Source organism: Cyprinus carpio, chromosome A13 (genome assembly GCF_018340385.1).
Source record: "Cyprinus carpio isolate SPL01 chromosome A13, ASM1834038v1, whole genome shotgun sequence".
Classification (NCBI taxonomy): Eukaryota; Metazoa; Chordata; class Actinopteri; order Cypriniformes; family Cyprinidae; genus Cyprinus; species Cyprinus carpio.
In genome coordinates this window covers 12,015,479-12,286,153 of record NC_056584.1, presented here as the reverse complement: position 1 = coordinate 12,286,153, position 270,675 = coordinate 12,015,479, and the positions used below count along the sequence as shown (strand labels likewise).

General features: G+C 35.8%; 2 protein-coding genes, 2 non-coding genes and 2 pseudogenes across 6 annotated transcripts; 3 read left to right on the top strand and 3 right to left on the bottom strand.

The window, feature by feature from the left end:
- Positions 1-30,321: 30,321 nt before the first annotated feature.
- LOC109065427 lies at positions 30,322-176,980 on the bottom strand (annotated as a pseudogene).
- On the top strand, positions 157,720-157,790 carry trnag-gcc. Its single transcript has one exon. It is a non-coding gene; the product is annotated as a tRNA-Gly (tRNA).
- trnag-gcc lies at positions 164,685-164,755 on the bottom strand. The gene has a single exon. It is a non-coding gene; the product is annotated as a tRNA-Gly (tRNA).
- A 12,453-nt stretch (positions 176,981-189,433) lies between the features above and the next one.
- LOC109106286 (hyaluronan-binding protein 2-like) lies at positions 189,434-196,917 on the top strand. The gene is made up of 14 exons (XM_042768823.1): positions 189,434-189,594; positions 189,921-190,038; positions 190,127-190,213; positions 190,741-190,848; positions 190,926-191,042; positions 191,255-191,368; positions 192,155-192,326; positions 192,577-192,671; positions 192,874-192,993; positions 194,656-194,947; positions 195,452-195,592; positions 195,982-196,118; positions 196,207-196,352; positions 196,455-196,917. The coding sequence occupies exons 1-14, from the start codon at positions 189,535-189,537 to the stop codon at positions 196,617-196,619; spliced, it is 1,872 nt and encodes a 623-aa protein (XP_042624757.1). The 5' UTR covers positions 189,434-189,534; the 3' UTR covers positions 196,620-196,917.
- A 309-nt stretch (positions 196,918-197,226) lies between these two features.
- Positions 197,227-201,366, bottom strand: LOC109106648 (annotated as a pseudogene).
- Positions 201,367-229,956: 28,590 nt separating this feature from the next.
- Positions 229,957-246,517, top strand: LOC109060293 (protein FAM204A). Of its 3 annotated transcripts, none has more exons than XR_006161491.1 (8): positions 229,957-230,346; positions 230,575-230,662; positions 231,019-231,052; positions 231,755-231,857; positions 234,361-234,450; positions 243,355-243,464; positions 243,892-243,997; positions 246,131-246,517. XR_006161491.1 is itself a non-coding variant. In XM_042768822.1 (7 exons), the coding sequence occupies exons 1-7, from the start codon at positions 230,119-230,121 to the stop codon at positions 243,941-243,943; spliced, it is 705 nt and encodes a 234-aa protein (XP_042624756.1). In that variant the 5' UTR covers positions 229,957-230,118; the 3' UTR covers positions 243,944-244,679. The 3 variants fall into 3 exon arrangements, 1 of the variants encoding a protein (XP_042624756.1); XR_006161492.1 differs by lacking the exon at positions 246,131-246,517 and adding an exon at positions 245,392-245,689; XM_042768822.1 differs by lacking the exon at positions 246,131-246,517 and having other exon boundaries at positions 243,892-244,679.
- The last annotated feature ends 24,158 nt before the right edge of the window (positions 246,518-270,675 follow it).

Below are 270,675 nucleotides of genomic sequence, written 5' to 3'. Positions count from 1 at the left end.
TTTAAACAGCTGTCTACAATCGTACTGCAAACTCACTGAACTAAAAAAAAGTAATTTAAATGTGTCATGTATGAATCTATATACTGTTCTGTTTAACACCTGTGGCAACAGCATTTAATTACAAACATATGTGATTTCCTTTTTTAAAAGGAAATAAAAAAATAAAAATAAAAATCAATATAGCACTGAGTACATTAAACCATTGCATGTTTGTGTAGATAATATTTGAACAGCTTTCCATATCCATGTGGGTTTTGGTAGCATGTTTTAAATGACTTGCTGAGTCAAATAAATAGATGGTATGGACAGATTTAATACATGATTCATCAGTAGACAAACTGAGCAAGAAAGTACCCTTTTTCAGGCCTTACTTTGTTCCTTATTCTTGGAAAATGCCATTCAACCCACATGATTTGTCCTGTAAGACCCAGTCACTGCATCTCATGATACAGACCTTCACTTTAGACACTGCATTAAACATACTTGACTTCTTCAGAGAGCAATTTCAAAAAGAAAAATAAAGCATACAACAGATTTATGAAAATCTTTATTTCTGCATATGAAAAAAACTTTCTTTGGCTGCTCTTCATTTGTTCAAAGTTGATTTTGTGTAATGTAAATTTTTACATAACACTGTAAAACCAGAAAACTCATCAACATTTATACAATTTACAAAAGGTTATGATTCAAGTATGCAAATGAGAATAAATAAACAAAAACAAATGCCTTTGAGAAATAAGAGACAACACAATATATTGTTTCTGCAATGCAGTAACAGTGCACCAGTAAGGCCTGTGTAACAGCGTAAATGAGCCAACAACGCAATGAACAATAAGCAAATGAGCATTTGTTAGATTTAAGTTGAGCGGGAGTCATTTATAAACGTGTACAAGAGGCTGCAGGAATTTTCAGTCAAATTTGAATCAACATTGCAATAAAAACCAAAAAAAAAAAAAAAAAAAAAAGAGCAATGAGTCTCTTTGCAAAAGAGAATGTTTATAACAGTAATAATAATATATCATAATCATCATTATTATTATTTATGTTCCAAAGAAGAAAGAAAGTCATACAGGTTTGGCATGAGATGAGGGAGAGTAAATTATATTTTTTGTGGTAAACTAAGCTTAGGCTGATGTAGTAAAATACATTTTAGACAAATATGACCAGACATAACAGAACTTATAAAGGATTCAATATAATAAAGGATTTAAGTGGAACAAGTTTGGACTGTGAAAACAAAAGCATAATGGAGAAATACAATAAAACAATTTTATACAGGATATGTAAGACATGTTTTTGAGCCTACTTTAGTTTAATAAATAATCTATTCTCATAACAAGACAAAATGATACAGTTTTTAGATGTCTTGACTATCTGAAACAAACAAACCAAAACATTACAACAATACACAATTAGAGATAGAAATACAGGCAAATTTTTCTTGGCTTTATTAACATGTTGAACAACACTTAAGAGTTAAGACAATGACATACTGTATGTACTAATGGCAAGTTTAGTCTGATGACTCTATAAACAGACATGCAAAATAAAAACCAATGATTTTGCCCACAGAACCCTAATAAAATGTTAGGTCTACTTCAGTTAGCCTGGCTGACTCTCAGCTGACACACATCTGTTGATCAAAGGATGTTTCATTATAACCACTATATCTGATAAATGCAGCACTAGTTTATGGCCGCAAACTAAACAGTTCCATAAAGATGATCTTTAGTCAGTCATAAGATGCTGAAAAAAACCCTGTGGATCTGATTATTAATATATGTTGTTTTATGTCATGCACACACGACTACAAGTAAGCCAAAAAAAAAGAAAAAAGTCTTGGAATGAAAGAGAATTTTAATATGTACACTACCATTCAAAAGTGGTTTTAAAAAAAAGTTTGTTATGCTCACTGAGGCTGCATTTTAATATAATATAAAATGTATTTTAATCTTGTGATGGTAAAACCTTTTTTTTTGGCAGCCCTTACTGCAGTCTTCAGTGTCACATGATCCTTCAGAAATCATTCTAAAATGCTGATTTGCTGCTTAAGAAAAATGTCATATTAATAATGTTAAAACAGTTGTATTGTTTAATATTTTAGTAGAAACCAAGATATTTTTTTTTAGATTTTTTTTTTTTTTTTTATTTATAATAGATGAATAGAAAGTTTAAAAGAAAAAGAAAAAAGTATTTAAAAAAAAAAAAAAAAAAAAAAAAATACTGACTCCAAACTATGATGGTAGTGCATGTCTGCTAAAACAGTGAATTTTAGCTAGCATATACGATTGTTTTTTTTTTTTTTTTTCAAAGTTATAAATAAAACATAGATTATTGGAGAGTATTTTACAGGAAAATACTATTACAGCCTTAGTCTATTAAAGAGTCATCAACAGACAGTTCACTAAATAACAAGACAAAACCCTGAAAGTAGAGCCAGGTTTATTCTGAATGCCTCTACATACAGGAGGTGATCAGATGATTAATTCTGGCCCGAAACCTGTTCCTATTTTGGGTCAGAGTGAGTTTCATCTACACACTCCCTCCCTTTTTGAGAAACAGCTGTTGAAAACAGAAACCCAGCGGGCGCAATCAAAATTCAGATGTCCTCCACAGAGGTTCATGCAATACTGAGCAAATACGAGCTCCACTATGGAGCGTGCAATTCAGGAGGAGCCACACACGGACTACTAATGTCTCGACCCTCCTTTGTCATTTACACTTCAGAAGCTCCCTGTTCATCAACACCATCTCCTTCTAGCGGTAGAGGATGAGAGAGAGAGAGAGAGAAGGAGAAAAAAAGATGAGAATCAGTGCGTCCAGTGAGGTCAGTCCACTGGTTCAAACACAGGTTCCGTGGTGCACCGTGTGCTGCTGTTCACGACTATTTAGACTCAAGTCCTTGTCTTTGAAGTCGGCAGCCCTCTGCTGAGATGTATCAATAAGAGCACTGGCTATAGTAATGCCTGTGGGGAGAAGGAAGAGACGAGAGAAAAGGAAGGAAGTGAGCTTCAAAGACGAGGACTCAGAAGAGCAGCAGGTGAGGCGCAGCATCCTGATAGGAGCACACCGACAGTTACCTCACCCACAATAAAAGCCCAGTGTCTGTCAATATCACAGCAGTTTGAGCTCATCTTACAGTCAGCAGTGCAGGGTTCAGATCACTATTTGTTCAGATTTTACAACTGTAGGCACCTTTGGCCTTGAGAATGTTTAGAAAACAGGCTCTTTTCATTTCCATTCATTCTGTGGTGGAAATAACAGTGAAGGATTTTTTATTTTTTTTTTTAATAACACGACTCCTTTGTCTTGCTTAAACTCACTGCATAGCAAGCATTTTATATTTGCATTTACATGCATCCTAAATACACAATTTAATATTTTCAAATTTTTTTGCAGAATTTGACAAAATTACAGTTTGGTAGGAAATACTATACAAAAGTGACGTTTATCACTGGGATACAATCATCTGCATTGCAGCTGGGATGTTCTTCTTGGTTTAGCTTTGTAATCTGGGAATGAGGGAACAGCATGGTGTATCTGATATAGTTTGATCAGACTCATAATGCTACAGGCCACATTCATCAATCAATATGTATTCAGAACAGAAGCTTTGTGAAGGAGTGGGCCTTGTGTAATTTGGACAGCATGTGTTGATGTTTTACACATCAGAGATTCCTCACAAACCTATTATTGAATACTGGCCACCCTGATGAGTTTAAAGCTTTATTTCTGAACAGAACATTCTCAAAGCATATATGAGAGCTAATAACTTTCATGATCTGTGGTAAAAATTAGAGTTGTGACTGAATAAAGCTTACTGGAGATGACAAAAACAAACAAACAAAAAAAGCAAATAAAAAATAATACAAAATTTATGAATTAAGTAATAAAAAATATAATATGTATTTTATATATATATATTAGGAATAAATAGTAGACTGACTGACTGGGGAAAAAATGAATGAATGAATACAAACAAAAAACAAACAAAATAATATAAATATACAACTTTGCATGGATGGACCTAATATTTTTGACACAACAATGAAAGTCCTATTGCACCAAAGCATGCTTGTTAGTGTAATTTCTTTTTTAATTACCTTTTCAAAAATCAAATGTTCAAATTCACCTAACTCTGTATTTAAATGAACTGCATTTATTTACAGCACACACTCCATGTAACAAAAGGAAAACATCATCTAAGGAACAAAATGTTTTCTGCTTAGGAGAGCTGTCCGTCTCAAGTGAATTAATTGCGAGGCTGAATCAAATCAGGTGCACATGAGGAGAAGGCTAAAGTGCTCTTGGCTAATGGAAAATCAAACTCATTATTGTGATCTTTGGCAGGTGAGCTGCTCGCACGATTAACCCTGATGAATCCTGCACTTTGAGACAGGATGTGCGAATCCGAGAACTGCATTAAAGGTAATCAGAAAGACTTTGTTGACCTGAAGCATGCATCACTGTAAATTAACACTTCACAGCTCCTCCATTATTGTGAACGCCCGTTGCCTCGTCCATGTGGAGCATAAATACCTTCTCGCAATGCTCTGCATTTGCTGTCAGAAATGCACATGAGACAAGTTCCAGAGATAATCAGAAGAATGCCTCCGCGGGAGCCGAACGAGCAGCTGTCTGCAGCGAGTCCTCTTTGCACCACCTGCCTCTTCACAACGTGTCATTATGCCACACGAAGGTCACTCTTTCAAGTGATGAGTGTTTTCCGTAAGCAATCAGCCACACTCCAGCCTCAGTGTGACGCCAAGGTTATTCTGAGAGGGAATACACTCTCAACCTGACTTTCGATTTCCTTGAGTCATAATGACTTCACCTGTCATTCACAAGCCATTGATGGGAAGTGAGATCTGGTGTGGTGGGGGTCAACAACATCATTTAACGCCAATTAAGCTTAGATTAATAAACTCACTTGGTGTTTATTGTGTAACACAGGCCTGACAGCACAGGTGACAGTGGCTGCGCAGTAATGGATGCTAATGCCGTTCAGAAGTTTCTTTAGCTGAAATGATTGAGCTATATATGGCATATTTGGATGCGGCCACACAGCAGGGATGGTTTCATAGTCTGAAGCTAAAAAAGAAAAAATCAGAGTCTGTGCCCATCATACACTACGTGATTTTCTGTCAACTCCGACTTCCCAAAATCTGCACAATGGATCTGACTATATGCAACTGGAGTCGACTTGTCCGGACTGCAGATCAGAGAAAAAAATGTGTAGTGTATCCCAGTCTTAAATACTTCATTAAAAAGCATTTACTGTAGCTTAACTTTTAAATGATGAGTAGCTTCTAACATGTCAAAGTAATTTCAAAGTAGTTTCCCCTAGAACTGGTCTGTACTGTATTTTCCCCTAAAAAGGACAGTGGCCATTAATAAAACACTGTGAAAAAAGCCTTATCCTGTCTGGTGGTTCTGCAGAGCTAATTCAGCCCTGTGCATGAACGCAAGCATTTTTTGAGTGCCACTGCCCTCCTCAGGGTCAATAATGCCACACCTCCACTTTGTGCTGCTATCACTGTCGGTCACAGACTGGCCACAATGACCACAGCTGAGTTACCTGACATGATAAGGTCAAATGTGTTCTTCCCAATAAAAAAGCTTGAGCGAGGAGAGAGAGAGAGAGAGAGAAAACACAGAACACAACCAAAAAATAGATTGTGTCTTTTAAGTTGGTTAGTCCTGTAAAACTATTTAGATGCGTTTATACTGTGGCACTGATGAATACTTGCTTACGGTTGGCTGACAGACATATTAAGGCATTGATTATGTTTTATACATTCATTTATAAATTACATTTTCATTACACTTCAGCACATTATTATTTCCATTATCTTAAAGAGTCTAACAGTCTAAAATAGAGAAGAACCATAAATAAACACCAAGACATTGTAAATAAAAGTAAAGTTTTAGAATTACTTTTAAATGCATTTTTTAAAAATCTAAATACATTAAAACGGTAATATTTTATTACAATTTAATATAACTTATATATTTTTAAAAAAATTACATTTCCATTTAGCCATTTAGCTTTTGAAATGCAATTTATTCCTGTGATGGTAAAACTGCATTTTCAGCAGTCATTTCTCCAGTATACAGTGTCACAAAATCCTTCAGAAATCATTCTAATATGTTGATTTGCTGCTCCTAGACAACCTAGATACCTAGAAACAGTTATTATTTTGAACGATAATCTCAAACTGGCAATAGTAATGGAACGTGCTGTACAGGAGCCAAGTCAACCTGTAACATTATTTTTGTTAACAAAAAGATAAGCATTATGATTCCATGAAGAGGAATATTTTTCAAGTACCCTGTAAGGCATTTGCTTGGAAGGCTTATACATAAGTCAGTTTGCCACAACAGATTGTAGCTGCAGATAAAGCATGTCAGAATAAAATCAATTTGGCTTTCTTGCTCACTTATAAAACTATCAAAAGACTGCACTCTCATTCACTCCCTATGCGACTTCCCCAAGGTGCTGACTGTGCTTTAAATGCACTAAATGGACATTTTAAAAGGGTAAACAGGCAATATAGAGACACTGCAGGCTTTTGTGTAAAAACACAGATAAAACATACTGGGAGGACACTCTATAAAACCATCACCCAGTGTCATGGTCGTCAACCTATATCCTGATTGACAGGGTTAAAGGTAGTAAAATTAACCAAAAAAATATTAACTAATGTAATTTCTGTCAACCAGAACTAAGCAAAGTAGAGCCTTGTGCAGAAAACATGCATCTAAATTACCTGTCAAAAAAATAAATAAATAAACAAAGCGGTTAGGTAAACCATTTTATCCACTATGTGCCTGTGCACTACGTATATGCTGTCTTTCTAAGTACATAATTTCTGCTCTAATAAATGTTGTAGGTACATGTATTTATTTCAAGGTCTTGATCACCCTGGCTGTGTTTATTTTGTGATAATGACCAGATGACTGTGTATTATCCCATATGTATTGTGCTGTAATGTGGCTTACTCGCATTAAAGATCCATGTCTGACATAAATGCTAGCTGTAAAACTGAAATGTGGAGGGATTGGAATGACATTCAGTGTTTATTACCGGTACCTGTTCACTTTACAGCCTCCTTGATTGTCTCAGTCATTGGCAGTGTACGTCTTCATCTAAATAAGCAGATGAGTGGGAGGAAAAGTGGGATTGTGTTTTGCAAGTGTTCTGCTGATATGCTATCTGAGAGCTGTGGTTGTACTGGCAGGAAAATCAATCTGTTATCTTACAAACAGATGTTCTGCTCTGCTGTCTCCACCTGATTCTCAGTGTGAGACTTGCTACATTCACCCGTGTAAGTGTGTATGTGTGTAAGTGTGTGCGCGTTCAGTTATATAGTAAGGAAACAGCAAATGACAAAGATATGACACATCAAATAATATAACGATATGTTGGTGTGTTATTCCAAATGATTTAAAAATCATCTTTGATATCTGAAATCAAAATATAACAGCTAGTTTTCTGAAACAACTTTCTTTTTTCTGCTGATGTAACCAAGACTTTTTTAATGTCTTTGAAAGAAGTCTCTTATGATCACCAAAGCTGCATTTATTTGATCAAAATACATTAAAAACTGTAATATTGTGAAATATTATTACAATTTAAAATGACAGTTTTTCTTTTTAATTTATGTTAAAATGTTAATAATTATTAATTTATTCCTGTGATGGCAAAGCTGAATTTTCAGTAGTTACTTATATACTGATTTGCTGCTCAACAAACATCATATAACCAATGCTGACAACAGTTGCGGCTTAATATTTTTGTAAATACTGTCATACGTTTTTTGTTTCTTTCTTTCTTTAGGATTCTTTGATGAATAGAAAATTCAAAAGAACAGTATTTATTTAAATGGAAATCTTTTGTAACATTATGCTTTTACTGTCACTTTTGGTCAATTTAATGTGGGCTTTATTAATAAAAGTATTGTTTATTTTAAAAATCTTTCTCTGAGCCCAATTTAAGCATCAGCCAAAGAAGTATTGTTTCAGCAAACTCACACTCTGTATCAGGTTCCATTCTGGTACGTAACAACCACTTTTTTACAGACCAATCAATTCCTGCAAGATAACATAAAGTTTCCCTTTAAAAAAATCACATACCAGACATAAAATGTGTTGTGAATAGGCTTTTATTATGACTTCAATCCATAATTTTGAATTGAGTTTGCATTAAATACTAAATTAATTAATTTAGTTAATTAAAGACCCAATGAGATATGTGAGGATACGCTGACAGTGCAAATGGTGAAAAGACAGGAAGTACTGTCACTTCACGGCTCAAGAGCAATATGACCTCCACATGACTGTCTGGTTTAGAAACCACACAAGTAGACTGAGGTGTCTTTGGCTATTCTCTTCGATACTTTTTGCAGACCTGCTGTCTGAAATATTGCCCTTGTTAAAGAAAAGACTGAGATTAAAGTGAAAAGAAAAAAAAGAAAAACAGTCTTTTTACAGTGTCTCTTTTCTCTTTATAGTGTCTCAAACTTTAAACGCACACATATTCTTTTAGATTCCTAAAAAGCCTAAATATTGTAATCAAAAGCATTTTTAAGCAAGAGAAGCAACCAAAAGCAAGTTCACTTAACATAACATACAGAGGAACAGAAACACCAAAGGACAAACTCAAGATGCCACACTACAGCTGGACTGTTCACATGACTAAAAGAGTAAGACAGAACCTTGAGGAACAACTGAATACATTTTGACAATCCCTACATCCTGTGTGTAATTTTGTTACACAAAAAAGCAGAAGGACTATGTATAAAGGGCAGTAATTAATTAAATGCACAATTTACTGAATACCTTAAAATATAAAAAAGACAGCATGTAATTTAAATACGCACAGTGGCAACTTTCAAAAGCATAAAGGCAATGCTACAAATAGATATTTATGTGGCTTTCTGTGTATGGATTATTCTTAAGAGACAAACTGTTTGTGCTCCACAGTTCAGATTTGATTTAGCATGACCCTTCCCTGTCCTCTCCTTGAGTGCTTTTCAGATAAAAGCAAAAGAAAAACTAAGACAACAATTCACACCAAATGTCTTCTATATTGACATCTCTCCTTACTTCACCCTTAATATCACACTTGAGATGCACTGAATTGCCAAAAATAAACTGGATTTATATACACATATATAATCCTTAACTTATCTTAAATATCCACACATATATTTTAAATCAAACCACTATTATTAACAGGATCTAGACTATAAGCAATCACATCACTTCTTGACAGCCCGTGTTTTTTTACATTAAAGGAGAAGTACAGTACCTGAATATAATTTCTGCACCACTAGCAGCACCCAAAGGAATTGCTATCTGAAGCCTACACCCCGCCCCCCACCACCTGCCGTTCATATTCAAACACTGTTGTTATTTCAGCTTGATGATCTAATTTTTATTGCCATTTTCAATCTTCTTTGAGTAGTTCCTGCATGCAATGGTCCAGCTTTGAAAACCCATACATTAGTGCAGCAAATTCAGCCACAGATGATGTGTGTGGCTAATAAATTTGGGCTGCATACAGACAGTCCGCACAGATGGGAATGTTTGAAACTTGTTTGAGAACTTTTTCAATCATTTTTTTCATCAATCTGTCTCTTTTTTTTTTTTTCAATTTTGTTTGCTGCCACTAGTGGTGCAGCAACTAGTGGCACCAAACACTTCCTCTTTAAGAAAATATTACTTCAGTAGACCTTCAGAAAACCACAATTCTGCCTGATATAGCATCGAACAAACATTCTTTTGATTTAAGGCTTGTTTACACGTTCACCATTATCTATGAGTGGCATTGCCACATGCTGCAGGCCGAATCATTCTTTTCAGTGTAGCCAATCGCTCAAAAGTTTAGTATAATTCAAGGTGAAATGTTGTTGCATATTTTATGATTCACCCTTGATATACGTGTCTGTAAAACACAAAGGCATCCAGCATCTCACCAAAACCATCTCCAAAAATCTGTCATATGCCTTCAGCATCAGGCCAAATACGTCTTTCCAGTCTTTATCGAGAGCAGCAGAGCACAGGAGCCTGATTCACATGTGCCAGTGTTCATTAAATCAAAGAGCAGGTATTAGGCCCTCTCAGACCGCACAGTTAGTAGGCTGGAATAAGGGGGCTGACTTAAAGGATAAAGACGTACAGAGTGCTTTGGAGTATTTGGATAACATTATCCCTGTCAGATTTATTCCTCTAATCAGTCAGCACTATTGGACTCCCAAAGTGCATTTTATCTTGTTTTCACCTCATCTTTAATCCTTTATTCCTCTCTCTCTCCTTTTTTTTCCACCCCTCCTGTTCTTTATCTTTCTTGTTTTTTTTTTTTTTTTTTTTTTCTGTCTTTCAAATGAGGTGCGGTGGTGTCCGTGTCATATTGCAGTCAGAAGATGTTGCTGGCTTGCAGAGTGCCGCAAGTGTTGCATCTCTGAACCACTATTTCCTGCTGCAGTACCATTTACAGCAGCTCATTTTTCAGCTCATTCATCACGGTTATATGATGAACACAACCACACCACAGAGACAAAGAAACTGAGTATGAGAACAGAAAAAAAAGGACTATTAAATGAGAGAATGAAAAAGAGAAAAGATGAGGACAGGTATGCATGTGAGACAGGAGGAGAAAAATATGAGATGTAGACAGCCAGAGGCCAAAGGGTCAGTGTTCGGCTGGTTAGCCTCATTAGTCCCTGCTGGTAGATGTCCTAACGACACCATCTGGCTGCACAGAACATCCTGCAATTAATGCTTACTATTACTTATTATTTTAATTCATTTGCTTTTTAATTTATTTAAATAATAATAATTCTATAATATTTTAGAGATTTATCATTTACTCAAGTTCCAAAAGTTATTTTGAAGAATGTTGTTAACTAAACTGTATTTTTTAAAATAAATTTTTTATTTATTTTTTTGTATTTGTCTGTTGTAATTGCCTGTGTTTTTGGACCGAGTGTGTTCGTAATAAAGAGTTTTTTCCCCATACTTTGGAAGTTAATGGCTACCAGCAACTGTTTGGTTTCCAACATTCTTCAAAAAGATCTTCTTTTCTGCATAACAGAAGAAAGAAACCCATACAACTTTGAACTTGAAATTTTAGAACAACGCAAAGCCCAAAGTATACTTCATTTTTTTACATGCACACTAGCGTATGCGTACAATCGAAATATTGATACTTACACCCAAAAAACGTTTATTTTGATTTCATGGGTACTTTAAGGGTTAAAGGTTCCTTTAATGTGCAGGCCCTGCCCACATTCCGCATTCAATGCATTGGTGGTTCAGTGGGAGGCCCGGGTTCGATTCCCAGCCAATGCAGTTGTGGTTTTCTTTCAACTGTGCTTCAGGGATTTTCTTTATAATGAAAACTAAGTATGTATGTAAAGAATTGTAGTGTGTATAACAATATACTGTATAAACCTGATGAGAGCATCTCCTGCAAAATATGAGACTGACCCATAATAACACAACAAGCTTGTATTTGAAAACTTGGTAACACTTTAGTATAGGGTCCAATTCTCACTATTAACTAGTTGCTTATTAGCATGCCTATTATTAACATATTGGATGTTTATTGGTACTTATAAAGCACATATTCTGCATGACTATATTCTACATCCCTAATACTACCCAATACCTAAACTTAACAACTACCTTACTTACTATTAATAAGCAGCAAATTAGGAGTTTATTGAGGCATAAGTCGCAGTTAATGGTTTGTTAATAGCGAGAACTGGACCTTGAAATAAAGTGTGACTGAAACTTTTTCCTGCCTCCACTTAAAGGGGTCATATGATGCAATTTTAAATTTTCCTTTCTCTTTGGAGTGTTACCAGCTCTTGGTGAATAAAGAAGATCTGTGAAGTTGCAAAGACTAAAGTCTCAAATCCAAAGAGATATTCTTTATAAAAGTTAACACTTGTCCATGCCCCTCTGAAACGGCTCGTTCTAACACGCCCCCACATCTCTATGTCAGTATGTGGGAAGATTTGCAGCCCAGATGTTCATGCAAAGAATGAAGGCGTACCTCTTATTCTAGCTGTAATGTTGTTGTTGCGGCCGCCGCCATGTCATATAGATGCTGTGTGTTTCACTGTGAAAGAGAAACTACTTTCTTTGGCCTTCCAAAAGAGGACGATATCCGCTTCGTCATGCCTGGGGCTGATCCGTGCTGGTCACTGCGGAAATACATCAGCTTTGCACTGTGGATCGCTGAATGGGCTTTCACCGTGGACGAAGCGGAGTCCAGCCCGGGGTCGTCACATGTTGTTGCTGCAAGCACACGGTACGCTCCTTCGTAGAATCCCCCTGCCACACCATTCTCAAGCCACCCGCCTCTGCTCACTCAAGCCTACCGCGGCTCACTCTAGACCGCGGCTCACTCTAGGCCTCTGACATCCGCTCACTCAAGGCCATGGTGTGTGATGCTGTTTTGTTGAGAAAGCGCAATTACTTTGTTTTTGCCTTCCAAAAGAAGACACGACTAGAAATAATGTTTATATTACGTTTATAATGGGTTTTATGTTTATGTCTTGTCGCTCCGACTGGACAAGGCATCACAATATGTTAAGAGGCTTAACATTTCTGTCACATGCTTGAGGCATTTGGCCAATCACAACACGCTAGATAGCTGGCTAATCACAGGACATAGCACAAAATCTATGCATTTCAGAAGGCGGGGCATAGAGGAGAAACAATAATGTACAGTATGTGGAAAATAATGTGTTTTTTTAACCTTAAACTGCATAAACACATTTCATTACACCAAATACACCAAATAATATTCTTTTTAGCAGCATCATATGACCCCTTTAAAAAAAAACACGTTAAAGCCTGCATTTAAGGCCACTTAAGCTTCAGTCAAGCCTTTCCAGCAATTTCTTCAAAAAGGCAAAAGTGCCTTGTTCAAAAATGCACTGCAGGTTTCCCTTAACAGCTTTCTGTTTAAACAAGTGAAGCAGTATCTGTAAATGGCCTTGCTCTTTTCACCATTTCATACTCTTTCTATATAGACACCTGAAAGAACAGGCCGTGAACTGTATACTTCACAAGAACAGAATGCCTGAATGAAACTGTCATCAGTAATAGTCTGATGTAAAACTTGGTGGCCAAAATGTGATCTAAAATTGATGTAGCACCTCTAAAGTGCCATATTTTGCTCTCCTCACTTACTCAAAATGTTTTAAAACTCTTATCCCAAACCAAACAGTGTTTAGCATGCATGTGGAGAGGCAGTTTCATGGACTTGATGGCTAAAACCATTCATTTATTAAATATGACTGCTGAATATTTATAACAAGACATCTCGGCATCGTTTAAATTCATGAGACATAAGTATAATCGATTTGTTATGCCAGAAGTCCAACAGATTGAGAAGTCCCTCTTATTTCCCATTATCCCCAAGATGATGATTCTCCATTAGAGGTGGCCATGTGATGGTCAATGAACAATAATTGTTGATTCGAAGCAGTGTGTGGGTAATACATAGACACCTCATATTTTCCAGATACAGCTCACCTTTCACCAAAAACAATCTGTTTTCTTTCACAAAATTCACTCCTGTCACAGATAATGAATACCATGTTTTAGTCGCTAATGCTCACATACAAACATTATAGTCCAATTTCCTTCGATTGTCACTCTGGATTATTTGACCATTTAAAACTAGCTTTTTTCTGTATGCAACATGGCAAAGGGCCTAATTCATTTCTGTTTAAGCCTGCAACAAAACCATGTCAGAATCCCATCATCTGTTAAGGCGACATAATTCCGATAGTTAAATAAGGGCTTATGATTGATTGAGTGTAAATGAGGGCAGTCCAATCCCTAAACTACACAGAGAAGCACCAGCAGGTGGTGAAAGTAGATTTCTCCTTCATTTGCATTTTAAGGGCTGTTTATAGTGCATAAACATAACAAAATGGGCAGAGCTTTAAAAATTAATGCATACAGTTGGCCCACTGCTGGGTGTTTGTTTATTATAGAAGCTGCGCTACATACATTAAAAGTGTGTTGGAATGATAGGAACCTGAACATAGGACAAAATTCTTTATGTTTCAATTGTTAAATGTTATTTCCATATTATTGCTTCGAAATGTTATACTTAACACCACCTTACATTATATTTGCAACTAAAGAGTTTAGTGTAAACATGAGAAAAAAAATTCTATGCTACAGTCTCCCAAATCACATTAATTCTGTATGTTTTCCTATCTAGACTATTGCAGCTTTCTGTGTTTTGTGGATTTCTAAAGACATAACATCTGCCAGCTTTAAATTTGTAAGTGATCAAAGATTTATACAATATAAACTTTTGCGACTTATGCATCTTCTAACTTATACCTTAGAAGTGCATCTAAGGGTACGTTTACATGACAACAATGTTGTCATATCATCAGTGAAAATGACTTGGCTGAATTACACATGACAGTCCAGTAGTTGGCAATGTCACTTTGTAAAAATAAATAAATAAATAAATAAATAAATAAATACTATGTGAACACATAATACACATGCAAAGTTTTCCATTTTTAGTTGAAAATGCAGTCATGTAAACGTCCCCTTAAATCCCTTACATTTTTACCTACCTCTATGTGGGATAAAGGACTTATTGCCTGTTATCAAACTTATTTGAGGTGAAAAAACTGATGAAGATGGGGATCTGGAGAAATATTTGTAAAAAATAAAAATAATGCAAAATACAGTTTCATAGGCGTATAAGTATTCACTCACTGTAAGTAAATCACTCACCATCAGTACAAACAGCAAAATGTTGCTTTTGTACTGTGTTTGCAAGTAAATGAATTGTAGACAAAGGGAAGTGCATATACTGTGAGAGCTTTACGACTATTGTTGTAATGGGTCGGAAGGTCACTGCTGAGGGTGAACTGTTGTATTGAACGCCTCTGACTGCACAGTCTCCGCTGTGGCCTTAGACCATCTGACTATAGGGGGGTGTACAGTGACCGCAGGGGTCAAAGAAGAGTGCAGTGTTTACTGTACATCTGGTCTGAGGTATTCAGTGATAGAGATGCTTCACTTCAGTAGTTGCTGGCCAAAGTTTTTAACGTCTGAACTCTAATCAATGTCTGCTGCGTGGATGGATATAGATGTAGTGCACAATTGCAAAAGTGTCACACAGTATCTTCTCTTTTTCCTTTTCCTTTTCTTTTTATCTCTTTATCACTATCTGCCTCTTTTCTGTTTCTCCCTCTCAAAAGCACAAATTCTCTTGTCCCTTTTTTCCTTTTCATCTGACAGATGTGGCTAATAGGTTTAAGTTCTGAAGCGTACAGACTAATTAAATGTCGTGCTACCTATGTTTGTGTCAGGTTTCAGAGATGATGAATTCATCAGCATGAAGAAATAGGTTCCATTTAATCCTCAAATAATCCTTTATACATAATTTTCCAAATGAACCTGGCAAAGAACAGCTTCTTGGGAACACATGTTGAAATACAATGGCCATTATCTTTGCACTCAGCAATGAGGTCTTTTTTATGAAGGAAAAAAAAAAGGAAAAAATGTTTGACAATGTATAAACATTCTGTCTCCTAATTATGACAGAGTAATGCCATCTACGCAAATGGATAAAACTACAAAGAGTTTACTTTGACAGCTATCTAAAATATTAGACTGCATACAAACATGTGCGTTGTAGGAAATATAATATAATAATAATAATAATAATAATAATAATATAACAATTAATTATGCACTCCATATTTCCATACTTCAGCATTAAATTGCGATGGGACCATATCCTCCCCAAAATAATCTTAAATAGCTTAAACAAATAGGATTTGGAACATATAAATATTGATATATCATACAGTTAAAATAAAATAAAACAGTCTTCCACATCACTCTGATTTTTTTTTTTTTAATCAACAGTGACGGCAACAAGTGATAAGCAACTGGATGTTTTGTCTAGCCTTATTTTTTTTAAATCGTTATATTAATATAACTATACAAATATTTCTATAACCACATATTTATATTAGTTAGTTAGTAAAAATATCATAACGTTAGTTAGTAAAAACATAATTGTTCATTTTTAGTTCATTAGTAGTAAACTAATGTTAACAAATTCAATCTTACTGTAAAGTTTTACCAATATATGTTATTTAATGCAACAAAATAAATACATTTGCATTGAGTTTTTCCAAACATATTTTGTGGTGGCTGTGGAAATATATTCCTAGTTGCACCTGTTGCAGTTGCTCCGGACACCGGGAAAGGAAAAGAAAGATGAAGTGAGTGGGAGAGAGTGTGCATCCAAGCAGGACTTGGCTTCTCTTGGGTGAAGCATTAATCTCTTTAAAACCCTTCATTAGCTTAGATTTATCCATCCCCCACTCACTGAAGCAGCCTGTTCATCCACCAGAGCTGGGCAGGATATTTGTACATTTAATTTTAATCCTTGTTAATAGTTTTTTTTATGAAAATGACACCTTCAAGAAGAAGGGTATTAACAGTGAAGTGATGGACTCTTCATGACAGATTGATCCAGGGTGTGAACAGAGAGATTGACTGTTCAGAATGGGTGGTGAGGTGATGCAAATTAATCAAGCTAAGTAATACAGTATATAAATCAGGAAGGAGGCACGAGGCGCCTTCAGAGGAGGACTTCAGAGGCCAGTTGCATAAAAGGTTTAGACTAGTCTTACAAGTTAGTCTTTTTTTTTTTTTTTTTTTTTTTTTTTTTAACTGGTTATCATCATCAAAAGCATACATTAATCTAAGTTGAATCCCAAAATAAGAATGATTATCCCTTGGCTAACAGTTAGTTGGTCAAAATCATACTTTAAACATTGTCTTAACATAGAGGCTAATTTTATGCAACTGGCAGCAGCAGGTCTTGGGTAATGGTTAATATTCAATTAGATTCCATAGTGGCTGTTCTTTTAGAGAAATAACTACTAAAAGATATGGGTGGATATTCATATGCAACATTTTTAGTTTGCAAAATTTCATTACCAGTGGAAAGTAATTTCAATATTTGACATTAACAACTGATACAGGTGCATGCAAAATATAATACATCAAAACATCAAAACAAAGTCAACACTTTTATCCTCCAAGGAATTTTTAATGGTACGCTCAACTAAAGACCATTCAAATCTCCCTTTGGATCAACGGTGCTCTGACTTTATGTTTTGATTTTGGAATATCTGACATTTAGAAAAACAAAAGGCGTGTTAAAAAGTTGCATTTGTGTTAACATCTTTCACCTGAGGCATTATGTGCCTTATGTGGTAGAGCTTTGCTTTTTAGCAAAATTTCTGCATTTCACTCTCAATCTTCCCACTCCAGAGTGGCTGAGCAGCCCCAAGGGGCTCTGACTGCTCTATGGGATTTTGAGGTAGGTGGTGTCCTGAATTCTGAATGTGCTGCCTCCAAACATTATGCACCCACATCAGTCTTATGTTATGTAGCCAGAACTTCATCGGTCCCTGAATGTGTAGCTACTGCTCCGCTCTAAAAGATGGGCTGTAAAACAGTGGGGACATTAGTGGAGTGGCCATCAGGTCTGTGAATCATGGGGAGATAAAGTGTGAAGGCATTGTCATAAATGAAGAGATAAAGAGGTACTAAACACTGAAAGGTGAGGAGAGTTCCTGTAGCTCGACTGTAAGAGCAAAGCCAATGTCATGGGTTCAAGCAAAATAATTCAATATATATATTTTTTTTTTTGGAAATTCTTGTCTGCATAAATATTCATTTGATGAATTAAAGGAGAGTGAATAGGGAGAGAGAGGGCGTGCTAATCAAGTAGAGTCAAATCCAGAACTATTCAGTTGAGTATGTAAACATGTTGCCATATTTTCTGTCAACCAACACAGATGTCTACCCTTCAAGAACTGGGATGTATATACCGTATGGAATGTAAAGCATGATCAGCAGAGCTGACAAAACATTCTGGCACAATAGAGAGCAGACTCTGGTATTTTTCTATTTTAACATTATTGATGCCAGATTTGGTTGGGCCAACTGCATTTAGTATATTTTGTGGAAAAACATGAGAAGATGCTATAGAAAATATTATATAATATTTCAGAAGCCAGTTTTAAAAAATGCTATTCTTGTCATGCATAACCTATTCTGCTGATTTATTAGCTACATAACTAAGGGAATCCACATAATCATATCAATGTAATCATAAAAACACAATAACTGCACTTTTGAGTGAGACACTTTACTATAAATGTCAGTTGTTCTGCTTAATATTTTTGTTATATAATTTTTCATGATTATTTGATGAATAGAATGTTCAAAAGAACAGCATTTATTCAGAATAGAAAACTTTTTAAATATAATTAATGTCTTTATAATGTCTTTTAATCAATTGAATATGAGTCACTGATGAATATTAAAGCATCATACTGACCCCAAACTTTTGAAGTGCATTGTATAAATAATAGATTAAAAACATCTGGAGACAAACAGAGAAGGCTCTTGCTTCAGTAACAATTCACTTTCAGTTTGAGATTGCTGGTGGGCTGAATCCTGTAAGCAACAGGCATGTAGTGTCCTGCACACTTCATATTTCTTTATCAGTTCAGAAAGAGTGGACTGATGCCCTTTCCAGATCTAGAGTCTCTCTGCCCTTTAGAAAAGGGCTAGAAGTGGTAGAGCATCGTTACGAAGCGCAAGGTTGGGGGTTCGATTCCCTTTGATAGGTAAAAATTGATAGCCTGAATGCACTGTAAGTCGCTTTGGATAAAAGCGTCCTAAATGCATAAATCTAAATCTAAATGTTAGAGTCTATCAGAGAAAAGATCCCTACATACTCCTCATCTACATACTGAGCATATTTTCAGTAACAGGAGAACATGTTTGTCAAATATAGATGAATTACTGTTTACTAGCAAACACTCAGGAGATTTAGGCCTCTTTAGATTTCCATCAGCTCATTAGCTCATGAATAAAACCATCATAGAATATATAACTGGGTGAGTGGGATCCAGTCTCACCATTACTGCAGCATGCACTGCCTAGTTGTGGAATAACAACCTTGCAATATTAATAAAATATGGTTTTACATTTATGTTAGATGCAAGCTTGTACAATAAAACAAATCGGCTGCAAATTCAAAAATATTATGGCAATACTTTCCAATAAGTTAATGTATGTATTAGTAAGGAACTTACAAATTAGCATATTTTACAACATTTATTAACCTGTTAATGTTACTTAATAAAAAAGGTTCTAGTTAGTTTACAGTGCATTAACTAATGTTAACAGCTTTTAATTTTAAAATGTATTATTAAATGTTTAGATTAGCATGAGCTAAGATTAACTATTGCTGGAAGTATTATTCATGTTAGTTCATCATAAATAATGTAGTTAATTTGTTTCTCCATTCTCTACCTCGCAGTTCAGGTGTGTTTAGTTCTCCCTTTGTTTGCCTTGTCTATTTAATCCCTTTGGTTCTTTCAGTTCATTGTCTTTGTCATTTTCAGTGTTTTGTTCCTGTCAGTTCTTTCAGTGTTAGAAGCAAGTATGTGCATTCAGCTTTTTACACTGACAAAATCATATATTAAAGTTTTGATAATCAAAAATAACCTATGTATTAAGTATTAAATTTGTTTAAAAATAACTTTACTATTAACTTAATACAATAATAACTTGTTACGGTAACCCAAAGGGACTGGTTCCTGTTCTGGAGTTTTAATGCCACCACCAGATGCACACATTTAAATATGCCACCACCAGATGCACACATTTAAATAATATATTGTAAAACTCCATCAGGCTTAAGCTGAGTCTCGTACTAGCCTAAAAGATCTCAAGTTCAACAGCTCCTGAGTTCAGGTCTGTGTTATGTTTCAGTCAGCACATCAGGAATGTTATAAAACTGAGCAGACTCCACGCCAGCCCGTCCTGTTTGCCTTTGGGCACCATGCAGGCACACTTACTCATACACCTGTCAGTACCATGGGAAACACATGAGCGTGAGTGTGTGTGTGTCTGTTTGTGCTGACATAGACCAAAAAAGATCAAAAAGATTGGAGTTGAAAGGAGAAAGGAAGACAAGAAGGCAAACAGGCCATCTGCTGGTCGAGAGAGAGATGAAGAGAGTGTGAGAAAGAGATGCTGAGAGAGAAAGATGGGGAGAGACAGTGAACATGAGAGAGAGAGGGGAGAAAAAAAAGGAGATTAAATAAAATAGAGGTATGCGGGGTGGCTGGCAGGTTATCCGAAGCATGTCAGAAACACTCTCGCCGAGTGTCTTTCATTTTCAGCCTGCGAGCTGCAGTCAGGCAAGCTGTTGTGCTTCTAGTTGCCTTGTGGCTATGCTTTCCTGCACTGAGTGTTCAAAATCAGTGTTTTTCAGCTTGTGGGTCTCCACTTAAAAATGGGTCGCACCCTGTTCTTATCAAGGTGGTCTATGATACCTGGGGAAAGCTACCTGTATGGAATCATCATTCATGTCAATGAGTGCTATATGGGTGGGCCTTTTGGCTCAAGCCTTGAATGTTTTTATTTTTTTTACTACCTTGATTTCTTACTACATTTTTATGCCTGGTAATTTCTGTAAGTAATTCAAAGCTGCAAACTGCTGTATAAAATCTGATGCATTTTGCAGTTTATTCTGAAAAGAATAAAAATCTTGTATAATTTATTGAAGAAATGGCTTTCAACAACCATGAGAGAAACTACAGGATCCCATTTGCTGACTGTTTGGTCAAGATGCAATAAGCACTGAATATTTACAGAAATATGTTGCCAACTTTAAGAAACAACTCTGACCACTTCCAGATTTCGCTAAACTTTTTAATTAAGATACGATGCCATAGACTTGGGTAACTCTGGCAAATCCTGCAAGCATTTATTTGTTTGTTTATTTATTTTGTTAATTGTTTGAAGCAATTTAATGGTCTGTTAACTTAGAACAAATATGTATTTTTAAGAAAACACGTAGAGAATCAATGACAAAACTGTCAAACAATAAACAGAACCAGACTCTTGTTTCATTATTATTATTATTATTATTATTATTTTAAACTACCATCTTTGAAGTAAACAAACTTCTGACCTTTCAGCATGCTAGTGGAATCAGTAAAAAAAATTACTATGATAAAATAAAATAAAAATTACTATGATATTTGAAATATTGCTGCAAAACAAATACACACACACACACACACACACACACACACACACACACACACACACACACACACACACACACACACACACACACACACTTTTAACACAGACACACACTCACATCATCCTGAAGCGAAACTAGTTGTGAACCACTGCATTTACCTTGCAATAGATATAGTTTTGTTTTTTTTGTTTTTTTTTTGCTGAACTCAAAATCAGCCTCAATTTCGTGTTTCTCCAGTGAAGAGTTACTAGGAACTCTGTTAATTTAGTTTCAAAGGAAATACAGAGTTACTGTAGTAAATTTTGAATCAGTTTTGTTTCATGGGCAAACATTAAAAATAACTGCAATCAAGTTTTGGCTCTGAGTATACTGAGTAACAATGTCGAGCCATTTCACAAACTGAAAACATTTTCCAAAAATAGTCTCATGATGAAAGATAAACTGATTGTCCTTTAATTTAATTTAGACCACCAAAAAGGGTCACTTTAATGACAGAATAAGAAAAATATGCAATACTACATTTTCAAAATCAACTAGTCATTGGGTTGCCTTAATCGATCAGGTAATCAATCTTAGGAATGAAAAAATTAAGTTCTGCCATCATATACTCACTACATATGACTTTCTTCTGTGGAACAACAAAAATTTGAAGGATGTTTCAACTACAGTATTTTTGTCTGTAGAATGAACATCAGTGGGGTCCAAAACATGACTGAACCCCATTGACTTCCATTGTATGGAGAAAAAAAAAAGAAAAGAAAAAAAAAACTATTCTTTTGTGTTCCACAGAAAAGAGAAAGTCATACAAGTTTGCAATAACAAAGGGTGAAAAATGTTACAGAAATTCACCATCTCCTCAAGGAAGCCCTGAATAATGTATATAACGTATCTAACAGCAAAGCACAGTTTAAAGCACTGCCTCAAAAAAAAAAAAAAAAAAAAAAAAAAAAAAAATGATATCACAACAAAAAACTACAGGACTCACTCATCACTATTATAGAATGCAGCTGTCATGTTGTGTTTAACCAAACTATGTGAGCATAACCATATTCAGCACTCTAAACCAGAACTGACAGCAGAATTCTGCCCCTGTGTGAACATTCCCACAGAAAGAAAACACAAAAGACAGAGTGTGACTGCACTTGAATTACTTCTTGAAAAACATATATAACTGTAGAGAGTTTGCTTTCCACTTCACTCACATTCAGCCCCAACATTCCTCCCAGCATGCTCCAGGCCTCCAGTAGTGCACAGCACAAGGTCTTAGGGGAGCTCATTGTGTTGGTTATGTGGAGCTCCACAGACAGATTCATTAGCCAGTTCCTGGGCATAAAGAAGGACTGTCCTGTCACCGAGGCCCATTGCCAAATTTCCATTTTAATTGCAGAGAGGGAAACAGAGAGACGGAAGGAGAATAAGTGTACGATCCTATTACAGTACCTCTCTGGGGTAGAGAGGCCAGCCTACTGTCCACATGAACAACAAATTAATCATCTCCCTAATGCTAGGCAAAAGCCACGACTTCTTCTCCTCCAAAACAAAAGGTGGAGTGTGTCCTTCACTCCCTCTCCTGCTATTAACAGTGAAGATGAATGTATTTTCAGAGTCTCAGACATGGGCGGTTCACAAGTGCAGAAGAAAAACAAGCATGAAACATTACACGGCCCATCATTTCAGAAACTGTTTGCTCCAAATCCAGTATTGATTTTTTCGGTTCTCTGTGAGAATGAAGCTATTGATTAAAAACACGAAGGGAGAGAAGGAACACAGCTGTCGTTAGGAAGTAAGAGAAACTCTTAATGGAGAGGCAGAGGCAGTTTAAGGAAGTATTGAAAGAAATTAAATTCACTGATGCAGAAAGTTACGGGTGTGAAACCAACTGCCGTCTAAACCTGCTTCAACATATGAATGCCCTGTGCCAGTTATGGAGGAAGATGCAAATTCAACCCAGGGCTGTATCGTCTGCCACGAAGACATCTGTTGTTGATGAACAACATAATTACTTACAGTCTAGGCGAAAATAAAGCTTTGCATAACAACATATTTGAGCACAGATTAAAGCCTGTCAAGGAGCCTTTATCACAGTTATGTGTAAAGTGCCTCTGTCTCTAGAAGATAAAGCAAACTGTCATTTCTTTACTCTTTATTTTCTCTCACTCTTTCTCTTTTAATCTCCCCTCCTTCCATTTAATCTTCATCTATTTCACACTTCTGTGTTAGCATACAAATGGATAAATATTTGGGATGCATGAATATTAAAAAAAGTTATGAAAATAACCAATAAATGTCCATTTAATTTGTGTACCATATCAATATCAATTATAAAATATCAATATTAATCATATTTTAAAATAAATATTCTGAATGCAAACTAAGTTGCTTTGGATTAAAGCATCTATCAAATCCAAAGAAGTAAATGCAGTATACTGTAACAGCAGTCCTGGAGAACTTGAACACCTTTCAGAATTTTAAGAAAATTCTTAAGAATCAAAGATTTTTTTTCTTTTTTGGAGACCTGTTGATCTTTAGAAGCTAAGAAAGAAGGAATCGGGATTTGCAAAGACATTCTTGATGAGCAGTAGCGTTTTGGATGAAAGCATTTTTCATGACGGGCCCCTTCAAGACTCTGAATCTCCTTGACAAACTAGGGTTTAACTCTTAAGCATTACTAATCTCTAGGGCAGACAGCAATCACAGCATTTTTCCAACAGCAGTACGTCACTAAAAAAATGACGGAGGTGTCAATTCAGGTCAGCCAGATGAAAATGTGCATGAAATGCATTGGAAGTATGTTTACTTCACTTAGAGATAAAATATTTCATAATGACATTAATATACATTTAATTTATTAGTCTACAGCTACTACCCATGTATTCTTCTCAAATTTAATGTTAATTTTAATGTTTAATGTTAATTTATTGTAACTAAATACATCAAAATCAAATAATAATTTCATCAAATATTTTAATTATTTTTAAAAAATAGTTAGATAATAATTATATAAATACATAGCTACTAAATTAATTATATCATTGATTATATAAATAAATTACTAATACTAACAACAAAGTCGTTACAACAGTTTGTTAGTACCAAATAACTAGTGTCCTCAATTTGAACTACATTTAACTTGACAAAGTACCTTAAAAATGTAGTTCTCATGGTGGAAGTTACAATGATCGTAGATGTCAAGGGACCTTTCTCAGCAAATATTGATAATATGTGATTAATTTAATGGGATATCATGCAATTATTAACGTTAATGTAAGATAATGTTGTACTTATTTAATATTAATTAATTAATTGAGGTTTTCCCATCCTCCTTTCATAAAAAAGCAGGTACAGAATAGCTGTATGTGTTTATGTTCGCAAACATTGTATCAACATCCTCTTCTCCTTGGCATTAATGTGAAAGACGATCTTCCATCACCTTGTACAAGCATATGTTGACTTGTTAACCTGCTGTGCCAGAGGGACAACAGACTGAGAGACTATTTAGTTTCAACAGTCAGTCTTCTGTAGACCAAGAGAACATCTGGTTTGGATCTATCTAGATTGTGCAGCAGATAAATGTCTGTTTTACAGTAACATGCAGGATCAGCTGAACATGAGAAGGGCAAAGTCAAATATCTCTCAGAGAAGCAAAACTGCTGAGGCGAAACGGGGAAGAGAATGAAGACAAAAAGCTGCTAATATGGATAACAGACCGTGGTCTGTGTCTGCACTTTACTTGCCTTTTGACACCAATATTGGGCTTGATTGAGAAGAATTCAGATGGAGGTGAAATGTCCTCCAAGGAAACTTCGACCTCAATGGACCATGAACCATTAAAGTCAAGGTTCAGGTTAAGGGTCAGTTAAGCAGGGTTTTGAGTTTTGGTTAAGTCTATTATGAAACTGACATTTGCTAACCTAGATATAAGGGTTAAGTGATGTAGTCAAGGACTAACTATAGGTCAAACGGCACATTTAGCCTTTAATCTAGTTTAGAAGACTGATGCCAGATTTGATCAAGTAAATGAAATGTGTGTGTTTCTCTGTGGGTCATTCCAAGGATAATACACGTACACTGTTAAATATGGCAATGCCCAAATCCCACTGACTCTACAACAGTGAAATCGCTACTTGTACTCAGTGTTACTCTGAGCGTGGTTGAGCTCTGAGGCAGCTGTAGGATATATGAATGGCTCATAAAAATCATTCAAGGATCATCGATCTAGGAGGTGTTTTGGACAGAGATGAGAGGTGACAGAAATCAGCACCCTGACAAGACACAAATTAGAACCACAGAGCTAAGTATTATGTTGAGCTTGCTCGAAGCACTGCATAGACTATCTTTGATTAAAGTGTCCAAAACCTGTGAAATATGAGATGGAAATACCAAACCGATGAACCTCCCCATGTCTGCTGATATCATAGATTTTACTATATGGCTGTTTCAAGGTGAAATGTCCCACTTCTGTGTGCCTATTGTCAAAACGCTTAAACAAACAATGCTGTGAAAAATTGGTTAATGGCCCTGTTCCTGCTAGATGTAAAAATAGCTAAATAAATAAAAAAAAAAATCACACAAAGAGTAAAAAATAAATAAATAAAAATGCAATGAATCAAATCACAAACAACAAATCAGACCTAAAGAAAAAAAAATACAATCAAACAAAACAACAAAAAAGGAAGAAAAAAAACAACAACAACAAATTAAACCAAAACTAAATACAACAAACCAATCAAAAACAACAGACCAATCAAAAACAAATCAAAGCCAAAATGAAAACCACCCCCCCCCCCCCCCAAAAAAAAAACAACAAAAAACAAACAAACAAAAAAAAAAAAAAAAAAAGAAAAGAAAAGTAAAGGATACATATAGGTAAGCATTTTGTGGACAGTAATGTAAGGCCACATACAGTATACACTGCAGCTAAATTTGGTTATCAGTTTACCTTTTAGTGCTTAATCCAATTTTGTTCACAGTTCAGTCATTTATGGTAATGACAACTGCATTCTATGACCAAATTAACACCCAAAAAATTCAGAGAGTGAGTTCTGTTCTGTATACACAATAAAACGATAAAATAGGGAATTCACTCCTGTATTTAAATGTTGTTCTCACTCCTGAAACTTTATGTGGCCTAAGATTTCTCAGTGTTCTGAACTAATGAGGACTGAAGATCTGCTTGTAGGGAGGAAGAGAAAAACTGTTTAGAGAGAGTCAGTGCCCTTCAATGTCATCCACTGCTGTCTGCTGATAAGCCAGACATGACAGACAGAAATAGAGAGGAGAACGGAGACCTTTTTTTTTTCTTTGCTCATGAGAGTTGGCACTGATGCCGCTGTGTATTTGAACAGCTGAGATTGTTTTAATAAGAGCAGTCCATAGACAGACAGATCACAGAACAGATGTTTGGGTCCCTGCTCTGTAGACTACTGTTGCCATCTTCCTGATTGCTCCCACCAGTCTAAGCTTCCTAATATCAGCAGCACATTTGGACAGAGTACAGGGAGTAACTGATGCCTAGCAGAGAGAGAGAGAGAGATGTTTAAAACAGTAAAACTACCAATTTAAGAACGATCAATAGCTGTCTTTCCATCTAAAAACTTTCAAATCCAAACAAAATAGCATTACTTTAAAATTGCAAAGTGAATTACAGAATGAATTACAGAATGCTGATGTGCAGAAAAGAAGAAACTGACATGTGGCCTGCAGCACTCTATGTGTCTTTGCTTACAGTAGATGCTTTGAAGAAAACTGAATGTACAATTAAGTTCTGGCTGGCTTTTCTTTGTCCCAGTGCTCATGGTCTGAATACTGACACCTGTTGGCATGGACTTTGTGAACTTCCTACATTAACTGCCTCCTATGACAGCATCCTAACAGAGATGGAACCTCATAAATGACTGGAAGATTTATTCAATTCAATAGAACATGGTGTTAACCTATCAGGAACAGGAACAGCACATCATTCTTGGGATGGCGCTCTAATAAAAATTAACATACATAACACACATAATATTGAGTAACAGAAGTTAATTTTGAATGAAAAGGTTTTTTTTATCATTTTATTACAGTATTTAATTCATTATATTAATCATAATCAGTTCTTTCACTTTACCTGCCATCATGCACTTATTTGTGTTTGCTGCAGTGCATTTTAAATGGCATTTACAAAAACCCTAAAAAAATTATTAAAGAAAATAAAAATATTAAATTAAAAAAAAGTGAAATAAAATACATTTACAATATTACAAAATATGTATATTTCAAATATATATATATATATATATATTACTTTCTAAATAAAATATATATATATATATATATATTACTTTCTATTTAAAGAATTTTGGAATTCTGATCAAAGTTTTCATAAAAATATGAATAAGCAAAACTGATTTCAACATTGATAATAATAAGAAATGTTTCTTGAGCAGCAAATCAGCATATCAGAAAGATTTCTGAAGGGTCACATGACACTGAAGACTGAAATAAAGACTGCTGAAAATTCAGCACTGCCATCTAAGTGATCTAAGTGACTTTTAAAAATATTAAATTATAAACATTATTTTATTCAAAATAGTGTATTTTTTAATAAACTGAATAAATAAATGCAGCCTTTGTGAGCATAACATACTTCTTTCAAGAACAAATTGTAGTAAATTTCAAATGGTACTGCACATTTATTTAAAAAAAATAAAAATAAGTTTCTGCCTGCACCTTTAATGTTTTAAAACCTGTGAATGTGTACGTGTGTTTGTGCATGCGTGTGAACAATAGTTGCCTTTCCCCAGTCAGACAGCTCATAAGTGTCATAAATAGTCTTTATCTCCACACCAGCCACTGGAGGTAAACACGACACATTAAACCATTACATCCGAAATTGATTCATTTCTCCCAGCATTACAAAAACACTGGACTGCGATCGATCAGTAAACACAAAAAGCGAGATATGCTTTTGGCGTAGAGCAGGTGCTCTGGGCTGTGGCTTCATTAGTTTTATTACTTCGTATGGACGTTATATGGATGCTGATCTGTAGATTTATGCTAATGTCTCACCTCTTGTTTTATAATGCAACAAGGTCATAGAGGCTGCTGCAATCAAATGTGGCACAATAGCATATCTAACAAATGGTAGCCAGTGATTTACTTGCTTGTTATTTCATGCTTGTCGTTAGATCCTATTGTGGAACACTTTCAGTCTCTTGATTTAAAACTCTGTTAAAACTGTTATCAACAGCTGAGTGCTAAGGGGCTTAATTGTGAATGCCATGTTCCTATTTAGGACAATTAGGGTCTGAAATAATAAAATAAATAATATATAAAATAATACTGTTGAAATAATTTATATTTATCCATTTTATTTAATTTATTAATTAAATATAAAATTATTTATATAGGTTTATATATTTTTTTCCTATTTAATTTCATTAAAAAAAAATAATAATAAAATACATCAGAGGAACATTTGGTCTGCTGCAACAGATGTTGTTTGCACCTGAAGAGTTCTGGAGGTAACAGTGAGGACATCTCAGTCAATGAAAGTTTCTCACACACTTCAATTTAGATACTGAGCACAGCAGGTCTAGCACACTCTTAGCACTCAGTATGTTATTCCAGCAATCAGCAGTGTGGTATGATTCCAACAGGCTTGGGCGTATTTTGAAAGCACATCTAGATTTCAGTGCATATGTTCCCAGAGCTCTTTTCCAACACTCTTCCCACACAGCCGCACCATGCAGATGTATTCGGTGCAAGATAAAGGAGCTGTCCAAACATTAGTATTGACTTTTATAAGAGGTCAATGATTGCAGATGGCATTTAAAAGATTACTGAATAAGTCTGCAACTTTGAAAACAAGTGAAAGGCGCTCTAACCAGGTCAATCTGAAGAAGAAATCTCACTGCATATAATCAAAATATATCAAATCAGTTCAGCTGGCATGATATGAACTTTAATCACAGTCTGGTTACACCAGGTGAAATGACAGAGAGTAAAGCTGATTTTTTGAATTGATGTGATCTTTCATATCACTTCAACTTGTTATAACATGTACCAAAGAAATTAAACACTGTGAAAAGAAAAGTAGTTGACTACAAACATTTCCACTCTAATGGCAACAGTCAATGTGAGAGAACTGGCATCCATCCGCAGTCTGTGCTTACCAATCAACTTAGGCATGAAATGTGATGATGGCCCTGCTCTTTGGCCTTGCTGCTTAACGAGCGAATATTCACCCCTATATTATGCAATTATGCTAAATGGAGTCTACACTGTTACACCAGATGTTGTTTAATCAACCTCTGAATGAGGACAAAGCTGTAAATTCACGGTTTCCACTGTCTTCTATTATAAAAAATGCAAAGGCTGAGAAAAGTAGTGTGGAATGAACTCAAGTGATGAGACATCAAAGTCTACAAGTACTGAGGGGCATATATTTGGAAGTAATGCAGTGACAGGAAACAAATAAGATTACATATGTCAACAACATCTGTAAAATAAGCAAATTAGCCAATTTTGATTAAATGAAGGGTTGCCTAAATCAATACACCCTTGATTAAGTAATTAATATGTCTTCTGAGTATTCTACTGACCCTTCTTGGCATTAAGTGAACAAATCATCCCATCTATCCTTTTTAACTCCTGGAGGATGACCTCCTTAAATGTGCTGAATTTAACAGGGAGTGCTGTTTAACTTGTCTCTACAAAATCCCCCACAGGTGCTCAAGAATGTTAAGGCTGAAGGTTTTCCACCTTGGGGGAATGTATATAGTCATTGTCATGTTGAAAAATACCCAACATTGCAGGAAATTATGAGAGGGTACCATCTTCTAATTCACGTTTTTATATTACATCACATATCCCTAAGAACTTCTCAAGTCCAGAACTTCACTGTGGGAACCAGGCACTTGTCACTGTACTCCTCCCCTATCAGTGCGACACCATTGTAGATGCTGTTAGATCCAAAATGACTGACTTGGTCTTACGAGACCAGAGTATGGAAAAGGCTAAATGGGCTCACTTTGCTTTGGCTACAGTAGGTAGTTCCAGTTTGGGCAACAATCCTACATTTCACATCTGCATGTTGCAAACAGTTACAGTACTCTTTTCATAACTTAATGCCAGCCTTTAGTCACCAGTCCATTGTTTTTGAATTTCTGTGTTACTTTTGCTATATGTTCACACTTAAAAAAATGATTTGGTAGTAAAGAGTAATTGCTGAATTTGTTTAGCTTCTGACGGGGTGCACTCATTTATGCTTATTTGAATTGTTTCAATTTAAATATAGTAGGTAAATAACTATTGAATATCTACAAACCTACGATTGAAAGTACCCACCTCCACCTGGCTGCAGAAGCTCCTCCTCTTCCTCTGGAGCCTCAAGTGCCACTGTAACAGATGCAAACGAACGGCTGGCCATCTGCTGGTGCTCTCGCATTAGTTGTTGTAGAAAGAGACCGAAAAAAATAAAAACATAAACATAAGTTTGTTATATAAAAAATAATTAAGAGTATGTTCCTTGTGCTGGCTTACTGCAAGGAATATTTGAAATATCTAAGAGTTTTGTTTAACGAGTAGATGAGGTAGATGTAGGAAGACAAAAAGTAGACGAGGAAAACATTCCCATTGTCATCTGGTGTTTTAGTCCTCAAAACTACACCAAAGGTTGTGGGTTTGTGTTACAATCAGGACTGGTAAGAGAACACTGTAAATTGTACATTTTTTCACCTTCAAACCAAACTCACGATTTCATCTGGCAAAGTTTAAATCCCATTGCCTAGCACGCTTCAACAAATGTCACGTATTGTTTAAGTCAGTAGGCAGAGTGAAGGTGGCTTATTGCGGCTGTTTGAAAGCATCTGACCACATGAGCATTTACACTACGAATGTGATCCGGTTGAATGCATTGTCGACTACATCTGGAGCTCACAACAATTCAAAACCCTCTTTATGCCTGTATTTAGTACTGTCCGCTTGTGACTAGACTGACAAAACGGCATCTTAATACCAGGTGCAAACAGAGCCTTAGATAAACCTTTGATTATGAATTATTTACTGAGTTAAAGTTAGAAATATCAGTGTGTCACAACTGATGTTTTCTCAGTCTTTTGAATATGATTTGAGTCACTCGCATCTGCATCACTCTCATCAGAACAGTCTGGAAGTTGTTGTTCCAAACAGTGGCATTATCATTTTCCAGGAGGACAGACATGAGACTATGAGTGAAAGTCAAGGTGAAGGGTGGCAGGTTGCTGTGAGTTGATTCATAGGACAGTCACGGTGAAGATTGTTAAAGTTGGCTTTAGCAGTGTGAATGTGTTTGTGTCATGGTCAAGAGAAAAAGAAACTCACTAGTCGAGCATGAATGGTTTATGTTCCCTGACAAGTCCTTCAGGAGATAAGTAGGACATTGTGGCATCTCTCGGCTCAGATTGTTAATGGCCCATAAAATGCATAATTAACCTCCACATGCTGTAAACAATGCTCATTTGGGACACATGATGTTGTATGTTTGCATTTGTTTTCATTCTTATTTTTTGTGTGTGTGTGTGTGTGTGTGTGTGTGTGTGTGTGTGTGTGTGTGTGTGTATGAGACCGATATGCTCATTATATATACATTTATTATTTCTTATTATTATTATTATTATTTCCTCCACCACAGAATAATAAAAAAATGTAATAGCAAATATTTTTGTAATCTTTTTGTTTGTTTGTTTTTTTTCCCCCCTTGCAATTACAAGTTTATACCTCACAATTCTGACCTTACATCTTGCAATTCTGGAAAAATAAAATAAAAAAATGTTTGATAAATCACAATAAGTAGGTTGAAGTTTTTCAGTCTGGTTCTCTTGGGAGATTTGGGAGATTTGGTTTGATGCTCATCCTGCATAAAATAATAATAATAATAGTTATAATAGTATTATTGCACTTTGCTTACTTTGCTTATTATTATTATATTTTAAAATAAACAGTGTTAAATAAAATACAATAATTTTATAGTACCCTTAATACAATGCTTACATTTACATTTTCTTGTTTTTTTCTTTCTTTCTGATATTTTTTATATGAATTATCATAATTTTCAAACCTAAAATCAGTAAGCTTTTATTTTGGTGGCAAGTAAGCATGTGCACTGTTGGTTTTAGCCCTGCCGAGTAAAGAGCATCAGTGAATGAAATGTCACAGTTTTGCATTTTGCTGTGAAACTGGCAGTGCATAGAGTATATTTATGCTTTCAGCTGGAATGAAAATCTTATACAGTACTACAGTTCGTCGATCTTAATGGTGATTGTGCATTAACAGCTGTCAAACATGTTGGTACACAAATGAGTGGTCCAAACTTGTTTACCAAGTGCATTTTTTATTTTGGTCATGCATGCACAGCTGTGCACCACTTATGTCCATCCCTAGCAATAACCTTCTGCATTGTTTTATTCTAAATAATAAAGATCACGAGTCTGGAAACTAGGGACCTACGGTAGCTTTTATGTCACAGAACAGAGCAAATGAAAACTGATATTTCAGAGAAAATACACTAACAAATTTTTTATTTATTTTTTATCACATGACCTCACACACTCTTCATGCTGTTTAGACAGAAGGTATATCACATAAAATATCCACAAAAGGTATAAACAGCAGTTCTTTTGGGAGGTGTGAGTCTCTAAATGGGAACGACATTATGTGAGGCAAAACACCAATTAAAAATAAATAAATAAACCATATGAACACACATACAAACACAGCCAGAGATATTCAATCAATTCTGTTTCTAGGTAGTACACACTAAAGTCTGTTATGTTTCCTCATGTACAGTACTTAAAAAATAAATAATAATAATACAAAAAGAGGAATATAATGATTACCTAGTGTAGTACCACCATCAGAACATCAAAGTAATTGTATGGAAAAATTATTGCCAGCTATGCATTGATTCCTTCCTGACAAGAATGAGAGATGTTTAACTGTAATAATGAATGCAAGGAACTAAAGATTTGTCGATAATTCTATATGTGACTCAATGTACAGTCAGTTTGGTCACTGTCACAGAATAAAAGGGTCTTTATCATCCTTAAGGGGTTTCTTCTGTGATAATAACTGGCTAACTGTATATTATTGAGCTAATTAAGCAGCGACTTAGCAAATAAATAAATGGACATGAAATATTGATTTGGTTTGAAATGATTTCATTATGTGAGATGAAAGAGACTGTGGGATGATATGAAACATATAAACTAGTAGAGTACAGTTTGTTGGTTATTATACAAAAATAATATATTATGCTATTGTTCAAGCACAACTGATTGGGCACACAAATGTGTTCCCCATTCCTCAAAAATTTGTTACACCTAAACAAAAGATTGTATCTTTTTAGCAACTGACAATATAAATGCCTGCATATCAGCTGATTTACAGTATCTCATTGAAGCAAATATACTATAAAAAAAAATCTCAAAGTAATGAATACAGTACATTAGAAAAAATACAATCCACTTTTAGGAGTAAAGTGGATTGTATTTTTAGGAGTAAAGTGGATTGTAAAGTGGATTGTGGATTTTTATCACTTTTCCATGAATATCACACAAGGATGTTCAGTAACAGTTGAACTTCACTGCCTCCGGGCTGGTTTACTTAATCAGTGACATCTCCCCTGGGTTCATCTTGTTGAATGTTTTCTGAGGCAGATGTAATAACTCAAACCTTTAATCAACCAATAACTCAATATTTCACACATGCAGTCTCAATGCATTCAAAGCAGCTAGATATAAAAAAATATAAAAATAAAAAATAAATAAAAATCATGATATACTGTAACGACAATTCAATCATATATAATTTTTTTTTAAAGGAATAAAACAACTATTTTAACATAGCTTATTTTAACATACTACGCTTATCTGTGTTTGCAGACAGACATTCAGTCTGTATTAGTAGAGGGGATTTTTCAATGACCCTTTTCTGCGGCTTACATCAAGAAATGAGTGGGTAACAACAAATGTCTTCACGAGTGAGTCATTAATTAATTTAACAGATCTGTTGATAAACACTGTAACTGTAAACCAGTAACTCTTCATGAGGAGGTCATTTGAATCAAACTAAAAAAAAAAAAAAAAGAAAAACAACAACAAAAAAACATTTGCATTCAGGAATGAAACCAAGGACTTCCTTTAAAATAATTCACGCAACCATTTCATTCAAAACAACTCATTCATTTACTATTAAAACACGTGGGAGAGTCATTGAATCATTCATTCAATTCATTTGTTCAAAAACACAGATTCATTCAGCAATAAAACAACATTGTTGCCTGTTCCTGTTTATTTTGATTTGGTTATTTGGTTTCGATTTAATTGACCTTTCCAGAAAACCAAAATTTTACATAGTGATTCTACTTTGTACTCTAACATTTTAATTTCAATACCACAAAAGTGCATAAAGGCTAAAGTCATGAAATTTGATTTGACTGCTTTTTCTTTAGGTTAAAATACTTTATGATTTGCTTATCAATTCAGTAAGTTAATTATTATTTTAACAATGGGATTTTTAACTCAAGTTAATTCATTTCCCTATTCTGGGAAGAAAAACGCTTGACACTGTAACATCTCTGTGTACACTGCAATATAATTATTTTATAATAATTGATTATGTGCTTAGTGAAGGCGACTGTTATCCATTGCCTATAAGGATGTAAGACAGAACAAAAGCATACACCTATGAATAGGGCCTTTCTGAACACAAATTGATAGATTGTGTACCACATGGACCTCTCAGCTTAGGTGACAATAGCACCCAGGCATAGGTCTATAGTGCTTTGTTGTAAACATTCACAATGCCTTTCTTCAGAAGCATGCACAATAACTCTGGCCGATAACAGAGTGTAATTTCCGGCTTATTCCAGCATGGTTTTAACAGAAAACCCAGTTTACTTTCCAAGCACAGACAGAAAATGAAGCTCTTTTGTCACCATAAAAACAAGGTGTCTCACAAAAACAGGACACACTCTGTTTTTATTCAATAACATCTGAAGGACCAAGTTGCTTTGCTCCTAAACAAGCATAATTGTGGTCTGTTGTTTCCTCAAGCCTTTTTGTAAACTGGCAGAACACAGACTAAAAGCTCAAACAGAACATTTACTCCATGTGATGAAATAATTGCATAATAGCTTCGCAATATATCTTTTCTATCCTACTGCCAAATACTAAATAATTATGTTGGATTACATAGAGCAAACTTCTTTTGCAACTTTACTCCTATATATACGTGTGTGTGTGTGTGTGTGTGGGTCAAAGACTTTAAAATAACTCATTTTCAATTGTAAGTTTTTTGGAAATAAAATTTATCAAAATTGTGATGGCAAAGCTGTTTATATAGCCTTTAAAATTAAAAGGTTTCAAATAAGTTTTTGAGAAAAAATTCAAAAACATTGGTATTAATTAATGTACATTGTTATTCAGTGTAAAACAATATTTATGTAAAAATTCAAAAACATGCTTATTCATTATTTACATATTGGGGTGAAGGTAATTAGTCTTTTATTGTACTGTATTTTAAATGAGTAAAAAATTCTTACTGACCAATGGGCAAAACTGTAAAATGTAAAAAATGTAAAATTACAACTAATTAGTATTTGGGGTGAAGGTAATTAGTCTTTTAATGTCATAAATTGATTTTTGTTGTAAATATGCTCGGGAAAAAACACAAACAAAATTGAAATTTAATTAAACAGAAAACGTTTTAATTATTTTAGGGAAAATCAACAACAATTTAAAGCAGTATTACACGTTGTTTTTATGGTTAAGCCCTTTATATATATATATATATATATATATAATAAAAAAATTAGTAATATTAGTAAAATGAATACCAATCATTGAATCTGGGCCTGTAAACGTAAATGAAGTGCATGACTTTCATTAAAAAATGAAAATTGATAAATAAAATACATTTTCAAATAATAATATAAAAACAAACAATACATAAATCCAGAAATATAATAATAACTACTTGTGAAAATAATATAATATAATTTCAAGTGGTTATAAAATAACAAGAAAATGTTGATAAAAAATATTAAATGTTTATTTAAAAAGGACTTACTTGCTGATTTATTCCTCAGCCTCAATTTCATTTCATAAATTTATACTGAGGTATATTATATAACTACTCTTACAGTAGTTATACTGTATGAATTTCTTTGAAATTTAATTCTCAAACTTAAAATCTAAATTACAATCCTGTTTGTTAACTCAATTTAAACATGCCAATTTAATTTTAAAGCTATTTAAAAGTAATTCTCAAATCAGCTCCGAATGGCTCACAGCTGTGGTGTGTGTTATCCTTCCTTCCATTACTTGCCATCGCTCTTTATCACCTCCTTCCTCTAAACTGCAGAGGCAAAACAGCTCTGAGTGCAATTACTCCTCAAAAGACCAGCCTCTCATTTCACAAAGTGCTAAATCTTACCTCCGAGCCACTGGTGCTTCTCTCTACAGTGTGTTGTGCACAAACAGGTACCATTTTAGTCAGAAATCAGAATCAGAAAGAGCTTTACTGCCAGGTATGTTTGCACATACAAGGAATTTGTTTTGCTGATAGAAGCTTACAGTACACAGAGACAACAACAACAACATACAAATAATAAGCAACAAAGATATGTAAATAAAATACACACATATGTCAAGGGACTCACACGCTCCCATGTGTGAGCATGTAGGTGTGAAAGGGAGAGAGAAAGAGAGAGAGTCAGAGAAAGTCAAAATGTTAAATACAGCTATAGAGCTCAGTTTATCACCTCATATTTCAAGGGATCACACATACACATACACACACACTAGAGTAAAGCTAGGTGCTAATCCTATATACATTAGTAAATTCCCTGTTCTTGGAAAGCAAACACAGTTTAATGCATTTCTTCTCCTCATCTCATATATTCCTCTTCATTATAGTATTGTGTATTCGTGATGAGAATTTAAAGACTGTGTGCAAGTAGCAGAAGAGGGAGGCTAATGATTTACTCTGGTGTAAATGGTGAGCTAGTCATCAAGCAGTGTTTTCATGCTGATGAGCATGCAAAATTACTGGCATTGCAACAGATTATGGCAATGAGATATGTCATATATTATTGCAATAATAATAATAATAATCAGCTGTCCTTCCTATCTCCCTATAGCACTGTTTTAGGCATCTTACATTAAGGACATTGCAGTTTATTGCTGTGGCCACATGTGCAGTCCTTATGCCTCCTGCAGCAGGACTATGGCATGCTCACACAGGTGATCAGGGACCCTGGGTATCTCTCTTCTGGTGTTTTTCAGAGTCAGTGAAAAGGTCTCTTTACTGTCCTAAATCATTGTAACTGTGACCATAATTGTCTACCAACTCTAAACAAACAAGTGTCTTAAGGACTGTTCTACACTTGCAATAATTGTTTAAATCCTTTGTAATAAAGATCTATAAGGTTTATTTGTACTTTACAAAATTAGCTCTAAACAGTATCCTGAAAAAAAGATGTTTCTTTTTTATTATTTTTAACAGATATCTGGACATAATTTTGAATAACTTGGAATTTATATATATATATATATATATATATATATATTATATATATATATATATATATATATATATATAATATATATATATATATATATACACACACACACACACACACACATATTGTAACAGCTATGGTAAATTTCATATACACAAAAGCAAAAATAATCATTCTAAAACATGCTTTAAGGTCTCTAAGGTTGAATTTCTTATGTTTTCTGACTCTTATTTGCATTGATAAGAAAGTTAAAGATGAGTGAAAAGAAAAACTTTGAGCTGCCGTTTATTCATTCTTTCTATTTTGTAACCCATTTGCATCAGTATGTTGTTCCTTTTGGATGACTCATTATATATGTACAACTGTTTGTGTTTAGCATTCAATAGATTTTTTTTTCATGACTTTTCTGGTAATTTGTGATGACTGGAAAAGGATTATAAAAGCATTTCATATAAATGCCACTCACAGAGAATAATTTTTAGCCGAAGAAAAAGTGAGCATAATAAAAACATTTATATTCACTATAGTAATGTCCATGACCTTTTAAGATCCTTTTTTCCCCATGACTTTTCCAGTCCTGTAACTTTTGAAATTCCTTATATTTCTAGGTTTTCCAGGAACTCTGATTCTTTGTATTGAACCATGATGCCAAGCTGTGACGTTTACATCCTCTACTGCTCATACATCTTTTCACTATACGTATTTTAAGGTCAGGGTTGACCAAATATGATCTTTAGAATGCAGCAAAAGACTTTACATTTGATATTTTGTACTTTGATTTCAATTCTCCTATGCTTGTATGTGTATGAATGGAAGAGAATAAAGCTAGTAAAACTAGTGTGACCTCACATTTAGTTCGGTTTCTCAGTCTCTGCAGTCACATTCTACCAATAGTACTTTATTCTATTAGTGTTTGTCTGGTAGTTGCCTCCTGACTTCAAGGCTGACTGAGTCACAGATAACAGAGTAGAGGACACAAGCACAGACACATCCACTTCTTGTGACAGCAACAGTGACCCCCATGCCCTTCATCTACCGTCTACCACAATACTCTCTCAAAGAGAAGAGTCAGAGGACATTTTGCACTAAATCTAAAACTCTAAAACAATATGACTTTTAATAGAGTACCCTTTGATATGCCTTCTGGTAACTTAATTTGATTTTCCAATATATTCTTTCTAAAGGTGAAAGCAAAAAGTCTTTGCACTTTGCTTCAAGGGTCATCTTTTATTTCAGCTTCAGTATTGTGAGAAACAACTTATGAAGAAGAAAAAAAAAGAGAGAGAGAGAGAAAAAAAAAAAAACACTTTTCTTAACTGTAATATCTCCAGTGTGATGTTGGATATCTTAATCAAGGTCTGTCGTTTCCCTCTGATTTCCCTGGACCAGCTAATCTTGCCTATCCCAACAATGCAAGGCATGAAAGAAGGTGAAAGCCTCCACCTATTAAAGAAGCCTCCGGTGAGCCGCATCAATTCAAGTCAGCCTCTAAAATATGATTCAGCAGATTTACAGCTTCATCTCGACATCCCCTTAACGAGGAGTTCACCCAATCAATCTCTGATCGATACCAATCTCCAGCAAGGGTCGTGAGACAGAATCCACCAGCATCCCCATGGAGCTTTGCTTCTGGATGATAAAGCATACAAACAGAGAGAGACAGGATGGGATAATGTGGTCTTATGCCCTTCAGATGAGATGGTATTATGGACAGACATTATGGCATTAACAACCGGAATAAAACCTTCAGAATTTTGAGAGGATGATGGTGTTGAGATTACGCTTTGAGAAGGACGCCCAATCGAGTTTATGACCGACCATCAGCTTTTCCACAAACCATGTCCACATTTAATTTAGAGGAAATTACAGCACAAATTTAATTTACTGGAAATTACAGAATCTCATTATTTTGTTGAAGCAGGAAAAGTGCTTTCTGTTAAACAAGTTCACATGTACAAGTCGTGCACTTCATTTACATTCACAGGCCCAGATTCAATGATTGGTATGCTTGGTAATGAAAAAGTAACTAGAGTGACTAGCATGGTGAAGATTAAAAGTCAAAACAGTGACTTTAAACATGGTGCATTAATCCAATAATAACATATGCATCGACTACACTACAAAGTTTGTTAATATACTGTATTATAATAGATTATATTATCATAATTGTACCATTTTAATTGAATCAATAATAAATGTACATTAATTTCTCATCCAAAATAAAATTATTCAGACTGCGAGTACATAACGTAATTAATTTTCATTCTAGTTGAAGCTATGTCTTATATTTTTTATGATTATTAAGATTTTTTTATCATCATTTATTGTGATGATTATTATTTCAAAGTGGTCTAAATAGGACAAAAGATGCTTGAAAAGGATTGAAGGTAGAGTTGTGAATATGTTCTCTACTTCACCAAATAACAAAGCCGCTCCATACCATCGACACTTCGGGTACAGTAACACAGCAAGCACTATTTGGGAATATTTGTAGGTCAGTCTCATCCAAAGGCTAAGCTTTTATTTCACTTTTCCCTGGGCTGAGTGAGCAGGCCTGTTTTAACCATCTTGTTAGAGGCCAGTCAGTACCAATGGCATTCAAAACTATGTTTCAGAAGCAAGACAGTCCAGCAACAAAGAACAAAAGTCATAAGCACAACCTTCAGGCACAGATTCATATTACAGAAAGCAGAAAAGGCATAAATAACCCAAATATTCCAAAACTTATGTTGCAGCGGTATGCAAAATATTGCATTTTTTAATGTTTTGTATGAGCAGACCAAAGTGAGCAGTGTAAGGTCGACAGCAGGGGAGGCCTCCACAGGTGTTTGGAAATGAGGCCAGAGATACCGAGATACTCACAACATCACAGCATCTCTACGCCAAGGTTTAGTCTACTAAAACAGGAGTAAATTATTTTCTATCTGAGAATTATCTCAAACCAAAAAAACTTCCAGAAAGTCCCAGAATCCTAAGAAGTAAATCTGCATATCTGGAAGTCAAGATGCTAAGCGAAGTATAAAGGTGGGTATAAGCCAATGTAGGTCAGTCCTACTGTGAGAGATTGTGCACTAAGAAGCAAACAAAGGCACAGAAAAAAGAAAAAAAAAAAAACATCTATTGGGACAGATAGACACCCCAAAGTGCTAAGGTGGTTTATTTCTTTAAATATCTCCATTAAAATTATAATTTTCAAGATATTTTGAGACATTACTCAATTAAAGACAAAAAATCATTTGGTTCCTGTAAAGTGCACCGTAGTCCATTAAAGGGATAATTTTCAAGATATTTTGAGACATGTCTCATTGTATGACAAGAAAGTCATACAGGTTTGGATCCACAAACATTTATTAAGCAAGTGAACAGAGCATATGGCTGACTTACGGATTTACTTGCCATTAGAACGAGCCACTAATGAGTATAAATAGGCTGGTAAATGCATATGCAAATGTAACATGAGCCATACCTACAAGGCTTGAGGCAATTACAACACACTAAAGGGCACACAATTCCCACTCTCACCCACATACTCATAAATGCATGCAGCTCAAACACATACTTTTTACAACCCTTCTTGCTACTATACAGAAAAGCCTTTAAAGTAAAGGGAGAAAGAGATGAGTGTAGAGTTGGTGCCGTTTGACTGCTTGTTGACTCTTGAGAGAGGCTTTCTCTTCAACAGCTCCTTGGCTGAGAGCAGAATTGGCCTGATTGCAGCAGATGTTGGCACTTGAGTGGCGGCAGGCTAGAGGTAATTAGTGCCCAGCACTAGCTCTGTCTGAATCCTTCTCAACCGCTCTGTCTCTCTCTTTCTGCAGTGACCAGCATCATCAGATCATACAGCGCTGCACTGAATACTGCAGGGATAATAAGATCACCCCAACTGCTAATCAGGAGAATCAAAACACGATCCGTAGAAGTGTTTCTCTCTCTCTCTCTCTCTCTCTCGACTGGTCACTTGCAGGTTGTGAGAATGGATAAAAAAAATGGCAAATACAAATGATAAAATGCAACTACTTTGATCTGTATATAATTAATCTAAATAAGCTTCAATGCTTTTGCATTTTCATTTATTTAGTAGACATTTTCAGTTCAGTCATGGGTTTGAATCAAAGAAAGCACATGACCTTCAAATATATAGACTGACTTTACTGAAAAAAGAGGCTGTCAAATGCATACAGTAAATGAATAAACACATTTCAGCACTCAACAATATTAGCAGTACCACAGAGTTTGATAGTTACAGAGAACTACACCAGAGTAGTTCAAAGTTAATGTTAAGTACTATATGAATGATTCAATGATTCAAGTTTTTTTGTTTGTTTGTTTGTTTTTTTTTATTTTTGCTTAGTGAATGAATGTGTTTAAATCAATTGCTGGAGTAAATGATTCAAAGAATCACTCAAAAGTCATTACTGAATGAATTAGTGTTGTGAATGAATCAGTGTTTTTCAATGCATTGATTCACTGATTATACAGTTGCATGTTTTGTTGTTGAATGAATCAGTGTTTGAACAAACTGTTTGAGTGAATAATACAATATCTAACTCAAAGTCTGTCATTTCTTTCTTCATTTAATCAATTAATATTGTGATCAACATATAAAGACAGTCATTTGTTTTTCACCTGAATGAATCAGTGCATCTATAAGCAAATTGGTTTAATGAATGATTCAGTGACTAATTCATAATCGCTTGTCTGTTTGTTTGTTTGTTTTTTGCTGAAATTAACAGTGTGTTTAAATCATTCCCTCACTCACAAAGTCAGCCACTTGTTTTATTACTGAATAACTTATGATGATATGAACCAATCTGTTAAACTCCTTCATAAAGACAGTCACTTGTTTTATTCCTAAATGAATCACAGTTTCTCAAAGAATTGGTTGAACAAATGATTCACTCCATCACTCACCTTCTGACGTAACCAGCACAAAGGCTCACAAAAAAAAAAAAAAACTTGTTCACTAATGCATAGATTGATAGTCTGCTCGGAACAAACTCAGACAAGTGGATCTATTACAATATATGATTGCATAAACTCATCCCTAATTCATATGTTCTGCTTAAAATGCACAGCTAGACAAAATAAATAAAGGGAGAGGCGTACACAGACACAACAAGACAAGCTTTTATTGTGTTTTATGCAATGAGCCGTCATTTAGCTTGCTAAATGTTTGTCTCTGTCACTCTCTCCTGCTGTTTTGTCTCTCTCAGGACTTGTACGTGCCAGTTGCTTGTCTTGGTCACTGCCTGGATCTCTCAAGCCGAATTCTCAGCGAGTGAGAAAGAGTGGGCGGGAATAAACCACAGCCCAGACATCCATGACAAAAGATAAAAGATTGGTGGACAGACAACCTCGCTGGTCTGCCCTTGACTCTCATCCTCTCCTTGAACCAGTCGGCGAGACACCCAACACAGGTCTCCCAAAGTGATTACACACACAGACACATCTCATCTCCACCATCAGTATGCAAGGCTGGAAAGCAGTCTGGCTGAGAGATGCGATTTGCCCCAGGAATGCGCCATTATGAAGACATCTGTCCCGTTCAGTCGGCTTTGAGGACCCATTCCAGTCCGTTTTGTGAGCTCAGTTTGTCCATGTGGAGAGGTCTGTAAGCACCCTCTCTCAAACTTATCTTCTCCCTGCTATGGTCCACCTGGCTGTGGAGGATTGCGTCAGTTAGCACTAAACTAATAGAGGAACAGAGGAAGGGCTGTTGGGGGAAATGCATGGCTGGAAGGTGGAGAGGGTTCATTAGACAATGCTCCAGGCATCTGCCTGCTGGGGAAGACACAAAGGCCTGGGTCGAGCAAGGGCTAATTAATGATCAAGATGACCAAGACTTTCCCATGTGGGATTCCTAAGATCTGTAGTTGGGCTTGAGGGGAAGGAAGAGAGAATGCTTCATGCTTCCTTTCACTCATTTACTCACTCTACTGCTGTTCCTGTCCCGCTAAAAAAAAAAAAAAACTGAATAATCAGCATTTTCACAAAAAAAATAATAATAAAAAAAAAAAAATGTGTGTAAAAAATTGGATTAAGAAAAAAAAAAAGTGGCAATCAGGTGTGTGTCATCTTGTGTGTGTGTAAAAATTGGATTAAGAAAAAAATAAAAAAATAAATAAGTGGCAATCAGTTGAATTTTTAGTAATTCTTGTGATTGCAGTCTAATTAGGAATGGACAAACATCTTCATATAATGAAGTACCAATAGCAGACTTTTACTGACACAATTAAAAACATTATAATAATAGTAACAACAACAATAATAAATAAAGAAATACAAAGATACAACAATTACAAATCTGTATTGAATGTGATAATATAATATAATATAATATAATATAATATAATATAATATAATATAATATAATATAATATAATATAATATAATTTTTCTATGTACACAAAAGGCCTATTTCTATCAAATATTGTTCACAGATTTGTGTCTAAATCTGTGTTAGTGAGCACTTCTCCTTTGCCGAGATAATCCATCCACCTCACAGGTGTGGCCTATCAAGATGCTGATTAGACAGCATGATTATTGCACAGGTGTGCCTTAGGCTGGCCACAATAAAAGGCCACTCTAAAATGTGCAGTTTTGCTGTATTGGTGGCTCCGAAAACCAGTCAGTATCTGGTGTGACCACCATTTGCCTCATGCAGTGCAACACATCTCCTTCGCATAGAGTTGATCAGGTTGTTGATTGTGGCCTGTGGAATGTTGTCTACTCCTCTTCAAAGGCTGTGCGAAGTTGCTGGATATTCGCAGGAACTTGAACACAATCTCGTATTTGCCGATCCAGAGCATCCCAAACATGCTCAATGGGTGACATGTCCGGTGAGTATGCTGGCCATGCAAGAACTTGGACGTTTTCAGCTTCCAGGAATTGTGTACAGATCCTTGCAACATGGGGCCGTGCATTATCATTCTGCAACATGAGGTATTGGTCGTGGATGAATGGCACAACAATGTGCCTCAGAATCTTGTTACGCTATCTCTGTGTATTCAAAATGCCATCAATAAAATGCACCTGTGTTCATTGTCCATAACATACGTCTGCCCATACCATAACCCCACCACCACCATGGGCCACTCGATCCACAACGTTGACATCAGCAAACCGCTCACCCACACAACGCCATACATGCTGTCTGCCATCTGCCCTGTACAGTAAAAACTGGGATTCATCCGTGAGGAGAACACCTCTCCAAAGTGCCAGCCTAAGGCAATAATCATGCTTTCTAATCAGCATCTTGATATGCCACACCTCTGAGGTGGATGCATTATTTCTGCAATGGAGAAGTGCTCACTAACCCAAATTTAGACTGATTTGTGAACAATATTTGAGAGAAATGGGCCTTTTGTGTACATAGAAAAAGTATTAGATCTTTGAGTTCAGCTCATGAAAAATGGGGGCAAAAAGAAAAGTTTATTTAGATAAAGAAGAGTTTATAATTTTGTTCAGTGTAATATAATAAAGTATAATATAATATGAAATATATAATATAATATATCAACCAGTTTAGTGCAATTTACAAGAACATTACTCTTTTGAGTCTGTTCTTTTAAGTAAATCAAATAGCCTGATTACCAAAATGACTGAAATATACTCAAATGCTTCAGAATGAAATAGAATCAAACTGGGAAATTATTCAGGGATGAGTTCTTTAAAACAACACTATTTAACTTTTTCTGTGTTCAAAATTTGCAAAATGTATATAACGAGTCAGTACATCATAAATTCATCTACCAAGCCGCCTTTATGTCTTATCCTAAATCACTACAGTACATTTATAATAAGTGATTATTTTTGGACTATTGTAGCCTGTTCGGGACGTCACCGCTGCGGAGTAACACATACCTGCGTGAATGGCCATAGACATAAACTTTGAGAAGTAGCTCCGGTTAGAATGTTCTTCTGCGGGATGCCTGTAGTTCTGTTTATTAACCACTAGAGTGCCAAAATTTACATAGTCTTGCTTAATTATAGAACCCAGAAGACTGAATATTGTGTAAATTGACAGTATAGTAAATGAAAACTCTCCTGCCATGTGGAATCCCAAGTTTTTATTTGAAACTGAAATCAAATTTAAAGCCTTTCAAATAACTGAACAAAAGGAACAATGACTGACCTTTATGCCATCCATTAACACAACGAAAACATGACATCTTACTGTGTCAATTTTCTATCACAAGTGTCAATTCACTATAAATATCCCCACATGCAAGCATTATAATGACTATCATGGACCATTTTCATCAAAAAAAACTAAACAATGACAATGACTTAACAATTGCATTCATGGGTGAAAAAAAATGCAACAATGACAATGACTTAACAATGCAACCAAACTGTGCACATGCTCTCTTGCATTCATGGGTGACAAACAGACATTCAGACTCCCTGTAATTCAGAGCTACAGCCCTGCTGACCTTGAAGAGCAAACTATTACAAACAGATCAATAAAGGTCCCCTTCAGAGCAAGTTTGTGGATCCAGCAAAATCAAGTCCCAATCCACTACTGCTTTTCTTTTTAATAACTCACCCAATAAAGCCTCCGCTGTAGATACAGTTCACCTCTTTATTGAACAAATCTCTGACATGCCTATGTCTATAAGAGCTCGTATTTCCCATAAGCAACTTTGACTGGACAGTATCATGTACTTTCATATCACCCCTCATCCACTACAATATATCTTATCCAGTTGTTCATTCTAATTAAAAACACTTTTCTTTCCTCGTAACATTTTGGAAACTGCCCATCTACTGTATGTGTGTGTGTGGCAGATGGTTGTGCAAGGATAAATCTTATGGGACGATGAGTTCTTGCTGCTTGAGATCACAGCTGTTTGTTCTTCCAGCTCTTCATAAGATGGACAGAATCTCTCTTTCACAGATGCTTTCTACATCCGTTTTTCATAAGCAACAACGGGAACATGTATTTAACTAACACTCACTAAACAGTGGATAATCCATGTAATTTATTTGTAAAGAGCAGAGCTGGATTTCATTTCTCACAAAGCAAAAGCATGGCAGTTTGAGCAGGTCCGGGTCTGCAAATCGATACGTCACATGTTAGCACATGCCAGCCCAGTCTCTTAGTGCAGATAATATCTTTACACACTTAATGAATTTGGCAATGGCAAATTGTTTTAACATGGATGGAACGAAAATAAATTATCTTTGATTATTCATGACTGATTAAAAAAAAATAACAATAATTCTCCAGCAAAACCAGGTCATGTTCAAGTTATCTATATACAGTATCTTAATTACAGCTGTGCTTCCAGGTGAGCATGAACTTAATTATACCGAAAATCTTGCCAACATTTTGCTGGCATGCAGATGTGGGAGAAACAATTTCGTTCTCTGAACAGTACAGAATATTATTTCCGCATATGAGTTGATGGAACAGCCAAATTTACTTTGATATATATATATATATTGTGGCGGGGTGAAGGAGGACACATATATATATATATATATATATATATAATATAGAATATATATATATATATATGGATGGAATGGAATGGAAGAATGAATGTTGAGCCCTGCGAAGTATTTGAAGTATTTGCTTATGCCATCTTAATATAGATAGTAAATGTTCCTTGATCATCATACAAGCATACAGAATGATTTCTGAAGAATCATTTGACACTGAATACTGGAGTAATGGCCGCTGAAAATCCCTTTTAAAATTGTAATTATAATTATAACTAATTAATAATATAATTAATAATTCTAATTATTAATATAGAATATAGAATAATTATCATTATTTTACAATGCTACCGTTTTACAGTATTTTTGATGAAATAAATGCAGCCTCTTATCGTGCCCAAAGTGTGTAAAATTAATGTAAATATTTAGATATTTTTCATTCATTAAAACGTTACTAAAACATTTTAAGATTACTACATTACATGACTGTACTGCATAAAGTCATAAACACCCTTTTGATTGCGAAAAAATGGCTTACAATGTAAAACATTTTTTATTAGTTTGTAGTCTACTACAAAAAGAGTTTGAAGTTTTTGGAAGTTTAAAACAAAAACAAAAAAAGTTTGCAAGGCATAAAAAAATGGATAAACAGTACAAGATCAATGAATGTAACATTTTCGGTGTCAATGCAGCACTGGTCTGAAATGGCAGGTGTCTTTTCTATCAACTATCTAGAATTTCTATTACACCGATTCTGGGGCATCCCTAATTTATGAGCCTTGCTTTTTTATTTCTCCACTGATGAGCTTTTAAACAGCCAGTCTGACTCCTGCCTCAATAAATCACCAGTTGATCTTCTCAGAGGTCAAAAACCAGCCTGAAATATCCCCCAACCAGGCCCCTGTCACCATCCACCATCTACCAGTGCCAAATGTCACAGTAGACTAGAGGCATGATGGGCCATAATTATCATGACAAATACCCAAACAACGATCAGAGAAGAGAAACTTACCCATTCCATGTTAGTTACACTATTGACCCTGATGGGTTCATCAGTCCCTTCCTCAAATTAAAATCTGCTGATTGCTTGTTTCATTTTCACAAGGTCATTGTGGTAAGTGAACTATAGGGAGCTTATGAGTGGGAGATCTATTTGAGCTCATCACGGGGATGGCAAAGAGAGGCCATCTCATCACGGCATACACAGCGCCGATGACACACTGATTGATTTGTAAAACGAAGGAGGTGGAGACTCATAAGCCTGGTGGGGTGGAAGGTCTCTTGGGGCTCATTTAGCACTTAAAAGCATAATTAGAGAGAAAGAGTCAGGGGGTTGGGCATGTGCTGCTTCTCATGCTTTCAAAAATCGTGCTTCCTCTCTGTGCACTTGTGCTGTCACAATGAGAGTCTCTCTCTTCATGACTGAATAGATATTTACAGAACAGTTCAGCTAAAAACAAAATCTTATAGGTATATAGGTTATTAACCTAAATGTCACTCCAAACTCGTATGACTTTTTCTGTCTGTGGAAAATAAAGAGAGCTGTTGACAAGTGAGTGTGTTTATGAGTGAGTAACTGAATATTCTATTTAACAGATTTGTTCAAAAACAATGGTTCATTATAAAACTAAGCACTAATGAGTGAGTCAATTGAATCATTAACTCAATGATTCATTCAAACAAACTGATATATTCAGCAACAAAATAAGCGGTCATCTTTATGAGTGAGTCAATGAATCATTAATTCAACTGATTCACTGAAAAACACTGATTCATTCAGGAACAAAACAAGCCTTTACGAGTGAGTCATAGGTTATACCAAATCATGTATCATTATACCAATTCAAAAAACACTGATTCATTCAGGAACACAATTTAGAATTATTTTCATTGGCAGAGATAAATAAATTAGAGAGTTACTGGCAATACTGTCTAAAATGGAAGTTGCACTATAATAACTTCTGTTGTAGAAGTTGTAAACTACAGTAAAGGTCAAAAGTTTGGAAACATTACTATTTTTAATGTTTTTGAAAGAAGTTTCTTCTGCTCATCAAGCCTGCATTTATTTGATCAAAAATACAGAAAAAAATTTAATATTGTGATATATTATTACAAATTAAAAATAATTGTTTTTAAATTTATTATACTTTAAATTATCATTTATTTCTGTGATGCAAAGCTGAATTTTTAGGATCATTATCACATGATCCTTTAGAAATCATACTAATATGATGATTCATTATCAAAGTTGGAAACAGTTCTGCTGCTTAATATTTTTTCAGAACATGTGATACTTTTTTAGGATACTTTGATGAATAAAAAGTAAAAAAAAAAAAAAAAAAGCTATGTTTTTAAAATATAAATATTTTGTAATAACAATATACACTACCGTCAGTAATTTGGGGTCAGTAATTTTTTTTCTTTCTTTTTTTTAAATAAAATCAATACTTTTATTCAGCAAGGATGTGTTAAATTGATAAAAAGTGATAGTAAAGAAAATATATTATTAGAATATATATTATTAGAATTTTTATTTTTATTTTGAATAAATGCAGTTCTTTTCAACCTTTTATTCATCAAATATATTAGACAGCAGAACTGTTTCCACACTCATAATAAATCAGAATATTAGAATGATTTCTAAATGATCATGTGATAGACTGGATGTTACATGTGACACTGAAGGCTGGAGTAATGATGCTGAAAATTCAGCTTTGCATCACAGGAATAAATTATTTTTTTAAAGTATATTCAAATAGAAAACTATTATTTTAAGTTGTAATAATATTTCACAATATTACTGTTTTTTTCTGTATTTTTTATCAAATAAATGCAGGCTTGATGAGCAGAAGAGACTTCTTTCAAAAACATTAAAAATAGTAATGTTTCCAAACTTTATACCATAAAAAAATTCTATAAAAAAAATAAAAAAATCTAACAAAAAAACCTTTAAACAAAACCCATAACAAAAACCAATTCCAAAAATAAAATCTCAATCAAACATTAAAAAAAAACAAAAAAATTAATAATCATTCGCTTCTGACCTGGTATGAACTTAACACACCACTTGATCCCATGAATACTATTTACTCTTGTACTCCAGCACAATGTTTGAGTAGCCTACAGCTTGGTAATATGAGACGGGTGTGAAACCATGCTGCGTAAATAAATAACTTTGCGCGTATATGAAAGAAAAGGTCAATGATAATATTCGGCAACAGTGGCTTGTAATACAAAAGCCTGGAGAAATGCTAGTGGAAGGCAACATTTTTGTGACACAAATAGCACCAGCCTTAGCCATAATAACTTTATGTTGTTATGTTCTTTGACAAAAGTCTCTAAGCTGCCCGTTTGTTTGTATATGTGTGTACGTTTGTTGCTACACTTTGCCTTGAAAAGCACAATTATTTCATTCAGCACACTACACCAAAATGAATATGAGAGAAAAATAAAAGCATCCAAACAAGTCTCTAAAAGACAGCCTAGCTCCTACTAAAGAAACAGAAAACCAAATCTATTTGCTTCATTAGTCCTGCCGTAATTACAAAAACAACAGAAAGCAGTGTGTTTTATTGTTTTCTTAATAGTCACAAAGCTAATTTAACAAACAGCATTCATATAACAGAAGTGAGAGGCTATTCAATCAAGAAGTGTTAAACACGCACACATACTACTCAAGTTAATATTCTTCAATTCACCTATTCCCATTTGTGGGAGAGAAGCGGGAAAACAGCATGTTTAACAACATGTTCACGAAGCAGGAAAGTCACTATGCGTAACTGAGGGTCATTAAGACAAGCACTTCATTGTCACTGAGGACTAGAGATTGTTGTGTGGCGTCTTCTCCAGACAGACTGTTGGCAGAGATTGATTATTTTGTGTGTTGCCCTCATAGTGTTCTGGACTTGATCATGAGGGTCCACTGGGGAAAGGGGTGGACAGAATTAGTGAGTGGACAAGTCACCACCACAGGACAGTTTTAATAAACGATCATTGAAAAACATGCTAAGCAAAAAGGAAAAAAATGAGAAGCAGACCTAAGTGGTTTACGCAGCAGGATTAATTAAGTAAGTGGATGACTTACAGAAGGGGAAATATACATTTCTATTAGCAGAAAGAGCTGTGTGTAATTCACCCACACTAATAGGAAAAAGACGTAGACATAAACCAACCAGTCAAGCTGTGTTGATTCCAGCTGTGATTCAGCATTTACTGCCTTTTATACTGGTAGAATGAGGTTTGTAAGCAAATACAATGCTTTTTCATGTGCGTAGTGCTTAAGTGGTGCATATTTATTTTGCTGCCCATATTAACAGCATTCATAATGCCCACGTTAGCAGCTTAGCAGAAGTCTGGTGAGCTTAATGAAAGTTAAATGCCCGCACAAAAAGCAGTTAGTTTCTATTCAGTAAATCTGATTGAATCCAGATTAATTATTATTTGGATGTAAACACGTTTGTACGACTAGATGAGATCTCATTCTCATTCAAAAGTATGTGGTCTGTAAGATTTTTTAAATGTTTTTGAAAGAAATCACTTATGCTCACCTACTGTATGTTGCACTTATTTGATCAAATTTTAAATATTTAAAATAACTTTTTTTTTGTATATTTTAAAATGGAATTTATTCATGTAATGACAAAGCTGAATTTTCAATGCATTCTTGCTTAAAGAGCAGGTCATATGGGTTTTTGAAAAATCTCTCTTTTGCAGTTTATAACCTTAAATGAAAACAATCTGCAACGTTGTTAATCAAAAATAGTGCATGATAAATAAAGATATTGTCTCTCAAAAGAGAGAGTCGATTCTGAATTGCCTTAACCAGTCGTTATATTTTCGAATCATTTGTCTGTTACGGGTGTACGTCACTGGGTAACACATTTGCATAATCCCTGCCTGCCCTCGAAATACGAACAGAGTCTGATCTGCCCACAAACACACTTTGCTATTAGTGCGTTTACATCATGTTGAGAAGACGCGGTGTTCAAGGATACCACAGAAATACAATTCGGGCCTTTTGTTGTGTGCATGTCATTTTATCAAGAACTGCTTCTCTAATCTGGGCTTTTATCTTCGTTGGCTTCTAATCTTCTTAATTTGGACTAACAAGCTCTCTGAACCACGACCTGTAAGTAGTACGATTGATACGTTAGGTGTACATTTTCAATTGAGTGCTCAAAATATAATTTTTTTGTGCCAATATGTGATGTATACCTAGTGCAGCTTTAGGTTTCCAGGTAAAGCACGATTTACTGTCTTACTGAAGTAGTTCTAAAAATTTGCAGTGGACCTAAGAATATGTCGATTATTGTAGACTGATGTTGTTCTAATTACTTTGTTTAATAATATAGAATGTAGTTTAGCAAACAGACTTTATAATAATTGTGAAATTGCTGTTTATTGTGCTGCACTGGCAGTTACTGGGTTAATGGGGGAGAGATGAGTGATATCGGCTGGTGCTCCTGTGATACAACTGTTCTGCGTTCTGATTAAAAGTTAAGACCAAGCATCTTTTGTCTTTTGTTCTTCAAACATTACAGTAGACATATTTTGGTTTACAAACTGTAATGTTTAATCAGTTAGTCACGTTAGCACTCGGCTAATGTATCCACCTAGTGTTCACAGTTTAGCAGCTAAACTTTACCTGTGGGCACGATTCGCTTGCATAAGTGTTTTTTGTATTTTATGTCATTATAAGAACGGATTGATTATATTATTGTTTTTATGTAAAGGTGCTTTGTCAATGGTAGCGCTGGCTAACTGGCTCAAGGACTCATCTCTGTGCCAATCACAACAGGTTTGGCCAGCTGACCAATCAGAGCAGAGTAGGCTTGAGGAAGGGAGGGGCTTGCTCCGAACTTGCTTGAAACGAATCATTTCCTAATCATTGGCAAATGACTCTAATATTAAATGCATATTCTGAGAAAATTACAGTGTTTTCTGACCTTAGATGCGTTTAAACCTGATGTAGGGGACTCCAATACAATATTGTTACAAATTAAAAAAAAAAATGACCTGAAATTTAATAAAAAAATAAAAAAAAAACCATACTGAACCCAAATCTTTTAAAGGCAAAAAAAACATTAAAAAAATGAGGCAATCAAACCTTTTAAATCATGGACAATTGCACTTTTGGCTGCAGAATTGTTGGGAGGCTTGTCAAACTATTTGGCAGTGGCTTCTTTTTGAGGCAATCAAACCTTTTAAATCATGGACAATTGCACTTTTGGCTGCAGAATGTTGCTCTGATTAACTGTGCAATCTGTTTGGTAAGAAACTCTGTGGTGTGACTAATGAAAAGCAGCTTTGCATCCCAAGACTGTGAACTCTCAAAAGTGTGTGATGATAACGTGTCAAATCTCTGGCTTTGGACTGGTTAATTTAACAGTGTGCCGTTATGACAAAATGGGGCCATTGGACCTGATTCATCATGTCCACAACCAGTGTAGTTGGAAGCTGGGGACAGGTTTGAAATGTTTCTTTTTCAAATATAAAAATGCATCACTTATTCATTACAGCAAAAATGATTTATACAACCTGAAGGTGCAGATAAAAGATAACTGTCACATGCAAGAACAGAGAACTACCTCTGCATTTATAACCTACCGTAGGAAAATACAGAAGTGAATAAAGCAATAGATTCTTAACAGCACAAGACCTGAATCCCACCGGGTCAGAGAGGCGCAGCACTAATTAGAGTGTCTCACACAGCAGGAAACGTGTAAACCAGAGATGTGTGAATATGAGAAGGGTCATCGAACATCCGGCTGGCATCAGAAGATGATAGATGAAGTGAGTTTGTGGCCAATAACTGCATTCATTATCTCTGAATATTTACTGCCTGCTTCTACTAATCAATACATACAATACACATGCACCAGTGGCCTCTCTTTGTTTCCCTCTTTACTTTTTCATCTACTTTCATCTTGTGCTTGTACAATAACAAACACTCTCTGAAGGGTCCTTGTAAACTAGCATTTCACAATCTGGGGTCTGTCTAAAATAGCAAAATAGAGAAAAAAATTAAGATAATGATAAATTGAAGTTTATAATTTATTTACTGTATATGCAAATGTGTAATTAGGTAATTTCCTGCAAATAGTAACAGTATTTGTATTTGATGTTATGCATGTTCTCTGCATTACATGTGCATGGATCTGACGATTTCTGAATAATTATGGTCTGACAATTTTGATGAAGTTCAGATTACAGTGATAATATTTACATATAGCAAATAGCAATTGTTATTGAATATTAAGGCTTTATGTAATGTGCCTATGTTTAGAAGTGTTTTCAGTGTTAATTCTGATATGGCTACATTCAAATGCTTTGTAATATGGCAACAATTATGGTTAATTAAATTACTGTGAGATCCAAAGCATATTATTCCTGTGTATGGTCATCAGTTTTTAATATTTAAGTGTTACACTAGCTGAATTTACTCATTTGAAATCAAGTACTGCATTTTTATTTGTACAGACTGCTCACACACTGTACAAGCATTTTGTGCTCCATCTGAAGACAGTTAATAAAATGAAAAAGAGCAGTTTTTTTCTTGAAATTATACCACATACCAGGGCCACTAACCAATCAATTAAATGAGTTAATTTTAGTTTGATATTATATATATATATATATATATATATATATATATATATATATATATATATATACACACATACATAATTTTTTTTCTTTTCTTTTTTGAACTGCAAAAATGCTCTAATTGTATAATTTTGAGTGAATAAAAATTGTCATGAAGCATGACCTCCACTCTGATCTTAACAATGGCGTATTCTTCTCTTCTCTCCTTCAACATCATAGGTGTCAAAAGAGTGTGTAATTGCATAAACCTCATTTTCTCAAGCTCATTTGTGTTTTTAAATAGTTATAGCGGCACATGCCAAAAAAAAAAAAAAAAACTCATTCATGTTTATGTTCAAAACAATAAGTCCATTTGAATGCTACAGTGAGCCTGTAAGTAATTACAGTACATTACTGAAACATAACTAACCATTGGCAATGTGTCCTGAAGGAATTCATGCTTCTTAGACATGTAAGTACTATTTACAGTGAGCCACTTTGGTTCTGTCACAACCACATGAACTCTGTTTGTGTTTTCACCGTTCCCACCTTAGTAAGTGGTTGTCATTTTTTGCTATGGTTATTCATTTGATTATGTTCAGGTATGTCTTGTTATCTTGTGTGCATTAATTCAGTTCTGTGTGTGTATCCCTTGTCCAGTCTGTGCGTTAATAATGTCTATTAAATTATTATTTAAATATATACTAATGCTATACAAATGAAATCCTTTAAATAATAATAATAATAACTATTATTATTATTATTATTATTATTATTATTATTATTATCTGTGCAATATTTAATTTAGAGAAAAAATAAATGAATAAATAAATAATTCACAGTATCTTTTAAAATAAATCACAATTAGATTTTTGCAGTGCACAATCTTCTGCAAATTTGCATGATATACATGACTTAACTGACTGTAGATGTACAAAAGGTTAACAAGTTCTGTGTGGGCAAGCCAAATTAAAGTTTACAATTTATAAAATCATACAAATCAATTATTCACAGTATAGGTATGTGTTTGTGAAGTTTATCAAATTGTGCAGTCTAAATGTGAACAAAGATGCACATTACATACACAATATTCTCAACAAAAACTCCAAAGACTAAGAACTGTACTTGAAGAAGTCTAACTTCCTATGAACTGTAAAACACTCCTCTCTCATACATTCTCTTTCCCTATATGTCTGCTCTCTCTGTCTGGTCTGCTAGTAGAATGAAGGGAGACATGCTGCACAGGAGAGCGGAAGTGTCTCTGATCACAGGGGCTCAGTCATTAGCTCTCCTAATTGTCTCTTCCTGGCAAGGGGGAGGTTACCACGGCAGCCATTTCCACAGCAGCTGTCACCACTTGGCGGGAGAATAAGTGGAAACATAGTGTGAGAGAGAGAAGCAGGGGTTCTTGACAACTCGATGCTCAGCAGTCAAAGAGGGAAACAGAGGAAGGCTTAGAGCCACAGGGCACTGCGTGAGAGAGACAGGATAAGACCAGGAGAAAGTGAATGAGTGAAAGACTAAAACATTTCAAGCTTAGTCACTCCCTCTCTGTCTGCCTCCATCACTTTCAACATTATTATTATAGAGTGTGGGGCTGCTTCAGAGCTAGAATTATCACACAGCATGCAGTTAGCTTAGATATGATTTCTGGATAATGCATGTATGCATACAACAATAGATTTCTGTCTTTGATTAATTGACTGATTGACAGAAAAACAAGATATTTATAACCGAGTAAATGGAACATTGTTGTAAATGTTTTAAAGTATAGAATATAGAAAATAAGGTTGAACTGCTACTCTCTAAACATTTACAATAATTTACCATTCATTTTATGACAGACCAAATTAATCAATCAATCAATCAATGTTGTTGTTATTAACAAAAAAAAAAAAAAAGTTGTTGATAGCAACAAAAAAAACGTATCAGGTTACGAATGTAACCATGGTTCCCTGAGTAGGGAACGAGACACTTTTGCGCCTCTAGGGTCGCTATGGGGAACACCCTTCGTCGTGACCCGTGTCTGAAGCATACAAAAAAAAACCACTACCTCGACTGCACCCGGGAAACACGTCATCACATTCTTCGTCTGAACCTTGCGGTGCCGAAGCATGGCAGGAGAGGACGCAGTGTCTCGTTCCCTACTCCAGGGAACCATGGTTACATTCGTAACCTGAGACGTTCCCTTTCACAAGGGAACTTCGAACATAGGGGGTCGCTATGTAAACCTCTAGCGAGGGGAGCATCACCAGGCCAGAATCATGGCGAACACTAAGTACCAACTCTACCGTGAGGCAAGCTCGAATTTTATAAACCTCTAGCGAGGGGAGCATCACCTTGAGAGCATCAGACTTCTGTAACTGCCAACTTCACTTCCCGCTGGATGCGACAGCACCTAAGGTCGCACCAGGAGACCCATCAGGGTGACCTGGCCGGACATCCATGAAATTCCCTGCAGTGCTGTGCCAGGCCTGATGATCAAGGAGGCTCCCGCAGAAACCTGTTGATCTCAGCCGCCTAATACCGGAACATGAAGCCGGATGGCTGGTTTAAAACACTGTACAGCACTGCAAAGGAAACTCACAGAGTTTATTAGACACATAACCACCAGCAGTTTACACATAAGTATACAGAAATTTTTAACTCCCACCCTCCTGCGCGGACCTCATCTGCGCGAACATTTCGCCTCCTTTTAGTTCCGGACAAGCAGGGTGGTTGCTATGAACATAGAACCAGCCAAAAACATTATAGGTCCAGCATAGGGAGACTGTTATGCGTTAGAGGTTTCCACCTAACCTCGATCTAGGTGGAGAGTGGTGGTTACAGGGGAATAGGATAAAAGCAGAAGTTAAAAATCCCTAAAGGGAACGATAGATACCAAGTATCACTCTGACTCAGACGAGAACGCTGCCTCGTCTGGATCACATCCCTTAGGTTCTGCTTACCCCCTTGTGACCCCACAATTCCTCTTAACCCTGCCCGCCAGGTGGGGGGAGGAGCGTGAGTCGCGACACTATCCTTCTGTATCCTCAGACCCCTATGTTGTTCGGGCTCAACCTGACCTTCGTGGAACGAAGGATCTGAAGCAGCGGAGTGCGCCTTCATCTCCCCGAACTTTCTCGATCACCGTAGAAAGTTTCAAGCACGAGAAGAAAGCATGCCAGTTATCCACAGATGTATCTCCTCCGCCACCACCATGGCCGCCAATTATGTGGTGCGGCGCATCGGCTACCTGATCAGGAAAAATGCCTTTGCCTCTATCCAGGTCTTTCAGCAGATCAGTCTGATATTGAAGCATTTATTTGTATTACCTGCTGCTGCGTATGCCTTGCCATTTAAGCAAGATGCATGCTTGATTAAGCAAGGAGGGAATTAAGATTAAGAAAAATAGCAGGGGGCATCCTCTCATAGCCGGTTTTCCCGCGCAACTGAAAACTCTTATGCTGAACAACAAAAGCGGCCTCTTTCATTTTTTCCTTTCGATCTCTGTAGTATTGGAAGGCTCACCTGAGCCCTGGAGGTGCTATGGTCGGAAAGATTCATCGAGGCGCGATAACAGCTCTAATTAAATTTATAGCTTCTTCAATCAATAATATTGCTAAAAAAAACTATAGCACAACCTCTTTTTTTTTTTTCATCCTCCCGAGGCTCTCTCTCGTCCGTTTTTTTTTTTTTTTTTTTCTCTCGGAAAGAGAGACGACGAGAGCGGAGTGAAAAAATAAGCAGAATGCCTCCTCAAAGACACATCGCGTGCGTGCTCTTTACCCAAACAAATCACGTAAAAGATCGTGTGTGTCCATCAGGATGTCAAATAACGTCGACACGGATGCATACTGCTAGTATCGCCATGATAGACAGAGAAAGAGCGCTCTTACCGGTTCTTTCCAGATGCACGCTTCAAACAAAACAGTCAGTGAAACGAAGAAGATAATGACGTGTTTCCCGGTGCCTGTTTTATAGTCGCACCGGTAAAAGGCTGTCGCCGGGCCAACTCGTTGGTGTTTTTTCATTTGTATCACGACGAGGTGTTCCCCATAGCGATCAAAAAATAAAAAATATAAAAAGTATTATTATTATATTACAACAATTATTTAAGAAACATAATAGTAAAATAATAAAAATATTTAATAAAATAACTATTGTAATATTGAAATTATTATTAACAATAAAATTAGTAAAATAGGAATAGGAACTGATGACAACAACAAATTATTGTTATTATAATTTTATTAAATTTAAACAATCATTATTATTATAAACACCAATTCTTAATGATAAATATAATAATTATTATTATTACTATTTTATAATGATAATGATTATTATTGTAAATTATTAAACAAACTAAATAAGAACTGATGACAACAAGAATTTTTACTATTACTATTATTAACAATAACAAACAACAAAAACATTATTATTATAAAATGATTTAATAAATAATAGTACAATAATAAGATTTATTACAAATAACTATTATAATATTGAAACTATTATTAACAATAAAAAGGTAGCAAAATAGGAATAGGAACTGAACTGAATAGGAACAAATAATTACTATAAAATAAGAAAAAATATACATCATTATTATTATGTATATATACACAAAAAAAACTATATAATATATATATACTAATAATAATGATGATAAGATGTTTAGGTTCAACCCGTCCACCAAAATATGCACAATATTCTGAGTAAGAACTTGAGAAGTCTAGAAGCAATGCTAATATCAAACAACATGACATTTGTTTAAAATTCTGTGTTGCACACACAATGAATTCAACAGCAAACATGCAGAGATTCCAGAAGCAATGTTTATTGTCGAGCATTAAGCAAATGTTTTCACATGAGCGCTTTCCAAAAAGCAGATGACAGTAGGATCACCCACCGGGGTAGAAATATTGCCATGCTGGGGTAAAAGAGCAAGATGGATCCTCTGATAACCTCAGTAAGACTTTGATGCATCTCAAAGCTCAAACATAGGGGAACAAAATTAACAAAACGACAATTCACATGCTTGAACAAGCCACGGTTAATCTAGTTAAGACCAGCATTCATGTGCAATTAGTTTCAGTGCTGCATAACGCAAGGAAACATTAATATCCACGCCTGTAGCACTGCTGAATTTGAAGTCATTTAACAGTCAAATCTTTGGAATTGTAATTTGGCCCTCAAGCTGTTCCTGAAGGCAGAGTACATGTGCGTCTGTGTGTGAGCGAGTGTGTGTGTGCGGAAGCACAAAGAACATACGTCACTTTGTGAGTCACATCATTTGAGGCTCTGTCTATTCACAGAGCTTGTGTATTTTCATGTGTTACAATTTGCACTTTCCACTTCTAATCTGTGACCATTCATTCTAAAGTCAACATGAAGCCAAAATTGACTTTTCATTTTCTTAAACCACATCCCTGGTTTTATTGTGAGCAACTCATTGGTGCATGTTATTACAAAGAAAAAAAAATATTATATATATAGATAGATAACTTTCGAATCTAGTGTTACTTGGAAATGCAAATACATTAGCATGTGTATGTTAAGGTTTTCTATGCGTTTCAACTTCTTAATGCCCTTTAATTAGTTTTTACGTACTTTTATTAACATTTGTAAAATTAACTACAGTACTAGAAGAGGAGAACTTAAAAAAAAGGAAAAAATGAGATCCTGACATAGCTGTTTTTGTCATGGTCATGCTAATACCTTTATGTACCGTTATGTATCACGCTCCAGGCTATCCAATCATGAAATCATTTCTGCTTCATAACAGCTCAACTTGTTCTCCACGTAACCTTCACAGAACAATCAGAGCACTGATGCGCACACGCACACATACAACAAGCACAAATGGATGAATTCTGAGCATAATATGCTCAACCGTACACACACAGACATATAAACATGCACACACACAAAACATTGTGTTTTCTTAATAGAGCTTGACATATTTGGAGCTTCCTACAAAAAAAAAAAAAAAAAACATCACAATCACAGCTGATAAATGTACATCAAATCAAAGAGTGAACATAGTTAATGGTACGAGTGTTTTAGACTAAACAGACGGAATATATATAAATTAAGTGCAAGAGTGTATTAAATTGCTCAGCTGTGACTGTAAAGACCTCAACCTTTTGACCTTGATATTATTGGGGAAAAACTATTTCAGATTAAAGCCATTCTTTTGAACTTTCTATCCATCAAAAATCCTGAAAAAAAGTAGTTTTCATAAAAATATTAAGCAGCAAACAAAAATGTCACGGCTTCCACAATACTATTAAGCAGCACAACTGTTTTCAACATTGATTATAAAAAGAAATGTTTCTTGAGAAGAAAATCAGCATATTAAACTGACTTCTAAAAGATCATGTGACACTGAAGACTGGAGTAATACCAAAGACTATAGAATACCCAAGACATGGGAGACAAATCAAGATGGCGGAGTGAGCGGTTTAGTCTCAAGCAGGCTCCGAAGAAAAATTAGTTTTTCAAGTCCAAACTTTACTTAAAGGAAAAATCAACCAAACCATATTGTGACAGAAGTGACTTTTATCCATTTTTGACAAACTTTTGAACTTTTTGAAGAATTAATTGCACCTAAATTACTAACTACAGGAAAGATGGAAAAACATGTTGAAGCTAACATCGTCGACCATGCCTACGGCACCACTGCACTGAGTGATAAGAGTGAAACTAGTGAAAACGAAATCCAAGAAATGGAGCAATCTTGTGCTAATCTCGAGGACGATCAAACTCCTGTAAATAGTCCGCAACCCAAAAAGTTGAGGCGAGGGAGGAGAATGCAAATAGCTTTATGCTAGCTATTGAGTCTGTGATGAAAAGATTTGACGGTCTAGATGGGAAGCTTGAAAACATTGCAGTGAGGATGAATAATGTTCAAGAAGCTCTGAAAAAGTTTGATGCCCTAGAAGTCAAACTGCAGAACATCGATGAACGCACCGACGCCAGTAAATGAGCCACGGATGAAAATAAAGAAAACATAGAGAAGCTACAAAGACAAGTTAAGTTACTGGCGGCAGAAAACAAATCCCTGAAGGAAAAGGTTTTGGAAGCTGCGAGATACAAGAGGAAAGGTGCAATGAACAACAACATGCCAAGACCCATCATTATACAGTTTGTTTCGCGAACGGTGAAGGACGAAGTGTGGAAGATGTCGAGGGAGGCCAGAGTGTGCAAAGAGAAGAAGATCATCTTTAAAAAGGATTTCTCCAAAGAGGATCGGAAGGCGAGGGAGAAGCTGTGGCCACGGGTGGATGAAGCCAGGCGACGCGGAAAGAAGGCTTTTTTGAAGGAAGGATACGCGATCATCGATGGGAAAAAGGTTTATCCTTGATGCATATATGATAAGTTCCATAACTTTGATTGAAAAACTAATCACATGTTTTCCAAGTTGTTGTTCTTCTGTTATTATGGTCTGTTGAATAGACTGGGAAAAAAGACTCATTGATATGACTAAATAGCCCAAGTTTTTGATTGAAACATTTGGAGGTTTGGTTGAGCCCTAATATACTTTGGACAGAATTGCTCATTCCTGCTCTTTTGTTAATTCAAGAGCGTTTTCATTAGGCACAATCTTTATTTGTTTTTTAGTGTTCAATGTCAGTTTTGTTTACTTCTTTAAATGTTAGAGGTTTGAAAAATCTTACAAAGCGCAAGGCACTTTTTTTTATTTTGTAAAGAACTTAAGGCAAATTAAATTTTTTTACAGAAAACACATTCGGGTACAGCAGATGAAAAATTTTGAAAACAGCAGTGGGGGGATAATATTTTATATTCTCATGGTACCAATTATTTGGCAGGTTTTATGATACTTTGTAACAGGTTTACAGGAAAAGTAATTAGTCACGTAGGAGATAAAGATAGCCACTGGCTGATTGCAGCTATTGAAATATGTGACCAAAAAATTATTGTGCTTTCAATTTACAGATATAATAACAAAGTGAACAACAGAAGTATGTTACAGAAACTGGGTAGGCTAGTGACAGAGTGGAAAGCTGTTCATATGACATATAAAGTTGTTATGGGAGGTGATTTTAACATTGCTCCAAATTCTTGGTTTGATAGGCTACCTCCTAGAGGCCAACAACCTGAAAACAATGAAGTACTACACAATTTTCGTATTGAAACTAATACTTTTGACTATTGGAGATTGAATAACCCTACAAATTTGGAATATACATGGATTAGTGCTTCAAACGGGAACCAACGGTCAAGGCTAGATTACTGGCTAATCTCACATTCAATAAGTAATAATGTTCAGAAATGTGAGATTATTACATCTCCGCTCACCGACCACTGTTTAATAAGCTTATCCTTGTTAGTAACCAAACAACGACGCTCTTCGGGTAATATATGGAAACTAAATAACAGACTTTTATCAAATATTTTTTTTTGCAAACAAATAAAATCCCTCTGTCTAAAAGTAAAAGCAATGGATATGTCAAATAAAGGGAAGTGGGAATGGTTTAAATTTGAAACAAAGAGGTTGGCAATTGAAATGGGGAAGAGCATGTCAAAAACAAGTAAACTAAAATAGAAAGAAATACTGAAAAGGATTAACATACTCTGTGGTAAAACTAATGCTTCGGAGGAATAACTAACTGAGTTGAACTCCCTCCAAAAACAGTTTGATGAAATTTTTTTATAAAAAGCAAGTGGAGCCTTTGTGCGATCCTGGGCTAGATGGATTGAAGAAGGTGAGAAGAACACAACATATTTCTATGGCTTAGAAAAATCTAGGCAGTCTAAAAAAAGAATCTGCAAATTAAAAAAAAAAAAAAATGACATAGTCATAGAAGACCCTAGCCAAATAAATGAGGAAGTTCAACTCTTTTACTCTGACTTGTATAGCTCAAATTTCCACAAAGAGGACTGTGAATCCTTTTTTACTCTGATTAAGAGTAATATTAAAAGGATTGGGGAGAATGACAAAAAAAGGTTAGAGGGAAAAATTAATTTGCAAGAAATAGAAAATGCCCTGAAAAAAATGAAAAATGGGAAGTCACCTGGAATTGATGGGTTGACCTCAGAATTTTAAAGTTTTTTTGGGAAGATATCAAAGAATTGTTATTGAATGTATTAATCGAATGTATACAAGAAGGATGTCTTATTCCAACAATGAAAACTGGTATAATAACCCTACTCCCCAAAACAAAAAAAGATATAACAAATTTAGACAATTGGAGGCCTATTACGTTGCTCTGCAACGATTATAAGTTATTAGCGTTAATACAGGTCCTTCTCAAAAAATTAGCATATTGTGAAAAAGTTCATTATTTTCCATAATGTAATGATAAAAATTAAACTTTCATATATTTTAGATTCATTGCACACCAACTGAAATATTTCAGGTCTTTTATTGTTTTAATACTGATGATTTTGGCATACAGCTCAGGAAAACCCAAAATTCCTATCTCAAAAAATTAGTAAAAAAATAAAAATAAAAAATACCCAAGACATGTCACTCGTATAGTTTTGAATGGGGAAAAATGCAACGTTCAAAATGGCCGCTCAATCGCAGGAAGCTCTGCCTTCTGAATGAAGGAGCCAATCGCTAATCGGTAAGTCAGCACCTCACTGCAGCTGCCGTTAGAAGCATCCCTGTTGCTATAGAAACAGTCAGCGTTCTGAGACGTGCGCTCAGGACTGCGCATGGGCACTGGCTGATCTAGCCTGAAGAGATAGGAGTTGAGCAAAATAAACAACATTTTTGACATAGTTGTTATCAGATTTCATTGGTGATTTCAAATATGAAATTTAATCGCAAGCCTAGTGAACAGTTTTGTAGAATGTGATGTTTCCCCATTCAAAGAGATAGGAGTTGCACTTGGATGCCCGAGAGGCATTTCAAAGACGGCCGCCAAGTGACATGACTTGTCTTAAAGGGACTTTGGTAATACCTGCTGAAAATAGAAATAAACTTCTATACAAAATAATATATATGCAGCCTTGAAGGGCATTAGAAACATTTTTTAAAACAAACAAACAAAAAAACAACTTAAACTTAACGACCCCAAACTTTCTACCGGCACTCCTGAAAGTCTGTCAGCTTATGCAATTCATTCACAGTGAATTCCCTCCTGGAAATCAACATCTGGCATCTTGAGTGTTTCTTGCTACTTTAACCAGGCACTCTTAAGAGCATCTAAATGTAAGATGATTTATGACTTGTTGTAGATCCTTGAAAATCCCAAGGACCCATTTTAACTTATATCTGTGCATTTGTGTCTGCATGACCGTGTAAAAGGTGGTATGAGCTGTTACAAACATTACAAAGTGTGAAGGAGATGCTGCTGCACAGCCTTGTCACACTCTAGAGAGGTTTCTGTGATGATACTGCAGCACTGTGAGCAGAGTTTAAACAGAGGCCAGTGTGCTATTTAACCCCAGATCACTGCTATTGTTACGCACTCTGCTTCTGTACCTTTGCCCACATGTACACCTGAGGCAAATAACATGCACACATCCCTGACACAACCTCAAAAGTCAATCTTGTACTGAGAACAGGCACCTGTTATATTACATACTATATGCGTGGAGGGAATAACTCAGGTTGTCTTATGCATAAAGCATAAGCTCCTCTCTGATATCCACAACCCACAGCATTCTTCTCTAAATCTCTGTAAGGCCAGGGCACAAGGGAGAGCCAAATCTTTCATACACACATAACAGAGAATAATCCAAGACCAGGGGCCCCGATCAAATCATCTTTTGTTTATGCATCAACACGACAAGGTGCTATTGAAAAAGGGTTTTCTTCATCTGGTTGAATGCTCTTCTGAAACAATACCCTCTAAGAGAGCCAATTCCCTCCATGAACACTTTAATAATATAAACCACAGCTTTCATTTCCTGAAACAGGCCAACCTGAGCTCTGCCATTTATTCTCCATGAGCAGGATCACAGGGTTCTGATCACTATCGCTTTCTGATAACTCAAAAGTGGAGAAAATGGAGAGTGTTTTCGGCTTCTCCCTGGATGCTTTGTAAAGCAATTAAAATCGGATTCCCTGATACAATGTATGTAGTACAACAATTGATAATAAAATGAAATAAAACAACGAAGAGAAACACAAGTTCAAGTTTACAAGTTTTACTGTATTTTGTATCAAATAAATGCAGCCTTGGTGAACATGAGATATTTCTTTTAAAAACATTTGTAAAAAATCTTACCAACTACAAACTTTTAAACAGCAGTTTGTATGTTCTTGCCAGTAATTACTGTAGATGGCAAAACTTATAATTTATGGCATTGGTTGGAATCTGTTTTGAAATGTGCATCCATCTGCCCTGCTGTGACGGTGACTGCTATGCCTTGTATGAGGAGTTTATAAATTATAGATTGTTTCTAAACCACAAACAATGCACTGTGATGCTTTTTAGTGCTGGCAAATGCAACATTTAAATTTTTTATCGACAACTCTTTTGTTTCTTTAAATCTGCCATTCATCATGCTGACTGAGAGCAGGCTACCGTTCACACTGCTCACTAAGCAAACGTGTAATTGAGCAGACAGCTCTGCTCCCCTCTTCTGTCTAATTCTTTTCTCTGTCATCTGAAAATCTCCTATGTCAGGTTAAGGAGGCTGAGAAGAGAAGTAATAAGTTTAGATTTGCGAAATAGGATGTGCCCATTAAAAAGAAGTGAAAAAAATCAAAAGACATTGCATAAAAGGTAAGAAATGTGTATTTTGAATGTTTTTGAAGATTATATATTAAAATACATATATTTATATTATACTGTAAATGTAAGACAAATCTGAAAATCACAGCAAATACACCAGTGCATAATTATTGATTTTAAGTTAGATCTACCATCTGTTTATCAAATTAAACCAGTACTGTTATTGTTAACTAAAAACTAAAACTATAAAAAATGATTTTTGTTAAATGAAATAAAGCTGCAGTTATATATACAGGTACATCTCAAAAAATTAGAATATCATGGAAAAGTTCTTTATTTTTTGTAATTTAATTCAAAAAAGCAAACTTTCTTATATTCTAGATTCATTGCACACAAACTAAAATATTAGTTTTTTGTTTTAATTCTGATGGTTAAGACTTACAGCTTAGGAAAATTTAAAATTCAGTATCTCAAAAAATTTGAATATTCCATTTTAAGCTTGGTTAGTTTGATTAATTTTGAGTATAAATACTGGGTACCTCCTGTGCTAGTTTAGAACATGCAACCACAATTATGGGAAAGGTTACTGACTTGACAGTTGTCTAGAAGACAATCATCGACACCCTCCACAAGGAAGATAAGCCACAGAAGGTCATTGATAAAAGGGCTGGCTGTTCACAGAGTGCTGTATTGAAATATATTCATAGAGAGTTGACTGGAAGAAAAAAGTGTGGTAGGAGAGGTGTACAAGCAACAGGGATGACCACAGCCTTGGGAAGATTTTCAGGAAAAGCCGATTCAAGAACTTGGGAGAGCTTCACAAGTAGTTGACTGAAGCCGTCTTCAGGAAATTAGCTACAGCTGTCACATTCCTAGAACCAAGCCACTCCTGAACCAGAAAAAAATGTAAAAAGCATGTCACCTGGGGTAAGGAGAAAAAGAACTGGACTGTTTCTCAGTGGTCCACAGTCCTCTTTTCAGATGAAAGTAAATTTTGCATTTCATTTGGAAATCAAGGTCTGGAGTCTGGAGGAAGACTGGAGAAGCACAGAATCCAAAGTCCAGTGATGATTTGGGGTGCCATGATGTCTGCTGGTATTGGTCCATTGTGTTTTATCAAGTCCAAAGTCAATGCAGCCATCTGCCAGGAGATTTTGGAGCACGTCATGCTTCCATCTGCTGACAAGCTTTATGGAGATGCTGATTTCATTTTGCAGCGGGACTTTAGCACTTACCCACTGTGCTAAAACCACTTCCAAGTGGTTTGCTGACCATGATATTACAGTGCTTGATTGGCCAGCCAACTCACCTGACCTGAACCTCACAGAGAATCTATGGGTATTGTGAAGAGGAAGATAAGTAACATCTGACAAACAATACAGAGAAGCTGAAGGCCGCTATCAAAGCAACCTGGGCTTCAATAACGCCTCAGCAGTGCCACAGGCTCATCGCCTTCATGCCACGCCGCATTGAAGCAGTAATTCGTGCAAAATGAACCCCAACCAAGTATTGAGTGCATAATTAAACCTACTTTGGGAGATCTTGAACATTTCTGTTTTGTAAATCTTTTTTTGATTGATCTGTGAAAAAATATAAAAAAAAAATTCAGATATTGAATTTTTAATTTTCCTAAACTGTAAGTCGTAACCATCAGAATTAAAACAAGAAACTAATATTTCAGTTTGTGTGCAATGAATCTAGAATATAAGAAAATTGCTTTTTTAAATTAAATTACAAAAAATAAAGAACTTTTCCATGATATTCTAATTTTTTGAGATGTACCTTTACATATATATATATATTAACTACAGTTTAAGTTGAAGTATTAATACTAAACTAAATAAAGTATAAATTGAAATATTAAAAATAATAATAGACAAAAACAACAAAAATACTAAAACTTATGATGAACAATCAAAATTAAAAAATAATTTTAAATATAAATAGATACTATAATATTATATCTATATACAAACCCGATTCCAAAAAAGTTGGGACACTGTACAAATTGTGAGTAAAAAAGGAATTGAATAATTTACAAATCTCATAAACTTATATTTTATTCACAATAGAATATAGATAACATATCAAATGTTGAAAGTGAGACATTTTGAAATGTCATGCCAAATATTGGCTCATTTTGGATTTCTACACATTCAAGAGCTACACATTCCAAAAAAGTTGGGACAGGTAGCAATAAGAGGCCGGAAAAGTTAAATGTACATATAAGGAACAGCTGGAGGACCATTTTTCTTCTGTCATCTGGTGACCATCCTGGGCACACCAGCTGAAGACTGTGACAGAACCCCTCCCTTAAGGAGCGGATTCCAGACGCTCCAACGAAATAAATCCCAGAGGGAGGTGGAACGGTGATGGATCAGGGGGAGAGATGGCGGGCCAGGCCCGTGTAGTGGAAGAGGACCTGGAGACAGAGGTAAACAAAGGTGCCAGGGTGGGGCCAGCAGCTTGGCAGGCAGCAAGAGTGTAGCCTGCCTCAAGGGAGGAGCCGGCAGGGCGAGCAGCCGGGGTAGAGCTGACATCAAGGGTGGCTCCGGCAGGGCAAGGAGCTTGGGCGGCTCTGGGATGGCACCCAGATCTGGGAAGACCTCCAAGCCTTGAAGGATGGAAGAAGCCTTCCTTCTCCTCCTCCGTTTCCGAGAGGGTTGCACTGCAGCTTCGTCTGCCACCTCTGGGGACACTGCAGCCTCTTTGGTAACCCCGGGGGGTGCTGCAGCTTCGTCTGCAGTGCTGCCGCCTCGGGGGAACTGCGAGAGGACGCCGCCGCCTCGGGGGAACTGTGAGCGGATGCTGCCTCGGGGGAAACTGTGAGCGGACGCCGCCTCTGAAACCTTGTAAGCGGATGCCGCCGCCTCTGAAACCTTGTGAGCGGACGCCGCCGCCTCTGAAACCTTGTGAGCGGCGGATGCCGCCGCCTCTGAAACCTTGTGAGCGGACGCCGCCGCCTCTGAAACCTTGTGAGCGGACGCCGCCACCTCTGAAACCTTGTGAGCGGCCGCCGCCGCCTCTGAAACCTTGTGAGCGGCCGCCGCCGTTGCCTCTGAAACCTTGTGAGCCGACACCGCCACTGCCTCTGAAACCTTGTGAGCCGCTGCCGCCTCTGAAACCTTGTGAGCGGACGCCGCCGCCTCTGAAACCTTGTGAGCGGACATCGTCGCCACCTCTAAGCCCGAGGTGCCCAGCTCCTCCCAGTTGACAGGCTCATCCAGGCCCGCTTGAAACAGGTGGATGAGGGTGCTTTCCTCAAGCCCTAGCCCCGGCCTGCATAGAAGAGATCTTCCGCATACAGCCCAAAGGGGCGATTGTCTTGTGGGCAGGGATGTGGCCCACTGGCCAGGGTCTGGATCCTCTGTTGTCTGGCAGCTGAGTATAAAAAAATTCCCATTGTCGCTGAGTCTTCAATCTGGCTGATCTGTTCTGTCACAGTGAGAAAGAGCCGAAGACTCAAATGCAGGCAGAATGGTCCTTCTTTTAATAAGGAAATGAAACAAAACTAACAAAAATAACCTGAGGGGGGAAAGCAGGCAGACTAGAAACTGCACTATAAACAGACATAACACCATGATAGAAAACAAGAGATCAGCACAGGATTACAGACACCAGGAGAATAAATAGGGAACCTAACGAGGGAGACACAGGTGGAGCAACTAAAACAATAATGATGTAACAGGATGGGTGGGGTCAGGAAATAGACAGGAGAGAGCACATGGCACCAAACAAACACAAGCCATGTGCTCACAGAAAACAGTGTCATCTGGTGGCCATCCTGGGCACACCAGCTGAAGACTGTGACACATTTTGCAACTTATTAGGTCAATTGGCAACATGATTGGGTATAAAAAAGAGCCTCTCAGAGTGGCAGTGTCTCTCAGAACTCAAGATGGGCAGAGGATCACCAATTCCCCCAATGCTGCGGCAAAAAATAGTGGAGCAATATCAGAAAGGAGTTTCTCAGAGAAACATTGCAAAGAGTTTGAAGTTATCATCATCTACAGTGCATAATATCATCCAAAGATTCCGAGAATCTGGAACAATCTCTGTGCGTAATGGTCAAGGCTGGAAAACCATACTGGATGCCCATGATCTTTGGGCCCTTAGACAGCACTGCATCACATACAGGAATGCTACTGTAATGGAAATCACAACATGGGCTCAGGAATACTTCCTGAAAACATTGTCGGTGAACACAATCCACCGTGCCATTCGCCGTTGCCGGCTAAAACTCTATATGTTAAAAATGAAGCCATATCTGAACATGATCCAGAAGCGCAGGCATTTTCTCTGGGCCAAGGCTCATGTAAAATGGAATGTGGCAAAGTGGAAAACTGTTCTGTGGTCAGACAAATCAAAATTTGAAGTTCTTTTTGGAAAACTGGCACGCCATGTCTTCTGGACTAAAGAGGACAAGGACAACCCAAGTTGTTATCAGCACTCAGTTCAGAAGCCTGCATCTCTGATGGTATGGGGTTGCATGAGTGCGTGTGGCATGGGCAGCTTACACATCTGGAAAGGCACCATCAATGCTGAAAGGTATATCCAAGTTCTAGAACAACATATGCTCCCATCCAGACGTCGACTCTTTCAGGGAAGACCTTGCATTTTCCAACATGACAATGCCAGACCACATATTGCATCAATTACAACATCATGGCTGCGTAGAAGGAGGACCCGGGTACTGAAATGGCCAGCCTGCAGTCCAGATCTTTCACCCATAGAAAACATTTGGCACATCATAAAGAGGAAGATGCGACAAAGAAGACCTAAGACAGTTGAGCAACTAGAAGCCTGTATTAGACAAGAATGGGACAACATTCCTATTCCAAAACTTGAGCAAACTTGTCTCCTCAGTCCCCAGACGTTTGCAGACTGTTATAAAAAAAAGAGAGGGATGCCACACAGTGGTAAACATGGCCTTGTACCAACTTTTTTGAGATGTGTTGATGCCATGAAATTTAAAATCAACTTATTTTTCCCTTAAAATTATACATTTTCTCAGTTTAAACATTTGATATGTCATCTTTGTTGTATTCTGAATAAAAAATTGAAATTTGAAACTTCCCAACTTTTTTGGAATCGGGTTTGTATCTATCTATCTATCTATCTATCTATCTGTCTATCTATCTATCTATCTATCTATTTCTATATATCTATATATATTACTAAAAGAACACTGCTTTAAAATGGGTTAAATTATTTGAGAGACAAACTAGACAAAAGGAAAAAAAAATACTAGCAAATATTACAAATTAATAAACAGATGCTGTTTGGCCAGGTTTGACAGAGGTAGTTACAGATATCATTGATTTATTTGATCACAAAAGCCTCAGTCAGGTGCTTGCATGAGCGATTAATCACTGTGGCACATCTTTATTCCCCTATATAAAATTATACACCTCCAGAGAGAGTGTGCCAACAGTAAAAATAATACCAATAAAACCAATAAAAGCCACAAGAAATTCAACACAGGCACCCACACCTGTGCTTAAAAGATCTCTGACACCATTTTGAGGCATTCTCAGGAGAGTCCTTGTCTTGTCCCTTGGAGCAAAAAGCAAAAGGCGAGACTGATGTTGCTGCTTTGAAGATTGATGTTGGTGTTTAAGACGGCTCTGAAAAGCAGACGAGACCTTTGGGCTAATCTAGCCTTAGATGATAAAGACGCTCACCTGCTCGGAGCTGATAGCATGGCACTGCTAGCCAACATTGTAAAGAGCAGTCACTTCTATATGGAGCAATATTGAGACTTCAACATCCTCATTTCAGCTCCCAGAGATGAGCATCTTTTAAGACCTTATATAACCTTGAGTCAAAGTTTCACAAATGTGTACAGAGGCACTCAATCACTGCTTTTACAAGTTCTTACAGATGTTTGATAGAGATATTGCAGGGTCAATATTAGGGTTGGCTTATATGTGTCTTTTCATAATAGAAACATTACAGAGAGATTTGCATTTTCCCAGAAATTCATAATGAAATTGAACTATAACTGAATAATAATGACATTTAATGTCATGATGTTAGGCTACAGGCGAATTCATGCAAAATGAAATGATATTTGCACTGTGTAACAAGGCAGATAAAGCCTGGACTCAAAGATAAACAGTGTCAAAGATCATCTCGCTGTTTGCTATACTGACAAAAATAACTCAGATTTCCATTAAACAAAATCCGAATCATCATAATTTTATGACCACTTCTAATGAAAATAATTTAAATAAATAAAACCTCTAAATATATGCAAATCACTGTCTGAAGTAAATGAGACTATCTTGTTCAAAATAATTAACTCCTGTAACAGGGAATTATACTAATTACCATAATGTGGCAGAAAGGTCAAATAAACACCCACTTCAAGCCTCAAAACAACCTAGTATTTCATAAATTAGCATCAAATCATTGTACTCTTTGCAAGCGAATAGGGGTTTGGCCGATCAACGTGGAATAAGCCAATATCAAATTATAAAATTAGCCAACATCTGGCTGACAGGGGACACAGTGTTTACAATTGAACAGGCGACAAGAAGGCAGTTGGGAATTATCCTCATTTGGTGGTGATGGTGCTGGAAGGGGGGCTGCCTTTGTAGCGCTCTAGATTCATCTAGAATATACATGTTTAATATGACCAGGCTAAGTATATTTATCAACCACATCACTTGGTGTTCAGTATTTCCATGTTTGTCAAGGCCATTGACAGCTTGTATTAACCAACGCATGAATTATAGAATAAAAAAAGCATGAAAAAGTGAAATACGCAGGGTCTTTTTTGTTTATTTATACATTTATGGCAAGACAACAGCTAAACTTAATGAGGTTAGTTGTCAAAATACAGCTAAATCCCTGTCTGCTGGGGGCAGACCCTATTAGGAGATTCACAGACATCTGTACAAGACGTCTTGTGCATCATCATTAGAATTTCAAAGTAGTTTTGATTGTTTGATCTCATATCCAGAAATTATTGTTGGGAGAGTCATTATCATAAACCCAGTTCTAAATTTGTTTTCCACGCTCTCGGTTATGATCCATAATTAACTATTCTGGCGAGTTTAATTTTTTTTTCCCCCCTTTTCGAGTGAGAAATCCACATGGAATTTCTCCCACTGGGAATTTAAATGCCCATGCAAATTTGTTTTTTTTTGGGGGGGGGGGGGGTTGTCGGGTGTGAGGTGAAACACCTCAGAGTTACTCTATATATCACTTCCATTCGCGTGCCGACAGACTGAGACTGATTATCCCCCTGATCGCAGTTGCAAAGAAATTATATTACATTTGGTGGAATGTAATATTCTGCACTTTAGAAAGAAGGAGGGACAAATTATATACTTCTTATATACTTATTAATTATATACTAATTATAATTAATATACTTCATTTGAGTATATTGACTGATTCCCTGAGTGGTCACAGTGCCGTCCGTCTGTGATCTATCTCAAAAATAATCATTAATGCTCTAAATCCATCAGAAAGAGGAGATCATAAGAAATACACCATTCAGCTCCATTGATTTGCATTGTTAAATTCCCACTTGATGGCTTCAGAGAGATGGAATGATGAAGGGGCCAACATATCCAACATGGCAAATCACAAGATTGCCAATGTCAGCAATGAGGCTTGACAATAAGGCAACACAATTAAGCAGCAGTGGGGAGCGAAGTGCTGCAGCTCTACATAAAGCTTCTGCGAGATCACAACTTATCAGCCTCCACATAACCATAAAAGCACGGCAGAGATAAAGCCCTCGCTACGAGATCTTTATCAGATGCCACAGCCGTCTAAAAGCAACTTGGCTGTTTACGGATGTGACTGGTGCTGTGTAGGATAGATCCTGCTGGATCTGACATCATCAGCGCCTGACACCTGAGCTCTGTTGTGTCGGGCAGAATGTGAAAAACCACTGTGTGAAGAACTACAGCAGCAAAAGCAAGGCCTGGCCGATATAGGACAGACATCATAAATAATGTAGACATATCAGCTAACTAAGATCGGTGTGTGTGTGTCAATATGGTGGTGTTTGCTAACTAGGGATGTGAAGAATATGCAACAAGGTCCAGAATCACATGGGAAAATACACAATGTGTACACAAACAAGCACATACTGCTACCATTTTAAAATACTTAACATTATAGCCTCTTTAATATCAGTGCAGGGAAGGGCATTTTTGGCAATTTTTGGAGTACAGAGAATGGCTTTGCAAACAACCGAATTAAAGACTGGTTTCATTTTAATTCATGAGCTGTAATTTGAATTTAATTGGTCACACCCACAAGAAGCTGACCTGGAATTTACTGAATTACAATTCAAAGTTAATCAGGCATTCTGGAAAATCAAGAGCTTTTCCAAGTCCATAAATTTGTTAAATATAAAAATAGTACCATCTTCTATAGGTGATATTTCAAACAAATCAATCTTTTCAATCTGTAAAGAAAGTGAAAGTGACGTGACATACAGCCAAGTATGGTGACCCATACTTAGAATTCGTGCTCTGCATTTAACCCATCCAAAGTGCACACACACAATGTGAACACACAACCGGAGCAGTGGGCAGCCATTTTTATGCTGCGGCGCCCGGGGAGCAGTTGGGGGTTCGGTGCCTTGCTCAAGGGCACCTCAGTCGTGGTTTTGCCGGCCCGAGACTCGAACCCACAACCTTAGGGTTAGGAGTCAAAGTCTCTAACCATTAGTCCATGACTTCCCCAAAGCCTATAAAACCTTCAAATGTCAAAATGTTTTACTTTTACACAAGACTTGGTCTAGCTGAGATTCAAAGTTTGTCTTGACAAACTTTTCTACTTAAAATAAATGACATTTAATACCCACCTTTGGCCTTTGCCAAATAAAAACAGGGGGATACGATATCCCTGTTTTTATTCAGCACCTTGCACTTTTAAATGCATCCCTGCATTTTTAAAGTACTTTCGAGTTAATATGAGCACTTTTAAAAATATTCTCTTCCCCACTCCCCTCTCTCTAAAAAAAAAGACATTTAAAACTCATACGTTTTGTTCCATTCAGTTGTGCTCCATCTATCTGTCTGAAAGGAAGAATGCAACCTGTGTGAACGTCATGCAATCCGGCTCAGACCATTGAGTGCTGACCTGGACTGAGAGTCACCATGCAGACACAAATTGCTGTCTGAAGTCCTGTTGACATGTAAATTGGCTACCTAAGTTCAGCTGGTGTAAAATCTTTGGAAGATTAATATGTTGTATTGTTTTCATGATCACAGCTGTCACTGCTGAATACTAAGGTTCTCATGCCAAGCACTACACTGAAGAACATTACACTCTGAATAGATTCATTATTTACTGTAGTTTTACTTAGCTGATCAAAATGGCTTTTGGGGCATCTAAAGTGTGAAGCTTGTCTTTAATTTGGCTTAAGCTAATTCCTTTATCTAAACGCTTGTTCTACAAGTAGATATTTGATGAAAAGGAAAACAGCAACTGTGACAGCCATAGTTGAAAACAGCACACATTTAACTCCTATAAACCCACAGTTACAGCTCTCTACATGCTTTCAATTAGAAAGGCCTCGATTATTGTATTGTTTATAAAACTCTCAATGACAACTCATTTGCAAACTCCTATTTGCATTTATGTAGCCACTAAAATGACACACAAAAGAAGGAATAAAAAGAGAGAGAATGTGAGAGACGTGAGAGAAGGCAGCATCTGTTGGGGCTTTTAAACAGATACATCACACTAATCCATTCCTTTTACATGAACCCCTGTCAGGATTAATTGGTTTGTGAAGATGGGTAATGAAGGGAAATGGCAGTGTTTATTGTTGCGCCTCTCTCATTAAAAGGCGGCAGTTTGGCTGGCATGTGGGTGACAGTTACCAAGAGGAACATGCTATAAAACGATTAGCTTTACCCGGTGTCCTCCAATCTGAGAGTAGTAACGCTGCATGACAGTGAGTTTCATAAACTATAATGAGGTTAAAGTCATAAGACGGTTTACAAAGATCAACCATACCCAGGAGCATCATGGGAGGTCACAGATGGTAAAAGCAATAACATCCCAACTAATGCAAACCTGTAAATTCAATTGCAAATGGGCACTCAAACACATTACAGCTAAAGTGTTTCATTTCTTCCATTGGTCGCACAGACTGAAAGTCCTGCCCCAAACCCGTGTTATTAGTGAAGCAAAAGTATTAAACACTTCAGCTTCACACCTGGAATCATGGGAAACATATAAAGAAACCGCAGGCAATAGCCAATACAAGTATGGACACATCAATGAGCCCAAGAAGTGCTATTGTGCAGATGTTACCTCTCTCCTGCGTGGTGCCCAGCACGTCTGTTTGACTTTCCAAACCACAGCAGCAACCAGCAGCAGGGACAGGAAACAGCTGGAGACAAGACACATGGAAAATCAATAAATCAGTCAATCAAATAAGATTCATGAGTTTGTAATTGCAATTGAGGATAACATTCCTCTAACCTTCGAGGCTGGACTGAGGACAGCTGTTACATATTTGTATTGCAATCATACAATCAATGATAAACAAGTTCATCCAGCATGAAAGAATCAATGCCGTATGGAACTGACTGTTACGTCAATCATTTACGCAACACCGTCCAGTGCAGTGAAAAACAAGCACATCTGCACTCCAACAGGTTTGATTTCCTCTCTCGCACATACACAGACTGCTCAATGGCTATTTTAATCAATCTAGAAAAAGTGTGATGTTAGAGACAGTTCTGCTGTTTTTTTTTTCTTTCTTTAATGACACCCTTCATTCCAGCCCATGAATAAGAATATCCATTCAATTTCAACCATTTTTAGCATATTTTACTGAAAATCAAGCCAATTTATTCATATGGGTCATTCTGTAAACTTTGCATGAGTGAGTAACAGTAATCAAAGGGGATGGAGTTTGACTAAGGCTCAATATACTGACATGAACATCAAGAGGAACAGGGGGTATATGGGGAGAATGTCATCTACCCATCATTCACATTCAAACAGAGCCTTCATTCAGCCAGCATTATTACAATACATAGCATCAGCTCCACAGACACATTGCCTAGAGGAAGAATGTCCAATATCAAATTAGACAATCTGAGGCTTTGTGAGGCTCTGCAAAAATATGGGGTGTATAATGTATATGAAATGTTATACGATCAAGAAATTTGAATTTGCACCATGGGAAGGGTTTGAACCCTTCTGCGTTTGCACACACTGGGGACGTCTTGGGCTCTAATGTTCTTTTCTCTTTGCTTAAGCATCATATATTAAAGGGCCAAGCTCATTACATCTGAAGCTCTTCAAACGCTAAAATTAGCAGTGGACTAATCAGAGTGTAGTTGAGGTAATGTAAGAGCCTGAAATTGCCTTTTCAACCATTTCATCTACCACATTTCAAAACCCAATCAGCACAAGTCAGAGGTCCCTTATTAAATCTATCAATGATGAGGGCAATTAATTCTTAACGAGCTGGATAATGGTTCTAATGGGCGGAGAATGAGGCCCAATAAGGCCAGGGCACTTTCACTGAGAAAGTTATAAAAGCACATTCTTTCAAGTGGTATGACAAAAGTCCTGATTGCTGCCATATTGAATGAAACCAAGGTTGTGAGAGATAGACAGTTTGTTCAATGGGTCGCAGTGTCTTACTGGGTTGCAGCCATTCATTGGATGTTTCACATGGGAATGGAAGTGATTTGTACCTACAGATTTGTGCAGCCTTTGGTCAATTTGTACCGACCAACACCAGCAGATGCTGACAGATGCATGACACACTGATCAGACAAAACCAGACAAATGTGTCTAAAGCTTTTTGTTGGCATCTGTTAGTGCAGTGTGAACTGGCCTTTAAAGGGACAACTCTGTACCTTATCTACCCCTAAAAAAAAAAACATTACAACCTTAGAGTAGTACACTTAAGTTACTACAGTAAACCTCGTAAATAAGGTGCAAAGTTGTGTCTCTGAAGGTACTGATCCAGTGATTGTATATTTTAGTTAGTAACGACTTACAATAGACATACAACTTTTGCACACTTTTTCACAGTGATATTTTTGATGATGTCCCACTAAAAAAAAAAAAAAAAAAATATATATATATATATATATATATATATATATATATATATATACATGTATATACATACATACATACTTTTTATGTATCAATTTGACTAATACTTACAAATAAGGAAAAAATGGTACACTGCAAATTAAATAATAATATGACAATAATAAAAGTAATTGAAAAAAATTTAAATGAAATTTAAATAAATAAATTGTGTATGTGTAGTCACTTTTTGTAGCGTGTGATCTGTTTGTAGTATTGATCTTTTTAGCTACGAGAGTTTGAGGGATGAATGAGAAGAGCCAATCTACCGAAGCTGCCTGAGAAAGCAAACAGCCTACAAAGATTACACAATCAATACAGACAACCAACCTGAGCTAAGGATAGAAACATGCACACCATCACAGACACTTCCTGTATCTATTTGTCATCCTGCCCAGTCCTGCTTATGTTTATGAGTCACAATAACGCATAATCTTGTTTTCACTCACTCTAGTAGGTACAAAGGACAAAAGCCTCATTACACTCAAATCACAAGTGGGAGAGAACGAGCATTAGTCAGTTACACAAGTCAAATGAATTGCCTCCAGTCGCCATCCAGTAAAGCACAGGCATTCAGGACATTAATAACATCATCGCTGATATGAGCGCGTTCACTCAACACTTCAGCCCCGTGGATGACTTCTGTCCTGATGGAAGAAAGGAGGAGAAAAAAAGAGAGGTGGATGATTGTTAATCAAAATAGAGAGAGAGAGTGTGTGTAATTGGGCTAAACCGAATTGCGGTGTCACCAATTAGCTGGAGGAGTGGGTGAAAGGCTTAAGCGCTCTTTAATTGTTACTGTTTTTCTTGCTCATTTAGTGGAGATCCAAGAAAGCAGAGACAGAAGAAAAAAAAAATCACTCTTCAAAGAAAGCATATCTAGAAGGACTTTTCGAAGCTAATGAGGGACTACATCGTAACACCTATCTGTTGGGAAGTCATGGCCTAATGGTTAGAGAGTTTGACTCCTAACCCTAAGGTTGTGGATTTGAGCCTCGGGCTGGCAATACCACGACTGAGGTGCCCTTGAGCAAGGCACCAAACCTCCAACTGCTCCCTGGGCGCCGCAGCATAGATGGCTGCCCACTGCTCCGGGTGTGTGTTCACGGTGTGTGTGTGTGTTCACTGCTGTGTGTGTGCACTTTGAATGGGTTAAATGTAGAGCACGAATTCTGAGTATGGGTCACCACACTTGGCTGTATGTCACGTCACTTCAAAAGTACAGACTTTGCTCTAAGTACACACCAGTTGTTGTTGTTTTTTTTTGTTTTGTTTTTTTGTAACTAAAAGTAGTTCTTCCAAATGTACATACAATCTTATTTCATTCCAATTTTTATTATTTTAATGGGCTTTATATTTTAGAATACTTTTTCTGTCTAATCTGTGTAAAGGTCTTTAGAAAGTTTAGAAAGACAAAAACATGTGAATGGATTGAAATACATTTAAAAAACCTCTGGGATAAGCATGACAGATAGCACAGTTTACAGTCTGATTAAAAAGCTCATCAACTTTATCAAAGCCAGATGAATCAGAAAGAGATAAATATCCATCTACTTGCTTGAGGCTTGCAGCCCATAGTCTCTCAGGAAGGTGTTTTGAAATTTTAGGAAGATTTTGCGAAACGCACTTCTAATTAAGTTTGTGTTAAGAGCTGGAGGTAATATGCTAATCAAATGCATGAATCAGATGGTGAAAAAAAAAGGAAAATTCACTGGCTAACTTTAATATAATAGTTTTATTCTTTTACTAAGTTATACTGTAATGCTGCCTTTCATTAAACTGCTGCAGTTGTGGTGTATTTTTGTAGGCTAACAGAAGTCAGCAACGCCCAACAGCACAAAAAGCCAGTAGAGTTTTCCTATTGGCTTTTGGATTATTGCAGGAAACAAAAATGTATGAATTTTACATATTTTGTTTATCATGATAATCGTCACAAATGAACACAGCTTTTGTTAACTTTGATGGCTAAATACAATCACCAGAAGTAAAAAGATAAAAGCTAACATTATAAAGGCTATAAATGAAGTACACCACAATTTCAGTAAACTACTCTAACAGAGTGTGAATATAAACACAATAAGACTTAAAAAGCAAACGTGTGAGTCTTCTTGCTCGGTGTGATGATGTTGACAATATCTTAAAAAATGAGTGGGGTATTACTGATGTATTTTCTACATACTAGGATATAATGTGAAAATATCTTGAGCTTGTGCTCACCACTGATCTTATTTCAGGAATTTAATCAAAAACCCAGTCAAAAATCCCCATTGACTTCAGGACAATGACACTAAAGTTCAAACATTTTTACTTATTTCCTGGTTTTAGGACTCATTCTTGTAGCACTCAAAAAAAAAAAAAAAATTAAAATGTCACTTTAAGTCTGACTTACACCATACACATTTTTTTGATGCAACACAAACATGGCAGCACTCAAGGATAACCATTCAAATTTAAGCAAATACAATGTATCAGTCAAGATTACATCAAACATTAATCCGTTGTTCAGCGAATGTTTATAAAGACAGATGTATAAAATGATCCTCTCTTGAAAACTAGCTGAACATCCTTGTTTGTCCTCTAAAATGTGCTTGCTAGGAGACTCCTCTGTTGATAAACAGAAACTGTTCAGTGAGCAATGAAATGCCTGTACAGATAAATATCAGTGATATCAGATGGGACTATCCTGCATCTGACTTTGAATGGAACAAATTGTAAATGCAGAATGAAGTTGATATAAAATGTATTGGGCTCTAATCTCTGCAAGTAGTTTACCAGGCCCACTTGAGTTCAGCTAGAGAAGTATTTGTTTACCTCTTTAGTGTGTCTGGTACAAGGTGGGATATCCATCATCCTGACAGCCAATCAGGTTAGAGAGTCAAGAGTTACACGGTTACTGTGACATCCAGGTACAGGAAATATTTCAAAGGATTTTTTATTTTTTATTTTTTAACTCACAGGAATACAAAAGTGTAAGAAAAGAAACTCGAACAATCTGAAAGGTATATTATTGGGTAATTTCACTCACTATTGCAGCATTAATTGACCACTGTTTAGAACTGTTCTCTAATATATGAATATTCAGTTAAATCAATGCACACACTACACTTTACATAAGTGATCATATTCCATATATATCAGCTGAATGTTTGAAATAACTTCCTTTTGTGATCTAATGTGGCTTCTTATCACAGAATGAGGCAGAAAATATATTCTATAGTGTAATAAAGGCTAGCCTATGTCGATTAGCAATAGATTATAAATATACTTAATCAGTATATAAATACCTGAGGTGGTTTGAAGAACACAGATATATCATATATTATAGCAGTCGAGTGTTTATGGTCTTCATGCTGCATCCTTCAAAACATTTCTAACTTCTTTTTATTCAGTCACAGCGACAGCTGGATGCTTAATCTGTATATATGTGTAGATAGATGCCCTAATGTCAGCTGTTTCCATGGGTTGCTAAGCGTAAGCCGGCCGCCATATTGGAATGTCAAAGCCGGTCCATGAATACTCGAGAACAATGCCGGTGCATCAGCAGTGCAACTGTTGTTATACACATGTACTGTATTAATATCTATATCTTCAGTAGACTTCAGAAGATGCTTTTGCTAAACTAACATAATTCAACAAGATGAAGATGATTAGCTAATAAGGCATTTATAAGGTACTTAAAAACTGTAATATTGAGTTAATACATATTAAAAAGACAAACCTACACATTCTTTCTGGTTTACCTGTGCGTTTTTTATATCCAGATGCTATGCAATTTTGTTGCATCTTGATTTTTATTGTAAGTGACCATTCCAAGATGACGGATGCGTCAACGTGACTGGAGCGGTCGAATGTGGAATCCACCAATACATATCTATGTGGCTTTATCCATATTAGAGATTTGCTGGAGCATCAAAATCTCTATTACTTCTGTGATGCATATGTGGAGTTTCTGCACGAGGAGGCCCTCTGGCGTCCAGTATGAATGAAACAGACATTACATGTGTTTATAGCACTCAACTTTCTCATTTATTTTCCCAGAAAAACTAGAAATTCATAAACAATCTGTCAGCCAAGCCACAGATACAAAGGGACAGAGTTCCAAATCAATGCTCCTTACTGCAGTTTAACAAACAAACACCATCATTCATCTGTGTAATTAAAATAACTTAAGTGTGCCAATGCAGCACACTCAATTTACCAAAATATAATATTTTTCCATAGAGCTTGATGTCTGTTTTGGCATTGTAAAACAGTAGAGCATTTGACTTAACTTTGGCTTTGAAGGACTTGGCTTGAACTACAAGTATACTCTCAACAGAGAACCAGAACTGTGAATCCACAGCCAGAAGATATGAGAGGAGTGAGGAAAAGAGAGAAAGAGATATAAAAGGGGAAGGATACAAAGTATACGCACCAATCTCCCTCAAATGCCATGATGAATTACATCAGAAGTGTCCCTCGCCTGCAGAGGACTAAATGCACACCAAACAACAAAGCCCTACAGCCTCTAGCTTCAACTTTGATATCTATCACACACTCTCATGCCCACAATTGCAAAACAACAAAAAAGCTCTTGCTATTCATGCTGGATAATAAGTGCAAGAATCTGTATAGCAAACATTGAATCCCTGTTGCCATGACCATAACCTTGAATGTCGGGATGCACACATTCACACAATTATATCGACTTGAAATTACAGCACACACATATGGATACATACAAGATAAATGGCCAATGTCAAAGTCAAAGTGTTGCGGTGCATTTTCCAGCACAATCCATTAATAAAACCTATATATCTAAGTATCAAATTAAGTAAAATGATTAAATACTTAAATACTTATAATAAAAAAATGGCATGACTAAACCATAGCAGATTACCTTCATGTCAGTTAATTTATAGCAATATTCTGTTTTTCTGTGATAAACAAACTGACATGTAAAGGTTGAAATGAAGTTACATGACATCAGTTTTGACCTGACAGTTAAAAATCCAACAAAATACAATACATAGGGCAGCTGACAGTCTAACGCGAGCTTCAATATTTATACAGAGCAGGTGGCATGTTATTATTTATACACAATAGGTGACATGTAATTATTTTGCTGCACTTTGAGGCACTTTAAACACAACTTTTGGTCACTCAGCTCTGTAATTTGACTCTCCAGAACTACAAAAAGTATGGCATTTCAGAACACAAACCATGCAATTGCAAACATCATGTGCTGTCATGGAAATGGATGATTTCCAACAACTGCAAAAATGTGCATATGGTTCTGCCTGCTGTTCAAGAGAAAAAAAACAAAACAAAAAAAAAATGTATATATATATATACATATAGGGGTCATATGATGCTTTTTTTAAAGATCATTATTTTGTGTATTTGGTGTAACAGAATATGTTGACATGCTTTAATGTAAAGACAGTTAATTATGTTCTTAGTTTTATCATCAGTTCAAGGGGGAACAGAGTGCTGTGACAGACACAGTGATGAAGCTTGTATGTGTTTGCAGTGCACAAGCCACGGACGGTTAAGACAGCTGACTCCACTGTGATGTGACCGTCTCTCTCTCTCTCTCTCTCTCTCTCTCTCTCTCTCTCACACACACACACACACACATGGCGCGCCAAACTCTGCATTTGAACAGTCCTCTCCTAGGTTCACAAAACGGTTGTCCATAAAATACGTTGCTGTTCTGTTGTAAGTATCTTAAAGATTCCTAAATGCATCTACTTTAGGAAGGCCAATTAAAGTGCTTTTGCTTTCGCCTAGATACACACAGCATCTCCCTGACACTAACTGCGGTTACTGAAACCACACCTTATTTCTTTGTGTGAACATTTAGGCGGCATTACGCAAATATTTCCACATAGTGACGTAGAGATGTGGGGGCGTGTTAGAACGTGCCGTTTTAGTGGAGCGTGGCAGAGTCTTAACTTTGATAAAGAATATCATTTTGGATTTGAAACTTTAAACTTTGCAACTTTACAGATCTCCTTTATGCACCAAGAGCTTGTAACACTCCAAAGAGAAAGGAAAAACTGAAATCGCATCATATGACCCCTTTAAATGATGGTTTAATTTGATGATTTCACTAAATATGGCTTGATTTGGTGCTCATGAAACATTCTGTCTTATTAGCTGAAAATGGCTATGCTGCTTAAAGGGGAAGTGTTTAAGTTTGAAGAACATAATTTATTTGAAATATAAATCTTTTCTAAAATTATAAGTTTTGACTGTAATTTCTGATATATTTAATGTGTCCTTACTAAATATACGTAGGTATCAAATTCTTAAAAACAAACAAACAAATAAATCATACAGACCCCAAACATACCCAGTATACTGTATGCTGAAACTGTCTTCAACAAACATTCCTCGAAACCATATAGCTGTTTCTAAACGCAAGAATATGTCATTTACAAACATCCTTTAAAATAACTACTGTAGGATGCATTTATTTGCAGAGACAGCAAGAGTGGTTGTCTTTGGCTTCATCACAGCCAACACAATTACAACTGTTGTGCTTATTCATCAGCTAGCCTTCATTAATGGCTTTGGATAGTGAGGTTAATGCATCCTTGCATCCTCAGCAAACTTTTCTCACTAAATTCCAAAAACTAGAATTCAATGCATATTGTGGAGAAAGAAAGTAAATGTTTAATTCAGTCACACATTTTATTGTTTAGTTACACAGAACACTTAATTTAGATTAATGAAGTGTGCATACCTAAAAAATGTGACAAAGAACTGTACCAGGTCCATGATGCTGCTGTGTTGAGAGAAGCATATCTGTGAGGTAAGAAGATTGGATTATTATTACTCCTGTAAAATATCATGCAAAAAATACTGTCGTAAGATACCCAGATATATTTATAATGGGACATAGTACTACTGTGAATCACAATTACTTCGATTTCTCCATTAATGTCTCCTAAAACAGCCTCAGTCATATTAAACATAACAGGAAAAATGTGGCTTGAGGAACAAACAACATACATCAGTTTACATCAGTTTAAATTTAAATTAATTTTCAATAGATGTTTTAATTACCAAATGGCAATTTTGAAAGAAAAAAGCAACATGCTATAAATTCTGAGCTAGGTGACAAAAAAAAAACTGCTGTTGTAAAAGCTTTTTGAAAAGATGATGAGCTGTTAAAACCTTGATATATAATTTAATCAAGTGTTTATGCTGTTGAGCTAATCTAACTTGAATTTGTTGTGCACCTTACTCTGCAAACTTTCTGTAGAATAATAAACGCTTCTAATCAAAATAATTTTTATTTGACATGCAAGTAGTTTTATTACATATTCATGGCATATTTATTTTCTACAACTTGGCAAGGTTTCCTAGAAAACAAACAACATGATTTTTCCCCAAATGCTGAACAGGGACTTGAAATACTCTGATACTTAATTATGTGCATATGATGCCTTATTTGTCTTTGTCAATGTGGAAATTTATTTATTTATGGATTGTATTTATTTATTTACTTATTTTGCCACCGTTAAACATAATATCTCCAGTTTATTCCCTAATCTTACATATTCTAAAATACTCTAAGGCTCAAAAAAGTACACAAGTACCTTTACAAAGATAACGGCTTGCTACTATCTGCATTATGGAATATTGAAATCCACATAATGGAAAGCAATAAAAAGTAAACTCATTATTTGAAATTACCAAAACACCAAGCAAACAGAGCAAACTGAGCTTCTATAACTCAAAATGTACCCCAATTAAAACTAACACATCTCAGATATAAAGGGCTACTGAAGTGCTTAAAAAAATCTTAGAAATTTTTTTTTTTAACAATTTTACTTTATCATCACAGTTTTTACTCAACTTTTTAAGTTCCAACAACTTGTGTTATATTGAAAAATTTAGAACCATGCAAATTAAGTGAACTTAACAAATAAAAATTGTATAGCTACTTTATTAAAATTTCAATCCAGATTTTCCATGATAACAACTTGACATTTTACATAGAGTAACCACATTTACTTAAAATGTATTTAAAATAGATTAATGTAAATTAACTTAAATTAAGTCATGCCAACGGTTGCCTTCATTTTTTTATGTTTTTATAAACATTTCATTTTTTTTACATGGTGCATCTACGTAATGGATCCCAAGGTTAGACCAAACACACACACACACACGCATTACCAAATGTCCTCACTCACATAAGGATGAAAGACCCCAAAAGCCGCTGAATGAAAGTCTGTGATGGCTAATTCATTACATTACATAACGTGCCAATGCACAACTAGATAGTGTTTGAACCCAGTGCATTAACATTTCTCCCAGTCCTCCCTTACGTAAGCTGTACAATACCCACAGTGTGTTATATAAAATACATTTGATTTCACAGCTGTTGCTGTCAACCCCACAAATAAGATCCTGTGTTCCTGTCCATTCGCTGATTGCTTTAGCTACATGACCGAATTATTTGCCCATTCAATATCTGAGGCCACTCACATTGATTGCTTAAGAGAATCCAATACACAATTCTCCCAAAAAAACCTATCTAAATCTTAATCCGCACTCTATCTCCATCTAAAAATCGACCATCTGATAAAAGAAAATGTCATTTTTTGATTGATTTGTAAATGTCAGATGTTATCACAGTGATTTATTTTACAAGAAGTGGTGTGCTTTAAAAGTTCAGGCGACAAAAATGTGTTTACTTAGTTTGAATGAGTTTTGGACTTGCACTTTTCTTTTTTGTGGAGGACACACTATTGTCGACTGCAAAAACAGAGGCACGTATATTGCAAGGTAATTACACACACACACACATAAAAACATTACATGTGGACCTTCTCTGTCACGCTACACAGCTGTGTTCATTTGTGCCGGGGTGCACAGCCGGCGATCATGAACGGTGACTAAGACATCCATGCGACGTTTCCGAACGTCATAAATGTGCTCTTATTTCTGGATGGAAGAAAGGAGCATTAGGATAGACTGAGAGGAGCGGATTGGGAGGTGTGTGTGTGTGTGTGTGCGCAGGTGGAAGTGAAGTGGTCAGCCCTTAAGTGATTTACTGGCATTTGCTCTTTGCAGTGAAAATGCATGACAATCAAAACTGAAAGAAAGAAAGTGTTGAGAAAAGCTGATTTCTCTTGCCAGAGGGACTGGCCATTAAGTGAGTCGAGCTGGTGGCTGGAGCTGGTACCTTACTAAAGTGATCTCGCTCCTAATTTCAGCCCTTTTACTGTAAACATCATGCTTGGTTAAGAGCGGTAACACATGAATTGAGAAAACCACTATTAGTAAATGTGTTCCAGTCCTTAAGGCAAGACACCCCAGGGTAAATATTGTAAAATAAATAAATAACTGAACATCTGAACATTGGATGAAACCATGTTCAAAATGTTCAATTTAATTTTGTTGACATATTAGACAAAAACAACAACAACAAAAAACCTAGAGAGGGGATTTTGGACATCTCTTTTTATCATAAATCAGAAAATGTTGTCAACAGCCGGGAAAATAATCAGGCAAATGATATATATAAATAAACCCCTCAAAAAAACATCAAACTATAGAAACTAGCCCTGGTGTATGTAAGGGCTACTGAAGTAGAGATTCTGGCTCAGTGGAAGAGAAGAAACTCATTTTGAAACAGCAAAAAAAAAAAAAAAAAAAAAAAAAAAAATTCTCACACCTGACCAGTGCATGAATAAACAATGTTTTTGCCTGTAGTGTTTTGCATTAAGGTATAGAAATTTTTATATGAAAAAAATACACAAAAATTGCTGTGATTTTTAGAAATTTGGTTAAATAATAATGTACACATGCAGTATGAGATGAAGACTCATATTATTTGATTTATTTTGCATGGAGTGAGTCGCCCCCTCATGGGTGTCTCCATTGAGCTACACATAATCACATTTTGTCGCTGAAATGTGTTGCAGGTTTCTGGGTTTGTCTTTTTATTCCTCTAAGATTAAAATGAGAACAAGCACTGCACTCTTGCTATTTTCTCACCTGATTTAATCAACAATGTCTGCTTTTTTATCAAATTATTTCACTGGAATCTTGTTTCTCTTATTTCTCTCCACAGAGAGAATTTTAAAACATTTTCTTCTCTTCTAGATGCTACTGATTTTACTGAGGGGTTTGTAAAGTAAGGAAAACAGAAGAAATGCTGCAGTTAACAACCTCTTGTGTGCAATGCAAGTGGCTATAAACGTAATCAGATCATAATGTGTAATTGTAAAAATAGAAAACAGCTATTTTAAATTGTTATAATATTTCACAATATGCAGTCTTGGTGACCACCTTATCAAATCCAAACTTTGGCACGGTAGTGTGTATATAAGTACATGGACTAAAAGACACTTTTGACTCAAGAGACCCAAGGACATCTGCACAGTCCTAGCGCCTTCTAAGCCTTGGCAGATGAAGACACATTTTTTTTTTGATGGTTTGTTGTCTCCTTGTCAATTAAAATAATAAAAACTCTAACGAGCACTGAGTTTCACATGATGTCTTTACCTACCGTCAGCATATTTCTCTCCATCTCACTCAAGCTTCTGGCTAATAACCCTGACTTTGCCACCTCCATCAAAGAGCTCTTTGAGGATATAAAAGAACATTATGGGTATGCTACAGTAGCTAGCAGATTCCAAGCTCTCGCCTTTTTCCTGACCTTGTAGATTTTAGATATCTACAGAAGAGATTTAACAACCTGAAAATGGTGATTGATGGTCAGGCTCAGGAATTTAGGCCCAAAGTCCACTAAAACAAAATCATTTTGGTCTATGAACGAGCGCACGTATCTGTTAGTGCCAGACCTCTGGCTCGTATAGGGCCATGTCAGCTGCACTCACAGTATCTACTCCATAATATTTTATTGCAGGTGGGTGAAGAGAGGTTTTAGGCACACACTGTATCTTTTTTGTAATTAATTTATATTGATGAAGCTATAATTTACCACACAGAGTAGAAACACACATCCTCCAAACACATATAGAGAATGAATAGTTTTACTTGACATGAGAGCAAAAAAAATGCTAGCGAGGTGTTAGGCTACTAAAATAGTGTTTTGGACTGTGAAGGAAGTTTGTGGAACACCGTGCCATTCATCTGGGAGTCATGGAAGCAGATCAAATTACCATAATTTCTCTTTTTACTAAAAAAAAGTGTCATAATATATAAAACCAACTCCCTTAATACTAAATGTATTGATTTAATCATTGATTGTTCATTTTTTCTCCTAGATTGTAGCTACAGAATGATCTCAAATTGCACTCTTTCATAAACTCATGTGCACAGCTGCATAAAAGCAGAATGTCAATAAACCATATTGAGGACTTTAAAAATTCAATAAAAATTAAAATTAAAAATAATAAGTAGACAAAACATATGGAAATGCTAATGAAACTATGGTTGATCTATCAAGCATTTTACTGCTCAAGTACTAAGCAAGGGTTTTTCAAACTTTCTGATGCCAAAGAACAATGGAATTATTACAAAAAAAAATCAAAATACCTGAGATCTGGCTTTTTTTTTTTTTTTTTTTTGACACTGCATTCAGCTCTACCCACTGTTAATGTTAGATGTATAAACCTGAAGAGAAACTAAATTATGGCTGTCAATAGATAAACATTTATAAAAATTAATCTTGATGAAACCGTAAAAATGTCAGATTCTTCACAAAACAGTTTCAGACACCGTCACACCTAATTTTACAGTATATATTGTACGTACTAATGTACAGTGTAACAGGGAACATTAGAAATAGGTTGAAACTGTAGTTCAGAAGCACAGAGACCATCTGGAGTGATCTGACGGAAGAGCTCGTGACAATTAGCATTTAAGTGTTAGTGTAAAAGTGTCCACCACTACACCATAATTGTACAAAGATTAGAGGCTAAGTGATTATTGAGTGCATGTGCTTTTTAAAGTTCAATACCACCTTTAAGGATCAAGAACTCTGAGGCAAATCAGAATCAGGGTGAATCAGAGGGTCTGTGAGGCCTGCACATAAAAGCACAGGGAGCTGTTAAAGGCAAATACAACAATTCTCTAAGGAGAAAATCAAGAGCTGGGGTGAGGAGAGGACACTGCTGACCTCAGCAAAGGTCAGTGAACAACATGCTGTTGCAAAAGGGGGAAAAAAGTTTGCTTTGTGGTTAAGTGCATGGAAAAGGGTAGAAATAGATGCCCTACCTTTGCCAGGAATATTAAAAGAGTTCGAAAAGGTTTATGAGTATGATATCTGACTTCTTGAACTGGACGTGTTGGACAAAGAGATGGCAGAGCAACACACACATAGAGAGAGAGAGAGAGAGAGAGCGAGCATGAAGATCTGCAGAAGTTACATTAACATATTCATGACAGAACCTAATGGCTGTAGTAAGATATAAGTTGAATATTATGCATACCTCCAATATTCAAATAAGCTTCATATTTATCATCCGTTACATTCAGATATGTGGCTCACCTATATTAACTGAGGTGGAATAAACTAATTGTATGCTTGTTTGACATAATGCGAAATCATACACAATCACAATATATATCTTGCATCAAATCAAGCCACAATCTCAAGTTTTGCATCTGTGGTTAATACTGAATTGACATTGCTGCTGAAACAAAAAATTTAACGTTTTAATAAAACTTTTTTTTTTTTATAAATCTGTTAAAAAAAGAAGAAGAAAAAAGTGTGATGCTAAATTATATAGATAATTACAGCCACTAATTACAAAATAAAAGCATTTTATTTTTTCTCGAATAACAAAACTTTAAAAGCAATACTTTTGTTATGCGTGGTAGTTTTCAAAATACAAAAAAAAACAAAAAAAAAACATGTACGAATAATAATAAAATAATAATAACATCCAACTTAAGTACAGGTAAAATAAAAAATATGTGACAGTTATTTTTTCCCTAACAGTATTCACATCAGAGCCAGTTTTGCTCTTTTTCTTCCCATTCCTTCTCCACAAAAGGAACTGTGGAGCATTCACTACACAGATAATATGAATGAGAGAATGAGTGAGAACAGACAGCACATGAAGTAATCTCTGCCGTCACGGCCTTCTCGTATTCAGGAGCACTGAGCACTTAGCTTTACCTATCCTCTTCCAACCCCATGAAAGCCAGTCTGCTGTGATAAAGCTATCAACAGATATGGCACTGTGTTCCCCTTTATCCAAAGAGACTCGCACACATGTTTGAAATGGACAGACACTGAGGTAGACCGCAAACTGTCTGTAAGAAATAAGATTACCAAAGCCATTCTATTTAATGATGTCCACAGGACTGGGGAAAATAAGCGATGTGTGTGTAGAGAAAATCAAATCACCCTCCATTCCTTGGTCCAGAATGGCTGCGACAAAATAGCCAATCAACATGGAAAGCTATCCAGTCAGATATAAGTATTGTTGCTTATTGTTAGAGCATTATAAACACTTATTGTTTTTTGATTTTGTTTTAGTGGATTTTGGGCCTAAACTCCTGAGCCTGACCATCAATCACCATTTTCAGGTCGTTAAATCTCTTCTGTAGATATCTAAAATCTACAAGGTCAGGAAAAAGGCGAGAGCTTGGAATCTGCTAGCTACTGTAGCATACCCATAATGTTCTTTTATATCCTCAAAGAGCTCTTTAATGGAGGTGGCAAAGTCAGGGTTATTAGCCAGAAGCTTGAGTGAGATGGAGAGAAATATGCTGACGGCAGGTAAAGACATCATGTGAAACTCAGTGCTCGTTAGGGTTTTTATTATTTTAATTGACAAGGAGACAACAAACCATCAAAACGAATGTGTCTTCATCTGCCAAGGCTTAGAAGCCGCAAGGACTGTGTGTGATCAGATGTCCTTGGGCCTCTTAAAGACGAAATTATCTATTTTTCTTTTATGCCAAAAATCACTAGGATATTAAGTAAAGATCATGTTCCATGAAGATATTTTGTAAATTTCCTACCGCAAATATATGGAAACTTAATTTTTGTTTATTAATATGCATTGCTAAGAACTTCATTTGGACAACTTCAAAGACGATTTTCTCAGTATTTTGATTTTTTTGCACCCTCAGATTCCAGATTTTCAAATAGTTGTATCTCAGCCAGATATTGTACTATCCTAACAAACCATACATCAATGGAAAGCTTATTTATTCAGCTTTCAGATTTTGTATACATTTTGAATTTACACTTAGGACTGGTTTTGTGGTCCAGGGTCACATATATTAATGAACATAAAAAGGGGTGAGTAAAGCAACCAGCTGTGAATGTGGACTGAAAAATACCAGAGGGTGGGGTACAGGATCACAGTGACAAACTAAATATAAGTCGGTTCCAGTTGGATGGACAAATCCCCTCATGCTCTGCCCCCTAACCAGCCCTCAGATCTAAGCTGATGTCATCCTGAGACAGGAGCGATAACCCCAGGGAGCAGAGTGAGGACAGGAAATGCTTTCATCACTGGGATCAAGCAGCCTCCTCTGCACATGACTACCCTGATTCTCCTAATTCTACTCATTAATGAGTCTGAAGGGCTGGGCTTATTTGATCTGGATTAAACCTGATAACCAGGTAATGTTAAACCATGAGCACAGACTCATGATTAATAAGAAGACATGCCAATAATGGCAAGCAACAGAGCAGAAACACATGTGCAAACACTGCTGGGAATTGATTGTCTCTTTTTTTGTAATTAATACATTACCACATTGTTTATTTAAAAACAATTGGGTTCAGAAATTTGTAATATATAATATAATGTGATATATATACAGTAAAACAGCAGTACTGTATGTGAATATATTTTAAAATGTGATGGTAAGACTGAATTTTCAGCAGCCTTTACTACACTCTCCAGTCAAACATTTATTATTATTATCAACCTTTAACAAAACTCTCCAGTCAAACATTTATTATTATTATCAACCTTGAAGACAGTTGTGCTGCAAACATTTATTATTATTATCAACCTTGAAGACAGTTGTGCTGCTTTTTTATATATATATATATATATATATATATATATATATATATATATATTTTATTTTTTATATAGGATATATATATATATATATATATAATTTTTTTTTTTTTTTTTTCAGGATTCTAATTTTACTAAAAAAAAAGAAACAGCATTTATTTTAAATAGAAATCCTCTGTACGAAAAAATGTATAAACTATCACTTTACTATCACTTTTTACTGATTTAATGCATTCTTGCTGAATAAAAGTATTAATTTCTTAATAATTTTACTGTTTTTAAGTATTAATAAAAAAAAATAAAAAAAATGAAAAAAAAAAAATAATTATGCATCTGCTCATTTGATTCAGCTGGTGTGATCAACTCTTTCAGACTGAACCCGGGGTGAGATATGTTATAAATGCAGAATCCCTGCCAGTGTCTGACATGAAATAGATAAAGAGAGTGAAAGAGGAGTGAGTGACTGCAAGAGAGTGACTGCAGGCAGCAGAAAAGTGAAGACTGAGGGTGATGAATGCAGAGCACAACTCCAACTGTGATAGCAATCACTCGTATGTCAGCAACTCACTTCAGCCTCAGGGCCGACAGCGACACATCTCTCACTTCCTGCGTATGTGTCTAGCCTGTGGACAGGACTCTACAGCCTTGACCTACACAATTAACCCACATGAAGTATGAGACTACATAAAATACTGTTGTTTTAGACACTCGTGACCACGCGTAACCTTCACTGACTGGCGTGAGTGCACATGGGCCATGAGACACAGAGAGCAACAGAAAACACATTTGGAGCATTTGTCATTGTGTCAATCTTTTATTATCACTTTGTATGAACAAAATGAGCTTTTCATAAGCAAATAGTGAAAGACACTGTGCTCTAGCTGAGAGTGGGGGCGGTTTCATCTCTTTTTCTAGTCGATAAAAGAGTCATTTAAAAGGAAGATGCAAAATCTCTCACTGCGGATGGCAGGAGTAAATATTATTTTCTCTTTATGCACCAAATAGGCCAATAAATCTGAGGGATAGATGCTTTTATTTTGAAAGCAGTTTGACTGGATGTCCATCAGATGTTATGAAGGTCAGCGGTGCTTCTCATGTTACTTGGTTCAGTCTATAGATGACTGGTACTGATGAGAACAATTAAGGGCTCGTGTTACAATCTCATCTATATGTGGCTAAGGTAAAACTGCTTTAATGGGAATGATTCACAGCCACAATCAATACACAGTTGATACTAACAGGCCACAGTGCAGCTGCACTCTCACATAGGGCACAGCAGGATCTGACTGACGACTGCTGGGAAGACTGATGACTTTGCAGCCCGGTTACAAGCAGCACCACCTAATCTGTCCAAAACCTTCACATGTAATATTTAAAGTAGAGTGGGAATAGATAAGTAGGGTAAACTTTTTGATGGCTATACCATTTAAATATTTGGGGTCAGTAAGAATTCTTATTTAATGAATTTAATACTTTTATTCGGCCAGAAAAAGCTGTTATTTATAAAAAATAAATAAATAAATAAAAATATTAACAACTGTTTTCAGCAATGATAATGATAAAAATGATACCTGAGCAGCAGATCAGCATATTAGAATGATTTCTGAAAGATCATGCAACTGTTCTGAAGATTCAGAAAATTCAGCTTTAACACCACACTAAATAAAAAAAACCTTAAAACATTATAAAATATAAACAAACAAATTTAAAAAGCAATAATATAATACAATACTACTTTCAAAAAACAGGAAACATCAAATAAATAAAGCCTAGTTGAGCATTAAAAACTTCTTTCAAAATATCAGTTCACTGACACAAAACCCTTTTTTTCTCTCACACAGACAATAACAAACATGACCTCAAAAATATGAACTTTTATGAGTTACACCAGATTTCTCAGGATTATCTAAACTCAAAATGCAATGGAGATTAAAAAGCACAAGTATTTAAAAATGGTCTTTAGTTCATAAATGAGAATACTGAGAGAATGAAGATATTTAGTTTGTCAGTGCTTTCCTAAATTGATGAGCACAAAGCTGACTCATGGATCATTAAACATATTATTTTTGCATAACACACTTCATAATGGTTTATGCTCGGTGCCCTATTTAGACACGAGGGCTTAGAGAGCCTGACTTGAAATCAAAAAAAAATTTCATGGATGATATTTACAGTAATCTGATGTTGTGGTCCATTATGATGAAGGTATTGGTGATCATAATGCTGTTTTGTTCAAAGTCAGAAAATCTCAACAAAAAAAGTAATCAGTTCGCAACTTTATAATTTACCATATTTAATATATCAAAATAAAAAGCTCATCTGTCAACAGTTTGGCATTTAACTTCTGCAACAAAATAATAGCAAACCTCATTATTCACATTGAAGACCTTGTTTTCACAAGAACTTCACAAAGCCAATAATGGTCACCAATGCTAAAAAATAAAAAATGGTGTTATGATCATAAAACCTGGACAGTTGAAGCACCAAGATGAACTTCAACATCTGCCCTGACCAGACAAATCACCTGAATTGAACATTATCAAACCACTGTTGGCAGATTTGGAGAGAAGAGTGAAGAGCAGATTCCTTCCTCCAACATCTCTGAAGCAACTGATAGACAACCATTTAATTGTAGAGTATTTGAAAGTTGTATGACTCTATTCTATGAAGGTTAGGAGGTGTATTAGTGATAAACACTTTAATAAAGAAATACTGCTTAGTTCCCAGGTGTTCACATTATTTTGTTCAACCCCTGTACTTGATAAATAAGAAAAGGCTGTTTTGGACTGGACTAAATAAAACATACACCTGGCAGCTGATCTTACCTGTATTTTAATTGGCCATGAAAAGTTGCTGACATAAACATGGAAAGTGATGTTGGGATTTTCAAGGAAGGAGAATGTCTCAGAGGAGAAGCTGACTCTGTATTCTTTGATGTTAGTCTTGGATCTCCCTGGAGATCGTAGCTGCTGCAAGGAGACAAAACACAGCGTCAGCAAAGTGCACATCAGCCAACAACAACGCCCGCATACAAAACCCTCTGCAAGATTAAATATGGCATAACATTCTGATCAACCCTGCAACTATAAAACATGTGAATAAAGCCATTGTAAGGAACTTGAATACCAACAGGTTTAAAGGGATACTCCACCCCAAAATGAACATTTTGTCATTAATCACTTACCCCCATGTCATTCCAAACCCGTAAAAGCTCCGTTCATCTTCAGAACACAATTTAAGATATTTTGGATGAAAACCGGGAGGCTTGAGACTGTCCCATAGACTGCCAAGAAAATAACAGTGTCAAGGTCCATAAAAGGTATGAAAGTCGTCTTCAGAATACTCCATCTGCCATCAGATGTTCAATCTGGGTTATATGAAGCGACGGGAACACTTTTTGTAAGCGAAGAAAACAAAAATAATGACTTTATTCAATAATTCCTTTGTCAACGGTCTCCTCTGTGTCTCTTCATAATGCGGTATTCTGTGTATGATCTTCTGTGTCATCCACGCCACAAGGATGCACTGTTTTATTTCAAATCAAAGCTAAATACATGTAGAAACAGCAAATCCTTGTGGTGCGGATGACACAGAAGAACGTACACAGTATACAGCCTAAAATTGTGTTCCGAAGACGAACAGAGTTTTTACAGGTTTGGAACGACATGGGGGTAAGTGATTAATGATAAAATTTTCATTTTGGGATGGAGTATCCCTTTAATAATGAAACTATCATGAAAAAAACCCTAAAATATTCAAGCTTCTTGCCGCTTTTCAAAACATTTGAACAGATTAAATGGTTAATAGTGAATACAAGGTCTATCATAAAACAGTAAATCTTGAACCACAAATGAACATGAACATCAGTCAGTCTATACTGATGATTCCCAGATGACCCCTTCAGAGGCTGTGCCATTAAGTATGACAGAATGAAAAACTGATTTATTTTAGTTATTAGCAAATCATCACAATGCAATATGTGACTTTTCCATAACCCACTCTTTTGAGCTCAGTCTTAAATATTTCTATAAACATGCACTCACACCTGTCTAGTGATCATTGGGAGTATGGTTTATCTGTGTCTATAGAACATATTTCTATAACACTTCTCCACATATCTGTTTTTCCGAAAGCTTTATTCAAACAATACACAAACACTTCCTATACATACTTTAACCAAATACAAATATCTTTCAAATTAAAACTTTCTTATGAAATAACATTATCCTTCCTATACTTACTTTGTTCAGCTAGGACTATTTCACAAAGTAAATCTTTCTTTTGGGATTTAATTTTATTTTGAAGTATTACATAAAATACCATAGCATGAAATGCTTCACCTGTTGAGCCAATAGACCATGATATGTTGAGGTTGAAATTGTTAGACGCATTAATTGGCATATCAAGGTTCTTATTGGTCTGCAAAACAAACATCATGACAACAACAACAAAAATATTTAGCTGCAATAAAAAGTTTACAGTATTTTTTTAACATATTAACAATGATGTTGACTTCTTTTTAACCATCATGTTGTGTGCTCCAGTCATTTCCTGAAAATGCTGTGTCAGTGTTTTATTTTATTTTATTTTTTGCTGCACTTGTGGTGTTCCCAGTCAAAACTTTTCAGCCTAAAAAAAATGCTTATACATTTTTTTTTTTTGTGTGCTATATTATTGCCAAATATTTGATTAATTTTTAAAAGGCCAGCCACAGCAATTAGGTCAAGGATTTTCAGCACAGCATAATAGTTAAATTTAGAAGAATAGGTTATAAAATTATATTCTAATGCCTTTAATATATCATTTAATTCTTACAACAATTATCTAAATGAAATCTGATCATTTCAAAATCCTGCTCCACATAATTGTTGTAACCATCAACTAATTGCCTGTGACTGTTATACCACACAAAAAATGGTGTCTGTTTAGGACACAGATTTGGGCTCTGCAATTTTTTGATACACAAAATTGAAAATCACATACAAATTGCTCAAGAACATTTCATTTGTGAACTGGTAGTCTATCAGAAGATTATCTAGTCGGGGGGTGGGGGGGAACACACACACACACATACACACAAATTCTATTTGGAATTTATATATCAAATTGTTTCAGCATAAAAATCATGATTATGTTAGAAAGTGATTGCTAGGCAAAAATTCTTCATGTTCATGTCATGTTGAAATTACAACATCATGGCAATCACAGCTATTCTTCAAAGTAAAACAAACTCATTGGGAGAGAAGAGCAGTTTTGATATGAAGGACTTTTTGACAGCTCACATCTGCACGAGCAACTAAAGGTCAACTTGTCCGATTCAATTGTGAAGAAGGCATATGATTAAATAGCAACAGACAGAGGAAGGCTGAGGATTGATTTGATTGTCCAGCGGGTCAAAATTAATATCAACTCTGCCAAGGGAAAAAAACACTGAACTGTCATTGACATCATTGCACAAAAAGATGAAAAAGCTTTCACTGGATTCTAGTTATCATTTATGACCTTTCAGAAATCGACAGAACCTTTTAAAGATTAAAACATTAAAAAATATATAGTTTTTTTTTTTTTTTTTTTTTTTTTTTTTTTACAGTTCAAATTATTGTTAATCCAAATCATCAAGACCTTGATAACACATCATCAGCCCTAAAATGAGCATTTGCAATCTAGCAAATCAAATCAAACTGTTTCTGACCCCAGACCAATCCAAGAAAAAACTTCCAGGCCTTGTTCACAAGATGTTTATCTCTGCATATCCATGCATGACGTAGCAAATTCACACTAAACCGCAGCAGACTGGAAGATGTTCACAGAAAGCGAGCGAAACTAAAGGATATTAGCTTCAACAAATAGCCGTGTTCATTCCCCAAAGCACAGAGAGAAGGAGAATTACCACAGATCACATCAAAGCAGCCATCTTGAGCTTATCTCTCCCTCTGACCACTCAGAACCCTCTGTTGTCATAGAAATAGAGAGATTATTACAGCTTCTCTATCTCTCTTTCTGCTTATTCTTGCCCCAGGTACACAGCAAAGCTATGTTTATCCCATAAGGGTCTTTTTGGTAAACTTCAGAGAGTTTTTCCATCCCATGAAGGGGAAAATAAGAGCAGTAAAACTTAAAAGGCATATCAACAGGCTGCTTCGGGTGGTAGGATATACATGTAGTTATGTCTATGGTGCTTGAGAGAACACTTAGAGCTATTTAATGCCCACTCTTTTAGATTTCCTGGTGTGATGATATTAATACTTTTGAGTGTGCATCTGTGTTCACTTGCATGACTGTATTTATATGTGTGCATGAGTGAATGCATATCAAGAAATTATCAAGCACAATGTTAATATTAAACAAACCTAAATAGCAATATGATGAAATATTTTCACTAACTCCCAACATTTTTGCATTCATTCAGCTATAAGCCAATTTTATTGTACAAATTTAGCCAGTACATCAAATTTCCCCTTGAGAGAAATAATGCTAAATAATGTGGTTATTTTGTGGTAATGTAATTCAGCAAAACTGTATGAAAACATGTGCTGCTATTCTATTTCAGAGGAATGAAATGATTAACATATGAGGTTATTAACCTTTCATAAACTCTGGAATATTTTCACCATCATTTTATAAAATAAAACATACATAAGAAGCCAAAAGAGGACATTCTGATTACAAATGACAACATCATAGTCATCTCCACTGATTAACAAATAAACAAATTAAACAAAAATACATACAATAAATAAATCAATAAAACTAATACAAAAAAACACAAACAACAAACCCAACAAACATAGGTATATTTTCCTCTAAACATCCTGCAGAACACATTTCATTTCCAGGTTTGGAGGTCTGAAATGAAGCAATAACAGAAAGACATCCCTGGCAAATGGGATCTAGGTATTTTATTTAATGTCTACTACCATAAACGTTATCATCCTCAATTTTGGAACACCTTGCTGGCGGTAATGAGAACAGCGGAGAGTTAGGGACATCTGGAGTCATCTTTTTTAGAAGCAGGAAAGAAAATGGCACATTTCCCTTAAATAATAAGCTGAAACAAAGTATCAATTTTTTTATATATATATACATATATTTATATGTATATATATATGTGTATGTGTGTATATATGTATATATTATATGTGTGTGTGTGTGTATGTGGTGTGTGTGTGTGTGTGTGTATGTGTGTGTTGTATTTGTTTACCTAATAATATAAGGTCAGATATTCATGTTTACAAATATTTACCTAATAATATAAGGTCAGATATTCATGTTTACAAATTATTTAGAAGGTATGCTGTAGCTAAATACCAAGTTCTGTCAAGAAACTCTAGATGGCGCAGGCTGACGGGTCCCTAATGCAAACTGATGCTATTCACAGCATTAAACTACTTGGCACAAGCTGATTGGTTCATGTTGCATACTCAGACAATAAGCTTGCTGCTTTACATTTGAATGGCTGGCTAGCATTAACTAGAGCATTTCGCAGTTCACTTTCAGAGTTCCTCTGAAACCCTCCACCTTCCCCAGCTCCACCTGCATAGATCTGCTAACGGTTACTATACATGCTATTTCTGCAGCAGTAGTATGTCTTAAATATTCACAGCACCGTATCAGCGTATGCATTGGCAGTAGCAAGTTCCTGTACTTTCTAGCAGCAGCAATAATCTACAATAAAAGCAATAACCAACAGCAGCAGCAATTCAGCAGTGTAGCAGATCTATTCCGCCAAATACATGAACATTGTGATATCCATACCATGCTAAAATCTTCTGAGAGTTGTCATGATTCTTCTGAGAGTCATGATAGAAATACTTTTTTTGTTCATGTGTACCAAAACGCAAAATACAATCTTAATCATACAAATTTGTGACAGTGGACCAAAAAACCAGTCATAAGTCGCATGGGTATATTTGGGCCAAAATGACTGATTCTTTTTTTATGCCAAAAAACACTAGGATATTAAGTAAAGATCATCTTCTATTAAGATATTTTGTAAATTTCCTACCATTAATATTTCAAAAATGTACTATCATTAGTAATATGCATTGCTAAGGACTTAATCTGGACAACTTTAAAGGTGATTATCTCAACATTTTGATTTTTTTGCACCCTCAGATTCCAAATATTCAAATAGTTGTGTCTCAGCCAAAGCCAAATTTCCTATCCTAACAAACCATACATCAATGGAAAGCTTATTTATTTAGCTTTCATGTGATGTATAAATCTCAATTTCAATAAATTGCCCCTTATGACTGGTTTTGTGCTCCAGGGTCACATTTTGCATGTTTTGAATGGAATACTATACTTTTGCAATATGCGCTGTGTATTCATATGTCATTTTTTTCTGTTCTGTCAAATTGTTCTCTTAACTTGACTATTTCATTTCTAGTGTAACAAATAATCTGGGCACAGTATCAACCAACATCTCCTTTATCACTGACTATCTGCAGTGACTTCATTTGAAAGCCCTTATTATATTTTAAAGAGGCATAAATAGAAAGAATCAATTGACATTAGAGGTTCTGGATTGATTGCATCATAGCTGTATCTTAACATCAATTTCTTTTCCATAGCATCAGCATGACCAAAATACAGAATAAAGAAATTTAAATCCTAATTCATCCTCATGCACTGTAACATTGGAGAAAGATACCTACATCTAAGGCTTAAAGCTAATACAATTATTTTAAGAAAATAAGAAAGGCCCTTAGATGTCCAAATAAAAGTGCCTTTGTGTGCAAGCACAAAACAGCCTGACTACAATTATTTAGCCGTCTAGGCAGAATGCCTGATTAGTTTTTGATGAGGGGCCCGAGGATGTCTGTTAGTGACTGTCAGGCTGGTGGGACACTCATTTGGGTATGTGTTTAAAGCAGTAGTTATGGCTTTGATTCAGGCTGAGGAGATTTAGCCGTCGATCAGTGTGTCAGGCATAATTATCTTTTTAGGGATTCTTAATATCTTTTCATTGTTAAGAGTTTCAGAGCTGTCTTTAACGAATCATGGACTTGAGTTAAAGTACAATATGGTTCAAAAGTTTGGGGTTGGTAAGGTTTTTTTTTTTTTTTTTTTTTTTTGTCTTTCACACACATCAAGGCATTTATTTGATCAAAAATAACTGTCAAAACATAATATTGTGAAATATTACTAAATTTAAGATAGGCATTTTCTTTTTTATTATATTTGGAAATGTGTTTTTTTTTCCAAATTTTGAGTCAGACATGCCAAATTCAGTGAGTTGCTGCCTGGATCATTCATTCAGTTTGTGAAAGAATCGTTCAATGTGATCTGTGAACCATTTCAATAGGTTCACAGAAAAGAACTGACTCAAAAGAATGATTTGTACACAAATTAGAAATAACATTAAAGCATGCCTTGATTTCTTCAATTACGAGGATTTATATGATGGTTTATGTTTATATTTGTTTTGTTTTTTCTCTGAAATTTAATGGAGCAAAAATAAGGAAAAGAAAAGATTTCCCAAAGAAAGGAAAAAAAAACTAATAGTGTTCTAATAGTGTGAAATTGCAGTAAAGTACAGTAAAAAAAATACTTTATTACACAGTCCACCACTGCTATGTACTATTAGAATATGATACAACATGGTAAATATGACTAATATTATGATAAATACAACAAAATAATGACAGTTTTGATTGCACGACATTCATCATCATGCATATGGCAATTGCATTATGACCCTAATGACATTGGAGGTCATACTGTAATAAATAGCTATGCGTTGAGTTTATTCAAGGAGACGTTCAATTACTGTTACGATGAGTTGCATTTATTGTCATCATTAGTATTACCATGTTTGATGGCCCTTGATTTTTCTCCTTGTGATAACATACATTAGTGTGTGTTCAAGGCTGGTCGAATTAGCCTGTTACAAAGCCGAAGCGGCAACATCAATCTCAGTCAGTGGGTAAATGTCACTGACGTTCCCTTGGGGAGTGAGACTTGTCTCACTCCAAATTGCCTCTCCTCCATGGCTTTAAATGGTCAAATTAGCGAGTGTGTCCACCCCACATATTTGAAGCTGGACAACTGAATCACTGCACATGTGTGATGAAATCCATAGTGACAGAGGGATGGGAGCAGCGCTAGTAAGAGATAACAGCTGGATGCTGGGAGTGTGAGGTGCTGCTTGTGGTTGCGGGATGTGTGTGTGTGTTTATACGTGTTTGACTGTGAGAGAGATTGCAGGCCAGCTGCAGTGCACACTTTAACGTTTTACTACACCATACAAGGAGTATGAAATGAAGAAGCACAGTTGCTTTAATCTGAACTTGAGTGTAACATAATCATAGATACCACAGAGGTTATTTTATCTAGCCATGACTGACATCAGATGCCTTACGCCATGTGCTGTGAGTTTAACGTGCACTTGGAAACGCAGCCTGTGCCAGGTTCACTTTATTTTCACATTACATAATTTCTAACATTATAGTGGACAGAAGTTTACAGCATTTAACTAATATTCCACCAAAATAAAAGTGTGAGGCTTGAAATTTTATTAAACAGTACAATTGTAACAATAATGTTTATTTATATATATATATATATATATATATATATATATATATATATATATATATATATATATATATATATATATACACACACACACACACACACACACACAACTGGTCAATAGTTCGGGATCAGAACAATTTTTAATGTTTTTTACAGGTTTTCTAATGCTCATCAAGTTTGCATTTATTTGATCAAAAATACACTAAAAAAATTAATATTGTGAAATATTATTATGAGGTAAAATAAAGTTCTGAAATTATTCACTGATGATTTAATCACAAAATATTTCTCATTATTCCAACCTTCATTAACACATTAAACTTCATAAATAATTATAAATTACTGACTATAAGTTGCTGACTTCTAATATGCTCATTTATTATCAGTGCTGGAAACTGTTATGCTGCTTAATATTTTTTTGGAACCTGTGATACTTTTTTCAGGATTTTTTGATGAATAAAAAGTTCAAAAGAAGAGCATTCATTTAAAATATAAATATTTTCTAACAATATACACTACCGATCAAAAGGTAGGAGGACTGGACTGGCTTCATGCTTTTTTAGAGCAAAAGTAAATTTTTATTCTTTCTTTTTTTTTTTTTAAAGAAATTAACACTTTTATTCAGCAAGGACATGTTAAATTGTTAAGAAGTGAAAGCAAAGATTTATATTGTTAGAAAATATTTATATTTTGAATAAATTCTGTTCTTTTTAAGTTTTTATTAATCGAAGAATCCTGAAAAAGTATTGCAGTTTCCAAAAAAAATATTTGGCAGCACAACTGTTCAATTCTAATAATAGATTCTAATAAAGGTGATTAATGAGAGATTAAATGACAATTTTAGAATGCACAGTCACAGGTGTATTTATCTGCATTTTACAATAGAACATCCAATGGGAATCTGCTTTATAATTTGTGTTTCATTTCAGCTGGAAAGAGGGGGGATGCTGGAAAGGATTTGTTGACCACAGGAGGATATGATGCAGTGCACTATCAATCATGAAGTGATACAACAGTATTGTGCTGCAGAGACTGGAGGGGAGGTCAATTATAAATAATGCATTGGTAATAAATCCTCCTACATACAGGGAAAGCGATTCTGGTCTGCTCATAAAATCCTTGCAAACCCCTCACACGCGCTTTGACACACAGTCATCTCTTATGTGTGTTGATTAATCATAATACTGAGAGCCTTTCTGCCACAAGGCACCTTTTGCCTTTGCAATGCAGTAGATAACACAAATGTCTGGGTAACAAACGGAAACCTCAGATGTCAAAAAAAAAAAAAAAAAAAAAATAGAAGCAAGAGTCACACAAATTGCTAAGAACAGAATGGATCACCCACTGATGATTTTGCATCCATTAAAACAAATGGGCTGTCTGGATGTGCTCTGCTTATCTGAGACTGTAATCAAATGGAGCTTAGTTTTAAAAACATTCACTGGTGGCATTAAAGGGCTGTTTACGTAAGCCTGGTTTGGTTGGTCAAATCTTGTCTGGGATGGAATTTCTGGGAAAGTGGTAGTGACAAGAGTAATGATTTAGAACAGGCTTTTTTATTTTCTTTGAGTACTGAGTTTAATTTCCTGCTGTCTTGAAGTTTGAGCTCACAGTCATTTTCAAGAGAACCCGTGTCTGCTGCTCCTGAAGATGATGGCTCTGTTCTGTGGCTGTGTCATTTTCTGTACATCTTTTCCTTATTTTGTGGACAGATTAAGTTATGACCACTCTAAACTGTTAATTTTGAAAACTCGATTAGTACTAGAGCTGTAAGGCTGCCATCTAGTGCTCTGAATGTAAACTAAATATATACTGTGTGTGAGACTTTCTGTGATAGACAGAGAATGCGAAACAGGCAGAGCTAGAGATTGTTGCTTGTAATCATATAATAACTAATGTTCACTAGAGTTGTGGTACAGTGTGTGGTGCACATGCTCACAACATGTAAGAGTAAGTGCTCAAGGGATTCGGGATTTAATACTTAAGTTAAAAATAATAATAATAGTAATAAATTGTGCTAAAAATTGAGGGCCTAAAAACAACAACTTGTACATTATAACGTATGCACATTCTGGACATGCATTAGTGGCACCTGTGAAAACAGTCTAAAAATATAAAGCCCTTTCATTACAAAATAGAATAAAAATAAAATAAAATACAAAAATAGATTAGATAAAATATTACAATAAAATAAATTGTTTACCCTATAAAACACAATGGGAAAATATTTTAATATTTACATCCAAAGTGACTTGCAAGATGTATTCACATCAGGGGTTTAAATGCTCAAGCAGTTTTGATATGGGAACATTACTGTTAATCAACAACATGAGATGACTTTTGTTTTAAAAGAAGCTTCTTTTAGAGAGAACACCACTTTTGCTCTAAAAAAGCATGAAGCCAGTCCAGTCTTCCTACCTTTAAATCATATAGGAAGTTGTGTGTGATTTGTACAGAATTTTATAACAGCAGATGTATGGGAGTTGAATTAAACCTGACTGCTTGCCCACTGCACTCTCTGACCTTCAGATATCTATCTGAGGCACTTTAAGTCAGAATCTGTGATTGTGGCTTGAGGACATGCTGGCCGCTTCCACTTCTTTGAAAATGGAACAAAAGCCCCTACTTAGGTGGGATAACAGATTACCTGAGTGAATGTCTATGTCATGGCTGCTGAAAATTATTCTGAATAAGATTCAGTGTCCTATTGTTTTAGTACTGACAACAATTAAAGATAATTCCTCCACACACTCTTTTTAATGTAATGCAAAACAAATCTCATTCTCGCTACTGTGAAACAATCACCTTTTCCAGATTTTTAATCTGCATAATTAACATTGGGTAAGACATTTGGTTTTTATGAGACTCATCCTATAACAAAAAATAAATCAATAAATGTGCAGAATGAAGAGGTAACTGTTTGGAAGTCTTACTCCAAAAGCAATGTCGTCACTCAAAGGCATATATGATTATTATCCTCAAAAAGTCTGTCCCAACTGTTTCCAGTCACAAGCCATTTTGTCTAACAACATCAACAGAACACAGCCTTTCTCTGAAATCCATCACAAACAATTGTATTGAGAACCTTAACCTCTTTAAATCTGCCCAAATAAGCAACATGTGAAACTAACCATCTCAACTGTTGGCGAAGCCAAGAGATTCCCTCACACACAGTGCACACATTTACACTTAAAGATACAGCAGACAGAAGCCAAGATGAATAACACAAGTGGCGATATACCGCCGAGAACAGATAAATGCTTGTGTGATGGAGTCCTGATGAGGGGTTAGAAGGAAACACTTCCATCTGCTGTTCTTCCAGAAGGTGCTGTAAATGTTTACTTTGTGAACACAGAATAAAGACATGGGTGAAATGTAGGTTTGACACAGGTAATGTGTGTGAGTGTGCTGGATGATACACTGAATACTTACTCACAATATATTTGTAATGGTTTTTGTGCTTGTTTTTTTTGTTGGCTACATAAAATTAAGCAACATTGAGACTATCACAATGGTAATAACAAATTGCTTTTTATTTGGCCATTACGGTTCCTAAGGGTTGTGTCATTAGTGTTTCTGATCCTTTTTTGTTGTTGTTGTACTGTTTTTACATTAAGTCAACTTGATTCAACGATGATTGTTAAAACAATGCAAGTTTGGAGAAAATACATTAAAAACAGATAGAAAATAGAGTACATTAACAAAACAAAATGGCAAGATATAATAGTTAGCCATATCACTATATATGTGTCTGTGTGTGAGAGGTGAGGGTTACTTACAGTAACATGTTCCCCTAAAGCCCCTTTCACACTGCGATTCCGGAAAATACACGAGTAATGTGTCCCGGCAATTGTTCCCGGGTCACTAGATTTTCCCCCTTTCACACTGCCAGTAATTTCCCGGAATATGTGCGTGCATTCAAACCATGATTCACACACAACCCTAAAGGTCCCGTAATGACACGTGACATCAGGATGTGACGTGTAATGTACGAATCGAAAATGCTAAGCATGTTAACTTTCACTTAAGCTTCAGCCTGGATAGTGAGGAGCTAACTTATCTCTGCTTCATTACAGTTTGCACATATTTTTCTGGCACAAACGTTGATCTGCCTTCAAAACACCCGGTAAAAGAGTGGCACAATAATGTGCGTCATCACTACGACACACCCTTTACGGCATTGGTTCTGGCTTTTGTTCACATAGAGCTCGTTCCGGGACTGAACCTGGCAATGTTACTTGGTCCCCAACCTGGGATCAATCCCGGAATCAATCCCGGGACGTGTTTCACACAGAAGGTGATCCGGCAATTTTCCAGACCAACGTGCAGTGTGAAAGGGGCTTAAGTGGGTTGCCAAAGTAGCGATTTTCACAATCACATCTGCAGTAATTTAAAAGAAAGAACAATTAGTCTACCAATACGACGCATATGCACAAACAAACTAGATCTGGCAACTATTGACCCATCAAAGGAGAAATAGTTAATCAAAAAGAACATTCTGTAATTATTTAATATAGGTATACAACAAGACAATAGTTAATGTTTGAACTGTTCATTTTAAAATGTGTTTTAAAATGTGCTGTGCTCCTTTTGATCAGCATATTAGAGTGATTTCTGAAGGATCATGTGACACTGAGGACTAGCGTAATGACTGCTGAAAATTCAATCACACATCACAGGAATAAATTAAATTTTAAATTACATTTAAATAAAAAACTGTTATTTAAAACTGCAATAATATTTAACAATATTACTGTTTTAACTGCAGTTTTGATCAAATAAATGCAGTCTTGGTGAGTATAAGATACTTTCAAAAACATTTTAAAAATGTTACCAACCCTAAACATTTGAACAGCAGTGTAAATACTGTATCAAAGAACCAAAACTTGTTGGCACCAAACACTGAAACTTCTACGCTGCTTTGTCTCAGAACAATGATTGTGAGTGTTTCTGGTTTGTGGGACTATAAAGGGCTGTGTGGTTGTATTTCTATGGTGATTTTTCCCTATGCTGCAGGTAGTATATACTAGGCTGAGCTTGAGATGATTATAGTGGACGGGCCGTCAGGTGCCCCGCTCCTCTGAGGCCTGAAGAGGAGGATGAGACCACACTTCTGATCAATCCAGACTGACAAACCAAACAAAACCCTTTATGCTTTGCCAAAAGCACAAAACAAACACCCGAATCTCTCAGGATCAGAGAGATGAGCAAAAAATCCTATGCGGAATATACAGCATAAATATATTTTTTATGCGGATGAGAAACATGCATCAGCTTAAACAGTGGGTTAGAGTAATGCTTAAGCTTTCATAAAAGAAAAACTAAAAGGACAAAGGTGTTTAAGTTTTTGTGAAGCACGTTTTCTTTTTAATGACCATTTTTGATAAACAAATATATTCAGTCAGAATTCTAAGAGATTGTGACAGACGTGGAGAGAGAGTCTGTCTGTGTGAAGAACACAGTGGCATGTCTGGTTCAGTTTAAAGCAAACACTCATTACTGGCATGCAAACACTGAGTGTTTATTATTCACCTCATGCTACAGAAGCAGTGAGTTCATGTGTGTAGATTCCTAGCTTAATAAATACACAGATGGATGGACAGACCAGCAGGGCAAACACACATGATTAATCACCAAATTGCCCTTTGAAGTGCAGCAGTGGCCGAGAGCCTGAGAAAGAGTACTGCACTGAAATCATAGAAGAAGAAGAAAAAGAAAGAAGGCTGCTTTTATTTGATATATATATATTTATTTAAAAATTCAACAAAAACAGTAATAATGAGAAATATTATTACAGTTTTAAATAACTGTTTTCTATTTTCATATATTTTCAAATTTATTCCTGTGATGGCAAAGCTGAATTTTCAGCATCATTACTCCAGTATTCAGTGTCACATGATCCTTCACAAATCATTCTATTCTGATGATTAGGTGATAAAGAAACATTTCTTATTATCGTCAATATTGAAAAGAGTGCACTTAGTATTTTAAGTACATATAACTTAAAAGACATCAATTTCCAAATTACAGTTATAGTTTAGACAACATACATCATAAAGCATTTTATTTTTTTTACAATTTCAAATCAGGCACTGGAAAAAATTACCTGTTAAAACATCTTCCAGGCAATAGAATTGTTTGGGTTCTGGGGGGAAAGCATTCTGTGGGAGGGCAGAATTGTGCATGACATCACCTCAGGACAAAAACAGGCATAAAAAAAGAGGCAAAAATGGGTATACAAAGAAAGGCAGGCCCCTCAGGGCTGCAATAAAATGATATTATTCCAGAGGAACAGTTTTGATGATGAGTGTTCACCATGCACAGTGGGACAACCATACATGCTGTGCTCCGATTAACAAAACATTTCATTATAGTTCAAATATTTCTAAGTCTCTTCAACTTATGCTTGCTTTTAAAACCCATATTTCTTCTTCATGGTTTTACACTGCACTGTGCCATACAGTACCCTACTGTTAAAGCCATGTTCCTGTATTTTAATTTCATTAAAGAGATAGTTCATCCCAAAATAAAATTCCTTTACTCACCCTCATGTCATTCCAAACCTGTATGAATTTCTTTCTTCTGTGGAACACTAAAGTATGTATTTTGAATAATGTTGGTAATCAAACATTTTCAGTTCCCACTGAAAACATTTGGTTACTTACATTCTTCAAAAACATCATCTTCAATGTTCCACAGAATAAAGACATACAGGTTTCAAATGACACAAGGTTTGAAAACAGCAGGTGTCCTGCACAGTTAGCCGAGCAACTGCCATTATGATGAATGCTGATGCTAACACATAGCTAAGTTTTCTCCAGGTATTACTGACCTTCTTGCTGTTGAATGACAGCAGTCAGTCAGGCAACAGATTAAAGCAAGTGCACCACAACATGAAGTCCAGAAAAGTGTGAAAGAAAGACATAAGACAGGGTCTGAGAAAACAAATAAAGGGATGGAAAATGAAAACAGCAGGTGTCAGACAGTGGGCATGCCCTCTAGTCATCTGTCTAGTCCTACTGCTCTCTTAGTTTGAAGGAAAGAAAGAAGACAAACAGGTGAGACAGAGTGGTATTCTAACCACCCTGTGTTGATCCTTCAGGCCACATGGTAACAGGCCCTTATCCTGACTAAATAAACAGAATGTGTGTGGCGCCTGCCCGCTGGAGACTGAATTAGCAGATAAATCCTCCTAGTGCCACGTTTCACACTGAGACAGCTCTGTGTGTGCGTGTATAACAAAAGCATACCCAATCGTTGCTCACAGGGTTTAAGCGTTCTCGCTTGAGTACTCCTCAGGAGGGCATGTCTAATTAAATAGCGGCTTCCTCGTGGATCAAAAGCGCGTAAACACACACATTTCAAGACATTATAAAAATGGATATTAAGTTTAAATGAAACAAACATTACCAGGAATGGAGGTGTGATGAACAAGAAACTAAAACCCCAAAATGGTGATTTATTAAGCACAATAACTACATGAATAAACTAACTTTGTCTTGAGAGAACCTAGTCTGAAAGCTCAAACAGACAGACAGACAGACAGACAGACAGATAGATAGATAGATAGATAGATAGATAGATAGATAGATAGATAGATAGATACATAGATACATAGATAGATAGATGTGTTTTAGAAGCAGTATTGCCAATTAGTTTTGTTACACCAATGAAGATTTTCTCAAATGACTCCAAAGCAACAATAAAAAACAGGTGTTTTCCTAAAAGAATAGTACTGATTCAATCTTTTCAGTGAATGATTCAATGACTCACAGTTTGCTCCTAAACTAATGTAAAGAATCTGTTGACTGTATGATTCAAATGACTCCCTCATAAAAACTTGTCACTTGTCGCCACCGACTGGCAAAACCATGTTACCTACAGAAAGAGTGACTGAAAAGTCTCCACCACTGCAGTCTTTGAGACAAAATTTATTAAGCATCTTGTTTTACAAGCATTGTTTTCCGCTCAGATAAGATAACAATGGGAAAGTTGTGAGATGAAAACATTAGAATGAATATGTAAGGTCCATCCAGTTGGCCCAACAAAGGTTTCCAATGGTGGCTGAAGTTTTCCGGCGAGTTCAGTCTTTTTGCTGTGCTAATTAATTTAGTTTCTATTAAACTCTAATCTGATTCTAATCTCTAATCTATACACAATTAAATTATGCAACATTATCTCTAGTAAGAACAACATTATATCTAGTCAGTGGTAATAAGCCGACCAACATTACTTTCTCTGATAGCTTTGGTCTGGTCGTGCCAGGATTTCTCATGTACTCTTAGCTAGAGTAACATTACAGTAAACAGAGATTAGGCTCACCCTATTTAGGTTGGTCAAACAACATTCTGTTGAACTAAACAGAAATTCTCTTTTGGCCCTTACAGTCTAAGTACACTTGAATTAATACCAAGTGTTACCCGGATCTCTAAAGATCCAGTTGGTGTGTCCTATGCTCTATCTTAACTGGATTTTAGTACATTAGCAATCTGATGCAGAAATGCGGTAACAAGTAAACAACGTAATCTACAAGAATCAACAATTTAAAGTGCATCTTTTATGCAAAATCCACTTTTAAGTTGTTTGGACAGAAATGTGTGTTGGAATTGTGTGTACACAGCCATCTTAGAATGGTAAAAATCCACCCAGTCTTTTTTTTTTTTTTTTTATCTTCATAAAACCAAACCGGGCTCAAAAAAATGAGCGGCTTGGATCCTGTCCACAATATGACATCACATTGCAGTAGCCCCGCCCACTGCTATTGACTGACATGACTGACATTACCATATGCTCATATCTCAGTGTGTTGTGCCATGTCCGCCATTTTGTCTGCCTGCAATAGGCTGTGTCGCATCCATTGTTACAAAGCGGCTGTGGAAAACTATACAAGTACATGAATGTTCGCATCCACCATTACAACATTTTGGTTAATGCAATATTTTTTCAAGAATAATCTCTCCTTTTCTATTTATTTCCAGTTCATACATGTACGGCCTAATACCGGTCCTCTCACTCTTGCTCATGTTGCTTCTCCTCTCTGTTTATTGCCATACGCAAAGCAGAGATGTGTAGGCTACACCCCCTTTTGGAGTGTGGGGGGGGGGGGTCGCAGCTCATTTTCATGCAAGGGAACACACCCATGAAACAGCACTTCACAACACCCTACAAAAAAATGACACTTCACAACATCTTATAATAAACAATCTGTATGGAATTTTGAGCTGAAACTTCACAGGCACATTCTGGAGAGTCATAAGATTAATATTACATACTGCAAAAAGGGGCATAATAGGTGCCCTTTAAGAGTAAACCAAATCAATAAAATTTAACCATTTATTATCAGTCAGGTAAATATGTATTATGCCAATTGCTTTGTCAATTCAGAGATATCAAGTTAAATCAAATCAATACAAAGACATCAAATTCTCAAAGACAAATCTAAAAGATGCATACCTGAAAAAAAAAAAACATTGTAACATTCTACACTACGAGTTTATCTGGCTGCAAAGGGCCCTGATCTTCTTGCAGCATTTCTCTAAGTATTCAGACCAAGACAAACATCTTTCAAACAGAGACAGGGACTATCAACTGGAATTTGCATTAATTAAGTAGAGTTTACATCTTTTGGAGACAGATGGTAATTTGCATGAAAGACACTGGGGAATGACAAACATTCTAAAGTGAGCAAAATCTCTTTAAACTCTTAGGATCTGTATTACCTTTTAGTATATTACTTGTTATATTAAGACCATTGTACCAGTCACCCTGAGACAATTCAAATGATACCAAACATGACTGTGAATATCACTTGCATTTATGTAGAACATTATATTTTGCTATTGACCATTCTGAGTGAGATGTGAGGGGAAGGAATTGGATGAAAAGGATAGGTGAGAAAGGAGTTTCTCCCGCATCTTTCCTCAGTGTGATGTCGAAACGGATGTCTGTATTTTAATACACTGTGTGTATTGTCTGTATCTCAGAAGATCAAAGTGTCTGAGGTTCTTTCAAATCTTACAAATACATAACCTACAGGTATTTACCTAACATTTTTTAATCATCAACCTAATAATGATTTATTTTATGTACTGTCTTGAGTTAATAAAGTTTATATTAATAATAAAATTATATATACAAAAAACTATAGGTTTTTTAACATTTGTTTATTTCATATTTTTATTAGGCACGTTGTCCTTTATTGTGAAAATATCCTAGAGGGTCTGCAAAAATTGTAAGATGCGTTTAACTGTCTGATTTAAAATCTACTGTTTTGTACAACATACATATGATGGAACACACTAACATCAGCAGCTCAATGCAACATCCAGGAGGATCCAGCCGAGAGGAAGTATGTCTTTATGAACTGCTCCAACAGCACTAACTTTCCATCCTCTACCAGCTTCCAAACGAGTACCACATCTTCGTCTCTCCCGCCGTGCTCAACAGACAGCTCAGCTCATTACAGGAAACAGGCTAAAACAGGCCATGGGCCACCTGCTAGCTCCCTCTCTTTCTCCCTTCAGTCTGTCTTTTTCTTGATCCGTCTTTTCCTCATTTTATTTTCTCACATTCTCTCACTCAGACTCTTGCCCTTCCTCGTGCTTTCAAACACAAAGACACCAAGCAACAAAGAGAAGAACCTTGAGAGAGACCTTGGTGTTCACTGTCTCACAGACTTTCCAGCCTCACTCTCTGTCATTCTCTCTATATATAACACTGGCTGAATTCCTTGTCACGTCGGGCTGACTGCTTTCAAAATAGCACAAAAAAAAATAATAAAAAAATGAACAGTGACCCTACAGAGCCATAGGAGAAACCAAATGAGATTGCTTTAATATCTCAGTTGATTCTTCTAAACGACTTCTAAACTACCTTTTTTTTTTAGAAAATGTCAGTGCCACAAACAAGACACCAAAGTCTGCAATCAAGTCAGCGATTTGATCATTTTCCATCTCATTCTTCCAAAAATGAACAATGCTATTTACCTTTCCATTGCACAAAAGATTATTTATAGTGGAAAAAGGTTCTTTGGATTTTAAAGATGTTCTCCACACTTGGTTTATTTGGTTCTTTTAAGCAGAGTTTACTAAAAAGTTATTTGGAAAAAGAAAAATGTTCTTTGGATTATTAAAATGTTCTCCTCACTTCGGAAAAAAAGTGGTTCTTTTAAGAAGTGTTAACTAAAAAGTTCTTTGGGGAACCCAAAATATTTATTATATGGCATTCGCTGCCATAGCTTTGTTCCTGCATCTATCAGATCTAGTGGAATTTTTTCCAGAAGAGAAGAACTGTTGATATGCAGTAAGATGTTAGAGGAAGAGAGTTAAAGGTCCATCATGGAACCATAGATACCAATAAAGAACCTTTATTTTCAAGAGCGTAGTACACAGAACAAACATTATGTATTTTACTGTTTTGTGGTTGTGTGGTACACTGCAGTACTCTGTAATATAACTGCTAAAAGCATGTTATCAACAGAGACAAAAGCAAAAAGGACAAACAGTCCCTCAAAACACATATTCACAGCTGTTGGGCCAGCTTTCCCAGCTCATTTCACTGAACACACAAACAGGCACATCTGAAGATAAAATGGGGCACGGATAAACACTCAGACCCAGAACTCCAGACATAAACATCCAGACCCAAATCCAAACCAAAATCAGAGCAGATACATTTTCAAATCCATTTACAAATCTGCATGTAGACAGTAGAGGCTACACTAACAAGTCTGAGATGGATCCACCCTTGTGTCCAACAAACACTGCATGTTTCATCACTGCTAAATGCAATCTGATTAAAAATGTAATTAATACTGAGATGAAGTGCATGAAGCATATGGAGAAGGAAGATTGTTGTGCTTTAAAAGAAGTGATTCAGCACTCGGGCTGTGCGTCTCAAATGCTCATGTGCCATCGCTCAGGTTGGGTGAGTCACTGTCTTTAATCACTTCAGCAGTTCCCATGGTGATGTGAAAGTACATGTAAGTGCCAGCCACTTCACACAGGTAAACTTATATGCAACAACTGGTGGACAACAAAACATATGGCTAATCAATGTCGTTTGGCTAATTTTGAAATGAATACGTTCACCATTGAATTTATGTATAAAAGCAACATTCTGGTTCATAATAAATATGGTTTAAAGTAGATTTTGGAGTTTGCATGCAACATGACATACTAACATTGATTTCTATTATTTTGGTTTATGATGGTATAGCTGCTCAACCAAAACCAAAGTTATTGGTCAAGTGAGATAGGAGGCCAATTTGATAATGCCTAATGATTTTACCTAGTGACAAGTGTGTAGTACAGCTGTGTTCAAAACATTTACCATATTTAAATCCATTATATATATATATATACAGTATTATATATATATCTATATTATATATATATATATATATATATATATATATATAATATATATATATATACATATATATATGCCAATGCATATGGGAAATGTTTCTCTTTTCAGTAATTACATGTTGTTTCTATTCTTTATACAAAATAGAATCTATGTAACATGAGAGAGTGGGCGTGACTGGTGTGATGGATTCGTGGGACTGACTGGGCATGGGAGGAGTAGAAAGTTTCCATTCGTGCAATTTTTGTGAGTGAATGCAAAGTTTCTCAAAGTTTTTTTTTTTTTTCCTTGTCAACAATTTTTTTACAGGGTAAAATGCAAGGTTTGTCTGTGAACGCAAACGGTTTTGTCAGAGAATGCAAAACATTTGTGAAAGATTGTAAAGTTTCTCAAGTGAATGCAAAAGTATTGTGAGTGGATGAAAAGGAATTGAAATATAATTTTTCCACCCATCTAATTTTTTCAGGCTCCATTCCATGGGGCTTTGTAAAAAAAATAAATAATAATAATAATAATAATAATAAATAAATAAATAAAAGTTTTTCATAGGGATGCCCAGTATATTGGGACCATATCAGTTATCTGCTGATATTACAGACTTTTTCTATTATCATATCAGTCAATATTGCACATTTAATTGTGCACACTCCTTTGCCTTTTTTATTTAATACATATGTGCATCCCTAGATTAACATTTTGCATCGTTCTGAACAGAAACTGCATTTGTACATTCTTGACAGAACTTGACAGAATTGCTATGTGTTCTTAGTTCTTAACATATTCCATTTGACAAAATGTCAAGAATAAAGATGGATGATGTTAGATAACCCACCTTACCATGCACATGGTTCAGGCTTGCGTTTGAAGCTCTATTGCTTGTTTGCCATCTAACTCTCTACCCACAGGTCACATGAGTGATATTAAAAAAAAAAAAAAATGATAAAGGGTGTGTGGAAAAGAGAAACTTTTGAGAATTATGCTTAAGTCCTAGGGAACTCATTACTGCTTAATACATTATCAGTGCCACTGGCAGTGGTGCAGCCTGTTACAAATACATCCACACAGCACTATGTCTTTATGGACCTCAGTACATACACACACAGGCCACAGCGTCAGCCCCAAAAGCAATATTTAAGGCACTGATAAGTTCCCTTTGCCACTGGAAACAGGGGCTCGCTGACACAGCACAGTAGTGGCTGCCATTAAAATTAGTCTTGGGATTAGAAAGATACTTAGGTGGGAATTAATAAAGAGAATTTACAAGAGGGTTAAATGTGTGAATAAAATGCACTATGATGCTAATGAGAGAATTTTAATGTGAGAAAACTTGTTGAAGGTCTCAGGTCTATCACTCTCTGACTGACAGGCCACTGGAGGATTGCTGTTGATGGGAAATGCAGTCATTCTCACAGCTGGCATTGGTCCCCTTTGACCCTTTTAGTGGTACAGTAGCATTTCCCTGAGCTGGAGTAGCACATGTTGGCGTGGTTGTTAAATCTCCAGGCTGAAGAGAAGATGGAAGACGTAGATAAAGAAAAACAGAAAAAAAGGGAAGAAGAACATTTTAAAGGTATAGTTCACCCAAAAATGAAACCATTATTTACTCACTTACATGTTGTTCCAAACCTGTATGACTAGTTTTCTGAAGTGGAAAAAATGGGAGACTTTTGTCCATGTAATTACAATGAAATCTTCAATGAAAACCGAAGTTTTCACGCTTCCAAAAAGACCCAAAAGCACCATAAAAGTAAAAGTAGTCCATCAAAGTCTTCAAAAATTAGCATATGAGGAATAGACCAAAATTCATTATTCACTGATTATCCTCTTTCATTGTGCTGTTATCAAATACTATATACTAAGATAGTTCACTTGTATTACTTGGAAAGGTAGAAACTGCATGGCGATATGGCGACTCTAGTAGAAGAAAGTACTGTCTTCTAAACAAACAAGCCAGTTGGCAATTGGAAAAGTTATCACATCACTGCAGCTGCTGTAAGAAGCTCCAAAAACAGTTACCGTAGTTTCCTAAAATTCATTCATGCCACATTCACATTGGCTGGATGAACCTTAAATATATGCCTTTTTACTACTATTTGAATGTAACAAACATTTATTAGACAAAAAAAAATGTCAGATTTTACTGTTGATTTCAAAATGATTCATAGAGAGAGTCAGACCCAAAAGAATGATTAATTCATCAATACTTCTCTCATAAACTTTCATAAATGCATGATTTTCGGATGAATCATCCCCTGAACAGTATATAAATAAACAGAGCCCAGTTTGCATTTAAACAGACAATTTTAACAATCCTGAGCCTACATCTCTGGGGCTAGTGTTCCATTTTCTCATTAAAAAAATGACCCATTTGAAGCTCTGTGAAGAGTTTTGGGTTGTATGGCATAGTGGCTAAAGCCCCCTGAGAATTCTCCAGCACTTTGTCTTGAACCATTTTTGGGTGCTTTTTTAAGTATGCTTTGGGTCACTGTCCTGCTGTAAGACCCATGACCTCTGACGAAGCCCAGCTTTCTGACACTGGGCCCTACACTGTGCCCCAGAATTCTTTGGTAGTCTTCAGATTCCATAATGCCATGCACACAGTCAATACATCCAAAGCCTAAAGCAGCAAAGAAACCCCAAAGCATCAGTGAACCTCCACCTTGTTCGACTGTAGGGGCCGTGTTCTTTTCTTTGAAGAACTCATAATGTTTGAAAACAGCAGAATGATGTGATTTACCAAAAAGCTCTATTTTACTCTCATCTGTCCACAGGACATCATCCCAGATGGATTCTGGTTCCCTCAGGTATGTTTTGGCAACTCCACTCCTAACATAGCTTCCCTTTTCATTCAGATGGCAATGGATAGTGTGAGCTAACACTGTTGTACTCTCTTCCTCCACGTCAGCTTGAATTTGTTTGGAAATTGATCAACATTCTTTATCCAATACTTAAACAATCCTTAGTTGCAATCTTTCATCAAAATTTCTCTTTCGTCTATGTCTACAGTGCCAAAGGCTGTAAACCTCTTGACAATGTTGTGCACACTGGACACAGAAACATTAAGATCTAGATTTGTTTCCTTAAGACTGTCAATGCTTTTCCACAAATTTGGTTCTCAAATCCTCAAACAACTCTTTGCTCTTCTTTCTATTCTCCATGCTCAGTGTGGTACACACAGTTACACAACACAAAGGATGAGTCAACTTTTCCCCATTTTAACTGGTTGCAAGTGCGATTTCTATATTGCCAGCCCCTGTGAATTGCTACAGATGAGTTTAATTACAAATAAAAATACCAGCATATGGTTGAAATAAAAGACAAACAAACAAAAAATAAACATGAGAATACCAAAGCATTTGTAACTGAAACAATTTTCTGGGAGAAGTACTGTATTATATGACAGAAATACAATGTATATATTGATTCTAAATAAGGGATTTCTCACCTAATTTATTGTGGACAAGGTAAAAATCTTAAGTTTGATTGCTTTAAAAATTAATAGCACACCTGTCTGCAACAGTTGCGGTTAACCAAAGCACCCTAACAGGTATCTGAGGGTTTTTTACAGCTAATAATGCAGGTGTTTGCCAGAACATTCATCACCTTCACAGAACAATGACAAAGAGGTGATTGCACACAATGATGAGGTGAGGCTGTTTGTGTTGATCTAGTCACGTCTTTATGCTGTACACATTAATAAGCTAGTTTATAACTGTGTAATTAGTAAAGTAAGGCTGTATTTATAACACTACATGCAGAGCCTTCTCTGGTACAACTGATGTCAGCAGATTCCACATGCCTTAAACTCCCCCTCCGCCCAGAGTGTCATATTATACAATGCCATTAGACTCTAAAATGAACGAGCTGTCTTTACAGAGCGACCCTGCATAAAATGTTTTTCATTGACTTGTTTAAATAGCATGGGATGGATCTCTGAGTCAAAGATTTTATTTGGATCCAGATACGGCTGTAAAAAAGGCTGTCACATTTCTAAATAAAATAAATAAAAGCAACAAAAAGAGAGAGAAGAAAAAAACACAGATTTTGTATCAAGAGGCTTTACAGCTTGTTGGCTTTTTATCTGCAGGTCTGTTCTTTACACAACTCTCTGTTCAAATTCCCCCAGCATGTACTGCAATCGCTCTTTCATTCCAGCCAACAAGAGACAATTGGCAAAGGAAAACATTAATTTTTGTACGACTCAAAAGATTTTATTGTTGTTTGCTAAGCGAATCATTATTATGACTGCTCATACTTTGTGTTAAAGGGGTTTTCACACATTTTTTGCTATGGACATAAAATAACGAGAAAGTTGTGCTCATAATTTTCTATGCATTCAGACCTTTTGCCTGGCAATCAATAACACTATTTTTTATATATGCGCACATCATCATCATCATCTTCATCATCATCATTATTATTATTAACTACTGTTCAAAAGTTAGGGGTAAGATTTTTTCGTAATGTATTTGAAAGAATCACAAAGGCTGCATTTATTTAATCAAAAATATAGTAAATTGAGAAATATTATTACAATGTAAAATAGCTGTGTTCTTTATGAACATATTTAAAAATTTAATTAATTCCTGTGATGGCTAATTTTCTAGCATTATTACTCCAGCCTTCAGTGTCACATGAACCATGAAATATGCAGTTCTCATATGCAGTTTTAAACTGTAACAAACTAAACATAATTAGTTTTATATATTATATTTTATATTAACCCAGGTAAGGGAGAGGTCCATTCTTTTCCGCAGAAATTTTACAAAATGTAGATGCAGGGCAAAATACTAGCACACATTAATAACATTGCATTAAACAGCCCAGTAACATAAAAGGCTTCAAAACATGCCAGTATAACGGCAAGGAGTCGCATACATGATTTTCACATGAACTCAAATGTATACATGCATGTTCTTACACATTATGTGTATGTGTGCATTTGTGAATCTGTATACGTGTCATTTTGACTGGACTGTGGGGACAGGGCTGCCGCAGAGTGTCAGTGGCTCCACTGTGCATGCTACAAAAAGATTTATAGCTAAAATATGATGTGTAAAATGTATTCACATTATAGCAGAGAAACAGCACTGCCTGGAGCTGCTGTTTCAGCACTTACTCTGAAAGCGATGGACTACAAACACACACTCACTCTCACACGCAGGCACATGCGCACACGTACACATACGCTCTCTCATAAATATTTCTGCCAAAAGCTATTTAGACCCTGGAAATGACAAAGCACACACTCACAAACAGGCATACAATGAAAGTAGTCACCTAACCATGTCTAACAAAACTTTTTCATAGCACATACAAACATTACCATATGTCTGACATGCTTCATTTAAATCCACAATAAAACTTAGTGAAGGAAAGGAAATAAATATGAAAATAAAGGGAGACAGAAGAGATAAACTGATATGTGTGTGTAAACAAACCGTGGAACATAAGTGACAAAACCAGAGGGAAGGCTTTCATAAATCCTCACAAACAGATCCGTGCATGCACAAAACTCATTCTAAATTAACACACACTGACACACACACACACACACACACACACACACACACACAAAACATTAAAGCTGATGGAAGTTTAACCAGTCTTGAAAGGAACAAAGCTCAGATGCAATTCATTCTGAGTTACGACTGGCTGAAAGTCAAATCTGATAATGCAAAAAGTGTATTTGGATTTTACTCCTAAATTGACATGATGTATTGTTTAAAAAGTGAAAACTGTTCAATATCCCAAACATCTTTATATCATCTATCCACATGCAAACTTTTTTTTTTTTTATGCAAAGATGATTAATAATCATCATCAATATAAAAAGTGCAGCAAAACATATCTGATCCTTAAAAATAAAAAAGCAAACATTTTTTCTCTCTTTCTCATTCACCAATGTAGATGAAATTAACCCTAAATAATGTTATTAATTCCTGGCTTGTTAGAGGGCTGAGAAGTTACATGGATAAGACAATATAGCCTACACAATGCATGCACATGATTTATAAGAACTATAATTTACCTCTAAATGTAATATTCCCATGTCTGATTAAAACAATACAATGGGAGTTGAGTCACTTTTATATAAAGCACACATACAGTTGTAATGGCAGAAGCCACAGATATTTTGAGTAAATTGGTTCCAGGCAAGTGTTTCTCCACTCACCTCTATGGGTCAGAAGGTTTTAATTAATGGATAGGAAGGTGAGCCTGGTGCTGTGGCCCCTCATGACCTCTGTTGTCAGCTCACAGTGATGTGCTACTACCCTGAGCCAAATACAGCAGATGCTGCCAGCAGACTCCGTGGAGACATCGCAAAGACTGAGCCACTGTACAGAGACATCAGGAGCTAAAGGACACATACAGTCCCAGTGTACTACACAACACTGGTGTTCTATTAGTGAAACTGTTCAAACATATACACACATTCATAACATATATACAGCATTAGTTTAATAAATAAATAAAATCTGAAAACAAATTTACTTTTCATAATGATGTCAGTCTATTATCTTTGCAGAGATTATAGCAGCTTCAAATAAAGAGTTCGTAGGCCATGCATTATTATTATTAATAATAAAAATATATATTGGAGTAGTATTTAATTATACTAGTTATCATAATATGATTATTATTATTAAATACAATCAAAAATTGCTTGTTCAGTGAACTTCTAATAACTTTTATTAAATTTAGGTGGATTGAACATATTAAAAATAAATGGTAAACATAAAACAAAATTAAAAAAAATAAATACATAAACATTGTGTTGTTTCAGCTCATTTTAACAACATTATTTGAACAAGCAGCAACATTTTTTTTTTCTTCTTTTTTTTTCTTCTTTTTTTTTTGAGTGTTTAGGCTGCTATCATTAGGGTTTACCAAAGTAGAATTAATTTAGAAATAATTAAAACATCATTTTTAATTATATATTGTTCCTGTAAATCAATAATGAAACAAATATTTGCAGGGCTCATTCAACATGATGCACATGTTTCCATGAAGCATTTTTACAAATATTTATAAAGAATGTCAAGCATGACCTTCTGTGATAGCACCTCAATCACCCCAAACCCAACAGAAGCTTGTACAACACAAAGTGGATTTGGCGAAACATGATTAGGTGCCACAGTTGTTTTGTCGGGGATGAGGAATGTAGAGGGGACAGGTGCTGCTGAAACCTCGCGGTGTGTAAAAGCAAACTGCCATCTCAAACAATCCTTAAAGAGATTAAGAGGGGGGAAATGTTCAGAGCGAGAGGCAAAGCGGAGCTCTTCTCCATCTGTGCCCGAAGTTAGAGTCTCCCCTCCTGTCCGCTTTATACGACTGCCGTGTGCTCATACTCACTGAGAGTGATGTTAGCATTGCTGACACATGGGAGAACTTGATGCCATGAGTGAATGATTAACAAAAATTATACTTGACAATTAAGGACAGAAATATATATACTATACATACCCAGATATGCTGGTCTTCTTGTACCCATCCACAGTTCCTATTAAATATGAGTTCATAATGACAGATTGTGGAATGTGAAACTTTATTACGTAATAGTGTGGTTAAACACCGCCTCCACAGAAGAAGATCAATGCCCGCTTCTACATCACTGCCTGTTTTTAACCTAAATCACAGCAGTGCCTATCTATGAAGGATGTAGGCTGTCAAACATACACAACTGTAAGCCAACCATAGTAGTGGGCTTTTTACTTTGATGTAAAAATAGATAACATAACATGTGGACCTCAAAGAACAGTACAAAATAATAAAAAAGGCAGTTCATGAGCCCTTTAAAATGTTAAGATTTCTTTACTAAAAGCAAAACAGGTTCGGAAAGCCTCAAATCAGGATTGAGGATGAGGAGTTACCATAAACTACTGAGGAATAAGAGTGGATAAACAGCTGCTTATTAACCTGTAGCGCTGCAATTAGCGGAACTATTTAAACATGCACCTCCCAAATGTTCATTATAATCTCATTACATACTGTCATACTAGTTCCACCAGCTTCACAATCATTAGGGAACCTTCATCAGACACTATAATTAGTTGGAGTGCTCTCAATTATCTTGTTACTAAGGCAACAATTTTACAAAGCTAAAACAGATTTAAATGGATTTTAAAACTATTATTAGAGGTTCATGTTTATATAATCTATGAGAGATTGATTCAACATTTTCTGTGATTTAGGAGCTTGAAATTAGCCTGATGGACTTGCCGAATAGCTCACCCAAATTTGAAAACTCTGTCATCATTCATGTCATGTCTTTCTTCTACGGAACACAAATAAAGTTATTTTGAAGAATGGTGGCAATTTGGTGATTATTGATTTTCATTGTATAGACCAAAAAAAAAACACTGAGATGTTTCTCAAAATGTATTTATATTTCACAGAATAAAGAAAGTCATACAGGTTTGGAACAACATGAGGATGAGTAAATAATGAGAGTTTTCATTTTTGGGTAAGCTATGCCAGTAATTATGAAAATGATGGAGTTTGCATGGAGATTAAATGAAAACACTATTCCAAAATGTTCACGTTTTCATGCTCCAGGTCCAGCTTTGACTGCCATGCTGGGTGACTGAACAGGTGTGCGTTTTATACAGTACCTCAAGCAGAGAATGACTTCTACAGGTCAAATAAAAGAGGGAAAATAAGGGTGTTGTGTGCATGTGTTTGTCCAGTTAGAGGCCAGGAATAGCACCGCTGTAGGGTCAATATGACTCTGTCAGGTACACACACAGACACAAAAAAACAGTAAATGTCTACAAACAAGTACATGGATAAACACTACTGTATTGTGAGGCAGTTGGCGATATTCATACCTAGCACAAAATATTTAAGCCACAAAATATCACAATAGTGTAACTGGATCAGACAAAATGTGCAATGCAAAGATCACTATTGCAATTGCTTATACCTGTAGTGGTAAAATGAACAATTTAAAAGCCAAATTACTTTAATTATAAAATTACAAAATCACTCAACATAGAAAGTATGCCAGAAGCAGAGTCAACTAATTCTCTGATACCATTTTGTAAATGAAAAATATTCAATTAAATAAATCAGCTCAGAGCTACTTGTTTGCATTGTTTGTAGAGTTGATTTTACCCTTGACAAAATCAGCTCAGATTCCTTTGCATTGTTTGTAGAGTTGATTTTACCCTTGACATAGGCCACGTTCACAGAGTTGATTTTACCCTTGACATAGGCCACGTTCACACAGCAGCAGAATACAGTTGTCAGTCCTGTATTTGAATCCTTAATACGGCTACATTCACACACAGTACTGTTATTTTCAGGCCTGACAACCGCATTCTGTAAACGAACCCACACTTGTAAATTTTCAGGACTCACAACCGCATTCTCGGAAAACACACGCTGTGTGAACGGAACTGGACATCTAGATGTCTGTCACGTCATACAGTGCAAGAGAGAACCGCTCTGCTGCACAAACGCGTGCTTACCGTGTGTTGCATGTTTTCTGTCTGGTTCCAGTAACTTACAGTGATGGAGAAATGAGCTGTTTGTCATCTGAAAGTTTTAGATCTCCACCGGAGCCACTCCCGTCAGTTCTGTGTTCTGCCACGCGACTTTCAGTTTTATGGACGTTGTCATCTTTGATATTACTTTTGCCACTGTCGCTATGGTAACTGTTAAGGAATACCGTCACAACTCCAAACTCATGTAAATAAAGACAATAAAAATTGTATATTATGATTATCCGAAATTAGAGTCACGTTTGCACTCATAGGAGAAAAAATAAATGTGGTTGTCAATCCCAAACACTGACATTGTGAACGTAACCGTAGTCACATCTGGATGCTATTACATGTGAAACATGCATTTTCTATAAAGCCGCTTTGAAACTGTATGTATATTATGATTATCCGAAATTAGAGTCACGTTTGCACTCATAGGAGAAAAAATACAAACAATGAGATTAATTACCTTACATTTTCAAGGTATTTAATCATCAATTGACATTTGATATTTTTAAGGTTGAAAATGAACTCTGCTCATCTTGATTTTTTTTATGTCTTTAGCATTTTATTTATGCTCATTTATATATAATTAAATAGTTTTCAGTTTCTCGTCTGAAAAGCAAGAAATGAATCACTCAAACAAATAAATAAACACACATACTGTACATACACAAAATCCCAGGACTCTGTCTGCCCTCTGTTGTCCTCTAACTAAGTGGGCCATTTCAAAAGGACACATGTCCTCTATCTTCCACAGACTGTTTTCTCTCTCTCGTCAAAAGCAGCCGGCCACGTGTCATATTTTACCCTGATCTTACTTTGATGGCCGGTCTCTTTTCTCCTTCAGACAACACGCACACACTCGGTGAGAGATATCCATCCAGCCTTCCCTGCTCTCCACACTGTGGGCTGCTCTCCATCTCTCCTCGTCTAATCTAACACAGATCAGTGGTTTAAACGTATTAGTGTACTAGGTGAGGTAAATCTCCTCCATTCACTAACTTTGAAAAATGACACTGCTGGATTAGCAGCGGCCACAATCAGAGCATTTAACACACGTACACATTTATACCAAGACGCAGTCAATAAAGCACTCTTAATCACGCTGGTAGTCAACAGGGAGGAGAAATGAAGAGGGAGAGCGTGTATCCTTGAGAGATGTGGAGGGCCGCACATCTATCAAATCTCCGCTGTGAGCGCTGGACTGCCTGTATAGACGTGGAGGTGGGGCGGCAGTCAAGTCCAGGAAATAAGAAAATGATTAAGAGTGATTTAATGTCACAGAATGTGGAGAAAACGCACATCTGTCCGACAGAGAATGATGTTATTACACTACCTTCCTAGCGCCTCTTTCTCACTCTCACTGCAGTTTCATTTCAAAGAGTGATGAAGCTTGTATATAAACTCAGTGATTGGAAACTGGGAGAAAAGCCACAGTGAAGAACTAACACGAGGAGCCCACATTAAATCAATACAATTTGCTTCAGGTTGATTACTGCACTCGTAATGAAATATGGCCACAATCACTATTAAAACAAAATTAGATGGGGACACTGGGATATCCTCTGGTACATCTGGATGCATGCAGACTGTTTATGAATTAACTACTGCATCGATTTCAGTTTGAAATAGTGTGTGGCCACACGTACACCTTAAAGTGGTAGTTTAACAAGTAATGAAAGTTCTCACATCCTCTACTCATGCCTCAAACCTTTCCAAACAAATATTATTTTTTTTTCTTTAATGGAAAAGGAGTTATTTAGCAGGTTGCCCAAGCCAAACTGGAAAGACTGACTCATTAGCTTGCCTTGCACCGTATCAAATTTGCACAGAATTCACACTTCCTGTCATGATGATGTATGCAAGAACCAGGGCTTAAACTGGTCTGAAACAAAATGGAATGGCATTAAAATAAAAATAAAAAATGTAGTGGCAATCTGTTGGTCAGTCAAGTCCGCCCATGCACACACACATTCGCTCTAGTGAGTCTGGTAGAGGCAAATTTGCTGTCCTGTCTAGTGAAATCGCAAACTTAAAAACAAACACAAACCGAACAAAAGAATGGTACATATCAGGAAAATGTCACATTTGCATTTAAATTTAGCTTTGTTCTTCACATCAAGCTGTGGTTTAAATATTTGGAATGTAAAGCACGTTCTGTGTCTGTAGGGTTTCCGCACCAACCACAGTCAGGATGTTCCAGGCACTGGCCACATGTATGATGACCAGAACAGTTCTGAGCTAGAGAGAGAAGATTTAGATCACTTTTAATTAGTACAGGATAACTGAAATAAATAAGTGGAAATACCAAAATTACTAATACTAAAAGTGAAATAAAAAATTAAATAAATATGTTTTCTGAAGGATCATGTGACACTGAAGACTGGAGTGCTGAGAATTCAGATCTGTCTTCATCAGTGCAATCAACCAGCTATAATGCTTACCACTGAAGTGTGGATGAAATATGGCATTTAAAGTGATGTTTTTACAGTCCAGCAAACAATTATTTGTTTAGCCTAACAGAAAAGACCACCACAGGAGCTGTCTTATTGATGTCCAGCAGATAAGTACAGCGACAGTCACTGAAGCTGACAGAGAAAAAGAAAGAGAGAGACATGAAACAAGAACAATAAAGGCCTAGAGACCCAAAACATCAGCTTATTTTATCTAAATAACTCAAGACGAAACAAAAAAAAAAAAAAGAGAGAGAATGCAAATGCATTTTCACAGTCTGTCAGTGAAACTCACAAGACTGCCAGATCTATACCCGAGACATTCACAAAGAGAAAAAAAAAAGCAAAATGTTAGCACCTCCTAGAAGTTGCAGCAACTCTTAGTTTATATTTAGAATTAAACTATATCAGTTCTGTTGCAAGCGTTGAAATGTACTCTGAGTTTGTGATATTATCTGACATTTTAATTTCTAAATAAATGTTTTGTGCCATTACATTATGAATGTGTGTTCATACAATGTGTCTGACATTCAAGAGTGCTGGACATTTGAAAATGATTAACATTTTCTGTGCCAGTAGCAGTTTTCTATAACAAAGTTTCTTGAGCCCCTCAGGAATGACCTCCTTTCATTTTTAGACGGAGCAGAAAATGTATGCAGGCAATAAGGACAGAAGCTGCATCCATGAATATACCCCTCGACCAATCCCGTCTAATGGGTCCTTAGACAGTGTGAGGGTCAAAAAGTGTCTCGGGGTTAATGGCGAGGGCAGATTCTAAGAGATGAGGAGTGTATCATTAAAAACAGGGCAGAAATGCACTCTGAGGGAACAACATCTCAGTCAGTGTGATACTCAGAAGTGAAAGTAAGACAGAAAAAAAGAGCTCTTTGAAGTGCCACAGTGTTTGACCTATCTTATAATATTCAAAAATGTGCTGTTTGGAGACATTAGGAGCTTCTATTTAGACATTTTAAAGGTAAAATTTTATCATCTACAAGGAGTCTTCCAAGCCATTATCACAACTGCAGTTTATTAGATTGAAAATATTGTTCATGTGTGCAAATATATATATATATATATATATATATATAATAAAAATATATATAAATATCGATATAATAATAACCAGAATGAACACCAAACCACTGAGAGGGTGAATGGAAGCTGTTCGGATTACTGAACGATGTATACAGACATCTTATATAAATAGATAATACATCCCATGGAAAAAAAAGGGATTTGAAAAGTTTTCTGACATATGCTGTAGAAGTTCTGGGGATATTTGCATGTTCTTTTACATTCTTGATCTAGATTTCCACAGCACACAGATGTGTTAGGTCAACTCTCTACCCAGAAGCTCCTCACTCCTCCTGCATTATTCACGCCTAGTTTAATGATTCATTTTGCCATGCCGTGCATTCAGCACAATCACAGAGGTGTTTCATAATTACAAACACAATTCTCATCTCTTCCTCTCTCTCTTTCTCTCACTCCCTCCTTTCCCTTTTTGTGTTTCAGCAAGAGATATGAGGATTATCTTACAAGGACACCTACACATTCATTGCATATGCTAATCTAAATCACAACATTCTCAATGTTGTGTTTTATTTTTTATTTTTATTTTTTCTAAAAAGTATCACTTGCGTACACTTTATAAACACACTGATGGGTCTTTAAAATTATTAGGCAGCACAACTATTTTCAACATTGATAATAAGAAGAAATGTTTCTTGAGCCCCAAAATCAGCATGTTAGAATGATTTCTGAAAGATCATGTGACACTGAAGACTGCAGTAGCGGCTGCTGAAAATTCAGCTTTGCCATCACAGGAATAAATTACATTTTAAAATATAAATTGTATAAAATGTAATGATATTTCAGATTTCACAATATTACTGCTTCTACTGTATATTTAAATCAATGTTCCTTAGTGAGCATAAGAGACTGACCCCAAACATTTGAACAGTAGTGTACATAATTTAAATGTTTTTTTATTTTTTTTTTATTTTAAGGGAGGAACTTTTCTAATGTGGACAGTCCACATTAGAAGTCTCCAGTGACAGTGACTTTCAAAAACAAAACAAAAATAAATAAATAAATAAATAAATAATAATTAAATACTTCTAACATGTTATAATATTCCATTCTAATACTGTGATGCTCATTTAATTATTATTATCGTTATTCTTTTTTCTTTTCTTTTTTTTGCACATGTAAGAACTGCCTGAAGAACATTCACACATTTGTCTGTGTGTTTAAAGACTTAAGAACATTTCTGAAAACAAAAAAAGACTTCAAACTCATTCGTACTGTACCAGTACAACACAATGATTGCGGCTGACATGCAGCATGCTGGCACATTGTACAATATGGTGTTTCCATGATCTCAACTTCTGAATTCAAAAGGCTATATTTGCTGAGCATATTGAGCCAGTAAAGAAGTTCATTTCCATTTTGATTAAGTGTATATTATCGTTCTGTCACATTTCCGGTTTCTTTATCTCTGTTTAGAGCTTTGTATAAATATGTAAACTTCACTTTCTCTAATTAAATTATCCTCCATCACAACAGGTACATCTCTGGGCCTTTCACACCAAAGAATCACCCAGGAAAATATTAGCTTTGCCCATGAACCGACTCCTTGGAGGAGGAAAAGATATCCAGCAACTGACTTCCATCAGAGAGCTGACCTTAATGATGTTTATTGTCTGACAGATCGCCTCTATGAAATACAACCATCAACATCCAAGTTAACAATGCACTGGAGGGCTTTAGTCCCTGCAGTCCAGGCAAAGTCAATGTCCAGCACATCCACAGAGAAAGAACAGTAATAACTGTGTAACTCTATAATGGCAAATGGAAGTGGAGGTCATAGTCTCACTGTCTCAAGGCCATGAAAGACTTTCCACATCCCGAGACACTACAGACAGGCAATTTCGCCTGTCAGGTTTTTGCAACAGTATTTTTTTCTTAAGAAATATGTCGGTTATTAAGCATTATGCATCTCAGTTGGACTGCATATCTATTTTTCATTCTCGTCCCCATTGCAGCTGCTCATTTATGCAGCATTACGATGCCAGCTCCAGTGACTCTTAATGCAGAAAGAAAGAATGATTCCATGCGTCTACAAACTTGCTGATGACTATACAAGGTAGGTCCGCATCAGCTACTCCTAAGGCTTTACTGAGACGATTACCATCAGTCATCTCCGATACTTTGGCATGATTCTGTGTTGTTTGGACCACATGATATCACTCTTGTGTATAGGGATATTTCTGCAAATCTGCTTAGAAGTAACTAAAGCAGCTGTTAAACCATAAAGTGACTGAGCAGAGATCTGAACAGCCTCAGTGACTGTAAAAATACACAATTTACAGTTCAAAAACAGGTTCTTTACAAATAACTAAAGTTTTCTCTGATTGGCTGGCTTTACGCAACTTCAGAAATAAAAGCACTTAAAAACATCTAAGGACATCTACACACAAGGAATATTCTCTAGATTTGCCAGATTACTGACATCGAATCTGTTAAAAAAGTATTCAGATTTTCTTTTCACGGAGACAGCCAAGCCATTATTTTACTGAAAAAAAATAAAAAAATTAAATAAAACAAAAACATTTGGGGGTCCAAGCCCCACATATCAGGTTTGTTTTCCGATTATAGTATTATTTGTATTATTATTATTATTATTCTTTTTCTCCCCCTAAATGTGTCTGTAAACTGCGAGTGCATGCTCACATATCTGTCTGACACTAGATGGCACTATAATAAATACATGTGCATTTCTGTTTATAGTAAAATCGAAATTATTTAAAAAAAATTCATTATTTGTTCTTACATCTCATTTTTGTCTACAATTTTTTTTTCCACAATCTTCAGTTTTTCTGAAAAACTTCTAAACTCCTTCTAATCCTTCTATCTAAACTATTCATCTGATCGTTAGCAAATTTTGCACATAGTAACTCTCGACACAATGCAAATTTTAATGAACTGATCTCCAAACTGTCCAACTGAAGTCCAAACTTAATGAATCCTGAGAGACATAGGTAGGCGGAAAAAGTTGGTTGCTAAGTTGAGTGCTTAGTTGCATCAAATTTTACACATAGGTGACACTATGTACAATGGAAAAATTATGTAACTTCACCGTGAAAGAAGATATTTTGAGAAATGTCTCATTTTTGTTGTCCATACAGTGGAAGTCAATGGTCACCAAAACAGTTTTGATATCAAAATTCTTCAAAAATATCTTTTTCGCGTTCAAGAAAAAAAAAAAAAAAAAGAAAAGAAAAAACAAGGAATTTGCACTGACGAGAAGGTGAGTAAATGATGACCGAATTGTCATTTTAAAGGTAACTACCCTTTAAAATCTTTTTTTTTTTTTTCATTGTTGAATTTGTTTTAGAAAACCCCACCACATGTTTAGTCACCTTGCATGAAAATCTCTTGCTGGTCTTAGACCTGCGATGAAGACCAGACTTTACGCCACAAGTCAAAAGACTGAATAAGATGAAAGGTCTGAGATTAAGATCAGAAAGACTTTTTTCTTTTTGTTCAGGGTCTCTGTCTCATGTGCAAGAGTGGACAGACATCGATCATTTATAGACTTTCCAGTGGAGGCCAGTCAGAGTTTGACAGGAGTTTATAGTGAGTCTGATACCTGCCTGTGCAGCAGGCTGAGCTTTCACAGCATCTGCTCTCTCAGAACTCAATCTCGCTTGGGCTCACAACAGAAGTGAAAAATGAGAAGGCAGAAAGTAAGCAATTTAGAAGCTGTGTGTGTTTTCACCAGTATATTGCAGACTAATAGCTCCAGTTTCTAATCTGCCATCTTAATGCTTGTGTGTGTCCTTGATGGTACAAGCGTGCACTCACCACCACAGTTTTCAGTTTGCCACTCAGGGCACTGGCCGTATGGGAAGGAGATGACATATGCACTGGAATCCACACAGCGCTTGGTGCTGCCACACCACATGCACTCCATGGCCTGGCTGGTGCAGTTGGCGCAGCTGGCTCGCAGGACACAGGGAATTTTACATGGAAGCACGCTAAGGTTTGGGCTCACTGAGGGATGAAAATACAGTAGTCAGTATTGCAATGACTTTTAAGCAGATTACATCATTTAAAATACTGGGCAAAAAATGTTCAAACTATAGAAAACTGAATAACTATTACATTCCATTTCCTTATAAATATACACAAGTCTGAGACCACTAGTTTCAAGATTAACACAATTTTACAAATCGAGATTTTATTACAAATGATATTATCAGCATTTTCAGTGACTGAAAATTTGAATTGATAAATTAACATGAGTTTCAGAAAATTATGGCCTGCTTTTCACAGGGTTCTTACACCTTTTCCAAAATCAAATTTAAGCACTTTTCAAGCATTTTCAAAGTACATTTTCTAGATTTTCCAGCACTTTACAACTGCGGTAAATAAAATGTTTACATACATACTTGAGTTCTTCGGTTTATATGTTATGCTTATATCAAACCACCTGTCTGGATTGCATATAACATTGCCTAAAAATAACCAACATACTGCATATGAATTATCAAATAAAAAAAAAAATAAATAAAGAATTAACAGGGTATCTGCAGTATTTTTAAAATATAATTTAAGGCTTTTTAATACCTGTACAAATAAAATGAATACTGTATGAGCAGGGGTTTTCTATAGTGATAAACCTCACATTTCAGCCATAAAATGACTGTAAAAATACACAATTTACAGTTCAAAAACAGGTTCTTTACAAATAACTAAAGTTTTCTATAGTGATAAACCTCACATTTCAGCCATTTTTTAAGAAAATGGATTAGTCAAAAGTAGCTATAAGTTTTTATCTTAAATTAAAACACACCCACACACAAAAGTATAAATTATTATCTTAAAGCACACACACTTTACTTCATAAATCATTTGGATTTTTGACGGCACATTAGCAATTTTGCATTGTTCTATACAAAATCAGCAAATTGCCAGCAGATGGCACATTTGGAACTGTACAAAACCGTTTGTAATAATGCCCATAAAAATGAAAGTTCTTACATTTAAAAAACTCTGCGCTCAACACTGTGTGTGATTTGTTATAATGCCTATTAAAAGGATAGTTCACCCATAAATGAAAATTTGATGTTTATCTGCTTACCCCCAGGGCATCCATCTTGTAGGTGACTTTGTTTCTTCAGTAGAACACAAATTATGATTTTTTTTAACAACATCAACCACAGCATCCTCATTATCAACAAGACCACCAACAACACCCCAGATTGAGATTGTAGATAGAGTGTTAATGGTCCATTTGAGAGATAGGTGGTGATATTGCACTTATTGGGGGCAATTGTGGCCTAATGGTTAGAGAATTGGACTTGTAACTCGAAGGTCACAGGTTCGAGTCTCTGTGCTGGCAGGAGTTGTAGGTGGGTGGGGAGTGAATGAACAGTGCTCTCTTCCACCCTCAAAACCCATGGCTGAAGTGCCCTTGAGTAAGTCACTGAACCCCCAGTTACTCCTCTGCTCCCACTGCTCCGGGTGTGTGTTCACTTCTCACTGCTGTGTGTGTGCACTTGGATGGGTTAAATGCAGAGCACAAATTACTATAATTTCTTACCACACTAAGAAAATTTCAATACTAACACTTATAAGTCTGCAATCCGCCATAAAGCCACAAGAAGATGATGCAGGCTGCTGTGAAGCACGTTCACAAGAGTTCTAACAGTTCGGACACTGCGTGAATCAGAGGTAAAAAAAACTATATAAATACTGTTCAATTTCTTGCACAGACCGATCGTTTTGTGTCTTTACACATCAATGTATCGTCACGAGCCGCAGGGTTTAATTTGGATTTTTCTGTGCATGTTGCTTTGCGTATCGCGCTACATAAACATAAAACCATGTCTGCATTTGTGATAGGAGAAACAACAAGCACTACTCTACACTGCTCAAAACGCTCAAAAAGTTAAACTGTTGAACAGTGCTGTAAATACAACTTTTTTAAAAAACATGCAAACAACTTTAAATCATTTAAATTTTCTTTTGACTTAACAAAAACATCATGAAATCCAAGTTTGCGTAAAACCTGGTGATCAAGAATGGAAGCAAGAACATCTATAAAAGTCAGATGATCAATGTCAAAAAATTTACTTTCATTAGTAACTGAGAAAAAGCAATCTTAAACATGTTTATTTGTTTTACACTATAAAATTTCATTCAAATTTTAATTTGTCCAAAGTTAATCCTAAGATTTTAGGAACCTAAGAATCCCACATTTCAATTAAACTGCACTCCACTGTAATTATGTTTTATAACAAACTAATAACTATATACTATACTATAATAATAACTATACTATATACAAACTATAATATACTGCAGCAAATTACTCAACAGCTCTGCTCATATACAAAGTAAAAAAAAAAAAGAAATAAAGTCAACAGTCTCCTCTGTGTCTCTCCATATTTCACCATATGCTGTGTATGCTCTTCTGTGTCATCCGCGCCACAAGGATGCACTGTTTCTACGTGTATTTAGCTTTGATTAGGCTAGATAAAAACTAGATTCATTTTTTACTGTTTACATAACATTAAACACAGCATACGGTGATATGGAGAGACACAGAGGAGACGGTTGACAAAGGAATTATTGAAAAAAGTTGCTATTTTTGTTTTCTTTGCTTACAAAAAGTGTTCCAGTCGCTTCTTATAACCCAGATTGCATGTCCGATGGCAGATGGAGTATTCTGACGACGACTTTCATACCTTTTATGGACCTTGACACTGTTATTTACTTGGCAGTCTATGGGACAGTCACAGGCCTCCAGGTTTTCATCCAAAATATCTTAAATTGTGTTTCGAAGACGAACAGAGCTTTTATGGGTTTGGAACGACAGGGGGGTAAGTGATCAATGACAAAATTTTAATTCTGGGGTGGAGTATCCCTTTAACTGGAAATTATTATTTAATAAAATGTCACTTTTTCAATACATCATATATGGAAAATAATGTTAAGGCAGATGCAGACACCAAGTCACATCCACATTTGTGTCATAAATAAAGCCAAAGGCAGGCACAGACTGAATAAAAATCTGTATAAAATTTAAGGGAAAATTTCCAGAATTCTGTGGAATAGGCATTAAACAGTTTATGTTAATGGAGCTGAGAATACTACACCCAAATTGCTAACAAAAAGCATTATCAAATTAAGACCAAATATATTTAATAAAAGTCTACTAAAGGAGTAAGGATGTGTAGAACAGTGCCAGACTTCCCATTTCTTCAGAACCCTGTGGAGTTTTCTGAGAGAGCCGACTGAGTTTGGGTTTGATGTATAAGAACAGCATCCACCACAGAGCAGGCGTTGAATCACCTCCAAGTTCATGTTACAAAGGAAAGGTGCAAAAAAAAAAATAAAAAAAAACCCCCACAACGAAATCTTTTCTCACCAACTGGCTTCTCACAGATCAGTCCCTCTGTGTTGGCAGAGCAAGGTCTGGCTTTGAGTCCGGCTACCTCTTTCCAAGTATGCACAAAACTCTGAGTCACTTGGCTGCCCTGGTAACCACTGCAGCATGCTGGCAGTAAAGGGAGAAATGTCCTCCCACCCCCAGTATGAAACATTTATCTTCCTTAGACCCACCCAGGGAGTTAGTTTCTGCAAGATAGAAAATGGCTTTGTTCATGTCTTCTTTACACACACACGCACACATACACCATATAATAAAATTCAACATAAAATGCAAAAAATGCAATTCATACATGCAATGACTTAAATAGACCTCTTGTATGAATAGCATTTTTATTATTATTATTTCTGGGTTGATTTTAAAATTACATTTAGTAAAAAAACAGAATTTAAAAAATTGCATAAAAAAAATTGACAAACATTTTTATTTCTTGAAACCACAAAACAAAACAAAACGGCTACTATTATTTGAAAAACTAAATGTGTTTTTAGAAAATGTGCTGCAACCAAATGCAGGAACATGTTATTAGAAATAAATACATACATACATTCATACATACACTTGCTGGATACTAAAATGTGACTGTGCCACATATCTACCATAAAGCATGTTTATATGCATTAAAATTGCTTTGAACAGGTTCAATAAGCTGCTATCAGTCTGTGTTCATAAATACTCTGATTATGAGCATTAGTGTGAAGAACAAAGACATTTGAAGTTAAAACGATAAACAGACTGACATATTTGCAGATGTGATACATTCAGTGAAATAAAACAGAAGAGTTCATCTTCATAAACTGCCATTCGAACTCAATTTGAACCCGATTTTGCCACATTACAGACTATCCTGCTGGACATTCATTCAGTGCACCTTGACATTTTGATGGCTAATAAGCCTGTTTACTGTGCATAAGACGTGTTATGGTCTTATAAATATGCCTTTATTTCTGTTTCTCTTTTCTCTCTTCTTTAAAGGAAAGGCAAAAGGCCAACGCAGTTTAACTATCAATTCAAGGCAAAACAAACTGAATTTGACATAAACCAACTTTCAGATTTTCCATTCAAATGAACAACTTCTCTGTATGAAAAGGCCTTGTGTACTTTGATTAAAAGGTTTAAAAGGTTTAAGGTCTCTTGTGAGTTTGTGCATTCACAGGGAGTGAGTGACTGTCTGTGTGAGTGACAGCAAAGACAAAAAACACAGTGCATGTGAATCTTTTTCACATCAAAGGTGGGTCCTTAGAAAACTGTGTTAATCTTCAAAGGACAAAAGCTGCTTAGACACAGAGGCTCACGCCGCAATCAGCGAGGGAGCGGATTACGGAAAGAGTCACTCCTTTCCTTTTAATTAACACATGACAAATATTTACAGCACAGGACCGGGGAGACTCCACAGATTTTGTGCAGAATGGCTTTTTACTGAAGGCATGAGTAAGGTTTTTTGACGTGTAAAGTTGAAGTTTAAGCTTTACTGACACTTAGAAACCAACCTACACCCAAAACATCTGGCTCTACATCTGGACTTGACACACAGAAACTCACTAAATAAATTGTAAATGCTAATGTTTGTTTACTTGGACAGAAATATCTGTCGGGATATTTGAGGGTGTTTAAATAATCACTTTAAAATGGGCTTCAGAGCAGTGCAAGGCAAATATACTTAAAATCGAGAACTAATTTAGGTAAACAAGTCAGGCGCCCAGACAGAAGAGCTTGTGTCAGTCAAAAAAAAAAGCTTGCTGTCAGCATCAAAAAAAAAAAAGTAGCAATATACACATTCTACATTCTGTAATGTAGGCCTCACTCACACAAGACAATTTCAATACCAAAATTAATTAAAAAAAAAAAGTAGCAATATATGTCTTTCTACTTTCTGTAATGCCTGTCTTGGCAAAGTATTAAGTGAATGTAAAACAGGCATTATTACTCTAGCTCATCTTTGTATGATAAATTACTTGTGATGTTCCTCATGTTTAAGTCGTTTTGGAAAATAGCATACTTAATGACTGAATGTAAAAGACTAAAAAAGGCCATGTTTTTCATTCATGAAAAAATAACAACTAAAGTCAAAAAAAAGGAAAAAAATCAGTCACTGCTTTCAAAACCGGTATCTAGTACCGTGAAATTTCACTGGTATGGCACTGACTGCTGTCATAACTAATCAGTAATCAACATACTGATAAAACGGTAACTGCTGACTGTGTTCTAGATCAATACCCAACCATTACAAGACAAATCAATGTAAACTATAACACAAACAACAGTGACTGAGCTTGACTCACCTTCTCCTGCAGCTCATCCAGTATGAAGTCCACCTGCCTGGTGGAGGTCAGAGAGGCAATGTTGCCGTCCAGGTTTTTACAGTAGTGCTGGGCATTATCAAGACACGCATCTCCAACCTGACTCCAACCCTCTCCACACACAAACAAATCATTCTGATTAGGATATTGATAAAAGGAGCTTTCTAAACGGTACACTATAGGCCTCACTCACACAAGACAATGCAAACAAATCATTCTGATTAGGATATTGATAAAAGGAGCTTTCTAAACGGTACACTATGCACTTTCTATGTATCATGTTTTTTCACAAAATATTGTGCTGTTTTCAACATTGATAATAATAAAAAATGTTTCTTGAGCACCAAATAATCATATTAGAATAATTTCTGAAAGATCATGTGACCCTGAAGACTGGAGTAATGGCTGACAATTCAGACTTGCCATCACAGGAATAAATAACATTTTACAATTGTTATATATAGCTGTTTTAAATTGTAATATTTCACAAAATTACTGTATTTGTGATCAAATAAATGCAGCCTTGTTTCAAAAACATAAAAAAATCACACAAACCCCAAAACATTAAACATAAATCAAAAAACAAACCACATTTGAAAATTAAGGACCATCCTACAATCTGGGTTTTGAACTCTGAATAATTAACTGTGACAGTGGTTAACCACAAACACCCACCTCCTCAAATTCCTGAAGAGCAAAACAAAAGGAAAAGCACATGGTCACAGTCAATTATGAAATCACACAGCACTAAAAATAAACATCCCTTTCTTTTCAACTGTGTATTTTATAAAATGTGGTTGATTATACTCTAAGATAAAGGCTGTTATGTGATGAAGAAAGAAATATCAGGATGAAGAAAAACAACAATAAACCCTGGGTTTCTTGACAGACTGCGCAGCCATGAATTGATATATAGCTCAGCAAACTTGAATAATTACCGCACTTGGAACTGGCCTTCTGTCCCATGTAAAAAAACTTGATTTTCTATGATAACAAATGAAAAATCAGTCATAAAAGAAAAAGATGAAAACAGAGCAAACAGGAGAACGAAATATGACAGCTGAAAACTGAGTCTTTCTGGAAGATCATGATATCAGCACAGACAGCAGGAGAACGGCCAACTCAAACCCTCAATGTGTATATGAATTATGGTTATTTACTGACAAATTAAACACTCACTTTTGTATATTTGTGAGCATGTCTGTATGTGTGTTTGTGTTTTCCAGTCTCTCTTTACAGGAGACTGGAAAATACAGAGAATAGGTACAGGTCCTTCTCAAAGTGTAAAAATAAAACATTTCTTCCCAAGGGAGACACAAGAATGTTAATAATACATCAAACAACTGTATCACTTCCTGCTTTCAAACTAGATCAGATCAAATAAGACAGGAAGAGATTCCCTCAGAGTATGGAAATATGTTTCCTTTGTTCTGTGTCCGAGATGCACAAACTCGCATAAAATTAAAGGTGCTTTAAACAATTTAAGACATTTTTCTAACTTTTCTACCCTTTCCAAAACCGTGTCCCCCAAAAATCATCAGTTCGGCAAACCCAGTGTCAACAAATCTGAATGGACAAAATGACCACAGGTAGAGAACTGGCTGGTGTTCTGATTAGCTAAAAAATGTGGGCCGCTTCCCTGTGCTGTTTTCAAACAGATAGGTGTGACACTTTTTTGACACTTCCACTACTGTTCAAAAGTTTGGCGTCAGTTAGATTTTTAAGACATTTCTTATGCTCACCAAGCTTGCATCCAAGATGCAGTTAAACTGTAACATTGTAAAATATTATTACAATTTAAAAGACCTGTTCTTTACTTTAATACATTTAAAATGTAATTTATTCCTGTGATGGCAAAGCTCAATTTTCAGCGTCATTACTCCAGTCTTCAGAGTCACATGATTCTTCAGAATTCATTCTAATATGCTGATTTAGTGTTCAAGAAACATTCTCACAATTTTAACAACTGAAAACAATTGTGCTGCTTAATATTTTTGTGGAAACAGTGATACTTTTTTTCCCCAGGATTCTTTGATAAATAAAAACTGCTAAAGAACATTTATTTGAAATAGAAGTGTGTTTTTAATATTATAAATATCTTCACTATCATTTTTAATGTGTCCTTGCTGAATAAAAGTATTATTTACTTTATTATTATTATTATTTTAATCTTAATAACTCTGTCAGTACATCTATCCATTCATCCATACTTAAACTCAGCAGGCAAAGCATGACATTCCTGCTGTTGTGGTTCCCACTGACAGTTGATGTTAAGCAAGCAACTCCTACAGTTCACCAGTTTGCTGCAAACCTGCTCACTTCGAACACTGCATTTGGTAAAGCTCTTCAAAGACTGAAAAACAAGAGGACGGAAATAAGATAACTTCTGGTATAAATATACTGTACAACATTGTGTTATCTTTAAAGAAGTTAGGCTAAAGTTGAACAGCGGAGGTGGACAGGGCAGGGCACAGCAAAATTAAAAGCGCAGAATCGAGGGGAAGAGTCAAGGACAGAGAAGAATCTTTTGTACCGAATGTGAATATGTTTATTTCAGACCATGAATAACCATCATAACACATAAGTACAGTTGTTCCTGTTCTTTTCTTTTTGGGAGGATGTTTTCTGTTTGTTGGTTTGTTTTCATTATTATTTCTGGGAAAGAGAGATCACACAGGAACTGGCTTTTGTCTGGAACTGTTTCAAAGAATAAACAATGAGAAAATCCAGGACAAAAATGAACACAAAGGATGGGAGAAAAGAAATTACTATTTACTATGCCTCAACTGGTAATGATTCAACATTTATGAACATTTATTTTGATGTGAATGTTTATATATATATATATATGTGTGTGTGTGTGTGTGTGATATCTGAAGAATTAATGCAACCGGACACAGCTGGACACTTTGAAAGACCTGTGAAGCAACTGTTCCAATACTTATGCTCACATCACATATCAGGAACAAACTCCAAAATAAAGTACAACATGAAGTCCAGATACTATAGTGTACAGTATACACCACCCAAACAGAGCCTACATACAATGATAAACCTCATTTTCATCTTTTAATCATTTTTACATATTTCTTGACTCCACAGCAAACAGAACAATTTTGTATTTACTGTTCCAATACTTATGGAGGGCATTGTGTGCAGTATACACCACCCAAACAGAGCCTACATACAATGATAAACTGCACCATTATTGGTCTCTGAGATACACACAATACAGAATAACCCATCATGAACTTGTCTGAGATACACACAATACAGAATAACCCATCATGAACTTGTGTGTCAGTCCATTACTTAATTGAAGTCCAATCCACCTCCGATAGCACTCCAAACACCACGCGTAATTGCAGTAATTCTCTCAGGTCCAGTTTTGCCCACAGACAAAAACATCTGTATCCACAATCGCTGGAGTTTGGTTTCATTGCCATCATAATTACATCAAAATGAGATTATTATGCGCCAACTGACCTTTTGTTCAGTCAATAATCAACAGGCATTTTCACAGTCAGGCAGGATTTACCCAGTGGAAAACAGGCTGTATGTCCTCAAGGTAAAGCAGAACATGTGAGTGGCTCTGCATATAAGCCTCCCAATGTATCAAGTGTAAATAGGATTATTTGTGGCTTAACAATAATCTCCTGACAGAGGATTTATGGGAAGGAAAAATACTCTCCAGGTGTGCGTTTGACACAATTGAATGAGATGTACAGTGAACTTCACCCCACTGGGATGGTGATGTGCGATAGTAAACCAGGTGTATAGACATTCCCACAAGTTGAAAGGATGTGTAAACATTTAAAAAGATCACACTACTGTTCAAAAGTTTGCCGTCAGATTTTTAAAAATGTTTTTAAAGACATCTCTTATGCTCACCAAGGCTGCATTTATTTGATCAAAAATACATTTAAACATTTAAAACAGTAATGTTTTGAAATATTCCTAGAATTAAAGACAACTGTTTTCTAGTTTAATATATTTTAAAATGCATTCATTGGATTGTCAGTGTCTTCAGTGTCACATCATCCTAATAAATAAAAAGACTAATCGAAAAACAAAAATTAAAAAAAAAAAAAAAAAAAAAAAACAAAAATAAAAATAAAAACAAAAAAACAAAAACAAACATTTTGTATTGTTAAAAATGTCTACTTCCACTTTTGATCAATTTAATGCAGGAAAGATATAAATTTTTTCAATAGCCTTGTTAAATAGCCTTATAGTAAAGAATAATTTAGTCAACCACAAAATAAATCCTTTCAGCATGAAGCAAGACCCACTTTCACTGACTCCTTTGAATTAGAAATAAATTTAGTGTGAATGTATGATGAAACATGCCTCTAAGACAGGTCACAATACCTCCATAATTGACCATAAAAGTAATTCTGTGTAGCCGGGGTTTTAGCATAAGCTTTTAAAATGATAGGTTCTTAGGTGTGCGTGCAGGACAGAAAGAGGCAGGCACACTGTCATTAGCATGGCTGGAGTCTCAGGGTACACAGTGTTCCTCAATCCAGACACAGCAAACACCAGGACCAGAGCTCTGACAAAGACCCACCTCGAGGAAGGCCTCACAGTTAGCAGGCTTATACACCAGAATATCGTTCAGGATCACACCAGAGAAACCACCTAAAATGTACATTGAGCTGAGGAGAAGAGAAAACACAGACCTTTTCTGTTTGTATTTTAAACTGTTTGCCTTGCCAAAACATCTTTCCAAAGGAAATGAGAGGATAAGGCCACAAATTCAAGTGAACTTTTTTTTTTCTGACACAAGATTTGTTTAACTAAATAACCTGGGTGCAGGGAGAGTACATACAGTATACTACTGATGGTATCAACACATGGGAAGAGACCACATTAAGAACTTACTCATTGCTGACAACTGTTGTGTGTCTAAAATGGTTGACATCACGATGAAGATTGGGACTCGGAAGAACTGTCCACTCATCACATGCTGCAAAGAAAAAAAAAATGAAGTGTAAAAAAAAAAAAAAAAAAAACACTTTTTAAATAACATGCTACTGGATAAACAGAGAATACCATTATAAAAATGTTACCCTAAATTCAACTTGATTTACAATTTTTTTTTCAGGATTCTTTGATGAATAAAAATTTCGAATTATATATTTTTTGTAACATTATAAAAATAAAAACTTCCAATTATAAACAATTTACTAACACCACCTAAAAAAAACTAAGAATTTAATAACAACATTAAAATGACAATCACATACAGTACTTAAAATTAATTAACATTAAAATGACAATTTTATACTGTACGTTATAATGTTCTGATGTCTAAACACACTTGTAGGATTTAAAATAACTTCGTGATTTATTTATTTTGAGACAATGCAGCTTATCTATGTCAGCCAAGATAATAATATCAGTGCAGAAATATTTTAATCATCAGGAGTGAAAGCCATACTTTATGTAAACCAAACCTTTTTACTGACACAGACCTCTGTCTGTTTTGAGTTGTATGTGTTTATCCAGGTTACATGAGCTCTTTGGCATATGTTTCTCCCAGGCTGCCAGATCGGACACGCTCAGCTCAATGCACACTCTTTAATTCAGTAATTAGCTGCGCTCATGGTCAGTTAATCAGACTCCCTTTACATTCTGCAGGCTTTCTCCTAGTAAATGAATTAATGTGCATATACACAATACATATGCAGACAGATGTGTCAAGAAAACATACCGTATAAATACACACTGTTAACAACCCCTTTTGCACAGATGTTTTGTGATATGTGATTCTTATATAATAAAACAACAATATACAGATATGCACTAAAACTACCATCCAAAAATTAACTGTAGGTAAAAATATTTAAATATTTTTAAAAAAGAAGTCTCTTAGGCTTAGCAAAGCTGCATTTATTTGATCAAAATACTATAAAAACAACAATGTGAAATATTATTACAATTTAAAATTACATTCTTTTAATGGAATTTATTCCTGTGATGGCAAAGCAGCCAGAAATGTGTGTAATATGCTGATTTGGTGCTCAAGAAACATTTCTTTTTATTATTAATGCTGAAAACAGTTTAATATTTATTTGGAAACCATGATTCATTTTTTTCAGGGTTCCTTGATTAGAAATCTTTTGTAACATTTCCTTACAATTTAATGCATCTCTTAATGCATTTCTTTAGAAAATCTTACTGATCACGTCAGTCTTCAGGTGCCCAAACTTCAAACTGAACTGACTAGCATCAGATAAAGAGATTCAAAAGCCATCACACACTTTCTTAGTCAACAGACTACCACGGCATTACTATGTAAATTTGGCATTTAAAAATCAGCAATCTCAGACAGATATGGAGCAGAGAAAGTGTGGCCAGGTTGCAAACAGTTCTACTGAGTGCAGTACTGTTCGAGCTGCTGTTTAACCAAGACACACAAGCACACACGCAAAATTTGACCTCAGAAAACAGACCAAATGGCCACGCAAAGTGGATTTTGCACATTTCTGACCTCCTGCGACACCCTTCATCATGGTGGTTTTACAGCAGATGTTAATGGCCGCTGGACATGACATGAATGGACATGATCTGATAAAGAAAACAGTTTGCCATATGTGGATTAATCAGTTGTAATGTGATGGAACACTCTGGCATTTAACTGTATCATACACCTTGACATCATGCAGCCTATAAATTGCAGTGGAAGCTGCATGTGAACAACTTACAAAGGTGTGAATCAGTGTAGCTTTCTTAAGCTAAAACTGACATAGCTTAGAAATATCTTCAAACATTCTTCATTGTTCTGATTATCTGTTAAAGCTTAAAGTGACTTCTGCATCACATTTCCCAGCTGTCCCAGGGAATGCATAAACAACAAAGTAAGTCACTTTTACACTGGCTGTATCTGAAAGCTAGATGCATACGGAGGTAGGCAACAAGGTAGACTGAATCCAATGATCGTGTCACATCCTGTCTCCTGAGATGACTACATCTATTGATTTTTGAAGGCAGAATAGATGTACTGTATCCTTCACTGCCTATAATATTACACTATTCTGCACATTCAATTTCAAGACAGTTGAGCTAAACAATAAAGATGGCATTTGAAAGACGCGTTCGGTTGTCAGATTGTGTGTAAATGTATGTTTTGATGAACTTTTGAATTTGCAGTGTAGTAATTAACTGTTCACTTAGTTATCACCAAAACTCTATTTTGTTGCAGATCACTGAATTATTATGCTGCTTCAGAAGTTTGTCTGAAATCAGTTTCAGGAGGTACCTTCATGCGCAAATGCTGCCTGCACGGTCATTGCATCATAAGTCAGCTGCCTAAGCTTTCGGACGCAGCCACTGTTTTCATCCCATCACAGTTTAGTCAAACACTGTAGGCCTTCTGGCTGGAATAATTCAATTCTTCAATAAATCTGGTCCAAACCTCTACAGATTTAAAGATGACACTCATATTCTCTCAGATGGTAAAACCGCACCTGATAGTCATCGTTGGCTCTGCCTAGATTTCATTTCCTCACAGGATATTGGCTCAACTCCCATCACTAATGTACAGGAGACAAAGAAACAGAGCGTAGAAACACTGGATGACAGGAGCAGATAGAGCAGAGGTAGAGAACAGGAGATGCAGTAGGAAGGAAATCAAACCCATTTTAATTGCAAGCCTAATAAAATATGTTTTTGTGCCGAGGCAATCTGCTACCTAGTCTGTTGGTTGTATTAAAACAAAAGGTCTGTGCTGGAAGAAAAAAAAGAAAAGAAAGAAAAAAAAAAAACACGCTTCACAACGCCTCTCATCCAGAGTGCTACAATTTTAATTAGGGTTCATTTTCCCTGAATCTAATTAAAGGTACAAGGGTGGGGAAAGACATTGCAAGAAAACTGCTTTCTGTGTCATTCTGAATTCAGTCCCTCATTGTGAGAAAAACTGCATAAAAAGAGCTAATAATGTCCCTTTTTCTCTCCTCAAAAGTTGAGGCAGAGTAAAATTACAAAGAAAGAAAGAGTAATCAATGGAGAGGTGGAGTTTGCTCTTAAGCAAAAAGAGGTGAGCATGGTTGAGGACAAGACAGGACACTTGTAGGATTTAAAATAACTGATTAAATAACATTAAAAAGCAATTAAATAACATTAAAAAGCTCAGTAACGCAAATGAAAGAAGAGAAAATTAAGGCCCACTTCATATTCTACAGACAAAGAAAAGTATATAAATATACAAAAGCATGTTGAAGGTGATGGGAAAGCACTGCATACTTTATAGTGTATATGTACTGTAGTACATACTGGTCAATGCTATACCACCTGTAGCACTGACCATCTTATCACACTTTATTTGTTTGCATGTCATGCATCTAGCTAAATTATGAAAAATGAAAAGAAAAATGTCAAAATGTTTTACTTCATTCCACATATACTATTCCACATATTAGAAACAAAAGTAAAAAAAAAAGTGAAGGGGAAATGTTTTGACTTTAAAACGTTAAACAGAACAAACATATTAACAACTTATTTAATGTCTTGCATTTCACTTGATCACGTGATATATTTATGGTGTGGCTAGCCAAATCTTAAACCTGAAGATTACAAAACCACTTCTTTACAGCCTTAGAGACAGAAGACTTTGAATTTGATTTCCTGGGTGGGCATCATATACACTCTGTTATTGCAGTTTTACTGTTTTTAAAAGTTTTTGGATTCAACAACACACTTTAAAAGTAATAAAAACTCAAAGTTCTTATTTATTTATATGTTTATTTTCTTTCAGTTTTATGGAACAAATATATTTTAGGAAACACATAAAAGGCTTAGTGCTGCCCCAAAAATATGTTGTCTTTTACAGGTTTTAAAAAGTTCTGTTAAGTTCTGTGTACTTAACTTAAAGTTTAATATTAATCATATCTTAATTCATGAAATTGAGTTACCAATACCTAAATGAATAGTTCACCAAGAAATTATAATTTCCTCCCTAAGGCCATTCAAGCTCTATCAGCTTTTTGGACTCTCATTCAGTTTTATGTCAAATAAAACTTATGATCTATGATCTATAATAATTACCTATAGTAAGCTACAACACAAATGTGATGAACTACTTGGCTTGCAAAGTTTGAGGTAATTGGTTTCCATAGGTTTTCTAAGTCATTTCAACCTTAAATAAATAATTTAGAAAAGTACCAGCTGCAGAAAAAGCAGCTTTACGCAGAAGTGCAATTCAAAAAGAACATAATCGCTGCACTCAGTGCAAACATAATCAGTCCAATAAACAGTCATTTAAACACAAACAGCAATTTACACTGTATAAAGTCAAGAAAAGAGTTCTTGACATCACTTCAGTGTGTTCCATAACACTGCAGCAGGTTGGAAAGGTCGCCCTCTGTATCATCAGCAGGAAGAACAGAAGACCAACAGTTATGAGCAATTCCAGGAGCATTTCCAGGAAGCCTGGTGGTGAACAGAAAATGACCTAATCTGCTACTTTAATGATTTAAGTGAGTGGAGCAGATTTTAGGCCAGTGCTTTAGTGGTAGTGATGGATATATGGACAGACCAGTATGTGTAAAGCCAGTCAAGGCTGTCCAAGCGAACTTGTGCAATCAGACAAAGTGGCTTGAGCACACAGAGCCAACCTAGACTCAAGCCAAAAAAAGACCACTCCTTAAGACCAGAACAGAGCCAGCACAATCCACTTGAGCTGCAAAATATTGCGCAAACATACTGCAGTAGAGCGGCGCCAGGTGGACGTGATAGTTGCCAGTCTACTGTTACTGAGGTATAAAAGACTGTGGGAGGAATTCTTGAAGAACGTGCGCAATCTCTTACTTGTTCTCATCCTTTCTCTCACCCTCCCCTGGCTCCACAAGCTCCTGGTCTAAGGTACTGTAAAATATATTCATGAAATAACAGACACCATCTGGCCTGCTGGCATTCACTGCTTTTTATGAGGATTTAATGATGGCTCAATATTACTGTCAGCACTGCAAGGAACACTTTAAATCATTCACTGATATTCTTTGTACATGTCCACCATTCAAAAACCCACATTAGCCAAAGCTGCCAAAGACCATAGTAAACCTATAGCATGTACATCGTGCTCCACTGGGGTAACTTAAGCTGTAGAGAATATCAAACAACAGTCGTAAAATCCATTGTGGGTTTGGAGAAAATGGCTGAAATAAGTGTGTTAATTGGTGTTTAATATTTCAAGGTAAGTGCAATGTAAACCATGCCGTGCACTCTTTGTTATCCATATCAGCCCATTATAAATGATTATTTAAAGTGTTGTCAATGTTTACAGTGCCTGACGCTGCAGAAGAAAGTTTTGTGAACTTAAAGTCTGCAAGCAAAAATCATTTCATAAGTATTTTTTGAAGCTCTGGAAGCACAGCACCCTCCAATGAGTGAAGAAATGACTCCATACCACCAGATACCTTCAGACAGATGCCTATGGCCAGACATTATACCACAGAGGTCAAAGGTTTCAGAACCAATCCATCACAGAGGTCTTGCCTTGAGAAAGGTCATACTGAGGCTATCTGTAAACCTACGTTAACAGCCCCTCAGCTGCATATAAGCTTACAGATTTACAAATGATCTGCATGACTGCAGCAACACACACTCACACGCTCTGTTCCAAAACCTAGCGAGCCGCTCTGCTGTACTGTATGCAGCCTACATAGGCATCTCCCTTCTAACGCCCAAAGTATACTCCTTTTTTCATATATTTCAAGTGCAGTGCTGTACCGGGTGAGCTACCAAGTTTACTGCATCAGAAAAGCTGTACAGTACATATGGAGCTGGTTATGTAATACCAACCTCAAAATGTGGTAAAAGTGTTTAAGGATCATAGTACTGTGCAAAGAACCCTGCAAAAAAAAAAAAAAAAAAAAATATATATATATATATATATATATATATATATATATATATATATATATATATAATAATAATTTAATCAATTATCTGCCCCTGTAATTATAATTTGTGTGAAAGGAATAAAGTTGTTTGCGTTGTACTACCACTACTGTTCATTTCAGTTGGAAGCTGCAGTGAATTGTATGTATAGGTATTTTTTGGAGTTCAGCAAAAAATATAGACATAGGAACATTTTTACAATGAGCCTAGATTGGCAATTAGCTTTCAAAAACAGTGTACCGTATTTGGGACATACTTGACATTGTTCACTTTGCACTCCATCTTTTTTTCTGGAATTGACCTTAGAATTCAACCAATAAAGGAATCTAAGAAGCTAAATTATATCAATCGAATTAGCTTCATGTCTTTAGCATATGATGCCTTAAAATCCTGACCACACAGACAGTTCCCTAGGTTTTGAAACAGAGCCACAGATACTCACTTCCGAAAAGTGAAAAGTGAGAGCACTGAAGAGGTGGTATGTGGACTATTTAAAGGTTCTGCACTGGGAGGTCTTCCATGAGGGTACCACCAAAGATCTGATTACAGACACCACACATGCAGTCACTGCATCCTACATGTGTCTCGCAAGCATATGTCAGCAATATTCTTGGAAATTCCATTATGACTCAACTGTCTCCACTGGCTTATCAGCTTTCTATAATGAACAGTCAGTTATATCACACTGCAGCAGCATGAATGAAATAATTTACAGTAGCGGTACCGCTGAGTGTGCATGCATTCTGTTTCTCATAATACGTCACTGGATCCACTCATATTCAAGAATCATAAATCACAGTATATGGTTAATGAATCCACAGTGAGGTGGTAGTGTATGTTATAAAGCTTCATTAAATCTGATGTGCAAAAAAAATACAAACAATGGCACTATTTTTTTTTTCCGAAAATGACAACTGGGAATTTTATAAGAAACATTTTTATTGCAATTCCACACTTCACCTTTAAGGAAGAACTAGTGTAATCAGAGAAAGAAGGTCACAGGTGGTCCATACCGATGTCATAGGACAGGAAGTCAGAGGAGAAGCATTTGGCCCCGTTACTGAGCGAGGAGTTATTATGAGTGTTTCCCCCGAACACCAGCAGGACTCCACTGATCATCACAGCGGAGTGGAGGTATCTTGCCAGGCTGCTTTCCTTCAGAATAAACCTGGGGAAAGGCAAACACACAATTCATTGGCTATTGTAATGCAGAGTGTGCGTGAGAGTTTAGCTTATGGGACGGAACAGTTGGTCTGAAGGTCGCTCTCCACAGGCTACGTCAAATACGCAGACGGAAGCCATCAGTAATATGGTACCACAGAGACATCTACCCACACATGTACGCATAAGCACTTGAGTACACACAATCACAAATTCACAAAACTCGCATGTCACATGAAGAACCAGACTCACAGACTTAAAGTACAGCATAACATAATAACAGTTACAGAATAGTTGCAAGGCAGACATGATGTAATAATAACTAAACAGTAAGAAATACAGATTATTTTAATAACTGTTTTAATTTACTAAAAATAACCATTCGGTTGGGAATCAGACTACACTGGTCACGCTGAATGTTTTTGATCCTCTAAAAAGACCAAGCTCATAAAAGTTATTTATTCGTGAATCGGACAAAAACGGGCTGCACTGTATGGTTTTGATTCACTAAAAAAGGGCTTCTAAGAATCATCTTAGGAAGAGAGTGCTGGTTATTCACTCCCCCTACCTACAATCCCTATCAATACTGAGACTCAAACCCGTGACCTCTGGGTTACAAGTCTGACTCTCTAACCATTAGGCCAAGACTGCCTCACAAAGAGCGTTCCCTGACTATGAATCAAACCCAAGCCACGGCTGTGAGAGCGCCAAATCCTAACCACTAGAAAACCAGGAATAATGTTCACTCATTCAGACTAAACAGGCCTTGCTGTATAATTTTGATTTACTAAAAAGAACCAGCTCTTAAAAGTAATTTGTTTATGAATCAGACTGCACAGGGTATTATTGTATATTTCTGATTCACGAAAAAAAAAGTGTAATTCGTTCCAGAATCAGACTACACAGCTCATGCTAAATGTTGTGATCCTCTAAAAACAACCAGCTCATAAAAGCTGTTCATTTGTGAATCAGACTACACAGGCCTTGCTGTATGGTTTCAATGTACTAAAAAGCTCCTTCATTCATTTTTTTTTTTCATTTATTTATTTTTTTTAGTTTCAAAAATATACAATATACTTTCTTAAACTGTTCTCTAATGTTCTAACTTCAAAAAGGCACAATGGGTTCCTAAATTCTTTCACCACTTCTCCCTTTCTCTTTCCATCGCATGCGTCGTCTCTGCTTCGACCTCATTGTGTTTGTACGTTTGAGAATAAGCACTCTGTGACTCTGCATCCACTCAGCCCTCCTCACTCTGTCAAACACCTCGAGCCCTGTAAGCGAAGCATTGTTTGATGCACTGTGCAGCTCCTTTCACTTACTTTGCCAATCAAAAGCCAGAGAGTGAGGAACGTACAGTCAAGACTTGTGTGTGTGTTTGTGTGTGTGCGCATGTGAGAGATCCTTGCGTTTAAGGGTAAGAGAGCTTTTAGAGACAGGTTTCACTGTTAGACCAAGCAAAGAGACAGTAAAGGCAAAGAAAAAAAACTGGGCATGTTTCTCTTTTTTAATGCCTTCCATCTTGTAAGCACAGAAGACAGTGACGTTCTAGGAGAAATGAATACAAAAGCTTTCTTTGTGCAGCCAACAACTTTTAAGTGAACCGTCTTTGAGTGTGAAAAGGAACGAATGTAAGAAAGAAACCCTTAAATTAACATCTACCACTACTTTGTGCTTTGTCTAAGCTTCAAAAGTGTTCCATAGCATTCATAAAGTCATAGAAGTCATGCAGGCAAAACACTATGTTTATAATAAAAAATGTCTTAACATTTCCAAGTTAGTTTTGGAGTTAAAAGGTAAAGAGAGTAATATCTGTACCATTAGTAGCACCAAAGGGGCTAAAAACCATTTGTTTGAGTGACCAGACAGGACAAGATTTGAGAACATTGCTGGAAAATGAATTTTAAATTGGTCAACATGTTTGTCTAAGCAATGGAAATGTCTGAAACGTAAAAATAAAAATAAAAACAGGGTAATGCTTTATTGCACAATGCTTTATTTTACAGTCCCCTTGTTACACATTACATGTACTTACATTAGGGCTGGACGATATGGCCAAAATTTATAATCACAATATGTTTCTTAATTTCGGGTGATACGATAAAATTCTGATATCTATATGAACACAATTAAAAAAGCCTTGTTAAAACTACAAAGAACGCCCACAACAGATCTCTGTGCATACAAACTTATAAAAAATTAATTTGCCAAGTCTATGACACCTGATTTAAAACCATATAATATTTTAGAAAAAAAAAAACAGCACAAATAAGTTAGTTTTTTTTGTTTTGTTTTTGTATTTAGCCTTAATACAAACAATAAATGTGAACTCACTGTCAAAAAATCATCTCAGACTCACCTTATTAATATTAATATCTTTAACTTCAAACTATAGGCTAATATAGAAATATTTTTTAAAGTAAAAAAATATTAAAAATTATAATGTTTTTAAAAAATTATCTTCTGCTTACCAAGCCTGCATTTATTTGATCCAAAATACAGCAATAACAGTAACATTTTGAAATATTTTTACTATTTAAAATAACTGTTTTATATTTGGAAATATTTTAAAATGTAATTTATTCCTGTGATTTCAAATCTATATTTTTGACATCATTACTCCAGACACATGATCCTTTAGAAATCATTATTATATTCTGATTTGCTGCTCAAAAAGAATTTATTATGATGTTGAAAAAACCTAAAAATAACTTTACAATCATCCTTGGAAAGAAAGAATGCAACCTTATAAATGTCTTTATCATCAGTCTTGATCAATTTAAAGCATCCTTGCTAAAAAAACAAAAATTCTATAATTTCTTTCAAAAAAAGAAAAAAAAGAAAGAAAGAAATCATATTGACTCAAAGCATTTGAATGGAATAATGCATAATGTTACAAAAGCTTTTTATTTCAGATAAATGCTGATCTTTGGATCTTTCTATTCATCAAAGAATCCTAAAAAAAAATGTACTCAACTGTTTTAAATGTTGATAATCAGCAAATCGGCATATTATAATGATTTCTTGATCATATGACACTGAAGACTGGAGTAATGATGCTGAAAATTCAGCTTTGATCTCCGGAATAAACTACATTTTAAAATAAAGCAGTTATTTTAAATAGTAAAAATATTTCAAAATTTTACTTTTTGCTGTACTTTGGATCAAATAAATGCAGGCTTCGTGAGCAGAAAAATTCTTTAAAAGAAAAACATTATACAACAACAACAAAAAACATTTTAAAAACATTAAAAATCTTACTGTTCAAAAACTTTTGACTGGTAGTGTAAACTGATTGTCCTTATAGATTGAAACAAATGTGCTTTAGCAGTATAAAGAGTATGAAAAGTGCTCCGAGTTGCTGCAGAGAAAAAAATCCATGTTGCTGGAGACTTGAAAATGCAAACTGATTGTCTGCCAGCAGGAGGCGCTGTGAGAGCGGTAGAACCAGCAGTTTCTCCAGAAACGTCTGTAATCAAAGCAGCTCCGCTTATGAACGCTTCTTTATCAGATAAAATGAAAATGCAATCTAAACCTTTCTGAAGACAGTCGGTTCCCTTCAGATATACATTCATATAAAACACCCGCGACGTGTTTTGATTTTGAAACGTGCAGTGCTCATGTTTATTCAACAAAGTCAAACACCACAAATAAATCAATGTATGGGAAATACTGCTAATGTACATCGAAATATCGGAAATGTGATTAAAAATCATATCACCGTTATATCGCGATACATATTGTTATTGAATTATTGTCCAGCCCTAACTTACGTTACGTATTTGTGCATAACTACATGCAAACAACCCTAAACCAAACCCTAATCCTAACCCCACAGTAAGTACATGTTATTAATAGCACTCAGTACTATTTAAATTACATTTTAACCATACACAAGTACATATAAATTTCCATGTAACAAAGAGAACAAGAACAAAAACACCATCAAGGAAAGAGAACGAAAAAAATCTGTATTTTACATTAATATACAGTATTATCTCTTTTCTTAGTCATATTAACACCTTTCCACCATGTTTTAAGAACAATCTGAAAGGTCCTCAAACTTTTCTTTAAGCCAACTGCCTGTATTTGGTGCATAAATACTTTTCTAATTTAAAGAAATAAGCAGTTTTGCTTGAAGAATACATACAAATATATCTAATCCTTCTTTCTCAACTTTATCTCCTTAGGATACAATTGAAAATAAAAAGAGTAAAGGCGACAGTGGAATGTTAACACCAAGGATCTTCTCTAGCATCCCTTTAACACCTTTCCAAAATATTACTCAGTACTTAAATATACAATTACACTGTAACAAGGACACCTTAAAATGGTGTAACCAAAAACAGTAATTCCATTTGAAGCACAAGAGCCTTGCCCTTAAACCAGCCTGAACTGGTTCTTAGCTGATCTTACCTGGATTAAACTTGTCTCCCAGCCTGTGTTTACTAGTGTTTTGCTGGTTTACAGGTCTTAGATAGTTAAAGTTGCTCTTCGTTAGTTTAATCTGGTCTCCCAGCCTTGCCAATCTGGTGTTTAGCTGTTTTAGCTGGGCAGCCAGTTAGCAATAGCAAGCTAGCTTTGCAGCAGGAGTAATTGTGAACAGATTTTGCTCCCATCTTCATCCCGAACATGTGGACATGCTATTTTTTTTTAAATAAAAATATGATAGATAGATTATTGTTATGAAGACATGTTAAAATTAATGTTCACATAAGTGCTGTCATTCAGGCAGTTCATAATATGTTTTAACGCGTTTAGACCAAGCTTAAAGTAATTATGGCTTGAGGTGATATTCATGGATGAATTAATCAAAACGTTTTGAATTAAAAAAAACAAAAAAAAAATTACTGCTATGAATGTTCATGATCAATTATTTGGAAATATTATAAACAAAGAAGCAGTTGATATTATATGCTAATCGATGAACTAGCCTATTCCCTAATGAATTAAACAGTTTGTTATCATACAAATTAGTAAATAAAGTAAATAAAGAAAAGATATAGAAAGCCTATTCCCTAATGAATTAAACAGTTTGTTATCATACAAATTGAAAGCGTGAATGGTCTCTCTCTATTTATGATAGCTTATACATTGGGCTTTGGTACATGAACCTGGCATCATTTATAGTGTCACTACTAGGGGTGCGATTTTCGAATAATACCCAGCATTTGTCATGTTGGAATTGTTCCTCTTGGTTTAAACCTCCAAAGAACTCAGCGTGGCAACAGTAACCTGGCATCATTTATAGTGTCACTACTAGCTTATTTGAAAATGCTATCATATTTCACAAATGTCAGAAAGTCTTGGTCAGCGCACTCATCGGCTTAGCAAAGATGTGATTCCTGCTCACATATGTGCTAAGGTCTTATTTACATGTGGATGAAAGTATCTGTTCTTTTTTTGTGAGGCGGCAGAGGCTGAAATGGTTAGTCACAGTCACGCAACGATACACAAACACACACACACTTTTCATAGTTAAAGAGTATTACATGCACACAGTGTGGATACTCACCAGGTGTGTGTGTGTGTGGACCTGACAGCGGTACAAATGATCCACTAGGCCATATTTGTTGGCAGGGAGGGCCTTGTATCCTCCGTGGACATATATGGAATGTGAGCAGCTGTCATAAACGTGCTGTGGCCATATCCTCCTTGCACTAGCACCCATTCATCTGCCACCGACCAGGAGTAAGGGCCTGACAAAGAGTTAGACTTTACTCTCAGAGAATCTTATGTACATTATATGCTAACAGTATAATGCACGGTAACAGAAAGCAAACTTATTTATAAGAAAAAAAAAAAAAACAGACAAAGAAAAATATCTTTATTTACAACATATTGTTATTAGCATAAAGTTGGTGTAAACACTTCCAAAAATATACAGTGGAGGTAACACAGTAGTAACAGATGATAATACCATGGTAATATCACATATATCAGAGCAATGAATGTCTCATTCTTATTGGCTATGATTTGCATATTTGGTCATGTGGTTCTTAGTTCTGTTTTGTGACCTTTACACATTCATTATTGTGCATAGATATTGTCTCATTCTTATTGGCTGATTTGGTCATGTGGTTCTTAGTTCTGTTTTGTGATTGGGTCATTGTCTTGATTGTTCACAGCATTCCTTTAGTCATTTAGTCTTGTGTATAGATAAGACAGCCCTCACGTTTCCATTGTCTTTTGTCAAGCTTTGTTGCCTCACTGAGTTGTTTCACTTTTGGGATATAATAAAATTGCATTTGGGTTCTCCCTTCACTCGCCTTCAGTGGACCCTTATTATATATTATTGTTATTATTCTTGTTGTTGTATTTAAGTACGAATATATTTGAGCTAATATGCCTGAAACACAAACTTTTAATGCTATGTTCATTGATCTTACATGGAAGGAAATTACAAACTCCGTCAAGCAAATCTATGTCTAATCTAAGAATATATGTCTAAAATCTACTGAGGAGCAGGATGGGTGAAAAGTTAAACGTTTGAGAAGAAAAAAAGGCAGTATAAGTGAAAATGAATGATTAAAAATAAAGGGGAAAAAAGAGAACATGTTACAGCAGCAACCATGGAAGACCACGTGCCAGTAAACACATAAGTCATGTGAGCATTGGTGGTTCAGTGGTAGAATTCTCGCCTGCCACGCGGGAGGCCCGGGTTCGATTCCCGGCCAATGCAACAATGTTTTCCAACATGTGACTTTCAAATTAAGAAAGAAATAAAATAAAATAAATGCAATAAAACTAATTTTAAACAGAAGTTGACAATATGGTGTTACAACATCTAACATGCTGACATTTAGCATGCTGATGTCTGATTTCAAGACCGGGGTTAGTTGCTCTCTGGAACAACATCTGTGATGAATTACACATGACTAAGTGTTACAGAGACAGAGGATCCCAGGGTCAAGTGTTCTCTGCCTTTCATTGCTTTCCTGACTTGTTACATCACTTGAAATTTTACCTATATCTAAAGTTTAAGAAAGCCTCTCTTCAAATATTGCATAGCTCTAATTTCGCCAAGTTCTTTGTCATCAATTTTAACAGATGTTTAGTGGGGTGCGATTGCCATCATTTTCACTAGCTTTAACAAGCTCATATACTCATTTAGAGAGTACGAATGGAGAATGAGAGCATGAGAAAGAGATTTCAACAAAGCACAGACACATTAATCACTGTTCAATCCAGACAGTGCACTTCAGGTACCACCACTTCTTAATGACCTAAAGCATGAGTGTGCGTTTGAGTGTGTGTGTGTGTTTGTGACACAGAGTGGAGCGAGTAGGGTAGAAAATACAACTGAAAGAAAAAAAAAAGTGGAAAACTTTCACTTTAATGAGTCTGGCCATGTCAACTCACCACTTCATCACTAAAGGGCTACGCTAATTAAATGTTATAATACACTGCCATCTGCTGGAAGCCAGAGGAACTGTCTGTATTTGTCAGATTGACATCAATGCAGTCTCATCTTAGGCAGACTCTGTCAGGAAACTACACACTCAGCTCATGTGAAGAATATTTTTCTTAATAATTAAATTCGGAATCTATTTTAAGGCACAGGCACATATCAGTACTTACGAATGTTGTACACCTGGATGTGGCTGAGGTAGCTGTAAATGGGTGAATAGCCAAAAAGCACCATTCCTGTTGTCCACTATGTGAGCAGTATGTCCCTCCATAGTGAAGGGTTGGACCTGCAGCCCAGGGCTGGGTGTTCTGAGGGACCAAGACCGGGTATGTGTATCAGACAGCTATAGTTCATCTGTTACGTTCCTGGAGCCTACCTCCAGCTTCCCACCAAACATGTAGATATCATCCTGCAAAGGGTAGAGCAGAGAAACTAAGATGACATGAGTTCTTGTGCAAGCATTTGAGGTATTACATTACCTCAGGCTGAGCTAAAGCTGGAGACCAATTTACCAGCATCACAGTAGCACATACTCCCCTGTGTAAACAGCCAGTCAATACACTGCATCTAGAAAGGACTCCATGGAGAACAGGCTCAGACTTAGTGACACAGCTGCATCTTTTTGCATCTCTGCATCTCTCACTTTCAAAAACACACAACTATGGAAACCTAGTCTCTTTACCATTACTCTGTGGTGTTTACCAAGTCAAAGGTCAAACAGACCACTCTCCTAAACTCCAATTACAACTGTGATATGTATGTGTAATGTAAACATTATATAAAAAATACAAGTTATTTTGTATATTTTTTATTGCATATACTACTGCTCAAAAGTTTGGGCAGAAATTACTTTTATTTATCAAAGACACATTAAACTGAACAAAAAAACTAATTACAGTAAATACATTTAAGTTACAGATTATTTCTATTTCAAATAAAAGCTGTGGTTTTTAACATATAATACACAACAAAAAAAATCACACAACAATAATAATCAAAATCAATAAATCAATACCGTTCATGTGACATGTTGCGGAGAAACTGCTACTGAAAATTCAGTTTTGCATCACAGGAATAATTTATATTTAAACATATATTCTAATATAAAACAATTATTTTAACAATTATTCTATTTAGCAATTCCGTTTAAAAGTTTGGTATCAGTAAGATTCTCAATGTTTTTTTTTTTTTAAAAAAGTCTCTTATGCTCATCAAAGGTACATTTACTTGATTACAAATACAAAAACCTAATATTGTGAAACTTTAAATAATGGTTTTCTATTTTAATATACTTTAAATTAAAATTTATTTCTGTGACTCAAAGCTTCAAATAATCGTTTTCTATTGTAATTTATTTCTGTGACACAAAGCTGAATTTTTAGCATCATTACTCCAGTCTTCAGTGTGATATGATCCTTCAGAAATCATTCTCATATGCTGATTGATTATCAATGTTGGAAACAGTTGTGCAGCTTGATTGATTGACGGATACTTTTTTAAATAATTATTCGATGAATAAAAAGTTAAAAACAGCAGCATTTATTCAAAATATAAATATTTTGTCAAAAAAATCCTTAACAAAGGGATCACAGGTCCCAAAAAATATTAAGCAGCGCAACTATTTCCAGCATCATAATAATAAATCAGCATATTATAATGATTTCTGAAGGATCATGTCACACTGAAGACTGGAATAAGGGCTGATGAAAATTCAGCTTTGCATCACTGGAAAAACATTATATTTTAAATTATATTAAAAGAGAAAACACTTATTTTAAAGGGATAGTTCACCCAAAAATCAAAATGATGTCATTAATGACTCACCCTCATGTCGTTCCAAACCCGTGAGACCTCCGTTCATCTTCGAACACAGTATAAGATATTTTAGATTTAGTCCGAGAGCTTTCTGTCCCTCCATTGAGAATGTATGTACGGTATACTGTCCACGTCCAGAAAGGTAATAAAAACATCTTCAAAGTAGTCCATGTGACATCAGAGGGTCCGTTAGAATTTTTTGAAGCATCGAAAATACATTTTGGTCCAAAAATATCAAAAACTACGACTTTATTCAGCATTGACTTCTCTCCCGGGTCTGTTATGAGCGCGTTCACAACACTGCAGTTTAGTGATATCCGGTTCGCGAACGAATCACTCGATGTAACCGGATCTTCTTGAACCAGTTCACCAAATCAAACTGAATCATTTGAAACGGTTCGCGTCAACAATAAGCATTAATCCACAAATGACTTAAGCTGTTAACTTTTTTAACATGGCTGACACTCCCCTCTGAGTTCAAATAAACCAATATCCCGGAGTAATTCATTTACTCAAACAGTACACTGACTGAACCGAGCCAGATAACGAACGAAACATTGACTCGTTCTCGAGTCAAGAACCGTTTCTGTCGGACGGCGTCAGATTCGAGAACCGAGGAGCTGATGATACTGCGCATGCGTGATTCAGACTGACACACAGCGCGTCTGAACCGAACTGGTTCCTTTTGGTGATTGATTCTGAACCGATTCTGTGCTAATGTTATGAGCACGGGTAAACCGAAGGCTTGAATCAAGGGCAATCATCGCCAATGAAGTCATTACGTCAAGCACAAAAGAACTGGTGAACCGTTTTCGGCAACCGGTTTATTGAATCAAACTGTCCGAAAGAACCGGTTCGCGGAGAAGAAAAGAACTTCCCATCAATACCGGTTATCCGAAAACCGATGCAACCGGTTCTTGACTCGAGAACGAGTCAATGTTTCGTTCGTTATCTGGCTCGGTTCAGTCAGTGTACTGTTTGGAGTAAATGAATTACTCCGGGATATTGGTTTATTTGAACTCAGAGGGAGTGTCACCCATGTTAAAAAAGTTAACAGCTTAAGTCATTTGTGGATTAATGCTTATTGTTGACACGAACCGTTTCAAACGATTCAGTTCGATTTGGTGAACTGGTTCAAGAAGATCCGGTTACATCGAGTGATTTGTTCGCGAACCGGATATCACTAAACTGCAGTGTTGTGAACCCGCTCCTAACAGACCCGGGAGAGAAGTCAATGCTGAATAAAGTCGTAGTTTTTGATATTTTTTGGAACAAAATGTATTTTCGATGCTTCAACAAATTCTAACGTACCCTCTGATGTCACATGGACTACTTTGAAGATGTTTTTATTACCTTTCTGGACGTGGACAGTATACCGTACATACATTCTCAAATGGACGGACAGGAAGCTCTCGGACTAAATCTAAAATATCTTATACTGTGTTCCGAACATAAACCTAACTCTCACGGAACGACATGAGGGTGAGTCAATGACATAATTTTGATTTTTGGGTGAACTATCCCTTTAAGTTGCAATAATATTTCACAATATTACTGTTTTTTTATGTATTTTGATCAAATAAATGCAGCCTTGGTGAGCATAAGAGACTTCTTAGAAAAAAAAATCCATCAGAATGGAAAATAATTATTTAAGGATATCTGCACATTTATTTGGTTCAGATAAAAGTGCAGACTGCTGATTTATGAAAATGCTTTATAATTCATGAAACAGTGAGCAAAAGGCCATCTCATACTCTACTGACTGAACTCATATCCATGTACACACACCAACAAAGCATGCGCAACCTATAATCCTCCGTAAATGCATGTTCACTAGCCTGCTACTGCATTCCTTTCATCAAAGTGTATTTGACAAATAAAAACATCTGCCAGATGACAGATTAAAGAAATAAAGTCGTGTGTATTTTGGACAAAACAATTATTTTAATTTGTCCATTTGCCAGGGACCGTTTGCCACAATGAAGGCAGCCAATTTAAAACATAATGTGCACTGTGCATGATAAAATAAATATAACTACAAATAAAAGGAAACTGCCATGTGACATTTTCATCTAAAATGAGCATTTTTATCAGGCTTCTATATTTATTTATTTCACTTTAATGACACAGAAAAGGACCTATACATTGCCATTAAAATTAAATTGCTGAACCTAAACATAGGAGCCTGATAAAAATGCTAATTTTTGAAGAACATTTCAGATGGCACTTAGAAGCTTTTCCATCTGAACTCTTCATATGCATAATGAACGAGTGTGTGGTCTTGGTGACCACTAAAGTGTTGCACAGGTATATCCAATGCTCTATTATACTAATTTAAAAATAGCCCAGTGAAATCAGTTTACACTGTGAACTGAGAGAAAGTTCCTGCTTATTTCCTTCAAACTCAGAGAGTGTGTCTTTGAAACCATTAGCAGTATAAACATTCTTATGAATCCACAGAAATTATCACAGGCTCTGGTGGTGAAAACGAACACCCCGCGGTGAAAAATTCATCAGAAAGAACGCAATTCACAGTTGTGTACAGAACAACTTCACCACATTTTTTAAATTAAACATACATCACAGTAGTTCATGACAGCATGCGTCTCAACCAAAATTAAACCCAGTTCTAGTTTATCTAAACAAAATGGAGCATAGAGGGATGACAGTGGCTTTCTAGGTGTAAAGGAGTCCAGTCTATTCTGATGCATATTTTTGTACATACTGCAGCAATAGTGCCTATTGTATTCTTGTATAAAATTCCCATTGTTTCTAGATTATTGTGTAGTGCTCAGATGCATTCTAAATGATTGCTCAAAGCTTAATGGACCAAAAAAACAATAACTAACTTATCACAAAAAAATAAATAAAATAAAATTACTGTGTTTGATCCTGACACCAAATGACCAGCTAACATTAATGGCCTAATCATATCAGCAGCACATGTGAACGTGTGAATGAGTACTAGTCAGGTGAAATCACTATCATACTAAATAGACTGTAAGACCAGACTGATTGCTATAAAAGGAGGGATGAAGTGCTTTCTATCTTTGGGTTCTTGTTAACAATGGTTACCTTCAAAGAAACACGTGCAGACATCATTGCTTTGCATCAAAATGGCTTCACATGCAAAGATATTGCTACAAAGAATATTGCACCTAAAAAAACAATTACCGGATCATCAAGAACTTCAAGGAGAGAGGTTTGTGAGAGCATCTGCACGCACAGTGAGGCCAAGACCTTTGGACAATGACCTGATGTCAAGAAGGGCAACAAAGAAGCCACTTCTCTCCAAGAAAAACATTAAGAACAGACTGAAATTCTGCAGGAAGTACAAGGATTGGACAGCAGAAGACTGGTGAAAAGTTATTGACTCTGATGAAGCTCCCTTCCGACTGTTTGGGACATCTGGAAAATCGATTGTTCGGAGAAGAAAAGGTGAATGCTACCATGAATCCTGTGACGTGCCAACAGTGAAACATCCTGAGACCAACCATGTGTGGGGTTGCTTTTCAGCCAAGGGAGTGGGCTCTCTCTTCAAAAACACTGCCATGAATAAAGAATGGTATCAAAACGTCCTGCAAGAGTGACTTCTTCAAACGATCCATGAGCAATTCTGTTATGATCCCTATATTTTCCAGCATGAGCACCATGTCACAAAGCAAGAGTGATAAAGAAGTGGTTTCAAAGATCATTACATTAAAATTTTGGATCTGTGGCCAGGCAACTCCCCGGATCTCAATCCCATAGAGAACCTGTGGTCAGCCCTCAAAAGGCGAGTAGACAAGCAGAAGCCCACAAATTGTGAGAACTAATAAGGCAAGAATGGATCACCATCAGTCAGGATTTGGCCCAGAAGCTAATATCCACCATGCCAGAGTGAATTGCAGAAGTTATGAAGAATATTGACTCATTATTATTTTAGCCAATATAAGCCTTTAAAACTTATGATATGCTTATCATTGTTTTTCAGTATACCATAGAAACGTGGAAAAATAATCTACAAATACTGAAGCAGCAAACTTTGCAAAACACAGATTTTATGTCACTGCCAAAACTTTTGTCCAAGACTGTATTTTTTAATAAATTGTCACAATAATATACTTTTTTTTTAAAGTTCTGTTTAAGGATGAAAACCATGGGTACTTGATCAAATGCATTAACTGTTAAATTATGCTTTTATTTTCCTCTTTCCAGCTGTTTCTGCCATTGTTCCTTTACTTTAATCATTTTACTTTAAAAAATTACATTAAATAATTTAATAAAACAGGCAGTCTATGCCAAGTAGTTACTTTAATGTTCCAATAAAGTCGTCAGTTTTTTGCTGGACTGAAAAAAGAAAAGCTATGTTGCATTGGCCGGGAATCGAACCCGGGCCTCCCGCGTGGCAGGCGAGAATTCTACCACTGAACCACCAATGCTCACATGAAAGACCAAAAGTCTGTCTAATAATCAGATAGAACGTATACATTTAAACTAACACTCTCAACACCCTTTTTATTCACTTCTCCAGTTCTGCCTTGAGTTTCTCGTAAACTGATGTCACATAAAGTACCTTACCTTTGATAGATGTGTTGTGAATGTGTTGAATTTAACAAAGGAGGCAGATTACCGCTGTGTTTTCTCCTTATTCTTTTATTGTTTGTTACTGTGTGTTTTCATTCTGCGAGTTGAGACAAAAATAGTGAATTCAATATTCCTGGGTGTCGAAACACGAAAGGGCGCCACAGGGGTGTTAGTGGCCTTAAGTATCTTGCATATATTGCATAATGAATGGGAAACGGTTTAGGGCCGTTTAGCTAAAAAATTCCTGGCCGCCATGCGGGAGGCCCGGGTTCGATTCTCGGCCAATTCCGCACAGCATTTCTTTTGTTAGTCCACTTCAGACAAACAAAACTTACCACTTTACTATAACAAATTAATACTTAGCTTACTTTAACAGCTTTTATGACAGCATGTTGATTTAACAAGTAGAATAAACAAAGAGAAGAAACTCAATGAAAAAGTGCAGTAAGATTTTTTTGTGCAGAAAAGTTTTTTTTTTTTTTAACACAAAACATAATTTAACAGAGAATGCATTTGATCAAGTACCCATGTTTAATAAACACAAAAAATGCGTATCAGTAAATAATGAAAAATTTAAAGGTGAAGCTAACCGCTATATTGCTAAGATAAAAGCTACAATGCTAAATCACCGGTGTAAGGATCTATAATCTCAAATCATAAACTGTCAGGATTTTATAATTACACTGATAACTCCATTGGCTAATAAAAAATAAACACTAGTAAGCACTGTTGCTACAAAATTATTAAAGTATATGCTACTAGGTGCAACATGTAGTTAAATACTATCTGACCCTGTAACATTATGAACAACAATGACTGAGGTCACATCTTTTCAAATGTAAATCACACATTGTGAATTGAAATTACTGGTCGTCCGATATATCAGCCGATATTTGGCATTTTTCAAATATCAGCATCTGCCAATAAGTTTTTCTGTTTGGCCGAACTGTTCGAGACAGGACTTTTTATTTTGACACGGTTAGAAGTCTGTCTAATAATCAGATAGAACGTATACATTTAAATTAAAATGTATACAAATAATAACAGTTCTGTCTAATACGGTTAGAAGTCTGTCTAATAATCAGATAGAACGTATACATTTAAATTAAAATGTATACAAAGTATTACATTATTAGTAATAGAAAGGCAAACATTATAATACTTTCTCATTTGCCGTCAGCATTCAGCAAATAGGCGATCTATCTAACGGTATGATCATGCGCATCTAGTCAAGGGCTGGACGATATGGCCAAAATTTATATCACGATATATTTCTTAATTTCGGTCGATACGATATAATTCCGATATCGATATGAACACTATAAAACGCCTCGTTAAAACTTCCAAGAACGCCCACAACACATGTCAGTGTATTAAAATTTATGAAAAATGAATTTGCCAAGTCTGACACCTCATTTAAAACCATTTAATATTTTTTGAAAAAAAAAAAAAAAACGTATTTTTTGTATTTAGCCTTCATACAAACAATAAATGTGAAATCACTGTCAAAAAAATCATTTCAGTCTCACCTAATTAAAAATTAATATCTTTAACTTCAAACTGTAGGCTAATATATACTACCAGTCAAAAGCTTTTGAACAGTAAGATTTTTAATGTTTTAATACAATCCTCTTCTGCTCACCAAGCCTGCATTTATTTGATCCAAAATACAGCAAAAAAAGTAACATTTTAAAATATTTTTACTATTTAAAATAACTGTTTTATATTTGGAAATATTTTAAAATGTAATTTATTCCTGTGATTTCAAAGCTATATTTCTAGCATCATTACTCTGATTACATGATCCTTCAGAAATCATTCTTATATTCTGATTTGCTGCTCAAAAAATAATTTGTTGAAATGAGCTGAGTAGGTTTCTTGATGAATAGAAAGTTTAGAAGAACATTTATTTGAAATAGAAATATTTTTAACATTATAAATGTCTTTATCATCACTTTTGATCAATTTAAAGCATCTCTGCTAAATAAAAATTTCTATAATTTCTTTCCAAAAAAAAGAAAGAAAGAAATTATGCTGACTCAAATCTTTTGAATGGAATAGTGTAATCAAATCAAATGTAATCAAAATGTAATGTTACAAAAGCTTTGTTTCAGATAAATGCTGATCTTTGGATCTTTCTATTCATCAAAGAATCCTGAAAAAAAGTACTCAACTCTCTTAAATATTGATAATCAGCAAATCAGCATAATAGAATGATTTCTGAAGATCATGTCAAGACTGGAGTAATGATGCTGAAAATTCAGCTTTGATCACAGGAATAAACTACATTTTAAAATAAAACAGTTATTTTAAATAGTAAAAATATTTCAAATTTAACTGTTTTTGCAGTACTTTGGATATAGATTGAAACAAATGTGCTTTAGTCAGTATAAAGAGTATGAAGAGTGCTCTTGAGTTGCTGCAGGAAAAAAAAAAAAAGCATGTTGCTGGAGCCGGGCTTAAATGCAAACTGATTGTCTGCCAGCAGGAGGCGCTGTGAGAGTGGCAGACCCAGCGGTTTCTCCAGTAACGGCTATAATCAAAGGAGCTGCGCTTATGAACGCTTCTTTATCAGTTAAAATGAAAATGCCTTCGAAACGTTTCTGAAAAACACCCGCGACGTGTTTTGATTTTGAAACGTGCAGTGCTCATATTTATTCAACGAAGTCAAACACCACAAATAAATCAATGTATGGGAAACACTGGTATATCGAAATATCGGAAATGTGTTTAAAAACCACCATATCACCGTTATTGAAAAAAGCCGGTTCCCTGATTAGCACTAAATCGCCAACACATCCTTAAAACAATTAGGGCTGGGCGATCTATCTAACGGTATGATCATGCGCATCTAGTCAGTAAAGCCGGTTCCCTGATTAGCACTAAATCGCCATCACCTGCTTCAAATGGATCGGCATTTAATAGACAGAGCCGTAGATCACTGACAAGCTACGCAATATCACGTTCATTATCGCAAAATCCTCCAGATGAGTTTTCTTAAATTTACTGTCATGAAAAGTCTTCAATACACGAAATGGTAAAACAAACGTCTTAATGATCATTTTAAGATGTCCTATATTTTGGGGATGGAAAAACATAAATCGCGATACAGCCTATCAATTATTAAACTTCACAATGATTTCATTAATGATTCCATGCGCTTAAGACTGCTTCAAAGTGATTCTCAATCAATAAAATAGTGCACATTTATGCCAAGCGATTGCTTATGAAATCGAGTTATGATGTTATGACGGTGTACTTTATGACCTTTATATAATATGTCTTAGATGGTTGAAAGAATGCATATTTTCTCTCTCATCTGAAGCATCAACCCAGAATAGTATAGACATTTCAAAATAAGAGTCCTGGTGTATTTCGGGCATGTTTATGAATAGAAGTCAATTTTTTTTGTTTTTGTTTGTTTTTTTCTGGGCATTATTGGTTTTTTGGTTGCACAATTAATTGTATTTAATTTAATTTCCATTTCATTCATAGTAAACTATTGTAGTTTCTGGCTGGGACGCTTCCCCACAGGAAGAAAGGACTAAAAACATTATTTGACATATATTATTCAATATATAGATTTTACTAGAATCAGTAAAATCTGTCTTTCATTCACTGAGAGAGACACTATATGACAAAGTAAGGAGAACTCTACCATTTAAATGCTGTAATTTTGCATAATTTGCAATGCATATAATAATGCATAATATTAGTATGCAATTAAATGTAATAGTAGCCTATGTAATTAAAATGAATTTCAATAAATTAAAATATTGTTCAAAATTAAAACAATAAAAACATATAGTAGACCATTTTCGTGCCATGGGTAATAGGAGGATTTTCCAAAGTATACTTCAAACCTGTGGGAAGCACTGGCTCTGCGTGACGGTAGGTTCGTGTGAATTGAATGCTGGCAGGAGAAAACTTCAGCTTCACTGAAGACACGTGGTCGTAAATTCATGATTTCAAATTATGCTGCGCTTTATGCATTTGCCCACTGTCATATTCATGAAATTTTTACTGTGTGCTGTATGTAAAATGAGTGTTACCTTGGCTTTATCTAATAAAATATGATCCCCAATGCACACAAACTTCCCAGAATACTGAGTGCCCTGTTGGTTACAGTCTACTTCCTTTTTAATTATATTTTTATTAAATATGTATTTATTTATGAAAAATATGTCATCTTAAGTATGTTTATTTTACACATTTATTTTTTAATCCATTTTCAAATGGTTTCAGTGCGAGATGCGGCTTGTGCACGCGCTTCAAATGTGAGTCAGACAGCAAAAGGAGACGGCAAAGAGTTGTTTTCTGCAACTTATTGCACTTTACTATTTTTAACGTCAAGCAATTCTCTGCTATATGCGTCGAACTAAAACTTTGACCTTTTGCAACGTTTTGATTTAAGTAACCTATTATAAAAACAATTCATATCCATAGCGCTGCAGAGGGCCACCACTTGCGATATTTCGATATATCGTGCAGCCCTAGTGATTAGCAGTGTGTTTACCTTGTGTAGAGCCAGGGGGTGTCCATAGCGCTGCAGAGGGCCACCACTGATTGGAACTATATCCATGCCGCACACAGGCTTTCAACAGCAATGACAGCTGATCAACAATTTCAGTAGGCTATATCAAAATCAATGACAGCTGATCAACAACAACAATATCATAAATCAAAATTAAATAAAAATATATATATATTATGCCGCACACAGGCTTTCAACAGCAATGACAGCTGATCAACAATTTCAGTAGGCTAGATTAGAGTGGATTAAATGCAGAGTAAATTTTACTCTATGAATCAGTAAAAGTAATCCGCCAATACGCGGGTCACTCTAACATGACGATGAGCCCACGTCGTGGCCAAAAGTTTGCACCTCCATCACAACGTGCATGACACAATACTCGTCAAATAACCACGTGCACCTCCATCACAACGTGCATGACACAATACTCGTCAAATAATAAAGCACTCACCCGTCACTTGTAAATAAAGTCCGTGCGTCTGTCACTCCATGTCCCTTTACTCGCATTAAGAAGTAAACACGACCAACAAAATAACTTGTTGTGCTCGGTGCTAGCTGTTAGCCACAAAACCTTTGCTGGCCTTTGTTAGCGAATCCAGTTTGGGTGTAGTAGGTCTTCCTTTCTCAGTTATTTCTCTTTTGTCTGCAAAAGAGCGCCTTGAAAAGTCGTTTTTAGTAAGTTTAAGCAACAAGATCTGGTGTAGGCGCCGACGACTGCGTCTGTTATTTTCTTTTCGATGTCATTTCACTTTCACTCACTGGGGTGGCACTTCGCTAGACCCAGAGAGGGCGTGCTGTGATTGAACGTCAAAATTTGATTGGCTGATGATTCTGTCACTAATGCTCATTACAAATCAGATGTGACCTCTTCTTCTTCTTCTTCTCTTAGTTAATGGCGGATTGCAAACAACTTTAGGTGCATACTGCCACCTACTGTACAAGAGCGTGTAACATCATGTCATTTTAAGTGTACTCATATTCCGCTCATTAATCCTGTATCATCATTAAGGAATTTAAATAATGCTTTCATGGTTATCTTTATTCCCCCTCCCTCTCCTCCTTGTATCCCCATCAGACTCCCGCCCTGCCTCCTGAACCCTGTCTTGAAACACCCGTCTTTCCACCTCATATATCATACAGTGTAATATGACATGCTCAGCTTTTTCTTTAACCCCACAGTTGTCACAATTCTCATTATTCCTTTTCCCCATTAAAAACAAGGTGCTATTCAGTCCTGTGTGATTCACTCTCAGTCTTGTTATTAAAATTTCTTCCCGCCTATTCCTTTCAAGATTCAAGCTTTATTGGCATGGTAAAAAAGTATCGTAACAAAGCAAAAACAAAAAAACAAATAAATAAACATTTAACACAAATATACATAAGAATAGAAGTATATAGCATATAAAGTCTATACCAAACCTTTCTTTATCATTTTTAATGCTAACAGACTTTTGTATTTTATAATATCCCCTTCTTTTCTTGTCTTCCTCCCACCATTTCTGCCATATTTCAATACCTTTCTTCTTAACTACTGCTTTCCATCACCTTTTCCAAGTGGTACTGGAACTGATATTTCTTTTTGCAATGCCTCTTTTGCTAATTTATCTGCACTTTCATTCCCTTTCACTCCCTCATGTGCTGGCACCCAACAAAACTGAACATATATACCACCCCTTTGTAATCTTAACAAAAAGTGATAGAGTTCTATCAGTAAATCTGTTAATGCATGAATTATTAAACCAAAGATATGTTTATTTTTTTTCTCTATAAAATATATAGTAATCATTTCTGATCTTACATTTAAATTAATAAAAGTAGTAGATATTGAAGAGTTGACAGCCATACAGAATTATGGGTAGGGGTCAAAAGTAATTAACCCCCAGTGACTGGGATGTAAAAACAAACCCTGAATGTTAAAAACTGCATTTAAAGATCACATCACAAAATTAAAGATAAGAGTGCATGAACAATTCACATCGACACAAGTAACATGATGCATGCAGATGCATGAAGTGAAGTACAAAATATTGGCTTATGATGTTACCAGGCAGGAGAACATACTTTATAACCATCTGAAAGGAACTGTAGTTAAAGGTAAGCCCTCCAAACACCCACATCACCTTCCCATGAACCACTGCTTTATGGGAAGCCCGGCCTAATGACTGTCCATCAGGCTTCACTTTAGACAGAAACCAGTACGGCTCAGCCGAAGGAACTTTTAAAGAACAATCTGGACCTGAGATGAGAAAGAAGCAGATAAGAAACTAGAATTAAACTACAGAGAAGTGTGTGTTCACTAGAAGCTGTGTGTCATATGCTCTAGTTTAAGACTCTGAAAGCTAACAAACACTGACCAGACCAGATGGACCAGAACTGACAACAACTTTATGTGTATTTTCAATAACATGGTTAACAAGTCAAATATCTCAGCCAAATATGCTCTTACTTTCCTTTAATTACAAATACTCTAATGAATCAGACCACAGAAACCTAATCATGACTGCGCATGTTAAAATTACTGAATATATGGTGATAAAAATGGCAGTAATAAAAGTAGCAGTATACAAATAAATAAATAAATAAATAATTTGCTGTTACATATACCATGAATTACTACAAATAAGCAACTACACTTTTTAAGGACAGACTTTAAAATGATCCAACACTGCCTTCTAGTGGTTAGTAAAAGCACATCTCTAAATAAAGAATAAGTTCACATCAAACCAAAGGGAGCAGTCTTTTCCAAACATTTTTCCAGTCATCTCCATCATAAAGACATTAAACAACTGCACGTCATCTTAGCATCTCAATAACAGACCTCCAAAAAGATGTCAAGTCCTTTAAAGTCCCCCTGCAGTCACTTATGTCTTAAAACTCAACTTTGATAAGCAAAATGACATTTAAACGTCGTGCAAATAATTTATTTATGTCATAAAACGCCATGAATGTTTCTTCACCCTTAAGTCATTAATTTTCGCATAAGCGGAGCCATAAATATGTTAAATATTAGTCCCCGCCACCACTCAAACACCCCAGCTCGGACTTTTTCTTCGCTTTTTCACTCATTCAACTTAAGTAGTAAACACTACACAATGCCAAGTGGTAATTCTAGATAAAATGTTATCTGAGAGTGAATCCCTGAGTGAATAAATTCATATTCTGAATGAATTATAGCGTAGAATGTGCGCAAAGATGCGCTCCCCTTGACCCTTATAAGACTAAAAATAGATATGAAAAGCCGCGTCACGAAGTTTGATGGTATTGATTACATGTTTGTGACGATTGTGACGAAATACAATTGAAACTGTACACTAATAAAATCTCCCTTTTTTGCAAGTGTATACATACATAACTACTAACACTGCATAGCTATATTTTAATACTTTCACCTCACGTTGAACGTGGATCAAAAAATGAACCAGCATATCACTGATAACCGGCAGGTGGCACTACTGACATAAGACATAAAACATAAGACTTGTGATTTTGTTATTGTTATTTATTTAGGTGGCTTTAAAGAATATTTATTGTTTTGCAATCACATGGCGTTTAGAAAATTAATATAAGGAAAATGCACAAATGTACACTACCTTTAAAAAATTTGAGTCTGTAATATTTTGTTTATGTTACGGAAAGAAGTAACAGTTATACGATGAAATATTATTACAACCTAAAATACCTGTTTTCTTTTTTTAATTTACATTAAAATGTAGTTTATTCCTGTGATGGCAAAACTGAATTTCAGCATCATTACTCCAGTCTTCAGTGTCACATGATCCTTCAGAAATCATTCTAATATTCTTATTTGGTGCTCAAGAAACATTTATTATTATTAATTTTGAAAACAGTAGTGCTGCCTTATATTTTTGTAAAAAAAAATAAAAAAAAAAAATAAAATAAAATAAAATAAATAATAATAATAATAATAATAATAATAATAATAATAATAATAATAATTGTGATTTAATTTTGAAATATAAATAAAAGTATTACATTCCTTCAAAAAAAAAAATTCATCCTTAACAGTAACTGAACAGTTGTGCGTGAGAACATTTAAATTGTCAAAACATCTGACAGTTTTGGAGACACTGTATACAGTTGTATTATAATATATATGTGTGTGTGTGTGTGTGTGTGTGTGTGTGTGTGTGTGTGTGTGTGTGTGTGTGTGTGTGTGTGTGTGTGTGTGTGTGTGTGTGTGTGTGTGTGTGTGTGTGTGTGTGTTTGTGAGACTGTATAATGATACTCACAAATAAAATATGTTAAATTCTGTATGATTGTATGCAGCATCTTTAAAAAAGTGTAACAATTTGTATCCAGATGTGGTCACCGCCTCAGGAATGGTTTCATTTCCTTTTGTTTCTGGGACAACCAGGCCACTGGACATGCAAGTGACACACAAATTAGACAGGAAAGACTTCCTTCCTTTGTGTTTACATGTTCCACTCAGCATGAGGACAGCTGTTGCTAAGCAAGCTGTAAATCTCTACTGCATGCACTTGGTGGACAACCACAGAGAGATGCAATGGACCAGACTCTGCACACCAACACCAACACACAAACACTCTTACTAAAATACATAGCAGGTCATCTGAAAACAAGGTCTATCCCCTTAAAAAGGCATAAAAGATAACACTTAAGAGGAAGAAGAAAAAAAGACAGAGAAAGGAGGGAGAAAATAGAGTGAAACCTGGACAAAAATACAAAGGTGCAAGAGGTATTTGTCATTCATTGTAGTCACAGACCATGTTTACCATGATTAAAGTTAAAGTTTACTGTTCATTTAACAGAACTGACCATAAGGAGTTGTTCAATTTTATGAATTTGATCATTTTGTAATACTTTTGTTCATGAGATTATTGTGTTTGCTGCACTCTCAACTTCAGTACACACGCACACACACACAAAAATCATTTTCATGTATTTTAATACTCAGGTTTCTCGAGTTTCTACTATGCATAATATCAATGCAAAGAGTCTGTCGTCAATCACACACACTGATCACACTGTGCTTGTTTTTAGACTGAACCGCATAATAAAAACACAGCAATACGTATATCAACGTAATTAAAACATGCCAGGGTTCACATATTGAACCCGTGTTTTAGTGCCACTCAGTGGACATTTCTCTTTGAAACTGCGGCAAAACGTGAACTAAGGTACATAAAAATGGTATTGCACAAAAAGTACAGAGGTATGTATTTTTATGAGAGCAGGTTGGAAATCTCTCAAGAGAACAAAGGCTGCTCTCAAACAGAAACCATTATTAAAAAACAACAAGGCCTTTAAACCATAGAAGGGAGAGAATAGCAACCCAAAACAGCTCTGACTGACTCCAGGAAAACAAAATGGACAAGATCAAACTGCAGTATCTCTCAAGTTATAAATCTCCCTCAAGTCTCTTCACAATAGTTAAAATAGCTTTAATATCCATAACATTAATGTCTATAAATGTCTTGAACTACACAAGAATGAGCCAAGTAATCCACAAACCCATGCTTATCAGAAAACAGTGCTATATTTCCCATTCTTTTTCTCCCAGTTAACCCACAAACATTTTCAAACCATTTAAAACACTGTGCCCCAAACACAAACCACATCTGGCAAAAACAGACAAAATTAACTGTCTGTTTTTTCAAAGCCAGCAATGTAAAGAAGTCAACTGATGTGTTTATTGAAACCGTTTGGAGTGAACATTGAAAGAAAGATTGTAGCTTTAATCATGACATGGAATTGAATACATTGGTAAATATTTTGCAATTGTCTTGTCTCAGACAAGAAAAAAATCCTATAATATAACTAATGAAATATTAGTACTGTTACACTACAACAGCACTGCCATTCTAAATGGAAACTGTGTCACTCTTACAAGAGGTGACAGGTCTATTCTTAGAATGTGTTTATTGTAGGATGGAAACTGCTGAATTAAATGGGCACTTGGAGACACAACATTTTGAGTTTTGTGGTTAACAACTGACTGATATGCCCTGTACCACATCGTAAATGTTTTTATTAGAGACACTCTTGCCAGCTCTAGCAACAGTTAACCTTCTGAAGCATTTATGTTAAAAGAGACAAAAACGTTTGCTAAAAAAGTCACTTACTCCCGTCTTCAAAAATACTTCAGCTTCTATTTCCGAAATAAAAAAGTGAGGTGTTTTCTCTAGGTTTGGGTTGTTCCTGTCCAGTAACAGTATACAGTATGCATTATATAGTAACAAAATATTTAATTAGTCTAATTGTATTGGTCAGATTCATACCATAGTGACATTTTATGCTGCCCACACATCACACGATTTTAGCCCTGATTAATCGAGATCACCAATCAGTGCCGATCTTAGACTTTTGGGGGGCCTAGAAGACTTTGTGAAAAAACTTTGTGAGGGGGCCCCTGTCAGTGTGTTCAAAAAATAAAAATACAATATACAATAAAAAAATATATATATATATATATATATAAAATAAAAAGTTGCTAAAGTTGCTAACGTCATTCAATTAGGAGCAGAGAATGATTCTCTCACTTTCTTTTTTTGTTTTATTAAAATTAAATGACAGAGACAGCAGTAGGTTTTTAGGCTGCTGTCACTTTAAGACAGAATGCATAGATCTAAAATACTGACAAGCATTCAGTTACTCTCCTTACTGTTTATGTTCATTAACAAGACATAACTGACTGAGTTAAAGTAAAAACTCACTAAGACTGACATTTTTACATATTTTTATGTATATCTCACAGCCATAATCATTAAATCATCTTTGAAAGCAAGGAGGCCCCCTGGTGGTTGTGGGTCCCTACACAACTTGCGTACTTTGCATATAAGGAGGAAAACCTGAAAATTTGTCGTCATTCATGTCAATCGGTTCAGGCAAATCTGTTTTAATTCATGTAAGTGATAATTGCTATGTGAATTATCAAAGGTGCGATCTAAAGGGTGCATTGCAGATGCCCAAGAGATATTTAGCATGTTACGTCCCCCATACACTACACAGTTTCTAAAGAGTCCTCCCCTCAGACAGCATGCCAAATACACATAACCTTTAGTCTGTTTATTATATGTACTGTAAGTGTGAACTTGTGAAAGTATGAATGTGATTAGTATGAATGTAATCAGATTTACTACTTTAGTAATGTTGTCAGTATGATGTGATCTATAACATTTGTTGCGTCGTTTTAATGTCACACAGTCATCTGGGTACTTTTTGCTCATGAATACTGTGAATTCAGACATTCTACTCTTTTTCTACATAAAAACTGTTCAAAAGTTTGGGATCAGAATTTTTTAATGTTTTTTTATAGGAGTTTCTTATGCTTATCAAGGATGCATTTATTTGATCAAAAATACAGGAAAAAAAATAATATTGTGAAATGTAATTACAATGTAAAATAACGTTTTTTTCTATTTTGATATACATTAAAATGTAATTTATTCCTGTGTTGCAAAGCTTAATTTTCAGCATGACTACTCCAGCCTTCAGTGTCACATGATCCTTCAGAAGTCATTCTAATATACTGATTTATATCCACTACATACCTACCTTTAACCATGGTTTTTGGTCCAGTTTGAGTGATTTTTGCTATTTAAAATGTGATTTTTAAAACAAATTTAAAAAAGCACCTGTAAACTTCTGTACACTGGAAAACACATGGATTACCATTTGTCTACTTCAAATTTCTTTTGAGAGAAATAAATTATTTTTTCTATTTTTACCCAAAATAGGGTGGATTGCCCATTATTGAGCACTATAAACACATGTAATGTCTGTTTCATTCATACTGGAAGCCAGAAGGCGCCCTTGTGCAGGAACTCCACATATGCATGACAGAAATAAAAGAACTGATGGCACCGATGTGACTGAATAAAAAGAAGACAGAAACGTTTTGAATGAAGAAACATGTAGACAATAAACACTTGCTGCAGCAATATACGGTTTATCTGTGTTCTTCAAGCCATCTTGGTTATTTTCATAATATTTTCAAACATAAGTGTAAATAGTAGCAATACAGATAAAAGACAGAAAGGCATTGTTTGTATGAATAGTAGATGTGGTACAAAAGGTAATCCGGCAATTTAGTTCATTCACCAGTGACTGGGGTTTCATTATTTGATCTTCAGCTGAGAAAAGCAGTTCCCAAAAGCCAAATAAATACTGCTGTAATAGTGAAACAACCACTCCCTGAGGCTTGGGAATACAAGAGAGCAGTGACTTTTTAATGTTATCTGTATTAAGGACAGTTAAACACAGTCCACAAAGGGTCTCAGTGGTTGTGTCAGCACTCACAAACAGATTACTCAGAGCAGAGCACCTGCTACATGATGCTTTGAACCAGCACAGCCTGTTCAGTTAATAATATTAAAGTTCTTCTGACAGCAGAGCACTCTCAGCCCGAATCAACACCTGAATATCAGTGCCTCCTCAGCACTACACACTAATCCAAATTTATCTCATCAACCCACTTCAGAGACAGAATGGATTTCCTTTCAATAGGACAGGATAAAACTAAAACATTACCACAGGTTATACACTCACATAACACTTTCTACTGTTTGGACAAGATTAGTTTTTGTAGCAGTAATGACCCAAAGCACACAGTAAAACTGACCACATAGTCAAAGGAAAAAAGGGTGAATGTCATTGCATGGCCTAGTCAAAGCCCAGACTTAAACCCCACTGAAAATCTAGGGAATTTCTTTTTTATTTTTATTTTTCTGACATGTTGGTGTCATATCTTTCACTTTTTTTTTGTTTTAAGTTGCACTGAGTAAATACAGCTGGATAAAACAAAAACTGTGTACATCTTCATTACAGCTGCAAAGCAACAAAATGTGATTTTTCACTTTACTGTATGTATGCATAGGATAGGATGAGATATGAACCTCAAAAACAAGAGGTAGTTTCCACCATAATTCTCAGAGGAAATGTGTCTCCTCTGAAAAGGGATAATGTATTTGTTTTAATGGGAACCAAAAGAAAAGCAACTTACTCAAAGGCTCAGCAATAATGTCAAGACATTGATTTTAAACAATATTTATTGTATAAAGTATAGACTCTGAGAGCACTGGTGTCCAACTGAAACCTATTCCAACAGACAGAGATAAACAGGCTGTTAAAATCATCCAAACATAACCATCTTATAAATAAAAACCAGTCTGGGGTAGAAGTGTTCAGACACAAACACAGAGAGACTGTAAAAGTGGTAATTAGTGGGTGAGGTCTAGAGTGGTTTAGTATGAAACCATGTCTAAGTGTAAATGATCAATTACTATGCTTTCCTGTGGAGCCCTTTATATTAAGAGCTAAAACAGAGCTTGATGCTCCAGTGTTTGCAGAACATCAGCAATCCCAAAAGTGACATCTGAATGTTTCAACTTTATGATTTAAGGTAATTTATGGATTTGTGAACATACAGTATATTGCTCTGCCATTTATGTCATCTTCAGACAACAGTCAGGACTAACTCAACCCACAGGATCACACAAAACAGACCCTGTGGCATTTGAAAACAGAGCACAGCTGGGTATTGGATCACAAACACAGATCAGATTAGTGCTGAAGTCTGCCATTCCAACTCCCTAATGACAGGAAATGCCACTGTGACTGTACTGTATGGGATTACTGGATTAAAAACTGCTTTATGAAGCTTGTGTTGGCAGCATGTGAGATTGCTCTGTGATCAATGTGGCCAGGACATTGCTAATATAAATAATAAAAGAGGCCATAGAGAACCGGTCAATCAATATTTAAAGGTATAGTTCAACTAAAAATTCAAATAGTATCATCATTTACTCACTCAAGTCCTCAAACCCAAAATAAATATAATAGCAGATGTGAGAGAGCGTAACTGATTGACAGCCTCAGTGACTATCCACTTTCACAGCATCTTTTTCCATATGAAGTGAACGGTGACTAAGGCTGTTACTCTGCCTAACATCTTTTGTGTACCACAGAAGAAAATCGACACGAGGGTGAATAAACAATCACAGAATTTTCATTCTGCATTAGTTACTTTAGTTATGCATGCATAGTTACCATGAACTAACAGTGTTATGAATTAATGTTAATTTATAAATATACTGTAATGTTTTTTATTTAATTTATTTTTATTTTATTTTATTTCTTGAAGATTAGAGTACATTTTACAAGAAAATACTATTTCTATCTCTCCTTTAGTTTCTGCTTTCAGTTTTTAGTTTAAAATTCCATGTTTAATTACTTGCCAATATTTTATAAGGTTCCATTTGTTAACATTAGTTAACTACATTAGTTTGCATAAACTAACAATGAAAAATATGTCTAAAGAATTTATTAATTAGTTAATGTTGATTCCAATATTTACAAATACATAATTAAAATAAAAAAAATATGGAACATGGATTAACAACAGTTGTATTTTTATTAACTAACATTAACAAAAATTAATAAATACTGTAACAAATGTATTTCTCATTGTTAGTTAATGTTAGTTAACACATTAAGTATAGTTAACAAATGGAAACTTGTTGTAACGTTACCAAAAGGCTATAAGTATTGTTAATTGTTATTCATGTTATTGTATAAAAATGTATTGTAAATTGATAACCAATTTTATATACTTGTTTGTTGTATTGTTTGTACATTCTAGTAGTAACCCACAAACAATAGATTTACTTTGTCATTGGTCATGGTTCTGTTTTGAAAGCATTTAATTTGATATTTATTTGCTTCCTTTAATGGTAACCATGGTACAAGAGAATCATAGGTTGATAGTTTGTTGATTACACCGTAATCCGCAAATGTCACATTACTCAACCCCTGACAGCATGGCAGGCATGGCCAAGGCTTTAAAATAACCAAAAAATACAGAGGAGACAGAGTGATGAAGACAATCAGTGTATGGGCCATGATGGTCAAAGGCCAATGGGCAAATTTGGCCAGGATGCAGGGGTTACACCCTTACTCTTTTTTAGGAAGGACATCCTGGGATTTTTAATGACAACAGAGAGTCAGGACCTCGGTTTAACGTCTCATCCGAAAGACGGTGCTTTTTTGTAAGTATAGTGTCCCCATCACTACACTGGGACATTAGGACCCACACAGACGGCAGGGTGAGCACTCCCTGCTGGCCTCACTAACACCTCTTGCAGAAGCAACCTTGTTTTCCCAGGAGGTTTCCCATCCAGGTACCGACCAGGCTCAACCCTGCTTAGCTTCAGTGGGCAACCAGTCTTGTGCTGCAGGGGTGATATGGCTGCTGGATACATTGTATAAAGTAATAAAATGTATAAAAACACCAACTCCATATTTTTCACTGTGTAAATTAAATATATATTTCTTCTTATTTAAGTTACAAAAGTGATTTAAGCCCTATTCACATGGGATAAGTATTACCGGGTGACCTCCAGTCATTTGTAATAATTGCGGAGGTTGTCTGTGATCTTAATCCCATGCGAATCAGCCATGTCTGTAATATGTAAAGTAAAAATTCCCCTGCAAATGAACTACCATATTTCACCAAACACCGAAGTCCTGTGATAAAATTAGTCCCATGCAAATCAACATCTCTGTGATTTGGCCAGCATTTGGCAGGTCGTATATCATTTTTCGAGATTTTTGTTTCCTGTGCGCCTTTTTATCCATCTTTCGCGTAGTCCGGCAATTCCATCTGGTAAAGACATAAATACTCTGAGGTAGTCCGGCAATTCCATCTGGTAAAGACAGACATACAAGGGGTAAGTCACTCTCGAGATATTTTGATGTCATACACCAATCGGTCTGCTTCAAGTCAAACACACTGCTGCTGCTGCCACCTAATGACAATAGATTTACACTTTGAATTAGGTAGTCTGTCATCGATGACAGTAGCTCATTGGAAAAGGATGGAAAATGCCCTTCATTTTGTTTGCACTAATAAATGCTGCTGCCTGCCAGCTGCAATCACCAAAAAAACGTTGTTCCATATCTTTTTTTATACCATCATAAATATAGTTATAGCAAATATTCTTAAAATATCGTGATATAATTTTGAGGCTATATCGCCCTTCCCGAATTCAGAACATGACACATAGCACAAAGGAACCAATGGCATGAGGGCAAGGGAAACAAATGACAGGATCCATGACTATGATAGAAAACAAAATAAAGACATGAAACTATGAACATGAAACAACACAAACCCACGTTATATTCCCCCCCCCCCCCAAAGGGTGGCTCTTGACGCCTTAGTGAAACACCCACCCTGATACCAAACAAAAGAGTCCAGGAGGGTGGTGGAGTGGAGGAGGTCTAGGGGGTGAGGTGGAGGACCAGGTCTGTAAAGCAGAACTGGATCATGGCATGGATTGTGGAGCAGTGGTGGGCCTGGACTGTGAAGTAGTGGGCAAGATCATGGGCCATGGAGCAAGGGTAGGTCTAGACCATCATGGAGCAGTGGGAAAGACCATGAGCTGTGGAGCAGTGGTGGACCTGGTCCATGGAGCAATGGCAGGTCTGAAACATGGAGCAGAGGTGGACCAGTTACCAATGATGGAAACCATGGACTGTGGAGCAGAGGTGTGCCTGGACCATTGAGTAGTGAAGGAACTGGTCAGTGGAGCAGTGGCAGGGACCATGGTGATTACCAGCAGAGTAGGAAGCCAAAGCGAAGCTGAAGACCACCAGGGCAGAGAACCAAGGACCAGGAAGTCACGCAGAAGAACAGAAAAGGACCGTGGTGGAGCAGGCAGAGCAGGAAACCTTGGTGGAGCAGGCAACCAAGGTGAAGCCTGTGGCGCAGAAGACCACCAGAGGTCAGGAGGCCATGGCAGAGCAGAGACATGGACAAACCACCTGGCAGTGACAGAACAGGCATCCATGGTGATGACAGGCAGAGTGTTAAAACATGAACACCATTCAAATATCAGAACAATGGCCATACCGAAAGACCCAAAGACTCCAACAAGGCTGACAATGGGTACAATAATTCGGGGAAGGCCCCCTTGGCTGTGATAGGGCTGACTGTGAGTTCAGAGATTGCCTCCCTGGCTGTGAAAGGGCAGACTCCGAGTTCAGGGACGGCCTCTTTGGCCATGATAGGGCAGACTGTAAGTTCAGGACAGCCTCTAGTGTGACAGCCATGACAGGTCAAGACTCAGGCATGGCGGCCATCTTGGCTGATGATTCAGGCGTGGCGACCATGATGTGGAGAGGCCCTGGTTTGGCAGGCATAACGTAAGCAGGCCCTGGTTTGGCAGGCATGACATGAGTAGGCTCCGGCTTGGCAGGCATGACGTGACTTATACATAACTTGGCAGACATGACACAAACAGTCTCTGGCTTGGCAGACATGATGTGATGAGGGGACTCGGGCTTGGTGGGTACTGTGGGATTGCAGGGCTCCTCATCCACACTTCCCACAGTAAATGATGACTCCACTGATCAATATATGATTGGATCGCTCATCAGGTTCTAAACTGCCAACAGGGAGTGAAGACACCAAAAGTGTTCGATCCGCCATTTTACTAATCCCTACCAGCAGAGAGCACCATTGAGTCACATGCAAACCGCTGACCTAGAATCACCCGATGTGAAGCAAATCAGTCCATCGAGATTAGTTTTTATGTTATGTGTTTGTAAATTCATTTTTACTTCAGATGTTATCTGCAATGTTTATGGTCTTTTTAGGCAGGATAAGCGATATATTTAAACTGTTTAGGTGGGTGGGTGTGCTGCGCACTGCCGACACAGGCAACTTATACAACACAAAATATAGCCTATTTCTTTATGTACGTAATTATTCAGGAATTATTAAACATATTAGTATCAGAAACCGATTTGAATATACAATGAATAATACAATAGCCTATATGTATATTGCTCTATACTGAAATGAAAAGCTTAACTTACCATCTTAATTAAAACTTAATGTCCGTACTGTATGTCATTATTTCTCTGAATAAATTATGATGTGTATATTTTTAATGTCCTGATTGAGCAAGATCTATTTTAGACTCTCCAAGACCACGCAAATATGTTTACTAGCATTACTGTTTCCATGTAAAATGTTGTATGCTAAATTAATAACAATTTAACCACTGTTTAAATCATTACCTGCTTCAAAATGAATGCTGTTAACGAAATCATTGTTGAAACATTTGCAGTTAGCGCCTACTGTAATAATAAAAACAGTATAACAAAATTATATAACTGTATATAAGGCGAATAAAGGTATATGTGTTTACAAAGAAAAGAAAGATAACAGTGTGTGTGTGTGTTTGTGTGTGTGTGTATGCGTGTGTGTGTATATATGTATAATAAAAGGGATCACATGACATATTTCCACCAATCAGAACATGACACATAGCAAGAAGGAACCAATAGCAGGATCACATGAGAGCAAGGGAAACACATGCCATGACAGGAACTATGACAGAAAACAAAATAAAGACATGAAAACAATAAACATGAAACAAAACCCAAACTCAAAACCACATTACAAAGATATAGACTCCATCTTCACTTTATTTTCACACTTCCTCTGCTGCCAGAAGTACCACTTTATAATTACAAAAGATAACATGCCACTTACACATGATTGAATATAATCAGCATGGCTGAATCTTCAAAGTGAGCACACTCAAAACACACCACATCATTATCCCTTACATAGAGAGCACAATGTATTTGAACTCAAGGAGGAAACCATTTTCAAGCACCAATGTAAATATACCACTGAATTCAACTACCACAAAATGTGTATTTGTATTCTAAACATTTAGTTTAAGCTGCTGAGAATAAGAATACTCAGAGGTGCTCATTCATAGCCCAGGCGATTTTATTGAGTTCTCATTTATATTTCATTTAAATATCAACTTTGTTTCAGATCGTTCTCCTAAAATTCCATGGGAGAATCAAAATAAACACAAATGAGACAACTGTGGACAAATGGTAAGAGTATAGCGCCATAAAATAAATGTGGGGAGAATTGGCCAGACAATCATGTGCTCACAGTTTCAAAAAGAAAATATAATACTACTCTCGACGTCATAGAAGCCTTATTTTTTTGCACATCAAATCAAATCAGTGGTAAATTATAAATTATTCAAGAGTCTTTGTTTGCTCTCCATTGGATCTCATTGGTGTCAAATTAGATATTCAAGAAATCTTTTTATTTATTTATCTATAATAATGGTCAGTCAAAAGGGTTTTCCTACACAAATTCCTGAATGCACACCAGGAGGAAACTTAAAGTTAGACTTTAATGGGAATCCAATGACATATTCATGAAAGAAATGTCAAAATCTCAATATAGATACAATCAGTTATATTGTGTTTGATGGTTTGCTAGATACAAATGTGTCATTTTTATTAATTATGACATGCTGAAAAGATCTGTAGGCTATATTGCCTCCTGACTTAACTAAACAAATTGTTGTAACTTTTCCTACACTCTGGCTATTATAGCATTATGTAATACACTTATATATATATATATATATATATATATATATATTATATATATATATATATATATATATATATATATATATATATATATATATATATATATATAAGTATGTGATAAGCAATAGTTTTAATGCATGTGTACCCAATTAAAATCTGTACATATCTATGTACTTTATTTTGGGCATATAATCTCTTAATATAAGCAAAAAAAACATCTTAACAAAAAAAAAATTATTTAATTAGAAAGGAACCCTTAACCCTTTATTTTGGGCATATAATCTCTTAATATAAGCAAAACAAACATTTTAACCAAGAAGGATTCATTGTCCAACGTCATAATTCGTCTTAAGGTGCTGCTAACGCCATATGTAAACGATGTTTGCAAACACTGACCCTGTTACACTGAGGGAACAACATTACTCACTTGAATCTCCCTTGGCATCCGCGTTCACAGACGCAAGTTGCATTGATACATCTTCCAAAGATGCCGTTTTTATCACAGGTTTTAGAATAGGATCCTTCAGTGCACACTAACAGGTAAAACACTATAACCGTGAACAGGTACGTCCTGAGCTCCCGAGTCCACGAGAGGAAGCACCTCGAAGCGTGGAGACATCTTCTTCCTCCTGTTCTCCTCTGATTTGGTTCTGATTCTCCTCAGAGAGATGAGGTTACAGCCTTCATTAGACTTTAGCTTTTAAACTGTGAATTCTCCACTTCTCGTAGTTTTGTTACAATTTGTAGTTTTTTTAATTGTCACATGTATTTATTATATCCAATATGTAACGTAACTTTCTCCAGTCTGCTCTGAGTTCTTGAGTTAAAGCATCAACCTTACCGCGTTATTCATTTTTTTTTTAATAACAAAAAAATAAATAAAAAAAAATAATTGTTGTCCAAAACCGTGTATTTATATCATTCCAGAATTAACCACATTTGAGATACAGATGTGCAGTTATTTTCGCAAACTGTGCCTCCACAATCGTAAAAAATAACAGCATGATTTCAGCTTGCCTTCTCAAACAATAAGCCTTGGTGATGATGCTATTTCGCCGTTGTTTCTCACAGAGATGCACTCGGAGGGGCATGACAGCGAAACTCCTCCAAATCAATGTGCAGTTCCCAGCTGCTACTCCTGCTGAGCTCAGAGCCAATAACGATTCTCATTACGGGAAAGGTTTGGCTTATGAATATTAAGTAGATAACGCTGACGTTGTTGGCAACTTTCCTGAAGCGTCCAATCGGTCACCTGTCTTAATTAATATTCAAGAGCCGATCTTTTATCATGGCCGAATAGGAAACTATGTCGTCGTACATTTAAAGTGATAGCGCCCATATCAATGTGTGCAGAAAATCGCGTCAAGTGGGTCATCATAAAAGGTATGGTTTCGTGCATTACATATATATTTTTGGGGGGAGGTATGAAAGCTTTAAGAGTCAAAGCATTAATATTCCATTCATTGTTTTTCAAAACTTAAATCAATATCAAAACCAAAAATTATACACAACCCAAAAACCCCAAATAATTCAAAACCCCCAAGTTTTACCAAATGTCATAATTTACTCGCCCCAAGTTGTTCCAAACCTGTATGTGTTATTTCTTCTGCGGAATACAATAATATTTTGTCAACACTCAATTTAAACCTCTCTCTCTCTCTCTCTCTCTCTCTCTCTCTCTCATCTTTATTATTATTAATGTGCTATATAGCATTAATTAACATTTTGAATTTCAAAACACTTTAATTTTAGCATTTTAGTTTTCATTTTATATTGGAATTTTTTAATATAAGGTTTTTTTATATGGTTATATTTATATTTATTATTATTTTAATTTAATTTTAGGTGCAGTTAGGTATAGTTATGTTAGTAATTTTAGTGCTTATATTACGATTACTGCCAATACGACATTTCTAATCAGTACGTTTTTTAATTTAATTTATTTTTTTATCTAATATTTATATTTTATTTTCATTTAATTGTATTTCTTTTTCATTCATTAACAAAACAATTTTATAGTTTTCATTTGTGATGTTTAATAAATAAAAGGCTATCAAATATATTACTGTCAATAAAGCATTAGAAATGTTTAGAAAACAGACATCAACATCTCCTGAAAAACATGACATGAGTCATATTTCTGGATCAGCCTTCAGAATATTTATTTTAGGGTGTGTAACTTTTTATCTGCAAAATGGTCTGTCGTTCACTTATCTGAGCTAAATACTTACCTTTTTGCAGTGATCATTACACACAAATAAAGATGTATTATCATCTGAGTAACAGTAAGACATCAACAAGATACAAATAACACAATATCCACCACACAACAACAACAACAGAAAAAAAAAGAAAGTTATCTCACTCAGGAGAGCTGTTCTTTCTCTCACAGGATAATTAGATTGGCTCTGTTGCTAGAAACCAGAAAGTTGTGGCATCCTTTGTGTTCACAATAAGGCCATATTTGTACAACTTTATGTAACTTGGCTGTCCCACTGGAAAGGGACATAACTGAGGTTGATTTCAGGGCACAGGAAGCCAGCTACAACAGGAATTGCCATATGACGATTTACCACCTGAAGATTTAAAGAAACTAAGTAAATTTCATGTCAATTTAGATGTTAAAGTATGCTGTGAGCACATGCAAAACACATTGAGGGTCCCACTTTATATTGTGTCCCTAATACCTGTGCACTTACATAGTAACTAGTACACCATATGTAAAAAATAATGTAAGTAAACACTGGTACATAGTATCTACAGCTGCAATGTTTGTGTAACTTGACATATGTAATAACCCACTGAATGGTATGTGTAAGTACAAATGTGTACCAGGACACTGGTAACAACTCTTTTTGGTAATGAAAGTACAAATGTGTAACAGGACTCACAGCACTTTTTTGGTAAAGAAAGTGTTACACTTTATATTAGATTTATCATGTAATTACTAAGTTAGTAAGTTACAGTAGGCTTTACATATAAATTGTGGTTGGTGTCCAGAACGTTACACTTTATATATAAGTGGACAGTTCCTGAGGAGTTACCATGTAAGTACACTGGTATTACAGTGGTGCACCCCTCCCACTTTACATATCCCTAAATATCCTACCCATCTCCACCTCCTGCATCAAATGGTTCCAATTACTCTGATACATGTTGTTACCAAATGTAGTTATACAATTCCTGTTACACGAGTACTTAGTGAAGTGAAAAAAAAGTGTTGTTACCAATGTCCTGTTACACATTTTTACTTACACAAACCATCCTGAAGGTTGTTACATGTGTGTAGTTACAGAAATATTACAGCTGTAGATACTATGTACAAATGTGTACTTACACTGTGGTTACATACTACGTACACATGTAGTTACTATGTAAGTACACAAGTATTAGGGACACAATATAAAGTGAGGCCAGAAACTGAAATGGCTTGTCAGTCTCTTAACTATTAAATGTGTTTAATTCAAAATACAAGGCCCATGAGACAGTTTTGGTATACTTTGCTGTATTTTAGATTTTCCCTCTTGAATAACTTTAAGTAGGTCATAGTGAATACATCAACCAAACACCTGCAATGAAAAGAGGTTGTGGAACACTGACTAGGACGATAAACATGTGATATCACATTCTGTAAACAATTTATAGCAGAAACAGATTGCGCAATAGAGCCAACCATCTGTCCTGACTGCAGAACACACTGTCTCTTCTCTGTTGTAGGCACTAGTGAAGGGCAGAATCCTCCTCTGTCTGTGTAATGGGGGCTCAAACAGCTGACCTACTCTATAGTTAAGAATGTTTCTAACCTATATTTTTTTCTAACCTTTTTCACTCACTTGCATTCAATGTCTCTTTATTTCAGAAATTACTGTCATGAAATTTAGTCTTCATTTATATTTAGTCTCACACAATGCTTTCCAGGTGTTTGTTGTTGTTGTTGCTGCTGAAGGTTTATTTATTTATTTATTCATTTATTTATTTATTACCTTTGGACATTGTCTGCATTATTACCCTAACTACCAGATAATTTAAATTACTACAAGTGGAACTGCAATATTGAAGACCTATGCATTTATTTATTTATTTTTCTTTCTTTCTTTAAGAAAAAAGTATTGGCCACAGGTCTTTAATATATTCATATTATAGTTTTAGCCTTTTACCTTTTGATTTATATATAATGCTGCAAGTATGACCTCTCACAATCTACCCTTTGGACAAAGTCTGCAATGAAACAAACAGTATCCTGCTTTGTCAATATGATCTGTGAACTGGAAGCCTATCTGTTAATACAGTAACATTCTCTGTAGGACTTTTTGTTGAAATGATTGCGACTTATTTAATTATTCAGCATCACTTTGTAATGCCACAGTCACATTTTCACATATTTTGAAATATTAAAGAAGCATTGATACTGGTATGAGGGATGTGATGACCAAAAAAATTTACTTGATGCAATCAAGTACAGTTAAACTGAAGATAAGTCTTTTGAAATCCATAAGTGGTTTGACTTTTGTCCATTACACAGACCCACACATGTATGTATACATGATAACCCCTCACACACATTTGTATAGACACACACACACACTCACCCACACACACACTCACAGGACACTGACCTTATACCCCGGGTAAGATTTCGAGCAGATCTGCTGTGTGTCACTCCTCCAGAGACCGACGGCCAGCATGAATCTCAAGCCGTGGCTGCTGCTCCTCTTTCTCTGTGCTGTCATTATCCCTGCACAGGTGTGTATGAACAATATATACTGGATGTATCATTATACAGAATCATTACCTTACAATAAGATCACTCAGTTGTTAGCATGAGACGTGTATTATTCTGAAAATTCTGGATGAATTCTGGATTGGAAGAATTGTGATGCTGTATTATGTTTTGTTTTTTACTTGGTCAAAGAATGTTCAAAGTCAAACATTTGACTGAATATATAGTAATAGCTTTTGTCATATTGTCTAATGACTGAATGGCTAATGAATGTTAGACTTGAATCACAATGATCTGATCTTGATAAATTAATGTTTTTCTCTGAGCAAGTTTCTCACCTCTCAATTAGTTGAACAAAGACAAACATGATAAACACAATAAGCATGTTGAACATGCTAAACATGAGCATGGCAAAGATGGGAGGCATGGTAAACATCATGGAAAAAGAGGCAAAGAAAGATTGGAGCGTAAGTGTTTATATTTTGGGCTGAAATATAATACATATGCATCTTTTAAATGTCTTTGCTAATGTTCTATTTGCAACAAAAATATCAGGCCTGAAGGCTGAGTTTGGCAGATCAGATGACTCTGATGATGACGACGATGCAAACGATTGGCTGTTTGAGCTTCAAAGTCTCAGAGGTATGATTCATTCTCAAGGACACATTAAACTAATCAAAAGTGACAGTTAAAGCTTATTTATAATGTTAAAAAAAATACTTCAATTTCAAACAAATGCTGTTCTTTTGAGTTTTCTATAATCAAAGAATCAAGAAAAAAGAGTCACAGTTTCCACAAAAATATTAAGCAGCAACTGCTTTCATCATTAATAAAATTAAGACATGTTTCTTAAACACCAAATCAGCACATTAGAATGATTTCTGAAAGATCATTTGACACTGAAGACTGAAGTAATGGCTGCTGAAAATTTAGCGGTGCCATGACTGGAATAAATCACATTTTAAAGTAGAAAACATTTATTTTAAACCAAAAACAAAACAATAAACCCTATTTTACATTATAATAAAAAGACCAACCCGAGTTCAAATATATAAAAAGTCAAGAATCCATTTACAGCCCAATACACAAACCAAAATGCAATGATATAAACATTACTGAATTCAACTAAACTAAAAGCCAATAAACATTTCGCCCTTTTGGTTATTCAGGAAAATGCAGTCCAAATCCATGCCTGAATGGAGGGGTGTGTGATGAAAAGAGAAATCATTTCAAATGCAAATGCCCCAAGCAGTTTGTAGGTAGAAGGTGCGAGAGAGGTATGAGCTCACTTCACACTGTTTCACATTTATATACATCACTGAAGTCATTTTGAAAAGCATAATGTTTGTTTTAGGGAAAAGGGTTTGTAAGAGGGGAACCTGTGGGGCAGGACTTTGTCTTCTGACCCTATCTCCTCCCTACTATAAGTGCAAGTGTATTCCACCATTTGCACCACCAAACTGCAAAACAAGTAAGACGTACAGCACTGAACTCATTCTGCACAAGCCACTGTTTCTTAACAAACAGATGCTAACATTTCAGATTTGATTCTAGAATGCGCAGACAAAAAAAAAAAAAAAAAGAGTAAAACTGGTCTACAACTAAATCGGATTTCTAAATAATGGAGATAAATGGGTTGTTTAGGCCTACTTGTTGATTCATGATTTATGTCTTTTTGACTAGTTGCTCCATGTGATCCAAACCCTTGTCAGAATAATGGCAAATGTGTTGATGAAGATGATGATGATTTTGAATGCATTTGTCCGGATGGTTTCAGAGGGCAATATTGTCAAGTCGGTGAGTATATAATTACAGAGAGGCTGTATTTCTCTCCTTGGATTAATATCTGTGTATAAATGATTCTGAATTTACAACATATTTCAGAAATGCAATACATGTTAGTGAAGAAGAAAACATCTTGTCTTTTTTATTATTCTTTTGGTGCTTTATACATAAATAACAACTAGAAAATGTTACATGCAGCCTGTTACTGGGAAAAATGTGTTGTATTTTTAAATATATATTTTAATATTTATAATTAATGTTTTTTTATTAGTTTATTGATTAATTCTTTTTTTTCAGTTAACATTATGCACATTTCTATAAATCTTTGGTAAATGGGTTAATGACAAAGAAAGCTATTTAAGAAACAAACTGCATGTTTAAAAAGTGTCTTAGAAAAGTTTTTTAGAAATGTAACTTTTATTTAAAAAGTGACAAAAATTTATCAATGACTTAAAAGATGCCAAGCCCTGTATCTATTGAGTTAAAATAATGACATATTTTTGTTATTAATGTAAGCTACATTTTTATTGTGAGAATTTTCAATGTCAAAATGTTCACATTTTTCATACATGTTGTTTCATACACATTCATAATTTTTTTTAATATCATACATTTTTTACTCATGAATAACATGGTTTTCATTGGGTCATACCAACGCATGAATCTGAACTTTATTTTGACACATTGTCATGAGGTTTTCAAAGGTTCTTTTCTGTAATATTATTTCTTTTTTTATGATTTTCTTGTAACATGAGAACAACATGAACACACAATCATACTCTGTGACTGTATCCTCAGACCCTGATGACTGCTATGAGGGGGATGGACAGTCATACAGAGGGAAGGTGTCCGAGACAGAAGAAGGGGATGAGTGTCTCGACTGGAACTCTGAGTTTGTTCTGGATAAAGGATCTTTTCCTGCAGCGGCATTTGCATCTAGTGAAGGCCTGGGACCGCATAACTTCTGCAGGTTAAAAACACACACAAAAAAAGCCTGAGAATATATATTTAATTATTTACTTAGAAGTAGTAGCCTACATTCTTAAGTTTACATTTTTCAAAATCCTAAAACTTTGTTAATTTACAGATTTAATGTTGTCTCAGGCTTTTGGACTCCATCATATGTGCAAACATTCAAAAAACACACTTACATAATCATAATATCATAATCATTGTAACCCCCAACTCGACTGCAAATCCTACACATTTCTGTATTACAGAAACCCTGATGGAGATAAGAAGCCATGGTGCTTTATAAAGAAGAACAGAAGACTTCGATGGGATTACTGTAATGTCAGAAAATGTCCCACACCTGGTAAGATTGATGATAAAGACACAGTGGGGTTTATAATATGATATTTTTAAGTCAAGAGCTCTAACCCAACAACACCAACATACAGTAGCTCTGACCCAGCAGATATATTAAATTGCATGAGCTAACATTACTAAACCTGCATTCAATTTCAGTTTTGCCACAAATTCAGCTGTTACTCACATTTTTCGCAATTTTTCTACAGCAACCACTACCACAAAAATGGTGCCCACCACTGCTAAAGCTCGACCCACCACTATTGCATTCACAGACAGTATTCCACCATTTGTAACTACTTTTCAACCAAATATACCAACTACAACAGGTAAGACTTGTCTGGTAAAATTAAAGACAATGCATTAGCGTAGTTTATAATCCAGCTGTGTTCCACTGAAATTTTAAACCAAAAGCATATTTAAAGAATTTGCCACTGACTTTACAAAAACAATCATTCAAAATTTAATAGTAACACATTTTGAATTTAATTTGCTGAGAGACGGTCCAAGAGTACTTATACAGTCCAATAGCACTAGGACTTTTCACTGTTTGTATCACTCCAGTTGTCTATGTAAGAGTGGATGGAGTTTTCACTTACTCTTTCTGCAGGTAGGTGGTGACAAACAGCATTGGGGAAAGTTACTTTTTAAAGTAATGCATAACAATATTGCATTACTCAAAGTAACTTATTGCATTACCTTTTATACTTTTTAACATGTTACGTTACTTTTTCTGGGCTGGGGTTGTTTGTTTGTTTGTTTCTAATATAAAAAAGGTTATATTTTTGGCAAATGTACCAAAAAGTTGGGCTGAAGGAAATGTAAATTCGTGTCTGTACTGTAGAGGGCGCAGCTCAATATTTGTGCTGCCATTCTGGATTGCATGAAGAATAGGATGCGGGAGAAGTTCAACACTCTTCAGCAATGTTTTATTTATTTATTTCTTATTGGTATGGTTGAATTGGATCATAGAAGGTCAGCATCAAATATTTTTAATCGGTTTTAATAAAGGATATTTGTGTTATTTAACATTTAATTATTGCAGGTTTGCGTTGTATTCTGAGTTTGCATTTCACTGTTTTTTTTTTTGAGGAAAACTGAATCTGATTTTGTACAAGTGAGATGAGTAAACACATTTTCACATTTAGTCTAGAACTAAAGTAAACCTACGGTGGCCCAGTAGTGCACAACACATCTAAATCACAAAAAAAAAACAAAACAACAAAAACAAAAAAAAAAAAAAACACAAAAAAAAAAAAAACAATCACTCTCAACTGCAACATGGGGACAGAAGAGCTGTTAGTCAATAAATGGGAAAACAAAGTAACTCAGATATTTTTTTGTAAGTTAAAAAGTAGTGCATTACTTAACTTGGTACTTAAAAAAAAGTAATCTGGTTACGTAACTTGCGTTACGTGTAATGTCTTTATGAGTGACTTTAAACATTTGGTGAAATGTGGCCTTCATTCAGTGCCACTGCTGTGTGTTACTCTGAGACTTACGAATGTGGATTCTGCTGTGGTTTTGTTTTGAACTATTTTGGTGGCGAAGCAAAAATATACAAAGTACAGGCTGGAATACACAACACAACTGTGTATTGTAAAACACTAGGAATTATACACTTGACGACTTTGTAATTAGTTACAGAGAAGACTGGACATTATCAGACCTTCAAGTTTTTGAACACAACAAACTCAGGCAGAATGAGACCTTTGAAAAAAATATGTGCTTTTGATATCTTCTGGCTGGACAGATGCATTTAAGCTAAAAATAAATAAATAAATCACATATATACTTAATACTATGCATTTTCTTTGAAATCGGTCAACTCCAACTGCCCAAAAACAACTGTCCTTCCAACTTTCAGCAACTTGACTCCCCCCGACTGCAAATCAGGGCAAAAGTCATGTAGTGTATTCCAGCCTTAATTGCCAATATTACGTCTAAAATTTAAGTTACTTAATATTAACTTCTTGTTTATTGAACACCAGATGGTAGCATAACCCCAGAGAGCACCAGTTCAGCCCAATTAGCCACTACTCCTGTCCCACCAACCCCATTACCTACGAAGGACACTTCAACAAAGAGTTTTCTTACCTGTGGAAAACCTAATCCGAAAAAACAAATTAACCGGATTTACGGGGGTCTTAAAGCTATTCCTGGAGCCCATCCATGGCAAGTATCCATACAGGTTAAGCCTAAAGGATCCATCCAACAGTACAGACACATCTGTGGAGGCACCCTTATCAAGCCTTGTTGGGTGTTGACCGCCGCCCACTGTATGTAAGTATAAAGTATTAAAGAACATAATGAACACAGAAAAATAAAGATACAAGAAATGGATTAAGGTATTAAGCAAACAAAGATTACGGATAGTATAGCCTAATGGTTAGATCTGGAATGGTACCTATGGTAAGATTTGAATCTTACATGCAGTTCTAATTATTATTATATGTTAATTTCAATTGAGATAATATGTGTAATATATATGATGATATGTGTGTTTTCTCAAAATCACACAGTAGATGAGGATTGTGTAAACTCATCATGACATTGCTTTTTCAATCCGTGATCACTGTTAACTGGATCAGTTTATATGTCACCACATTTAACTTATTGAATTTGAGCTTTTAATATTAAATTTGACTTCTTATCCGCATTATTTCAATAATCTTCCACAATTCTTTGCTGTTAATAATCTGGAAAAAAAGTCTCCTAACAATATATTTTCACATTAAAACTAAATTAACCATAGCTTGGTTTTATTTTCTTTTGACGTGTGTACAGTAATAAAAATCAAGACTACAGAGTTATATTGGGAGGACTAAATCTGATGCAGAAGGATCAAACAGATCAGACTGTACTGGTGGAGGGCACCATCATCCATGAGAAGTTCAAGGAAACCACTGACAACGTCTACAATGATATACAATATAAACATATACATTCACAAACACAAACATAATTACAATCACATTCATAGATAGATTTAATTAATGTTTTTTTTTTTTTTTTTTTTTTTTTACATTTATTTTTGTTTGGAATTGAATAGCTGTGGCCAAAATTGACCCCATCACCTTATTGTGCACTATTTTGAGTGTTAGCCTGCTGTAGGATTCATTTCGACAAAATTTCCAGAAAAACACAACAAGACGGGAGAAACCCCTGGATAAAATCAGCAAATGATCAAAACTTCAAAATAAAATGTTTATATGGTTCACATTATTGTTGATATTCCATGTTGTTAATCTCAGCAAATTACTTCAAGTCTATACTTATTTTCATCTATTTCTATTTTTTATTCTTTCTTGTGGTGCAGCTCTATTAAAACTGAAAGCTACTAATGGAGAATGTGCTAAGGAAACTCAGTTTGTGAAGGCTGTCTGCTTGCCCAAGGAACCTTTTGCAGATGGAACAGAATGCAGCATTTCTGGATGGGGAGCCACAGACACGTGTATGTATCCATAGTCTATTTCTGGATCTGTGTTGAACGTTCATCTATGAAAGGACTGAATCTGTTCTCTTTTCTTTCCTGTCTGTAGCAGAGTATGGCTCTGTGCATTTGCTTGATGCACAGGTTTTGCTGATATCTCAGGAGGTTTGTTCAAGCAATAAAGTATATTCTTCTCTGCTGGATGATGGCATGTTTTGCGCTGGCTATCTCAAAGGAGGAGTGGACTCCTGTCAGGTGTGTCATCATTTTAACTGTATGATGTTGTTTACTAACATTAAAAGCAGATCGTTCTGCTGTAACAATAATGATATTAACAGTCATCTCTCTTTCTGACAGGGTGACTCTGGTGGGCCTTTAACCTGTATGAGAAATCAAACACACTATATCTATGGTATAGTGAGCTGGGGAGACGGCTGTGGAGAGAAGAACAAGCCCGGTGTCTATACCAGAGTCCTTAAATATTTGGATTGGATCAATGAAAAAATTGGTGGGACACAGTAGCATGTCCATGAAAGATTAGCCATGGATTACACACAGTGTTTTCTGTTGTGTACTCTGATCTACCAGTAGTGCTTTGTACACATTTGCATTGTAGAGTTTCTGAAAGACTTCTGAAACAAATGTGTCTCAGTTTCCACATAATATTAAGCAGTAACTGTTTACAACATTGGTAATAATAAAAAATGTTTCTTGAGCTGAAATCATCATAATAGAATGATTTGTGAAGGATCATGTGACACTGAAGGCTGGAGTAATGATCCTGAAATCAAATTTGCCATCACAGGAATAAAATACATTTTAAAATATATTAAAATATAATTTTTTTTAATTGTAATAATATTTCACAATATTACTGTTTTACTGTATTTTTGCCAAATAAATGTAGCCTTGGTGAGCATAAGAGTGTTCTTTCAAAAACATTTAAAAAACATTAAAAGTTCTTGATGACCCCAATGTTTTGAAAGATAGTGTACATATGTCATGCATATGTATTTGCATATCTATTATTCCACCACGTTGATGTGCTGATTCTTCTAACTGTTGATGAATGAAATCACATTTGTCGAAGGTTTGCAGTGGAGTTGAATCAACTGTTGCGCTACAAAAAATTTAATATTATTCATAAATTTTTCTTTTTACATGTGGAAATACAAACTAACAAATCTAATCTACACAAAGTCAGATTGAAATCAAACAACCCTGTGCTAGGGAGGCCTACTTTATCTTCTAAATGCTACAATATGCATTTAAGTAAGGGGTATGAGTTTCAAAGATGATTAGGATCGACAGATCTTAATAGGCTTCGAGTTTGTCCCCTGAAGATCATGACCTGGACAAAGAGCCAGGTGTAGAGAGTCTGTAAATGTCCCAGCACAGAATGAGTACAGTGGTGTCATGGTATCCACCCCTAAAAATGTCACCAGACCTCCAGGAAAGCTGCAGAATATACCTATCCGATGGAAGCAGGTGGAAATGGGTAATGGATGAGCAGTACCTCCATGCCAGGCATTGTAGTCTCCATCAAAATACTCCAGACACCAAGATTCAGCATGCCGGCCCAACCAGCAGTCCTCCTTTTGGCCTTTTCTTGAGATGGATGGGTAAGTGAGACCCAGTTCCCAATAGATCTTTCCACTCACATCTATCTCCCAATAATGACGTCCAGAATCCCAGCACTGGATGCTCAAGACGTTAAGGGTGGTGTCAAAACGTCTGTCATGCTCAGGGAAATCTTGCCATACATCTGTGAAAGTGGCACAGTCCCCTTCAGATGAAATAATCAGCTTGGGATGGGCAGTGGAAGGGTCCAGGACCACTTCTGAGGAATCTGCAAAATGAAGATAGGTTCAAAACTAGACACACAGTTCACACAGAATGCGTTTTTCCATTCCACTGTGCTACTTTTCCATTGGTTTTCTACGTAAACATGCTAAATGGACATCTTTGGTGTTGTGTCTCACATCATTTGTCGTGTCTTGTGCATGACAAGGCATTCTACAAACATGACGCTTTAGTTAAAATAAGTTTAATTACAAAAAAGTGGATTCTGTATTAATGTCCCCTCATGGTTTATATATTTGAAAGAATAGGGAACTCTACTGTAATTTGTTTGTCAGTTATCTAAAAAAAAGTATCATTCATTTGCTGCAAATTGTTCATGCAAAAGATCAACAATTTGTTACTGTGCCATTGACAGTTACTCACAGCTCTTCAGCAGCCTCTTAGCAACTGGGATCTGTGAGCGGATAAACAGTAGTAAATTGTTGGTGAGGCCCAGTAGCTGATCTGACTTGGCCTCATCAAGTTTTATGAGACCTGGATCTGTCGCTGTTAACAATTCCAGCACCCTGCCAACAGAAAGTAAGTCAGCTCACAGATAACACCTGTCCTCTATATAAAAGGTTGATGGTTATATTGAAATTAAGGTTAGTAACTGTAGAATTTAAGGCAAAGCTAAATTTTCAGTAGCCATTACTCTTCATCAGTTGTCAGTGTCACATGATCATTCTAATATGACGTGACATACAGCCAAGTATGGTGACCCATACTCAGAATTCGTGCTCACCCATTTAACCCATCCAAAGTGCACACACACAGCAGTGAACAAACACACACCATGAACACACACCCGTAGCAGTGGGCAGCCATTTATGCTCCTTGCATATGCCTTTATGCCTTGCTCCGAACCCTCAGTCGTGGTATGATTTTTTTGAAGAACAGAACATAAAACTCTCTAACCACTAGGCCTTTGATGCTCAAGAAACATTATCATTAATTTTGAAAGAGTATTTTTGTGGAAAGCTTGATACATTTTTTTTTTAAATAATGATTTTTTTGAAGAACAGAACATTTAAAAACAGCTGTTATTTGAAATAGAAATATTTTGTAATATGTCTTACTGCCGCTTTTGCTTAATGAAGTTTTAATTTCTTAAAAAATGTACTTTGAACAATACAGTGTATGCAGATAAAAATATTGTTCAGTTACAGAAAATAATGAGTGTAAGGTTTCTAAAAAATGACCCAAAATTCTGATTATTACAGAGATGCTTTATTTCAGATGTAGTATACAGATTTTTAGAAACTGGAATATTAACTGGAATCTATATTTTTGTGCATGTAAACTCAATGAGCCCATCCAGCTATAGGATGAAAACAGTCTTTCTCCAACAGGGAGTTTAAGAATGTTTGTTCCAGTAAGCTAAAACAGTGTTCATAACAGCACATTAAATAATTTCTAAACATGACTGGATGCTGGCAAACATGATCTCTACAACAATAATGCCTTTGCGGATGAGTCATTTCAGATTTCGTTGTGTTTAGAAAGCTAGCATGCTTGACATGGTGACAAAACAATCTCTCTTAAGTGCGGTTCTAAATATACATAACCTGTCCTCATATATTGTGACCTATGAAGAGAGACACAGAAATGAATAGTGAGAATGTATTATGTTGCAGGGATTGTAGGTGTCACCATGTATTGTTGGTCATTTAATTTATTGATCCGGTCATGATATTTTTGTATAATGACAGCCCATACCATCCATGGTAGATTAAGGTAAAACAAATATAAACAAAAAGAGTCCATGACAATTCACCTGTCTTACCAATTGTTCTTCTTATAAAAGGCTCACCCCTGTCACCAGGCTGTATGTATGTCACTGTCCGTCATGCCTTCATTCAGCTGAACCTCAATGTCTCTGAGGAGGACACTGTTTGTCTCAATGACAGTCACAAAACTAACCCACAATCCTCCCCCACAACTCCTCCAACAGGGACAGAGTGAACCTACAGTCCTCCTCCAGAACTCTCCGCATCTCTTCATACTTCTTCATTATCCTTTCTCTCATCGCAGAGGACTTTGACTGAGGAAGATGAGGAAATGGTTAGACTCAATTGGGTAATCCATTAAAATAAAGATTATTTGTATTTCTTTTTCCTAAATTCAAATGTTGCAAATTTTCTTAAGTCAATTTTTTATTGCATTTGAAAGAAGTCTGTTATGCTCTCTAAAGCTGCATTTATTTGATAAAAATACAGTAGAAATAATGAGAAAATTAGCAAGTTTTATATTTGAATATATTTGAATTTGTCTTTTATTCCTGTGATGTCTACTCCAGCCTTCAGTGTCACATGACATGATCCTTTAGAAATCATTCTAATAAACTTAATTTGGTTCTTAATTTTTGTTGCTTAATATTTTTGTAAAAAACCATGGTAAATTTTTCCTGAATCTTTAATAAACAAACGGCATTTATTTAAAACAGAATTTGTAACAATACAAAAAAAAAAATATTGTAACATCAAAAATACCTTTAGTCACTTTTGATCAATATAATGCACACTTGCTGAATAAAATAATTTATTTCTAAATGAATGAATGAATGAATGAATGAATAAATAAATAAATAAATAAATAAATAAATAAAAATCCTAACTGACCCGAACTTTTCAACACTAGTGTAAATACAGACCTTAAAATGGCCATATACTTACTGTATATAAATATCTTAAAATAAAACAAACTTGTAAATAATATACTTTTAAAAATTTGGTTTAGGATTTACTTTGAAAACGTTTTCATTCAGAAATTGCTAGTATATTCCACAAATAATTACAGAAAAATGACAATAAATATTGAAGTAGAAAGACTAGTTTTCTAGTAATCTAGATTTATCTTGTAAAACGAGCTCAATAATTAAATTTTTGTAGCATATTTTATAAGAAGCATAGCTTGATTTTACATGCTAGACTCACTTTGATTTCATTTTGCTTGCCATTTAGTTTCTTCAGTCTGCATCTGATCACTTCCCTTTGTCTCATGAGATCATCCTGGTTATTTTTTTGCATGTCTCGTTGAGAAAACAAAAGACAAACATACAAAACCTGCATGAAAATTCAGGCAAACGTTGACATTTGTAGGATTAAAAAAAGAGAGACCAAAACTTACCTGACACTGAGCTTTCATGTCACCTTGCTGGACTGAGTTGTTAGACTGAGAGACGGTCCTTATGTTGCTTTCACAAATCCTTAGGGGGTAATTTGCAACTATGTAGATGTTCCAGCAGGCGAGATTTTAAGGAGCTCATGCTTCACTAATAGTGAAAGCAGATCACATGGGTGGGTCACAGTGGCACGATCCTGCCAGAGATAAATGGCATTCACCTTGACTTGTCGCTGTGATGCATCTGTCAATGCTCTGACAGGACACTCACATACCACTTCCTCTCCAGGCCATTTTTAGAGGTGGTATTTAAAGAAGTGGATAGTGAGACATTGTCCCATGCAGATTCATAACAATCAGACTCTGTAATACAGCCTGTGTATACTTTCTCCAATGTGGCTATTAATGTTACTCACAGTGAAACAAAGTGCAAATGCATTCTGGGAAATGCAGGTCAGTTACAGCCTTCATGAAGTAGCATGCAGGATGGCCTATGATTCAGAGCAGTGACATGAAGAGAACAGAACGAGTGAACAGAAGAATAAAAACGTACAATTGAACAAAAATAGTAAAAATCTTTAACTTTCCCCTCCACTCACAGATGAATCCACCAGATGGCAGCAGAGCATGCACAAGGCTGGACATCTGGGAAGAATCAGAAGATTTGCTACTAGTTTACAAGATTTATGACACAAAACAGTTCTCATGATGATGATGATGCTAAAGATGTTGATAAAGATGAAGACGTCATACTGACAATCCATGATACATAAAACCATCCCTGTAACACTAACAGTTTGTACAACATTTTGCATTCCGTAGTTTATAGAATAGTATTGTGCACAAATACATTAATGCATTCATTTTTCAAATGTATCATTAGTTTGTAGAATAATATTTTGTACAAAATACATTTTAAAATATGCAAAAATAACTAACTAAATAAATAAATTGTACAATTTGCTTTCCTTTCTCAGTAGTACCATTTGTTTGTACAGTAGTAGGCTATACTGTACAAATAAAAAAAGAAATAATCTGTGCAATACTAATATCAGTTTGCACAATTGTATATTGTACAAATAGATTTAGATGAAACAAACAAACAGTTGTTTGCATTCCTGTCTCAATAATACTATCATTAGTTTGCAAAATAGTACATTGTACAAATTTAAGTAAATAAATAATTAAATAAATAATACAATAGTTTGCTTTCTTTTGTTAGTAGTATCATTGATTTATACATATTATACAAATACATTTTTAAAAATGTATTAAATAAATAATATTTTAAATACATAAAATAGAAGATACTGGTTAAAAATGTTAGGAAATGTAAATACATTTATTTATTCATTTATATATTTATTTTTTTCATTTTGTATAACATTGCTCTTTTGCACCATATGAGAAATTTGAGCCTAGGTTATATCTCATTTCATATTAGTTCTCTATAGATTTTATCCACTGCTCAGGTTTTCATTAATCTAAAAGTGTGCGGACAGGCAATGTTCCCTCTATTTTTTTTTTCTTGCTGAGCAAAACTTTTCTCTATTGGGCAGACATTTCGGCCACCTGAGCAAAAACAGGTCTTTATACCAGACCTGAACAGCGCACACACAAAAAAAGTGTGAAACTTTTAACTTAAATGTGGTATTTATATTTGATTTGACCCTTGATGTAACTTAATGCACATTTTAGGTTACCAGAGAATTTTTGAAGCATTTTACAGGGCTGTGTTACCAAGAAATTCTAATAAAATCTGAACAGTTATATAACAATATAATATAGGTTAATATATGAAAAAAATCCCTTTTTGAAGCCAAATAAACATTAAACTTATTAATTAATATATACTAAACCTAAACATTCGAGTCTGCATTATAAGTGCTGCGCTTCTAACTCTATAGCGACACCAACTCTGTAGTATCCTATTTAGAGTCTGCATTATACACCCGTGTGTGACTGAGTTTTGTTACCGTTCTGTGCTCATCATCCGTTGTTTCCCCCCACTTAATCAAGCCACTCTTCTTTAAAACATGATGAAGTTTTATTTTACGTCACACAGCGTTTGCGTTGGCTCTCGTGTTATTTCGTATGCAACCATTAAAGTGTGTGATTTCTATAGCGACTCATTTGTCGCACATCATCGCTTCTAACTCTATAGCGACACCAACTCTGTACGCTTCTAACTCTATAGCGACACCAACTCTGTAGTGTTTTACCCGAGCATTGCAATAACTTCGCATTTAATTCAATCAAATGGCTGTCCCAACTCAGGTTTTTTTTAATATATTTTTTATTTTTTTGCGTCTGTCCAGTGCGCGGCATATTATTCTGCGCGGCCGCGCGCGTGGGAACATGCTGACAGGCATTTAACAACAACATTGTAGTACATCTGGCAGTCTAAAAACACATAATACTGCATAAAAATACAAACACAAATAAAGTATGATCTGACATATCTTTTGTAATCTTCCTTTGTTCTTGCCTTGCTCCCTGTGTAACAATAAAGCACAGACAGCTTTACGTGTGCTCTAATAAATGCAGGCCTGAGCACATTACTGGACTCAAAGGTGGATTGGGAAGACCACTGTGATCCATAATCCACCTTTCGTCAGAATTTCCTGTGGAAATAAAGTCCCTTAATTTCTCCAATCTCCACCATTAGACAGCAAAACCTTGACCCCACCGTTACCTCCCCTCCGGTCCCTCTTTATACCACTGTCTATTAGCCAGCTCAAATTAAATCCCTGCAGTTGGACTTTAATAAGAGAATATTTGATCCTGTATTTTAACCTTGTTATCCAATATCCTGTCCCATATTCCTTCGAGTGCGTGCTATAGGCTGCTTTAATACAGAAAGGGTGGTTGACTTGTGGCCCATATGAAGAAAGCAGGTCTTTAAAACTTTTAGTTTATGTATATATATATATAAATATATATATATATATTTATAAAACGGCTCATTATTTAGGCATATAAACAAATCAATAATAATGAATAAAGAATTGTGATTTCTGCATTTATTGCCATACCATTCAAACCACCATCAGCCAATATCATCAGCTCCTTAAGTAACAGGAGCCATTAAATCATGTAGAAGTAACAATTATTGTCATTTTTAACAATTTGTGCATTTAAGAAGTCAGTCTTGGTGACCAAGGACATGGAATGTCATACAATAGGCTTTGTGTCCCCTTATCTGTAAACTGTATGTACCTGTGAAAATCAACACAAGTGTGTGTGTTGCACTTGACACCTGTTTATGTTTGGCAGAGGACAGTTCATTAAATATGTACAGAGTGTGTAGTTGTGCTGGGTGAGGTTAAGTGCTTTGTAAACCTCTTAGGATTGTATCAATAAAGAAAAGGTCCTTACCTGCTGTAACCACACAGGCCTACTGTTTTAGACACCTATTCTAAGTGTAACATCCACATTTGAAGCCTGAGACTGAAATGTGCAGAAAAATACTAAAACAACACTGCTATCACATTAAGCATAGTTCAACTGTAAAGTCAAAACAAGAGGTTGTAAAATGTAGCCTATGTTTTTGTTTTTATTAACAAAATGTGTTTTCAGACAATGGCTAATATAAAACGGCAAATACTTGCTAATCAAAATCTGGAAGTCCATTTTAGTCCACTTTATTTTAGATTTTAGTTTATTTCAGATTTACTCTACAACACAAACATTTTTAACATATTTTTAACAAAGTTAGGCTACCTCTTAGCCATGCCAGGGGTGTCCCGATATTTACAGTAACCTCATCCTCACACATTACTGATATAAAAACTTAAACTCCATTAAATAAATTTAAAAAGTGTTAATTTTTTTTTTTTTTTTTTGGTCTAGGAAACTCATTCCATGTTAAATGATCTTAGATGAGATTTATTGTGGTCAACATCGTTGTTGAGCAATAGAGCTCAACCTGGCAACATATTATAAGCACTGTGCTATTTGTAGATAGGAAACTCATTCCATGTTAAATGATTTACGTTTTATTACCCAGCAGCCATTCCTGTTTAGTTTAGGCAGCAACATAAATAACAGAACAAAGGGTGCACATACAGACCTGAATGAAAACAGGGCCAGCCGGGCACTGCATGCATCTGCACTCATCTTACAGCCTCTCGCTTATATTACCGTCTCACTTACTGTACTTCCCCAGAGTCGGGAAAAGCTATCCGCTGTATCTGCATCTCTAATGGCTGCTGCCTTTTGGGGAGTTTTCAAGCAGAAGGAACCAGGAGACAAGCAGCAATCACTTTGCTAAATGCGGAGAGCAATCTTGAAACAGAAAACTGGAGCAGGACTAAGGGGTTGCTGGATGGGCTGAAATGTTATTTGGATGATACCCATGCATTAAAGCAAGGGGAAGCTGTGTTGAGTTTCTCATTGAGAGGCAGCAGCAGGGCTCACTGCGATAAGGAAATAAGGCTAATGTTACCTGATCTGGTATAATGTGAACCAATTACTACTCCATTGCACTTCATTACAGAACAGTAATAAGGCCAGGGTGAGCCACGCTATATGAGCAGCCGGGGGAAAATTGAGTGGTCATTGATAATATGATAAAAAGTGACAGAGAGAGAGGCCTCTCAAACAAATTATTGAAATTTACAGTGAGTGGGAGAAACAGAATAACCTCATTTAGGCAGCCGTGGGCCAGCACTTGTCCAAGTAGCACACTAGACACAAAGGACTGCTTATGGAGAGAAATCTAAAATGATCAAAGAATAGTTTTAGGCCCTGAACTCTACAGACCTGCTCGGGACATCTAAATTATTCAGGCAGCCTTACTTCTTAAGTTCTAATACAGAAGAGAATTTGATGTTCTATCTATCTATCTATCTATCTATCTATCTATCTATCTATCTATCTATCTATCTATCTATCTATCTATCTATCTATCTATCTATCATCCATCCATCAACCAACCAACCAATCCATGCCACCAACCAACACACATACACACACACACACACACCCATCCATCCATCCATCCATCTCTGTCTCTGAATGCTATTTCATATCTACAGATTTTTTTGCACACACGATCATATTACCATTACAAAATGCTATTTCATATCTACAGATTGCTTTTATCAGAATTTTTACTCACGCAACCTTAAAAAAAAAAGAAAGAAAGAAAAGAATGAATCAAACCAATCGCTGTCTAAGCACATTTTCAATCATTCACGGTAATCAGGTTGTGTTTACCTGAACGGGGGCCGCTTTAATGTATTATTAAAAACTTAAATGGAGTTTAGGCCCAGAAAAAATGCTCATATGAAATGGTGTGCAAACAGTGTTGAAAGATTTCAATCGTTATTTGGACAGGCGTCAGACTGGTGAAAGGAAAATTAGCATTGAGACTGTCTTCTGTTGATAAGAGTCTTTGCCGACAGGAATACCAAGAGGTGTGAGTGACACTCTGGCTTTGGCTTCACAAACACACTCAAGTGCTTGGTAAATGTAAGAGGAACACGTGTTAGAGGAACGATGAGATTCTCAGACTATCCCACTGTGTCAAATATGAGATGCTATATGAAGAATATTTTATAAAATACAATATCAAATGTAAAATAAAAGGCTTCTTTGTTACTTTTCCTCTGAGTTTTTCTTTCTTTAGTACAAATCATTCCCTGTCAAAATAAAGAGAAAAATGTAAGCCAATTAATTTATCCAAAGTTCTCTTTCTCACCATAAACATGTATTACAAGGTACCTCTGCTAGTAATATTAATAATACACCAAAGTAGTAATAAGATTACTGCAGTGCTCATAATTTAAGAGGCATTAAAGGTCCAGTTAAACTAATCATCAGAATCTAAATAGGCAATATATTGAATACACGCTTCATTGATCAAAAATGTTGTGAAACAACTTATCGGAAGCACAATCTTAAGCCACTATTTAAAGATCATTTTGCTTTCATCTACTGTCTGTGTTCCGCTGAGAAACCTCAAACATGATAAGCATTCAATTTGGAATAGCTGCTTTGGCTCTACAGTAATCGCAAAGTGGATATTAATCAGTCCTATTTATCTATAGAAAAGTGTGTGCGGGTCTGGCTCTAGGTCATTTTTTCATCCTCAATAGAAAGTTGGTATGGCGGTCTCATTTTCATACCTAAATGCCTCTTTCAGGCCAGACTGATTCCTAGAAATGAACACTGTTAGCACTGCCAGTCTTACTCGGCAGAAATATGCAGCGGTAATTTGTGTCCGTGATGGTATGTGGAGTAAGAACATTAGCTGTGAAAGCTCAGATTGCAACCTTTTAAAAACTTGTTTAAAATGCTAAACTAACAGTGAGATTATAGGGTGGTGGCTGCTCAGCGGTTAAAGATATGCTCTAATAATCCAAAGGTCACAAGGTCAAACCTAAGAAAGTTTGATTCACCAACTAGAGAGTTACTGTTATCATTTTTATCATAGTGCTTTGACCAAAGCACTTAATCTCTTTCTTGAACTGTTTCTAAGTGTACTGTAAGTCTAGGAAATGTTTAGCTAAATAAGAACTTATTTTCAAGTTACACTCATCAAAATAAATTTGCTTCAGCTAATAGGTCAAATATGTCAAAGAAATCCATTACCATTTAATTAGTGATTTACTATAATACTAAAGGCTCTTTATTAAAGGCTTTTCAGAGAGTTCAGAGGCAATTCCATTGTTGCATTGTGTACACTGTTGACAAAAAAATTGCAAACGTCCAGGAGCAATTTTATTATTTCAAAATTTGCATGTATTTATTTGCATATTTTTGCATTATGTTGGCTTTATATTGGAACAAGAGTTTTACAAAAGAAATGAAACATTTCCTGGGGTCATTTGCATGTTTTATATAAGCATAGCCTACCAGTGCATTTACTAAGTGTTACAGCTTTTTAAAATACAATAATGTATTTTCTTGACCAGAATTTCAATCGCACATTGAACAACCCTACTTCAGCTTCATAAGACTAACCACCATTAAAAATATCGCACCAGTATTTCAGACCTAGTTGCATTTTGACAGAATAAACAAACTAATTAACAGACATTTATACGCAAACACACACAAAAATACGATCTCAAAGACTTTTTTCACATGCATAAATTATAAAACAATACAAACAAATATAGAACTTATGCAATTTATACCTTTATATGTGCAATAAATGTGTGTCGTTGACGAACTGGCATTATAAATCGTTGACAATATATTAAAAATACAGGCTCGTCTAGAACTCTCCATGTTCAATTTACGACACAATACCTTTATATGGCCCATGTTCTTGGGCTTTACTTGAAGTCCTGACACACAATGACTCATTAAAAATAATAGGCTCGTGTGGGGTTCTAGATCTATCTCCATGTTCTTGGGCTTTACTTGAAGTCCTGTGTGCAGTACAACTGCTCAACATCCCTAACAAACACAGTCTTTGTATGGAGACTAACATGACACCCAATGTGGAGGAGGTAAGCTTCCTAAAGTTAAACGCATCGCTTAGCTCATTTTAAAAGGCTTTGAACAGACAGACATTAACCTGGAATATATGCGGGCCTCTTCCTCCAGCTTAATCCAGTATTTAATTAGAGCGGGTCAAGAGCTGGGGTCGCGTGCCTGGCTGATCGCTGCTTAAAACTTGTCCGCTGCACAAAGAGAGTACTGATAGAAAACAACCACAGGGATGACTGCAGATCTCCGTCTAACCCTATCACAGGTTATTCTTACAGAAAGTGAACAGTGAGAGCAGAACACACAGAGAGATATGCTGCTCTAATGTTGTAAACAGCGTTAGATGAGTGGAGAGATTAAGGAAATTACAAAGAGTCGAGGAACTGAAGAGTTAGACCTGTTTAACAATTCAACATGGTGTATATAGCACCTTTAAATGATTAATTACTATTAATAAAATAACTTGTATTGATATTTTACTGTGCATCCAGGTAAGGACGTGACAATCAGTTGTAATTAGAGTGCATATTAGTCAATAAATATTCTCTAGACAGTAACAATATTGCAATTTTTGTGCAAATAAGAACATGTTCATATTAATTTGCACATTATGCTACTTGGAAAATCAAATTCAGTGGCATTGACAATTTGTGCTTCTGTCACACAGCCACTAGAGGACAGAAGTTGACTGCAAAATTCCACATATTTTCTGTACTTGAGAATATTCCTCAAACAGTCTGCTTATCACCAAGTCAAGGGACAGGACTAGATTTACAGTAAAATAAGTTATAAAGTAATAAGTTATAAGTAAATGTTATAGCAAAACCTTATTGAAATAATTTAATTATTCTAATTTAGACAAGCGGTTCAAAATATTTTTAAATAAATCAGACATGAATTATCCAGGTTGCTGAGATAAATCAGCTTTCTCTGTGATAAGTTCTGCCAGAATAAATTGATTTATTTGATAATTAGTCCAGTGACAATACAACTGTAATTTTATGCATTATTTTCTCTTTGTGATAATTGATTGTGACCAAGTAAGCAGTATTTCATATTGGCCAGTAAGTCCTTTTTTGTGTTTCACATAACAGAGGTATCAAACATTGGAATATCATGATTCAGTGAAAATAAATCGAGACACACTCTTTGCCTCAATAATTATTCCTGTAGCATTACAGAATATTGCTATTGAGGTAGGTTTCACATTATTCTAATCTTTAAATATGAAATCATTTCAAAACTTGCAATGCAAGTGCAAAGTAATTAGTAATTACAATATTATTTGGTTTGACCTCGTTGCTGGAAAAATGTACTGCCTGAACAGCATAAGAAAAGAAGATTTGCCATAATTTACATAACAGACACTCATGTTGAGATTTTACCTTTTTTTTCTAGGCGGAATTGCAGTTTGCTCCCTTTAATCTAATTTCATATTGATTTCATGTTGAATTTCATGTCTGAAATTAGAATCTCACTAATCATCTGCAACAAAAAGGAAAATAGGACAATAGGAAATTATTTCAATGATGAGGCCATTGTGCTGTTTTTTTCTTTCTGTTTAGAGTTTGTGAATATTGTCTTTGATTCATTTTAAAGGGTTCAAAAGACACATCATTAACATGCAAACACTCAAATACACAATGATATAACTATTAACATTTACTTCTGCTTGACACCATTCCCAAACTGGTCATCCTGAGCGGAAGCAGATCTCAAAAGTTTAGTCTCCGAGCATATCTGAGAGGGACAGGGGTGTGCCGCCGAGACAGGGACAGGTCTGTTCCACTCCCAGCTCTTAACAAGCATAGTAATACATCAGTCAAAAGCAATAATTTTACAATTAATGAAATTCCAATTTGCCTTCAGAGCATTTCGCGTTGACATTTTCCACATTGCAACAGCACTTTGATAAAGTTTTTAAAATGCAAAAATGCATGGCAAAGGCTAAAGACCAGCCTGGGTGTCAATGTGCCTGCTAGAGGACTATGGTATTTAATTTTTATCACCACTCGCCCAGGGCAAAGAAAGCCTGAATGTTAACATTGGCACCATTTTCATTATCACCATATGATTATGGATTTTACTGTGTTTAGCTGATAATACAACCAGGAGCTCACCTTAAAAGAATTTGCTGGGAGCCTCCATTTCCACCCAAATGAAATTTTCATTTGACAAACAAGTACAATTAGGCTGCTCCTCTTGTTCAGTGTCAGTCTGTTTTCTGATTGAACTTAGACCAATTTGCAGACGCTAAATGAGTTTGAATAATTTACATTCTGAATGTCTCGGGGACATTAGCTTTTGGAGTGCTAAGTGGTTTTTGAAGTTGCAGATGATTAGATGTCATCCTCCGTCTACCTGCACATTTTGCAGCCTACTTCAAAGTTAAGGAGTGAAAAACCTAATACCTTGAAGTACAATGGCAAGTTAAAAGTGATTTTTTCTCTCTCTCTTTTTTGGGCCAATTCTGTTAGGCGTAGAGAAAATTACTTTAATATGTGTGTAATGCACTTCGTTAGCTTTAATGCACTTTGCCTCTCTCCGAGGGGGCCCTTTTCTTATTACAAACATTTCATATTTGGTTCAAAAAGAGGATTTGTTTTTTGTCAAATTCGTATAACTAATAGAACACAATCGGTTAATTGAACTAAAACATTTACTAATTGGGATTTTAAAAATTAAACAGCGAGCAGGTGCGTAATTTCCCAAAAATTCATGAAGGGATGGTTTTACAGATGTAGCCTTATAAATTTCCAGAATCCACAGTTTCTCCTTAATTTCACACATACTGAGAGCTGGATAAACAATCTGAGTCGTATTTATTACATACATTACGGAAAATGACTTTAGCTTCTTCTGACGTTGCTTATTCTACATTCTGACACACGGACACTTTCATATGCACGTTTTGCTGTGTTATTGGTATAGCTTCCTAATTATGCACATTAACTTATCATAAGCTCAGCAATCCTTAATATTAGCCTCACCGTATAGAAAACAAAACAGCTGTGAGCTAATATAATATTCACGCGTTCCCTCGGTTCCCCAGATCGGGCAGAGGTCTCTCCGACTCAGTGACATCTAGTTGTTGTGTAAGTCTTCCAAGTTAGTTTATGGTTTCCCGTCCACCAGATCCAGTTTCCCTGTACAAATGTGCCTATTGTGCAGGCCTCTTGGCAGAGCAGACATACTTACTTTAATATTTGCTGGGCAGGATAACCTGCTGATACCAAGGAGGTCAGCTTGCCTCTCTATTTGCCTCCCTCTCTAGATTATAACTAGTTTCCATGACTGCAAGCAAACTGAGCCTGGCTTTATCACCATCTCTGACCAAATCAGTCCATGCTAACTGTCATTCCTGAACAATGAGTGAACAACGAGTTGCACGAGACGACGACTTCACTCACCGCTTGTACGTTTGAAAATCAGTCTGATTAAAATTCGTAAATAGACAAAGTGTGCGGCATTGTTGTTTGTGTCATTATAACCCTCTTCTGTTTGACATCTGTTTAGGATTCAATCCTGCAGGCAAATTCTCCAGGCGACCCGAGCTTCGCTGAGCCATGAAAGACTGTTTTTAGGCCCACACAATAATGTAAATATATTAGAGGAGAAATTGTGCTGCAGATTACCTTCTATCAATGGGAACTAAGCCCCCGCTCAGAAAAGGGAGATGAGGAACTGTTGAAAAGCAGGTCACTATGGGTAGAGGAATAATGCAACATTATTTGTTTTCTCTCTCTCTCTTTTCTCTCGCTCTCTCTACTGGATCTGGAATTGACCTCAAGTTTGAGTAACAGCTTCCATTCATACTTGAGAATCTGAACACCAACGCAGAGTGAGTGCAAAAGAGAGAGGGAAGGAAAAAAAAATAAGGGATTGCAAATAAAGGAGGGGGTAGGATAGATGAAAGGCGCAAGGATTTTTACAATGTGATTAGGAAGTAATGGGCTTGAAATAATGCTCCCGCAGCTTATGGGAACTGTGCAGAAAAAATGGGGGAATTTCCATTAAGGCTTTTCCCTTATTGAAGGTCAATGGCTCGACTTTGTTTTCCGATATCAAAATCATTACGGAATGAGCCATGCTTGCCTACCGCTGAAATGGATGAGGGCCTGATTTGGTGCCCACCACCTTTGTCAACAATGAGTCCTCTGTCCTCGTCTGCGATAACTTACTACGCATGCACACACACTGACTCCAGGAGTCCTCCGAAGGTCCAGGTGGAACCGCTTCACCCCGTAATGGCTCTGTGGAATGCGGAGTAGTGACCCCTATTGGTTTCCCTTCCATGTGAGAGGCACGCGTATGTTAAAGCCTCCTCGCCTTGCCGCTGATGCAGGTAGAGCAATCAGTAGGGCATTACTCCCAGCTTGCCTTAATGAGCGCTGAGTACAGAGGGTTTAGGTTTACACAAGGTTATTAAAGAAACTTAACAAGGGTGCACTGAGAAAAATCAAGCCCCATGTGCTAATACAGACCTCTTCTGTCCTGAAAAGGAGACTTCGGTTCGACTGGACTGAAACATTGCTGTCGATTTGTAAATCAACTACAGTCAATGTCATGTGAAAAACTGAAATAAAACTATACTTTTTCACAGTTCAAGACTCAGAAACATACAGAAATTAATTTTAGTTTTAGATATATTATAAAAAACAGAAACCTTTACAGCTTGCCTGCATTAAACATGAAAATGCCACGAAAAACCAATGACACATGGGTGTATGGAGAAATTTAAGAACATCACATTTTAAAATTCTACTCTGTATTATCTCTGTAAAATGTTACGACTAAATCAAAAACAAAACCATATAGAAAACTCTGGAAAACGAAAACAAAATATGAGTGTTAACCATTGAAAACTTAACTAAAATGAAAAGAGAATTTAAAAATAAAAGAAACCGTAATAACTTCTTGCAGGTCTGTTCTGATCACAGGGAAAATAAAATGCTAAATGCACATAATTAACAGTGATAGATATTTGTGCACAGTTGGAGATAAAAATGCTTCTAATGTTTGTTGCCCAACAGTATTTTGATCTAAATTCATGTCACTTTATAGAAAAAGCTGGTCAAATTAAGCAGGTTGCATGAAACGTCCTCATCTTTTTAGCAAAACTATGCAAACTGAAAGAAAATACATCCCTATACACAGGTTCACTCGTAGCAACACTAATGTATTCTAAGATGAATTACTGGCTGCCAAGAGCATGAAACCAATAAAATTTAATTTTGTAACATAAGTAATTTTGACATTGAGTTGGATCACAACTTGGTGTCCAATGCAAAATCTGGTTCCTGAGGCAAACCATTTGAAAACCAGTGTTTTATGGCATTGTTTATTCACTTTTATGTGAATCGGCCACTCCTTTCCAGAATACTTGAATGTTAGTTGAAAAAAAAAATCATTATTGCAGTTACAAGTTACAGGCTTACAGGTGTTGCTTTCATATATACTCTGGAGCTGCGAAGAATAAAGTTCAATTCATTTATAAAGCTGAGCGGTGTGCGTTTCATGTTCAAACCCCTTAAGTAGCTTGAAAGACCAATACAAAGAGCTGTAGGCCTCTCATTCAACGGTCTGGGTTTTTGGCTGTAATTGAAGAAAAGAACAAATCCTGAAAGAGAAAAACGGTGCCATGAGAAAAATAAGGTGCTCCTGTGGAGTGACGGAAAACAAACAGCTCTAAGCAGACTATTATTTATTCAGTCACCAGAGAAATCAAAGCTAGTAACTGCTGTTACAAATGTTTGCTTTCCTCTGCTTCTGTCAAAGCATTGCGCCTTGATGATGCTTTACATATGTTCTATGTGATCTTCACCATTATGCAACGTAGGACTCGTGGGGTAGCATGGTGTGAGTAATGAACAATAAAAAAATTGTTTAAATGCGGATCGTGAATCAGCATCTCTGGAGTTTTAGAATCACAATGCCATTTCCCTTTATCTGAATATATGACAAATATGCTAATTAGACTAATTTCCAGCGGGTAAATTATTGGAAACATTAGAATATATATGGCACAATATCAAATAATACTGTCCCTTAGCATACTGTTTTCAATTAAGTTGTTATCTGATAATGTAGGTTATGTCATTATTCCTGCTATTGAATCATAGCCATGCTGATAAAGATAACAGGTTAATAAACAATCAATTAATTAAATACCTTAATTTTCATATTGCCAGTTAGTTTGTCTGTTTTGTTCCTCCTATGGAATGGATCCAAACAAAGTCACATTTTTTGCACATCTCCAAACAATACGGTTTCCCTTCTGAGTGCATCAGTGTTTTGAACAAATTGAATGACTGACAGTCACTGCATCCAAATATACGTGTATGCTTATTTTCCTACTATATAGTAGTTGAAAAAGATTGTCCGAATTCATAGTCTTTATAAAACAGATACTGTTTTAAAACAGACACTTTAACATAAGGCACATGACAATTACACTATGGCAGCTGTAGTAGCCTATATCCAGATTTCATTAATATTACTCAGACAGTATGTGGTTTTGGATGCACCTAGTCAGAACTTGTTTCATTTCTGAATGAATGTGTATTTGAATGAATCAGTTTAATGAATGATTCTGTTATTCACTCATAAAGACTTGTTGCCAACCTACTGGCATTAATTTAACCTGCAGAAAGAGTCACTGAAAAATCTTCACCACTAATTCAATGGAATGTGTATACTGTTACAGTACAGACAGGTCGGAGACGGGAGATCACAGGTAAGGTTGTTTATTGACACAAGCAGAGGGAATAGCGAAAAAAAGGTGAGTCAAACTAAAGTCGCAATCATGAATGATAAGTGAAATAATGATAATACTGTCCTTTGTCTTTTGGCAGAGTGAAGATCCAAGTGGCAGTGGAGAAGTTGAGATGGAGGATGACGACAAATACACACGAAGAACACAGGAGGTAACTTGGGATCGCTGGAGACAGGCAAGTATAACACTGGCATTCCTTGAAGCAAGCATGTAAGTAAGTCCTAGTTGTGAACGAGACCGGACAGTGGCTGTTTGTGTGAGTGTCTTTTATGTACCAGTTAATTAAGGTGCTGATGAGGTGCAGGTGTTTGTGCTCAGTATTCTGGTGAGGGAGTGTGCTGTGATTGGATAGTGTTGGAGCCTGGCGTGTCTGTGACAGTACCCCCCCCCCCCCCCACCCCTCCACAGCCCGCTTCTGATGTCTGAGGACCCTGATGTCGTGGTGGTCTTCCTCTTCCCTGGGGGGCAGGTATGTTGGGATGAGCAGTGTGGAAGGTGTCCAGCAGGTTCGGGTCGAGTATGTCGTTGCGTGGAACCCATGACTGTTCCTCAGGGCCATAAACTTCCCAGTCCACAATGTACTCGAGCTGCCTACCACAGCTTCGGGAATCCAAGATTTCATGAACCTCATAGGCAGCACCGTCGTCCAGAATGAGTGGAAGGGGGGTTTCGCCTGCGGCTACGCCAGGCTCTGTGGAGAGAGGAACAGAAGGATGGTGAGGTTTCAGGAGTGACACATGGAATGTAGGGTGAATGCGATACTCAGGAGGGAGTTGAAGCTTGTAAGTGACCGGGTTGATCTGCTCCGTGATCATGAATGGGCCAATGAACCTGGGACTCAGCTTACAGCATGGTAGATGCAGTCAGATATCTCTGGTTGATAGCCAGACCTTCTGTCCTGGTTGATAGGCTGAAGCTCCGGAGTGGTGAAGGTCTGCTGTCATCCTGTGTCTACGTAGAGCACGTTGTAGTTGGTGTTGGGCTGAGTCTCAGACCCTCTCGCTCTCTCGGAACCAGTAGTCGACAGATGGTACGTCCGAGGGTTCCCCTGACCAAGGAAATAGTGGAGTTTGGTAACAGAGTACGCACTGGAATGGTGTGAGTCCAGTAGATGGTGGCGCAGGGAGTTTTGTGTACTCGGCCCACCCCAGGTACTGGTTCCAAGAGTCCTGGTGGCCGTGACAGAAAGTCCGGAGAAAGTGACCGATCTCTTGGATCTTCCTCTCCGTCTGCCCGTTCGACTGCAGATGGTATCCCAATGATAGGCTGAGTGAGAGGAAGGCTCTCCAGACCCGAGAGATAAATTGAGGTCCTCTGTCTGATACGATGTCCTCTGGGATGCCAAAGTACCGGAATATGTGGTTGAACATGAGCTCCGCAGTCAGAGGGAATAGCGAACATAGGTTAGTCAAACTGAAGTGGCAATCGTGGCAATCGTGAATGATAAGTGAAAGAATGATGATACCGTCCTTTGTCTTTTGGCAGAGTGAAGATCCAAGTGGCAGTGGAGAAGTTGAGATGTAGGAGGATGACGACACATACACACGAAGAACACAGGAGGTAACTTGGGATCGCTGGAGACAGGTAAGTATAACACTGGTAGTCCTTGAAGTAAGCATGTAGGTAAGTCCTAGTTGCGAACAAGACCGGACAGTGGCTGTGTGCGTGTGAGTGTCTTTTATGTGCCAGTTAATGAAGGTGCTGATGAGATGCAGGTGTGTGTGCTCAGTATTCTGGTGAGGGAGTGCGCTGTGATTGGACCCTGGCGTGTCTGTGACATATACAGAGTGATACAAACAATAGCCCCTTTCTCACTGCGATTCCGGAAAATACATGGGTAATGTGTCCCGGCAATTGTTCCCGGGTCATTAGATTTTGTAATGCATGAGTCCAAAACACTAGGCAAGTTAACTTTCACTTAAGCTGGCGAACAATCTCAGCTTCAGCGCGGAAAGTGAGGAACTAACTGATCTCTGCTTCGTTACAGTTTGCACATATTTGTTTCTTCGCAAACGTTGACCTGCCTTCAAAACACCCACTAAAAGAGTCGCACAATAACGTGCGTCATCACTACGACACACCCTTTATGACCAGGCACGTGCACAGGTAGGGCTCAACCTGTGCAGAGCACATGCCCTTTTTGCCCTTACACTCCGAAGTGCCCTTTTTTTGGTGTTTTTTTTTTTTTTTTTTAAATCAATGCTATTGGTCACCCTTTATGTCTGTCTGTCTGTTTTTGACAAATATTTAGCAAATGAAAGTTCTTAAAACGAGCTTGTGTAAATCTTATTCGATCCTCAAGCTGTCAGTAAGCTGATAACTCCGCCCCTCTATATTCATTGAATCAACTGAAGTTCCACAGCAGCCGCACAGTAGACGACAGCTGAGCTGAACAAAGTTTTGCGAAGGGTAAATAAATATCTTGTTGTTTGAATAAGTACTACTATACACTATGTCTATAAAGGCTCATATTTTATTTATTTGATGTCTGACTGACTCACTGACTGAGACATGTGGGACGTCGCCTGAGAGAGAGGGCTAGCATTTGCCATCTAGTCATAGCCAATACATAGCCAACACTTAAATAGCCTGTGCATACAGTAGCATTTCATCTTTTATAAAATGCGATTTTGGCCAAATGCATTTTACCACAGGAAAAACTGAGCGCTCCGTCTATATAGCTACAAAAAACTAGTTTGTAACCTGTAGATGAAAATGTAATGTGAGGCGCCGTCCTGGCCGTTTTAATAACGGACAAAAAAAAAAAAAAAAAAAAAAAAAAAACAAAAAAAAAAAAAATTTGGGCACACATTCGCTGGTCAAAAACTATATATTGATAAGTAATACAACAACATATAATTTGTTTTTACAATCGGAAAAATCATAACAGGTGCGCCCCCCGCGCTGTTTCGTACTGGAACTTACACAAAGCGACGAGTGATCCTCGTCACCTAGATAACATATATAAGAAATTTCTTCTTTGATTTATGATTGCTGAATACACTTAATTTATTAACATTTAGGCTAATCATGTTATGGTATACTCTCCACACGTCCTCACATGTATAAAATATAGTAAAACATGGTTTTACTACAGTAATGTAGTAGAAACTAAAAAAAAATTACAGAAGATCACTGTGAAATCTTTATATTTTATCACATGCAGAATGTAATTCATGATTTATTCCAAGGCTTCATTTATTTGATCCAAAATACAGCAAAAACAGTAATATTGTGTTATATTTTTACAATTTTAAAATAACTGTTTTCTATTTGAATATATTTTAAAATGTAATTTATTTTTGTGATCAAAGCTGAATTTTCAGCATCATTACTCCAGTTCAGTACTCTTCAGTGTCACGTGATCCTTCAAACATGCTTTTCACTGCAACTGTACTTTTCACACTATTTTTATTTATTTTTTCATTTGCTGGCTTATTTTAGGGAAAGTGTAGTGAAAAATTTAAGAGACCAACATCCCTCGTCCACCACAGTATCAAATTTTTTGCCAGGTAGGCGGGGATACATGTTGGATATGTTATAGTAATGGTATGGCTATAGTTTTCTTATAATCTGGGAATTGAGTTGGATATAATTACTTATATTTCAAAAAAGTTTGTCAAAAATACTTGACTCATTGCTCACCTTCCCCTCTTCTCAATGTCATTCATAATCATGTTAACCAAATAATACAAATTAGCTTATAAAACCAAACAGAATAGCTAAAAAAGAGAATAGATATAATTTTTTTTCTTTGCAAAGTTCATAAAAAAGTGCATAAAGTTCAATAAAAAAAGATTTTGGTTTCTGTTTGGTTTTATAAGCTAATTTGTATTTTTTGGTTAACATGTTTACAAGTATTTTTTTTTCTCTATAAATGCAATTTAAAAAAAGAGGGGAGTACACAAGAGAAATTCACAAACACAGGACCCTACAAATAATACTGACAAAAAAAACTTTTTTTGCACTTACATAAATTTTGATTACTTGGTGGTTGCAGTGCAATGCCCCGTAAAGAGAGAAATAAGAAAAAAGAAGGAGAGGGAGTGACAGCAGGCAGCCAAGGGTAGCAGCTCACTTACTTCATGGATCAGGCCAGTTTTGTAGCAGGGAAGAAGAAAAGGAAGGAACTAGTAATTCAAATGTAGAGAGAGAAGCGATAGATGATGTACAAGAATTTGCTGGTGAACAAGATACAGGAGCCTCTGCAGGAGAGTTACCAGAGGAGATGCAAAAAGAGAAGAAAGCCAGTATGGAACAGTATGAAGATGTGACCATTTCTTCCTTTTATGCAGGCTTACTAAATAATCTTGATATAAAAAAAGGGAGGGGGGTGCCCTTTTTCAGTTTCAGCACATGCCCCTCAAAAGGTCTGTGCACGGCCCTGTTTATGACATTAGTTCTGGCTTTTGTTCACACAGCGCTCGTTCCGGGACTGAACCCAGCAATGTTACTAGGTCCCCAACCCGGGATCAATCCCGGAATCAATCCCGGGACGTGTTTGCGTTCACACAGAAGGCGACCCCGGCAACCTTCAATTCAACTTTCCCAACCCAAAGTGCAAAATAAAATAATCTAAAGTAAAAACCTAACAACGCAACTCCACCCGGCCAATCAAATTCGAAAAAACGGAACAAACTCTTGTACAATAATGTATATGAGAACAAATACATTGAGTCATCACTCCCATAGCCAAAATACACTAGTGAATATGTCTTTGATTAATTCAAAATTCAAAATCTAAATGAACACAAATAGCTCAGTGTTGTATTATATATATTTGTAAGATATTGTTCTAGTACACTTTAGGGAAAATAATGGAATAATTATAATTGCTTTATAAAAAATGCCTACACTTTGGCCTGAAGTTCTTCACAGCAGTCACAACTAAGTATTACAAGTGTCACTGTTGAAAAAAGGCTGGTGGACTTTTAAGTGTACTTTGCAGCTACAATACAGGCACACAATTTGACACTGGATCCCATTAAAGACCACTTAAGAAGTACAAAACTCTTCCTGAATCAATAAGTTTTGCCATCAGAACCACAAAGCCCTGCAGTTTTCAAAGTTTAAAAACGAATTAAAGCCGCTCAGATTCTACATGCATTGTGTTCCCCCTTGACAGAGATCTCTGGAAGATCAAGAGTTCCTAAATCTCTCCCAAACCACTCAACAAACAAAAGCTGAGCAATAAATCCTAAATCTGATTTTGGTATCTGCAGTAGGCAGCATGTATCCCCAACACAGACAGAGACCCATTGTGCTGGGTGTGTGCATGTTCTCTCTCTACTAGGATCTGTGTGAATCTAAAAAAACAAGAATACATTTGGAGTGCCCTCGTCTCAGATACTGCTGTAAACAGGTTAAAACAAAAAAATGGTTCGATTGTAATGCTGGTATTTCTAGTTTTCATCCACACAGGATTGTTTTGACACAATGCACATTTTCCATCTGCAAGATGCTGAAGGGCAATAACTTATTCAAAATACACAATAATGCAGCCTAAGTATGGCATTATCCAACATATTTGCTCATAATACCAAACAAAATTGGCAATATATTACAACTGAATTGTGATATATCATTTAATGTAACTAGGGAGCCAAAAACTGGCATTCATACATCATAGCTCTCGTGTATAGCCAAAAACGAAAAGAAAATTGACAAGATAGGCTTCTGGTACTTCTGAAAGCCAGTCAGAGAGATGATATCCCTGTTTACGTACTAAACTGTGATTGTATACGTGGCCATAAAGGTCTTCCTTTCATTGAATACACACTATAAAATAGTCTCTCCTGTATTGTGCACAAGGGAGAGAGAGAAAGAGATGGGCAGACGGGAGAGAGAGCAAGAGGAGGGGGAGGAAAGGGGAATCGTTGGAGGCAGAGGGACTCAAACAAACAGTGGAGAGTGGCAAGTTTGCATTGCCCATACCAACAAGGCCCTATCTCATTAACACACCGCTGAAATAAAAGGGGGCTTTTCTGGCTCACAGCTATAAAAAAAAATTATCATAGTGATGATGTTCCTCAGCCGTCAACAGAGCTGCGATAACGTTGTTTGATGATGACTTTCCCATGAATGTTAAGCAGCTGCCGCAGTGGAGGAAAGCAGCTTATCAGAGCCTAATGCCCATCTCTAATTCCTGCCCTTCTTGAACTAGCCATTTTCTAACAGCGTTAACTGTCAAATTTACATCCAGTCTTAATGCCGCTAAAGAGTACGAAGGATGAAGAGTAAATGACAGCAGTGTAATGAGCAAGGTATCACTCTTTCCTTCCTTCCCTCTCTCCCTTTCTCTCTATCTTTAGGCATGAGATTTTCTAGAATTTGAGAGTCCTTTTTCTCTCCACCTGAGCTAAGAGCTCAAAATGATGCCCTTATGCTCCAATAAAAGAAATTGTGTTATAAGCAGAAATTAAATATAAATGACAGATTTTACGACGTAGGAAGGTTCCATAATAGGAATTAAAAATCACTGTAAGTGATTTCAGATTTTGATACTCAATTAATTTAACAATTTAGTTGGGTAATTTTCCAGTTAGATGCACATACATAGCAGAACTATATTTCTTTTAAATGAAATATAAAGTTATATACAATTATAAATATAATTATATATATTTTTAATTACACACTGGCCTTTCTAAACAAGCTTTCTCATACCTTGTCAGCCTTCTTGGGTTTAATTTCTTCTCTGAGCTTGTTGCTTGTTGGGATTGCCTTCTCTGTCAAGTATTGAGGGGATTTGGATTTGAGGGGAAGTGGTGGCCTAGTGGTTAGAGAGTTTGACTCCTAACCCTAAGGTTGTGGGTTTGAGTCTCGGGCTGGCAATACCACGACTGAGGTACCCTTGAGCAAGGCACTGAACCCCCAACTGCTTCCCGGGTGCTGCAGCATAAATGGCTGCCCACTGCTCCGGGTGTGTGTTCACTGCTGTATGTGTGCACTTTGGATAGGTTAAATGCAGAGCACGAATTCTGAGTATGGGTCACCATACTTGGCTGTATGTCACGTCACTAAAAGAATACATGCGATTCTGCCTTAGAATTTGGTAGCATTTGGTCAAATTAAGGCAACTTGGAAGATAGCATAATTAAGATACATTTGGGAACAGCCTTCATGTTGGATGTGCATATATGAAGCCTTAAAACGCTGTTTCCATAAGCTCATTGGAATTTAGAACAGCAAGTGGGATGAGAAAATGCCTATTTAAAAATGGGGTAAAAAAAAGGGGTAAATACTTTACTAATTGCATAATTCCAGTGTATTGCTCTTATTATTTCATTTTAGAGGTGTGTTCAGGCTTCTAATGGTGAGGCACGATGTGAACCCAACACTAAGCTAATGCAAATGAGACTCATTGAAAATTTTTCCAAGGTCTGCATATAATTTAAGATGGCATTTAAGCTTCTTACCCTTGATCTTATCTCTTAAATTAATTCATCAGGTAATATTTCCCATTATTCAAAGGCATTATTTTATGTCAAAGAAAGTAATGGCATGATTACAGAGCCATGCACACAAATTAGCAGTGGAACGTGAACGTTCTCTCTTAGAAAATGATAGTTAGAGCAGCCAGAAATTAATGCAAAGAGAAAAAAAGGTATTGAAAGTGAAATTTGACACAATATATCTGGTCCAGAAGGCCAATTTAGTTTTTGAATCTTTTTCACCTTTAATGATATATATCCTCTTCTGTTCAGATTTTGATTCTCGTCTGATGAAGAAAGGGGCTGCGATTAACAGTTCAAGTTTGGAGGCAAAATTGTGCTGGGAAAAAAAAGCAGAGAATGAGAGTTACCTGCTATCTCCTGCTTCATAATCAGGCATGTAAGTGAAGTTATGAATATAAGGTGTGTTTCAGCTGGGCAGTCCCTCATGGATGGGATGGACGATTCACTCTGATTAAATCTGCACTCATCTGATTGGAGCGTGTAAGAGATTCTAACTGGGGTACATTTCACACTAATCTATAAGCCAGTGAAGCTGTCCAAAAGGCAAAGAAGTGTGATTAAAATAAAGAAACAGACAACAGATAAATGTGTTGGAAGTCCTGCACTAAAAAAGAGAATAAATTATTCAATTTAAATGTACGATTTTATCTGGGAATGGTCTGGTTGTGCAACTTTGAGCTTAAACTAATTACAGATGAATGGCAGTAAACTCAGCCAGTCTGAAAACCATGACTTCGGCACAGCATGCATTTGAAATGCATTGCATTCATAAAATGTGCTGTACTGATTTCACATTTCTGTACTTTTAAAATAGATACCCCTATATTTTAGCTGTAGAGTTAGAGGTGTTTGACATTTTTGCAGGAGCAGTTACGACAAAAATCTGTGCACATATCAAATATTTAAATAAAATAAAAATACAATGTTTACTTGCTTGTTCTAAGAAAGTTTTTTTCCTAATGTTCCTATTAAGTTACAAAAACATTATTTCTGAATTTGTTATGTGAATGTTAGAGAAACTGTAAGAAGCTTTCCTGTTGGGTATAAGCATATTTAAGCAAGCATATTTTTACTATGTGTAACACTTTGAGGGTGGATTCGATTTTTGACATGTACACTGGTTTTCAGAAATTACTTTTAGGCAGTGTATATTCAACACTGGAGAGCTGATTAATCTCATCTGCTTAATGTGTTTATGCTGGCTGAGCCCATAAACCTTGTTTTCAATTCTACCTTTTTCTCTCTTTCTTGCACTGTCTTTGTCTATCATTCCATCTCCCATCTTTTAAGCGTTGTTTGCTCAACTCTTTGATTAATACTCCAGTTGTTTCTTTATCTTTAGTATATACAAATACCAAAGCATGCACACTCCAAGAGTTTTCAAAACATGAATATTAATCACCATAATTCCTTGATTTGAACCTGCTTCCTCAGAGTGAAAAATCACATTGAGTACTGCTGATGATTCTGTCTCCAAAGAAAGCATACATAAAGTTATTCATCTTGTTATTCTACCATAGGATAAGACACCTGTCATAAAATGTAAAAACTATGTGTAAAACAATTCTCTGTACAATTCCATTTTGGATCACTCTTTTTTCTCCTTTCTGTTTTTACATAGCTACCTAAGCAAGGTTACGGATTAATGAAATATAATGTTTACAAATATGACTTTTTCCTTTTGCCAACCAAACATCATCTTAAACCTCCTGTAGAGCCTGTCAGTATTATCTTGCCAATCAAATTAGTTTATTTTAGCACTAAGCATCTAATCCCAATAACACTGCCATCCTCTTCAAACTGATGGCCTTAGTTTAATTTGTCATGCAAGCGAATCATTACAGCTTAATGGTTCAAATACAGCTCAGTAATTATCCAGTGCGGAAATGTACCATTAAAATGTATGACACACCAGGAGATGTCTGCTTGATGGAATTATCCAGTGCGGAAATGTACCATTAAAATGTATGACACACCAGGAGATGTCTGCTGCCCAATAATAACACTTTAGGAGCACTGTCATATTTAGTGCAAAATTGAAATGATGTATAACCACTCAGCATTCTCATTGGGTAGATTTGGACTGGGGAACAATGTGTGTATCATGAAAAATCCACTAGTTCACTTCTTTATAGTGAGGATACAGGGTTTTACAGGGAAAGTTATAAAAAGTTGTAGCTAATGTACAGTCATCTGGTCAATGTCACCAGTGACGTATGTAGCAACTAAAATTCATGCTAATGAATTTGCAATGCTGATTATCCTTTGGAACCTATATGTTTTTAATTTTGATCCTTGATCCTAGAGAATTAGTTAATTACAGACCAATCTCAAATCTCCCTTTTCTGTCAAATGGTATCTGTGAGGATTTCCAGTCAGGATTTAGACTGTATCTTAGTACTGAGACTGCACTCATCAGACTTACAAATGACCTGCTCTTATCATCCGATCGTGATTGTATTGTATTAGTGCTACTGGATATTAGTGCTGTGCTTGACACTATCAACCACAACATTCTTTTGAGTAGACTACAAAATTATGTTGGCATTAGTGGAATTGCATTTACATGGTTCAAATCTTACTTATCAGACAATCAACAGTTACAAAACACATAACAAATACATAACATAGTACCACAAGATTACTATAGAATACCACAAGGCTCAGTACTAGGACCGCTGCTTTTCACACTTTACATGTTACCCTTGGGAGATATCATCAGGAAGCATGGTGTTAGCTGATGATACTCAGCTCTATATTTCTTCATGGCCCGACGATACGTACCAATTCAGCCCGCAGCCATATCACCCTGTAGCCCAAATTTGGTTGCACACTGAAGCTAAGCAGGGTTGAGCATGGTCAGTACCTGGATGGGAGACCCCCTGGGAAAACTAAATTGCTGCTGGAAGAGGTGTCAGTGAGACCAGCAGGGGGTGCTCACCCTGTGGTCTGTGTGGGTCCTAACGCCCCAGTATAGTGACGGGGACACTATACTGTAAAAAGCACCATCCTTCGGATGAGATGTTAAATCAAGGTCCTGACTCTCTGTGGTCACTAAAAATCCCACTTCTCATAAAGCGTAGGGGTGTATCCCCAGTGTCCTGGCCAAATTCCCTCCACTGACCCATGTCAAGCAGGGTCTCCTAATAATTCCCATGCACTGAATTGACTCTATCTCTCTCTCCTCTCCACCAGCAACTTCTGCCATCAAAGACAACTGTCGCCGTCATACTGTGGCTGCTGTCACATCATCCAGGTGGTTAATTCATGTGTTCATGACCTCAAGGTTATGGTTACACAAAGTTACAAGGTACCTTAAGGTTACACATAACACAAAATTACTTTGAAATGTATTGTTATTGTATGTAATTCAATACAGTGCTCTATACTATTTTAAAATCCTTCAAGCACATAATATCTATATCATGTATAAATTGCTATTTTAAATGTCTGGTTATGTCCAGCAATTATACTTTTTGGTATTATACCACAATTATACTTTTTTTATACAATTATAGGTTTGTGTTTTTCTTTATTGCCTCCAGCCTTTTTATTACCAACAATAACTAAGCCTTGACATAAAGACACAAGAACTTTGTGCTTTCACTTTCTTGGCAGAATTTTAAAGAGAAAAATGTGTTAAAATCATCATTAAAGGCGTCATTCTGGACGATGGACACAATGTGACATTCTGTCTGTGTAAATATGGTTTAATAAATGAATTAACTCCATAAATAATGGCTGTAATGACATTTTAGGGAACAATAAGTCTGAGCATTGTCAGGAAATAGTTGATGTATGAGTTTCATGCCTCAGCAGTTCCTCAAAATGAATCGGCACAGGAAGATAGCTAGGGCCTTGCAACTAGCCCATTTCCCAGAATTATCTACTTGTTGTCAATTTGCACAGCGGAATTACACATGCAAATTGCACTGCCTGCACAAACACCACTTGGAGATGATAAAAACAAATTAACAAAGGCTATAGAAGAAGGATTTATTTCACTGGCTCACCCAGGTCAAGCAATACATGTATTTGACGATTGTGTGTACCCAATTTTGGTGTAATTATATCTGCAAATTATTCTTTGTAATCTTATTATTTTTTTCCTTCAACCTTCTTCTTAAACTCATAATTAGCTTCCATCTCTTCTCTCTCAAAAACAATTCAGCTGGCTGCCCTGTCAGGCTAACAGTGAATAATCTCATCTGGCTGTCACCCTTCTCTTCCTTTCCTCTTGTGCTGCTGCATCATCCGTTATTTTTAAACGGCTTGTACACTGTACACATAGAGGCTAAAAGTCAAGGGTCATTAAATACGAGAGCACACCATTGGGCCAAATACACAGGAAAACAGACATATAGCCGGTCCAGAAGTCAAGCTATAGGCCTACATAATCACCTTCTTAACATGGTTTCTCATATTCGGAGCTAAATGAGGAATCCCTGGACCTCCATGTTGGCTAATATTAGATATCTCATTTACTTTGTACACACTCAGCTAATCTGCTCTAATGAATTCTGCCAGCCAAGCCAGATCCAGATGACTTAAAATTATTACTCTTTCCTCAGACATGTGATTGCTCATTTGAGGTTCAACTTGGCTGGCTTGGAAAAAAAAAAAAAAAAAAAAAAAAACCAGCCTGTCACAGTAAGATACTAATAATTAAGGCTTTGAGATGATTAGTTTATCTCACCACACTTACCACCTCTTTTCTGCTTTAACCAAAACTAATAAGGGTTTTCAATTTTTAAACAACAAACTCTAAATATATAATAAATCACAGAAATAATGATCTGGAACCCAAACTGAACAAAAGCGCCAGTGTGAGAGAAGCATGAAAAAAAAGAAGAATCATAATAATTTTGACACTACCAAATTACCTTTAAATGTTCTAGTTGCCCTTGACACTGAGTTGTCACATATATAATTAAACTGGTATTAACCGTGGGGCCGGTGGTATCAGTTAGCAATGGAGAGGATATGGGCTATGTAGAGTGATGTTTAATATATCTTGCTGACTTAAGCCCTATCGTGTCATATTAACTTAAAGTTCTTGATGTTGGATGAAATTGATGTTTTTAAGGACATACAGTAACCAACAAATACAACATATACTTAACCCTGTAAAGACTACAGTAAAATATCTGATTCATGAATTTCTTAGACCTCTAAATTATCAAATAAAAATGATAAAAACTTTGCTGAAAAAAAATAAATAAAACATTGCAAACAATCTACATGTCTTCTGACATTTGTTTGATAATGTATACTTCTTTAGCAAGTAAAAGCCATTTTAGTAAAATTTAAAAAAAAAAGTCCACCCTTAGGCCACGGTACATTACTTTTTGCTGTGAAATCTTTACAGAACATTTACTGGACTAAAGCAACTTATGTTTACTTAATTATCCATAAATCAACATTTCATTTTTAGAAAAATCATGTTAAAAGGTATCAAATATGATAGAACAGTCTTTTGAAGGTTATTTTTCCATCTCTCAGTTATCATTGTATTGCATATGTTTTGCCCATCACAATTATAATTGGAGAGTGTTTATCTTAAAACTAAGTTTCTAAATAGAGTCAACATATTTTTGGGAGATATATAGTGACAACTAAAATTTAATGCATATTTTTATTAAAGTAGTCCGCTAAACTGTTATAAATTTCTTATTGATTTACATTACAAACAATCAGAATTTCATCTTGGCCTTATAAGCTGCATCATATTTTTTGCTCAGTTTGGGCCTCTTTGAAAATTGAGGTGTTTTCTCCCTATATAATTCACCCTATAAGTCCATAGGCATAAAAGGTCAATAAATACTTAAAGAAGGTCAAGGTTATCATAAACTCAACTAAAGGGGAGTGAGCACAAATAAGAAGCATTCCTCATTCACTACAGGTTCAGAACATACATGTAGAGGCAAAGATAGAGGGAGTGAAAGGGACAAATGAGAGAGAGAGAGAGAGAGAGAGAGAGAGAGAGAGAGAGAGAGAGAAGGAGAGCAAATGAGAAAGAGCAAGAGAGATAAACTGTTGAGCACATTCAAAAATACGCTGGAGGCATAACAAGCAGAAATTATATTGATGAAAATTTCTGACATTAGGACAATACAAATGAGCTTGCTTGTTGCCTCTGAATCTGTGCACACTAAATAAATCATTTAAGTAAATAGGTGGTTTTGCAATTAGGCACAAAGCCCACTATTTAGCAACAAAACAGAAAACTGATGTTATTTGATATAAATAAGCAATTTAAGCATCAGTGTTTTTCGTCTGCCAATGCCACAGGCTAAACAAGATTAGCATGCTAATCATTTGAATGATAATGTGGTGATGCCCTCAGCTGTCGGAATAAATTGGGCGACATTGCTCATATAAGAGCATTCTTATCACTCTTGAAAACATGAGCAATTGTGTTTTACTTTGCCATTTGTAAAAAAAAAAAATATATATATATATATGTATATATATTATATATATATATATATATATATATATATATATATATATATATATATATATATCATAACTGCTGAACTGGCATACAAATGTTTGAAGTTTACTCATTCATACCTTAAAATGTGCTGCTACTGCATAAAGAGTAGGCCTATGGTATTTTTATTTGTTGTTAATTTTGGTTATTCAGGCCAGTAGATGCATATTTATTTTTTCACAAATGAATAGGCATACAGTCAGTTTTGGTTGTTAGGTTGTAACCAATTTAGCACCAGAAATAAAAAATAAAAATAAAAAAGTTTTAGAGGAATAAATGTTAAACATAGACCAGTACTTCATATAATATATAATCTTCATATTTAATTAATTTTCAAATTATAATTTGGCAAAAGACCGTGGTTAAAAAGCACATTTATCCACCCACCATTTGTCTATTTAGATTAGATTTAAAATATGTAATAATAATAATAATAATAATAATAAAAAAATTAACGAATACATTAAATTATAAATTAAAAAAATTAATAATTCCGTTTGAGTATTTGAGTCCGTTTAATAATTGTTATTTTATTATTATACAGAGCTGGACAAATTGTCGAAATTAACTGAAATATTAGCCGTGAATTATTTTTCATTACACAGAACAGCGGCCGCCACTATTTTGTAAAGTGGAGGATCACGTTTCATAATGAGATCGAAGTGACCAATCAGCGTTTCTGTTACAGCTGCTGTTGCTCCTCCGCCGATCCAATAATGAAGCTCTATGTTCAAAACACGGAAATACAGAAGGCAAACGTAAGCGTCATGCTGTTGTTGTTGTTGTAGTGCTTTGATATATTATGATATTGTAAAACCAGTTCTTGGCAGAGGATAATGCGGACGTCCTCAAGAGTCACGGTTTGGATGATTTGCCAAATTTAAAATGTACAGTGGACTCTTGCCGCCAGGTCTCACTGAGGCTGACCTGAGCTCTGATGATGGTGATGAAGGGGAAGCAGCAGAAAACAGACAAGGCGAGCAGCTCTCACGTCAGTCAGACACAGAACCACATTCAGCTTGTGCACAGGTTGAATATAATAACACAACAACTGGTTTGCACGATGCATTTGGGGATGATTGTCTTCCTGGAGTTTCCTTGGATAAGTGGCAAGTACGTGGATCTGACTTACTGTAGTTATGCATGTAAGCAGTACGTTAATGTCAGAGAGTGCAGATCTTGCAGTGATTAAATTATGTATTATTGATCTAATTGGGCAGTAAACAGTTAAAACCACTACAGTATAAACAAAGCAAGTTGCAGTTGGTTCATTCACAATTTATTTTAATATCATTATGTCAGAATCATTGTTTAAAGGCATTGTTTTTGTTAATGTTGCAGAAGTTCAAAGAGCTCCAGAGAGCAAAAGATGATCAGAGAATGAAGGAACCGCAAACAAAGCGGAAAAGGAAAAGGCGGCACAAGAAAGGTCATTAGAACAAGTTTTCTTCTCATTACATACACGTGCTGTTCTCCTATATTATTTCTATTGTTGTTAACAGTATCCTATTTATTCATTTCCATGCAAACATAACAATTCATACAGCTTTGTTGATTTGTGTTTGAAAGGAGTTTCTCTTGCAGTCACAATGCCAGACACTTTGTTTTGGTTGTTGGGGTTAAACATGGGTGTCCAGTAGGATTTACCACAGTAGAACTAATATAATCCACAGGCATCATTGTTTAAGGAGATTAATAACACAGTTTCACTCTTTCTTATCTGCTTGTACATAGCTTTTTTATATGCAATGTAATAACATATTTTGTTTTTTACACCTCAAACAGGCAGGACACAGAACTCCGACACTGAGCAGAAAAGGTATGATGGACAGTTATGCTTCAAGACAGTTGATGATGATTTCCATAATAGATCATTCCATCATAACATCAGTACATTAGTCAGCAGGTCATGAGAAAGACTATGAGAGATGTTGTGTAAACAGCTCAAAGCTGAAACACACGTTTTTAGGCCTTACACACTTTTGAATTAATTTTTCGGTGCTGAGGTGAATATGTACTGAATAACTCATATTAATATCAGGGCAATAAAACTCTCTTGGTATTTTGAGCCGATTTTAGAGCACATATTGATTTCATATGTCATGCATCTCCAAGCAACAAGACGCATGTTTCTGTGTGAGTTTGTTGTGTTTGGAACCATTTGAAAAGTCCGGTGGCGTGTGATCCATAGTTGTTTAGTGCATGGAGTTTTTTTTCTAACCCTTTACAAAATTGGCAGCTGCATGATGCTTAGTTTTTTTTAATCTGTTCAGATCATTTCAGCCTTCAGGGGAACAAATTTTAGTACAAAATTCTTCATATTTGAAACCTCTTGCCTGTTTTACTGAACACACATATATTCCCAAATACTAACTGGCTCTCTAATCCACCAGTTATAGCAAAAAGGGATGTGTGAAGAAATAATTGAATCTCACAAAGTATACATGTTAGTCCTGGAGTGAAGAATAATAATAATAATAATAATAAAAAGAAAGTCTTGTCATTCTGTGTCTTTGCCCAGGGAGCCTGAAGAGAAACGGGAGGAGCACTGGAAGGAGCTCACGCAGTATTTTGGCATCAATGATAGACTCAAGCCGCCTCCTTGTAGCAGACCTCCTCTCATGGTAATAATGATTTCCGCCATCTTCCTCTACCACTCTGTGGGTGTCCTAATTCCACTCAGATGCTCAAAGCATTTTTATCCAACTTCCTCTCTCTGTTCTGTGCCTACTGTATGTGTAACTCGTAATTGTTTCCTCTATCAAATGTGAAAGACAGAACGAGGAGGCGTCTTTTCTTCTGCATGACACTGAGCATAACAGAATAGATCATATTATATTTAATGATGAGATTACCTTAATCTTGACATGAGGATGTAGCTGCACTGTCTGTTCTGGTTGGTGTTTAATATTTCTCATATGAGGTGGATTTCTCCCTTGAAAGCCACAGCACAGTGGAGTCAAGAGCTCTGTGTAATGCTGTAATTCAGTGATAGGGAGGGGGATGCTTGCAAATCATATACACTGGACAGCTTCTGTAACAAATATGACATTAAGATTTTTCCCACTCAGATGCTGAAAGGGCATCACATGTTGTAGAACAGCATAAACAATATAACAAACAGCATATGCCTTTATTTGTCTTCTGTAAATGGACCATTTATTTTTAGTATTACTCACTCTTGAATTCAGCAAAGTGAAGTTGGATTATATCAGCCTCTTTGAGTTTCACATTTTGTTAAAAATGTTGCATTAGAATCTTTGTTTGTTTCATAGCACTTCCATATTGCATATCATTACAGACAAATGCTTAATTTAATGTTAATGGGTGATTTTTCTGTTAGTGGCACTTGAGATGACTTGAAATCTTGAAAAATGAAACTTCTCCAAATTTTTCCATGTTTGGATTTGGAATAAAGATCTGATAATGGCTTTGATTAACTTGATTTTGGAGTTAATGGATTTTGGAAATTGACATGTGAGTGTAATGATATTTTTTGTTAAATATTTGAGAATTTTAACATGAAAATTTCTCAAATACTGTTTGATTTGTTAACAAACCTGCTCTCAAGTCATGATAAAAAAAAATCTGATTTTCAAACATGATTTATTTAATTGAACTTATTTTATTTTAAAAGTGCAAGGTAGATTGCGGCATTTAAGATCCATTAAACCATTAAAAAGCTACTGTAATGCATTTTATTGTAATATATTATTTTCTTTAAATTTATATCAGGGAAAAGTCCCCTTAGTGGAAGAATTACCATTATGTCTTTGCTTTTAGTGTGTGCATATGGCTGCATTGTGCGGGAACATAAATAGTCATTTACTTCCTTAAGAACATATTTATAAACAGACATTTTAATAATAATCACCGTATCAGCACTGATTTTATGTCACTGTAGCTGTTAGCAGCAACAGATGTTTGTCTGTGGTGTCTGCACAGGTTTGCTTAGATATCATTCAGCTCAGTTTTCATTTAAAGCAATGATACATCTTTTTTGTGCAGTATATGATTTTGACCTGTACTTTGTGAGATGAGAGTAGAATATGTAAGAGAATGAGGAATGATTCAAGAAAGCTGACTTTGTACATTGGCTCATATTCATAATTTAATTTCGTCATGCAGGAATTTCCTGATAAAATTTTCTATAAATAAGTCTCTTTTAGTGCAAAGCTTTGTAAACAGAAGTAATCCATTTGTAACTTCAAGCCAATTTTGCACTAATGCGTATTACTTATCATTCTGCAGCATTAACTTAAAACAGTTTTTGCCATTATTTGAATTTTTAAATTGTCATGTAAGCAGAATGTTGGCAAATGTAATTTGTTTTAAGTAGGAAAACGCTGCTAATTCAATTGTCCATATCTTTTAATGTTGAGCTCAAATAATTTTGCATTAGGAAGTTAAAATATTGTTTTGATTATATATATCCAGTTGTCCTGTTAAATTAGACAGCTCTGCTGACCCATTTTCCCTCACTTTCAAAGGCTATATCTATTTTGGATTAAACATTATTAAAGGGCTGAGCATATGCTGTGAAAATACGTTTTAATAGAGTTGTGAGCGAGGCTGATTGGAACAGTCTCTCTGAAATGTTTACCTAAGCAGAATGAATATTATATGGCCATTTCTGAAATCATTATATGGAATATACATTAGCTCAGGAATAAATTACATCAGGATGTTCATACATGTGTGTATTGTTGGGTTTTCACACCTTTTTTTTTGGCCAATAAGAGCAACAAACACATCTAGAATTGTTGAAATTTGTTGAAAATGAGAATGTTGTGTCTTTGTTTTGTGATTTGTCTTATGAAGATCCATAGTAGCAGACAGAGAGCTCTGCTCCACCAGTCCTGCTGCTTTGATGGAAATATCTAATTAAAGACCAGCATTTATGTTTGGTTACCTCCTGTGGCTAGACAGATTTTTTTGCCTAATATTTAATCAACCAACGATTTTCATTTACGAGAGGAAATCTACATATTTGTTGTAATGGCAATCATATTAAAAAGAAATGCCTGGGGGAGTTTTTAAGTTACTCTTTGATTTTTTTTTTTTCTCATCCTTCTCTTTTTTTATTTGAAAATCACTTCATTTTATTTTTCTCCTTCTCATCTTCAGTCAGGCCTGCAAAAGAGTATAGAGAGTGCCATCGCTGAAGGGGACTGTGGGAAGGCGGAAGAACTGAGTGACAGACTTGCTACTCGAGAGGTATGTTGCCCAGATAAGCCATCTCGGGGGGCGCTTCAACTGTGACAAATTGAGCTAATGGGTCTGTGGCCATTTTGCCTGAAAAGACACAGAGGCTACAAACACACACATGCGCACGCACGCACACACATCATTCAACTTTGGGCAGAAAGTCTTGCAACCCTTTTACACCAAAGTTAATGGAAAGCCCTCCCCCAGTTTGAAGTACGGCAGTGTCTATAGAACTTTCGGTTCTGCCTTTTAATGAAGGCTACAATGCTTTCAACCAGAGCGCTAAAACATTTTCAAGGTGCCAGTTTTACACCTTTGAAGTGAGCTCATACCTAAATACAGTGCCTGCAGTTTTAAAAAGACACATTTTAGGAGTGTACGTAGGATCAAGCGCTTCGAAGCTAATTTGGCAGAAAATGTAACATTCGCACAGCTGTAATTGCAGTTAAAAAGACATTCAACTTTTCTGAAGTTGGGGCAATCATAGCGGGCAATATTTTTAAGCTTCGCAACTTTGATTCAATGGAATCTGAAATGCATTCCACTAAATTCCGGCATGGAATTGATGTTCACTGTCAAACTTAAACAGTTTAGTACAGAAAAGGTTTGGGGGAGTGCTTCCAGTTCACTTACATATACATTTGGTGAAGTCGAAGCATTTTTAAAGAAAAAATTATTTTTATTTATTTTTTTAATGCAAATATCATGTATATTTCTTCTATCACTCTGCCCCAAACTGAGTGTTTTTTTTACTAAACAAGCTTTATTTCATATTGCAATTTCATTATGATATATTGCAAAAAGCGCTAATTAATCTTTGTTATTAACTTTATATTTAGGTTAACTAAATGGTTTGTAGGAGTCATTCTGTAAGTACATTATTGTGAAGGTAAATTTCTTTTTTACGGTTTATTGCCATACTGCAGCTGAAGCTATTCCTGTTTTTAAATGTGTTTTCAGTTTCTTCAATAATTAATTTTCTATTAAGATTAATTTTGTAGTTTGTTGTTGATAAACGGTCATGCTTCGATAAAGCTTTCCCATCCATCTAATTGGGTGGAGCAGCGTTAATCGTGTTAACCTCAAATATGAGTTTCCTACGTAATCAATTACAGCTTCTGTTTCTCTTGGTGTAAATGCAAAAATGACACCATTTACTCCGCACTAATGAAATCATATTGTGATGCTGTTGATTGTTGATCTGAATCAGTTCAAAGCAAGGTGATAATCATGCTCCTAACAAGCATTAAATTGCTTGGTAATGCCAACAACAGGCCCTTGGTTTTGGCAATTTTCTTTTGAGAGTCTTAACGCGGTAATCCATACAGATGCCACTTACACTTATCTCTGAAGTATCTTTGTGGTTTTATCTTATTCTTTCCAAGGTAGACAGAGACATATTAACCGTTTCTTTGGAAACCATTCTCGGAAACATTTCATCATTACATGGGCTTCATTGTGATGCCACACGTCTATATCAGCCCTTGCCTTTGTTCTTTTATTTGGTTGAGAATGGCAGATTTAAGCATTCCTTCACAGAGAGTTTATCTAGACTTCAAAAGCAGGTAAAGAAGCATTTCAGAGATGCTGTCTAAATGCTTGCAAATGACAGCACTGAAATGTTTAAGGTTAGTCTCTCTTATAAAATAACACTGCTATAGTAATTAAAGCAGACTGTGTTATTAGTTTGGCATGGCTTGCAGGTAAAAACACAAATACAAACTGCATGGCTTTTGTCTTTGATTGACTTACCATGTTGTCATAGAAAGCTTCTTACAGCATCAGTGGATTTGAGCAGACTTAGCAGTCTCGAATCTCTCGCTCAGCCAGACAGCTGAAGTCTGCCTCTGACAGAACGCTGGCAGTCGCTGTGCAGTAATGCCACTGTTAGCTGCTGTATTTGTTCTCCATTAAAAACTGTACATTATAGTTTTCGCCAGGTAATGTGCATTTGTCATCTAATGCTCTATAGACTGATGTAGCATCTCTCATGGAGATGTGGGTATGAAAGATTTTTCACTATTTATCCAAAGTTTCAGGGTAACATCATTCTAAGTTGTGCAATGATAGAACAGGTTGCACATATGGAAGATAACTAAGGGTTTCAGATTTAGGTACATGAGTTGCACCATTTGTTATTGTAGCCATACATTATGGCTGAATGCATGTGCCACTGTAGCTACCTATATACTAATATTTAAAAGTTTGGGGTTGGTAAGATTTATTAAAAATAAAATAAAATAAAAAAAAATTAAAAGAAGTTCTTATGCTTGCCAAGGCTGCATTTATTTGATCAAAATTCTGTAAAAACAGTCATATTGTGAAATAATTGGTCAATAGTTGGTCTTTTACCACTTTTGTTTAGTAGAGAGTAGTGAAAGGACAGGAAATGGTGGAAAGAGAAAGGGAGGAATTGAATCTGAAAGTGTTGCAAACCAGATCTGAACTAGAATAAACCATATGAGCACCAGAGCTCAATGTGCTAATCATTAGGCTACTGCTCTTCTTTGTGCTTTGATTGAATTAAAGTAATCACAACACAAAAAACCTTCTATCATGCAACATTTCCTATGAATAAAACACAAACTCTGGATAAACAGAGAAATATGTTGCCCCGTTTCAAGGGTCCTTGGGGGCAATTTGGATATTAGTGAAGCATTTTATGCCCTAATTTCTAATCCGGCTACTATTCATTATCACAGCGCTCCGTGCGGCCACAGAGCGCTCTGCCCAGGATAAATGTTCCTGCAGACACAGCTGTTTGAAATAATTCGGTGAACAACCAAACAGTCAATAATCCCAACTGTGCAAGCTTCAATTTCAAGCTTCTAATATTTGTGTCTACTGATATATGAAATATCAGACGTTCTAAAATATGTTTTCATGTTAATACAGCATCAAATTAAAGTGTTCAAAATGAGACAGTGACGTACTAAAGGTCTTGTGATATTATTTGAGCCCTTGTTTTTGTCCTCGAGAATGATCTTTATAGAATATGACCATGTTTGAAGGATTTTATTGGTCATAACCTATTTATCCTCTGGAATAAATCTTTTTTATTTTGCTCTCAACTCAAACACTTTCATGCTTTATATATAAAAATCTCCTGTTGGGAAACATTTAAATGTAGAGGAATTATCAGTTGCTTCCTTGTGAAGCTTTTTAATCATATAATATTTTCCCTGTTTCCTTTAATCTGCAAATTAAAGCAAATTTGTTAAAACCTTCTTTCAAGTTATCCTAAAAAGTGTGTGATATGTGGGCTTTCATCTTTGTCTGGGTGTTTAAAGACAAATGTGGATAGTAAAGGTTCCTTTGAGATTTCCCTTTCATAAAAGAATATTCAAATATTCTGTAGAAGGTTTAACTCTTCTTTTGGAAGTGTTTTATGCATTTGTGTAAAAGGTAAAAGCCTTTTAATTGATCAGAATTAAATACAGCATTATCAAATTCCCTGCATATCCTCTAACCAAAAGAAAACACACAGGTGCCAGTTCAAAATGCCTCGGCAAACTGAACTTTAAAGCTAGAAACATTTTGGCTTCATGAAAATATGAAGTACACTGTTGTCTTGTGCTGTTTTGTCATATATACTGTATATAATCGTAAAGCCAGTGTTTAAGATAATGAAAAATTTGATGATTTGATAATATAATTAGAATGTCTAGCATAATTTTGTTTACATTTCAAAGATTATGCCAAAGCTTTGATTGTTTGGAAATTAATATTCATGGTTTTTATTATTATTATTATTTTGAACAGCTTTTGCCTGTAGAGAATGAATTACTTGCGCCAACTTATTTTTAAGGGGTTTAATTTAACCTTCTAAGCACATTTTATAACAAGAGCTCCAATCTAAGTCTCAGTGGTAAAGACGAACTGAGCAAGACTAAACAAAGGACTGTCACACTTTATTATTTCCTACAGTTTTTCTCTGCCCTGATCACAAATATTAGCTCCGCATTACCACTTCAAAACGCAGACTTTTCCGTCTTGAGCGGTGGGGGGTACTGTGTCCATTTCAAGTTCTCCAGGAGTCAGACAATATGAAAATGATTCAAAGATGGAGACACAGTCTGAAAAGGAGTTGTTGGAGGGGACAAAAAAGATAAAGTCGAGTGAGTGAGCGGGAGTTCATTAACATAGGCACATATATATGACTTGCATGCTCACTTGTCTTTTGCGTCACAGCCAAGATAACGCATTAGAATTGGCGTTAGTACACCTATTAAATGTGTTGCTTTGCCATTTCCTTTATCAGTCTTCATCTCTGACCAGTCTGCTGGGGTTTTGTTCTAATATGCATTTGAAGTACAGCATGTGTCAGTAACTACGAACAGATCTCTAATGACAAGGTTCTCTGTAAGTTTGCCTTTGTGTGTTCTTTACGGGGTATCATACTGGTTGAAGTGCTATTATTGCAGCTAGATCAAACTCATTGGTAGAGACCAATCCAATTAAAATGCACTAGTTTGACAGCTTTTGTGTAAGAAGTTAGTCTGCTTTTGTACAGGCTTGCTAAGGCTTATTGCATTCAACATAATGTTTGTCTATTTATTTTTTATTTTTTTTTCACCTAATTAATAATCATCTTAACATCTTTTTTTCTGATTTTGAAAGCCGTATGTTTAGGCATTTTTAGCCCTTTTCTTCATTGATAAAACCCAATCTGTGCAGAAACACAAGACCAGCTCTTCCTCCTGTGCGGGCCCCTCTGGCAACAAGAAAGCTGCTAAGCAAAAACTCTCCTCTTTGTTCCATTTTCTTTCAGCATTAGCAATTTATCACAGAATGAACTTTTATTATATCTGTAGATGACTCGCATTAAATTTTTGCCCATTAATTTTGAAATGGGTCGTAAGCTTTTATCAAATGCTGGGGAATCTCATTTGGATTATTGTAATTCATTAATTACTTGATAGACAAAGCATACTTTTCAATGTAGATTTTTTGTGCTGTTTAATTAATTAGCATGTTTTCTCTTTTAATTAAAACCATTTTTTTCCGAATTAAAGCCCACAGCAAAACACATATATAATTTGTTTGTAATTAGCCCTTAATTGGTGGTAGTGGAAGCTTAGCACCCTTGTTTCCTTTTTTTTTTTTTTTTTCTGAATGCCATTTTATTGCCAGTCAGTCATTAATTAAACTGTTTTTCTAATTAGCTTATAAAACTGTTGATGGCACATTATTGTAAGTGTGAGTTCAAAGCTTGCTAATAAGCCTTGCCTGCTCAGAAGAGGGAAGATAATGAAATGCGCACAAAGCCAGCGAACTTTCAGACTTTTTTCCACTCCCTTGTTCCCTGAAGATGACAGTCTTATGTATCTGGAATCAGATTATTGGGGCTGAAACATAGAGAAGCGCATTATACCAAGAGCTTTTCCAACTAGATCCCCCTCAGAGAGGCTGCTTCCCTGTATGTCTTGTAATGCTGTTTGTCAAGTTAGTGGCAAGATTACAGGAACTCCTTGTCTTATTTCCCCCACCACCCCCTTGAGACTGATAAGCTATGTTAACTGGATCTTTCACTGTATACAAGGATATCAAGTGTAGGACTCTCAATATGTCACTTTTGTTGAGAGGATTTCGCCTCCTCCGCTTTAGTGTAGATGACACAGGGTATTGTCACGGGAGCGTGGCCTGTTTCTTTTCATTCAGGCAATGCAGTGGTTTTAATGCAAGATGTGATTATTACAAGCCGTTTAAACTGAACCCATTTGGCGTGGTAAAAAAAAATTATGATGTTATTAATTTATTGGTAATGTTAGTGTAAAAGAGGGAAATTTAAATATTGTCTAGTGGCATTTATTAAGAATTGTAAGTACAAACCACCCATAAACAACCTTAACTGGATGCTTATTCCAGTCTTACACAAGCCGACTATAACCATGTTATATTGGCATTAAGGTGTGTTTGTGTTTGACTTATTTTACAGAGTGAATGTTATGTGCAACTATTGTATAAGCTAGTATACAACTGTAAGAGTTTTAATTGTTTGCAACCCTTTCTTTTTCGTCATTTAGACATCAAAGATACATAAAAGATTTAAAACCTATTTTAAACATATTCAAAAAAACCACAAGAAAATCACTAGAATTTTTTTTTTTTTTATGTTTTTTTCACATGTTTTTATTTATTTCAAAGCTATTTTTTTTTAAGTTATGATCATTAAAAATATTATTTATTTCAAAGCTTTGTCTGATCTGAGTTTGCAAGGCATTATTGTCATATAGTTTCTAACCGTTGTTTTCATATAATTGTGGAAGGCTCAAAAATTGCAGAATTATAAGGAATAAACAGCTCTTTGAAATCAGGTAACAAGCTAGCATTGTAAATTTATGCAGAATGCTTATATTGCATGTTAACTTTTTATCTACTTTACAGCATTTGCGTGGCACTCAATGATCTACTATACATTACCAACTGGGTTCTGCACCACTGTTGACTTAACCCACCTAGTGGCCCCTTGTTGCAGTTACAGTGCTGAGCAGCATGAATTCATCACTCACGGACCTTTCAAAGGTCATGTCATTAATGGTGCTAAATAAACCCAGCACTGAATAAGGCTTTGCCAAAGACTGGTGTAAATGGCACACAATACCTATAAAGAGGAGAGAAGAGAGGTAAATGACAATGGAAATGCACTGAATGTAATTCTTCCGGAAATATGGGAAGGTTTAGTGTGACTACCTAGAACAAAGAGCACAAGCACTTATTGTTGTGAATGTTATCCCCCCCCCCCCCCACACACACATTGTGATTTTCATTCCATTTTTTCCTGCCCTGCATTTTTTCTCTGTGCCCGCATTTGATGTGAAAGGATTTGGCACTAAGTCACGAGAGGGAAAAGGAGGGGGGATAAGGATGAAAAAGGAGGGAAAATCATGAAAAGTGGATCAAAAAGTAAATGAAAAATAATGTCATATTACTGAAAATATGAGAGGCTAATTTGTGCCGACTTTTTGCTAATTTTGTTCTTGCCACAGAAAGAAGTGCTGTCACCTGCTCTGCGCTACACTGATGACAGTGCCAGTGATCCATGAAATAAGCTGCCGCCGGCTTTGTTCTGATAAGAATGAACAAATCTGCACAATGTACTGCGCTCCGAATCTCATTTTCATACTTGCATGCAGGCTAAAAGAAATAAGCTGTTTGCAAGACTTGATTAATCAGACATTTGAGAGCTTTTTTTCTTTTTTGTCTCTTTGATCTGTTCTGTCTCCTAGGTAACTTGCTTGACATTAATGTTGAGCCCCAGTAAAGACAATCATGGATTGTAGACTGGACTGATAAAAAAAAAAAAAAAAAAATTAAGACCTTTAATGCTTTGAATATAGTAATGTGTGTAAAAATTGGGGTGTCCTGGCTGGAAGAGCGAAGGGGGGCTTTATTTTGGTGGCGGGGGCAAAATTTGGTTAAAGCTGGAGTGGATGTGGGTAATCCTTGTGTCGAAAACGCAGATAAATCTCAAGATTTAAAAAAAAAAATCCTGTTTTCTTGTCTCAAAATGCTGCTTTTTACCCATGACATTATTTTTTATATATATATTTATATTTTATTTTTGTAATTTTTTGAATAAAGCTTGTTCGTGATCTGCGCACGCTTTTCTGCTCGCGATAGCTTTAGCACCTATTCCGCTTAAACGCGCCTGTCCAAAAACACCCTGCTGTGAATTATCTGCGAGCGGATCTGTGCTAAACATGGGCATGATCACCCATTATAATTTCTCTCTGCGCTGTCTTGCTAGAAAACATGATTTATGGCTCTTAAAACCTCGAAAAAAAATGGCAAGGATTTAAAAAAACTGTCATAGTGTGTTAGCTTCAGGTTATGCAGACGCCTTTACAAATCTTCCAAGTGCCTGTATAGATGAATGCCTCGAGGGCCCAGCCAGAACCCCGCTCTCTCAGCCTGCTAAAGGCCTTATCTTAAATCCAAGCAAAGTACCATTAATCTTTTTGAAAGACCTTTATGGCTTTTAATGTATCCCAAATTAGAACATTTTACACCCTTGGTTCCTGAAATATGGCGATAAAAAGCCTTTAGAGTTTAATTTCTCCTTCCTGCTCGCTCTGACCTGCCTAATCCCAGCATGCATTAGGAGATATTTTAGTTTCAGTCTTTCTAATAAAGTTTATCCCACTTAATTAAAATTGAAACATTTTTTTTTCACTCTCTTGCTCTCTCCAGGTTTTTTTTTGAGCCTACAAATGGTGGCACATTTCCTCATTACCAACTGAGTTTTTTTTGTGTGTTCCCTCTGATTATGTTCTTTCACTGTTCTAAAGAATTACCCCCCCCCCCACACACCACGAAAAAAAATACAGTGGAGGTGAAAGAAAAGCAGTGGGTAAAAAAAAAGGGTTTACAATTTGTCCAAGTGTTTATCAGAGTTTCTTGCGGTCCAATAATAAACCCTTCCCAGGAGTGATGGAAGAGGCCCGGACTCTTCTTTTGTTTCCTGAGCCCTCTGTGTCACTCTGGCTATTGGAATTAATCTAACCACACCACACACATTTCCCCTCACTGATACCGCCGACATGCGCCCCTCGCCCTCCTCCATTCATTTAGCCATCCTAAGTGCGTGCACTGCAATTTTCAGAATTAAAGGTCCTCTTTAGATGAACAGATTAAGTATGTGAGATAATAACATTAATTATGCACATCCAAGCTGAGTGGTGAAACAGAGGGTTGGGTGTCCTACTTCTATCTATTAACCGCAAATTCTTATTTTTTTTTAAACTCAAGCATGTGTGTGTCCATCTGTGCTGCCATCCTCGCAGTGATGAAGATATGAACCGGAGGCATTCTTCGAGCACCACCTTGACACACTGGCAGGACTGGTGAGGTTTGCCAGGCAGACTGATTTTCTCCTGCTAATGGAGCTTGTCTCTGTCTCCTTCTCAATAGCTGGCCGTGAAAATCGCACAAGCCGCCGATTGCCGTGACTTTGCCCGCACCAAAGAGGAAGCGGAGGCTTCCAGGGCAGCCCGAAAAAGAAGGAAGCAAATCGCTTGGGGGTTTGTTGTCTTCTTTTTTTCTTCTTCTGTTTGTCCCTGGTGCTGATACCCTGCAGTTTCATTAAGTCACTCTACATTTCACACTTTAAATGTCTCCTCTTTCTTGGAGATGCTGCTGTGTGTTAACTCGTGTGTATTCGCTAGAGCTTTCTAATGAGTATGTGGATGCTGATTATCTTTTTGGTCAGTCAGTCCCTTCAGAGGGTCTCTGAATGCCCATTGTGAGCTTATAGCAGCGATTATACTTTTCAGATTCAGTTTTTGCATTGCCTGCAATTATATGCAACCATATTTATCCAAACAAATCTGTGTTTCTGTATTGCTTTTATAAATTATTATTATTATTTTAATTCCTGATTATTTTGAGTCAAATTTGTCACATTCACAACATGCTTTTTTGTTTTTGTTGTTGTTATTGTAATTTCAGGTTTGAAGCAAAGAAAAGATGGGAAACCAAAAGCAATATGGGATTCATGTGATATTCACTGCAGTTGATGAGTAAAGATTTGGCATGTTGATAATTGTTTATAGAGGTAATCTTTTTATAATACAGTATTATTGCATTCAGATTTCCTTTTTTCTCATTTAACATTTTATTTCATTCTGAATCAGTTTTTTTGGTCAATCATTCAGATTTGAGGGTCATTTTTTTTATGTAGCTAAATAAATTCCATAAGTACACCATTATTGTTAGATTGGTCGTTATTGTATGTATGTTCTTTTTTTTTTTTTTTTTTTATAATTAAATCTGGCGCATACAGCTGTGCACGCCATTTATTTACTCCCGTAAGTGGGTTAATCAGGAGCCGCTTATTTTCTTCCATGGAGGTATGGAGCGAGAGAAGAAAAAGGAGAGATTAGGGGCCTAATGCAATGTACAGGATAATATGCAATAGGATTTGCCTGGGCAAAATGAAATTTGTAGGCTGTAAGGAGGTTTGAGCAGTCATAAACGAGGAGTTTAGTCGGGTTCGAGTGTAAGATGACTGTGTGAGGGAGAAAGAGAACGAGATGGAGAACGGTGTGTATGACACTGGACTCAACACATGATTCATCTTTGAGAGGATTCCTGTGAACGGTGCATATTTTTATAAGCATGTCTGTTAAATAAGATTCAGTTGACTACATTTTCCAAATATGAAATGTATTTTTTCCTGTATAGAATGTATAGATACTATTCTATTGATATGATTACTTTAAAGGAATAGTTGACCACAAAATGTTAAAAAAATCCTAAATCTGCTATTGTATTTGTTCCAAACCTGTATGATTTACTTTCCTCCAAGTAACTCAGAAGAAAGAAGAAGCTTTAAAAAATGTTAATGCTGCTAATTACCATAAAATGAAAGTGAATTGGCACCAGGGGCATTCAAGTTCCAAAAATGCACAACAAAACATCATTGAAACATAATAAAATAATAAAATATCCATATTTTCCATTTTTCCAAACCTTCTGAGGATATTTTATTGGCTTTCCTTCTGTTGAAAATAACAAAAAACACATGATGAGGGTAAATAAATAATGCATAATTATTATTTATTTTATTTTATTCATTTTTTTTTATGCCTAGCACCTTCCTTTTTAAACATCCCTCCCTCCCACCTCCTCCTCCTCCTCATGAGGTCATTAGTGGGAATGTGGAAACGCACTCCCTTGATTTATGCTCTGTTGGCCTGAGGTGGTGACATCTGTAATTTTACGGCTTTGACATACCCACCCTGACAACAGCCAACAGACAACTGTAGCACAAACTTGTCAGTGCTGCCTCGAGGCAAGGTGTGTGGTTTCAGCCCTGCCAGTTACCACGGAGACATCTCACTGAAAGTAAAGCACCACTCTATTGTAAATGCCTTCTTTAGTATATCAGTCAAATTGTGTTTGATAGATCGCTAGTACAGTATGTGAAGTCTTATACTGTGTCTACAGCGGATGCAAGGATCTAGAAGATCAGTGATTCTCTCTACACTGGATGTGGTGCGGCGCGAGGCGATGCAACATGACAAATCCCCGACAGTAAACTGATGCCTCGTCTGTTTCTGACGTTCTCCAAGTGTCTGTGCTGTTTCTGACATGCAGGACAAATGGATTTGCAACGGTTGCTCTGTTGCGTCCAGTGTAGATCACTTCTAGCTGTTGCGGTGTGATGCGAAAATGGTAACGTCCAGAGTAGACAGAGTGTTAGATGTTTGCAGGCCAGTGTTTCCAATTATTCTTTCTGATAAAATGCTTAAAGTCTTTTAGAATTTATTCTATAGAATCTAGACCTGAATACATTAAAAAATAAAAATAAAAATGTTCTTAAGTTGTGTTAGATATTTAATGACCGCAAAGACTGAAATTCTCCAAGGAAAAAAATACATCTAAACTTTCGGACTATATACTGAATTTGATGAAGAACCCAACAATGTTGTTTGACAATAATTGATATACATACATACATACATACATACATACATACATACATACATACATTATATATATATATATATATATAATGTAACACATATATAATATTTCATTTTATGAAACGCCTTAATTTATGCATGTTTCAATAACTCATGCTTCCACATATCACAAATATCTCAGAATGTGTTCAGAACATGTCCAAGGCTAAACCGCATCTCATCAGTCTACCATTAGTCATCTCTGTCTTTTTGTTTTTAAAGAGGGCACATGTCACCTGTGAGGTGCTAATTACACTCATCTTGCAGAAGTCTTCACACTGAATGTCTCCTCTGCTGAAAGATGACATCTTTTCATCATTCCAGAATTCCAGGCCTGAAATTCACACACATTTACAATGCAAAGGCTTGTGCAAAATATTTTTATTGTTGCATTGCGCAACAGCCTGAAGAATGTTTCCAACAGTGTTGTGAGGTTTGCCAGAGACATAATTATTAGGTATAAAACACACTGTCAGTCAGTTTTTGTCTTGAGGTGGTAAGTGATGTTTAAAGTTAATGCAATTACAAATTATACTATATAATAAGTGACCCTTTATAATACAGAATTTGTGAACTTTTTGTTGCAGCAGGGGAGATAATATCCATATATATATACACACACACACAACTTCTTGAAAATTATTTTAAATTGTAATAATATTTCACAATATTACTGCTTTTACTATATTTTTAATAAAATAGATGCAGCATTGGTGAACATAAGAGACCTTTCAAAAACATTGAAAGGACCACAATATTTTGAACCGCAGTGCATATATGTATATGAGTATGAATATTTTATTCAATTACTGATATGACTGAAAATAATGATAACTTTTAAGTGGCTCAGATGTCGAATGTTCAATAACTGCTGGATTCAGTTCAGTAATGGATTTGCATTTGGCCTAATTCAAAGTGGAACTTTTTCTTTTTTGGATATTCATAAAAAAATAACAAATCATAAAAGTAGGCTCATAGGAAAAAAAAATTGTTAATCACGCTACATTGATTGTGCTGTATCTGATTCAACAAAAAGAACCAATTCATAAGAGTCATGTTTGTGTATCAGAACAAAATTTTTGTGTGCAGTTTGTGAGTTTATTTTGTATTTTTTTTTTATTTTATAGTCTTTATTGCATGACATTCCATACAGACTGTGAACTCTGTGAAATAACGTATTTAAAGTAACGTATCGGTGTATCTAGCAGTTTCTTTAGGTTTCTTAAATAAAAATGTATGTCCTCCACAGTTGTTCAGCAATGGGATAAAGTAAGTAGAATCTATTAGGCTGTCCAGTAATCTCCTGGTACAGTACCTTGCATCCTTTTGGTCATTTAAAACCAATGGCAAAAATATTGAAATATGGCTAACAGAGCAATGATTTGTGTGAGCAAAACCTGCACCACATTCCTCAGCCATTTGAAATTAACCTGTACATCATTTACAGTAATCCCATGTCCTCCAGGAGTCCGGAAGGAACATGCATCAGCTGAGAAGCTAGTGTCGAGCAGCATACATAAACCATTTCACCATGAGGGAATGTTCAAGAGACTGGCTTTGAGAGAACATGACCATCCTTCCGCTAAGAGGGGTGGCTTGACGGCTCGCTTCCCTATCAAACGCATCTCAGTCTATTAATCTCTTTGAACATGGCACAAAGCCTTGAGCTGTGTGTTTGTAGCATCTAAAGCAGGACAATCCGCTTTTTGATGTCGTCTTGTAGCTTTGCAGCTTGTGCAGTGTTTTTTAACTGCAGGCCAGGCTTGCACCTTGGCCCATGTTGATTTGTTGTGAAGCGCAGAGGAAAACTCTTGATGCACGTTGAAACACTTAAGGGGGAAAATTGTTATTGTTAGTAAAAGAATAACATACAAATAAAAATCTGTGACACCAATCCTATTAGATGCTTGAACGTGGCTACGGTGCGTTGAAATCCAGGTTTTTGCCGTGAAGGAGACATACGGACGTGGTAATCCCTCTACACTAGAAACCTTCCTCACTTGAGGAAAAGAACATGTAAACAGAAATACAAGGACAAAATCATAGCCGAGATTCCCTAGATAAGCTGTATTTAGCGTGGCGAACAGTGTGATTAACATCAATCCATTTGGGAGAAGAATAAAATGTAGCTTCGAACCAATTAAACGTTTTCTTGTGTTCGTGTGTGACCAGGCGCTTCTAGCATTCATTTCACAGTAAGACAGGAAAAGAGGAGCTGTCTGTGAGGATGTTGATATTTTCCTCCGCTGATTTAATGACCTGCTTAATTCCGGCCCTCGCAGATGTTTTGCAGTTTTAATTAGTATAATCATCGCTCTTGAGAGAGGCCAGGAGGTCACTCAGTGGGCCTTGTTTGTCACGATGCTCAGAATAATAACACAAAAGACGTGTCATTTATTCTGTCGCTGCGTTCATTAAATAATTATGTGTCAAGACAAAAAATTCTTAATCAGTCAGGAGAAGAAAAAAATAGGCTCATTACAGAGTCAGTTGAACCTCAAGAAAATGAGCTGGACTGCTTATTTTACTGTAGCGCTAGTATTTCAAATGCATTAGATGGATATTTTCTGAAATTATCTGCAGATTTTGGATGATGAGGGAAGAAATATTCAGAAAGGTAGTACAGATAAAGACTTTAGTGTTTTATGACATGAGTTTGCGTAAATAACTACATATATATTTTGAAAATATTAATCATCTTGAGAAAATCTGTCTTTTCAGTGACCTTTAGAGAAACTCAATCTCAATTTGACATTTGTTTAATATACAATAAAATAAAATGTCATCGGAGGCCAAATTATAAATATTTGTTGCTTCAAAAAGTATTTAAATTGATAAATTCCCACAGCAGCTTACAAAAATGAGATGGTATTATATTTGAAAGTTTTTGTTAACCGATTACTTTATGCTTTGGTAACAAGGACAAGTAAAAGTTACATTGATCTGATTTATAAAAAAAAAAAAATGCAATTTCTGTATAATTAAAAGTAAGCTGTACTTTGGCTGAATGTTAATATGGCAACATGGGAAACAGAAAATTGTATTTCAGTTTAAAAGCACTTTGAATGCTTTTATTATCATCTAAAAATAACTCTTGAAACAAACTGGAAATGAACTTCCAATTAAAATTATGGTATCTTTAAATGAAATAAATGTTCCCAAGAACAAATATGCTGAATGCGCAGACATAATGCTCTCTCGTCATTAAAAAATAATGACATATTGCATGTTATCTGAATTAATTATTAATTAATCTTCATGAATATTACACAGTTCTTTTTAGGGAAATTAGTCAATGCACACAAATGCAATATAATCTGGGAAACTAGAGCAAAAGTACTACATTTCAGTATCTTTTGAAATACTAGTTGACCCATAATTTAGAGAAATAAGACAAAAGGTTTTAGATTTATTTTTTCCTTTCGCAGAAAATGTAACTTACAGGCTTTTTACATTCATTTTAACCACAAGAACTTGTGACCCTGTGAGAGCTGCCATAGAGTCGCTCAGTGGTCAAGCCGCTGCAGTTCCTGCCTGTGTAAACACACCTGCAGTGAATGATTCACCTTCACCCTCAGGGCTCTGACACCACTGACCGAACTAGAGAAATGCCCCTGTCTTACAAATGGACACTAAGCGCTTGCAAAAGCCTTCAGGGGATCTGCCCAAATCATCTTAAGTGACGTAATTACCATTAGCTTGATTTGTCTTTGTAGCCGGGTATGGTGAAGGAAACCTTTAGCATTTTTCATTGGGGATTCAGTGTCTACTTGTAGAAAAAAGGTATTCCTTTCCCAAGCTAATAATTACAAAAGTTAGCTTGATTAGAAATAACCTATTAATGGGCTGTGTTGTCCTAGCAACTTGAAACATGCTTTGGCAGGGCCACATAGTGAAATAGTCTTTGATGATGAAAAAGATGCCATCAAACTGGTTTAAAGCATGTCGGGAGAAACAAAGAAAAGCAAAACAAATTTCGGACAGGCCGGTGCATCAGCAAGTTCTGATAAATGTCTGAAAATTACACTTGGCAGCAAGCGAAACAATTTAATGTGCATGTATTATAATCAACTGGGTCATTAAATTTGTTGGAGTAGCTGTAATTCTGTGGCTCCTCCGAGTTACGGAAGTGTCAGTGTTTTCATGTTGAGGGCTGAGCTTACTTTCAGTGTAGACCTGATGAGTGCTGAACTAATTTGTCTCTGAACCCTTAGGAACTTTGCACAGCTCTCTAAAGTAATTCCCTCACTTCTGGCTGCCTAAAACCTTGTCCCAGCACAAACAATAGCAATGCTTTGTAAAAGCCATTCTAAAACCTCTGCCAAGCATAATTTATCATTTGAATGACAATAGGCCACTTAACACAGCTTAAATTATTTCTTTGCACTATCAGCTACTTGACTGGATATGTGTTGTAACTGCACACTATCATTAACTGCAGAGTTTATGAGGTAGTCCCTTATCAAAGGCTCTGCACCACAAGTTTAGGTAGGAACTATGCTGAACTTTCTGTTTTCTCTCTGAGGTAGAAACTGAATAACACAAATCACATATTTCATGGTGTGAAAGAGCTGGTCCTGAGGGAATCTTGAGTCCTAATTTAGTTGTTTTCAATATTTGCAATCATTTGCACAACTCGGATTGCTTAATTCATGTGTCGCAGTCATTATTTTAAATTAAAAGTCTTGCAGATATTTTTGTATGTGTATCTGTGAGTATTCAACCTGATTGTTACAAAAGAAAGGATAGTGATTTTTAAAGGGATTGTTAAATGAAACTTCTGTCATTTAATCTCCCTCGGGACATTTCAAACCGTGGTCATGTTTATGCATTTTTTTTTTTTTTTTTTGTATTAAGTCGTTTTTGTCTTTTGACAAAAGTATTTTTCATTTATATTCATTAATTTCAGTGAATTTCATTCCTGTCAAAGTTGCACTTTTCTATGCAATGAAAGTGCATGGTGTCTGTGGTTCTCCCTGATTTCCATCCACTTTCATGATGAAGATTTTTATTATCCCTTTAACTATTTCAGTAAAACTTACCTTCTTTTCCGTGATGAATATATACTACAGTTTGAAAGAAAGATTTGAAGACATATTTGCAGGGACACATTAAGTTGATCAAAATTGAAAAGTAAAGATATTTATAATGTTACAAAAGATGTATAACTTTCTATTAATCAAATAACACAAAAAAAAAAAAAAAAAAAAAAAAGAATTTCACAAAAATATTAAGCTGTTTTCAACATTGTTTACCAACACATAATTAAATTACATTTTACAATATACAAATAATAAAAAAGAAAAATGTGAGTAATAGTTTCTGAAAATTCAGGTTTGCTATCAAAGGAATCAATTTTTAAAAAATGTATATATATATACTGTTTTTGCTGTATTTTTATTAAATAAATGCAGCCTAAGTGAGCATTAGAGAGTTCTTTTAAAAGCATGAAAAAATCTTACTAACCACAAACTTTTGAGGGCAGTATAGTTCAGATAAATATACTGTATAGAATAATTGTATTTACAGGTACAGCCAATTTATTTCCCCAAAATCTGTCCTTTTAAAAGCATATTTACGGTCTGTGTAGCTAAAATCAACAGGCATGAATTCAAAGTTTTGGCATGGTGTCCTTAAATCAATGTATCCTTAAACCAACTAAGTATTTCCAGCTTAGGACTTATTAAAAGTCCAATGACAGATGCTCGGGCACAGAATTGGGCCAATTTCATCAGCTTTGCAATAACTGATATAATGCATGCAGGCATTAATCCTTTATGTCTGAGAGGAAAAAGTGGACTAAATGAAGTTTTCGGTTCTCTAAACTAAGCTTGTTCACAAACATACTAGGATGCTGAATGCTAAATATCTGACGTCATGAGGCTTAACAGCATTAGGCCTCTGTTGTGTATGCAGGAACCAGTACCGGCGCTCTGCTCCGCCATTCTTTTGGAAAGCCCAGATTTAATTAGTGCATAAATCCCTTGAAAAATTCATGAATTTGCCTTGCCCCCTCGTTGCAAATGACTCGGGCAGTGGTGTGAGGCTTGCAGGTCGTCCCAATAAAGCAGGGTCACGCATGCAAATGCTCGCACACGCACACACACACACACATTCAAAGAAAGAAAGAGAAAAGAAACAACTGTTTATGTAAATAGGGGCTGTGTGTTTACTTGATGGAAGAATGGCAGGGCCCTGGTTTCCCCGTTCAGCTTAGCGAGTCCCAGCCAAAGGGGACCTCTCACCAGCAACTCCAGCCTTATTAAACTGATTACCAACTCCAACTAATTAATCAGAAACGAGGAGGGAGCAGTGTGCATCGCTCCCAGACTCCCCCTTTCTCTCTTTCTCTCCGTCTCCTGGTCCAATCCCCCCTCCTCCACTTTTCTCAGCTCCCCTTTTCTCTCGTCTCTTTCCTCGGCTGTGATTGAAGTAGGGGAACGGTTATTTTCCATGCATCATCAGAACTGGTGGGATGGGAGGACGAGTAGTAATTACCTTACACAAACAAGGCCGAGATTGCCTGTGAAGCCACCTCTTTATTTTAGCTGGTGAGGAGAGAAGCGGGTAGAAGGGGGGAGGAAGGGAAAAGGGCCACATAATGACTTCAAAACAGAAGTACAAGTGTGCCTCTTCAAAAGGATGTCGATTTTTTTTTATTTGAAAACACGTTTCCTTAAAGTGATAGTTCACCCAGAAATGAAAAATGTCATCATTTATTCATCCTCCACTTGGTTTTGATCCTGTATGAGTTTCTTTTTTTCTGTTGAACACAAAATAAGTTATTTTGAAGAATGCTGACAGTTGACGGTAGCCATTGACTTCAATAGTATATTTTTCCATACCATGGAAGTCAATCATTACCGTCAACTATTACCAGCATTCTTCAAAATAACTTCTCTTGTGTTCAACAGCTGAAAGAAATTCATATATGTTTGAAACAAGTGTAGCGTGAGTAAATGATGACAGAATGTTTATTTTTGGGTGAACTATGCAAGAAACCTGTAACTTTATATATTTAATGGGCCTGAGCTAACATGAACAAAATATTGAATAGTTAGAAGTAGAACATAGATCTACTGAAGCCATTTTATTGCACCGTGTGTGATACAGACCAACATTTACATGTCATTCACTGAAAATCCTGCCCTAGTTCTTCTTGCCATGTTCATGGGAGTTCTCAAAAGAAAAGTAGCATTGTACAATTGGTGAACAAATTGTTCTTTTGAGAGAATCAGTTGATCTTTGGTCAAAAATCCCAGTCTGAATGATTTGTTCATAAATTGTAGTTATATGGCTCTTAAGTTCACTGACTCGTTGTTTCATTTGCAGTGGTTAATATCTCTCTGGACAGTTTGATTATGAGTGAATAATTTTTGGTCATACATGTATTTTCTTTAACCTGTTAAGTTATTGTCATAATGCAAATTCTTCAACGTTTCTTCTATTGTGTTTCACAGAAGAAAGGTTTTAAATGACATGAAGGTGAGTAATTCATTTAAGGGTGACTCATTTATTCCTTTAATACTGGTGTGCATCCTGGCACCATTTGTTCCTTTTTGTAAACTACAACAATTTTAAAAAACACACAAACACTACAGCATGCTCTTCCAATAATCCCTTGGTTCCAAACCCTCCAAACAGAGTGAGATGCCATTGTCAGTGTGTTTTTCCAACACGTTTCTCCGGAGACCAGACTAACACAGTCTTTTCTTCGAGCAGCCAATCTCTTAAAATGCCAAGTGTAACTGGGTGCCCTACTGTTCCTAATTAAAGCATGATTAAAGAGCAAAATGAAGGATTCCACAAAAGATGTATTCTCTCTCCCTCTCTCTCTTTCTCTGTCTCCGTCTCTCTCTCTTGAAGGAGTTCAGATTAATCCCCATTGGATGTAGTCAAACCATTTATGCATTCCTCTTCTTCTGTTTATCAAATAAACCCAAGTAATTAGAGACTTTAGATAAGTAGGCTAAATGGATGCCCACCCTGTGTTATCCAAGGCGCTCTATCCTGATAGGAACTCTTGTGTGTTTGGTTAATATCTGCTGTTATCCTTGTTGGAGAACAATGCCTTTGTGTCTGGCATCTGTTATTATGCTCACTGGGGTTTCTTTGACCTTAACAGGCGGGATAGTCTGATTACACAGACCACTATTCTGCATGTTACACCCTGACAGCACACTTTCATTTGGATGGAATGGAACAATATACATTACAGGTCAAAAGTTTGTAATAATTAAGATTGTTTAAATGTTATTGAAAAAAGTCTCTTAAGTTCACTAAGGCTGCATTTATTTGATCCAAAAAAAAAAAAAAAAAAAAAAAAACTAATGAAAAATGTCTTTTTCAGACAGCTTTAACATGTTGAGAAGAAAATGCATGTTCTTACCAGATGGAGCTAGTGTTTCTGTGAAGATCACAAACCCAGGCGTTTTTGTTCAAGCCTTCATTGAGGTTTGATTTTCCAGCTTCAAACTGAATACCATTACGCCTGAGAATGTGGAAAACCCCTTGAAAACATCTAAGCATTAGAGTACCTGATTTGGGCCTGTTGGCAACCCTTGTGCCTAACAAAAAGAGGATTAGTTATCCGTACTTTAGTTGGCCATAGACAGTGAAACCAAATGGAAACCCATTGGAGCCAGAGATTTCCTTTCTGATATCGGTGCTATAATGGCATTGATATCATTCTCCCATATTACTTACAGTTCACTAGACATGCACTTTTGTGTTATTGAGTGTTCTGAAAGGAAGGAATCAATATTAGCAAATCAGCCTCTCATCTCCACACACTGATCTCTCAAATCCTTTTTGAAAATAGAAATGATTTGACAATCCATGTGAGCCACTTTTACTCGTTTAAAAGAGAATCAAACGTGTTTAATTGATTGCCTAGCAAGCTTGTTTCGTCACAGGAAAGGAGGATGCTAAATCAGATCATCGTATTGTTTATGTAAGGACTCGGAATCAACAGCTCACTGTTGTTGGATTTGGCTTATCCTCCAAAGATATCCGTTGTATTCCTTTTCATTTACAGTACAAAAAGGCTGGCTACGATCTTGTCTATCCCTTAAGAGATACCTGATATAAAATGCTTGGATAAAGATGAAAAACACGTCTAAGATTAAGATTCCTCATTTGGCATGAATTAAAAGCGCACATTAGCATATCTCCTTTTTTTTTGTAAAACACACTGTCCAGTCGTCCAAAACCAAGCAAATCGTTTATTGATGAAAACCTTGAATTTAATAGCCTCCTTGTGTTCAATAAACAGAATTAAATAGGTCAAAATATGATTCTGCACTGTTAAAGTGTGTTAAGCTCTCTTCTTTGTATAAATTATGCTAATTATGTTAGCTATTCTCAGTTGATTGGCCTCCAAATCATTTAAAAACGATCTGAATTGAATTATGCATTTAAATTTAGCAAAGCTCTTTAGGGTGTGCTTTGTATATTTTGTACATTAAAGCAGCCTTATTCCAATCTTTCCATATGATTGGTGTCTAATAGTATTTTCTGAACAATTCTCTCTCTTTTTGATGTTCTTACTCAAACCATGTAAGAGTCTTTTCTAATTAGATCAAGAATTACAGTAATTAGCTCACAGAAGTTTTTTGCCGGTTTCCTTTTGACCATGGTAGCTTTTTCAAATGGTCATGATTCTCTCTCTCTCTTCCTCCTTCTTTCTCATTTTCCATGTTTTGCATTATAAAACAGCTGTGGGAAGAATGGCAAACACTGGTAATCTCTTGCTCACTGGCAATACATTACAAAAAGCCTAAGATAGGATTCAGCTCCAGCAGAGTAAACACTCACAATTCAGCAATTGTTCATAACGTCTAAATGTGAACAATAACAAGCCTCATTAATTTAACTGTGAGGTAACACATAACAAAATTAATAATTGGCATCCAATGTAAATGCAGTCGGCATTTTAAAAATTATTTCACCAAATTGTGGATGTAGCTCACACAGGTTTTTTTTCCCCCTTCCCAATCCTAGGGATAGGTTTAGTCATGGATAGCTCCTTTAATTTGTTTACCACCTTCTCTCCTTTTCCCCAGAATACTGATCAAGAAAGCATTTAATTGCTGGAAGAAAAGGAATGACTTCCACCCTTCTCTTGTTTTGTTGCCAGGAACATGAAATATTTCACCACTTGTTTGTTGTAAGTCCCAAAATCAGTGCTTGTTAAAGGCCCCCCAGAATTCTCTCCTGATGACACTTATTTTGATTAGCTCTCAGAAAAACTCGCTCACAACTCTAATCCATTCCGGGTTAAAGCTGGAATGGCGAATTTAATGAGCAACGTTTAAATACTTCAAAACACTGCTGAGCTGAACTGTAGCATTAAATTTACACAGAATCAACATCAAATCAATACTATCAGACGTTTTTTGACCTCCTGAATTCTCTACTCGCTCTTGCTGTACTCATTAATCTTGCATCTTGTTGTGAAAGTGTGGATGTCGCTGTGAGAAGTGCATGTGAAAGGTGCATTTCTGGAAACACACCTGAGTGTGTGTGACAGGCAGGAGCTCCGGGGAGACAGACAGAGAGAGCGACAGGCTCAGACATGCCCCTCATCATCTGGCAGAAGACGCAGACACTGCGCTTTTTAAAAATGGATGGTAATTTAATTAACTCTTTCCTCCCCAAAGGCTGCTCTGCACAGATGAAGCTAAATGAGTGAGACGGCAAAGGTAAAGGACTTACTGTTGTTGTCTGCTGTTGTTGCCAAGTGTTGGACAGTGTGAAAGTTGCTATGTGGACTTCAAGCAGTGCCAGTCCCAGCTGATATCGAGAGACACAAATCTCCAAGGGGAGATCGGAAAAGATGTGTAAACATAGCTTTAGCAGTCAGTGCATCTCTGTCAAAGTACTGTGGAGGAAAAACAAAAACAGGTGTCGTGGTAGTTTAACTCTGACTGCTCAAAAAAAAAAAATTGTTTTCTGCAAAGCGAAGAGGAACATGTTGAATGTCAAACTTGGTGTTTTTCCTTATGGGTAAAATGAAGATTTTGAAAAAGTTTTATTTATATGAAATTATTGCCAATTGCAAAGTGTTTGTTTATCGTCCACCAAAAAACATATAAAGCCTTTATTTCCAAAATCACAAAAAAAAAAGTATTATTATTTATTTATCAAAAAAAAAATTATTATTATTTATTTATTATGCAGTATATTTTAATAAATATATGATTATATATCTGTGATTGTGTGATTTTTTTCCACAGAATAAATAAAACAAAACAAATAAAGAAATTGTGTGTGTGGTTTTTCCAACTGTGTGTGTGTGTGTGGATTTTTTTCCACAGAAGAAAGAAAGTAACACAATACTACAATTTCATACAACAATACACTACAAAAATTACTGAGTGCATAAGATGTTTTTTTATCATATCATCTACATTTAGGCTTTTGACCAGTGGTTACACAGCAAAAATCATATACAGTAGTGCTATAACTTTATGACAGTGATGTTTTTTTATCATATCATCTACATTTAGGCTTTTGACCAGTGGTTACACAGGCTCATGGGTCTCAGCCATAGTTGGTGGGTATTCCCATTCGAGCGGAGATAATTGGTCCAGTCCTGGTTAACACAAGTCCGTACTTGAGAGGCATGAATGTGCATACATGACTGCCTTATTGGCTCTGTGGGTGGGCAGAAGGTGATTAGGTCTTCTGGGGGATCTCATGTCAAGTGATTGGAGTTTTTCTAAAGTGAGGAGAAAGTGTATCCCAGAGATGAACTCCACAGACGCAGGGTCAGTTCTCCTATGGCCAGTGGGATGAGGGCTCCTCATATCTATTTTGACCATACTGTCAGTTTCAATGTGGCCCCGGAGACTGAGGTCTGTTGTGAGAAGGTATAAAGTATTCTCTGTGGAGCCGTACTCAGTCTGAGGCTTTTTAATTGCATTGGAAGTCAGTAAGCCAGCAGACAGGTGTGGTTCTATCTGTATCTATCTGTCTATCTGTCTATCTATCTATCTATCTATCTATCTATCTATCTATCTATCTATCTATCTATCTATCTATCTATCTATTTGTCTGTCCGTCCTTGTATCAATATATCCACAAATCCAGTTTTATTTTATCCATCCATCCATCAATCCATCCACCCACCCATTTTTATATATTTTTATCCATCCATCCATTCATCCATCTGTCCACTTTTTATACATCATTTTTTACATATTTTCATCTGTTATATCTTCTTATCCATCACTCCATAAATACATTTTATGTTTTTTTATCCATCCATTAATTCCATCCATCCATTTTATCTTTTTATCCATCCAACAATTTTTAGATTTTTATCCATCCTTCGTTTCATCCATCTTTTTTTCCATCCATTGTTATATCTTTTTATTCAACCATCCCTTTTTTATATTTTTTGATCCATCATTTTTTTAAATATGTTTTACATCCATCCATCATTTTTTTTAATCTTTTTTATCCAATATCCACATTTTATATTTTTGTGATCCATCCATCCACATTTTTTAATTTTTTTCATCCAGCCATCAATTTGTATATCTTTTTTTAGCCATATGTTTTTATTAATCCATCCATGCATCCATCCATCTATTCGGAAATAATTCCATCCATCATATAGATGTTATACCTTTCTGTTTCTGTTCCAGTAAGAAAAGTTGACTCTTTCATCAAATTATTAAGAGTCAGACCAGTTTGGAGCGAAGCTTCTGCACCTGTATAATTACACAAGAGCTAGTCAAGACGCTGTGTTTTCTTTTTTAAATCATGCACTAAAACAGCACTTTGACTGACATAATTGATGTGGGAATTTCCTGATTATTGCTCTCTCTCTCTCCCTTTCCATGTATATCCCTTTCTCTTTCTCTGTTTTTCTAATGACATATTTAACAATTTGTCATAAACACCACAATTATACCCTCTACCTCGGGAATTTCTATTAAAGGGGGTTGAGGGGAGAATCAGCGAATAAATAAAAGACATTCTCGGGGGAAATCAAGGAAACATGCAGATACATGTTGAAACTCTAGAGAGGCTTCTCATTGAGACTTGAGAGGGATCTGCCAAATGCTGATGTGATGGAACCGCAGATGCCGCACAACAAGAGGAGGGAAAAAACAGGGGCCCGAGACCCACAAGAAATAATGAAGCAATTAGAGAGACAATTATGAGCACCTGTGATGCTGATTGGCACACTCACACTCCATCTGTGTTTTCCTGATGCTAAAGATGCCTTAATGTTGCTAAGTTAACCTCTAACAAGGCCAGTAATGATTAGGAGTGCCCAAACTTACCATCACACACACACACACACACACACACACACACACACACGTCCTCATCTGTGCTCCATACACACACAGGAGGTTTGCATTAGAAAGAAGAGTTCATCCCATAGAGCAGGATTGCGTCATGTATTATTGAAGCTCTCGCTTGTATAAACACAACTCCAATAAATTGGGGTCTCCATTTTTCCGATTCATTAAGGTTAATGCAGCTTCATATTAGTACTTGATTTGAAGCCTATTAGATGTAATTTATAAGTCCTCTCTCAGACCAGCAAATGTTGCTGCATGGGATTACTAAGATAAAAGGGCCAAACTGAATTAGTCACTGTCTGGTACCGGCATGGGCTCTGAGATTCCTCTCTATCAGTTCTAACTACCTGTTTATTTGCACAAGTGCTTTCAATCACATTAGGGCCGACTAATGAATGGTGGCTTTCTCTTCAGGGATTGCATCACCAGGCTTGTCAATGCTTTCTGTCAGATTAAAACCATCCATAATCAAGTCTGAAGGAAGCGGGTGTTCCTACACTGACGTTTCTCCATGATTTCCTGAAACCACTCTCTCCACCGCTCCCTCAAAGCTCTCTCATGGGCGAGCCTCTTTTTAATAGCTGGTTTTATAAAGGATCAATTATTCAAGAGAAGAGAGAGAGGATATGGCCTTGGAATTAATGGAGCCGCTGAGCTTTTCAATTGAGCTCGTGATTTATGAGTGGCCTTTTGCCTTAGTGAGAGAGAGAGATAACACATTAACATCATCATTATATAACCTGACTTACACGTCATATTTGTGTATCATGTTGTATGTTTGGATCAGCGCAATGGATGCCATTGTGAAGGAAAAATTATGATTATTGTTAACATAAAATGAGGTATAAAGTTCAATTTATGTTAATATTTTTTTCCACACACATAATGAAATAATATAAATATTAAATTATATATATATATATATATATATATATATATATATATATATAAATCTGAATATACATATATATATATATATATATATATATATATATATATATATATATATATTTTTTTTTTTTTTTTTTTTTTTTTTCACAAACTATAATTATATATTCAGATTCACTTAAACCTATATATTTAGACACAACTCCATATTTGTATGTACATCTATATATTAATGGTTTACATTTATACTGTATATTTAAATTTGTATCTATAGATTTAGAAGTAACTGTATATTTGGATTTATATTTATATATTCACTTTTACCTACAAATTTAGAAGTAAATATTCAGATTTACATTTGTATATATTTTTATTTATTTATTTCTTGATGGCATTACAAAATACACAATGTCTTGAGAGACAGTTCTGGACTACATCCAGACATCTGTGTCTCTCTGTATCAGTGAGTGACAGTGATATTACCTGTTGCTCATCTGTTTCTGCTTTCACGTATGAACACCACAGAGCAGTGAAACTTCCAGTACATTACAGCAATGCAACCCGACCTCCTCGTTTTGTTTTGATATACTTATTCTATGGGAGACCCACACTGAAATGGTAGAAGAGGGTAAATTTTAGCAGAACAGGACAGATACTGTAACACGGTTCCCCTTTGCTGACAGCCAAAGTCACAACAGATGAGGAAATCCCCCCTTTCAACATGACATGCTTACTGTATGGAAGAGAATCATTAACATGGTCAATTTGAAGGCCATGTCACACACAGATGTTTATCTCAAGCGATTTAAGAGCGGCGAGGAACAGGTGGAGCACTTCTGGTGCACAGGTTCTCTGGGAAAGAGATATTCTCTTTCACTAGCATGTGTGTGTGAATTGCCCCTAGACGTGAATTAAATGGTCCCATCTGTAACCTTATAAGATGCAGCTTTGCTTGCAAGACCTGAGGTCGATTTTGTGCACTTATTCTTTGAGAGGAAAAATGCAAAAGAAGCTCGCCGGGGATCCGTTTTCAGACAGATAATGGCATTGTGAAACAAGGGGGCAATATAGGGCAGCGCTTTCACACATTCTAACATCTTTCTATCTACATAACATGAACCATATTTACAATCAGAATCGCAGCCGCACACACAGCAGGTTCCACTTCATTCAGTCTACCTCAAGCTATTACATCTGTACTGTATGCTGTTAGTTTATTATACAAACAGTAGTAGACATTCTACATTTTCAATCCACAAGGACTTTTTCTTTTCTTTTTTTGTATTGCTGTATTTATATATATATATATATATATATATATATATATATATATAGATATATATATATATATATATATATATATATATATATATATTTGTATGTATTTAGCCTACAACATATTGACTCGTATGTGTAATAATAGATTTTGACTGACAGTTGACTGATTTTTAGATCTATGCTTGCATAAGGACATAAGGACATAGTGTGGAGAGGAGAGAGAGGTTTGCTGGATTTCAGTAGTCTTATTTTATCAGTCTAACCGGCTCCAGCCACTAGATGGGGTATGATAACCATGAAGATATTCTCTGCAAGCTCTCAACTACTTTAGAGCTTTAGATCAGTGGTTCCCAACTGGTTTTGCTTGAGGACCCAGGTTTTACATTGGACATCATGTGGCGACCCAACGCAGATCCAAAATGATTTTGTGTATATAAATGTGAGGAATATTAAAATGTAAAATGTATTTATTTTTTACTATGTCAGACTGAAATGTACCATTTTGTAAATTCATAAGAAACAGCAGACGGTCTAACAAATGAAAGAAACACTTGGATATGTATTATATTAATGTTAGCCATATTCTCTAGTGAGAGGTGCATTTGTGGCAAAATATTCTTCATTGTTTTCTCTTTTAATAATTGATAAACCTAAATTCTTGTTTTAAAATTCTAAAATTTTGTATTTATATATTTAATAGTTAGTAGCATTTTTTGTAACAGTAGAAATTTAGTTTTTATTAATTATTCAGTTTTTTCCCCCATGACTGTGAATATATATTTTTCTTACCCTTAAAGAAAGAAAGAAAGAAAGAAAGAAAGAAAGAAAGAAAGAAAGAAAGAAAGAAAGAAAGAAAGAAAGAAAGAAAGAAAGAAAAGATTTCTTCAACAAGAAGTCTTGTTGATTTATGGTTTCTTTTTCCTCAAATAAAAACTTTGCACTTGCAGTACACTATAATAATTTTTATGACTGTCTTTAAAGATGGGAAATTTCATAGTAAGTGGTAGACCAATAAAAGTCCATTGTAATTTACTATAACAACATGATAACTGGTCTGTATTTCTGTCCTTGAAATGTGGTGACTCATCAGCTTGACATGATGCCAGCTTGGATCTTTTCTTTAGGGCATGATGTGCAGTTTTGCAGTTCCAATAATAAACCTAAACGTGTAAACAACTGTTGAATTCACTCTTTTTGTGATGATAGATCTGTAAGATCAAAGCTGCAAGGAATTCAGTGAACTGAATCAGTGAAGAGAGAAATACTGTATGCGGCATAGAATGTTTATAGGGCCATAGAAGTTAAATTCATAGTCTTCTGTATTTGAAATAAGGTAAAATACATATATAGAAATATTTAAGCTTGATTCCTAACCATTTATTATATAATATAATATTATTTTAAAACAACTAAAATAGCTGAAACTAAAAATTGCAAATTAAACAAATTTCTGTCCCAAAAAATACAAACACAGGTGTGCATGAATCATCTTACATAAAGTTTTTCTGTTTTAATTTATAAATTCCCAAGCTAGCCAAAATGTCAGCATGTAACCAAAGCAAAACACTCTCTCGATGGGTGAACATTCCATCCTTCATGAATATTAAAATCGTTCCAAACTAATCACGGGTCTTTTGGGCTTCATCCATATATGTAGGTTTGTGTATGAGATTAAGGTCTGTATTGAAAAAGTATAACAATTCATATTGATATTTTTACACAAATATGAAAGAAGTCAAACCCAACTTAATGTATAAACTAAGGTTGCATTTATAACAGTAATATTGTGAAATATTATTACAATATTATTACAATATTAAATTGATTTCAGTTTTTCAGTATATATATATATATATATATATATAAAAATTGTTTTAAATATTTTAAAAAGCAATTTATTCCTGTGATGTAATGATACATTTTCAGCAGCCATTACTCCAGTCTTGAGTATCACATGATTCTTCAGAAATAATTCTAATATGTTGATTTGCTTAGATTTGATTCAGGAGTCTTTGATGAAACTTCATAAGAACTCAATTGTTACATTATAGTCTTTATTATTAGTCTTTACTCACTTTTGGTCTATTTCTTGCAGAATAAAAGTATTAATTTTATTCTTTAAAAAAAATCATATACACTATATTTAATATATAGTTATATAATAAATGGAATATTAACTATGTCACTGTGTTCTGAGTTCTCACTGCGATCGGTCAGGTTGATCGTGCTGTTATAACAGATAAAATACATAAAAGCAAACATTTGCTTCCTTCACTCTTTCCACAGTTTAAACACACTGTTTTTGGATGAGATGGTGTGGATATATTGTAAATATGGGATATACAGTATCAAGGGGAATATATATTCCCTGCGACTGACCAGCACCTCTGTTAAAATCAACCCACTCCATCCACATCTCTTAGTTGACCTTTCTTCTGAATTTTTCCCTTGCCCAAAATAAGGAATACCTCTTGACTACTTCAGAGAGATGACCTAACACGTTGTCCTGGAGTAGTGGAATGTCATATCACTCCAAAATCGCCCAATCAGCATTCTGGAGCACAGAGCAAACAGAGAGGGGCCCCGGCTGTGGGCTGAGGATGAGTTCGCGCAGGGCTGAAGTGCGCTTCTTGGGATGTCAATGTAATAGACTGGCTTATGATGTGTAAATAGCACGCTGCTTTAATGGCAGCTGTGTCGCACCGATGCACTCAGCGATTGAATTTAAATCACAGGGGAGAGGAGATGGAGGCAGAGCGAGGGGAGGCTCCACAGCAGGCCATCCCAGGCTTCCTCTCACGTTCTCGGGCTAATCTCGTTGACCTCCGGGGTGGCAGGAACTGGTGGAAGACAGGGGCTGGTGAAAGCGGGATATGGAGTGCTGGCTCACATTTTACGTGACATACATTTACTGCAGAGCAGCATGGGTATAGTTCACATTTAGCATTCTCCTCCTGATATTAATAGCTGTTGCAGGATCTTTGCTTTCAAAGATTCACATTTTTTCAAATGTAAATATTTGTAAACGTGCATGTTTCTTTGAACCTTTCTGTGTAAATATGAAATTACTACATATATTACTTTTATTATTTTTATATTATATATGTTATACAACTATATATATATATATATATATATATAGGACTATATATAATATATAAGGACTGAATGTATATATATATATATATATATATATATATATATATATATATATATATATATATATATATAGTATTGTATGTATGCTATATATAATATATTTATACGTTTTATATGTATTATATGTATAAGTTTGATAAATTTGGCTTTGATAAATTATTTTATTTCATATTGAAATTAATTAGTATTTATACTATAAAATAATTAAAATGTAAAATATACATGGTATGACACATGGTAATCTATTAAAGCCTTTGTCTGGATCTGGAAAAAAAGAGAAGAAAGAGAGAGAGAGAGAAACTTCTCTAGCTGTTTGTCTGATCTTCACTGTACCTCACAAAGCAGGGATTTTTATAAACACACACTTTGTTCGCAAACCAAATGCTTGTGTCTCTGCTTCTGCCAAGACTTTTTAAACTAGCAGAGATCAAAGGACATACACTCGATTATTTTATTTTATTTTATTTTATTTTATTTTATTTTATTTTATTTTATTTTATTTTATTTCAATCACAGTTACAGCTCAAATAAAACAAGAAAAAGCTATTTATCAAGATTTTCCATATTAGTTATAAGTGTAATGTATAACTAGATTTATTACTACAATTAATCGCAAATAGTATTAATAACAAAAAGGTAATACGTTTAGCAACCAAAATATACCTAACTTCTTCATCCTCCATTAATCTCTTTTTCTTTTGTTCCTTTAGGCGGAAGAATTTGCATGCTCAGAATTATTTTTGGATCGTTAAGAATACCACATTCATCTGTTTATATTAACTTGTGTGGTTACTTAAGTTTCAAGTACATTTTAATTTTGTATTTGGAAGTTTCCAATTTTACATTGTATTAAATGTGGTAGATGCAAACCTACTTTTAAATACATTAAAACCCCCCAGTTATGCCACATATACATAACAAGGCCTCCGTCAACATGCAGCAGACATATGATAGTGTCCGCTGAGAGAGGTGAAAGCTAGAGTTTGAATCCAGCCTCCGTGGAGGTAGCAGCCTTTGATACATTCTCCGTTTCCTTTTTCATTCTGGCAATAGTGTCGGTTCCCACAGCAATTGACCTTGGAGTCTCTTCAGAACTTTCTCCCCACCCAATCTGCTGGTGCTAAAAGCTTGCCTGGAATCTGGCTGTTGTTTCATTACATCACTTGGACTCTCCCGAGATCCTCTTTTGAAAAATAACACCTGAGTTTTGGGGCAGTAGTGGCACGGGAAAGGAGGATCGGATTGGAAGCGGCAGGTTGGAGAGGGCAGATAAAGAGAAGAGGAAGAAATAAACAAAATAGATGAAGTGAAATATAATTTGGCCTCCTATGTAATCCAGGGCTGCTGAAGACACCTCTGATCTGGTAGTTTGTGTGGTTAGCTTAGCGGGACTGAGCAAAACTCGAATGGCTGCTGCTTTGCACTCTGATCCTGAGAAGCAATCAGGCCTAGGTCGCTATCTCAGAAGTGCTGAGGAACACTCTAAGCCTCTAAGTGTGGCAAGGGTGCACTGGGGGAAACTATATTTAATAAACATTTACTCAACCAAATAAAGTATACTTCTTACATTTAATAATAATGAAAATAAATAAATAATCATCTTTTTTATTATTATTATTATTATTGTATTTATTTTATAAGTTTATATAATATATATAAAAATACATACTAATAAATATATACATGCCTGCTACCTTATACTGTATATTTTATTTGTATATATATATATTATGCATTCACACACAGGTCTGCTGGTTTCATATTTACATTTATGCATTTAGCAGACTGAAAGTGCATTCAGGCTATTTTTTTTTTTTTTTTACCAGTATGTGTGTTCTCTGGGAATTGAACCCACAACCTTTTGCACTACCACTGAACCACAGGAACCTGTGAATATTCACAGCTCATCTTAAGTGGAAATTGCACTTTAAAATTATAAACACAAGTGCTTATGTGAAACATATTTCAAGACATTAGTCTTTCAGATGTGCTTGTGTTCTCGGTTTGTACAAAAATCTTTGGTGGTAAAATGATATATCATAGGAAAACGTATTCTTCGATAAACCTTAACACAGGGGCAAAGAAAGAAAAAGAAAACACTGAGAAAGAAGAAAAACAAGTGCTATGTCCTCCAGAGGAACTTGCATGTATGCTAATAATGTGTCTGCAAATCATCTGGACAGACAGACCATCTCCCTCTCCTGATATACTGCTTCCTTTCAGCCCATTTAAAATTCCTGTGACATTTTTAATAAACGGTGACTAATACACATTAGTCATCATTTACTAATTGAAGTCCTAACATGTTTATCCACTTTTGCTTTGTTGACATGTCAAACATTTTGAAGAGTAGTTAGATGTATCTATATGAATTCAAATGTTTATTGTGTTTAAATTACTTACTGGCACAGAATGTTTTGACAAAGCACATCTTGGAAATTCTGTTTGCATTGAGTTGGATATTTGAGAAGCAGACAGTGATCAGGAAGAATGAATGAATTAAACTGTGTTCATGTGGCAAAACTCAAAAAGAGATTATGTGTGAAGCTGAAACACTTGCCAGCTCTTGCAAAGACTATAAAATAGTTTGTGTGTGAAGATGCATAGTGTGTGAATGTATGATAACTCAATTATCATATCAGGAATCATTATTGCTTCCTTACAGTGACAATAATGCACAATATAAACTTTAAATGCCTTGCAATAAGCACTAAACATGATATAAGTCCAACTGCTTTTGAAAAAGTATAACTTCTTCCTCACCTTCATCCATCATTCTGACTTCTACCTGCTTTTACATCCCATGTTACCATAATGTTAATTCCCTTTTTAAATGATTATCATGCTTTAAGAAGCTTGTCATGACCTCCTGAGTAGCGTGACCATTGAAATCATTCGATATGGGCTTGTTTAGAACAGCAATCATCTGTATTTCAGTTATTTGGTTTTATTTAAGTTATTTGATCCATTTCACTTCACTAATCAGATTCTTAATAACATGTCTCCCTTCTAGAAAAGTGTTTAGATGAAGCTTTTCCTCCTTTTTGAGCACCACCAGATGACTGTTTCAGGCTACACCGTTTATCCCTGGCCCAAAGGCATGGCGAATTCCATGCATGTGCGTTTATTTGATTGTTTAACAGTGATTTCCGGAAACCAAGTATTAGAGCACCAGGAGCTGCCTTGTAACAATTAGGGGGGTTAAATGGTAGTTGGCCACACAGGAGGGCATCGCCACACCACAACCCTTTTCCTGCCCCTCAGAGGTCAAAGTTCAAGGAACTTTTCAGGAAACGTCAATTTCTCAACTGCCCCAAAGCAGGTGGACACCAGGTTGGCACTGTTTACCCATATGAAATGAAGGAAGTGAGGAAATGGCTATAAAACACAGCAAGGTACAAGCACGAGGGTGTCCCGTTGTCTCTCCTGAAACTCTCATTTCAACTTTGTGGCGTGACGTGCGCAAAGTGGAGTTTGTTATTATAATTTTGGGTTAATCCTGCCTTTCGGCAAAAGCAAATCTAATTTAACTTAAATTTTAGTTCAGGTACTCCAGCTTTGAAGCTGATGCCCTTAAAAGCTAGTCAGTAAGCTCCCTCAGAGTTATGCACTTCTACCATGTTATTGTATCGGGACCTGGAGATGAACCCTCCAGGGAAGAGTTAGCCATTAGTAAAAGGATCAGACTGTTATTTGAAGAGCCAAGGTCAGATTTAGAAGATTTGAAGGAGAGATAAGTCCTAGCCTTCAGTGTTTTGATCATGAGGTAAACAACCGTAGAAGAAGTTGGAACGTCTCTTGAAGAAACACTCCACTCAATCTCTTCCCCACAGATCGGCACGCACCTGTGAGTAATGCAGAGGATGAAGGTCCCGGGAACTCTACCGTTGTTCTCCTTGACACCAGCTGCTATCACCAGCGTGGCCAAGGGCAAGGTCACAATGCTGACCAGAGGGAACAGCCAGCGGATTGTTTTCTCTCCAGCAATAGACAAACAGCCGCCGTGGACAAACTGAGAGAACCAGCTGTGGCCGTGACCTTTATACCCTACAACCTGACCCCAAATTAGCACTATGAAGGCAAGCAGAGATGACAACTAATTACTGGCCTCTTGGCTGCCTTTGGCTCTACCTGAGAAAAATGCTGCTCAGATGTGATGCTATGTGCTGTTTTTTAAAGGCATAATAGTGAGGTATGACTTCAGTTTGTTCATTTATTTTTTAGATGAACAAAATGTTATTCATTTTCTGAAAATCAACAGATTTATTTCATTTATTTGATTAATTTTACTTATTACAATAATATTATAATATTATTTTTAATATTAAAATAAGAGATAATAGTTATTTTCTGAAGCTGTTTTGCTCCCTACTGCCTACATAGGCAGCTGCCTTCTATTATCTATAATTATACAGCACAAAAATAGGGAAAATAAATCATGTTTTTAATTACATTTTAACTAATTTTAACAATGCTTTTTATATTTTTGTTTATAATTCATTTATATATTGTTACATTTTAATTTAATCTTTTCCAACATCTTGGAGGTTTTTTGTTTGTTTGTTTGTTTGTTTGTTTGTTTGTTTGTTTGTTTGTTTGTTTGTTTGTTTGTTTCTGTGAAGCATACATTATATCCAATGCCAGACATATTAGATTATCTGTTGGTTTACTCTAGAACACACATGCGCTTTAGCATTATTTACCATGATTTGAGCTAATTAAGCACAAATTATTATACCATTATTGTCAGATTTTATATTCACAAAATTATATATATATATATATATATATATATATATATATATATATATATATATATATATATATATATATATATATATATACATATATATATATATATATATATATATATATATATATATATATACATCTTTTTTTCAAAACTGCTTTTCATTTCTTAATTGAGCACCTCTAATTTTGACTAAATTTAGCTTTGACTGTTTAAGGCTGTTATGCACCATATTTGTTCAGGTGAATTATTAGTATCATTATAACTGGTCTTTTCAGCGACAAAATTGCTATTTTACTAAAACATTGTGACCTGTATTCACTGCCAGGCGAGCCTCTTTAATAACATTGATTTTGTAGTCTGTCCCTTGACAACCCGCTTTCCTAAAAAAATGGTTTTGTTCATACGACATAACATTTATTGCTAAATTAAAGAACTGCATGCAATGTTGGCTCAGTTCTTTACGATGGAAATACCCACATAGGCTGCTAATTATTATCATTTCAGCACTAATCACAGAAGCGTTTGGTAAAAGCTGTGTTTTATAGCCCCACCAGCAGATTGTTTTTTGAACATTTAGCACAAACACAGTTCTCACGAAGATAGTGCTCCACCTGCTTTACCACCCAAACAGTAATTCAGTTCTATTAAAACAGCTCCATTTTCCATTACGTTTCCCATCAACCACAAACTCATGAGCTCGTAGCGCATTGCTGTGCTGATGTTGCCTGGTGTTCTTGCGCAGTACAGTATGTCGCTAAGTTGGCCTTATCCCATTATTAGGCTAATGTAATGGGCTGTCCTAATCCAAACACACCAACTAGATGGACCACAGGGGGCGAAACGCTGGGGCACCATGTTATCTGGGCACAATGTGGCTTCTTCCACTGATACTCTAGCAGGCATTAGGCCTGTTCAAACAAGTCCTTCACACCAGCTCCCTTTTAAAATGATTTTCTCCCTTCAGTCTCTCTTTTTCTCTCCCCCCGGCTCTGACTGACAATCACATCGCTGGCTGTGCACATTCTACGGTCTTTAATGCCAAATTAAGCTCCGGACTCTTTTATTTTAAATGGGGGAGCCAGAGAGAGTGCTGACAATCATGATTGTGCCAGAGAGAGGAAAAATTAAACGGTATTTAAAAAATACAGAACCCCATATTAAAACCCTCTGCCACAATTGCTGCTAATTGGTAGATTATCCGGCTGCTCTTGGAAGCCTAATACACGGGGTGAGGAAGAGGAGACCCGGCCCCCGTACTCTTCCTCAGAGCGGCGGGGTGTGGGTCCAATCGCGTCTGAGTGGGCGAAGGATTAGTAGCGCCATTGTCGGAGAACATGACCTTGAGTGGAGTTTAGTTCAGCCCCTC

Bases quoted from the DNA above. Each gene is read 5' to 3' on its own strand.
- LOC109106286 (XM_042768823.1), top strand. From the start codon at position 189,535: ATGAATCTCAAGCCGTGGCTGCTGCTCCTCTTTCTCTGTGCTGTCATT. The intron at 189,595-189,920 runs GTGTGTATGAAC...CCTCTCAATTAG, and splicing joins CTGTCATTATCCCTGCACAG to TTGAACAAAGACAAACATGA. The intron at 190,214-190,740 runs GTATGATTCATT...TTGGTTATTCAG, and splicing joins TGAGCTTCAAAGTCTCAGAG to GAAAATGCAGTCCAAATCCA.
- LOC109060293 (XM_042768822.1), top strand. From the start codon at position 230,119: ATGTACAGTGGACTCTTGCCGCCAGGTCTCACTGAGGCTGACCTGAGC. The intron at 234,451-243,354 runs GTATGTTGCCCA...CCTTCTCAATAG, and splicing joins ACAGACTTGCTACTCGAGAG to CTGGCCGTGAAAATCGCACA. The intron at 243,465-243,891 runs GTTTGTTGTCTT...TTGTAATTTCAG, and splicing joins AGGAAGCAAATCGCTTGGGG to GTTTGAAGCAAAGAAAAGAT.